Source organism: Odocoileus virginianus, chromosome 29, assembly GCF_023699985.2.
Source record: "Odocoileus virginianus isolate 20LAN1187 ecotype Illinois chromosome 29, Ovbor_1.2, whole genome shotgun sequence".
NCBI lineage: Eukaryota > Metazoa > Chordata > Mammalia > Artiodactyla > Cervidae > Odocoileus > Odocoileus virginianus.
This window is the reverse complement of record NC_069702.1, coordinates 6,694,205-6,950,781: the sequence shown is the minus strand read 5'-3', so window position 1 is coordinate 6,950,781 and position 256,577 is coordinate 6,694,205. Positions and strand designations below refer to the sequence as shown.

The 256,577-nt window shown below is 43.3% G+C and overlaps 1 protein-coding gene and 1 long non-coding RNA gene across 6 annotated transcripts; both read left to right on the top strand.

Moving 5' to 3' along the window:
- The first annotated feature begins 1,689 nt into the window (after positions 1-1,689).
- On the top strand, positions 1,690-10,289 carry LOC110135884 (uncharacterized). Its single transcript, XR_002313480.2, has 2 exons — positions 1,690-2,975; positions 9,536-10,289. It is a non-coding gene; the product is annotated as an uncharacterized lncRNA (long non-coding RNA).
- Positions 10,290-128,008: 117,719 nt separating this feature from the next.
- Positions 128,009-255,157, top strand: C1QTNF7 (C1q and TNF related 7). Of its 5 annotated transcripts, none has more exons than XM_070458104.1 (3): positions 128,009-128,465; positions 246,297-246,396; positions 253,132-255,157. In XM_070458104.1, exons 2-3 carry the CDS (start codon positions 246,321-246,323, stop codon positions 253,761-253,763), a joined length of 708 nt encoding a protein of 235 aa, XP_070314205.1. In that variant the 5' UTR covers positions 128,009-128,465; positions 246,297-246,320; the 3' UTR covers positions 253,764-255,157. The 5 variants fall into 5 exon arrangements, with proteins under 5 accessions (XP_070314205.1, XP_070314207.1, XP_020746891.1 ...); XM_070458106.1 differs by lacking the exon at positions 128,009-128,465 and adding an exon at positions 172,838-173,177; XM_020891232.2 differs by lacking the exon at positions 128,009-128,465 and adding an exon at positions 172,841-173,177 and having other exon boundaries at positions 246,297-246,542.
- The last annotated feature ends 1,420 nt before the right edge of the window (positions 255,158-256,577 follow it).

The following is a 256,577-nucleotide window of genomic DNA, read 5'->3' as shown; positions in this document are numbered from 1 at the left end:
CCATGTCTCTCCCAAGTCTAAGTAGTTTTTTTGAAGGAAGGGGTGTCTAGAGGAGTCTATTTCTGGTCTTAGCTTTTATATTTCTGATTTTAGGTAGTATTTCATATTCCTAAATGAATTTACTTTGGTGTGTTTCTTTCCAGTAGTTTTGAGTTTTCTTCTGCTTCTTTGAATTTTCTGGTAAGACTTTTCATCAGGAGAAATGCTTTGATTCTCATTTTCAAATGTTTTGCAATAGTTTTATATGGATGTGATCTGCTTTTCTGTACTCTTATTTCTTTCACAAACAGGGTCCCTAGTTTAAGAACTCCTTGGTTCTCCCCCCTTTTGTACCATTTCTTTTATGGGTAACTTGGGTTATGACGGCCTGGAGAAAGGAGGTTTATTTTTCTGAGAGTCCTTAATCATTCCTACTTATTTCTGTCATTTTTTCATTGATTTGTCTCCAAGGGGTATCACCTTCTCTCTATGTATCTGTAACTCCCCCAGAAGTAGTGCTTCTCAAATTCTGCCTTTCCATTCCCACACACAAAACCCTTCCCTGTCTCCAGTGCTGTGAACTTCCAGTTGCAGCCTGTGTTTTGTACTTTCTCATTTAAAGCTGACTTTCTATTTCCAGGGTTATTTCATTTGTGTTTTATCAAGGTTCTCTGCTATCTTCCACCCTTCTCTTAAGCCTCCTGTTCAACTCACACCCTTTCTGCTGGAATTCATCCTCTCCACCAGGTAAATGAAAGGTCACGGTATCTCTGTCTCCTAGTAACGTCATGATCCTGTGTAGCTTTGTTTGCTCTCCTGGTTGTTTCTATGTGTTTCCTGTTGGGAAGCCTCCACTGTTCTGTTACACAGAAGCCGCCTCTGCCTGGTTTCAGAGACAGTCAGCAAAGCCACACTTCTCCTCGGCTCTAAGCCTCACTCAGTTACCGCTTTGGGTCGACAATATGTTCCAAAGCTCCAGCCACCCGTTTCTTCTTCTTCTTTTCAACTTCCCCACAAAGATGCAAAGTTTTCAATGATTTTGTCTACTGAGAAAGAAAATCCTATTGCCTAAGTAATAATTTCTTCATTGATTCACTATAGCCAACAACATCCTGTCTGAAACCAGTATTAGCGGAGTTGATCAGGTAACCATCAAGCAAAGAGACACTTCACGCAGCCAAAGCTAAACATTTAATGGTGAATGTTCAGTATTCGTTAAAACTATTTAACATTGAAAATCACTTGTGAGTGTTAGTTGTTGCCTTTATAAATGCCGTCTCTAGGTTGGGATTATTGCCCTGTCCATTAAATCAAATTTAGACAGCAAACATTTACAGGCAACTAGGGTTACAGAGTGGAGAAGGCAATGGCACCCCACTCCAGTACTCTTGCCTGGAAAATCCCATGGACGGAGGAGCCTGGTGGGCTGCAGTCCATGGGGTCGCGAAGAGTCAGACACGACTGAGCGACTTCACTTTCACTTTTCACTTTCATGCATTGGAGAAGGAAATGGCAACCCACTCCAGTGTTCTTGCCTGGAGAATCCCAGGGACGGGGGAGCCTGGTGGGCTGCCGTCTATGGGGTCGCACAGAGTTGGACACGACTGAAGTGACTTAGCAGTAGTGGTGGGGTTACAGGGAGGAAGAACTGTACCCCAGCCATGAAGAATGCCTCTATGGAAGGGGCTGGGGTGGGGTGGGGACAGATAAGTGTATATTATCATTCAGGGTTACAAGGACCTGGATACATGTTTGTTCCTGGTAGAGTAGGGTCAAAGGAGAAGGAGGATTAAGTCTGCTCAGGTGAATCAGAAAAGATTTCATGAAGGGTATGTCTAAACCACTTCTTAAGAGGATGAGTAAGGACCTTTATAAACTCAGCTTGTTCCAGGAATCAGTGCCTCTCAAAATTGCCTACCCCAAACAGTCAGAAACACAAGTTGGAGCCACTTCCACACCTTCCCTTCTCGAACACAGAAACACACACACACACACACACACACACACACACACACACACTTGAATGCAAAACTCAAGAGAAATTGAATATATTCTGTTCTTATTTTAAAGTGATTGTTTTAACTATGGGAGCTTATCAGAATCATCTGAAGAACTTTTTAATCTTCAAAACGCCTGAGCCAGAGACCTCTCTGTTAACAATCTTGCATCACGCAATCACTGACATCAAGGTTTACACAACCTTGCTCTCTGATGCAGAGAGAATTAGACTAAAGGACCCCTGTCTATCACTCTAGATTTCCCCAAGGCACGGAAGACTTCTCTCTACAGAATTAGAATTCTCCCTTTTAGACTGTAAAGGAGTGTCAGTCAAAATAGCTTTGAGTATTTCTAGGGTAAGACATGGAAGGTTTCAGTTCTCAAAGAATAAGTTCATGAGCTCTACGGAGGTGGGGAGTGGGGAGACAGGACTACTTCCCCAGCCCCCTGTAAGGTGAGTCGAGTCAAAAGTACTGTCTGAGCACTCTCAGGGAAACAGCAAGTCCCTTCTCCTCGTGCTTTCCTTCTTTCAGGAAAATATAAACCCATTGAGTTGGTCACTAGTTCATTGCGCTTCACTTGATCAATGTGAGCAGGGAATCTCCTGAGAAACCTCTCTCGGGGGCAAAGGCCAGCTGAGTCCCATCAGCCACCCCTGCCAGTGACACCTAACTCTACCTGATGAAAAGCTCTGGAGCTTCGTGCGTCAATCTTCTGGTTTTGCAGGACGGCCGCAGTTGGATGATTAGCAACATGTGGGCACATATCCCAGGAAAACGCTTTGGATTTTAAACTCAGGGACCTGTTTTTCAACTTCTCCAGGTCCAAGCTGCCTCAGGTCAAGGCTATGGGGGCATGGGGATAGTAAGAAGGATCAGAGATGAGTTATCTTCTTTCCTCCTTTTCAATCTCAAATCTGGCAGAGTTTACAGACTTCATGGGCGAAGAGATAAGAAAACCTCAGGAGCTGACAACCATCCACTCACTGGGCACTTACGGTGAGCTGACTCCTCTTTGAACTGCTGGGGAAATACATGAGAACAGTCCCTGCCTACTTTTTTTTTTAATAGATAGGCACAAACTTTTCTAAATTTTTTTTTTTTAATTTGGCTGCGCCGGTCTTGGTTGTGGCACACCGGATTTTGTGGCGGCATGCAAATTCTTAGTTGTGGCCTGTGGGAATCTAGTTACCTGACCAGAGGTCAAAGCTGGGCTCCCTACATTGGGGCATAGAGTCTTAGCAGTGGACCACCAGGGAAGGTCCCCCCGCTCCTCGACTTCTTCGAGCTCCCTGCCTAGGGAGAGAGAGAAACAAGGACACAGCTGGATTTTAAAGCACTCAGCATCCTTGCAGACACCTAGGCAGGAATGCAGCTGCCCCCAAGTCAAGCATCCCAGTGACCTAGGAGCCACCCTGCCTTCCCGCCCAGCCTCCTCTCGCACTCCCCCACCTTTCTCTCTCTGCGCATTTATTTCCTACTTGTTGCTCCAAATCACGAACCATTTGCCCTACTCCAGGCCTTTGCATTTGTTGTGGCCTCCGTAGGAAAATACATTTTCCCCAGGTTTTGCCAAGTCCACCCCATTTTCTCCTTCAGCTTGTTTGTCTCTTCCTCGAGGAGACTTTCTTTGCAGTCTCCTCCAACTCAGAAGCTACAGGTTTTACTTTTACCATTTTAATTCCTCTTTAAAACTTTTAACACGGTGAAAAAAACAAAAGGGCTGGACTTTTAACTGAATATTTTGGCAATTCATTTGTAACTTCTCCTTTCTCCCTTTCTCCAGCCCCTGGCAATCAACATTCCATTCTTGGCTTCTATGAATTTGGCTGTTTTAGATCCCTCAAATGGATAAAAGCATACAGTGGTTGTTTTTCTGCGCCTGGTTTATTTTGTTTGCCTTGTCCTCAAGGTTCATTTTTGTTCTCACATACTGCAAAATTCCCTTCTTTTTAAGGGCTGAGTGGTATTCCACTGTATGTATAGATTGTATTCTTTATCTGTTCACCTGTTGATTAACATTTAAGTTGTGTCCACATTACAGCTATTGTAAACAATTTTTCTATGAATATTGTTGTTGCTGTTTAGTCACTAAGTCAAGACCGACTCTTTGCAATCCCATGGACTGTAGCGCTCCTGTCTTCCCTGACCTTCAGTATCTCCCAGAGCTTGCACTCATGTCCATTGACTCAATGATGTCATCCAACCATCTCATCCTCTGCCCCTTTCTCCTCCTACCCTCAATCTTTCCCAGCATCACAGTCTTTTTCAAAAAGTCAGCTCTTTGTATCAGGTAACAAAAGTATTGGAGCTTCAGCTTTAGCATCAGTCCTTCCAATGAATATTCAGGATTGATTTCCTTTAGGATTGTCTGATTTGATCTCCTTGCTGTCCAAGGGACTCTCAAGAGTCCTCTTCAACACCACAGTTCAAACGCATCAATTCTTCAGTGCTCAGCCTTCTTTCTAGTCCAACTCTCACATCCATACATGACTACTGGAAACACCATAGCTTTGACTATAGGGACCAAGGAACACAGGAGTGATAAAAAAAAAGAGAGGACTGGACTCTTGTTAAAGGCAACAAGACAGATTTATTCCCATGACTGCTGTAAGGCAGCCTCCAGTGTAGACGGAGCTCCACTGCAACTAAGGCATAGGTGGCTGAGGATTTAAGGGAGACAGAGAGGGAATATAAGGGTATTGAGGGAGCTTAAAGGGAGACCACAGAAAAATGGAAAATTGCAGGAGGGGAGGAAGTGGAGAACTACTGAAACTGGCTTGGCAACGTGGCACACTCTGCCCTTCGGCAATACTGTGTTTTCTTGAGTAAAGACTCAGCCCAGGGGTGACCTGTAAGGACGCCGCCTACTGCAGGTAGAAACCAGACAAACATGTGGTCAAATCTCCTAGCACAGTGTTCAGTTAAGTCCCTTGTGCCATGTGGGAGTTCATAGTTTTCAACTATACTTAAGGTGTTTTGCTTTTATGTTTTATCAATATCTAGAGTTAATTGGGGTCTATAACTTCTTTCTAAATAGGATGAAATCTAATCAAATTTTAAATTCTCACATTCCTTTGGTCTGCTTTCAGTTACCAAATCTGAGATTTATTTATCATATATTTTAATAATCAAAACACTTTTATTCTTTGAAATACATTTTATTGTTTTTTGTTTTCTCTTTTCATTTTTCACCCCATATCTTCTTTTTATATTTATTTTGGTTTGTTTCATCAAGTGCAATTTCTAGCAATTGTTTCAGTCACATTTAAGGAATGGCGAAACATCCCAGTCACTGAAATGTGCTTATTTTATCCTCTCATTTTTGAATTGATCAATATTTTGACTGTGTATAGAATGTTGATTAAACAGTTATTATTTTCTTCTCCCATTCAATGATATGGATGAGAAGACTTATGCTAATATGATTCTTATTCTTCTGTAGAGAAGCTTTTCTCCCCCCTTGTCCAAAAGCCTTCTGGACTTCCTCTTTTTTGGTGGCCCATAATTATTCTACAATATTTCCAGATGTGGTCATTTTATATTCCTCCTGCCCAATACCCAGTAGTCCTTTTTAATTTAATTCACATATTCCTGAAATAGAATATGTATCTTTCATTATTTGTTGACTCTTTCTATCTATCCTCTGCGTTCTTTTCTCCCAGAACCCCTCTTAGAACTTCCTATTTTTAATCGTTCTTTAACGTATTAATTTTTGCTAATTAACTTTGCCTTTTAAGAAAATTTTTTTCTTAAAAAAATTTTTTTTGTGCCTCTCAGGTCCAATGCCTCCACTTATTGCTCCGGTCTAGGGACAGACCCTCCTGTTCCCACCCTCAAGGGTATGGTGTGATGGTGGTGGGGAGGGCAGGGACCAAGCCGTCTGGACTCTCCTACCATGGCATTGTAGAAGCACTTTGACTGCTAAGAGCTCCTTAGAGCTCTCTCATGCTCCAGTATCCAATCCTCAGCCTTTAGACAGAGTATCTGAAACCACTCCCTGCTGGGAACAAGCTCCCCAGGGTGGGGTTAGGGCCACAGTCTCATCAATTATTCATATCCCATCTGCCTCCAGTCTTTCAGAAATTCCTTATCATTTCTGGTCTAAGGAGAGTAATCCCTTTTGTCTTATAGTACTGTTATAGACAATTTTCTCCTATATATTTAGAGGAGGAAAAGGACATTATAGCATATGCTCAGTTTATCATCTTAATAGCATCGTCTGGGTTTAATTTGCAAATTTGTTTTTGATTAATAGCTGTACAAGAACTATAAGCATAAGGATATATATCCAATTTATTTGTGCACATTTAAATAATATTGCAATTAAAATAATTGAACAACACAAGGAAATCACTATGCATTAAAATATTCTTGGAAATGATGCCTATATATTATTCCTGTTGGAGAAATATTGTCTGGGTTCTTACTTGAGAACTTACTTCATCTAGAGTTGATTGAAAAATTGCACAGGGAAACACTAAAATAATACTTCCCCTGCCTCAGCCGGAAAGCCTTAACAACAGAAGCAACACAAGTGCTAGTATCCTTTGAAATGACCCCTCCCTTCAGGCTGAAGCAATATATTTTCATCCTGCCAACCTGCTGGCCAAGCAGAGCAGGCAGAAGGACGGGAAAGAAAGCTGACAAATAAATGATAGGGCTTACGTAATATTTTCAGTGTGCCAACTAACATTCAAACACATTACATTGACTTGTCCTGACAATAACCTAGATGCCTTGATGTCAAAGAGTTGGATATTAACCTCCATTTCACAAATGAGAAAACCAGAGGCTCAGTGAAGTCAAGTGACCTGCTTGAGGTCCCCAGCTACTCTTGACTAGGAAACCAACGTCCGTTACAAGGTGTATCAGTTAGCATCCCAGCAGGACAGAGATGACATGCTGAACTTAGGAGAGTTCGAGGAGGGTTTAGTCAAGGGATTGGACTTCCCAGGTGATGTTAGTGGTAAAGAATCCATTTGCCAGTGAAGGAGACTTCACTGATACCTGGGTTACGAAGATCCCCTGGAGGAGGGCATGGCAACCCACCCTAGTATTCTTTCCTGGAGAATCCCATGGACAGAGGAACGTGATGGGCTACAGTCCATAGAGTCACAAAGGGTCAGACACGACTGTAGTTACTTAGCGTGCACACGCACAGAAAAGGGATTACTTAAATGGTGCAATGGAGAAGGAAATGGCAACCCACGCCAGTATTCTTGACTGGAAAATTCCATGTGCAGAGGAGCCTGGCATGCTACCGTCCGTGCGGCTGCAAAGAGTCAGACATGATTGAGAACAACATATGCAAATGGTGGGGCAGGGAGTAGAAAAATGATTAATGCAGGCCATCAAGCTAGTGAGAGGAGAGCGGTCCCCACCACTAGGCTCAGTGCAACAAGGAGGGGAGGTGATTATTGCACAGATTCCTAAACTTTTGTCAGTCTGGGGGACCCAGAAGACCCCAACTCAAGAATAATGTTTTTAAATGAATTTGATAAAAAGAATTGCCAAAGAAACCAATTCTATTAAAAAATGATGCATAACATATTCAAATAAAACATGTCTGTGACGAGTGAATGAAAGTCATTCAGTTGTGTCCAACTCTTTGCAGTCCATGGAATTCTCCAAGCCAGAATACTAGAGTGGGCAGCCAATCCCTTCTCCAGGGAAACCTCCCAACTCAGGGATCATGTCTTCCACATTGCAGGTGGATTCTTTACCATCTGAGCCACTAAAGAAGCCCCCAAATAAAGACATGTTGTATTAAACCAAAATTCTTCCAAATAAATAAATAAAGGTGTGTTTTTATTTTCTCCATTAGCATTTACAGACCTTCTGAACTCGATCCACAGGCCCCAGACTAACAACCCCTTGGCTACAGGAACCCAGAAGGAAAAAATAATGCAGAGGCTATGTTGGAAAGAGCAGTGGCCTTTGGCTGAGGGGCACACATCCACACAGCCAGCCCAGAGAAAGGCCACCAGGAGGGAACTGGATAATACATACCCCAGTGTCCTTCGCTTCTTCTGTCTGACCACATGCGAACTCTCCACTTTGGTGTAGAGTTCTGCCTTTCCAAGGCAGAGAGCAGGGTGGAGAAGGCTGGAGAGGGAACCTAGGGGCAACTCTTCAAAATTCTGTAAATCTGCCTAGTTTTGCACTCCACTTACATGCAACCTACCTCTTTGCTCCAAAGTGGCAACTGACTTATTTTAGTTCTAGAAAGCACTCAACCGCTTCCAACTTCAAGAGACACCCCCCACCCACAACCCCAGGAAAATTTTGCCTAACCATCATTCATATCCTATTATGCTTTCTCATTGAATAAGCTAATTTTATTGATTAAAATATCATTAAATGTATCATTTACATAAGTATTTGTTTAGTGTTTTGGACGAAGGAGAATAATATTTGGTGGCTTGTAACAAAGTGGCTCAGCTAGTTAAGAATCTGCTTGCAATGCAGGAGACGTGAGTTCGATCCCTGGGTTGGGAAAATCCCCAGGAGAACGGAAAGGCTACCCACTCCAGTATTCTGGCCTGGAGAATTCCATGAACTGTATAGTTAATGGGGTCGCAGAGAGTCGGACACGACTGAGCGACTTTCACTTTCAACAAAAATCCAAAGCCGAAAACAAAGGTTTCAACATAAATACATTACCATGTGTAAAATAGATTGCTAGTGGGATGTTGCTATATAACACAGGGAGCTCAGCTGGGTGCTAGAAGGGTGGGATGTGAGGGGAGTGGAGGGAGATTCAAGAGGGAAGGGACGTATATACACTTATAGCTGATCACGTGGTTATACAGCAGAAACCAACACAACAGTGTAAAGCAATTATCTTCCAATTAAAAATTTTAAAAAGATACGTAAATGATACATTTATTGCTCTTACTACAGAACAAGAAGTCCCAAAGTAGGCAGGATAGGAATACCTACATGGTACCTTGTGATCGTGTTGTGGCTTCATAGGAACAGGGAACAGTGTCTGCAAACCTATGGAGGCTTGAGGACCTCATCTTTGCAAGGCATCAAAACAGGGAATCGTTATGCTGAGAAGATAAAATGTGGTGAGAGATGAAAGGTGGGGAGGGATGGGGAACAGGTTCTGAGTGTCTGTAATGGGTTGGGTCGGCCTCAAAGAGAGTGATTCATGTGGGAAACTGGGTCACAGCAGTTTCTGATGAAGGCAAGGATTAATGGTGATCTCTGTGTTACTGTTCTTATTTAAAAAAATTTAATAGTATGACTGTCTTCCTTAGGTCTGACGTCTATTCACAGTTTGGTCTCTCATTTAATTACCTGCTGAGAACACGAGCACCAACATGATTGTTGCCTCCGCCTAGTTTGTGACTCATGATGGGAGTTTCTGAGTAACAACATGTCCTTGTCACCCCAAAACCTCGTCTAAGATCAGGCTTTTGAACGAAAGGCTGAAGACAATCTGTGCCACCAACACCTTTGTTAACTACACCTTCTGTCCTTTCTGTCTCATTTTCTCTCTTCCTTCTTTCCCTGTGTTTTATCTTTCCTTCATTTTTATTCCAACTCAGGCTAGTCATGTAAATGAAAACTACGTCACATGGCAAAGATTTGACCAAATCCTCTCAACAGGCAGTCCGCCAGCCCAGCAGATGGAGAAGACAGAATCCAGCCTAGGGTCACCTGCTCCTCATCCCTACTGGACGGCTTGACCTCGCTCAGCCCACTCGCACCTCGGTGGGCATGAAATAGAGCAAGGCCATATGGTACTTTCCCCCCCCTGTCCTCTGCCTGCCTTTGGTCTGTGGAAAACTTCAGTCGAAGAATAAGTTTAATCAGAGAAATGAGAAAATGCAGAAACAGAGGAAAATAGTCAAAGGAGACCAGAGAGTCATAATATAGTCATCAAGCATAGTCGAGGACGCTTCATCCCTTCTCAATGGCTGAAGATGAAATTCTGAGCCATCTTATAGATACTGAAACCCCCACCAGGTAGAAGAAGTTAGCTGCATGATGGCCAGGCTGTGGTCATGACATAAACTGCTACAATCCTGAGAAGTGGCCTCAAGGATATGGAAACAAGGCAACCCTGGAGCTGAAGATTAACTGTACCTAAAACCACTAGGATGACACTGGTCAGACCATCAGTGATCAATCTGAAGATGACTGGCAGAACTGACTGTGCTGTTTCATCATGTAACACCCTCCCCCTTTCTATAAAAGCTCTTATCCCCTGCTTGTCATGGGAGATGTCTGCCCTCCCCTCCCCAGCAAGCCCCACCCTCCAGTTGCTGGCATCTGAAATAAAGCAAGCTTTCCTCTCCACCAACCTGGCCTGTTTATCGGCTTTTGACCAGCAAGCAGCCAGACTCCACATCTTTTGGTAACAGGCTCACATGAATAGTTCTAATCAATGGAAGGTAGGGGAAGCAATATTTTACCTCCAGTCCGAAGGGCTTAAAGTGCATGAGCTGTCTCTATACTCTTGCTTCTCCTTCGTCACTTGGCAGGATTCAGAGGAGGACCCCAAGAGTCTCAGAGAAGACAAACATTGGTAAAGAGAGGACACTGATCCACAGTGACTGTGCACAGCAGAGAACACCCAACCTTACCCCCTCCCAGTTTTGATATCTTTTTTTATTAATTTTTATTGGAGCATAGTTACTTTACAACTTTGCGTTACTTTCTGCCTGTACAACAAAGTGAATCAGTTATACTTGTGTGTGCACATGCGTGTGTTGTGTGTGTGTGTGTGTGTGTTAGTTGTTCAGTCATGTCTGACTCTCTGTGACCCCACAGACTGTAGCCCATGAGGCTCCTCTGTCCATGGGATTCTCCAGGCAAGAATACTGGAGTGCGTAGCCTTTCCCTTCTACAGGGGATCTTCCCAACCCAGGGATCAAACCCAGGTCTCCTTCATTGCAGGCAGATTTTTCACCATCTAAGCCACCAGGGAAGCCCCCAGTTATACATATATCCACTCTTTTTTAGATTTCCTCCCCATTTAGGTCACCGCAGAGCTCTGAGTAGACTTACCTGGGCTATGTAGCAGGTTCTCATTAGTCACCTATTTTATACATAGTCGTCAATAGTCCATGGAATTTTCCAGGCAAGAGTACTGGAGTGGGTTGTCATTTCCTTCTCCAGGGGATCTTCCTGACCCAGGGATCGAACTCAGGTCTCTCACATTGCAGGCAGATGCTTTATCATCTGAGCCACAAGGGAAGCATATATATGTTAATCCCAATCTCCCAATTCATCCCACTTCCCCTTCCCCCTTCATGTGCACTTTCGTTCTCTATGTCTGTGACCCTATTTCTGCTTTGCAAATAAGTTCATCTGTACCTTTTCTAGATTCCACATGTAAGCAGTATTATGCGATATTGAAAGTAAGCAGCAGGCTGTGCCCTCACAGTCTGATGGGTATGGGGCCAGTTTATCAAACCCCCTCAAGCTCAGACCACCACAGACAGTTTCCATTTTTAAGCACTGGCCTCCTGGGATTAAGGTAGGCAGAGAAGATCCGAGATTGTCGGAGGGGTGAGGGAGGGAGAAAGGAAGATGGAACATCCGGAGTCTGTCCATCCTGGCCAGGTTTCAGACTCTGAACAAGGTTGAGATAAGATGATCCGATGAGCTTCTCAATTCTATTCCATCTAGGCCTTGCTCAGGGGAAAAATGTCGACAGACTTTGCTCCTAGTACTACCGATACATGGAAATAAAATGGTTGGCTTCGGATGTCAGGGCCAAGAAGGACACACTGGGGATATAGTGCGCCTTGAAACCAGGTCACTTAGAAAAAAGTCCTGCAAAGTGAAAGCTGAAATGAAAGTGGCAATTTAGGTACTTTGTACCACCTGACTTATTGGTTCTTGTTCTACCTGAAATCTAGGAAAGCTACTTTCTGGGTCCACATCTTTTTAAAGCTTGTTTGAGCAACTCTTTTTATTATTTTTAAATATAGAGCACACATAGATTTCAAGCTTTAAGTGTCCTTTTCATCACTGCTGCTAGAAATAAAAAAGTCATCCAGCTGTTCTGGCTGTTTGTACCAAGTTGAATCTCTTCTGAACACTATGATTCTGATCCTGCAAGACTGTGCAGATGTACAGAAGGGCCAAGCAGGAAGGAGACAGTGACAACTCTGAATTTTCTTTTTTTTTTTTAAGATTAACTAGTTTGGGGTCAGATTTGTTTTGGTTGAGAAAATACTACCCTTTGTCCCCTGTAGAGATTTCCACCCTAAAAGTCCATTGTTTTATTTGTTTGTTTAGTTTTGGGGGTGGAGTTTGGCTCCACCAAACATGGCATGTGAGATTTTAGTTCACCTACCAGGGATTCAACCCATGCCCCAGCATTAGAAGGGCAGAGTCCTAACCACTGGACTGCTAGGGAAGTCCCCAACAAGTCCACTGTTGCAGGGAAGAGTCACTGACACAGCATCATGTTTATGTAGAGAAGAGAAGGGAAAAGAAAAGAGTTACAGGTATTTAGCATGTTCTAACTACCACATGCTCTTTATTATATAATCATCAAGACAACTCAGTGATAAATGAATCCTTTCTTGTAGCGTCTACAGAATAAGACACCAAAGTTTAATTTAAGGGACTTACCCAAGGTCATATAGCTGTGAAGGACAGAAAAAAAATCAAGTTTGTCCTGGCTTGAGAATTCACAGCAGTAAGTTACTCTCAGGGCTTCCCTGCTGGCTCAGTTCTAAAGATACACATGCCAATGCAGGAGATGCGGGCTCAACACCTCGGTCAGGAGGATCCCTTGGAGAAGGAAGTGGCAACCCACTCCAGCATTCTTACTAGGAAACCCATGGACAGATGAGCCTGGTGGGTTACAGTCCATGGGGTCCCAAAGAGTCAAACACGACTTAATGACTGAACAATGACAAAGCTGATATCACCAAATATGCAATTCAGTCATAGAGTTTTTAAGAAATGGCCTAAGATAAAACAGGCCATATACACACAAATAACGCAGTCAACCTCACCCATAAATGCTGAATAAAACTAACGTGAAGTAACAATCAATTTTAAGAATGTGTCCAGGAGGTGGTGAGATTTGAGGAGATTCGAGCCTGCTCATTTACGGATACTATTAATTTGTAAACACCATTAAATGTGAATATTGCAACATAGGATATTATAGTATTTTGCTGTGAAAGCTATGTCATGCTCTTTGCTTTATTTATTTTTATTGAGATATAGTTGATTTACAATCTTGTGTTAATTTCTGCTGTACAGTAAAGTGATTCAGTTATACATATATATTTTCTTCTATATTCTTTCCCACCATAGTTTTTTCAGAATGCTTAACATAGTTTCCTGTGCAATGCTTTTTTCTTAATGAATTTATTTCAAAAATAAATTGAGCTCATTGCTCACTGCCTTTAGGCCTGAATAATCTTAATTAAATACAATTCTTGACAGATTTATACACAAAGCTGATCCTTCTTGGATTCATTTGTATATGAATTCACCAAACACTTACTGAATACCTCCTAGGTTTTAGGGTCAAGATGCTAAGGCTTTGTTCTCAAGATACTTACAGTCTCACAGTCAGAAGAAAAATAAATATACAGTCACAAAATAACATGGCAAGTTTTATGCCAGAGATTATGTTTGAGATACAGGATCCAGACAGACGGTTACCATGTCATTAGGGAGAGGTTTCATAGAAATAGTGATGTCAGGAAAGTCTCTGAAGGGTAAGGAGGAAATAGCTAGGTGGACAGACTAGGCGGGGTATCACAGGTCAAGGCAGAAGTGTGTTGAAAAGCTCAGAGAAGTGACAGATTGTGCAGAGTCTTGACTAGTTTACTGGGGAGTGGCAGAAGGTGAAGTTGGACAAGTAAACTGGAAGTAGACCAGAAGGATGAGCTCTGAATGCCATGGGTCTACTAGACATGCTAAAACTGCTCTTTTTCTCCTTACTTTTAGAGAAAGTCATCCATGGGACTGCACATTTAAGGTCATGCTTTGCTTTCTCTTTCAAAGTACTTTCTTTCTCGTCATCCCACCACCATCTGGGCTCCTTCTGACATGTGTCTTCACTAGAGAAGCAGGCCTTCACTTGCTCAGTCGTCTGCAGTGTGGTTTTACATGTGAGAGTCTCTGGTCCCTCTCTCAGAACAGACACAAACTCTGATGGCTGGTTATAATGCTTTTCTCCTAAATCTTTCATATTAAAGACAGTTCTTCAAGCTCTAAAAGAATTCCAGCATTTACAAAGTACTTCTGAGGGTTGTAAGATGCTATATGTGAGATAAGGTGGCAGAAGGCTAAGAGGTCTTGAAAACAATATCCTTCGTGAAACAAATTAGAAAACCAGGTCATTGCCACCTTTCATTGTCTTGTCAGAAGACAAGAATTAAGGCAGGACATACTGTCAAGGTCATTTCAGATGCTATTATTCTTCTTGTGAAACGATAATGATAATAAAAATAGCACCTTTTTTCATGACTTACACATTTTCAGAGCTCATTCATCTATGATCTTCCCTGAATAACTGATGGGGAAGGTGAACTTGGAGGACCAAAAATGCTCCCAACCAGACCTCATGGTTAAATGATATTTTAAGTGGGAGATGTGATATATGGAACATTTTTTAATCCATCATTCTGGATTTGATACCAAAAGATGGTTTCATGGACATCAAAGTTGGCCTCCATGTTTCTAAACTTGAAATTTAGGTACATTCCAAGAATATCCTATTATTCCTATATAATCTATTATTTTTATTTGCTTATAAAATATTTAAAGTTATTTAAATTTTCATCTTTTTTTCTACTATGGAAGAAAACTTTTAAAATTTGTCATTTCCCCCAACATACTGTAAATTTTTTTCATTTGTACTAAACTTGCCCTTTTATACTTGCAAACAGTAGTCCATAGTTATTAATGATTGCAATTTCACTACTAACAAAGAGAATGTGTTTCAGAGACATACTACTTTTCAGAAAACCATGGATAGGACAAAGAACTAGAAATCTTGCAAATTGTGCAAACTTTGGGGAGAGAGGGAAGAAGGTAGGACTTAGGTAAATGTATCCTTTCCCCAGGTGTACTCTGTGGAACCCACTCTGCTTCAGGTTTTATGGTCAAATAAATTGGATATAGCACCTAATATATCATATTAGACTAGCAAAGGCTCTGAGAAGTCCTGCAGTAGAGTACTTTGCAAATTTTATTTAATCCAGAGTTTTTCAAGCTCTTTGACCACAGATACTAAGGTTTTTTCGGATAGTTCTGCACGAGGCTTCTACAAAACACACTTGTAGAAATGCTGCTTTGAAGCTGGGGAAAGCGTGAAAGAGCCTGACCTATACTTTGGGAGAAAAGGTGACCCACCAGCACTCCCAGCAAAAGCAAAAGATTATTTTACAGTGTTTTTCTTAGAAGGTTTTTAGAAACACGCACAGTAAGGTATCTAGGGAGAAGAGTTCTGATGTCCACAACTCACTTTGAAATGTATCCAAAATAAACTGAATTGATGGTTGCACAGAGGGATAGACAGATACATGGTAAAATAAGTTTAGTAAAATGTTAATTGTAGAATATAGGTGATATGTATACAGCAGGTATTCACTATATAATTTTAAAACTTTTCTTGATGTCTTGTTTTAAATTTAGATAAAATGTTTGGAAGAGAGAGAATACACATGTGGTCAACACTTGTATGAGGTACAGCTCCAAAGGAGGTGGTCAGCTTTCCATAACAGTTCCCATCTGTTGACCACGTGCCAAGTATCACACTGCATACCTGACAGGTGAATGTTATCTCATTTAATATTCAAACCAAATGAAAGGGAAGTTTGGGGATCCCTGTTTTAATGATGAGACAAGACTCAGCAAAGCTGAATGTCAGGACAGAATTCACCTTTGTTAAACCATGTTTTTTTAAGCAGTGTATAAAAGGCGCCCTAATTATGATTCTCATTTTCCCATTGCATTCTCCACTCAGGAAAATATGGCAATGCCTAGGGGAATTTTCCCCCTCCCTCCAGCCACCAACCTCTCCGTAGTCTTCAGCTCTACTTTATAGTTGAGTTATTTTATGGTTAAGTAGGGAGAAGCAGAGTTATTTTATAGTTAAGTTGAGGGAGAAGCAGAAAAGTAGAAGTGAATTATTTACCCCAGGAAGAGCCAAGATTAACTCTGGGACAGGGAGAGAGGGGCAAAAAGAAAGAGGGAGAAGAAAGAAGAGATAATTTGGAGGACACGGATTGTGCTGGAGGAGATAGAAATGAACTCTCAAGACAGTTTTAGGAACAAGAGGAACAGAAGGAAATAATTTACAATACTGTGGTCACACATAGACGAGATTTTCTTTAATAATTTTTGAGAGATGCAGTGCAGGTTGAGGCTAGCTTGGTGCCTTTGTTTTCTGGACTGTCTTCCTCAGAATGTGACATTTCTTTGCCTTATCTTTTCGGAACTGTGTGTAGGAAGCAGATTTCTGTTACTAAGAAGAAGGCATTCAGCCATGGCATCTGTGATCATGTGACTTCGGCACCAGCCCGGACAATGGAAGGGATGTGTGTTGGGAAGGTACAGGCAATGATGGGGGACAGGCACCCTCCTCTTCTTCATACAATCTGGGAGCTTAAGCTAGCCAGCCACACCAACCCTCACCACCATAACACCAGTCAAAGTGGTCTTAACTGCAGAGAGCTTTGGGTAAGCACCCATGGGATCCCTCAAGTTACCATAAATGGCAGCCCACAGAAGTACTGCTGAAAGTATGTCATCAAAATCTCTGGGTCTGAAGAAGACAGGCCTGCCCTTAACCATTTAGCAAGACTAGGCCTGGGCTTGGTTTCTGGCTACTTCTAGCCTGCAACCCCAAAAGATAACAGAGTCTTTAGCCCAACTGAAGATTTTAGGTCTTTATGTTGAGCCAGGAATTTAGAATCATGTACTGAATATAGTTGGACCTCTGAATCCAAAGGTTCTGCACCCCCAGTTTCAACCAACTACAGATCAAAAATAATTGGAAAAATGAAAAAACTCCAGAAAGTTCCAAAGACTTGTATTTGCTACATACCCACTGGCAGCTACTTACATACTATTTGTGTTATATTTACAACTTATTTACATAGCATTTGCATTGCATTAGGTATTGTAAGTATCATAACTAACTAAGAGATGATTTAAAGTATACTATACAGGAGGCTGCCTATATAGTATCATAGGCAAATACCACACCATTTTATATAATGGACTTAAGCATCCTTGGATTTTGGTATGTGGGAGGGAAGACTGGCACCAATCCCCCCTCATAGCTCAGTTGGTAAAGAATCTGCCCGCAATGCAGGAGACCCGGGTTCGATTCCTGGGTTGGGAAGATGCCCTGGGGAAGGAAGTGGCAACCCACTCCAGTATTCTTGCCTGGAGAGTCCCATGAACAGAGGACCCTGGCAGGCTACAGTCCATGGGGTCACAAGAGTCAGACAGGACTTAGCGACTGAAAAGAGAGAGAGATAGCTAGGGAGGGCTGTCTTGTCTTTAAGCTACGCCTTTCCAGTAGAAGCAACCACCCACTTACACAGTCTTAGAATTTCTTATTCCAGATTCTCTGGCACCTTCTACCAGTTGCGCACCTTGCCTTCAATGAGCATTTTATTATTACTGACAGCGCCTGAAAATTGGATCCATGGTTTTGCCTCCTCCTGGCATATTGCCAGAGTTCTATCCCTCATCTGGAGCTGGATTTTCCCTTTCTGTGACCCTAACCTGGCCAAATAGTCAATCCCAATCTTACCCATGCAGAGGCCAAGAGCAGAGCTGGCGGCAGAACCTGCCTTCGCAGCTCCTAGGAAGACCTCTCTCCGCTGTTCCCGGCTGCTCCCAGCGACAGAGGTCACTCAGCAGAGTCAGCCTCTCTCCACTGTCCGCTCCATCTCATCTTAGTCTTGGTCTTTTCCCCAAGACTCCCATGTGATGTGGTGAGCGCCTGGGCCCTCTGGGACGGTAAGTTCACAGGTGCTGGAAGGGGCCACGCACAGGAGTTATTCTCGTTCTGTGGGGGTTGACCCTAAACTCTATTTTGATTCCTCCACATGTCAATGAATTAGTGAGCCATGTCTCAGTGTGCGTCTCCAGAAGGAGACCCAGAAATAAGGAACTAAGAAAAGGACCACTTGGATCTCCTCAGGAGAGACGCTTGATGGATTGGCAGCCCTAGCCCCACGCTTCAGGATCCACCTCTGCGTCCATGGTGAGGCCACACTTTCACCAGCGAGAGGATGAACACAGCGGCATCGTCTAAAAGCCCTTTACACTGTGGCCCAAGACTCCTAAGTTGAGTGACTTTGGCTCGTGGACTCCCCATCTGCCTGATCAGAGCTGTGTAAGGCTGCCTGCAGACCTAGAATCTTCCTAGCCAGCCCCCCGTGCTTCCCTTCTCCTTCCCAGGGTCAGGTCTGCGTCTCCATTTCAAGGTTCTCTGCCTGCTTCTGCTCCTCCTCTGTTCCCAAAACAGGCGTTTCTCACCCAAAGTTTCTTGCACATTTGAACTTATCTGGACACTTGCTTGGCTAGTGTCTAAACTAGTGTCTGAACTGAAGATCTGAACTGCATGGCTATCCCAGATAGACTGAGGGAAGGGTCAGAGAAAGGGGAGGAAGGAAAGCTGATGGAGGGTGTTGCCATGGCGACCGTGGTGGTCCACCAGAGGCTCAGCCCTACCTGGTACCTTCTGAGAAATCACGCAGCTCAGCTCAGAATTTCATCACCTGTTTCTCCTTCCCCTGCCTTGGGGTTACTCAGGTAATTCATCGTTTTGCAGGTAGTACATCCTGAAGCCTGCTCTGCCTCTCCAGGTGGCTAGCTGGGGCCAGGCAGTCCACTGCAGAGCCCAAGCTCTTCATCACTAAGCTATGCCCCTCCAGTGTGTTATAACATCCAAAAGCTTGACTTTGAAACCCACCGGATGTCCAAGGGTTACTTTTATTTGGTCACAAATTAGAAACAGTTTGGCAGTGAACACCTTTCTTACTGCAATATCTCATATTGGCAGGGTGGAAAATCTATCCAGCTAGCAACTGTTACAAGACCATGAGTGCTTGCTAGCTGTGTGACCTTGGGCAGATGACTTAAGCCCTCTGGGCTTCCATTTCTTCACAGATCAAAAGCAGATAACCCACCTTCCGACTCCACAGAACCTTTTCGAGGACATGCCTGAGGTGGTGCAGTTGGTAAAGAATCTGCCTGACAGTGCAGGAGACACGGAGACTCAGCCTCAGTTCCTGGGTTGGGAAGATCCCTTGGAGAAAATGGCAACCCACTCCAGTACTCTTGCCTGGGAAATCCCAGGGACAGAGGAGCCTGGCAGGCCACAGTCCACAGGGTCGCAAAGAGTCAAACACATTATGCATCTGAAGGAACTTTGTAAACCGTCAAGTGCTATCCAAGAAATGGATTATGCTCCTGGGATAATCTTGACCTTTCTTCCTACTTCCCTGCTCTCTGCCCTTTCTGCATACTTGTCTTGTCTGTTCTTCCCTGCACCCACCCCCACTGTGTTCTAGGCGCTTCCTCTGATTACAAAACTGGTTTCACAATCTCACCAGGACAGGTTGTTTCATTCTATTCCAACCTAGTCTAGATAACACAGATTTAAGAGTTTGTAATCCACCCTTCATTGATCAGTGTTCTTGGCTGTTACACGCTTGCCTGAACTCCATCCCATTCAGTCATAGCGTCAAAGGCTTAAGAACAATGACTGGTTTCATACCTCTCTCATATCCGCTGGGAAGCTTTCTCTTAACCCTCTCCTCCTGAAGTGGTCCCTAAGTTTTGCTGGGCTTTTCACCTCTCCGAGACTCTCATGAGGGCTAAGGTTTCTCTCCTCAGGAAGAAATAAAAATAAAAGCACACAGCTTATGTACACACGCATATGCACACAGGCACACAGATATACACACATTCACAAACCAGGTACAATTCTGGGGGCATTCACAGAGCCTCATAAACACCAGGACTGTGGGTGCAGGTCTGAGGTGAAACATGGATCTCTGATATCAGACAGATCAAGCTTTAAATGCTGATCATAAAATATTTTAACAATGATCCTGGCCCCCCGTAAATGTTCAACAAGGAGCAGCTGTGTCATTAAAATAACACAGCATCTCCAGAAACATTATTCAGTCCCAGGAAATGTTCAAGAAAAACCTGGACAGCTTAAAGCAGAGATTTCAGTTTCCTAGAGAAGAGGTTTACATTCAAGCATGGAGGAGCCTGGGGCAGGTTCTCCCCCTGCTGGCCCGTGGTCAACTTGCATCCTTGGTTTTGATTGCCCTGGGTGTGGGCGTGGTCCTTGGGAAGGCAATGGGAACAGAGGTGGGAGATGAGGAGTTAGAGGGCCCGTGGGCTACTTCCCCGGAGCCAGGGAACATACTGGAAAAGCTAAAGACAGGGACGTGTGTCTCTCCCTTTGTTTCTCTCCTTTTTCCTTTTTTAAGCCCTAATTATTATATTTGCTGAGCACATTCTTTCTGGGTATCTGCTGTGGGGAAACGGCATGATCTCACATGAATAAGATAAGCCCTGCCCACAAACGCTGGGTCTCACCCTTAGGAAGCTTGCCTTTCCTTTCTGACTTAGAGTTTCAGTTGAAATCAGAGAGCACAGATCCATACTGGATGGCGTAATGATTCAAAGCACGGGCTTTGAACTCTGACTCACAGCCCTGCCCTTGCTCATGGAGTGATGGGTTCACTGGGCCTCTCTGAGCCTCAGTTTTCTCATCTATAAAATAAGGTTAATAACAGCCTCCCTTTCCCCTCTAGCATTTTTAGGCAGATTTGTAAACAGTAAGTTGGGTGCACGGTAGAGAGTTTAGCAATAAAAAGAGCTTAAGTGGTAGGTTTTTGGGCTTCCCTGGTGTCTCAGATAGTAAAGAATCCACCTGCCATGCAGGAGACCTGGGTTCAATCCCTGGGTTGGGAAGTGATTAGCGTTATTTTTATTCTAATATAGAAATCAATAATTAATAAAAACCTTTTTTATTTTTAAAATTCCACAATAATACTTGCTTGTTACGTAAGGTCAGACCACTTGGAAATTGCTAGCATTCAACCAGTTTTGACCTACAAAGCTAGCACATTTCCCTATGGTGGTGGTTTAGTCACTAAGTGATGTCTGACTCTCTCGACCCCATGGCCATAGCCTGGTTCCTCTATCTATGGGATTTTCCAGGCAAGAATACTGGAGTGGGTTGCCTTTCCCTTCTCCAGGGGATCCTCCCAACCCAGGGATGGAACCCAGGTCTCCCACATTGCAGGCAGATCCTTTACCAGCTGAGCTACCAGGGAAGCCCTAGGAGTGAAGTCTTGATCACATCAGGTTAGGCTTTTTTAGCTTAATCTGATAAGCAAAGGAGGGGTCAAATTTTCCCAGCGGGTAACAGGGTTATGAGTGGAGCATGTGGACACTGAGATCATCACTAATATCCACTCCGCTTGAGAGAGATATCCTGTTTTCTGTAGGACTCCGCCAGCAGCCGTAGCTAGCCTTTCCGCCTGGCCGTCCCCAGGGGCAGAGTGATGACTCAACAGGTACCCTTGGCTTTGGCGAGTGAGGGATGTGGCCTTGGCAAGCTGTTTCGTCGGCTCCTTAAGATGAGATGAATTGTTACTTTGACCTTATAATTTCCCAACCTCTCTGGGTAATCAGGATTTGGGCTAGAGCACAATCGCTTACTGGAGTAAAACTGCGGTAGAGTTAAACCCGCTGTCTCTCTTTATTGTCCCAAGCATTTTGCCAACATCAACAACTCCTTGCTATTTTTGGAACTGGAATGTTGCTATCAGGGTATGCACAGCCTAGCAGGGCTTAGCCATGCATATCAGAAGTTTCTTAAATGTACAGAAGCTCCTGTTCGGGGGTGTAGAGGGAACTGTGTCCAGAGGGATCTGCTTTTCAGCCTTCTGGCCTTGGGGCTGATGAAATTCTCATCCATGTAGACACGGCTTAACGACTGTGCCGTCACTTACTGTAGATGTTCACTTGGTTCCCACTACTCCAATGAAAGAATGAATGTGGCGGTGTAAGAACTAAGCTAGGAGACAAAGGCCCTGGGCACTAACTCTGTTAGCTGAGTCGGCGACTCAGAGCAGGTTACCCATTCTCTCCGATCTGTAGTTCCCCGAGAGAAAGAGCAATGGATTTGAATCAGGTGATGGCTAAATTCTTTCCGTTATTGTTTTCAAGCTCTCTGTACCTAACAGTGTTCTTGCCTTGGGAATCCCAGGGACGGGGGAGCCTGGTGGGCTGCCCGCAGAGTTGGACCCGACTGAAGTGACTCAGCAGCAGCAGCAGCAGCATGCCTAACAGGATCCTTTCTCCTCATTCACTGAGTCTACGCACTAGAAAACAGAAAGAATTCAAATGTCTAAGGGGGAACTAGAAATTATGAGAATTGGCTTTGTTCATTAAACACACAATAAAGAGAATTAAGAGGCAACATAGATTGTAATTCATGTATCAGGCAAAGGATGTATACCCAACATATATAAGAAAGAAAGAAAAGTGAAGTCGCTCAGTCGTGTCCGACTCTTTGCGACCCCATGGACTGTAGCCTAACAGGCTCCTCCATCCATGGGATTCTCCAGGCAAGAATACTGGAGTGGGTTGCCATTTCCTTCTCCAGGAGATCTTCCAGACCCAGGGATCAAACCCGGGTCTCCCGCTTTGTAGGCAGACACTTAAACCGCCTAAGCCACCAGGGAAATCCCAACATATATAAAGAACACCAATACACCAACGGGCAAAAGGGCAGATAATTCCTATCTCCCCTAAAGCATTAAGTATTTCAACCGAAAGAGATATAGAAATAGTCCATAAATTTGATAAAAGGTACTCAATTTCATTAGTTATCAAGGAAATACAAATTAAACCACAGAGACACCTTACACACACAACAAGAGCTAACATTTAAAAAGACTGATGAGGCCAAGAATTAAAGAAAGTGTGGGGCAATTGGGATTCCATATACTGCAGGTGGGAGTATAAAATGATACAACCATTTTGGAAAATGGTTTGGATTATCTATGAAGCTAAACAAGTATATTATTTGTAACCCAGTAAATTCACTTTGTGGGCTTCCCTGGTTGCTTATTCCGTAAAGACTCTGCCTGCGGTGCAGGAGCCCTGGGTTTGATCCCTGAGGTGGGAAGACCCCCTGGAGAAGGAAACAGCAGCCCATTCCAGTACTCTTGCCTGGGAAATCCCATGGACAAAAGGAGCCTTGTGGGCTACAATCCATGGGGTCACAAGAGTCAGACATGACTTAGCAACTAAGCCACCACCAATTTCACTTCATAGGTATACACTCAACAGAAGTTCACACACATATCTCTCAAAAGACTTATGCTAGAGATCAGCTCTACTGCTAGGTAGCTAAAAATTGGAAACCTACCAAGTTTCCATCAATCAAAGAATGAATAGATAATTGTGGTATATGTTTACAGTGGAAGCCTGAGCAGTAATGAGGATGAACAAAATACATCTAAACACAACAACTGGGAAGCATTTCATAATATAATGAAGAATATAAGGAAAGAGACACAAAAGAGTGCATGCTATATTATTTTATGTACATGTGCTTAGTCACTTAATTCTGTCCGACTCTTTGTGACCCCCTGGACTGTAGCCCGCCAGGCTTCTCTGTCCATGGAATTCTCCAGGCAAGAGCACTGGAGTGGGGAGCCATTCTCTTCTCCAGGGGATCTTCCCAATCCAGGGATTGAACCCGAATCTCTGGCATTACCGGCAGATACATTACCATCTCAGCCACCAGGGAAGCCCTCCCAGTTCACTAATACGTGAAGCTACCTCTGCTGTTAGAAGTCAGGATAGCAGTTTCCCTTGGAAGAAGGTGATGACTGGTCACGGGGACATGAAGAGGCTTCTGAGATGTTGGTAATATTCTGTTTTTTAATCCGGGTATTAATTACAGAAATTTGTTCAGTTTGTAAAATTTATTGAACTGTGTAGTTATTTGTATTGTGACTTTGGACGTGTGTATGATACACCAATTAAAAAGGTTTTTTAGCAAAAAAGTTGTAATTTTCATATTTTTTTAATTTTCTTTCCCTAATACCATTGGAAGCTTTTTAAAACTATGCTTCTGTTGACCATCCTCTCTGTCTCATACAACCCAGCACTTGACAACATGCTATTTTTTCACAGTTTTCTAATTATTTTATTTTCTTTAATATTGCAATGTCCACTGCATTGTGAATTCTAATACGTGGAAGCTGTGTTTTTTATCTCTATCCTCAGGCACAAAGTAAAAATGTCAAAGCTGCCAACCTGTTGTTCAGATCCCATACTTGGTATGGGATCTTCCCATGCCATACCTTCCCATGCCATACCGTAGTCCTCCTGATTCGTTCTATATTGTCCCGTTTGTTTGTAAACCTGTCAGTTCTCCTTACCCGTGAACTTCCATTCTATAGCACCCGCAGGAAAGCCTGCACTTTTATCTGGATCTTGCTGGCCAGTTCTGCACAAATTCAGTGGTTGACCCATGTTGGATACTATCTGAAGCCCCAAAAATGTGTGTGTGTTCACTTGTGTCCAACTCTTTGCAACCCCATGGACTGTACCCCACCATGCCATGGAATTTTCCAGGCAAAATTGTCCCGAACCAAGGGAGCAAACCTGCCTCTCTACTGCCTCCTGCATTGGCAGGCAGATTCTTAAACACTAGCGCCACCTGGGGAAGTGCCCCAAGAAGTTATGAAATTGAGTCCCCAGCCTCAGGAGGGGGGCTGGGCCATTGAAGACAGGCTCGGAAATAGAACATGTCTCGTTGATTCATTCCCTACATGGAAACAAAAAGAGATATTCAGCTCAGCCATGGGTAGCTCAGAGAAGTCTTCCAGGGCAGAGAGTTTTCCTAGAATCCAGTCCTAAAAGGTGAGTCAAATTTGACCAGGTAAAGAAGGAAGAAAGTCTTTTCAAGCAGTGGAAACAGTGAAGGCAAAATCAGAGAATCACAAAAGAGCAGGGCATTCCTGTGTATGAGGGCGCATGTGTGTGTGTAAGGGCTGGGGAACAGAATTATAACAACCAGTTGGGTACTTCTGGATTTTAAGCAGAGGGATGGGAAGGAGAAAAGTGAGCAGGGACAATATTTGAAGTTAAAGAGGTGAGTAGGGGCTAAATGAGGGGCCCTGAATCTCAAGCTGCAGAGCTTGGAGCCAGAAACATAGGACAGGGATTGGCAAACTATAATTGGGAGGCAAATCTGACCCTCTGCTTGCTTCGTCAACAAAATTTTACTGGAATGTGGCCACAACTGTTGATTTATTGTCTATGGCTCTTGTTGCATGACAATGGCAGAGTTAAGCTGTTGCTATAGAGACCACACATCCAGGCCTTGATGACCCTCAAAGTAGAAGATGATGAACCACTGAGATGTTCTGAGCAGGGGCCTTAACATGTGTGGGCCGCCCTGACACAGCCTTGGTCCATGCTACGGAATGGAGGCGACGTGTTTTGCTTATGCCTCAGAAACATCATTGAGGGCCGTCTCAAGTTGAGTACCGTACTTTTGAGCCCAGAACCACACTGAGTTCATCTCCAAACCTACAGAGATTGATAGATATAATGGTACACAATCAGGGAAGCAGCTGGACCCCAGGAAACTCAACAGGGTTTGAACTGAGGTGGAATCCAGCAATCTTGGGCTACTATCCTCCAACACATGGGTTTAAGTTTAGGGAGCTGTATGAAATATACTCTTTCCCTCTTTTGAGTTTGGCAGCCGACTGTTAGAAAATCCTAGAAAAAGAGAAGGGGGCAACAGAGGATGTGATGGTTGGATGGCATCACCGACTCAATGGACATGAGTTTGAGCAAACTCCAGGAGATAGTGAAGGACAGGGAAGCCTGGTGTGCTGCAGTCCATGGGGTTGCAAAGAGTCAAACACAACTTAGTGACTGAATAAGAAAAGTGAATAGAAATAAAAATATGATCATTATTGTTCACACTTCACCCGGAATTAGACAAATTCAGAAACAGTGGCTGAGCTGACCCATCTCAGGACTCTCCCTGCGAAGACTAGTTTCTGAATGGGCTCTTGTGCAAATCAGCAGGGGCAGAGAGAGGCAGACTGGGCTCCTTCTCCCGCAGTGCTGATCAGATGGGTCACAGTTCTGACCCTGGACAGGGAGCGGGATGAGAGGCCGTAGGGTCACCGTGATGGACCTCCTCACAGAGAAACATGAAGGCAGAGGACAGAACCGTGCTGTCCCCATCACTGGTGTCATTTCCCACAAAAGAACTACATCATTCAGCGGTAATCTCTCGTGGGATCATCCCTTTAGGGCCAGACTCTACATCTATGGAGAGTGGTTTCCCTTTTAGAGAACTGAGGTCCTCACTGTCTGTCATCTGGGAAGCTGACGATGCTGAGAAGAGAACCAAGGTCATCCAGGCACAAGTCTTAGGCTAGGCCAGGATGAGCTTGGCTCAGAGCCTTAAGTGCGAAGATGCCTGGAGCATTTGTGGTGACAGGAAGTTCACTGCAGGGCAAGGCTTGTGGAGGATGGGCCCCCAGAGGGACAAGGAGATGATCTAAGAAAAACACTAGGATGAGAAAGAGCCAGTTAGGAGAAATTATAAGTTATAACCAGCCTTGCACAGTGCTTCTGCTGCCCCTGAGACTGCAGCCCAACGCTGCCCCACAGCCTGATGCCAGTTGCTGGTTGGATATCATCCACGGTCCTGCTCTGTGATTCAGAGAGTGCAACAAAAGGAAGAACAACCCCAAAATGAGAAAGAGATGAATAATTACCAGCAACCACTCTCCTCTGAAGAGAAGTAATCCCACAGGCCGCTAGAAGCAAAGAAATCAGCATGGAGGTATCACAGGAAACCTGTGGTGGAAAAAGTCAAGGTCTTATCCCTGAGCAAATGTATATCACCTGGACCTCTTGGAAATGGTCAGGGACACTCTGAGAAGGGCTACTTCCCAGAAATCAAGTGGGACTCAAACTGTCTTAATTTGAGAATTAAGGTAAATGAGGTGTTATTTGGAAATCATAGGCAACATATCCAAAATGCCAAGCCCATTTGCCAGCTCACTGGGGCTTCCCAGGTGGTGCAGGGGTAAAGAATCCACCTGCTGATGCAAGAGACGCAGGTTCGATACCTGGATCTTCAGGAAGATCCCCTGGAGTAAGAAACGGCAATGACTCCAATATTCTTGCCTGGGAGATCCCATGGACAAAGATGGTGGGCCATGGGAAATCCCATGGTGGGCTACAGTCCACGGGGTTGCAAAGAGTCAGAAATGACTAAGCAACTAAGCACATACACAACCACACACACACACACGTGAGCAGTAACTACTCAATACACAGGACCTCCTGTCATTTTCACTGTTGCTCTGTGATGCTCTATGCATTTCGGCTCTCGTTGCCCCAGGGCGACAGGTCACAGTGGCTTCAAAGCTATTTGGGGATCCCTGGACAGGCTCTTAACAAGGATTTGTAGAAGAGGAGGGTTCAGTGTTTTATTTTCAGAACAGTAGTGTTTCAACTTTGCAGAGTGGAAGAGACTCTACAAAAGGTGGGTCAAGGCCCCTGGAACCTGCATGGTCTGGGGGGAGATTTGGCTGCAGTCATTTCATGCAAAGGCAGGAAGAAGGTGGGAATCAGGAGAGGAGGAAGAGAAGCAGGAAGCTTATACAAGGTGATTTTGTAGAAGATCAAACCTGACATATTTTTAGGGCCTGTATAATAAATGCAAAACAGCCACCTCACTTAAGAACCTTCTATGAACTTGCAATAAATTCTCCTTGACAGAAACTCAGTCAAGTCCAGCATGTAATCTCCTGCTGTCAAGAAGAGTAATGCCAAGTGGTAGATGTTCTTTTACTGTAAAACATATATATATATAAGAGATTGCTGGCCTGGGAAGATGGAAGTCAATTTACCAAAGCAGCTTCTCAAAGATCTGCTTGCTTACCTTGTGGGATCTCCTGTTTAGCCATCTTGTGAAAAATGACCAGCTTTAGGGTGGTCCTCTTTGGCCAGTTCCTTACAATAATGTATCTCCTGGGCTTCTCAGGTGGCTGAGACAGTAAAGAAGCTGCCTGCAATGCAGGAGACCTGGGTTCAATCCCTGGTTCAGGAAGATCCCCTGGAAAAGAGAATGGTTACCCACTCTAGTATTCTTGCCTGGAAAATCCTATGGACAGAGTAGTCTGATGGGCTATGGTCTGTGGGGTGGTAAGTAGTCAGACACTATGGAGCGCCTAACACTCACTTTTTCCCCATGAATTCGGAGCAAGCGGATCTGGAATTAGACAAACGGGGATTGAACCCTAGCTCCACCACTTATTGTTAGTGACGTGGTCTGGAGCAGGCTGTTTCTCATGTCTCAGTCTCAATAAGCTCACCTGTAAACAGAAGCCACAGTGGTACCTAACTCACAAGTCTTGTTTTGAGGAACAGGTGAAATTAGGCAAGTTAGGTTCTGACATGATGACTTGGTATTCAGTATGTGCTCAATAAACACGAGCATTGTCATCATCACCACCCCGATCAGCACATCCCTGTCATCTTCTTCATTGCTATCTCCACCATCACATTGGAAGGACTGAAGCTGAAGCTGAAGCTCCGATACTTTGGCCACCTGATGCAAAAAGCTGACTCATTGGAAAAGACCCTGATGCTGGGAAAGAGTGACGGCGGGAGGAGAAGCGGCAGCAGAGGGTGAGTTGGTCAGATATCACGACTGACCCAATGGACGTGAATTCGAGCAAACTCCGGGAGACAGTGAAGGACATGGGAGCCTGGTGTGCTGCAGTCCATGGGGTCACAAAGAGTCGGACACGACTTAGCCACTGAATAGCAATAAACGTCTGTGAGTATTGTCACCGTCATCACCACCATCATCACATCATCATCATTTTCTTCTTCATTATTGTTATTCTCCACTATCTTTAGGTATATCACATTTTTGCCCCAGTGCACATCCCTAACTTTATTATCAGAGTCTAGGAATCTACAGTCATCTTTTATTTACAGTAGGGGGAGTTTGAGATGGGGAAATCAGATGATTTTTTTTTCCTCTCCTATTTTACCCTGAACAATTCTGCTGTGTTCATGTGTGTGTGTGTGCCCCCTCCTCATTTAGTTTTTAAAATTCCATTTTAACTCAATTGCTCAACAAACATCTTTGGAGAGCTTCTATGGGGCATCCTTATCAGAACACAGGTCTCCCAAATTGCTACCAATTTTAAAGATAAAATAATCTTTCTGGACTGCCTATCTTCCTCCAACCACTGCCCATTTATCGGGTCCTCTTCACAGCAAAACTTCCCCAAAGAGGTATCTTTAGTTGCTGAATCTTCTTGCCACCATGTCTTTCAGCACATTCCCACAAGGCTTCCTTCCCCATCATCACTCGGACTGCCTTTTGGAAAGCCGGCAGCAACCTCTGTATTGCTAAGCTCACTGGTCACTTCTCTTTCTTTGTGGTACTTGACCCTGAAGTGTCATCCAGGCGAGTTGATCCTCCCTTGTCATATAACATCGGCTTCTACTGGGGTCCATGATCCCACCTTCTCCAGATCTTCCTACCATCTAACTAGCAGTGCCTTTTCACATTTCTTTGTTAATTTCTTCCCAGTGGTTTGAAATGCTCCAGGGCATTTCTGAAGTCCCTTGCCTTCTCAATCTATGCTCTCTTTCTAGGATCCCACCCCGCCCAATGGTTTTAAACCCAAGCTACACAATTTTGAATTTCAAATTCTGCCTCAAGATTTAGCTCTCTTCTTGCTAGATCTACATTAACTCCTACCAAATGACATCTCTTCTTGAATCTGTTTTGTTCTTAGTATGCCAAAGGAGAAATTCAACCACATCACACCCTTATTTGAAATATATCAAAGGTCTTCAAGATCTGGTCCCTGCCTCATTCCCCAAGCATCATCTTTCAACAGAGTCTGATTTTTCTAACCTTAATACTCACCTTTACCTGTGACCAATGCAGTTTCTCCATAAATTGATGTTTCTTTCCATGCGGAGGGAACTATTAGTAGAGCAGTTGTATCCTTTCCCCCTTATTAAAAATGAATTGAGTCTTCTAATTGGAGAGGTTAGAAGGCAAAATTTGCCATATGGAGTACTTCAGATCTCCTTCGGTTCCTCGTAAGAGCGAGGTATCTGCAATGAGCTTTGTTCTTCTGTGCCAAAAATGCTCTGTGACTAGAGGGATCGGTCTTTCCAATTCTGGGAATGGAGTGGGGGGTGTTCTATGGACCCCAATTTCTGTTTTCCATATCACCTTTATCAGCTTAGCTTCTCTTAAGTGTTATACTGGTCCCTAATGACACTTTTATAATTATTTCTTTTTTTATGCTGTTCTTTTTTAAAATTTTTAATTGGTGGATAGTTGATTTATAACATTGTGTTGGTTTCTGCCATATATCAACATGATACAATTATTTTTAATTTGGCTGAGAACTCAGCAGGGAGACATGGAGACTACTGCATACCCACTCAAAGACCAGAGCACTTAACAAACTCTTCAGTGTTATTAGCCCATCCACTAGGTTCTCAATGAAAGTTGGTTAATCTCAAAGGAAATGAAGTCTAATACAGGTATGAATCAAGGTCATGCTGTGGTAACTAATTTGTTAATTTACCATGAAATCCATACACATGTTTATTTCTTGCATGCCATACATCCAGTACAGCTTGGTGGGGGAGACTCTGTTCCCCAGACACTCTCAAGAGTCTGATCTCATGGAATCACCACCATGTTACGATTACACTGTCTTAGCTGGGTGACCTCAGGATCCTCTTAGCAGTAAAGGAGTATTTGGGAGCTTATACCATCCTTTACTGCTTCCAACTGGAAACGACCTTTTCATTCATGACCGTTTGAACCAAACAATATGGCTCTCTTTTAGCTACAAGGAAGGCTGGGAAATGTCAGAGAGCACAAGGGCTACTCAGTAAGCCCTTCTGTCTTTGCCTCAGGGCCCTTGAACATCATAAGACACAATATTTGGAGACAAGGAACTCTTTTTCTCTTCGCAATGATGGATACACGGATTAGCTTGATTCTGGTCATCACTTCACAATATATATGTGTGTCAAATCATCACACTGTACACTTAAAAAAATCACAGGTACAACTTAAATGTATATAATTTTTATGTGTCAGTCATATCTCGAAGTTGGAAATATAAAAGAAAAATGATAAAAAATAATCAGGTTAATTACCCAAAAATAAAATAAAGTTTATTTTTATTTCAATGAAAACAGCAGTTAACTAAAAACAATGATAAGGCTAAAAAAAAAATTCTAGTGCTGGTGTTAGGCACCACACTTACCAGTGTGTGTGTGTGAGCTGCCCAGCCGTGTCCGACTCTTTGCCACCCCATGGACGTAGCCCACCAGGCTCCTCTGTCCATGGGACTTCCCAGGTAAGACTACTGGAGTGGGTTGCAGTTTCCTTCTCCAAGGGATCTTCCCGACTCAAGGATGGAACCCATGTCTCCTGCATTGCAGGCAGACTGCAAAGTCAGTCTCTCGTTAGAAGCAAAAGTAACACTCCCGGGATGTAAAGCATCTTTCCTAGTGCAACTATGAACCCAAGTTCATTGCTCATTCAGGGAGGGAGACATGGAACTCTGGACTGGAGCTCACGGCAGATGGAGTGCACTCTGCAGGAAGTGAGGCAGGTGGGAGAGGAGATCAGAGTTAATGTGCAGGAGAAAGGCGAGAGGAACCGGAGGCACCTCAACCCGGATCTCAAACTGAACACTCCGTTTCGTTATTTATCCAATGAAGCAAGTACTTTCTGCTTTGTAGGATGTTGTGAAGATGAAGTCAGCTAAAATAGAGAGAATGCCAAGCACAGTACCTGGCTTTTGTTTAGTGTTCAACAAATACCATTTTCCGGCACTGAGCTGACTTCAAGATCATACAACCCTTCTGATTTCCACCATATACAACACTTATCTAAAGATACAGGAGTTTTCCTCAGAACAAAGGAAGCTCTGTTTTCAAGGGCTTACAAGGACTCTCATATTACGCGAGACCGTCTTATGACTGTGTTTGGAAAAAAGCAGAACTCTTTGTCAAGATACATTAGCCTGAAATGGACTCAATTAACACTGATTTTCAAAGTGATAAAGGTCACCTGAGAGCATTACATTTTTGAAAGGAGGAAAAGGAATTTGACGCAGATTTAGTCGTTATTTCTGGGGAGCGGGTGTGATTTTCCATATTGCAGCACAAGTTATCATTTTAAACAAACCATTTGAAAGTGACTTTAAAAACAAATTTAAATGAAAAGAAAATAAAAACTGATACATGATGTAACATGGATGAACGTTGAGAACATAATAGAACATAATAGAAGTGAAAGAAGCCAATCACAAAGAAACATATTGTATAATTATATTTATATGAAGTATCCAGAATCAGTCCTGAATATTCACTGGAAGGACTGATGCTGAAGCTCCAATACTTTGGCCACCTGATGTGAAGAGCTGACTCATTGGAAAAGACCCTGATTCTGGGAAAGATTGAAGGCAGGAGGAGAAGGGGATGGCAGTGGATGAGATGGTTGGATGGCATCACCAACTTGATGGACATGAGTTTGAGCAAGCTCTGGGAGCTGGTGATGGACAGGGAAGTCTAGTGTGCTGCAGTCCATGGGGTTACAAGGAGTCGGACACAACTGAGTGACTGAACTGAACTGATCCAGGATAAAGTCCATGGAGATAGAAAATAGATTGATGCTTCCCTGGGCTGCGGAGGTAAGGTTGGGAAGAATTGTGAAGTGACTGATAATGGGTACAGAGCTTCCTTTTGCATCAAAAAAAGAGAATTGGGCCATAAAAGTAGGCTGGGCACTGAAGTACTGATGATTTCAAATTGTGGTGCCAGGGAGTCCCTTGGAGCAAAGAGATCAAACCAGCCAATCTTAAAAGAAATCAGTCCTGAATATTCATTGGAAGGACTGATGCTGAAGCTGAAACTCCAATATTTGGCCACCTGATGCAAAGAGCCAACTTATTGGAAAAGACCCTGAAGCTCAAAAGATTGAGGGCAGGAGGAAAAGGGGGCAACAGAGGATGAGGTTGTTGGATAGAATCACTGACTCAATGCACACGAGTTTGAGCAGACTCTGGGAGATAGGGGAGGACAAGAAAGCCTGGTGTCCTGCAGTTCATGGGGTCACAAAGAGTCAGACAGAACTTAGCACCTGAACAACAATGGTTTCACAACTCTTCTAATATACTCAGACCATTGAATTGTGCATTTTAAATGGATGAATTATATGGTTTCTGAATTTTGACTCCATTAAAGTTATTGTACAAACAACCTAGTAAGTGGTTACCCTGTAAATATTACACATGAAGAATGAGAGAAACCCAATGCAAATGGATACTAATTGCTTGGAATAAAATTTATAGTAACAGCATCATGGATCCAAAAAGCTTTGAGTCCCAAATAACTTGGGTGGGAATGGAATTGACGTTCTCTGCAAATCCTTCTTAGAGAACTCACAAAGTGGGTCTAGAGATGGCCAAAAAGTTACACCACAGAGGCATATGGAGAACTGAATAAAACTGTTTCATGAAAGATGAGAGAAGACAAAAATGTTTAATGTATCATTTTATGTACTGTTCTTCATATCATGCTATATTATTTGTACAGTCATGTGCTTTATAACTAAATACAGTAACTAATTAATGGTGTAACTAGACACTTGACCATGTCATCAATATCCCTAATATCTATTTAATCCAATTGGCCACATAACTGAAGGGAATCTTTGTACTGGAAAAATAGTTTCAACGGAGAATAGTGGTATTTAGTATCCTGACGTTCCATAGAACAAGGAAGAGCCCTACTTGTATTGGAGAATCCTCCCTGTCTTATTGGCCACTCCGTTCTACACATCATGAGGTGCAGGCCATGTCCAGGTTCAATCCTAATTAGAGGGAATATTTCTTGAAAGCACAGACTGCCTAGACTAAGTTAGGCACTATTAAAAAGTAAAAAAGTAATACACCTGTGAATTCTGCTTTTAAAGTATTAAACCCCTTGAAAGAAATGGTATGGACCCAACAGAAGCAGAAGATATTAAGAAGAAGTGGCAAAAATACACAGAAGAACAATACAAAAAAGATCTTCACGACATAGATAATCACGATGGTGTGATCACTCACCTAGAGCCAGACATCCTAGAATGTGAAGTCAAGTGGGCCTTAGGAAGCATCACTATAAACAAAGCTAGTGGAGGTGATGGAATTCCAGTTGAGCTCTTTCAAATCCTAAAAGATGATGCTATGAAAGTGCTGCACTCAATATGCCAGCAAGTTTGGAAACCTCAGTAGCGGCCACAGGACTGGAAAAGGTCAGTTTTCATTTCAATCCCAAAGAAAGGCAATGCCAAAGAATGCTCAAACTACTGCACAATTGCACTCATCTCACACGCTAGTAAACTAATGTTCAAAATTCTCCAAGCCAGGCTTCAGCAATATGTGAACCATGAACTTCCAGATGTTCAAGCTGGATTAGAAAAGGCAGAGGAACCAGAGATCAAATTGTCAACATCTCTTGGATTATTACAAAAGCAAGAGAGTTCCAGAAAAACATCTACTTCTGCTTTATTGACTATGCCAAAGCCTTTGACTGTGTGGACCACAACTGTGGAAAATTCTTCAAGAGATGGGAATACCAGACCGCATGACCTGCCTCTTGAGAAATCTGTATGCAGGTCAGGAAGCAATAGTTAGAACTGAACATGGAACAACAGATCGGTTCCAAATCTGGAAAGGAGTATGTCAAGTATATTGTCACCCTGCTTATTTAATTTATATGCAGAGTACATCATGAGAAATGCTGGGCTGGATGAAGCACAAGCTAGAATCAAGATTGCTGGGAGAAATATCAATAACCTCAGATATACAGATGACACAACCCTTATAGCAGAAAGTGAAGAAGAACTAAAGAGCCTCTTGATGAAAGTAAAAAAGGAGAGTGAAAAAGTTCGCTTAAAACTCAACATTCAAAAAACTAAGATCATGGCATCTGGTCCCATCACTTCATGGCAAATAGATGGGGAAACAATGGAAACAGTGAGAGACTTTATTTTGGGGGTCTCCAAATTCACTGCAGATGGTGACTGCAATCATGACATCAAAAGACACTCCTTGGAAGAAAAGTTATGACCAACCTAGACAGCATAATAAAAAGCAGAGACATTGTTTTGCCCACAAAGGTCCATCTAGTAAAAGCTATGGTTTTTCCAGTAGATGTGAGAGTTGGACTATAAAGAAAGCTGAGTGCTGAAGAACTGATGCTTTTGAACTGTGGTGTTGGAGAAGACTCTTGAGAGTCCCTTGGACTGCAAGGAGATCCAACCAGTCCATCCTAAAGGAGATCAGTCCGGAATAATCATGGGAAGGACTGATGCTGAAGCTGAAACTCCAGTACTTTGGCTACCTGATGCCAAGAACTGACTCATTTGAAAAGACCCTCAGGCTGGGAAATACTGAAGGTGGGAGGAGAAGGGGATGACATAGGATGAGACGGTTGGATAGCATCACCAACTCAATGGACTTGAGTTTGAGTAAACTCCGGGAGTTGGTGATGGACAGGGAGGCTTGGCGTGCTGCAGTCCATGGGGTCACAAAGAGTCTGACATGACTGAGTGACTGAACTGAACTGATGCTAGAACTGTTCAAATGAAGACAGGATGACCAAACATCTGCCAGTAATTCTGTAATCCTGTGTTTTTAAACTGCAGTTGCCACACATTAGTGAGACAAGTAATCCATTTAGTTACCATTGGTTGGTTACCCAACCAGCATTGACGCTTATTTTATCTTATACATTTTATATCATGTATGATCAGAATACAATAGAAGAAATTAGAATGAGGTTTAATTGATTGGTATATATGGGAAGGGGTAACTATTGTTTCCTGAAAAGTTTTTTCAGTAATATGTGTGTGTGTACATGTATATGAACATCTCTGGTTGCTATGCAAAATTTATTCCTTTTATGACTTGCAGTTTAAGAATCTTTGAAACACAGTTGTAGAAGGAATTCCCACAGTAGGTAGGAGTTTGAATGAGATAACCCCTAAGTTCTTGGTAATTATCTAATTCTTGGGCAATAATTCTGGAATTCTCAGCACCAAAGAAGCAAAAGTGTGAGGTTCCTCTGAGATCAAGGAGATGATGTGTCATCCCGCACTGCTCCAACACGCATATGAAAAGCAAGCCACCGACCATATGGTAATTGCAAGCACATTGCCTGGCCGTGTTCATCAGCTCCGGTGGGAAACTGCAGCAGAAGCAAAACCCAGCAACTCTTCCAGTATTGTTGCAGCAGGAAAGTACTATTTCAGTGGTTTAATCACAAATCTGATGAATCTAAATGGCTAGGCTATTTAAATTTCTAGACAGAGGAGGCTTGTAATCAATAAATTTCCTATCCAGAGTTCGTCCTAGAGGCCCTCATTTGGGTAAATAAAGTTCTCAGTGGCAGGTCCCTTACCACTGATAATATTTTCAGTGATGCATCAGTGCCAACTCTGGATCTAGAGTGTAGCATTGCAGTTGGAGACATGAGTACAAACTGACCACAGAGCTCTGGAACACCTCTTAAAAATTCCAAAACAAGCTTTTTTAAAAAAAAAGGAATTAGGTTGTTGTTCCTCTTAAAGGATGATGTGCTGTCATGTGCCAAGTAGCTCTGTGAGCATTATGTTATTATAAACGTATTTACCATTTGGAGAGTAAAGTAATGGAAACTAAAACAATCTGGCTGAATTATTAAGTCTGCAACTGTGCAACTCTCAAAAGCAATGGTCTAAATTAATTTAAAACTTAAAAATGGGTTAATATTTATTGAGCACAAAATATGTACCAGGCATTGTGGGAAGTGCTATGAGTTGGCTGAAAAATCTATCAGACATAAACTCCTGCTGTGTCTCAAGGATATGGAATGTAATAGTGGAAGCAGGCTGTTCCTAAATAACAAAAACAGAGGGTGGGCCAAGGCAAGGATCAATCTTTTCTGGATCAAAACCCTTTTTCCAATGTAATGAAAGCCATAGACCATCTCACAAGGAAAAAGCCCATATTCATACCATCCATTTGTTTGCAATTTAATTCTACGTGTAGATTTAAGGTTTCAAATATTTAAGGGAAATTTATAAAAGTTTTATGGAAGAGTGAAAAATACATTCACATCAGAAGCTCTCTCATCTAACCTCCTCTTCACCAACTCACCAGCTTAAATACTGTTCATTTCCTTTTTAAAAGATACAGCTTAGACTGAGGTATCTATATTCCCTGTATTCCCTATCTAAATAAGGACAACTCTCTATGTGTATTTCTGTTCCTGTCACTTAGGGTCTCACTGACCAAGGATCCAAAGTGTTTGCTCCTGTCTTAGCTCTGGCTGTCATACAAAATATGATAGACTGAAATGGTTTAAACAACAGAAATGTATTTTCTTGAAGTGCTGGAGATTAGAAGTTATAAGATCCAGGCAATTCAGTCTCTGGTGAGGTCCCTTCTCCTGGCTTGTAGGCAGCCACAGTCTTGCTGTGTACTCACGTGACCCCTCTTTGCAGGCAAGTGAGGACAGAGAGGGAGAGGGGAGGGGGAGAGAGAGCAAGCCGGCCCTCAGGCTCTCGGTGTCTCTTCTTACGAGGACACTAACACTCTCAGATCAGGTCCCCACCCTTATGATCTCATGCATGCGTGCTAAGTTGCTTCAGTCATGTCCAACTCTGTGCAACCCTATGGACTGTACTCCACCAGGCTCCTCTGTCCATGGGATTCTCTAGGCAAGAATACTGGAGAGGGTTTTTTATGCCCTCCTCCAGGGGATCTTCCCAACCCAGGGATTGAGCCCGCATCTCTTACGTCTACCTGCACTGACAGGTGGATTCTTTACCACTAGCACCATCTGGAAAGCCATTTAACCTTAATTACTTTTGTAGAGGTCCTCTCTACGAGTGGAGACATACTTTTGTTTCGTTTTGTTTTGTTTGACATTGAGCTGCATCATTTGCAAATACTTTCTCCCTTTCTGTGGGTTGTCTTTTCATCTCATTTGTGGTTTTCCTTGCTGTGCAAAAGTTTTGCAGTTTAATTAGGTCCCATTTGTTTATTTTTGCTTTCATATTAATGCTTACATGTGGAATCTAGAAAAACGGTGCTGATGAAACTGTTTCCAGGGCAGGAATAGAGACGCAGATGTAGAGGATGGACATTGTGGACGTGGTGGCATGGACACGGGATGAACTGGGAGATTAGGACTGACATGTATACACGGCCACGTGTAAAGCAGATAAGTGTGAACCTGCTGCATAACACAGGGAGCGCAGCTCGGCGCCCTGGGGTGACCTAGCGGGGCGGAACTGGTGGTGGGGAGCGAGATCCAAGAGAGAAGGGGTATATGGGTATGTACAGCTGATTCACTCTGTTGTGAAACTACACAACAGCAGGAAGCTAACACAACATTGTAAAGCAATTACACCCCAGCAAATAATTAAAAAAAAAAAAAAGACACACTTGACGTTAGGCCTTCAACACACAAATTTGGTGGTTCGGCAAGGGCATGATTTGGACACAAACATTCAGCTATTAACAGCTCCCAAACCTGATTTACACCAACAATTACATAATTTCCTTAATATAATGTAAATCCAAGTAAAACAAGAACGAGTCCTGCAGCATAATGGCTCCCCAAAGATGTGCTCACCTTAATCCCCACACCTATAAAAATGCTAGATTATAAAACAAAGGAGAGGTAAGATTGTAGATGGATTTATGAGGTTAATAATATAGAGACTATCCTAGATTACCCAGTGGATCCAATGAAATTGCAGGGGTCCTCAAAAGTGGAATTGGCCATCAGAAACAAGAAATCCAGAGAGATGGCAACACACGCTGGTCAGAATGGCTGCTGTCAAAGTCTGCAAGCAATAAATGCTGGAGAGGGTGTGGAGAAAAGGGAACCCTCTTACACTGCTGGTGGGAATGCAAACTAGTACAGCCGCTATGGAGAACAGTGTGGAGATTCCTTAAAAAACTGGAAATAAAACTGCCATATGACCCAGCAATCCCCTTCTGGGCATACACACCGAGGAAACCAGATCTGAAAGAGACACGTGCACCCCTATGTTCATCACAGCACTGTTTATAATAGCCAGGACATGGAAGCAACCTAGATGCCCATCAGCAGATGAATGGATAAGGATGCTGTGGTACATATACACCATGGAATATTACTCAGCTACTAAAAAGAATGCATTTGAATCAGTTCTAATGAGGTGGATGAAACTGGAGCCTATTATACAGAGCGAAGTAAGCCAGAGAGAAAAACACCAATACAGTATATTAACACATATATATGGAATTTAGAAAGATGGTAACGATAACCCTATATGAGAGACAGAGAAGAGACACAGATGTAAGGAACAGACTTTTGGACTCTGTGGGAGAAGACAAGGGTGGGATGGTTTGAGAGAATGGCACTGAAACATGTATATTATCATATGTGAAACGAATCGCCAGACCAGGTTGGACGCATGAGACAGGGAGCTCGGGGCTGGTGCACTGGGAAGACCCTGAGGGATGGGATGGGAGGGAGGTGGGAGCGGGGTTCAGGATGGGGACACATGTACACCCATGGCGGATTCAAGTCAATGTGTGGCAAAAACCACTGCAAATTGTAAAGTAATTAGCCTCCAATTAAAATAAATAAATCAATTTAAAAAAAGAGGCATATACCTAACATTTTTGGCTTTAAAGATGGAGGAGAGGGGTCATAAGGCAAGGAAAGTTGACAGTCAAGGGACATACTCTCCCCTAGACCTTCCAGAAAGTATCACAGCTCTATTCTATTTTACCCCAATGAGACACATTTTATCCCAATGTGCTGGACTTCTAATCAGAATTGGAAGACAATAAATGTATGTTGTTTCAAGCCACTAATTTTGTTGTAATCAGTTACAGCAACAGTAAAAAAATGCAGAGAACAGGAAAATAGAAACCCCATAATTTTTTTCCCATAAGAACTGGGGTAATTCTTTATAAAGACTTGTTAACAAGTTAAGTCAAAGTAAATATTTGGGCCATATTAAGTGTAGCACAGACCCATTTGAAAACATCAGTGGGAAAAAAAAATGGGGCAGAAGAATATCTGAAGATACATGATAGCTAAGATATATATTTTACAACTATAGAAAGATACTTCACCACAGATTTAAAAGACACTATAAATCCCAATCATAATACCATTATAAAACTGATAAAAACCAAATAAAAGAGAAAATATCCAAAAGGGAGATGGATATAAAATAAAATTATCTTCACTTGACTCTCACCAGAATAATAGGAGCCAAAAAAAAGAAAAAGAAAAACAGTATGATGTCTTCAAAATGGCAGATAAAATTTCTGCCAACCCAAACTCTTGTACCAAGGGAATATACCCTTCAAAAATAAAAAAGATTAAAATGAGAACACTTTTAGATAAAAATAGAATTTGTCACCAATAGACTAAAAGAAATACCAAAAAGAAGGAAAATGGTCATAAATAGAAGCTGTACGGAACGGAAACTAATTATGCATATAACTCTAAATGAATAAATGGATAAATAAATATAAAATTTCTTATGGGGTTTGTTCTATAACAGATTTGTCAAGTATAGGTAGAATAGGTAAATGCAGTTAAAGAGTTTTATCATCCTTATATGGACTGGAATATGATAAGGACAATTATTTATACGGATTTTTTAAGTCATAAAAACATATCATAAAGCTCAGAGTAACCAATAAAAGAAAATGTGAGTAGTTTATTACTTCTTTAATAAAGCTCATTATATGCATTTTATGTAACAATTATGCATAGTACAGAAAGTTATAATACAGTAAGTAAATTATGCATGCATGCTCAGTTGTATTGGACTCTTTGGGACCCCATGGACTGTAGCCTGCCAGGCTCCTCTGTCCTTGGAATTCTCAGGCAAGAATACTGGAGTGGATTGTTATTCCCTTCTCCAGGGGATCTCCCTGACCCAGGGATGGAACCCGGCTCTCCTGCATGGCAAGCAGATATTTTTGCCACCTGAGCCACCATATTTTTCCCAGAACTAAACAATGTAGAAAGTGAAAGTGAAGTCGCTCAGTTGTGTCCGACTCTTTGCGACCCCCTGGACGGTAGCCCACCAGGCTCCTCTGTCCATGGGACTTTTCCAGGCAAGAATACTGGAGTGGATTGCCATTTCCTTCTCCAAAACAATGTAGAGATGTGGTTACACCTTATACAACCACGAGGGGGCAGCAATGTGCAAAGAACGCCTCGAACTGCTCCGAGTCTCCGTCACTTGGCCTGGTTCGGGAGGAGAGCCCGGCCCTTATTTCCCCGTGAGCATCTCAGGTTTTAAATAATGGTAATGCAACCACTTCAGTCTTGCTCTGGAAACTCTCAGAGCTAATTCATTTCAGGCAAAATATACTGACTATCCGCATTTGCCTCCACATCAGTCTTCTCAGGATTCGGGCTCTGCTCATTCAGTTATGTATTCATCTAGCCTGTGCCCAGAACTACCGCGGGCCGGGTGTTACTCACGGCCGCACTACCTGCCGGGGGGCTTCCCCAGCCACCTCGTCTAAAAATCGCCACCCTCCCTGTTCTTCAGCTCCTCTGAAGTCTTATTCACTTGCTTATTCTAATTTTTTGTTTGTCTCCCCCGCCCCTTAAGAGCTGACGCTTTATTCGTTCTGTTCATCGGGGTCTCCTAGAACGGAGCCTGACACCTAAGGAGGACTCAAAAACCATTTGCGGAATGAACAAAAACACCACATTGGGACACAGGCTACCGTGGAGATGGGCGTGTGCATCCTCCTAGCGTGAACTAGAGGTTGCTAAACCAAAGAATCCTCCTGTAACGCAGGAGACCCGGGATCGATTCTTGGGTGGCAAAGCTCGCCTGGAGAAGGGACAGGCTACCCAGTCCAGTATTCTTGGGCTTCCCTTGTGGCTCAGCTGATAAAAAATCCGCCCGCAACGCGGGAGACCTGGGTCCAGTCCCTGGACTGGGAAGATGGGAAAGGCTACCCACCCCAGTGTTCTGGCCCCGGAGGATTCCATGGATTGTATAGACCATGGGGTTGCAAAGAGACGGACATGACTGAGCGACTTCACTTTCATTTTCACAAGCCGTTTTCATTTTTCATCGCCACCAGCTGTGCATGGGAGCAGTACCCAAATGGAAGGCTATTTGACATGCACATTTGAAGGGATGTGGGGGCGTCAGCTAGATGCTCCTTTGGCAGATGGGAGAAGCGAAGTCTGAGTGGAGGAGAGGTTCACCCAAGGCCTCATCGATCTTGAATGGTTGAGTCCATCCCAAGCCACGACTCCTGACCTCTGCTTCCCTTGCTGCCTACCTGACCTCTTCATTTTCCTTAAGTATCCTTAAAAATCACCTCCTGGAACAGTAGGCTGCATTCATTAATCACCTGATCCGTATAACATTTATTCATATTTGGTAATTGACTGAGAAAAAACTTGGGTGTCTGCTTCCAGATTCCCCAAACCAGTGCTCTCAGGGACTTCCCTGGTCAGAGTCTCTGCCTGGGACCCAGCCCTCACCTCCCAGCACCTGCGTTGTGTCAGATCCTTCAGAAACTGCCAGCCATGTGTTTCTCACAACGCTACATACATACTGCTATCATCCCCATTTTACTGATGAGAAACTGTAATAATGCTGTGTGTTGTAGCCACATGGCGCTTCGGGTGGACTTGGGGTTGTCCCAAGGGTTCCATGCTTAGAGCTCACTTAATTCCCTCCAGCATTTCTGAAGTAAGGAGAGCTGTTATCACTGTCAGAGATGTGGACCCGGAGGTCTAGGCGACACAAGAAGCTTGTCCAAGGCCACTCTGCTTTGAAATGACAAAGCCACCATGTGTTTTATTCCCACACTCTGCCACCTGGCAGAAAATAGGGGCTGGCAATAGTGGGCCACACTGGTACCATCTGACCCCACTGTGGTGCCTGATGAGGGTGCAGATTTGGGCCAGAATCCTCTCATTAGAAAACCACAGGTCTGAAGCTGGGCAGGAGAGAGGAGGAGGAGGCAAGGTTGCCCAGGCTGCCAACCACATCTTCTGATTTGCTGTCGTCTGCCAAGATCTTCCCTGATAGCACAGTTCTCCCAGAGAACTCTTTCAAAGACTGCATTAACTGGCCAAAGGATGTGCTGGACTGTCTCTCTGCCCACCCCTCCATCTGGGCATCCAGATGCCTGCTCTGCTGTGGGCATGGGGGGGCGATGCTCCCCAGAGCTTGGTCATTCCAGGCTCAACTGGATGGCGAACTGTGGTTACCTCATAGAGACTTGGACATGTTGTTTGTGGGAATGAAGCTGGTTCGCTCGGTTATTCCGTCCAATGATTCTGGGCTCGGAGCCCCTTTGAAACTCATCAAAGAAACACGGTCTAAAAAAGACAGACAGGAAGCAGACCTTGCACTGGCTGGAGGTGTTCCTGCTGACTGAACTTTTGCATCTGGTTTGAAATAAATGAACAGAAAAGGCTTGGCTTGCTCGTTCTATACTTTAGTTCATTGCTGGATGTCTAGCCACAGATTTGAGCCCTAGAACTAGAAGGTACTGGTGACTCACAGAGCCTCTTTCTGATGGTGAAAAATAATGTGATGAACTAAAGCTTCATAGTCCAATGGACCAGGATGCTGTAAGTGAATCAGTGTGGGCAAGTGACTTCACCTGTCTGAGTCTCAGTGGCCTCAGCTGAGTCAAAACAAAGCCCTTCTCATGGGGCTGCTGTAAATATCTGACATTTTTTGTTGTTGTTATTTAGTTGCTAAGTCGTGTCTGAGTCTTTGCAACACTCTGGACTGTAGCCCACCAGGCTCCTTGGTCCATGGGATTTCCCAGGCAAGAATACTGAAGTGGGTCGCCATTTCTTCCTCCAGGTGATTGTCCCCACCCAGGGATCAAACTAGGTTTGATCAAGTGGTCTCCTGCATTGACAGGTGAATTCTTAACCACTGCGTCATCTGGCATTTAGCATATACTCAGTCAATGGTGTAAAAGGCAACAAAAGAGCAGACCTGGGTGTCTGCTCCACCACCTGCTAGGTAGGTGGCAGTAGACACGTCACTCCCTTCTTGCAGATTTGAGTTCCTCCTCCCCCGGGAAGGGAGGAGACTGAAATATCACATTCTCCTGGGTCTCTGACCACTGTGATCTTCTGCCAGATGACCACCTATCTCCAGCACACCTACACTGGCTTTCTAAAGTTCTCAGAGGGATCAATCCTGAAGATGGAGATCTTCTAGGGTCTCCACTGTTGATCTCTGGGAGGAAGATAGTATTTATTGAACATCTGCTAAGTGGCAGCCATTAATCCAGATACTGTGTCTTTGTGAATCCACTTACATCTGTCTGTAACCCTTGACAAGGGTTATGACCAACATAGACAGCATATTAAAAAGTAGAGACATCACTTTGCCAACAAAGGTCCATATAGTCGAACCTATGGTTTTTCCACTAGTCATGTATGGATGTGAGAGTTGGACCATGGAAAAGGCTGAGCACAGAAGAATTGATTTTGAACTGTGGTGGTAGAAAAGACTCTCAAGAGTCCCTTCGACTGCCAGGACATCAAACCAGTCAATCCTAAAGGAAATCAACCATGAATATTCATTGGAAGGACTGATGCTGAAGCTGAAGCTCCAATACTTTGGCCACTGATGCCAAGAACTGACTTACTTGAAAAAGACTGTGATGCTGGGAAAGATTGAAGGCAAAAGGGAGAAGAGGGTGGCAGAGGATGAGATGGTTGGATGGCATCATCAACTCAATAGGCGTGAACTTGGGCAAATTCCAGGAGATAGTGGAGGACAGAGGAGCCTTGCTTTTTGCAGGCCATTGGGTCACAAAAAATCAGACACAACTTAGCCACTGAACAACCACAACAAAACCTTTGATGTGGGTTCTGCTATCACTGGACTATGAAAGAGGAAACAGACTAAAAGAGCGTGGTCAGAAAGTCACACTGAGGGGAGCAGAACCTATACCTCCACATCTACCTCTTTCTCAACCACCCCTGCCCCCGGACAATCTCAAGTTGGAGAAGTGAAAATTCCTCTTCTGTAAAGGTCAGGGGCCTTTGTTCTATGAAGGACTGACACCAAGTCCTGCTATTTCTAATACTGGTTTTTCCAACTCCCATATGAATGCTCATGCTTTTGGCAATGGACTGATCTACAAGTTAATTTAGCCATGCTGGTCCTATAGAATAATAGATCATTTAGATTTAACAACAAACTTCATGGTAAACAATCCCAAGTAGCCTTTGGAATTCTCCCAGATACAAGGGTTTGGAGATTCCCATATTTTGGCTGATCATCTCAGCTGTCCTAACATTGGCCAGTTCATTGCATCCTGCACATGGCAGAAGAAAAGGCAGATATCAATTGGAGCAAAATACCACAGAGGACAAAAGGAAGTGGTTCTTGCCTTGGTTTTCCCCCTATTATATTTTTGGTGCTATCTCTTAGAGAAATGATCAAAACAACTAGGAAACCACTAGATGTTTTCCTCACTTCACATGCCCTGGGCAGCAGCTGATGGAGAACCAAATTGCTGAGATGCGTGAGGTTGCTGGTTAATTAAGGGGAGCATTCCCTACCCGAGGACTTGGATGTGATGTAGCTGGCATGTTCTACAGGGCAGAAACCTATCTGTTCTTTCCTCATTGTTAAATTCTCCTGTTAAATTCTCCTCTTAAAATCCTTCTCCAAGGGAAAACTTTAATTTAGAAAGGTCATAAATTGGAGCTTCTGCCAAAAACAGCACAGGCTGGAAGAACAGACCATAATTTTGCCATAGTAATCACTGGCCACCAGAGACGATGGAGATAGCTTCTTTTATCCCCTTAAGATGTTATTTTTCTATTTGGGTCATTTTAGTTGTAACAACACATACAACATTGTGTGTGTGTGTGTGTGTGTGTGTGTGTGTGTGTGTGTGTGTGTTTAAGTCATTCAGTTATGTCCGACTGTTTGCAACCCCATGGACTGTAGCCCACCAGGCTCCACTGTCCATGGAATTTCCCAGGCAAGAATACTGGAGTGGGTTGCCATATCCTTCTTCAGGGGATCTTCGCAACCCATGTCTCCTGCATTGGCAGGTGGATTCTTCACCCCTGAGATGCCAGAGAAGCCCTGATGAATGCATAGCAGTTTCTTTATTACCAAATATATTAAGCAGCTATTATGACAGTGTGTGACAGTTTCTCAGGAGAGATTAATTATGGCTTTTTTGTTGCCAAAGACATTTAAGTAATCTAAAGTATTTTAATTGGGGTTTCCCAGGTGGCATGAGTGGTAAAGGACCCTGCTGTCGACGCAGGAGTCTAAGAGGTGCAGGGTCAATCCTTGGGTTGGGAAGATCCCCTGGAGGAGGGAATGACAACCCACTCCAGATTCTTGCGTGGAGAATTCCATGGACAGAGGAGCCTGGCGGGCTACAGTCTATGGGGTGGCAAAGAGTCAGGCATGACTGAAGCGACTTAGCACGCATGCAACAAGCACTTTAATTGTTCAGCAAACCCTTAACCTTTCCTGTAGAAGCTAAGAAAAATGGGAGTTAGGGAGGAAGTAAAGGTCAGAAATCAGATGAGGCTGAAAGAGGGAGATCCGTTTGTATCATTTGCTTCTTGGGTGACATCAGAAAGGCTGAGTTTGGGCTGTAGCCTCCTGCAGCATGCAGAGACAATGGATGAATATGGACTACACAGATGGCGATTATCAAGGGCCAGTTCAGAGCAGTCAAATCCATCACTTGCTCCAAGGAGAAAACATGGAGCCGGAAACAGAAAATTTAGTCAAAAGAGGTTGAGAGCCAGGAAAATACAGAATCAACATGGGATTGAAGGCAGCGGCCACGAGGAGCCAGGAAATTCTGCCACAAACATTTATTTCCTGCAGTCTCTCAGTGTTCCTTAAGCACCTTGTATGCCAGTTTTCAAGTGGGAGAAGCCAGTCTCTGCCCGTAGCAACCCATCATTCTCTTTGGGTGGATACTGGCAATGTGGTACTTGGGTGAGCAAGTCTGACCTCAAGTTCAAGGTCAAGAGGAGAGGCAGAGCTCTTCATGAGGAGATCTGAGAAAAGGACAGCTTTAACAGGTGCTAAGATGCCTTCAAGGGAAAGTCCCTTCTTCTGCGGTTGTTTCCATCCTTCCTAAGAGTTCTAAAGCCACCCCAGGGCCAGCCCACATTGTGGAAATGCTGAATTGGGGAATTTAAGAGTTGAAAGAGCTCTTATAAATCATTGAGTCTGGACTTTTTTGTTTTCAGCACAGGAAAAGAAATCTTTGATATAGCAGCTCCCATGGGACCATGGATAGACCAGCCCCAAAGACTCACATTTTTACACCAAGATCTTGTTCAGCCCTGTTCCCTTGATATGTGATCTACATGGCATGGAAATGATTAAAACTGTTTCACTTCACAAGTATCTACTGAACTCCTGCCTGTGAGACCCACTCACTCTCCTTGGTGATCGCCCTTCACATCTCTCTCGTGTCTTTTTCTTTAAACCTGATGCTATCTTTCACTTAAGTTGCCCCCCAGTGGTCTTGGTTCTCCTTCCTGGAGCTCTACAGAACATATCTGATCTTTCTTCCATTTTAATATATGTGATTAAATTTTATAAAAAGAACTGCTGCATCCACTAGGAATTTTAGCAAGTCAGAGAGAGCACATTCAGATGGAGCCACTGAGAAAAATTTATAAAAGTACTTAGTCACTCACTCGTGTCCTCATCTTTGCAGTCCCATGGACTGCACCCACCAGGCTCCCCTGTCCACGGAATTCTCCAGGCTAGAATGCTGGAGTGGGTTGCTATTCCCTTCTGCAGGGGATCTTCCCAACCCAGGAACTGACCCCAGACCTCCCACATTGCAGGTGGATTCTTTACCAGCGGAGCCACCAGAGAAGCCCCCCAAAGACCTGGAGAGGACTAAAATGACGCGATGCCGTGATGCCCTAACCAGCGTTGGCCACAGAGGAGAGCCAGTACCACGATCAGCACCCGGGAGTGGCTGGGATAGAAAGTGGTTAGCTCCAGGAGGGAGCCAAAGACTGAACCTGTGGTTTTGGATAGAAAGATTCGGTCAGCACTCCTGGACCTACCCAAGAAGGGGCAGAGGAAGGAAAGCAGACCTCCCCCTTCTCCTGCCTGCCCCTCTCATTGTCAGAACATGACCAGAAATCAGAGTCTTATTGATGCAGGTGACAGGCGTCCCCAGAGGCACAGTGGTAAAGAATCCGCCTGCCAAGGCAAGAGGCACAGGTTCGATCCCTGGGCCGGGAAGATCCCCTGGGGAAGGAAATGGCAACCCACTCCAGTGTTCTTGCCTGGGAAATCCCACGGACAGAGGAGCCTGGCGGGCTGCAGTCCGTGGGGTCGCCAAGAGTCAGACACGACTGAGCAGCTAAACAACAACAACAATGAACGTCAACTTCTCCGTTCCAGAACAGGATGAAGAGGGGGTGGGTGCAGAGGGGCAGATGGAGAATGCCAAGCCAGGCACTGTCATTGCCAGGCACTATCCTTGAATGTTGGAGAAGGAAACGGTGACCTGCTCCAGTATTCTTGCCTGGAGAATTCCGTGGACAGGGGAGCCTGGTGGGCTAGGGTCCTTGGGATCGCAAAGAGTCACGACTGAGCACACAGCACATCCTTGAAGGTGGAGGAGTTGGGGGTAAAGTCTTGGTCCATGACTTCGCAGAATTTACAGGTCATTGAGGGAAAGAGGAAATAAACCAGTGCACGCACCGATGAACTTGGCTAAACATTTGAACAAAAGAGTGGGCTCCATAGGATGTAATAATAAGGGATCAACTTTTTTTTTTAAGATTCTTTTCTTGATGTGATCCATTTCTAATGTCTTTATTGAATTTGCTACAATTTTGCTTTTGTTTTATGTTTTAGGGTATTTTTTGGGGGGGGGCCTCAAGGCATGTGGGATCTTACCTCCCAGACCAGGGATCGAACCTGCGCCCCACTGGAAGGTGAAGTCTTAATCACTGGACCACCAGGAAGGTCCCAAGGGATTAACTTTAGATTGGACGTCCAGAGGTCTTTCTGTGGATATACCATTTCAGCTGAGCCAGCCAAGTGGATAATGCAAAATCAGCCTCCCAGAGAGAAGCAGAGCATGAACAAAAGCCTCCGACGCATACAGCTCTTCAGGTACTTGTTGCTCGAGAAAAAAATAAAGTGTTAATCACTCAGTCATGTACAACTCTTTGTAACCCTATGGATTGTAGCCCACCAGGCTCCTCTGTCCATGGGATTCTCCAGGCAAGAATACTGGAATGGGTTGCCATTTCCTTCTCTAGGAGATCTTCCCAACCCAGGGATTGAACCCTGGTCTCCTGTATTGGCAGGCGGATTCTTTACCATCTGAGCCACAGGGAAGCCCTATTGCTTGAACTGAAAGTGAATTTGCATGAAATACATGGCTATTATTTCTTAGCAGTTGCTCCCAGAAGTGCCCAGATCGGATGGAAAGACGGTGGCCTGGGAGTCAGGAGGCCTGCTCCAGCAGCTCTGGATCTGGCCCTCATTGTCCAGGAGATGAGGCTCATATCACTGGGCCTCTCTTTGCCTCCATTTTTTATCTGAAAAGTGAAATATATGCTTGCTGGCCCTGAGTCCCTTTCATTTCTAAAATCCAGTGTGGGTCATAGACTTTATTTATCTTTTTAAAGATACTTTTCAACACTTTTCAAAATTCTGTTTTCTGCCACGTGAATGCCCAAGAGCAAGTTAAATTTCCTTTAGCTTGGCAGATGAATGGCAGTTGAATGAGAGCCGTGCTGAGCCCAAGCTGAGTTCTATGCACAGTTCTATAGGGATTAAATAATATTCTTTGGTGTTTGGCCAAAGGAAAAACACCAGCTCATTGTAAAACTAAGGAAAGAAGCTCTAGTTGCATTTGTGGTTTTTAGAAAGAGTGTGTGTCACAGGATCAGAAAGTATCTGGGTCATCTCTCTCTGACCCCCGCCCAAAGCCCGATTTGCCCTCCAGCAACACCACCCTGCTGACACACAGCAGGGACAAGCTCCGAGAAAGGCTACAATGTCACAGGTCAACTCTGGCTTCTCGGGATGTCCCCTTGTACCAATGGCATGTGTCTCCAGGATGTCCCATCTAACTCCCCGTCCTTCTGCCTCCAGTCCTATGGAATTGGATGCCCTTTAGAAACTAATGACCATGTTCTTCCCTCTCCCCTCCAGATTCTCAAACCCTCCATTCCGTCATCCTGGAACACTGCCCTCTTCCTCTCCAAAAAGCTCCCAGCTTCTCCCTCCCAAGAGTGTACTTTGGGTCTCAGCTGCAGCGTCTCCTCGCGGGGCAGCGTCTCCTCGCGGGGCAGGCGTCTCGTCGCGGGGCAGGCGTCTCCTCGCGGGGCAGGCGTCTCGTCGCGGGGCAGCGTCTCCTCGCGGGGCAGGCGTCTCCTCGCGGGGCAGCGTCTCCTCGCGGGGCAGGCGTCTCCTCGCGGGGCAGCGTCTCCTCGCGGGGCAGGCGTCTCCTCGCGGGGCAGGCGTCTCCTCGCGGGGCAGCGTCTCCTCGCGGGGCAGGCGTCTCCTCGCGGGGCAGGCGTCTCGTCGCGGGGCAGCGTCTCCTCGCGGGGCAGGCGTCTCCTCGCGGGGCAGGCGTCTCGTCGCGGGGCAGGCGTCTCGTCGCGGGGCAGCGTCTCGTCGCGGGGCAGCGTCTCCTCGCGGGGCAGGCGTCTCGTCGCGGGGCAGCGTCTCCTCGCGGGGCAGGCGTCTCCTCGCGGGGCAGCGTCACCTCGCGGGGCAGCGTCCCCTCGCGGGGCAGGCGTCTCCTCGAGGGGCAGCCGTCTCCTCGCGGGGAAGACGTCTCCTTCCGAGGCAGCGTCTCGTCGCGGGGCAGACGTCTCCTTCCGAGGCAGCGTCTCCTCGCGGGGCAGACGTCCCCTCGCGGGGCGGACGTCCCCTCGCGGGGCAGCCGTCTCCTCGCGGGGCAGACTTTCGACACACGTTCAGCTGGATGCTCTCCGGTCATCCAGGCTGAGCAGCTGTCCCCTGCCTTTGCTCCATCACTCGTGTCCCCTCCAAACTCACGCTCAGGGGGAGCCCAGACCACGTGGACTGCTCTAACCTAGCACCTAGAGCAGAAGGGAGCGATGCTTGGTTAATTGCCGCTGGCCTGAGGGATTTCAAGAAGACCTGGGCTTCACTAAGAATTTTGGAGTCCACAAAAACTGGAGTGAGACCTAGGAACACCTTACTGCAGAGCTTTAAAAAAACGGCCTGTCCCAGCATTGGGTGCCTGTAGATATCTGTCTCCGCTTGGCGTGTGTGCCTGCTAAGTCGACTGCTCACTCATGTTGTCTCTTTGTGACCCCATGGATGGTAGCCCCCCAGGCTCCTCTGTCCATGGGATTCTCCAGGCAAGAGTCCTGGAGTGGGTTGTCACGCCTTGCTCCTTCCCGACTTGGGGATTGAACCGGAGTCTCGTAGGTCACCTGCGTTGGCAGGCGGATTCTTTACCGTTAGGGGAGCCCGAGGGCACTTTAAAAGGCGTGACAGAAAGCACAGTCTCTGTTTGGCTGATTATGAATTATCTTCTGTGTGTCACACGTTGTAAACAAAGATTTGTTGTTAAGTAGAAAGAGCAGGTTTCTAAACAGTGTAGGCTGTGAACCCTGTTTATGTGAGAAAAGACTTATCCATACACACACACACGAGGAGGTCACAGCTTTTGTGGATCTACAGCTGTGGAATTAGAGAAATTTAGAGTCTTGTAACAAAGTCAAGACTATAAAACCGATATAAAATATGTTCACCCAGCAATCCCACTCCTGGGCATACACACTGAGGAAATCAGATCTGAAAGAGACACGTGCACCCCAATGTTCATCACAGCACTGTTTATAATAGCCAGGACATGGAAGCAACCTAGATGCCCATCAGCAGACGAATGGATGAGGAAGCTGTGGTACATATACACCATGGAATCTTACTCAGCCATTAAAAAGAATTCATTTGAATCAGTTCTAATGAGATGGATGAAACTGGAGCCCATTATACAAAGTGAAGTAAGCCAGAAAGATAAAGAACATTACAGCATACTAACACATATATATGGAATTTAGAAAGATGGTAATGATAACCCTATATGCAAAATAGAAAAAGAGACACAGATGTACAGAACAGACTTTTGGACCCTGTGGGAGAAGGTGAGGGTGGGATGTTTCGAGAGAACAGCATGTATATTATCTATAGTGAAATAGATCACCAGCCCAGGTGGGATGCATGAGACAAGTGCTCGGGCCTGGTGCACTGGGAAGACCCAGAGGGATCGGGTGGAGAGGGAGGTGGGAGGGGGGATCGGGATGGGGAATACATGTAACTCCGTGGCTGATTCATGTCAATGTATGACAAAACCCACTGCAATGTTGTAAAGTAATTAGCCTCCAACTAATAAAAATAAATGAAAAAAGAGAGAGAGGAAAAAATAAAAATTAAAATTAAAAAAAAGCAAATAGCAAAATGACAAACTTAAAAAAAAATATGTTCAGAGTCTTGGTATAAAATCAAAATACAATAAATCCCTCAAGACTTTTAAAAACTGTCAAGATTCAAAGAACTTGAAATCTAGAGGTCTGAAGAAATGTTCATTAATGACTGTGCTATGGAGAGGACCCTCTTTGCTGCTAACTAGGAATCTTCACCATCCTGGCTGTCGGTGTCGGAGTATCACATTGTTAGTCTAAGATACACTCTTTTTTTTTTAATATAAAAAAGTATAGTTGATTTACAATGTTGTGTTAATTTCTGCTGTGCAGCAAAGTGACTGGGTTACACATATGCATATTCTTTGCTATATTCTTTTCTGTTAAAGTTTATCCCAGGATATTGAAAATAATTCCCTGTGCTATACAGTAGGACCTCGTTGTTCATAATTGATGTGATTTGATATCCTCAAATAATGTTGACCAAGCTCATTAGACAATGCTACTTTAATGGGAAAACCTTTCTAAATAACAACTTTTATTAGCTGCAATTAAGTGTCACAAAGAAGGTCATAAAAAGGACCTGAAATGAGATGTTTCAGTGTGAACTTTGGAGTGAGACTAGTCTGAAATGATACAATGGTTTACCAAAGTCTTCATGTAACCAGGAAAGTATAATGAAAGACCATAGGAAAAAAAAGCTGATTACTTGGTTACAAGATGTACGTGGTAAAAGTGTCCGTTAACGTAAGGGTTATAGATTCATGTGACCCAAGAGCACAGTCCCTGGTACTTTATATTTAATTCCTATGAAAGAATTAGATTCTTTCAAAGCTTTGCTATTTTTATCTTTTTTTTTTTTTTTTTTGTCTTATGTCAGTGCCATGTGGCATCTTAGTTCCTGGACTAGGGACTGAACCTGTACCCCTCTGCATTGGAAGCACAGAGTCTTAACCACTGGACCGCCAGGGAATTTGCAAGGTTTACTGTTTTTAAATTAGGTGAGCTCTTCAGAAAGCCATCCCTCAAATGAAGTGGGATTATGTAGATTAAAGCTGGGATGATGTGCATCAAAATATTAAATGTGGTAGGCTCTTGGGGACAGGATAAAATGAGTAGCTTGTATTTTCTTCTTTATGCTTATAGTTTTTTCTAGTTCTTAAAAGTTAGTATTAACTGTAAATAAATAAATGAAGTGTTACATAATCTGTTTTTAAGATACAGCTCATGCCAGAGGCAGTAGACGGCTGAGGCCAGGACGTCTGCACGTCTGAGACATTTCCTTGAGCCAGGGCGTCATGGCGGCTTGACGCAGCACAGATGTGCCCGGCGTCCTCATTGGGCGATTCTCCTCTCCCCCAGAAGCTGGCTTCTGAGGGGACAGGCCCTTCAGAACACACATCATTGAATGCGGGCAGGAACAAGAGAAGGGGCGGGAGGGGAAAAGACAAAACCACCGCCCACTGCTTTTTGGCTTTTTCAGAGCCAAAAAGTTAGGAACTGGTCTGAGTTGTGGCTCAGATAGTAAATGCAGAAAACCCAGGTTTGACTCCTTAGTTGAGAAGATCCCCTGGAGAAGGTAATGGCAACTCACTCCGGTATTACTGCCCGGGAAATTCCATGGACAGAGGAGCCTGGTGGGTTATAGTCCATGGGGTCACAAAGAGTTGGACATGACTAAGCACTCATGACAGTCATTTTATACATTTAAGTCCCAGAATATTTGAGAAGGCACATTTTATTTCTTCAGCTAGAAAGGAGAATCCCTTTTTAAGTCCTTGATCTGAAATAATCTAGAGCTTCCACCCCAATGTACATCTCTAAGGATCAGGGTCTGAATTTTTCTTCTGTCTGAATTTCTAAAGGTCTCTCTGGGTAGGTCCCTCATCTGTGAGACTGAAGAGAACCAATTGCTAATTGTGAGAAATCTCTGGTTCTGCAGAGGGATATGGACCCTAGGGAATTTTTGATAATGAAGAAAAAAAGTAGAATTAAAAAAAAAAAAAAAAGCCCTCTAACGAACAGATGCATTGGGCACATGATTTTATCCAAACAACCGTTTCTGGTAACTTTCCTCACCCATTCTCACCCCTGCCTCCAGAGACAACCAGCAGGCCAGGCCTGGACAATCAAAGGTCCATCCACTTTCTGGCCACAGTGACAGGTTAAGGATGGACATATGAACCAGTCAGATCAGTTACTCCTCAGGTCATTTGCTGGAATTATCTGGAAAGAGATGCCCTCTTTCCTCCAGGACCATGATCTGGGGAAACACTCCAGTCCTAGAGCTTCCCTGAGCCGTCTAAGACTCCTTAAGAGACTGAAGCAACACTCTGACTCAGGAAGAGAGGGACAGGTGTCAGAGCATCATTTGAGCCCTTGGTCCAGCCCGCTAGTTCAGAAGAGCATCCTCTGAACTTCTCAACCGCTTAACATACAAATTTTCTTTTTTGATGAAAGTCATTTTACTTGGTTTTGAAAGTTGGATGGAAAGCCTTGCAAATGAGAAATTCCTGATTAATAGAATAAGTCTTATTCTAGGAGTGAATTCCAGTCAAATATGATGTATAGAAAAACTGCTTGGGATCCAGAATAACTCACTCTTCTAATTACAGAATTTGGGGGCTTTTTGCTTGCTGCCTGGTCTGACATATCCCCACTAACACAGATTTTCTGGTTTCTGATATTAATAATAAGCACCATATTTTGAGTACCCATTATATACCAAATACTGTATTCAGTTCAGTCAGTTCAGTCACTCAGTCATGTCCGACTCTTTGCGACCCCATGGACTTCAGCATGCCAGGCCTCCATGTCTATCACCAACTCCCAGACTTTACTCAAACCCATGTCCATCGAGTCAGTGATGCCATCCAGCCATCTCATTCTCTGTCACCCCTTTCTCCTCCTGCCCCCAGTCCCTCCCAGCATCAGGGTCTTTTCCAATGAGTCAACTCTTCGCATGAGATGGCCAAAGTATTGGAGTTTCAGCTTCAGCATCAGTCCTTCCAATGAACACCCAGGACTGATCTCCTTTAGGATGGACTGGTTGGATCTCCTTGCAGTCCAAGGACTCTCAAGAGTCTTCTCCCAACACCACAGTTCAAAAGCATCAATTCTTCAGCACTCAGCTTTCTTCACAGTCCAACTCTCACACCCGTACATGACTACTGGAAAAACCATAGCCTTGACAAGAGGGACCTTTGTTGACAAAGTGATGTCTCTGCTTTTTAATATACTGTCTAGGTTGGTCATAACTTTCCTTCCAAGGAGTAAGCATCTTTTAATTTCATGACTGCAGTCACCATCTGCAGTGATTTCTGAGCCCCCCAAAATAAAGTCTGCCACTGTTTCCACTGTTTACCCATCTATTTGCCATGAAGTGATGAGGCCAGATACAATGATCTTGGTTTTCTGAACGTTGAGCTTTATGGTAGCTTTTACACTCTCCGCTTTCACTTTCATCAAGAGGCTCTATAGTTCTTCTTCACTTTCTGCCATAAGGGTGGTGTTATCTGCATACCTGACACCAGGCACCCCCATAAAGTGATATTCCCTGAGAATTTGAGGTTCTTTGTCCTCCTCAGTCCATTTATTCCTCCTGATTCTACTCTATTCTGCAGAATATTCTCTTCTGATTCTATTCCATGCTATCTCTCCTTGCTACCAACTTGACTCAGTCCTTCGCCAGTTTCTGCGCTTCTCTCTCCTTTCAGAGGTGGGCTTGTTCCACCCACCATCCTGGGGGGGACCACTGTCCCCCACTGATGACCCCACAGCCCCTCCTTTCCAGGCCAGCCTCCCTGGTGCTCACTGTCCTGGGCTGGTTCTCACGGGATCCACGAGCGGCAGCTGGATCATTCTGTCTGAATTCCCGGAGGAAGGCAGGATGAGGCAATTGGCAGGTGTGTTAGTCTAGGTTTTCTGAGAAGCAGATGACAAGTTGGGATTAAATGTCCCAGGCTTTTATTGGGAAGATGCCAGTCAAGCAGAATGAGGAAGGAGCTGGGAAAAACTGAGAGGCCATTCGAACATGATGAGAGTCTGATTAAGTGAAGGGGAAAGGAAGAGGAGGCTATATAGAAGCATCGTGGATGATCTGCCATTAAATCAAAGAGAATTTGGCCAAGGCATCAGTGAATCCATGAGATAAAGTTGCCCATCAGAGAAGCCCCTAGCTCCTTAGCATCTCCAGCGTCAAGGTCAGACCCAGGCAGGAGCACCCGTGGAAAACAGCCTGAACACAAACACAGCAGTGGATTTCAAAGCCTCTGTAGGACTCAGCTGTCAGTGGTCGGGGGGTCTGAGGCATATTCTCAGGGCCCCCATGGCAGGCCACTCTTGCTAGTATTTGCCTCTGATTCTCTAAACTCTGAAGGCCTACTCTTGGAAAACACGGACCATGAGAAGCGTCATCGAGTCACACATCGAGGCAGCTCCCACTGTGGGGAGGCGGATTTCCAGTGCTTCCAGGCTGCTCAGCGGTCCCCAGGGAATGGACTCAGGAGCATCCTTGGGAGTCAAGAGGAAGTCAGTTCCAGACATCAACAGCATGTCAACCAGAGCAGCTATCCACCGACTATTTCATACCCTGGAATCATGAGTAGGAACGTTTGTTAAAAGAGCAGAACACTTACAGAATTTTCCAGTCTGATTTGTAAAGGGATCCAATGAGTCCAATCCTCCTGCATCTCCAATTCCCGAGTTTCCTAACACAGAACCTCCCCCAGTGGCTCAGCTGGTTAAGAATCTGCCTGTCAGTGCAGGAGACACAAGAGACAGGGGTTCGATCCCCGGGTCTGGAAGGTCCCTTAGGGGAGGAAATGGCAACCCGCTCCAGTATTCTTAAGTGGGAAATGCCATGGCCAGAGGAGCCTGGTGGGCTACTGTCCGTGGGGTCCCAAGAGTCGGACATGACTGCGTGTGCTGGCATACGAGCAACCCCTACAGAGGCACTTGGTAAAGGCCTCTACTGATGTCTGAGCAAATAGTGAATGAATGGAGTTGGTCCACGGGAATTCATTCTCAGGATGGCTCTGTGAAATAGATTATCATTGTCCTCACTTCACTGATCCCAACTTGGTATTCACAGAGTTGATCTTAACTGGTCTAAGTCATCTAAGCCCAAACCTAGAGACCCTTGGACTGCACTCCTCTGCGGACAGTGTTCGAGGGCCTTCTTTAAAACCGCCAGCGCTGCATCTGCAGCATCTGACTGCAGACAGTGTAAAGCCCAGACATTTTCAGTTTTTCACAGTTTTTCTCTCTGTGGGCCTTTGGCAACAGCTACTCTCCATTCTGGGTTGTCAGCAAGCTTAAAAAATAGTCTGCTTTCTGCCTATGTCTACATTCCTCAGAAGATTTTCAAATGCTTGAAGGCCATATCCTTTCATGGTGCAGATGGATTGCAGGCCTGGGGCGAGAGGACTTGCAGCCTCATTGGTTCTCTTCTCAGGATGTTTTCTCTGTACTAGAAAATGTGCGCCATGCCCAGAACAGAATTATTAAATTGTGCGCTGCTGCTGATGATAATATAAGAGATACTGAATGAACGGGATGAACCTTTGCTGTGGCTCTTGTGGGAAATAAATCTTCTTGGGACTTTGACAGTTTGGATTGTGTCTTTGATGTGAAATTTACAAGAAAGGAAAAACCTTGTACAATTGGGCTGGCTTGGAACATTGGAAATCAAAATAATAATAATTGCTGTCTCTGGGGACCAGATGCCATGCTAGCACGCTATGAAACGCATCTCAGTTAATCCTCCAACCGCCCTAACAGTAGCTGCAATTAATATCCTGGTTTTATAAATAAGGAAACTGAGTCTCAGATGATAACTTGGCAAAGGAAGTACAACTGGTAAGTAATCAAGCTGACATGGAAATCTTAGCAGTGCACAGTTAAAAGCAAATGCAAGTATTAAAGGCAGAATTCTGAATTAATGCTGGCTATGCTTTCTATGCTGTAAGGCAAGGATGATGCTGTGAGTGTATTTTAAAATTTTTCTTAGGGTAACTGGATTGCAGCTCTTCAAGACAATAAAGGTATTAGTCAATATGTTATATCACTGGATTGCAGGTTGGATTTAAATAGCTAACCTTGGAAAACTCCTTAGAGTCCCTGACTTCTCAGGGTCTAAAAGCTTTTTCCATATTAGAAACATCCCACATGCTGACATGATAAATGATAACACTTTCATGAGCCTCAATTCCCACATTTGCTTCAGTTCTTCCACTAAATCTACACAATTGTTTGACATCTTTGAAAATGTTCTTGAAAAGTGTCTGTTCATAATAAAAGTTTCACTCTTAAGATACACTGATGGCAGAATACATCACCTGTAGAGTTCAACTCTTCACTAACACTCTCTTCCAAATTCCTTAAGCCAGCTATTAGTGATACTTCTGAGAGTTTATCTTAAAAAAAAACCTCATTGTATTATGCCTGGTTGTATGTCATACATGTATACATACATTTATGCTATATTTATATGTACATTATATATATTTATATATTATGTATATAAGTTTTAAAGGTATACACATTTTTTCAGTGTGGCCGTCAATTAGGACTTAATATTTTAATTCATTTATACATATTTCATCTTCTTTTGGGCCTATGCAGAGAAATAAGTAAAGCAACCTGTTAAGGGTTCATTCAATCCCAGGTACAAGAGAGACTCCTTTGGAAGACAACTCCTATTAAAAATGAACTCATACTTTTAAATTTACAAAGCACCCAAAGAGCACAGCTGTTCAAGGACAGAGCCAATAAAGTTAGTAAGTAGTATAATTCACATCTAAACAATAAGTGACCATAGAGTCACATAAAAGGAAGCTAAAGATAAGTGAAGCATGTTTAAATAGTCAAGAATAAGGGGATAATATAAAGCAGAGCTTTTTGAATAAAACAGGAGGTATAATCAGTGCCCCATATCTGTCAGTTTCATCCCTGCAGCATCAACTGACCTTTGATCAAATAGTATTAGTTCCAGGATCATCATGGATACTGAGGACAACTGCAGATTTCAAAATGAACCCTAAAAGAAAACTAGAAATGAAGAATTATAGTAGATGAAATAAATAATGACATTCAACTAAACACAGTTGAAGACAGCAGTAGACTAGAACTTCATATCTTGGAGTTCAAAGTCAAGTAGGTTTTAGGAAGCATCACTATAAACAAAGCTAGTGGAGGTAATGAAATTCTAGCTGATCTATTTCGGATACTAAAAGATGATGCTGTGAAAGTTCTGCACTCAATATGTCAGCAAGTATGGAAAACTCAGCAGTGGCCACAGGACTGGAAAAGGTCAGTTTTCATTCCAATCCCAAAGAAAGGCAATGCCAAAGAATGCTCAAACTACCACACATTTGCACTCTTCTCACACTCTAGCAAAATAATGCTCAAAATTCTCCAAGCCAGGCTTCAACAGTACGTGAACTTGACCATCTTGATTTAGAAAAGCTTGACCATCTGGATTTAGAAAAGGCAGAGGAACCAGAGATCAAAGTGCCAACATCCGTTAGCTCATGGAAAAAGCAAGAGAGCTCCGGAAAAACATCTACTTCTGCTTTATTGGTTATGCCAAAGCCTTTGACTGTATGGATCACAACAAACTGTGGAAAATTCTTAAAGAGATGGGAATACCAGACCACCTGACTACCTGCTGAGAAATCTGCATGCAGGTAAAGAAGCAACAGTTAGAAACGGACATGGAAAAATAGACTGGTTCAAATTGGGAAAGGGGTATGTCAAGGCTGTATATTGTCATCCTGCTTATTTAACTTATATGCAGAGTACATCATGCAAAATGCCGGGCTGAATGAAGCTCAAGCTGGAATCAAGATTGGTGGGAGAAATATCAATAACCTTAGATGCCTGCAATGCCACCCTTTTGGCAGAAAGCGAAGAGGAGCTAAAGAGCCTCTTGATGAAGGTGAAAGAGGAAAGTGAAAAAACTGGCTTAAAACTCAACATTCCAAAAACTAAGATCATGGCATCTGGGCCCATCACTTCAGGCAAATAGATGGAGAAACAAAGAAAACGGTGAGAGACTTTATTTTCTTCGGCTCCAAAATCACTGCAGATGGTGACTGCAGCCATGAAATTAAAAGACTCTTGCTCCTTGGAAGAAAATCTATGACAAACAGAGATAGCATATTAAAAAGCAGAGATATTACTTTGCCGACAAAGGACGTCCGATCAAAGGTATGGCTTTCCCGGCAGTCAATGTGTTAATGTGAGAGTTGGACCATAAAGAAAACTGAGTGTCAAAGAATTGATGCTTTCAAACTATGGTGTTGGATAAGGCTCTTGAGAGTCCCTTGGACTGCAAAGAGATCAAACCAGTCAACCCTAAAGGAAATAAATCCTGAATGTTCATTGGAGGGACCGATGCTGAGGTTGAAGCCTCCAATACTTTGGCCACCTGATGGGAAAAACTGACTCACTGGAAAAGACCCTGATGCTGGGAAAGATGGAAGGTGGGAGGAGAAGGGAATGACAGAAGATAAGATGGTTGGATGGCATCACCGACTCAAGGGACATGAGTTTGAGCAAGCTCCGAGAGATGGTGAAGGACAAGGAGGTGTGGTGTGCTTTTTTCCATGGGGTCACGAAGAGTTGGACACTACTGAGTGACTGAACAGCAAGAAGAGAACTGAAGATTCTACCAGAAAGTAATCAAGGAGACAAGGAGATAAAAAATATGAAAGTGAAGTTAAGAGAGAGGAAGGAGAAAAGGACAGGATTGAACAGGTATCTAATGCAAGTTCCAAAAGTTGAGAAGAGAAAGGAGATTGAGCACAAGACTCTTGTCTACTCTGTTTACTAATGGATCTCCAATTACTAGAGTAGTGGCTGGCCATGGTAAATGCTGTGTGCGTGTGTGCGTGTGTGTGTGTGTGTGAAGCAAATAGTGTAGATGAGAACTTAGGTAAATAGAAAGTAAAAAATAACTAAAATCTGATATAATACCAGAAGTCGTCTTTCTGAGATTAAGATGGTAGCTTCAGGCTTAGACATTAGACCTCCATTCAAGACAAGAATAAACAGGAAAAGGTCAAAATAGACACTGCAAATTTTCACTTATTTCTCACTGGTCAGAACTGAGTCAAACTATTTTTGGAGCTACGAGGGAGATTGGAAAATCAACTACTTCACTTTTACAACCCCTGTAATGGAGGCAATTATGGAAAATGGGGCTGACTTTGGAGCTTAGGTGAGTCAATCTGTGTCAGTCCCATTTAAATTCAAGGGATTTGAACTGAACAGGAAGGAGAGGAATGTAAGAAAGAAATTTGTTTTTTAAATAATAGAAACATCCTAACTTAACAAGAAAATAAAGCAAGATATTTATTTTCATAATATCTCAAAGGTTGCAATCTGAAGAAAGATATGATACGGACTTCCCTGATGGTCTGGTGGTTAAGACTTCGCCTTCCAATGCAGGAAGTGCAGATTCAATCCCTGGTTGCTTCCCTGATAGCTCAGTTGGTAAAGAATCCACCTGCAATGCAGGAGACCCCGGTTCAATTCCTGGGTTGGGAAGATCCCCTGGAGGAGGGATAAGTTACGCACTCCAGTATTCTGGCCTGGAGAATTCCATGGACGATACAGTTCATGGGGTTGCAAAGAGTTGGACACAACTGAGAGACTTTCACTATCACTGGGGAACTAAGGACCCATGTGCCTCTTCGCTAAAAAACAAAAACAGAAAACAGAGGCAATACTGTAACAAATTCAATAAAGACTTTAAAAAATGGTCCACATCAAAAAAAAAAAAATTTAAGAGAAGCTATGATGGCCAGAAAGAAAGTGAACAAAGGGGAACAGAGTGCTCCTTGTGATACCAAGGTCTGCCTCACACAACAGCTGAGAAAGTGGTTTCTTCTCAAATCTCTCTCCCCACCAAATCAAAATTCATTCCCAATAGAACCAAGGCTCTTAATTGCCAGTAGGCAGAGGAACCCTCCCTCCCACCCTGGATAAAATTTTTCTGTGATGTGTCAGCAGCACGGCAGTCTTCAGACAGCAAGGTAAGAAGGAATCAGCCACTGGGCTGGAAGACAGGGTACCCTTCGGCCAGACGGCTGGAGTTTGACACCATTCTTCTCTGCATTGCTGAGGAACTGTGGAATGTGGTCGGGCTTCATTCAAGAGTAAAGAGCCTGCAACTGGTGATTGGGTTTTACTTTTGAGGACTCTTTGGAAATTCATTCAGAAATATATACACCTGTACTCAACACCACCAGAGGAGTGGACAAACCACTTAAGCCACCCCTTCAGCCCAACCCCTGGACACACTACTACTCACGTCATATAAGGAACAAGCTCACTGCCCTTCACGGAGCAAACAAGCCAAGGGGCCTGTTTGCTGCAGCAGGGGGCCCAATAAAGCCTTGCTCGAAAAAAAAAAGAAATATATACATATATATATATGTATGTGTGTATATATACCTATTGGCTGCTGATACACATGAGGACCCAAGGACAGAGCTACAGGGTCACAATTTATCAACATGTGACATGCCTCTCTGGTGGTTCAGTGGCAAAGAATCTGCCTGCCCGTGCAAGAGACGCAGATTCGATCCCTGGGTTGGGAAGATTCCCTGGAGAAGAAATGACCACCCACTCCAGTATTCTTGCCTGGGAAATCCTATGGACGTAAGAGATTGGCAGGCTAGAGTCCATGGGATCGCAAAAGAGTCAGATACAACTTAGCGACTAAACAACCACAATATGTAATTATCACTCTCTTAGCAATATTAAAAGTCTGATGTTCTAACATATGACACAAATGAACCTATCTATAAAACAGACACAGACTCACAGACTTAGTGAACTGACTTGTGGTTGCCAAGAAGGAGGGGCTGGGGAAGAAGAGGACGGGAAGGTTGGGATTAGCAGATGTAAACTAGTGAATATGGGCTTCTCTAATAGCTCAGCAGGTAAAGAATCTGGCTGCAATGCAAAAGACACAGGAGATGAGGGTTCAATCGCAGGGCCTGGAAGATCCCCTGCAAAGGAAATGGCAACCCACTCGGTATTCTTGCCTGGGAAATCCCATGGACAGAGGAGTCTGGCAGGCTTTGGTCCATGAGGTCGCAAAGAGTCAGACACGACTGAACCAATTGAGCACAGAAACTAACATATATAAAATGGATAAATCGACAAGATCTTACTGTGTAGCACAAGGAACTATATCCAGTAGTCTATGACAAACCATGGTGCAAATGGATATATAATAAAAACAAGAATGTCTATGTGTGTATAACTGCATCACTTTGCTGTACGTCAGAGACTGCCACAACATTGCAAATCAACTATATTTCAATTAAAAAGCATTTTTAAAGTCTGATTTTAAAAGAAAAGAGGCTGAAACATCTCCTTCCAAGAGGAAAAAGGTCTCGAGGTCCTTGATTGAGACCAGGCCTGGCTCAAACTCCTTCCCTGTCTCCACCCCAGTGTTCTCCATGCCATTCTCACGGACAGTGCCATCCATGGCTCTGGTGACCTAATTCTGGCCACACCAGAGAAGGACATTTTAAAGGAAACTTGGAGGGGAGAAAAGAAGGACTGCATCCTACCTGAGAGTAAAAGTGAAGCTGCTCGGTCGTGTCCGACTCTTTGCAACCCCATGGACTGTAGTTCGCCAGGCTCCTCTGTCCATGGGATTCTCCAGGCAAGAATACTGGAGTGGGTTGCCATTTCCTTCTCCAGGGGATCTTTCCGACCCAGGGACTGAACCCAGGTCTCCCGCATTGTAGGCAAACGCTTTACCGTCTTTAGGGCTGATCTATTTGAAGGCCAGTCATACCAAGATGTGGATGACAATGTACTGACAAGAGAAAGAAACCCACAGCAAAGGCAGAGCGTGGGGAGGCGGGGGGCAGGGGTCCACCCAGGCCGCCTGCTGGGCATCAGCCATCCCGGCAAACCCCAGCAATAGCCGTTTCTGTAGCCGCTCCTTTGATAAACTGGGCCTAGGTCATTTCCCAATCGGCCCTGTTTTTCTCACCAAGTCATTAGACAGGGAAATATCCTGTGGCCCCGGATGCCAGACTCGATTTTTCTAAGTGCAAGTCATCCTGTGGTGGGAATCCGGGTTTCTGTCATAGCGTCCAGAATCCCGTCCCCCTCAAAGGGGGTTTTGCATGCAGGGGCTGCGAGTGCCGCTGTCTTTCTGTTCCCACAGCACGTGGTGCTGCTTTCCCGTTAAATCTACAGAGCTGTCGCCCTCTTTCCACGCACACCGCCTTCCAAGCGGGGAAGAGGTGAACTATTACAGCAGGACACAGCGGAGACTGGGAACCAGCTGGACCTGACTTGGAAACCTATTTTCTGAGAGTTTCTTCATTCTCAAGAATAATACCTATCCATCCTGCTGAGTTATTGTGAGGACTGCAGTTACTATGAGGACTAGAGATAATGCATGCCACGTTCTCAGGATGTGCTCACATGGACCAGGTTCTGAATAAATGACCGCTGTGTATTCTGGTGTCTAATTTTACTGGACTGGACTCTTCCCTGTAACTCCAACAGCTTCACACACACACACACACACACACACACCCCCCTGAATCTCCAAATCCCATTGGGTGGACAAACTAGGGAAATACTCTGTGTGTGTGTGTGTGTGTGAGTGTGTGTGTTGAAACTGAAAAGTCACTCAGTCATGTCTGACTCTTTGCAACCCCATGGATTATACAGTCCATGGAATTCTCTAGGCCAGAATACTGGAGCGGGTAGCCTTTCCCTTCTCCAGGGGATCTTCCCAACTCAGGAATCGAACCCAGGTCTCCAGCCAATTCTTTACCAGTTAAGCCATCACGGAAGCCCAAAAATACTGGAGCAGGTAGCCTATCCCTTCTCCAGGGGATCTTCCGAACTCAGGGATCGAACCCAGGTCTCCCACATTGAAGGCAGATTCTTTACCAGTTAAGCCATCACGGAAGCCCAAGAATACTGGAGCGGGTAGCGTATGCCTTCTCCAGGGGATCTTCCTGACCCTAGAATTGAGCCAGGGTCTCCTGCACTATAGGCAGATTCTTTACCAACTGAGCTTTCAGAGAAGCCCTGTGTGTGTGTGTGTGTGTGTGTGTGTGTGTGTGTGTGTGTGTGATGGGTCCATTTATTTATTTGGCTGCCTTGGGTCCCAGTTGTGGCACGCGGACCCTTCACTGTAGCACATTCTCCAGCTGCGGCTCACAGGCGGACTCAGTAGTTGCGTTGCTTGGGCTCAGTTGCTCTGCAGCGTGTGGGATCTTAGTTCCCTGACCAAGGATCAAACCCACGTTCCCTGCATTGCAAGGAAGATTCTTAACCACTGAAACCCCAAGGGAGTCCCATGGTGTGTGTATTATGCTGATTCTATGTCACCACCAGGCCCTGTGCTACAGAAAACGGTTAGAAACGTAGATCTAAACCACTTGAAGACCGGCCAACCCTGTGTAATGTACTCATGTGTTTAATCATAGAAGAAAGATAGAAGAAAGAATAAGGCGCTAAGGGTCTGGGTTTGTGGGCTTGCTTCTACCAACACCACATATTATCCATATACTAAGATCATACAGTGCCAACAGCATCAAAGAAGAATGTTACATATAGCACCTCATTTAAAGGCCCAAAGGACAATGATCTGAGCACGCAGGGCTTTTCTCCTCTCCTCCTGTCCTCTCCCCAAGGGGAAAGAGAAAGAAAGAAAGAAAGAAAGCCTTTCCTAATGTGTGCTCCTAAGAAGGAATTTAGCCATAACTCCTGGGGCCTACCCCAATTGGTGGACACACATACTCTCTGATCTTGGATTTGACAAGCTTCCAGGGGTCCACTCTGCCCCTTCTTGAGACATTTAAGTGATTCTTGGACTTCACTTGGGACTAGCAAAGGAGATAGGATTCAGGGAGGACATCTTAGAGAACCCATCTGGGTATAGAGTCACACCCCACTTCTTCTAGTCAGTCTTGGTGCTAATAAAACTGAGGCTTCGAGCTTCACCTGTGTGCTTCTTGTAGCTGTCTTTCGAGGGGCTCCAGACATGGTGGAAGTGACAGGGATGGTATTTAATGCTTCCTTTAAGCCCCCCAAGCAAGTACTTCCATCCCATTTTAATATATGAAGAATCCGAAGCTGAGTGAAATGAAGTCACTTGCCCAGGGCTGTTGAGACAGCGGGTCATAAAGGTGGAATTGAACCCAGTCCTTCCGGCTTCAAAGCCTATGGCCCATGCTCGTGCTAAGCTGCCATTCCAGAAAGCAGATGCTCCAGCTAAGTTAACTTGAACCAACAGTCTTCCTTTTATAACACAGTCTGGGAAGCTAACCTCCCCCTCTTGCTCTTGGTTTTGATATCAGCAAAATCAAAAGCTTGAACTAAACACCAGGAAAGTCCCTCCCAGATCAAAGACTTTCTTTCAGTTCAGTGTATCTTCAGTGCTGTGGTTCCACAGATTCTAAAGCTCTGAAAGCAGAGGAAATTAAGTTTCTCACCTTTCATTGTAATGACAGGTATAAACCTAAACTTATAGATTAATAATTTTTAAAAATAAAAGCAGAGCTGGTCAGGTTAAAGTGTCAGTTGAGAAGGTGTAGTCAAACATTTCTGGTCAACACCAACCTCTCAACACATTGAGAGAGCTCAGTGCAAACCTGGAGCACCCCGAAATCCAACTAGAAATTCACTCAAGTAACAGGAATAACATGAACTTTGGGGCCAGAAGGCCTGGGTTCCAGTGTAAGCTATTACATTTATGAGCTGTTTGCCCCAGACAATTCATTAACATTTCTGAGTCTCCAATTGTCATCTATAAATTAAGAGTCTATTTTCAAGGTCACTAGGATGCAAACTGTTTTGGAAACTGTCAAAGAGTACAAACATGAGTCATTAGTATCAAATGTTCAGTCATTAAGTCTGGTCCCACTCTTTTTGACCCCATGGACTGCTGCATACCACATTTCTATGTCTTTCAGTATCACCCAGAGTTTGCTCAAACTCATGACTTCCCTGGTGGCTCAGATGGTAAAGAATCTGCCTGCAGTGTAGGAGACCCGGGTTCAATCCCTGGGTCAGGATGATCCCTTGGTGAAGGAAATGGCAACCCACTCCAGTGTTCTTGCCTAGAGAATTTCATAGACAGAGGAGCTTGGTTGTCTATAGTCCATGGGGTTGCTAGCAGTCAGACATGACTTAGCGACTAACACTTCCACTTTCATGTCCATCAAGTCAATGATGCCATCCAACCATCTCACCCTCCATCGCCCCCTTCTCCTCCTGCCCTCAATCTTTCCCAGCATCAGGGTCTTTTCCAGTGAGCTGGCTCTTCACATCAGGTGGCCAAAGTGCTGGAGCTTCAGCTTCAGCATCAGTCCTTCCAAAGAATATTCAAGGTTGATTTCTTTTAGGATTGACTGGTTTGATCTCCTTGCTGTCCAAGGGACTCTCGAGAGTCTTCTCCAACATCACAGATAAAGCATCAATTCTTTAGCTCTCAGCCTTCCTGATGCTCCAACTCTCACCATGACGACTGGAAAAATCACAGCTTTGACTAGACAGACCTTTACTGGCAAGGTGATGACTCTGCTTCTTAATATGCTGTCTAGATTTGTCATAGCTTTGATTAGTATAAATAAGGTGGCATTTTATCATTAATAAGACCATAGCTTCCTGTGAAAATGATCAGGGGATGCCATGTTAGAGATGGTATCTTAGAGACTCAGGGAAGCTTTGTGAAAATTCAGCAACTTGGACCAAACAGGATTCAAGACAAATGGGACTGAAGAGGCTGATTGGAGTGATGCTCTGAGTCTCGCCCTTGGGTTGCGCTGTCAGCAGGGCAGCAGCAGACCTTCCAAGCCTCACAACTTCTCAGCTGCCCACTAAAAGGCTCGCCCTCCCCATGCAGCTGGGTAACACACGTGTTTTCAATGTCATGCAACTTTGTGCTGTGACTGGAAAATCTAGTGTGTGGCAAAGAGCTCAATTTAAAGATGGAATGTTGGGCTATCGATCACCCCTCCCCCTCCAACTGTCCTGAGCCGATTGAACATCATTTTCCTAATGAACTTCCAGATGCTTTTTAGGAAGTGCCCCCTCCTTAATAACATTTAACCTTTGCAAATAAAATGGGTCCCTTTTTCATTCTCTGTTTCTATTGCAAGCTATATTCTTGCATCATAATTTGCAGGAGTTATTTTCTATCAGGTCATCATTAGAACTCATTTGCTAAGTACTGAACTCTTGCTTCTAAGGAAAATGCATTTAGGTTCCTGCAAACCTCTGGTTACAACATTCTTGTCAACTGATCAATATATAACCTTGTTTCATTCACGTTTCTCTCTGGAACACCTTATGCAATATATTATTTGGTTGATCTATTAAGACCAAACTGCCAGTAGCTTAGCAGTAAAGAATCCACCTGCAATGCTGGAGCCACAGGAGACATGGGTTCCATTCTTGGGTTGGGAAGATCCCCTGGAGGAGGGCATAGAAACCCACTCCAGTATTCTAGCCTGGAGAATCCCATGGACAGAAGAGCCTGGCAGGCTACAGTCCATGGGAGTCACAAAGAGTCATACACGACTGACCAACAGCATTGTGACTCATATTTGAGTAAAGCTTATCTAACACAAGTATTTTCTCCAAAAAGTAAACCACATCCTAAGTGTTCTTGTACTCAGGAACACTAGACTGCACGTTAGCACTATGGCTAGAGGCCATTTTTAACAGCAAAGTCACCACAAAAGGCACAAAAATGCAGAAAACATGGCTCTAAACAGACCATGGAAAGAACAGTGAGTTTACAGAAAAGGAGAGTCAAACAAGAAGGCAAAGCAACCCTTGATCCAGCCTCAGCTGGCAATGTGTGTCAGGAAGCTTGAATTTTTCACTTCTCTGTGCATATCTGCAAATAACATGGAAAATGTCATCATTTGGGAATTACAAGTAAATTCAGCAAGTAGACAGATTTGCAAACATGGTGCGTGCATGCTCTGTCGTGTCCAACTTTTTGTGACCCCATGGACTATACACCTCCAGGCTCCTCTGTCCATGAAATTTTCCAGGCAAGAACACTGGAGTGGGTCACCATTCCCTTCTCCAAGAGATCTTCCGCACCCAAGGATTGGACCCCGGTCTTCACATTGGCAGATGAACTCTACCACTGGCAGCACCTGGGCTGTGTGCTGTGCATGTACTCAGTGGCTGCGGTTTTGTCTGAGTCTCTGAGACCTCATGGACTGTAGCCCACCAGGCTCCTCTGTCCATGGGCTTCTCCAAGCAAGGATACTGGAGTGGGTTGCCATGCCCTCCTCCAGGGGGTCTTCCCAACCCAGGGATCAAACTCATGCCTCCTGTATCTCCTGCATTGCAGTCGAATTTTTTACCCACTGAACCATGGGGAAACCAGCGCCAATCTGGACTCCCCAGCAAATATGGATTTCATAATTATCTGGAGATGAGCTATCTCTACAATTGAGCGCTTATAAAGTTAATGGACCATACTAGGTAAAAGGCCTAAAACTTGACATATAATTATTTTGCTGATACTTTCTGCACATCTCTAGTTCTAGCCCCAAACTTGCTCCCAAGTGCTCGAATTATGTTCCCATCTGCTTATGGTGAAGGAACACAAGTTCAACAATTCCCAAGCTGAAATCACCTGCATTTTCCCTAAAATTTGTTTTTTCTTCTTTTATTTTTCAATAAGGATCTCTTCTTTCGAAGAAGCTTCAGTGTCTACCGTCATAGATATAGTTCCTGAGCAGCCACCCTTCTGAGCACTTTATTCTTTCTTTTGATCTTGAAGAGAACTCTGTGAGATACGTACAACTATTACTTCCATTTTACAGATGAAAAAACTGAGGCACGGGAAGTAGAAGGGCATGGCCCCAGTCCTCCAGGAGGTAACCTGTAGAGCTGGCTTTTGAACCTAGGTAGTCTAATTCCAAAATATGGGTGCTTTTTTAACCATTCTGTTATACTGATGCAATCCTGTTAAACGTAAGCCATTTTGATGGTCATCTGCTTAAGAGTCTCCAATGACTTGGTATGGCCTGAAGAAGATAGACAGGTAAGTCAATAGATAGAAAATGCTCCTCCACAGAGAAATTCAGGACCCCTCCTGAACTTGTGCCAAATATTCTTCCCTGATTTAGCTTCATGTATCCCCCTGGTGGTTCAGATGATAAAGAATCTGCCTGCAATGTAGGAGACCCCAGTTTGATCCCAGGGTTGGGAAGATTTCCTGGAGAAGGAAATGGCAACCCTCTCTAGTATTCCACCTGGAAAATTCCACAGACAGAGGAGACTGACAGGCTACAGTCCAGGGGGTTGAAATGAGCCAGACATGACTGAGCAACTAACACTTTTCCCCTTTCATCCCTTTCACGTGTCACTACTGATGCCAAGGAGGGCCATCTTTCATTCAATACATTTTTAATCTTGCTGCCTTGTGCTTTTGTGCTTGCAGACAGTCCCTTCCACCTGGAATGACTGCTCCTGCAATGTGGAGGGTCTAGTCCCACCCACCTGTGCAGACTACACCTCATAACACAATCAGCAGAAGAACCCAACACAACAGTCAGAGGCGACATGTCTGTTCTGTGCAACGGAGGTAGAAAGTTTCTGCATGGCATAAATCCTCAAAGCAGGAGGGATCACAGCGCATTCCTGGTTGGAGGGACGGCATCCCACTTCCGCATGGGGGCGCTAATGTTGAGGCCAGTGTGAGGAAAACAGGAGCGACTCCATCTTGAAGCCTGTCATCATCTTAAAGACACGATGTGCACTGGGCCTGAGCCCTGCCCAAGAGTGAGGAGATCGTTGCTAGTGAAAACCAGGTCTCCTGGAGACTTCCCTCCCTATGAAGAGGGAAAGCTCAATTTTTAACATAACCTCCTGCTCCTGCCTCTGTAACTCAGCTTGCCCCTTGCAAAGTCTGGATCGCATAGGTCACATAGTCTCAGAAAGTGGGGACTCAGGATACTAGGAACCAGAGCTTATCTCACTCACCCTGGTCCTGCTCTTTGCAACTGCCCAGCCCCTGCAAACCTACTTAATCATGAATATCCGTGTAAAAGTCAGACATCCCCCTCCCAGTCTTGACCACTGTTCCCACGCACACATGCAAAACTCCTTAGTTCAAACCAGCCTATTAGCAGCTAGTGTTGTGTTCTATAGTAGGCCTATAAAAACCCTGTAACCCCCTTGTTCAGAGCTCAGAGCTTGGAGTGTTAACTCCTCTGGGCCCGCCGGCCTAATAGACCTGAGTTCTCCAGCTCTCCATGTGTGATGCTTGTTTTCTCGAAGACTGGTTTCTGCAACATCTACAGACGACAAATGGAGATTGTAGTTGAGGTCAGGCTGCTCCTGTTAGATTGACTATGGAGACATCCCCCCTTCATGTATAATCATTGTTCCCCCCGCTGCAACCTTCATTGTTTGTTCTCCTAGCACCTACTTATTATATACAACTCAATCATATACAACACAGAGGTTGCTAACATATAGCCAGTCACACAGTGGGGGTCATAAAACTGGACCTCTCAGAAACCTCATGGTCCTTGTTGGGAACTGATTCCCCTGGGACCCTCTGGTGTGATAAACCACCCCACTGTCTTGAGTGTCCCCCGAGGTGTGTTTTGCGACTCCAGATTCCACAACACTGATACCATACATGATACAAAAGTCTGCTATTCTCACTAGGCTCTGGTTGAGGGGCAAGAGTCCATGTTCTCCCATCTTTCTGACTGTTGTTGGACTCCAGGAAGAATGCCTGCCCATTAAGAGGTGCAGTGGTGACCTCCAAGTATCCCTGAAGGTTTTATGCAAAACTAGTTAGTCAGGGAGGAAACCTCGCTTATTCCTAGGTACTTGAACACCAGTAGAACTCAGGATCCCTGAACCTTGCTTCCGAAGCCACCATCCTCATTGGCCTTGTGTCTGGGTCGTGCTTGCTCTGAATTTGTTTGGTTGCCCATGAGCCCCTGGGCTTCCCAGGTGGTGCAGGTAAAGGATCCACCTGCCTAGCAGGAGACACAAGAGACACGGGTTCAATCCCTGGGTCGAGACGATCCCTGGGTTGAGATGATCCCCGGAAGGAGGGCATGGCCACCCACTCCAGTATCCTTGCCTGGAGAATCCCACTGGACAGAGGAGCCTGGCAGTCTACAGTCCACGGGGTCGCAAAGAGTTGAACACAACTGAGTGACGGAACACCATGACCCCAAATCCAGTTTCCTATAACGTATTTTAAAGACAATTTTAAATATGGCACAAAGTGAAAGGAGAAAAAGAGGAATGAGTTTCTTTTCCTCTCTCCTGAAAACAAAAGAAAGAGAACAGTGAGCAGGCCTGAACATTCCTAGTTTTTTTACTTAACTGCCCCAACTCTGCGTGTCTGTAACTAAGTTTGCTTTTCTGCCCCCTAACTCTGCGGGAGCTTCATTCCGCACCTGTTATGTCTTCCCCTTGTAGTTCTTCTTTTTGCATCTCAGAAAGAAGTCCACAGAACCAGGAACTACCCAACTGAATTACTGGATTACTGATTCCAGCCTATGACTGTTTTCAAAGCAATGCAAGAGGAAGAAGACAGGATCCTATCACCTTTGTTCTTCATCACTGACTCCTGACTATGATCCCTCATCTAAGCCCCTAGACTCCTCATGAGAAGGTGGGCACAGTTCTTGAAGCACAAGCCTACTCTGTTCCCCTCTTTGCTGACTGAGAATTAAAGCCACCTTTCTATTTCCTCCAAACTCTATCTCCGCATTTTTTATTCTGCTGTTCACTAAAAAATATGCTCACAACCTGAAAGCAGAGAGCTGTTTTATTTGGTGGGAATATTTAGGACTCTGAGCACAGGAGGCAGCATCCCAGTAGCTCTGAGAAAACTGCTCCAAGGAGCCAGGAGGGGAAGTCAGGCTATATGCAAGTTTGCAACAAAGGGAACAGGCAGTCTGAACATCAAAGATCACGTATCAAGTTAAGGCACTTAGCATTCTCTGTATGGGAAGGTGCAAGCCTCTGGGCTCACTGAATCCATTCCTTTCATATGCTCCTCAGCTCTCTGGGGCCAATCCTGTTTTCTTGTTCGCCTTGCTTCTTACATTCCCCCAGCTCCTCAGCAATCACTGCGGAGTGGCAGCATCCACTGGATTGCAGTTTTGGGAGCCTTCATTCACATTTGGAGGCCAGAAATCGCTGACGGCTATGACCTTTCTTGTTTATTAAAATGGCAGGAAGTGAAGTGAAGTGAAAGTCGCTCAGTTGAGTCCGACCCTTTGCAGGGTCAAAATAATGGAGTGAGTATCCGTTCCCTTCTCCAGGGGATCTTCCCAACCCAGGGATCGTACCCAGGTCTCCTGAGTTGCAGGCGATTCTTTACGAGCTGAGCCACAAGGGAAGCCCAAGAATACTGGAGTGGGTAGCCTATCCCTTCTCCAGGGGATCTTCCCAACCCGGGAATCGAACTGTGTCTCCTGCATTGCCAGCGGATTCTTTACCAACTGAGCTATCAGAGCATATGGCAGGGGACATTTTTATTTCACATGTGTTGATGGGCAGAAAAAGCTTAAGATTTTGGCCAGCAAAAATATATTTGCCCTTCCAATGACTAATATAGGACTGTCAAGGGTGGCCCTGGATTTCTGACTGAACTGGAAAGATTCTGTGGCCTTTCAATGAGAACAAGAGAGTGGAAGGGGCTCGGGTCGGAAAGCATAAAAGAAACTGTGAGTTTGGCTTTGGACTTGGTGAACACAAGGTGCCTTTGAATTTCCCCGGTGCAGAAGCTGAGTGGAGAGATGAAAGGGAGGCCTTGACTGACATAAAGACATAAGTCACTAACATACAGGTGATGAAATTGAAGCCATGAAGATGAGGAAGTTGTGGGAGAGACTAAGCAAATGATCTAAGAAAATGATCTCTGGTGGAGTTCAATGAGTTCCAATTTGTAAGGAAGAAAAAGAGCAGGCCAAGCCTGCAAAGACTATCAGAAACAAGGAATGTATTTTATCACTGAAAACAAAAGGAAAAGCGTGCTGCAAAAACATGAAATTCTTCTGACATCAAGTGAGATTATAATTGAAAAAGATCCTTTGAATCTAGCCACTTGGAAGCCATTGGTGGCAAGTAGCAAGAACCCTTCTGGAAATGATTGTCCAAGTCAGATTAAAGTGGCCAATCAGGAAATCAAAATGAAAATTATAGATGACTGGTCTGAGGATGATGGATATCACAGGACCGTAGGTGGAGGGGGGCCAATAACAATGGCCATGAACTTGATCACTTCATGACTTCACCTCTGCCTCTTAAGACAATGAAGGGATTCTAACTTGTCTTGGTTGGGTTTCCCTTGTCTTCTGGCTACTCAATGGTAAACTGAGTAAATTACAGCAGTAACTAACACAACATTGTAAATCAACCATACCTCAATAATAAGCAAATAAATAATATCTTTATTCTGGAAGGTGAGGAAACGGTGAGACAGTCAATTGTGGAAAAGAAACATCTAAGCAACTAAAGGCATAAAGCTTTTAACTCACACTCTCCTCCCAACAGCTTCCTCCACCCTGGTGAGAAAAAAGAAGTGCTTGGGGGAAAAAAAATACTCCCAGGCTAATGTTTTAACACATAACTATTTTTACGATCATACCATAGAAAATAAATTTTGCAAAACCAATTTGGGGTGGGCCAGCCTTTCAAAAATCACTTCAGGCAGTCAGAAAGAATGCTGCATAGAAGCCAAGTTCTTAAAAAGGTGCTAAGGCAATTTATGTCTGTTACTGAGGCGCATTGCTGGTGTCCTGGGGAGGTTGGTTTCCACAAGACATGGTATTTCCCTGCTCCCTCAGAATTTCTCCTGAGCACTTGTCTCCTGATCCATCTGAGTAACAGATAGTCATCCGTATACAGAGGAAGCTAACTCGTCCTGAAAGAACCCATTCGAGAGTGTTTGCTCGGTTATGAACGTGTGCCCTTTATTTCATTGTTTTGAGAAATATGAGGCTTTGCACACACCCAATAGCACACAGCATCCAAGTTCCATATTTTTGCCTCTTTCACTCTGGGTCCAATACCTAATACCTTTGTTTATACAGAGCTTATATAACCGGCTCATGTTACTGTGTTGACTGAGCTAAAAACATAAATTATCTGCCTCACGTTTCAATAACTTTCAAATTAGGAAAACATTGTCCAGTGGACAGCTCGTATTCACTGTTTGGCCAGGTGATTTGGAGCAGATTGAAATCGTCTCAGGACGTTTCAGTGTCTAACTCCAGGAGAAGGAAAATTAGTCAGGCCTAAGGTCCCAGCAGCTTTGTATGACCTGATGAGCTCAGGCCAAATTCCCTCCAGGTGACTGATGTGTTAAGTTGTCAATAGACAGCTAGTCATTGACCAATTGCCTGAAGAAATAGCAGGCAAATTAGTAATTCGGTTGCTTTTGCTTTAAGCCGGTCTGGTATGCAGTAAGGAGACAGCTTCGTGGGGGGTGTTAAAGAGGAACCAACCAGCTTACCTTCATAAGAGTCTATGCCTTAATGTATGATATTTGTTTTTCTCTTTCTAATTTACTTTACTCTGTATGACAGACTAGGTTCATCCATATTAACGCATGTATTTGGAATCTATAAAAATGCCACTGATGAACCTATTTGCAGGGCAGGAATAGAGATGCAAATGGGGAGAACAGACTTGGGTACACAGTTGGGGAAGGAGAGGATGAGACGGATTGGGAGGTTGGGATTCATATATACACAGTACCATCATGCCTGACTCTTTGTGACCCCATGGACTGTAGCCCACAGATTCCTTTGTCCATGGGATTCTCCAGGCAGGAATACTGGAGCGGGTAGCCATTCCTTTCTCCAGGGGATCTTCCCAACTCAGAGACTGAATCCAGGTCTTCTGCATTGCAAGCAGATTCTTTACCCGTCTAAGCCATCAGGGAAGCCTGTAAAATAGATTGCTAGTGGGAACTGACCGTACAGACCAGTGAGCTCTGCTGGGTACCAGGATAGATAGTTTGTGATAACTAGAGAGGTGGGGGTGTTGGGAGGGATGTAAAGAGAAGGGGGTATATAGATGTATGTATGCAAATAGATGATTCACTTTGTTCTGAGGCAGAAATTAACACAACACTGTAAAGCAAATCAGTGGCTCAGTTCAGTTCAGTTCAGTCACTCAGTCGTGTCTGACTCTTTGTGACCCCCTGGAATGCAGCACGCCAGGCCTCCCTGTCCATCACCAACTCCCGGAGTTTACCCAAACTCATGTTCACTGAGTCGGTGATGCCATCCAACCATCTCATCCTCTGTCGTCCCCTTCTCCTCCTGCCCTCAATCTTTCCCAACATCAGGATCTTTTCCAATGAATCAGTGCTTCGCATCAGGTGGCTGAAGTATTGGAGTTTCAGCTTCAACATCAGTCCTTCCAATGAATATCCAGGACTGATTTCCTTTAGGATGGACTGGTTGGATCTCCTTGCAGTCCAAGGGACTTTCAAGAGTCTTCTTCAACACCACAGTTCAAAAGCCTCAATTCTTCGGCACTCAGCTTTCTTTATGGAAGCAAATATACTTCCATTAAAAAAAAAAAAAGGTCTATGAATCAAACACTGCCTCTGATGGCTGTGAACTCAGCTGCCATATGATTATTGATCTTATTCCTTCATACATCCCATCTCCTCAGATGTGACAGTGGTAACCTCTTCTGTCTTGACCTTCATTTTTCCTACAAAATCAGCAACTTAGGGTGAATTCTTGCCTCAGTCAACTCCTGGCCACTCTGGGAAAATGCCAGAGCCCCCGGTCCAGCCCAGGAACATCCACCTCCCACTACGCACCCTGGATCCACAGCTGTGCAAACCTAAGTGACCTTCATACCAGCCTTTCTGAAAACCCAACCCTACTAACCCCTCCTTTCACAGTGATTATAGTCAATTAAATTTATAAGTTCAAGTTAATAGTCCCAACGATGAGGCTCCTGCATGAAATATAAAACCCCTAAATTCCACTTTTTAATAACAATAATAATGATGCTAGCCAATAGACTCAGTGTGCTGTGGACACCCAACAGAAACAGGAAGGCCCCCACTCACCCCAAATATGGTTCAGATATCAAGACTGACAATGCACACAAACCAAGAAGCATGAAAATGTTTATTATTTACGCATAAGGCTTTTCAGGGAAAGCAGAGCAAACCACTCAGGCTGGCCTGAAACTGGTTTGAAACAGTGAGGCGAGGAGACTGGCTTGAAGTTTCTATTGTGGTTAAGGGGTGGGGCTGGGTGAGGATTTCAGAAGCTTATATGGTTTGAATCTTCCATCAGTTCCAGAGGAGGGACCACCCTGGCTTTTTTACTTAGCTTGCCCAGATGTGAGGCAGAAGGGGAGAAAGGGGGGTGAAAGCTTAAGAGCTGTCAGCAACCAAATATCAAAAATGGGTTCAGACTGTTTATGACACCGAGGCAGGTCCTGTGCTAAGGAGTTGATATGTCAACTCACTGGATTCATTCCTCATCTCCATGAAGCAGCTGATTAGCCCCATCTCACAGATGAGAAAATCAGTGTCCAAAGAGAGCCAGACACATTCCAAGGTCAAACAGCTAGCCAGGATTTCTACTGATGTCTAACAAACACTCTTGCCTGGAAAATCCCATGGATGGAGGAGCCTGGTAGGCTATGGTCCATGGGGTCGCTAAGAGTCGGACACGACTGAGCAACTTCACTTTCACACATTGGAGAAGGAAATGGCAACCCACTCCAGTGTTCTTGCCTGGTGAATCCCAGGGACTGTGGAGCCTGGTGGGCTGCCGTCTATGGGATCACACAGAGTTGGACACGACTGAAGCGACTTAGCAGCAGCAGCAGCTAACAACAAATGCCTTGGCTTTGGCTTTAGCCAGATAGCCAGAGCAACCTAAACCAGCCTGACACCAGGCACCCTCACACCATCAGTTTACGTCCTTGTCCATACATACACTGGGGGCTTCCCAGGTGGCGCAGTGGTAAAGAACCTGCCTACCAATGCAGGAGACACAAGAGACATGGGTCCGATCCCTGGGTCAGGAAGAGCCCCTGGAGTAGGTAATGGCAACCCACTCCAATATTTTTGACTGGAAAATTCCATGGGTAGAGGAGCCTGGCAGGCTATAGTCCATGAGGTCAAAAAGAGTTGTACACAATGGAGCAGACACACACAGTGCATACAGCGGAGATGGAAATCATGCTTTCAGTAATGAACGTGGTGGAGCAGAGTCCAGAACTCAGTCAGAGAGGTCAGAGGACAAAAGAGGAAGACCTCAGTCATTGAAATCAGAGAGCTCTAGGATTGACGCCTGCCTTCCTCATTTGGGGGAGTTCAAGAAAAATCCTTACCCTCTTTGAACCTTAATATCCTAATCCACGAAATACAGGGTTGCAAAGAGTCAGACATGACTGAGTGACTAACAGTTTCACACTTTCAATGTTGTTGTTCAGTTGCTAAGTCATGTCTGACTCTTTGTGACCCCACAGACTACAGCACGCCAGGTTCCCCTGTTCTCCACTATCTCCTAAAATTTGCTCAAACTCATGTCCATCAAGTCGATGATGCCATCCAACCATCTCTTCCTCTGTCATCCCCTTCTCCTTTGCCTCAGTCTTTCTCAGTGTCAGAGTCTTTTCCAATGAGTCAGTTCTTCACATCAGGTGGCCAGAGTAATGGAGTTTCAGCTTCAGCATCAGTCTTTCCAGTGAATATTCTGGGTTGATTTCCTTTAGGATGGACTGGTTTGATCTTCTTTCAGTCCAAGGGACTCTCGAGGGTCTTCTTCAGTTCCACAGTTGGAAAGTATCAATTCTTTGGCATTCTGATTTCTCTAAGGTCCAACTCTCACATCTGTACATAACAACTAGAAAAACCATAGCTTTCACTACATGGACCTTTGTCAGCAAAGTGATGTCTCTGTTTTTTAATATGCTAAGTGTCTAATATAGCCTGCTAATTAGCACACTGAGCACTTTAAGAAGTATAAGAAGCTTCTTTTCCTGTGGCCTTGTTGAACATAAGGCTTGGGAATAGGCTGATTGCTATGTATGCCTAACACATCCATTTTAGCATTTATTTCCAGATGAATGTTACTGGCCAGATACTGGAAAAATGGTGTCAGGTAAGAACAAAAAGATACAGACAGGCTCTCCAAGAGCTATCAGTGAGCTGTGATTTATGCTCCTGCTGTGAAAACTCTTTCCCAATCTAATCTTATCCTAACCTGTCCTAATCCAGTTACTGAATGAAATCAGGAGTGGCTCTTGTTCCAAATGGTTTCTCTTTCTCATCTGATAATAACCCCTTAGGACAGATTTTTGTGAGGTTGACCCAATCTATTCAGAAAGAGAACGTGGAATGTTTCATTAACATCATGTAAAACATAGAAAGAAATCCCAGGAGAAAGTTAATATCAACTATATTCAGAAATAAAGCTGGTTTCCCTTCAGAGCAGCTCCTATTCCAAGGTGTGTCTCTGCTTTGGCAGCCTCATTCCCGTTTCCTTGTGGCTTTCTCATATTTCCATGTCCCCATTTAGTTAGATTTCCAGAGATGATGTTGAAAAATAGTGAGGATAAATGACTCAGAGAGTCATTCTGAAGGGTGGAGAAAGCTTAAGAAGCCTGGATACGAAACTGAATGTACTCTCCTAGTCTCGGTGACAGGGGTGAGTTCTCACTCTTCTCTGAACCGCTGTAAAATGGGAATAATATTCCCCACCTCTAAAACAGGAACCATATTCTCTCGTGCCTGTGGATATTGTGAGGATTAAGGGAGATCTAGAGAGAAAGGTGTCTAGGCATTTGCTGGGCAATAAGTAATGTTTTGAGGTGTGTCTCTTTTAAATGCAAGGGACAGAAATCAAATTCCAACCATGTTGATATTAGGTGGAGTTGAAGTTGACTGTATGGCTCTCATAACCAACCATCGGTCCAAGGGTGGATTCTCTGGGTGGCTTAGAGCCTGTCTTGACTGATAAAGTCAGTACTGAAGGGAGGTGATCAATGCTGTGCCTCCTCTTCATCCTTCAGCTCTACTTGCTTCTGCTTGGCTTAATTACCACACATATCCTCTTCATATGGTTGACAAGATAGCCACACAGAGCCTTGGACTCATAGCCTCCCGATTTACCAATGCTAGTGGAAGGACTTCTTTTTCTGATGGCCATATATGAATCCAAATGAAGACCCTGATTGGCTCTGCATTGCTCATAGGTGCATCTCTGCGCCAATCACTGCAGCCAGGGTGAAACTGATTAGCATCTTGACTAGAGAGCAGGTTACCCAGACCATGGAGTGGGGAAGAGCAATTTCCCAAAGTACGGGGTGCTGATACCTGAAAGGAGAATCAGTGCACAGCAGCAAATACTTAGGACACCATCTCTTCCCTAAACAGGTAAAGGAAACCACTACTGCAGAATGTCTTCCTCCTCACCCTGCCTTCTACCTGGACAGCTCAAACCCCAGCTGGCAGAGTGAGCTAAAGCAAGGGCATGGAGCACGAGCCAAAACCCACATAACAAACATAATACCCGGTACATGACTTCTGGGAGATTATCTTGCAATTTTCTAAGCCGCTCAATACAATTTCTTCAGTGAATTGAATAAATAGAAGAGCAGGTTGTGTTTAGCCCGAGAAATGATAGGGTGTTGGTAGGGTTTTTTCCCCCAATATTTGAAAAGTAGTGACACGTAATTGTCTTGGCTCAAATCTCATGGAAATTCACATAATAGCTCCCTTCCTCTCATAAGCAATTTCCTTCCTGACAGGCTTAAGTGAATGAGTGATTGCACCCCTGCTGCCTTCTAGAGAATCTAAGTGAAAAGTGTCTTGGAGCCAGGACTGCAATCTTAGAATGTTGTCTGCTCAGATCCACTGTAAAGACTTACATTAAGTCTCTGATGCAAACCTTTACAGAAAAAAAGTGAGTCCCCTTAATCTACAATCCAGACCACAGGTAAAAGCAAAATTATAGTTGAGTGGACAAAGAGATTTCCAATTAAGAAGGCTGAGCACCAAAGAATTGATGCTTTCGAACTGTGGTGCTGGAGAAGACTCTTGAGGGTCTCCTGAACTTCAAGAAGATCAAACCAGTTAATCCTAAAGGAAACCCATCCTGAATATTTACTAGAAGGACTGATGCTGAAGCTGAATCTCCATTGGCCACCTGAGGTGAGGAGCCAACTCACTGGGAAAGAGCCTGATGCTGGGAACTATTGAGGGCAGGAGGAGAAGGGGGTGACAAAGGATGAGATGGTTGGATGGCTTCATTGACTTGATGGACATCAGTTTGAGCAAGCTCCAGGAGTTGCTGATGGACAGGGAAGCCTGGCATGCTGCAGTCCATGGAGTTACAAAGCAATGGACAGACTTAGTGACTGAACAACAAATTTATGTAACCAATTGGAAAAACACTGTGACTCCTTGAGCCCCATGGATCTTCCGTGGTGGGTAATGGTTGATGACACTAATGGGAAAAAAGCGTCCATAGGGATGATAGCTGGTGTTCCAGAGAACTTGAATAACATCATCTGTTTACAGCAGGTCTGGGCTGAAAATGAAGACTGACTACACCCGATTTCAGTCCCTGGAGTGCGTCATTCAGGAGAACGCACACACGTGTGCTGTGTGGGAGGGGGATGCTGTGACAATAGGAGTGATCACACATCTCATCACCTGGGATGCATGTGAAGATGGAGCCCTGAGACTAGGATGGGACAAGGAGGAGAAGGTGTGTGTGTCATGTCTGTAGCTTTGTTACCGATGACAAGTCGCAGATTAATTTTTTCATGTTGCTTTTGTGCACCGGCAGCTTTTTGGCATGAGTCTAACGTCTCTGAAATGGAAAAAGAGGCTTGAAGAAATCAGCCCCGGGCTGTCAGCTATGACTGATGGCTTAGAAGGGATTCTGTGTCATCCAGGTTACCACCGTAATTGGATAAAAGGGAGAGGCGGAAATGACGTCATCTGGGACCTGAAACCCCTCCAGCAAGTGAGTGCCAGACAATAGGTTGAGTTCGACAAGTATGAAGATCCGAAGATAACTTAAATACATAAAGTAGCATATGAGTAATGATTCAGTGCCTAGAAAAAGTCCTTGTATCTGGTAGGTAGTTTGTGAATGTGTGTGTGCCTACTCAGTCGTGTCTGACTCTTTGCAACCCCATGGACTGTAGCCCGACATGCTCCATGGTGCTCTCTGGGCAAGAATACTGGAGCGGATTGTCATTTCCTTTCTCAGGGGATCTTCCCATACCAGGGATCAAATCTGTGTCTGGCCTTCATTGGCAGGCAGATTCTTTACCTCTGAGCCATCAGGGAAGTCCAAATGAGGGAATACTGATCTCTTTTCTTTTCTATCCCACAGTGTCCCAGAATCACAAATGTTTTCAAGTTTAAGCTAATTGGCCTATGAATTCCTTTCCTCTCGAGAGTTTAGGAATCTGAGATAAGATGAAGCTAAGTGATTTGAAGATAACACTAATTAATCCCAGACGAGGTGGACTGAAACCATATCTCCAACTTTCTGCTTCACCTCCAGAGAATATTCTGATTCTTTCACCGTTTCTATCAACTTGCTGCTTAAAGACACTCTGTGGTACAACAATATGTGTAAGAAATTTGATTTTTTGAGATGTGATCCAGAGCGGATCTGTCTCTCAGTCCCTTTAAGGATGATGCTAAGAGAAATGTCCTTCCTCTCTTCTCATAAACTTGAATTGTCCCCCTTACCTTCTTTGGAGATTATTGCACTCCTGATAAGAGTTCACACTAAACTGTCAACTTAGAGTGGATGCTTGCATCAGCCAGCTCCTCTGGGAAAATGCCTCAGCCCAGTCCAGGAGCATCCACCTCCCTCTGGACCCGGGTCTGGGCTTGTCCCAACCTGGACAATAGAGCCAGAGAGGACCTGAGAAAAAATCCAGATGCCCTGAGAAGATGGGTGTGACCTCAGCCCACACCTGTCCTTTCCCACTTTCTGCAGATGAGCAAAAGGGGTCTGCAGAGTGGGGAAGCCTTGTACCAGGGCGAAAACCATGCCCCAAGGTTCCCAGTTCACCCAGAACCCGAGGCATCTTCAGAATCACAGATAGCACCTCTAGGAAGGGGCTGGTTATTCCATCATTGTACTGGTTTTCTTGAATTGTATGTTTTGTGAGGTTAAACAAGTTATTCTCCCTCATCTTTATTTGAGATGCACTAGACATTGAAGAAAGTGGGGAAAACCACTGGACCATTCAGCTATGACCTAAATCAAGCCCCTTATGATTATACAGTGAAAGTAAGAAATAGATTTAAGGGACTAGATCTGATAGACAGAGAGCCTGATGAACTATGGATGGAGGTTCGTGACATTGTACAGGAGACAGGGAGCAAGACCATAAAGAAATGCAAACAGGAAAAATGGCTGTCTAAGGAGGCCTTACAAATAGCTTTGAGAAGAAGAGAATCCAAAAGCAAAGGAGAAAAGGAAAGATCTTCCCAGTTGAATGCAGAGTTCCAAAGAAAAGCAAGGAGAGATAAGAAAGCCTTCTTTGGTGATCAATGCAAAGAAATAGAGGCAAATAATAGAATGGGAAAGACTAGAGATCTCTTCAAGAAAATTAGAGATACCAAGAGAATATTTCATGCAAAGATGGGCTCAATAAAGGACAGAAATGGTATGGACCTAACAGAAGCAGAAGATATTAAGAAGAGGTGGCAAGAATACACAAAAGAACAGTACAAAAAAGATCTTCACAATCCAGATAATCACAATGGTGTGATCACTCATCTAGAGCCAGACATCTTGGAATGCGAAGTCAAGTGGGCCTTAGAAAGCATCACTATGAACAAAGCTAGTGGAGGTGATGGAATTCCAGTTGAGCTGTTTCAAATCCTGAAACATGATACTGTGAAAGTGTTGCACTCAATATGCCAGCAAATTTGGAAAACTCAGCAGTGGCCACAGGACTGGAAAAGGTCAGTTTTCATTCCAATCCCAAAGAAAGGCAATGCTAAAAAATGCTCAAACTACCACACAATTGCACTCATCTCACACGCTAGCAAAGTAATGTGCAAAATTCTCCAAGCCAGGCTTCAGCAATACATGAACCGTGAACTCCAGATGTTCAAGCTGGATTTAGAAGAGGCAGAGGAATGAGAGATCAAATTGCCAACATCTGCTGGATCATCGAAAAAGCAAGAGAGTTCCAGAAAAACATCTATTTCTGTTTTATTGACTATGCCAAAGCCTTTGACTGTGTGGATCACAATAAACTGTGGAAAATTCTTTCACAGGCCCTAGAGAACATACGAGGTCTCTAAGAAGTTGGTGGCCTTTCTCTTCCAAATACAACTGAGTTCTTTTTCCCCTGACCTGGTCTGGGGAAAGATGAGCTTCTGATAACACTCCCTTGCTGCTGTGTAATAAAAGCGAGTCAGCACCTCTCTGGGCCTTATTTTCCTTCTTTGTTAACAGAGGATGAAATCTGGTGGTACTTAGGATTTCTGTGGATTGTGCTGTTGTGACCTCCTCGGAGAAGATGTCTCCCAAGGGAGATGCACAAGAGTTTCTGCTCCCTCCCAGTTTTATTCTTACCCCTCTACACGTGAGGTGTGGTGTGTGTGTATCTGTGTGTGTGTGTACTCAATCCAGTCCAACTCTTTGAGACCCCATGGACTGTAGCTTCTCTGTCCTTGGGATTTCCCAGGCAACAATACTGGAGTAGGTTGCTATTTCCTCCTCCAGGGGTTCTTCCCAACCCAGGGAAGAACCTGTGTCTCCTGCATTGGCAGGCAGATTCTTTACCACTGAGATACCTGGGAAGCACTGGTTTTCTATTGCCTGTGGCCACAATGCTGCCTGCTTTGCTTGAAAGGCATAAGGAAGGAACACCTGTAGTGTCACTTCTTCACTGTCTGCTCACACAGGAACATCGGGTGAGACTGTAAGAAAGGGGTCCTGAACTTCAGCTTCACCTCGGTACCTCTTTAGTCCAAGGACCCTCAAAGATAAGGAAGAAGCTACACTTGTATCAACCCAAATCAACTGCAGAAAGTCACCTCCTCATATTTCATCCATATTTCATGACATGCATTTACTCTCTAGAGACTGACAAGGACTCCAGATCAGAACCTTAACCTTCTTCAACTTGGAGCAAGTTACCTGGCTTCTCTGGACCTCAGCATTCATCTGTAAAAGAAAAATGACAAGAGAACTTGCCTCATAGGGTTGTTGTCAAGATTTTAGACATTATACGTGTGAAATGCTTCCAGTGCCTGGCGTGCAGGAAATGGGCTCACTGTTGTGCGTGCGGTTCTTTTTTATTTCGCTGCTCTGCTCCAGAGTCTCTGCTGATGTCCAACCAGCATTATAAGTAGCATGGCCCCTAAGCGACAGAACTCACAGCCTCACAAGACAGACCTACACGTAGCTTACTTCTGTTTGTGATCAGTCTGCAGGTCACTTCTAGAGCTCTCGCCATGTGCTGAGCGCTCGGTTGAGTGCTCAGGACATAAAGAGGGACACGCGTGGTCCCTGACTCTGTAGAGTCGGGGGAGTTGTGGGGAAGTGCATGTGGACTTGGGCTGCCTTGATGTGAATCCAAAGTGCCAGTTGCTAACCATGTGTGTGACCTTGAGCATGTTCCTTAATCCCTGCCACCTTCCATTTCCTCATCTGCAAGACAAAGAAGCCAATGGCATTGACCTTGAATTTTGGATTAGATATGATGCATGAAGACCTGGCCCAGGACACAGCCTGAGGAGACCCAGGCAGCTCCTTCTGGGTACTTAGAGCAAAGGGTGGGGAATGCCACGAAGGCAGTAGACCTCAGGGGCTGTAGCAGCCCAGAGGAGGACCACCCAGCTCAGACAGACTGGGGAGGAGGTAACAGCAAGGCTTTCTGGAGGAGGGGGTCCTTGGGCTGACTGTCAAAAAGCCAGCCAGGGCTGACTAGATACGGCTTCCAAGAACATTCCAAGCAGAGAAATCGCGAGATCCAGAATACTACACAGATAGAGTTTTCGGCAGAGTTCTCTCACCAAGGACACCTGCAGGATAAAACTGCTCTCCTACCTAGTTCAGGTCAAAAGAAGTAGAATCTTGAAGCTGAAAAATTTGAGCTTGAGCTAATTGCCCACGAGGGACCAGTCTAGCTTCCACGGCTGAGCCAAATCTCCCAGATTTGTTTGGGACACTGGAATCCAAAGAGGAGGTCTGTCCCTGGAGTATCATCATCCCTTGCTGTCTGCATTTGATGTGAAATTTGACATGAAATAGAGCCAGTTTGGCAAAGCCCATCTTGAGTGGTTCAAAACTGAGTTAGACTATATCCCTCCATGCTCTTCCTCAGAAGATCAAAATTAGTACAGCGAGGAGACACAGTGTGAGGAAGGTCAGCCCACCCCTCAGTTAAGAAATTAAAAATAAACAAATGGGACCTAATTAAACTTAAAAGCTTTTGCACAACAAAGGAAACTATAAGTAAGGTGAAAAGACAGCCCTCAGATTGGGAGAAAATAATAGCAAACGAAATAACAGACAAAGGATTAATCTCAAAAATATACAAGCAACTCCTGCAGCTCAATTCCAGAAAAATAAATGACCCAATCAAAAAATGGGCCAAAGAACTAAACAGACATTTCTCCAAAGAAGACAAACAGATGGCTAACAAACACATGAAAAGATGCTCAACATCACTCATTATCAGAGAAATGCAAATCAAAACCACAATGAGGTGCCATTACACACCAGTCAGGATGGCTGCTATCCAAAAGTCTACAAGCAATAAATGCTGGAGAGGGTGTGGAGAAAAGGGAACCCTCTTACACTGTTGGTGGGAATGCAAACTAGTACAGCCACTGTGGAGAACAGTGTGGAGATTCCTTAAAAAATGGGAAATAGAACTGCCATATGACCCAGCAATATCACTTCTGGGCATATACACTGAGGAAACCAGATCTGAAAGAGACACGTGCACCCCAATGTTCATTGCAGCACTGTTTATAATAGCCAGGACATGGAAGCAACCTAGATGCCCATCAGCAGACTAATGGATGAGGAAGCTGTGGTACATATACACCATGGAATATTACTCAGCCATTAAAAAGAATTCATTTGAATCAGTTCTAATGAGATGGATGAAACTGGAGCCCGTTATACAGAGTGAAGTAAGCCAGAAAGATAAAGACCATTACAGTATACTAACACATATATATGGACTTCAGAAAGATGGTAATGATAACCCTATATGCAAAACAGAAAAAGAGATACAGATGTACAGAACAGACTTTTGGACTCTGTGGGAGAAGGCGAGGGTGAGATGTTTCGAGAGAACAGCATCGAAACATGTATATTATCTCGGGTGAAACAGATCACCAGCCCAGGTTGGATGCACGAGCCAAGTGCTCAGGCCTGGTGCACTGGGAAGACCCAGAGGGATTGGGTGGAGAGGGAGGTGGGAGGGGGGATCGGGATGGGGAATACATGTAAATCCATGGCTGATTCATGTCAATGTATGACAAAAACCACTACAATATTGTAAAGTAATTAGCCTCTAACTAATAAAAATAAATGGAAAAAACAAACAAACAAACAAAGAAATCAACAATGTTGAAAATTCTGGCAGCTTCCCTCCAGACCCAGGAGAATACTGCGGACAGGCTATAATGCCACGTGCAATTATGTTCCACAGACACGCACCACAGCGGGCTAATGTTCAACATGCAAAGGACACCTTTAAAGACAGAAATTAAATCTTCTGCAACAAATGACCCCAGAAAGCCGAGTCACCCCCAGACTCCTAGCCACTGAAGCTATAAACTAAAAGTCACATGAGGAAGCGGATTTGGAGGGGCCAATGGGGCACAAGCTTGTGTATTTCAAGGGGGTGGTCGTTGCTCTGTCATGCCAGACTCTTTGAGACCCCATGGACTGTAGCCTGCCAGGCTCCTCTGTCCATGGGATTTTCCAGGCAAGAACACTGAAGTGGGTTGCCATTTCCTTCACCAGGGTATTTCAGGGAAGCAGTGGACAAACTCAAGAAAACATGGGTAGGAAAGTGAAAATAACAACCAAGGCAAGAATGCTGAATGCCCCTCTGCTGCCCTTGACTCAGCTTTAAGCATGCCCCTCTTTAGATAAAAAGGTGTCTTAGTGTGCATTCAAGTTTGTGCACTGGTCTGTACATCCCCTCACTGGTTCTTTGGTAAACTCAGCTTCAGAGTGTTAGGTGACCCAGGAAAACCCAGAGTTGGCATCTGCTTCCCTTGGCAGTAGTTCCGTATGAATGGAAACCATTAATCACTATCCTACCTGACTTTATAGACCAAACTTCAGGATGTAAGCAGTTTTCACCCCAAAACCTCCCTCTCTCCACATGTCCACCAGTGTATCCCTCCATACCTTGCACACCATTTCTCCCATCATTATTGGCCTCATCACTAATAACCCCCTTCATCTCTGCTCTTCTATCAGCCCACATCACAAATGGAATGACTTATAGGCAAGAAAGACATTCCAGACAGAGGCCAAGGTGTGGCTGAAGATGAGAACAAGGCAGACTTAGGGGCAGGTTGGGGGTCGGAGTGAGAGGGGATCACAGTAGGGGTGTATTTGTTGAACTAGCATCAGAGGTTCCTTCTCGTCTGGGGAGCAGTAAAGCCGGGGGGAGAAAAGGCTATGGTCAGACACTGGTGGACCTTAAATAACAGGCTGAGAAGTTTGTACTTCTATCCTGAAGGCAACAAAGAACTTCGGAAGACTTTTCTCCAAGCGATCTTGTGTTACACCATGCGAAGGGGGCGGGGAGTCATACACCGCACCGGTGTAAATTGTTTTAGTCATCAAGTCACGTAGCTCTTTTGCGACCTCATGGACCGAGTCCACCAGGCTTCTCTGCCCACGGGATTTCCCAGGTAAGATTATTAGAGGGGGTTGCCATTTCTTTCTCCAGGGGATCTTCCTGACCCAGGGATTGAATCCACATCTTCTGCATTGGCAGGTGGATTCTTTACCACTGAGCCACCTCAGAAGCCATGGTTTAAATTACATGATGCTGAATAAATGAAAGTGTGAGCAGAGCAAGAAAGAGATGAAGGGACCCATAAAACATGGAGGAATAGCCACAGTGTAAGGATGGGTAGTCATGCTCATGACTATGTGTCGGCTGGCTGGTATGTGTTGTATGTCCAATAATGTGTTAAGTCCTTTATACGTGTTCTCTCATTTAGCTTAATTAATCCTCACAACAGCCATGTGAGTTAGATACAATTACCCCCATTTTCCAGTTGAGAACTGAGGCCCTTGGAGATTTAATCATTTGAACAAGATTGCACAGCTGCTGAGAGACGGAAGGGAGGCTCAAGTCCACGGTCATTCTCTGACACCTGCAAGACTAATAGCAGAAGGCCTCCAGGCTGCCTAGCAGGAGGCGTGGCCCTGAGCAGCTCCACGTGGACTGAATTTAGACAAGCTCTTCCTCTCCTAGCTGTTCATATAGAAATATGTGCTTGGCTAGCCTCCTGTCTGCAATTTCAGGTCAAAGTGAATTTTATTTCCACATTCTCTTCTTTCAAGTTCCAACCTTTATCTCTATCACTGGCTTTCAATTGGAAAGTGACCCCAGAAACCTCCTTGGTCAAAATCTCCTCTCTCCTTCTGCACTGGGGTGATACGATGATTTACTGGTTGGGGTTCTCTGTAGATGGTGAGTGGAGGGGTGACCTGTCTTCTTGAGGGAGTCCATTAAAACCTAGTTAGTGAGCCAAATGCACTTATGTCTCTCCCCTGAGGCTTTCTCTTTCTCACACCTGCAACCATTTCTCATCCTGTCTCTGCCTGTTTGTCCCTCAAGCATCTTCTGCCCTCCCTCCATCCATCTTCAGCCAATCCGGGTGCTTGCCCAGCAGTGCAGAGATTCCCCACCTCACCCTGGATGTCTCTCTTGCTTTGGGATAATTGCAGCCCCAATATCTTACATCCTAGCCATGAACATCCAAGTCTCTGCACTTCTTTCAAACCCAGCTGTCACTGTTTCCTCTCACACCCGGGTCTTTACCATTTCCTCCCAATTGTCCCTTGTGAATTACTGATATTTCATGTGTAGCCGCTCGACGAGGTTGACTGAATGATGGTCTCTCAAAGATGTTCACAACTTAACCCCCCATTACCTGGGAATACGTTGCCTTACAAGGCGAAGAGGGACCCTGCAGATACTGTTAAATTAAGGACCTTGATAAGAGAAGATTACCTTGGGTTTTCTGAACAACCCTAAGGTAATCACGATGGTCCTTACAAATGGAAGAGAGAGGCAGGAAAGAGCGTGATGCAATGTAAAGACTCAAGATGTCGCCGCTGACACTGTAGACGGAAAACAGGGGATAAGCCAAGAAATCAGATCAGCTTCTAGAAAGTAGAAAAGACCAAGAAATGAGTTCCCTATTTTCTTGGGCTACAAAATCACTACAGATGGTGACTGTGACCATGAAATTAAAAGATGCTTCCTCCTTTGAAGAAAAGCTATGACAAACCTAGACAGCATATTAAAAAACAAGGACATCACTTTGCTGACAAAGGTCCATACAGTCAAAGCTAGGGTTTTTCCAGCAGTCACACGTGGATGGAAGAATTGGACCATAAAGAAGGCTGAGTGCCAAAGAATTGATTTTTTTGAGTTGTGGTGCTGGAGAAGACTTTTGAGAGTTCCTTGGACTGCAAGGAGATCAAACCAGTCAATCCTAAAGGAAATCAACCCTGAATAATCATTGGAAGGTTATTATGATTCAACAATAATAAAATTGAAGCTCCAATACTTTGGCCCCTGATGTCAAGAGTCAACTCATTGGAAAAGACCCTGATGCAGGGAAAGATTGAAGGCAGGAGGAGAAGAGGGCAATAGAGGATGAGATGGTTAGATAGCATCGCCGACTTGATAGATACGAACTTGAGCACACTCCAGGAGATAGTGAAGGACAGGGAACCCTGGCATGCTGCAGTTCATGGGGTCACAAGGAGTCGGATATGACTTAGCAACTGAACAACAACTAGAGCCTCTGGACAGAATTCAGAGATGAAGAAACCGAGGCCAAAGACCATGAGGGCAACAGAAGACGAGGGCAGATCTTCCTAGCACCGACACCTGAGTTCTTCTATTCAACTTTACTTCTCTGGAGAGTTAGTTGAAAAATAAGTCTATTGTCTTAAAGAAGCTGAAGCCCTTAAGTCTTCTGAAGACCCTTCATTGAGCACAGATGCCTCTTCTTATTGAATTTATTCTACTATCGATACATTTTTGCATATCTGCCTCCCAGGTCTGAGTGAAATTTTTTATTCCCAGGGTTTGGCATAGTAATCAATAGCATTCAGTAAAGGCTGACTGAATAAGTGAATAATAGTAATATCCAGTGGTTATTGCAAGTTTGGACTTCCCAGGTGGCTCAGTGGTAAAAGAATCCACCTGCCAATGCAGGAGATGCAAGAGACACAGGTTCGATCCCTGAGTTGGGCAGGTCCCCTGGAGAAGGAAATGGCTACCCACTCCAGTATTCTTGCCTGGAAAATTCCATGGACAGAGGAGCCTGGTGGGCTACAGTCCATGGGGTCGGAAAAGTTGGACATGACTGAGTACTCACACCCAGCTGCAAGTTTACTATACGTCAAGCACTCCACTTCATCCTTGCTGGCCTCAGGCTCCTGCTTTATAGTGTCTGGATGGATGAAGAGTTACATAGAAATGGATATGTGAATGGATGTGTGGATGGTTGTATGGATGGATGGATGGACGGATGGACAGATATTTGAATGGATAGCTGAATGCTCAGATAGGGAAAAATATATCTTACTACCTAGAAAGCTTTTTTTTTTACACCAAAGTTTTGTATCTAATTGCAATCCTCCGACTTTTGTGTAAATAATAGTAAGCACAATCAACTGAGTAAAGAGTTGGAAATGCCTCTAAGATGATCTCAATCCAACCATAATTGGAAGTAGTGAGTTATTGCCTAGAAAGTGTTTTAAAAATAAAATTTGGAGGAAATTTCATGAAGAAATAACGAGTGAATCGCTAGACTCCATCACAGTGCATGGGCTTCCCTGGAGGTTCTGCCTGCAATGCAGGAGACTCAGGTTTGATCCCCGGGTTGGGAAGAACCCCTGGAAAAGGGAATGACTACCACTCCAGTGTTTTTGCCTGGAGAATCCCATGGACAGAGGAGCCTGGTGGGCTACAGTCCAATACAAGCTTCATTTTAGGGCTTTTTTTTTTTTCTTTTCAGTTCAAGTTTGTGGCTTTCTTTAAAGTTGATTGTTTAACTGTTTCTCACAACAGTTCTAAGTAAGTAAATTACAAGGAGAATATTTTATTCATTTCTGCATTTCTACTATAAAGCATAGAAAATCTGAAATATATTATTTGTCAATAAATAATGAATGAATGAATGAACTTAATTGCACTCAGTACACATTTAAATATCGAGAGTTTATAAACTTGTCATTCTTTCAACAAATGCTGATTTTAAAAAGCCTGATGTCCTCCAGGTCCTGTTCTGCTCACCCTGAGGGAGGCACATGAGCCTCTCGAAGCCAGCATAACTACACATGGGCTGCATGCAGAGAAACTGAGAAATCATTGAATAGGTCCATTTGCACAGCAAACGTGCATTGACCACCGACTACATGCCAGTGAGTGCTGGCGACTTTGTGAAGAGTCAGGAGTCACATGTGGTCATTGATGGGCTTTGTGTTAAAAATCAGAGCTGAGATGCAGGAAGAAAACGGAGAGGATGTGTTGCTGTCCAATTGAAAAGCACCTAAACCTTTCATCTCACAAATGCTGAGCTGTGTGCATCTCCATCGTCTCTATCAAATCCTATCTGATCTGATTTTCCAAATCTCTGACTAAGAGCGTGGCAGCGATGGACCTGAGGAAACTGGAAAAACACCAGCTGGAGCCCAGCTCTCCCCGCCAAGTGGGAAATGAAGACAAGCCTGTGACAAGTTTATTCCTAAAAAATAATAGGAAAGAATTTATATACAAAACAGAGAGAGATTCACAGACATAAAAAGCAAACTTATGATAACCAAAGGGGAGAGGGACTTTGATTCTGGATTTTTAAACTTCTTGGACCAACGACAGAGATGGCATTTTGCTGCTTTATTTTTGGAAAAGTGACTTTTAAAAGTCTGAAAACCTGTTGTTCTTTCTTTCTGTAATGAATGGTACAGACCTTTTCTGTAAAGGGTCTATGCTATTCTCTACCGTTACTGCATGGTATGGATAACATGAATTCTGAGGTCAAAAGGACCCGATCCTGAGTCCCAGCTGTGCTTCTGATTAAGAGTATGATCTTGGGCAATTAAGACTCTCTCTGGGCCTCAGTGTTCACATCTGCAAAATGGGAGTAATAATATACTTCATAATTTGATGAAGGAACAAATGCGAAGGATGTTGGTCTGTGCATGGCATAGAGCAAACACTTAATAAACACCTACCAACTGGGGGACCGTGGACATGGGGTGGAGGGGTCAGCCAGTTACTGAGCACCCGGTGTATGACAAGCTCTCCACTGGGTGTTCGTGCACCCATTTACTCAATGAAATTTGTGCGTGTGCCTGTGCTTAATCGTGTCCGACTCTCTGCAACCCCATGGACTGTAGCTGCTGGACCCTTCTGTCCATGGGATTTTCTCCAGCCAGGAATACTGGAGTGGATTGCCAAATGCTCCTGCAGGGGATCTTCCCAACCCAGGGATCGAGCTCATGTCTCCTGCATTGCAGGCAGATTCTTTGCTGCTTAGCCACCAGGGAAACCCTGTTTAGTGAGCCTTGGCATGCCTTTTCTAGGAACAAGGCACTGTTCTGAAAACTGGGGTCACAGCAGTGAAGAAAACACCGTAGGAGCAAAACGCCTTATCTTCAGGGAGCTTCTATTATAGTGACACTGTTTATCCTCAAAATATGCCTCAGTTTCCTCATCTGTGACGTAGCAACAAGGACTGAACTTTCCTCCCAGGGTTGTAAGGGAAATTCGGAAGTGCTTCAAACAATATCTGTCTGGCACAGAATAGGAGCTATATAAGGATTTGCCTCCTAAATAATAGCTGTTGCTATTATTATTATTATCTATCTTCTATAATACTAGAACCAGCTACAGAGCTGTCAGGACTATCATCTCTCTTTTACAAGGAGGTTGAATAGTTTTATTAAAATGACACAATTTCTAAAGTCAGAGCCAAAATTTGAGCAAAATCTGTCTCCAGAATTGATATATTGAAATTTTACCTGCTATAAACATTCCTGGCTCCTTCTCCACCTGCCCTTGAGAAAAAATTTATTTTATATACATTGATTAGTATAGACAAATATATCACAGTTCCTTTTCCAAACTCATTTAAGTTCTTAACAAGCGGGTTTTCCTGATTTTTTTTTCAGAGATGAATGATATCATTAGCAGTTGTTGTTTAGTCGCTAAGTCGTGTCTGACTCTATGACCCTGTGAGGTGCAGCATGCCCGGCTTCCCTGTCCTTCACTATCTCCCGGAGTTTGTTCAAACTCATGTGCAGTGAGTGAGTGATGCCACCCAACCATCTCATCCTCTGCCCCCCTCTTACCCTCTTGCCCTCATTTTTTCCAGCATCAGGGTCTTTTCCAATGAATCAATTCTTTGCATCAGGTGGCCAAAAATTATAGCTTCAGCTTCAGTATTGGTCCTTACAGTGAATACTCAGGTTGATTTCCTTTAGCATTGACTGGTTTGATCTCTTTGAATTAGCAGAGCCTTTGGAATTTTTACTCCCAGGCTGACCTCATTAGCCCCGTTTATGGATTAGGCAGACAATGTTAGATCCTGTAAAACAAGCAAAGAAGGTCATATACGATAGGGCAGCTTGCTTTGATTACCCATTTTGGACCACAGAAGCCTGTACAGTAGTGATTTTATTAAGTGTTTTAATATGAACCAGTGATTCAGCTTTGGAGTTCCAAAGTGCAGGCAGGGATATGGTTTTGTTTTTGTTTTTGGGGTTTTTTTTTTTTTTTTTGAAAAGTGACGTTTAGGAGTCTGAAAATCTGTTGTCCTTTCTTTCTTCCAGTAATAAATAGTAAAGACCTTTTCTCTAAAGACAATTTGAAATCCCCTTTAAGCTATAGATTAACACGATGTTGAAAATTACTCTCTCTGATAAAGGGACAAATAAAACAATGATCAATATCTTTTGTGTGGTGATGTTTCACAAAGAGTGAAGTTCAAAGTTAAAGCTGAAAACTTCGGGAGGGAAAATATGCAAAATATATGAGAGGAAAGTTGAAAGATGAAGGGAAAAATGGATTCATAAAATCTAGGCCAGGGTAGAAAATCAACCTAGACATATTTTATTTAAGCCTTTGAGCTTGTTTGGGTTGAATTCTAATGGCTTCAGATGTCTTCAAAAATATCTAGAGATATTTCTTCCAGAAGGAGATGCTTGGTGTGAATATAGGAATTCAGTGAGATCCATTAATTATTTCAGTTCCTGAAGTCCTTGTTAGAGTGTCCAGGTTCTTCTGGGAAATGAGGCTCTCCTCCTGCTTAGAATGTACCTGAGAAGCGTATTATAACTATCGATTTCCTGACCGTATCTGAACCAACTGAATCAGAACTCCAGGTGCAGGGGTAGGGGTGAGGGAGGAGCTCGCATTTTTGACAAGACCACAGGTGACTCTGAAGCAGGGGACTGCACTCTGTTTCAATCTTTCTTTACCAGTCTAGTAGCCTGTTTTGTGGATGGGAAAGCTGAGAACAAGAAAAGGCAAGTAACTCACCCTAAATTTTTTATGGTCAGATATACATAAAATTCACCATTTATCCCCAAGTATGCAGTTCTATGGCAAATTTAGTTCATTCATTCTGTAGACAACCATTACTGCCATCCATCTCCATAACATTTCATCATCTCCATGGCCATTCAACAATAATTCCCACGCCTGGGGCTTCCCAGGCGGTTAGTGGTAAAGAATCTGCCTGCCAATGCAGGAGAGGCAAGGGATGTGGGTTTAGCCTCTGGGTCGGGAAGACCCCCTGGAGAAGGAAATGGCACCCACTTCAGCATTCTTGCCTGGTAATTTCATGGACAAAGCAGCTTGGTGAGCTACAGTCAGTGAGGTCACAAAGAGTCGGACATGACTGAGCACAGTGACCCCACTGCCTCAGCCACTAGTGGCCACTCTTTCTGCTTTCCGTCTCTGTGAATTTGCCTATTTTAAGTATCATGTGTAAATGGAGTCATACCATATGTAACCTTTTCTGTCTGGCTTCTTTCACTTAGCATAATATCTTTAAGATTCATTCATGTTGTGACATGTGTGCAAATTCTGTTTGTAAAGCTGAATAGCATTTCATTGCATACATGTATATATCACATTTTGTTTTAATGTGATTCATCATTCAGTCATTCATCAACTGGCACTGACTTTGGATTCTTAAACTTCTTGGACCAAAGACATGACATTTCACTTAGAAATCTTTGTTCTTCCATCTTCTTCATAGGGTTACTAGATTTAACACATAAAAATGTTTAGTTGAATTTCAGTTTTAAAAAAAATACACGTACATTTTGAGTGTAAGTATGCCCTATACACTATTTGAGACATACTAAAAACCATTCATTGTTTATCTGAAATTCAAATTTAACTGTGAGTCTTATATTTTATCTGGCAGCCCCCTGGTCCACAGTCAATAAAACCGTAAGTCAGGATATTCCTATCTACTTGGAAACTTGAGTTGCCAGAATTCTTGCTTTTGAAACTTATCTGAATCAAGATTAACATAAAGCAAGCAAAAGCACAGTGTAAGCAAGCAATCTTTGTACATGTCTTCTCTGGTTCCAAAGCTTTGTCTGATACGTCACACCGTCTCTTCAATCCTGCAACTACCATCTCTGTTTTCTAGATAAGGAAACTGAAACCTGTACCTGGGGAGTTCCTAAACTCAAACAGGTGGTAACATTCAGAGATTTGGCTCAAATCCAAGACTCCCGGATTTCAAATCCAGTCCATGTTTAATTTTATTTTTCACTTTAAGTATAGAAATACAATAGGCTTTGAAAGAACATGCACTCATTCACTGCTGGAGAAAATACAAAGTGATACAACTCCTAGAGAGAGAAATTTGGTCATAGTTAACAAGACAACCTAAGCATAAAGCATGTGCCCATCAACGTAAGAATCCACATTTAGGAATTTACCCCAAATCTAACGGAGGAGCATGGTAGGCTACAGTCCATGGGGTTGCAGAGAGTCGGACACGACTGATTGACTTCACATACTCTTTCAACAGTATAAAAACATATGTGCTGCAATTTCATAGCTTTATTTATAATTAAAAATACTGGAAACTACTTAAATGTCCAAATATAGGATATTGGTTGAACAAACTGTAAGACATAGACAATGGAGTACTATACAGCTGGGGAAAAGAATGAGGAGGAGCTCTAAGAACTGATATGAAATGACTTCCAGGAAATAGTGTTAAATGATGAAAGGAACATGCAAAAAATATATATCCTTTGTGTAAAAAGGAAGAGGAATTGAGAAACATATATCTGTTTATCTTTACAAAAAGAAACCCAGGAAGGATAAAGCAGAATAAACTGATATTGAGTGTGGGAGAATAGGGTGGAGGAAATGCAGGAGTAAGAGACATTCCTCTGAGTCCACTTTCTGCATAGATTTGACTTTCACAGTTAAGTTCACTTTCCACATATTTTAAAAATAATGTTAAATCAAGGAGGATGGGATGGAGGGAAGAAAACCTAAAACAGAAAATAAAGTGAAATAAATAAAGCCACATATATTTAACATGAATACCCAAACCATGCTGATGGGACGAAGGAGGTAGATAACTAATTTGAATAACTATGACACAGTATGTCACAGTTTTGAATGGGCTTGAGGATAGGGGAACAACTGAATTCCTGTTCTTCGGTTTGCTTTGCTCAGTGGTATGAGTAAAACAATTTTAAAACTACTTTTAGGATGTGTAATAGGATTGAGCCAATGTCTGGTGTGTCATTGAGGTTTTTAGTATCAGGGTTCTCACTAAGGAAGAAAGGAAATTTAAATATGGAACAGGGGTTGGCTGAAGCAGATACGATATGCATATACAATAGAATATTATTCTGCCATAAAAAAGAATGAAATCTTGTCATTTGCAGCAACATGGGCAGACCTGGAGAACACCATACTAAGAGAAATAAATCAGATGGAGAAAGACAAATACTGTATGATATCCCTTGTATGTGGAACCTAAAAAGTAATAGGAATCAATTTATATACAAAGCAGAAATAGACTCACAGACATAGAAAACAAACTTATGGTAACCAAAGGGAGAGGAAGAGAGGAGACAAATTAGGAATCCAAGATTAACAGACATAAACTACCATATATAAAATAAATAAGCAATGAAATATTACTGTATAGCACAGAGAAGGTACCCAATATCTGATCATAACCCATAATGGAATATAATCTGCTAAAAAATGAATCACCACACAGTATATCTGAAACTAAATAATACTGTACATCAATTATATTTCCATTTTTTAAAATGGAATAAATAAATCAATATGGAAAGAGAAAAAGCAAAAGCCACCACCCGGATTGGACTCAAAGGTTTTAGTCAGTGCACACTATCATTCCCCAAATGAACATGTGTGTGCATGTGTGTGACTGTATACATGTATGTGTATGCATGTGTGTCGCTCATGAGATCTCATGTGAGCCCATTGCTAGAACAACTGCTATTAAAATCAAATTATATAAGCTTCAAATTAAACTAATTACATTAAAAGGAAAGGTAACAAACATGGGAAACTCCTGATACCTTCATTATTTTACTACATTTTACTCTATGACTTTGATGTCACTTACATTTATTGTTAATCTTTTCCCAACTCCGCAGTCAGTGAAACATCACATTGGTAGCTTAAAATTGGCTGCAGTGGGGATATTTATAGTACTGAAATCAATAATCACTAAAATGCAAAGTCTTATATGTTTGTTTGTGAATCTGGTTGTGAAGGATGTGCCAGCATATAATGAGTGTGTATATATGTAAGTATACATTCATTTTTTTCCTGTTCATATTACTGCAACTTTAAAAATGCACGTCTAAGAACTGGTGGAATGCAATCTTTGTTCACTTGGCCTTCATGGTCTGCCCCAGCCCTTTGGAACATTCGTTCTGGAAGAGGAGAACTTTGCTTACTTTGTGAATTGATTTAATTAGGACCAAGCCTGCCATTAGATGGGTAGTTGATAACCATTTGCCAAATAAATGAAAAGACAAATAAGTGACTAATAATTCTCACTTAAAAGTTCAAAGGAGTCCCTGATTCATTATAGTTATATATATCAAGATAAGCCTACCAAAGAATCCTAAGCTTCTAGCCAAACGTGAGTTTAACAGACTGCTCTCTCCAGGAGTATAAATAGAATGTCACATGAATTCAGTCTTCTAAGCTCAGACTGGTGTCTCCCAACCTCTCTCCCCACCAGTGCTGGGGAAACTAGGTACAAGGGCCTGTTGTGATCACTGCCAGGTCTCCAGCTCCATGTATTAGGCCTTTAATTATGAAAATGGGATTTCTTCCAGAAATTCTCAAAGAATGAATTTGAGCCTTTCCCTGTTTTGGATCAGCACATTATTACTCCTATCAGCACTTAAATGCACAGCCATCATCCCTTAATTAACATCAACATGTCTTTAGTTTATTGACTACACCAAAGTCTTGACTGTGTGGATCACAACAAACTATGGAAAATTCTTAAAGAGATGGGAATACCAGAGCACCTTATCTGCCTCCTGAGAAATCCATCTACAGGTCAAGAAACAACAGTTAGAACCAGACATGGAACAATGGAGTGGTTCCAAATTGGGGATGGAGTACGTCAAAGCTGTATATTGTCACCCTGTTTATTTAATTTATATGCAGAGTACATCGTGCAAAATTCTGGACTGGATGAATCACAAGCTGGAATCAAGATTGCCAGGAGAAATATCAATAACCTCAGATACACAGATAATACCACCCTTATGGCAGAAAGTGAAGAGGAACTAAAGAGCCTCTGATGAAAGTGAAAGAGGAGCATGAAAAAGCTGGCTTAAAACTCAACATTCAAAAAACTAAGATCATGGCAACAGGTCTCATCACTTCATGGCAAATAGATGGGGATACAATGGAAACAGCGACAGATTTTATTTTGGGGGGCTCCAAAATCACCGCAGATGGTGACTGCAGTCATGAATTTAAAAGATGCTTGCTCCCTGGAAAAAAAAAACTGTGACAAAACTAGACAACATATTAAAAAGCAGAGACATTACTTTGTCGACAAAGGTCCATCTAGTCAAAGCTATGGTTTTTCCAATTGTCATGTATGGATATGAGAGTTGGACCCTAAAGAAAGTTGAACGCTGAAGAACTGATGTTTTGAGCTGTGGTGTTGGAGAAGACTCTTGAGAGTCCCTTGGACTGCAAGGAGATCCAACCAGTCCATCCTAAAAGAAATCAGTCCTGAATATTCATTGGAAGGACTGATGCTGATGCTGAAGCTCCAATACTTTCACCACTTGATGCAAAGAGCTGACTCTTTGGAAAAGACCCTGAGGCTGGGAAAGATTGAAGGCAGGAGGAGAAGGGGATGACAAAGGATGAGATGGTTGGATGGCATCACCAACTCAATGGTCATGAGTTTGAGCAAGCTCTGGGAGTTGGTGATGGACAGGGAAGCCTGGTGTGCTGCAGTCTATGGGATCTCAAAGAGTCAGACACATCTGAGCGACTGAACTGAACTGATGTGACTTTAAATTAGTCAAGGGAAATTATTCATAGAAAACAAAAAGCTGAAACCCAAATATTCAAATCCAGTGAATAATACTTTTGAAATCAAAGAGATTATTCCATGAAAACCAAAACTGGCCAAAGCACAATTGGCTGACTGGAGAGCCAGCCAGGTCAGGTAACATAGGAGACTCATTTTATGATGTTACTCACTTTATGATGCTTAAGAATTCAGCCTTCTCTGGACATGGGCTCCACTGCAAACCTGAACTGTGAATCTCTAGCCAGTCATGTGGATTCCCTCCCTGTTTGAAGATAGCGCTGACCTCTGGTTTTTATTTCCTGCCGCATCCTTTGCAAATTCTTCAAAATGTCACATCCTCCCCAAGTATCCTGGTGACCTCATCCATCACTTAGATCCTGAACTTCTTCCCGTTTGAGAGGGACCCCAGACACCATGCTCCACTCGATGTCACAGGCTTCTCTCCCTTTCCCACTTGGAGGAGAGAGCTGGGCTCCAGTTGGTGGGTTTCCAGTTTCCCAGGAGAACAAACATGAGCTCTTCCCTTATGATCAGGAAGGATGGGATTGTTGGTCCTAGAGATAGAGACAGGAATGTCGTGTCCTAAGAACCTGACCTGCAGATGTAGTGTTTGGTTGGATTCTCCAGAGTAGCCTTGACTCTCCACCGTCCTGTACACAGCCAGTTCAGTCGCTTACCTTCTGGCCCCCCAAAGCTAGAGTTTGGGCCTCTCTAGGATGTATAAAACTAAACGTGCCTCATGCTAGAGGATTCATTTCTTCTGAAAAGTCTTGTCTGGTCTGCATTAAAAATTTATAATCTTGCTCCTTGCGTAACCGACCTCTTTTCTTAAGCCTCAGCCACGTTATGCATTAGTTGGTCCTATCCTCCCGGCCAGCTCCACCCCCTCCTTCCTGTCCTGAGTCACTTCACAGTGGTTCCAGCACCGAAGGGCTCCATGCCCCAAGAGCTTTTCTCTAGTCTAGGCTTCTCTCCTCATTACAGGAAGGAAGATCAAAGAAGAGTCTGTGACCCCTTGATGCCAGTGATTTTCCTAACTTGCTGGATTGCATGATAGGATAGTGAGATGGCTACTGAGGAGATAAAGGGACAATCCTAAAACCAGACACAGCCAGGCCCTGCATTTGGCTTGCTGAAAAAAAAAACATGCACAGGGAAGCCTCAAGTCCCAGTGCCTCCATGGTTTCATACCTAATGAAGGTAGCAACACTCTACTTTTAAAAGTTAAATGAGGCAATGGAAATGAAATCTCTTATGGTACAACAGCTATACAAAAACACAAGATTGCTGCTCTTTTTCAATCCATGCACTTCCAGCTTCTCCTACACAGTGTGATTCTTCTATCCACATTCAGAACCACTAACCAACCCTTGACCTCTTCAGTTTGCGAAAGCTGCAGATAAGTCAATTAAAAGACAGATGGGGATGATCAGAGACATGACTTCAAAGGGAAAACACTAGCGCCGTCATCATTATGGTCCTGGTATAATTTCAGGAGACGTGCTTCCTTCCTGCCCATAAGGCCCCAACGATTGCTTTCAGGTTCCCTTCACAGAATGATTATAACTTGATCCCCAATTTGGCTGCTCATATCAGTAATAACCGTCTCTGTCATCTGTAATATATTGAAACCTGCTGAATCTCCCACCACCACCCACTCTTGGAATAGGAAAAAGAACTAAGCATATCGCCAACACATGTTACCAAATAAGAGGGAGGAAATATGGGAACCATCAGTGAATGCTTCCTCTGTACATTCCTCCACCTACTTTACTGTGATGTGGAGAGATACAAATTAAAAATAATGATGAACACTTATTAGTGCCTCCAATATAACACTATATTTCTTAGCCCCTGTGTTATCAGCCAGGATTCTCTAGAGAAACAAAACTCAACGAGACAGATACATAGAGAGGAGTCCATAAGTTCAGTTCAGTTCAGTCGCTCAGTCATGTCTGACTCTTTGCAACCACATGAATCACAGCATGCCAGGCCTCTCTGTCCATCACTGACTCCCGAAATTCACCTAAACTCATGTCCATCAAGTTGGTGATGCCATCCAGCCATCTCATCCTCCATTGTCCCCTTCTCCTCCTGCCCCCAATCCTTCCCAGCATCAGGGTCTTTTCCAATGAGTCAACTCTTCGCATGAGATGGCCAAAGTATTGGAGTTTCAGCTTCAACATCAGTCCTTCCAATGAACACCCAGGACTGACCGACCTCCTTTAGGATGGACTGGTTGGGTCTCCTACATATATATTATTACATAATATATAAACATTATCTCTACATGTATGTGTGTGCTAGTCACTCAGTCGTGTCCGACTCTCTGCAACCCCACGGACTGCAGCCTGCCAGGATCCTCTGTCTATGGAATTCTTCAGGCAGGAATATTGGAGTGAGTTGCCATTCCCTTCTACATATATATGCGTATGAAAGTGAAAGTGTTAGTCGCTCAGTCATGTCCAACTCTTTGTGACCCAAGGACTATAGCCCACCAGGCAACTCTGTCCATGGAATTATCCAGGCAAGAACACTGGGGTAGTTAGCCATTCTCCAGGGGATCTTCCTGACCCAGCAATTGAACCCAGGTCTTCTGCATTACAGGCAGATTTTCTTACCATCTGAGCCACCAGGGAAGCCCTGTATATGTGAGTATGTGCGCATATATATATACACTTAAGGAATCAGCTCATGTGATTGGAGACTGCCAAGTTCTTTATCTGTAGGGCACCCTGGCAAGCTGGAAACTCCATGAAGATTTCTATGTTATACTCTTGAAGCAGAATTCCTTCTTCTCAAAGACACCTCAGTTTTTGCTCTCAAGGCTTTCCTTGGTTTGGATGAGGACCACCCATAATACTGAGGTTAATCTCCCTTACTTAAAAATCAATTGTTTATAGATGGTAATCCTATCTATAATCAATGACCTTTCTAGCAACATCTAGACTGGTGTTCGACCAAACAGTTAGCACCATAGCCAAGTTGAGACAAGACTGAACACCAGGTCTGTAAGGATGGCTATACTAGGCCCATTAGGGTGAGGAAACTGAAGCCCTGGACATTAGATCATTTATCCAAGGTCACATCACTAATGAAAGGGGGGATAGAGCTTGACCCTTGATGAGCCCCCTCTCTCTACTCCAGCACATTACAATACAGAGAGACAAATGAACTTGCAAAATAAGCAAACTGCAAGAATGATCCTAGGGAAAAAGTATGGCTAATAACAATTTATTTCCTAAATGGTATATTGGTGGAAAAAAGAGTTTGACCAGGGTTGCTGTAATGTTTGTGTTCTTTAGCCTCTTGCTACCCAGTTTAATCTCCAGACCAGCAGCATCACTTGGGAGCTCGTTAGAAATGCAAAATCTCAGGCTCCATGCCAGACCTGCAGCTTCAGAAGAATCATTTTACCAAGAGTCTTGGGTGTATTTGTTTTCTATTTTTACGTAACAAGCTATCATAAACATTTTTCTTAATTTTTATAAAATTAAGAAAATTGCAATTTTCTTTCTTTCTTAATTTTCTAAATTTCTTTACTTTTCTTTCTTAATTTTTAAAAATTGGAGTAGAGTTGATTTACAATGCTGTGCTAGTTTCAGTTGTATAACAAAGTGATTCAGTTATAACATATACATGTATCTTAGTGAGTGAAAAGGAGACCCGTTTACCAACTCCCAGTCCTTCAGGTCAAAAACTGGGGTACAGGGTCAGCTGAGTTTCATGCTCAGAGTCTTCTAAGCCCCAAATCAAGGTACTAGCCAGGCCACTCCTATCTGAGGGTGCTGAGGGAGAGTGTGCTTCAAGCCCATTCAGACTGTTGGCAGAATTCATTTTCTTGCAACCTGAGATTTTCTCGCAGGATTGAGATATTCTCTTCCTGGCTGGCTCTAGCCAGGGGTCTACTCTCAGCATTTGCACTTCTCCCCCGGCTGGCCTCCTCCAAATTCAAAGCAGCAGCAGCAGCACATTGAATCCTTCTCACCCTTGGAATCTCTCTGACATGCCTGTTGCCACCAATCAGCCCAAAGATGCCCTCTGCATTCAGGGGCTTCTGTGATGAGATGAGGGCTTCCCTGGTGGTTCAGAGGCAAAGAACCTGCCTGCAATGCAGGAGACACAGGTTCAATCCCTGGGTTGGGAAGAATCCCCTGGAGAAGGAAATAGCAACCCAAACTCCAGTGTTTTTGCCTGGAGAATCCCATGGACAGAGGAGCCTGGCGGGCTACAGTCCATGGGGTCACAAAGAGTCAGTCACAACTTAGCAACCAAGCAACAACAAAGTGATCAGATAAGCCCCCCACTCCCCCCAAAACCCCCCTCTCCTCAGGTTAACTGTGCCACATCAGAGATTTCCTCCCATTCACGGGTTCCAAGGATTCAGTTCAGTTCAGTTCAGTCGCTCAGTCACGTACAACTCTTTGCGACGCCATGAACCACAGTACACCAGGCCTCCCTGTCCATCACCAACTCCCGGTGTTCACCCAAACCCATGTCCATTGAGTTGGTGATGCCATCCAACCATCTCATCCTCTGTTGCCCCCTTCTCCTCCTGCCCTCAATCCTTCCCAGCATCGGGGTCTTTTCAAATCCAGGGATTAGCCTGTATGATATGTGTTTTTTCCCAACACCTCAAAGGTTTCTCCAATTCTCAGTGAAAACTGACCAGGCACTCCACATTTTAACTCATTTCTTATGCTATCTCCCTGGAGACGTATTAGATATCACAGGTTACAAGGCTGCCCCTCCACCCTTCAGACACCAATCACAAATCCAGGTTGTGCTTCTGAACAACTGGCTTCAAATGGGAGGTTCTCCTCAGGTTCAGTTCATTTTCTAGAGCAGCTCACAGAGCTCAGATTAAAAAAAAAAAACAATTTTTTTTGTTTACTACTAAATACATGACCAGTTTATCATGAAGGGGTATAACTCTTGAACAGCCAGATGTGAGAAATGCATAGGGCAAACTATGAGTTAACACAGCTGATTTTAGATTGCACTTGCATTACCTCATTTCATTCTTCAGACAACTTACATGTGGTCATGGATACACACCTTCTGAAGAAGAAGAAACTAAGACTCAGGGCATCTCACCATTCTTGCCAAGGTTACAGGTCAAGTGCACAGAACAGCTGACATTTGAACCTGAACTCCTGATTAAAAGCCATGCATACACATGGCACACATTCATTTCTCTTCTGGGTTGAATAATGTTCTATTGTTTATATACACCACATCTTCTTTATCCATTCCTCTGTGGGTGGACATTTTGGGTGCTTCCACGTACTGGCTATTGTAGATAGTGCTGAAATGAACATTGCAGGGCATGTAGCTTTTGGAATTATCATCTTCTCAGGGTATAAGCCTAGGAGTGGGATTGCTGGGCCGTGTGGTAATTCTATTTTTAGTTTTGTAAGGAACCTCCACACTGTTCTCCATAGTGGTTGCACCAATCCACATTCCCACCAACAATGCAAGAGGGTTCCTTTCCTCCACACCCTCTCCAGTATTTATTGTTTGTAGATTTTTTTGATGGTGGCCATTCTGACTGGTGTGAGGTGATATCTCCTGGTAGTTTTGATGTGCATTTCTCTAATAATTAGTGGTGCTGCATATCTTTTCATGTGTTTCTTGGCCATTCATACATCTTCTTTGGAGAAATGTCTATTTAGGTATTCTGTCCATTTCTTGATGTTCCTTTTTAATATTGAGCTGCAAGAGCTGTTTGTATAGACTGTCTATACAGAGTGAAATAAGTCAGAAAGAGAAAACAAATATTGTATATTAATGAATGTATGTGGAATCTAGAAAAATGGTACAGATGAAACCATTTGCAAAGCAGAAATAGAGTCACAGATGCAGAGAACAAACATGTGGACACTAAGAGGGGAAAGGAGGAACGGGGAGTGGGATGAACTGGGAGACTGGGATTGACATGTATACTATTGATACTATGGACAAAATGGGTGACTCATGAGCACCTACTGTATACCACAGGAGATTTTATTCGGTGCTCTGTAGTGACCTCAATGGGAGGGAAACCCAAAAAAGAGGGGATACACATATATACAGCCATCTTGCCTTTTGCATTTCTTTTTCTTGGGGATGGTCTTGATCCCTGTCTCCTGTACAATGTCACAAACCTCCATCCGTACTTCATCAGGCTCTCTGTCTATCAGATCTAGTCCCTTAAATCTATTTCTTACTTCCACTGTATAACCATAAGGGATTTGGCTTAGGTAATACATGAATGGTCTAGTGGTTTTCCCCACTTTCCTCTATTTAAGTCTGAATTTGGCAATAAGGAGTTCATGATCTGAGCCACAGTCGGCTCTGAGTCTTGTTTTCACTGACTGTATAGAGTTTCTCCATCTTTGGCTGCAAAGAATATAGTCAATCTGATTTCGATGTTGACCATCTGGTAATATCCATGTGTAGAATCTTCTCTTGTGTTGTTGGAAGAGGGTGTTTGCTATGACCAGTGCATTCTCTTGGCAGAACTCTATTAGCGTCTGCCCTGCTTCATTCTGTACTCCAGGGCCAAATTTGCCTGTTACTCCAGGTATTTCTTGACTTCCTACTTTTGCATTCCAGTCCCCTGTAGTGAAAAGGACATCTTTTTTGGGTGCTAATCCTAGAAGGTCTTGTAGGAGGCCTTACAAATAACTATGAAAAGAAAAGAAGCCAAAAGAAAAGGAGAAAAGGAAAGATATACCCATATGAATGCAGAGTTCCAAAGAATAGCAAGGAGATATAAGAAAGCCTTCCTCGGTGATCAATGCAAAAAAAGGAGGAAAACAATAGAATGGGAAAGACTAGAAATCTCTTCAAGAAAATTAGAGATACCAAGGGAACATTTCATGCAAAGATGGGTTCAATAAAGCACAGAAATGGTATGGACCTAACAGAAGCAGAAGATACTAAGAAGAAGTGGCAAGAATACACAGAAAAACTGTACAAATAAGATCTTCATGACCCAGATAATCACGATGGTGTGATCGCTAACCTAGACCCAGACATCCTGGAATGTAAAGTCAAGTGGGCCTTAGGAAGTATCACTACAAACAAAACTAGTGGAGATGATGGAATTCCAGTTGAGCTATTTCAAATATGCTGTGAAAGTGCTGCACTTAATATGCCAGCAAATTTGGAAAACTCAGCAGTGGCCACAGGACTGGAAAAGGTCAGTTTTCATTCCAATCCCAAAGAAAGGCAATGCCAAAGAATGCTCAAACTACCACACAATTGCACTCATCTCACATGCTAATAAAGTAATGCTCAAAATTCTCCAAGTCAGGCTTCAGCAATATGTGGACCATGAATTTCCAGATGGTAAAGATGGATTTAGAAAAGGCAGAGGAACCAGAGATCAAATTGCCAACATCCGCTGGATCGTCAAAAAAGCAAGAGAGTTACAGAAAAACATATATTTCTGCTTCATTGACTATGCCAAAGCCTTTGACTGTGTGTACCACAATAAACTGTGGAAAATTCTTCAAAAGATGGGACTACCAGACCACCTGACCTGCCTCTTGAGAAACCTGTGTGCAGGTCAGGAAGCAACAGTTACAAATGGACATGGAACAACAGACTTGTTCCAAATATGTAAAGGAGTACATCAAGGCTGTATATTGTCACCCTGCTTATTTAACTTATATGCAAAGTACATCATGAGAAATGTTGGGCTGGATGAAACTCAAGCTGGAATCAAGATTGCTGGGAGAAATATCAATAACCTCAGATACACAGATGACACCACCCTTATGGCAGAAAGTGAAGAGGAACTAAAAAGCCTCTTGATGAAAGTGAAAGAGGAGAGTGAAAAAGTTGGCTTAAAGCTCAACATTCAAAAAGCAAAGATCATGGCATCCGGTCCCATCACTTCATGGCAAATAGATGGAGAAATAGTGGAAACAGTGGCAGACTTTATTTTGGGGGGCTCTAAAATCACTGCAGATGGTGACTGCAGCCATGAAATAAAAAGATGCTTACTCCTTGGAAGACAAGTTATGACCAACCTAGAGAGCATATTAAAAAACAGAGATATTACTTTGCCAACAAATGTCTGTCTAGTCAAGGCTACAGTTTTTCCAGTAGCCATGTATGGATGTGAGAGTTGGACTATAAAGAAAGCTGAGCGCTGAAGAACTGATGGTTTTGAACTGTGGTGTTGGAGAAGACTCTTGAGAGTCCCTTGGACTGCAAGGAGATCCAACCAGTCCATCCTAAAGGAGATCAGTCCTGGGTGTTCATTGAAAGGACTGATGTTGAAGCTGAAACTCCAATACTTTGGCCACCTGATGCAAAGAGCTGACTAATTTGAAAAGACCCTGATGCTGGGGAAGACTGAAGCCAAGAGGAGAAGGGGACACAGAGGATGAGATGGTTAGATGGCATCACTGACTCAATGGACATGAGTTTGGGTAAACTCCAGGAGTTGGTGGTGGACAGGGAGGCCTGGGGTGCTGTGGTCCATAGGGTTGCAAAGAGCAACTGAACTGAACTGATACACTTAGGGAGTCTGGTTTTCCTGGATTATTAGAAAAGAAACTCTGGCATTGTTAGCTTGTGTGTGTGTGTGTGTGTGTGTGTGTGTGTGTGTGTGTGCCATGTAAAAGACTAATAGAATAATTAAATGATCCAGTGTTTGGTGAGTGACTTGCTCTGGTGAACAAGACAGACTCTCATCTCTGTCCCCACTGAGGTGGGATGTCAACAGTCAGCAGACAGGGCACTGAGGAACTAACTGCTCTTGTTTAGTTGCTAAGTCAAGTACAACTCTTTTGCTGCCCCATGGACTGTAGCCCGCCAGGCTCCTCTGTCCATGGGATTTCCCAGGCAAGAACACTGGACTGAGCTCTTTCCTTCTCCAGGGGATCGTCCTGACCCAGGTATTGAACCCATGGCTCCTGCCTCATCTCCTGCATTGTAGATGGGTTCTTTATGGCTCGAGGCTATAGTGAGGGATTCTAACCTAGTCTTAGAAGCTCAGAAAATCCTTCCAGAATGACTTTCGATTTATGGGAGTCAATTTAAAGACAAGGCAATCCAATAGCAATTTTGAGGAGATATTTTTGGATGTAGGAATTTGCCTCTTAAATCCTTCACAGCGTACCCTGGGATTTGGGCAGGCATACCATGAGTCTGTGCATAAAGAAAAGAACACTTGCCTTCAAGGAAAGTTTAGAATCTAGAAATCAGGTTTTCAACTGGGCATCTGAATTTGTCAAGGGCAATGTCATGTGCTACCTCTGAGCCTCAGGTTTTGGAAAACCCTGGTTGATAAATTAACTTTGTTATTATTCTGTTCAAGAATTCTCCCCTGGAGACAGCAGTAAGGTGTAAAAAAAGAGCTGATGGAAGGAGGGGAGCAAATACCCGGAAACCATATCTTGGAAACCATCCCAGCCCTAGTGGCCACTGGCTCTGTTCTTAGTCTGCCTGCCTGGGTAGACAGCTGAGGCTGTTATTGAGCAGAAGCCAAGAAAGCTAGTAGCGTTAGAGTGGGCCAAAAAGAGGTGGTCTGGAGGAACCTTGTTGTTGACGGCTTTCTACATGGCCCCACCTCAGACCTGGAGGGTGACTGGGGTCAGTGGTGGTGTGGATCTCTACTGGTTCTGGGACTCAAGTCCTGCTGAAAACACCAAGCGAGACCCCTCAGTGCCCACCACCGGCCACTTTCTCCTCTGACATTTTAACAGCCCAAGTGGAAAAATCTTAGGGACCCAGTTGGGAAGCATGGTGAGCCATGTCATCAAGTTAAATGATGCCACCTGCATGCTTTGTTTCATCTGGAAGTTTCTTAAAGTCTGCGTTCTCTGAAGAGCCTGAACAGCTGGCCACCAGATGCCAGTCTGCAGCCCTTGAGTTGTGTTGGCAGCTGATATTTGGGATGATTTAATGACCAATCTCACTTAAGTTGGTGCATAGTTACTTCCAAGCTGGACTTTTATTATCACCTGGCATTTAAATCCAAGACTAAGGAAGGCTTAATGAAAAGAGGACAAAAGTGGGTCAGGAAAATAGTCCCAAGGGTAGGATGTCTGGAGCCAACATAAGTTTTAAGAATTTTTGGCTTAGGATCGTGTGCCTGGATAAATAAACAAACGAGAAAAAAATATACAAAAATAAGGCTGGGTTACAGATAACTATTCAAAACAAGTACCAAATTACAGCACAATTCAAAACTTTCTAAAGTTTATCAAGCATACAGCCTTGGCACGAAGAACTGAAGACAACACAAGGTATGTGAGAATATCAATAGTCATAAATATCAATAAATAAATAAATAATTTTTGCCTTACTACTGCAGCATTCAATTTTCTGAAGCAGACACAGAAGCTGAAGAATCAGAATCCTCAAAACAATTGCAGATTTTTTTAAATCAACTTGGTTTATCTATAATTCACATGGCAACCATCTATGTGTATGGTTTGGCAAGCCATGACGTTTGTCTACCATTGTAGTCCCCTTCACAGTCAAGACACAAAGTGTTCCTCTTACTCCCAGAATTTTCCACCCTGGGTTTTCAAGCATCTACTAATCTGCTTTGTGACAATAGTTGATTTGCTATCCTAGAATATCTTATAAATGGAATCATATAGTATGTTCTCTTTTGTATGTGGCTTCTTTGGTTGAGCGTAGTGTCCATGTTGATACGTATCTCTGTCCTTTATTCTTTTTCTATGGTGTAGTAGTAGTCCATTATATGTGCTCATTCTCTCAGTCGTGTCTGACTCTTTGCGACTCCATAAACTGTAGACTGCTAAGTTCCTCTGCCCATGGAATTTTCCAGGCAAGAATACTGGAGGGGGGTGTCATTTCCTATTCCAGGGGATCTTCCCGACCCAGGGATCAAACCCGTGTCTCCTGCATCTCCTGCATTGGCAGGCAGATTCTTGACCACTAGCACCACCTGGGAAATCCTTCCATTGTATAAATTTAATATTACTGGTTTATTCATTCATGTGTTGATGGACATTTGAAATGTTTCCAGTTTTACTGTTGAGTAGTATTCTACATTATGGACATACTCTGTATTGTTCATCCACTCCCTTATAGATGGATATTTTGTTTCCAGATTTTGGCTATCATAAACTAGGTTGCTATGAATATTCCTGTATTTACTACCTGTAGATATATTTTTTTATTTATCTTGGGCAAATAACCTAGCAATGGAATTGCTGTTTTTAAACCTATAGTTCACTCTTTATACGAAGCCACCAACTAGTTCTCTGAAGTGTTTGTTTGGGCTTCCCAGGTGGGCAGTGGTAAAGAATCCACCTGCGAAGCAGGAGGAGACTTTGGTTCCATCAATCCCTGGGTCAGGAAGATCCCCTGGAGAAGCAAATGGCAACCTGCTCCAGGATTCTGACCTGAACAGTTTCATGGACGGAGGAGCCTGGCAGCCCCAGTTCATGAGGTCACAAGAGAGTTAAACACAACTGAGCATATGGGCACAACACTACACAACAGCTCCACACGCCTGTCAGCTCTTGGCATCCTGCATCCTCGACACGCTCGGCATGAGGGTATGTAGTGTTACCTTACTGTATATTTAATTTTCATTTCCCTGGTGACAAGAGCTTTTAAGACTTTTCAAGATAAGAAGAGAGACTGCCTGGACTCAAGTGCAAAGAAAGAAGCTCATGAGTAGAGTTACCATATCTTCCAGTGTGCCTAGGATAGTCATGGTTTATACCAAGTGTCCTGGCGTATAATTACCAACAGCACACCTGTATTAGCTCAGGTTGCCAAAACAGAATACCATGTCCTGGGTGGCTTAAACAACAGGACTTTATTTCTCATACCTCTGAAGACCAGGAAATCCAAGATCAAGGTTTTGATCACTTTGCTTCCCCAGTGAAACCTCTCTTCCTGGCTTGCAGATCACAACCTTCTCTCTGTGTTTTCATATGATGGAGAGAAAGAGACACAGGAAGCAAGCTCTCTAATCCCATTGTGAGCATCCCACCTTCCTGACCTCAACTAGATCCAACTACCTCTCATCTCCAAACACTAACACAGTGGGATTAGGGTTTCAGCATATGAATTTGAGAGAGGAAAAAGAGAAAGAGAAAGTGAAGTCGCTCAGTCCTGTCTGACTCTTTGCGACCCCATGAACTATAGCCTACCAGGCTCCTCTGTCTATGGGATTCTCCAGGCAAGAATACTGGAGAGGGTTGCCATTTCCTTCTCCAGGGGGTTTTCCTGACACAGAGATCAAACCTGGGTCTCCCACATTGCAGGCAGACACTTTACCATCTGAGACACCAGTGATTTGAGAGAGGAGGTCATGCCATAACAGCCCTGTATTTTGGGTTAAGTTTTGCTGTTAAATGTCTGATGGAATCTCCTCTATCTCCTCACAAAACCTTTAGCAAATATATATTTCTCACGAATACATTTGAGGCTATAGCTGTGCTTGTAAGTCAGGTGCCAAGAGAATGAATTACTCATTAAGACCCCATCACATTCATACTACAATTATTATAAACCTTGATAGCATTAAAAAGCTATTGTTGTTTAGTTGCTAAGTCGTATCCGACTCTTTTCCGAACCCATGGACTGCAGCCCGCCAGGTTCCTCTGTCCATGGGATTTCCCAGGCAAGAATTCTGGAGTGGGTGGCCATTTCCTTCTCCAGGGGATCTTCCTGTCCCAGGGATCAAACCCAGGTCTCCTGCATTGGCAGGCAGGTTCTTTACCACTGACCCACCAGGGAAGCTCTAACATTAAAAAATACACAACACTATATGTGTTACATCACTGAATTTTTAGCTTTCTTCCAGCCTAGTATTTTCTTTTGAAGAGCAAAGCCATAAAGCACACAGCAAGTTTAAAGAACCACCATTATCAATGAAAATATATTGTTTCAAGTTATGGTCAACTCTGAACTAAATCTGAAGAATTATCCTAAACATTCTATCTTGACGTTTTGCAAACTGAAAGAATCACCCTCCACAATCAGGTACAAGATTATCCATGAAAGCAAAATAAAAAGTCGAGCCTGGGATTCTGTCCACCTCAAAACCAAACCCAAGCAAGAATGTTTTCTTGACTCCTTTCCCATTTTCCCCTTTCATCCTGGCAATGAACTACCATCAGACTGAAATGATTTCAACTTCACATAGTCTCTCTCTTTCCTCTTTAAGTTTCACAATATGATAATATCCAGTCTCAAGCACTGTATCTGGTAGTACTTCACAATTCTTTGAAAATGGGTGAAAGCACATATGCTCATCTCAACCTTGCTTCATATCTCTGAACACATTCTCACAACACACTCTTCCAGTTGGTTTTACCCTTATGTGTTTTCATTTGACAGGTTTTTTTTTTTTTTATGCACATAAATACAAGGTATTATGTGAGTCACCATGGGAATAATAGGAAGTTACAATGAAGGCTAAGACATAATCCCAGCCTTCGAGAAACCTATACTTTAATGTGAAAAAAAGGCACTCATAAAGAAATATGACATGAAACAGAGAGTGATAAGTACCCTGTGAGTGAGATAAATTACTGCAACTTGAAAGCATTGAGTGTCACTACAGGCAGGGCTTTGCTGGGATGAGAAAACTATGCACACACCTCGTAGGGAATAAAGTAAAGCTGTTTAATAGCTTTGCAAATGCCCATACGTACCCTGGTCAAGGAGAAGCAAAGTTGATCTTTTCTCCTGTGGGGTACTGAAGCCCAAGATTTTGTTTCAAATTCCTAATGAGCTCTTACACATTCCTCCTTCCACCCCCTAGTCCACAAAGCCAAAGCCAAACCCACTTACTTAAGCAACAGCATGGAACAAAAGTCTAACAAAGTGAAGGAATGGTGGACCCACTTCTGGGCAGATGACTTTTCTGTTATCACCTGGAAACAAGAAATTGAAAACCACACCCCTCACCGGGAGCAGGGGAAATGAAAGGGTAAAACCAGAGAAGAGCCTCTGACCAGCTCTGAGGACAGAAGTCAGTCCCTGATCTATCATAGAATCAAAAGGGAGCTCAGACCGGAAAGTCCCAGTCTGTCAAGGCAATGCTTCCACCTACTACTCCACTGTGGCCAGCAAATTTCAGTTTTGGACCAATCAGACTGAGTCCTAGACCAACTTTTCTCCATTAGAGGGACAGTAGACAAGGAAAATATGGAGAAGGCAATGGCACCCCACTCCAGTACTCTTGCCTGGAAAATCCCACGGAAGGAAGAGCCTGATAGGTTGCAGTCCATGGGGTCGCTAAGAGTCGGACACGACTGAGCGACTTCACTTTCACTTTTCACTTTCATGCATTGGAGAAGGAAATGGCAACCCACTTCAGTGTTCTTGCCTGGAGAATCCCAGGGACGGGGGAGCCTGGTGGGCTGATGTCTATGGGGTTGCACAGAGTCGGACACGACTGAAGCGACTTAGCAGCAGCAGCAGCAGACAACGAAAAGAAGATAATGGAAACAGAAAGCAGTAACATTATCTCTTTCTCTCCTATAGGCTGGAGATGAGATGTGAGCACGGGGATAGAAGTAGTCCTTTTCAAAAAGAATCTGAAAAAGAAACACATAGATAGATATATGGGCTTCACTAGTGACTCAGTGGTAAAGAATCTGCCTGCCGATACAGGGTATGTGGGTCCAATCCCTGGGTTGGGAAGATTCCCGTGAAGAAAGAAATGGCAACCCGATCCAGTATTCTTGCCTGGGAAATCTCATGGACAAAGGAACGTGGCAGGCTGCAGGGGTCACAAAGAGTTGGACACGACTTAGCAACTAAACAACAAACAAATACAGATAGATCTGAATTTCTATACTGTATATCTGCAACTAACATGATATTATAAAACAAGTATACTTCAATAAAAAATACATAAATTTTATAAGTTAAAAAATAGAAAATAAGTATTCCCTTTCTCCTCATGAGTGCCATTACCTTAGAATAGCCTTTTCCTAAACGCCTGCCTTGCACAATATTTGTAACATAATGTGTGCCTCAAAATAAGCAATCTTTGGATCAAGTATTTCTTTGGAAGAAAATGGAATATTTAACCTCCTAGCAAAAGATTGATTGCACCCTTGACACAAACTTTTGCACATTCTTGTATCTATATCTGAATTGGTAGACTCTAATGCTGTTAAGTTCAGTTCAGTCACTCAGTCATGTCTGACTCTTTGCGACCCCACGAACCACAGCACGCCAGGCCTCCCTGTCCATCACCAACTCCTGGAGTTTACCCAAACTCAGGTCCATTGAGTCGGTGATGCCATCCAACCAACTCATCCTCTGTCGCCCCTTCTCCTCCTGCCCTCAATCTTTCCCAGCATCAGGGTCTTTTCAAATGAGTCAGTTCTTCAATCAGGTGGCAAAAGTATTCAGCTTCAAAAACAAGACCGGGAGCTGACTGTGGCTCAGATCATAAACTCCTTATTGCCAAATTCAGACTTAAATTGAAGAAAGTAGGAAAAACCACTAGACCATTCAGGTATGACCTAAATAAAATCCCTTATGATTATACAGTGGAAGTAAGTAATAGATTCAAAGGACTAGATCTGATAGACAGAGTGCCTGATGAACTATGGATGGAGATTTGTGACTCTAATGCCGACCCTGGTCTTAAACACAAAACTTGCTTTGGCCAGTGAGTCAAAAGTAAACTTGATGCAAGCAAAAACTTGAAAAATGAGTTGTAAACTTCAATTTCTTCCCTTGGACTCTTCTAATTATCTGAAGACATGTCCAGACTATCCTTCTAGAGAATGAGAACCATGGAAAGGAATCACTCGCATAGCCAAGAACATCCAGGATCAGCCCACAGCCATCAGGCCACAAGACATGTAAACAAGCCAAGATCAGAGCTGCCTAGCCAAGCATAGCCAAGATCAATAGAACTGCCTGGTCAACCCACAGATTCATGAGGAATAATAAATGTTTGCTGTGTTGTTTTTTTGTTGTTGTTTTAACACAGAAGTAGCTAAGTGATGTACCCTTCTTGAAGATTGCAATGGACTGAATTGTGTCACCCTAGAATTTGTATGCAAGGAGAATAAACCATCAATCCTAAAGGAAATCAACCCTGAATATTCATTGGAAGGACTGATGCGGAAGCTCTAATACTTTAATCACCTGATTGGAAAAGAGCCAACACATTGGAAAAGACACTGATGCTGGGAAAGACTGAAGGCAAAAGGAGAATGGGACCAGAGAGGATGAGATGGTTAGATGGCATTACTGACTCAGTGAACATGAATTTGAGCAAACTCTGAGAGAGTGGAGGACAGAGGAGCCTGGCATGCTGCAGTCCATGGGGTCACAAAGAGTCAAACATGACTTATTGACTGAAGAACAACAACAACAGAATTCAGAGGGTGAAGTTATAACCCCTGATGTGATGGTATTTGGAGACAGAGTCTTTCTGAGACAATTAGGCTTAGAGGAGGACATGAGGGGTTGGGCCCTCATGACAGGAGCAGTGCCCTGTAAGAAGAGGAAGAGACACGAGACCCCTGTCTCTCTCTCTGCCTTGGGAGGGACATCTTAAAGTCAGGAAAAGCACCCTCACCAGAATTCAAGCACACTGGCACCTTGATCTCTACTTTAGCCTCCAGAACGGTGAGAAAGTAACTGTCTGTCGTTTAAGCCACCTGTTTATGGTATTTTGTTATGACAGCCCAGCAGACTAAGACAAATTTGGTACCAAGCTGTAGTGCGTTGCTATAACAAACATCTAAATATGTGCAAGCAACTTTGGAGCTGGGTAAAGGGTAAGAGGCTGGAAGAGTTTTGAGATATGTGAGGAATATGGACAATAAAGACAATTCCCATGAGCTTTCAGACAGAAATGAGGAACGTGACATTGCAAACTGAAGGAAAGATGACCCTTGTTATAAACTGTCAGAAAATGTGGTTGAATTGGATTTACTATTGCATGGAATGTAGAGCTCATGAGGAATGAAATTAAGTATTTACTTAAGGGGAAGTCTAAGTAAAGTGCTGAAGAAGTGGCTCGGTTCCTCCTGACTGCTTGGAGTAAAACACTAAAAGAGAGAAATGAAGAGAAATTATTAAGAAAAAATGGGGCAGAACTCAAACATTCAGAAAATTCTCAGCTGATCCATATTGTAAAAAAAATTTTAGTCTATTCTAAAAACACTAAGGGTATAAAAAAAGTTTGAAAAAGCATCCTAGGTGAAATGCATGAACTTAATCAGAAAGCCATGAATAGATATGAGATGATGTTAGCAGAGATAGTGCCAGTTTGGGGTAGAAAATATCAAAATAAATTAAGGAAACTGTCAGACATCTTCACTATTACAAGTTAGGTCTATAGAGCTGTGTATGTTTGTGCATGCTCAGTTGTGTCTGACTCTTTGCAACCCCATGGACTTTAGCCTGCCAGGCTCCTCTGTCCATGAAATTTTCCAGACTAGAATACTGGAGTGGGTTGCCATTTCCTTCTCCAAGGAATCTTCCCAACCCAGGGATCGAACTCACATTTCTTGCATCTCCTGTGTTGGCAGGCAGTTTCTTTACCAGCTGAGCCATGGGGGAAGCCTGCTTATAGAACTAGTTGTCTATAAACGTGTGCTATCTTTCAAGAAGAATATCCAAGGCAATTCAGATACCATCAAGGTCACCATTCCCACTGCAGTAGGCACAAGGACAGAAGTCAAGGCTGCTGCCACCTCCGTGTGACAGGGTGGACCCACTGTCTGCAACGCCACATGCGTGGGGTCACCCCACTGAGACATGGGGATGACCCCCTCAGTGACTCTGAAAGGCAGGACATCGAACCAAAGTCTGGAGAGGATTATTCCAGAGTCTTCAACCTGGCGCAGACTGACATAATATGTTTTGGGCTTGCCCAGGTCAATCACCTCATCTTTCCTCCCTAGTTCTCCCTTTCGGAATGAGACTGCCTATCTTATGCTCTTCCACTATTGTATCTTGGAAGCATGTAACCCATCTGGTTTCACAGGTTCAGAGCAGGAGAGGAATCTTGCCTTATGATGAGTCATATCTCAAGGTTCACCGATATTTGATTTAATGATATGAGATGAGAATTTGTAGTTGAGTCTTTAGTCGGTCCTGAATGAGTTAAGATGGTGGGGGCTGTTGGGATGAGATGAATGTATTCTGCATGTAAAAACAACATGAACTGGGGGGAGGTCAGGGGCAGAATGTTATGGACTGAATTGCATTCTTCAAAAATTCATATGTTGAAATCCTAACATTCAACTTGATGACATTGGGTTGGCCAAAATATTTGTTCAGATTTTTCCATAACCTGAATGAACACCTTTGAATAACCCAATATTCAGAGATGAGGCTTCTGGGAGGTAATTAGGTTTTGCCATCATGAAAAGAGGGCTATCATGATATAGTGCCCTATAAGAAAAAGAAGAGGGACTTCCCTGGTGGTTAAGACTCAGTGCTTCCACTGCAAGGGAGCATAGGTTTGATCCCGGGTTGGGAAACTGAGACCTCATATGCCTTACATCATGGTCAAGCCATTTTTTTTTTAATTTTTTAAAAAAGAAAAAGGAAAGGGAGAGACTCCAGACCTATCTCTTTTTACCATGGGATGACCCAGCATGAAAGCACCCACCACAAGATGGGAAGAGACTGCAGCAGAACCTGATCATGCTGGCACGCTGAGCCGCCCTCCAGCTTCCAGAACTGTGAGAAAGGAAATATCTATTGTTTGAACCACCCCTTTGTTACAGCGGCCCAAGCAGGCTAAGGGAGTATCATATATAATTAATGTCACGCAGACTGATTTGGGGCTTCCCTGGTGGCTCAGCGGTAAAGAATCCGCCTGCAATTCAAGAGACCCAGGTTCGATCCCTGGCTTGGGAAGATCCCCTGGAGAAGGAAATGGCAACCCACTCCAGTATTCTCACCTGGAGAATTCCATGGACAGAGAAGCCTAGCAGGCTACAGTCCATGGGACTGCAAACAGTCAGACACGGCTAAGCGGCTAACACTTTCACAGATTTATTTTACCATTTTGTCCCTCTCCATGGAACATTTCAAAATATGATTTCAGAGACAACAGCCAAGGAGACACTTGGAGTGAATAAATTGCAATAAATAAGTACACTGGAATATCATATTTTAGAGACATAATAAAGAAAGGACAATCAAGATTGAATGATGGAGTGTTCTGGGAGAGTAAAAGAAGGAGTGAAAACAGCATATGTTTAAAAGCCAGAGAACCTGAGTAGACTGTGGACTTAAAGACAGAACCAAGCAACTCAGGAGAAGTGGGTTTGAGGGAAAATAGTGAAGGACAGGGAAACCGGGCGTGCTGCAGTCCATGGGGTCGCCAAGAGTCAGGCATGACTCAGAGACTGAACAATAACAACAGATTTGCTTTAGAGAGATTAAACCTGATGGCAATGTACTATCTCTAGTAAATGAGATTTAGCAGGCGTCAGAAAAAACAAGAACAACGCCGGGGAGAGATCAGACTGGTTCTACAGATTCTAAATGGCGAACGATCGACTCATGAAAGAAGACCCTGCCGAGGGAAGAAATTCAGGAACTGAGTGAGGCATCTCCAAATGCCTTGATACAGGTGAGCCAGACATACAGAGGCTAGGGCGGGCAAACAAGCCCACTTCTCATTTGAGGTACATTTGGAGGCAGATTCAAGACTACATATACCTCCAACTGTTGATTTCCTGGTAACCTGACAACAGTGTTCATGAGTCATTTAGCCATTAATTGAATATTGATTCACAGAAGGGCAACCAACCAAGATGGTGACCTAATTGCAATTATGTTGCCTGAAGAACAGTCGAAAGAGCCAGAATCCTTGAACTTGGAAAAAGGAAGAGGGAGATGTGGGGGAGGGGGGAAGGCTGGGCATTGCTTTCAGTTCCTGTAGAGGCTTTTATGGGTGGAAAGCAGAGCAGGAATAGTGGCTGTTCCTCAGAGGATTCTTCTGTGCCTTGTGAAGGCTCCTTCCCCAGGGAATCATCAAGTGGAGTGGAGTGGCCATCTGCCAAGATTCTACAGATGGATCGTGAATAGTATGAGAGCGAGTGAAAATACCCTCAGGGCTTCTTCCAAATCTGAGATCCTGCATCTATTAATACAAATAAGCTGTCTCCTTTCCTAATTTAGACTTTCTCCAGGAGGATCTGCAACCTTATATCACCAAGAAAGCAAAACAAGGGCCGTCAGATTGGGTCCCCATGACCAAAACCCATAAAAGGTGAGCTGGAGACCTCAGACTCAAAGAAGTGTCTTCTGCTCCATCCGCACCTCTCATACCCAACAGTGACGAGCAGACAGTACACATCTGTGTACCACCTGACAAATCAGAGAAAAGCAGTATCTCCTATGCTACTGCACCTTGAAGTCAGGATTGAATTACATACAGTCAGCCCTCCATATCCACATGTTCCACATCTGCAGATTCAAGAATTACATACAGTCAGCCCTCCATATCCACATGTTCCACATCTGCAGATTCAATCAACCACAAATAGAAAAATCAAAATTTTTTTTTAAATTTCAGAAAGTTCCCAAAAGCAAAATTCGAATTTGCTGCACACTAGCAAATGTTTACATAACATCTTCACTATATTTACAACTATTTACATAGTATTTACATTGTGTTAGATATTCTGGAGATGATATAAAGCATACAGGAAAAATGTGGATAGGTTACATGCAAATTTTAATACTACGTCATTTTACGTAAGAGACTTGGGCATGCTCACATTTTGGCATCTGCCAGGGTTCTGGAGTGAACTTTCCCAGTTGCTGAGATGGTAAAGAATCCATGTGCAATGCAGGACACCTGGGTTTGATCCCTGTATTCGGAAGATCCCCTGGAGAAGGAAATGGCAACCCACTCCAGTATTCTTGCCTGGAGACTTCCAAGGACAGAAGATCCTGACTGGCTATAGTCCATGGGGTCACAAAGACTGAACAACTAACATACCAAGGTCCTGGAACCAGTCCCCATAGATACTGAGGGATGACTATGTTTCCTATCACTCTCAATAAATTACATTTTATTTGGTCTCCAATCTCCAAACTTTAATAACCTCTTCCAAGAGGAAGACACCAAAGTTTCCCAACAAAGTTCATTTCTTCTTTGGCCTCTTCCTCAGCATCTTCACATATTTGATAAAACTTAGCAAAGGCTTGATTATAAACTCCAGATGAAGCCACCTGGGTTTCAGGATATAATTTGAAACTTGGCTGCTTTATGCACACAAAAGAAAAGAAACAAAGTCAACTATAAGAACACAAAACTTAATAAATGAAAAATGTTCAAACTTTATATTCAGATAGGAAAGTGAATGTTTTCCAAGGAAAACAATCTGCTGCCTCTAAAAGATTAGAGTGTCTTTCAGAGGTAATCAGTACTCATCTCCAGGGCAATGGATACTAAGGAAAATACATGATGTATGCATATTCTCTTTATTTGGCATGAAAAATGTGCTTTAACCAGCATTTAAAACTTCAGGTACTGCAACCAGGCAATCTAAGTTCAAATCCCAGTTTTTCTACTTACTGGCTGTGTGACCTGGAATTAGTCATGTAACCTCTCTGAACTCTAGGTTCCCAATCATAAAATGAGAATAAAGTTAGTATCTACCTTATAGAATTGTTGAAAGAATGAAATGACTTAATACATTTACAGAGCAATAAAACCATTCCTAGTACATAGTTGGTGCTCAATGAATGTTTGTAATGATAATTGCTGTTGCTTTTAAATAGTAGAAGAGAAAAAGGTCTGACTTTTTTTGGAAAGAGTTTGTGGAATGAAGAAAGCCACATGTCTACTGAGAATTACTCAAAATACCTGAGGTAGAAATAAAATGTATCCACTAGGTCCTTCTGAACCTCTATCTGGAGCTATTCAAAACTGGTACAAAGGAAAAAAACAAAAAACATGGCCTGAGTAGAGGGCAATTTTCAGAAAAATTAGCTCTCAACTAGCATTAATGAGGTATTCACTCATTTTTACAGAGGAGCAGCCTGGAACAGTCAATGTCAGAAGGATGACTTTGTTTGTGTACACACAGTAAAACAAGTGTTTGGGTAATGGAGTTTATACCGGTTAGAAGCTAAGGAGAGAACTTAATTTGTAACTTGGAATTTATAACGTTCTTTATCCCCTGCTTTGAAGGTTGCTTGTAAAATCTGACAAGACAATATTGACAACTTTCTTAATAAATGCATATATTTTAGAAGACAGGCAATAAATTTTGTTTTCAGCATATATTTTGGTCTCTAATCTTATTATGGTCTCCAATTTATTTTGCCCATCAGCACACAGTGCAGAAAACCTAAATTTATAGAAATACAACTGGTGTTTAGCTAGATTCATTTTGCAAGAGCAAGAAAGTGGGAAATAATGGCTAATATAAAAATAACTATCATTTGTTGAGCACTTATTATTGTGTTAGGCCCTTTCTGCATTTTTACATTTATTATCTCAATCAGTATTCTAAGAATCTTTCAAGATAACAATGTGTATTAGAATAACTGATGCTAGCTAAATCCTTACAAATTAATCCCCAAACTCAGTAGGGGAACTCAGTATACATTTGTGTGCATGGTAAGTCGCTTCAGCCAAGTCCGACTCTTTGTGACCCATGGACACCAGGCTCCTCTGTCCATGGGATTCTCCAGGCAAGAGTACTGGAATGAGTTGCCATGCCCTCCTCCAGGGTCTTTTCCTGACCCAGGGATCAAACCAGTGTCTCTTAACATCTCCTGCATTGGCAGTTGGGTTCTTTACCCCTAGGGCCACCTGGGAAGCCCCCCAGTATACATTTGCATGTCACTAAATAATGTCTGATGCAGGCCAGGTGACTCTCCTGGGTAGCACTCTTCTAAGGGATGCCTTGCGGTGTGGGGTTCCTTCTATTATGGGGTTCCAGCACCTCTGAGTCTTTTGCTTCTTGCCCTATAGACAGGGGAGAGAGGAAGAATGTGGAGTAGGTATAGTGCAAGCAAGTGCAAATGGAAGTCGATCAGTCATGGTCAACTCTTTGCGACCCCATGGACTATACAGTTCATGGAATTCTCCAGGCCAGAATACTGGAGTGGGTAGCCTTTCCCTTCTCCAGGGGATCTTCCCAACTCAGGGATCAAACCCAGGTCTCCTGCACTGCAGGCAGATTCTTTACCAGCTGAGCCACAAGGGAAGCCCAAGAATACTGAAGTGGGTAGCATGTCCCTTCTCCAGCGATCCTTGCTGACCCAGGAATCGAACTGGAGTCTCCTGCATTGCAGGCAGATTCTCTACCAACTGAGCTATCACGGAATATCAGTTTCTAACTACTGCAGCCCATAATTAATCTATATTACTTCCGCTTACACCCCATTGGTCAGAAATCAGTCACATGGTCAACTGTACTGCAAGGGAGGCTGGGAAATGATGAGGAAAAGGTAGACACCTGTAAATACTAAAAGTATCTGCCATGTAACTTAGCCTGTGGTCACCGAATATATTTCCTTCCCTCTCTTCAAACACAGAGCACGCTTACCCCTCCTCAAATGAAGCAATCTCAACTTCCATCTGGTCACTGCAACCAGCTGAGAGTCCAGGTCTTCTGGGTTCTGTGAATTTCTTGTTGTTAAGTCCAGATATGGCATCTTTCTTAATATCTATCTATTTGACTGTGCTGAGTCTTAGTTGTGGCAGGTAGGATCTTCTAGTCTTCACTGCAGAATGTGATCAAACCCTGGTCCCCTGTATTGGGAGCATGGAGTCTTAGCCACTAGTCCACCAAGGAAGCCCCATGGATGAGGCATCTCTTTATTCAGTGTCCTATGAATGAAAAGGAAAGTGATGGAGAAACCAAAAGGCCAAGTGTGTTCTCTCTCTCTCACATACACACAATACAAATGGTATAACAGCCACAGAATAACCATAATAAAAATCCCCATCCAGGAAAGAAAAAAATGGCAGAAATCACAGCAGTCACTGATGCTACATGTGGCCAGGCTGATATACCCACCTTCTACCTCGTGGAGTGAGAAGGTTCTGGACACAGTCTTGGATCTGCTCTTTTGGGGAACTCCTTTGTCTGTTTTTCTCAATGGCCAGCAGTTCCTCCACCTCTAAGATGTGTGTTTAGGAGCCAGCCCTCCAGGCAGTCCACTTCTTATTTGTGGAAGAAGTTGTTTTCATCCTTTCATGACATTTTCTGTATAGGGTTATGATTATTTTAGCAATGTAAGTCCCTCAAAAAATCTTCAGGCTCTTGCAAGCCATCAAATCTATGTACTATCTCAGTATTCCCTTTTATTTTCCTTTGTAACTTAGCTATGTCATTCCTGGGTTCATGTCACTCTTGAAACATTTGCCAAATGCAGTCAATAGTGGCCAACACACACAACTAATGATGTTTCCCCCATTTTCTCCTTCTAGAGCTACAAAGTTACTTGGCACACATGACTTTCCAAGTTGTGACAGGTGTTAATTTCACCAAATGTGTTGTCGCTGCAAAACACAGCATCTCATCTTTCCAACACTTGGTATCAAATTAATACCTACTTCCTGACTATTAGGCCAATGCCACCAAGTTTAAGATTTTGTTAGCAGTATCCCTTGTGCATTACCGATTTTGGTATTTGTCAGGGGAAATAACTCTAGGTGCTGTGATAAATCACAATAATCCCATAAACAGGTCTTGCTAAGTACCTTAAACATGTTGTCCAGTTGCCAGGTCATGTCCGACTTTGCAACCCCATGGACTGCAGCACACCAGGCTCCCCTGTCCTCCACTGTCTCCTCGGAATTTGCTCAAATTCATGTCCATTGAGTCAGTGATGCCATCCAACCTCTGTCGCCTCATCTCCTTTTGCCTTCAGTCTTTCCCAGCACCAAGGTCTTTTCCAAAGAGTTGGCTCTTCACATCAGGTGACCAAAGTATTGGAGCTTTGGTTTCAGCATCAGTCTTTCCAGTGAACATTCAGGGTTGATTTCCTTTAGGACTGACTGGTTTGATCTTCTTGCAATCCAAGGGACTCTCAAGAGTCTTCTCCAGTACCACGATGCGAAAGCATCAATTCTTTGTCACATAGCCTTCTTTAAGATGCTTATTAATATTACTGAAAATGCAGTATTAGGGGTGTTATACGCAAATCAGTTATTTGAACATACTTGTGTTTAACCTTTATTAATTAAAGAAACAAACACTCAATAAATTGGGCTTCCCTGGTGTCTCGGGGTAATCTGTATGCAATGCAGGAGCTGCAGAAGCTGCAATTTGATCCCTGGGTCGGGAAGATCCCCTGGAGGAGGGCATGGAGACCCACTCCAGTATTCCTGCCTGGAGAATCCCACGGGCGGAGGAGCCGGTGGGCTACAGTCCACAGAGTCACAGAGTCAGATATGACTGAAGGGGCAGAGAAGAAAGAAAGTAAGTAACACATCAGAGTTCACACATCTGGGATAATTGATCCAAGTCTATGACACCACCTATGCTTGTGTCTCTGGACGTCTCCGCAGTATAAGCCAAAACAAAAATATGTGCCACCATGAACTCTGCTTCTATAGCAAAGGAAATCAGAAACCTAAGCATTCCCTGAAGTTGTAGATCCTTTCTCTCTTTGCTCTATTCCAGAGGCATTACCCTCTATCCATAGAATAATAAAAGTTACTTAAGACAGCTCAAAAACACAGTGGAAAAATAATCTGTAGTTTTTGAGATGATGAATGAGGTTCTTGTCTTGAAATTTGTTTGCATAAGTTTGCACAATGAGCTTACTTAATAGATCATGCCTCTGTCAATATTTCTATCCTCTGCCGAATAGTTTATTTATTTAATGAATGTTTTCTGTATTCATTTAGGGAACTTTTTATGTCATAAACATTCATTAAATCTGGCAAAGGTACACACTGTCCAGTGTTTACTCTCTGTACAAGCTTCCACATATTAACTTTCCCTACGGGAACATAAATGCAAACCAAAATTGTCACAATCGTTACTTGATCTGAACCCATGCAATATTTTATCCATTCAGTAAATATTTATTAAGTATTTGCCATATATCGGGTGCTAAGCAAGACAGGCTTTAAGATAGACTATAAATATTTTTAAATCACCAATTTCAGTTGACCACACTTGAAGCTGGCTGAAATTTCAACTCACAAATGTGTGTGTGTGCATGTGCGTGCATATGTGTTCAATGGCAGTTGGGGAAGGGTGGTGAAAATAATAAAAATTGCTAATATCAATTACAGGTCTAATGTCAGAAGACTTATTCAGCTACATAGTAGCTGAAATTTCCTTCCGAGAAATGATAATTTTCTTGCAGAATGCAAATAACATAATTTTAGATATTTTCCCCTCTTAGTAAAACACAGTGTACACTAATTTAAATTTTCAAACAGCTGCATTAGGGAGAAATTGTATGGAAATAATTGTCAGTAAAAGTGATGTTTAAACACAATTTCACTAGCATCACTGTTCCCTAAATGGAGACCTAAACTTTCCTGTGTGCTATTTGCTTCCAATGAAGTGATACCACTCAGTCTTAAGGCATCACTTTTAAAGGCAAAAGCCACTTGAAGGAACATGGTGAGGCGAGCAATGGATAAAAGAGAGAAATAGAACCGTTTAGATATCCGAAACCCTCGCTTTTCATTTGCCTCAGCCTGGGGTTTGCAGGACGTCACCCACTCCCACTCATTCCTAACAAGAGTATATATTAAGCTCTTTGAAATGTGAGTATTATGGGACGGATCGCAGTTGCTTTAAATTATAGAAGTTGGCAAGTGCCTGGGAGGGGCAGGAGGTTGTTTAAACCGAGAAAGACAGTTGCAAAACTTTGTACAACAGTATGAGCTCCAAGCTTCAAAAGTATTCTCAGGCGCAGACCAGCACTTTATTTTTCATCAAGCTATTTTTTGAGTTGTTTTGAAACCGCTTCAAATAACAAACACATATTTCTGCTGGAAGCATTGTTTAATGGTTTCTGAATTCATGGGACAAGAGAAGCAAGAAAGCCTGATGATTTGGTGGAAGGTTTGATGTCAGCAATGCCTAGAAAAGGTAAGCTTCCCTTTTCTCTGCGTGTTTTCTCTTTTTTTTCCCACCCCCCTCCTGTTGGCTTTCATCAGCAATATTTACTGAAAGGATTTAGGACAGCTACTTGTAGGGAAATGGGGAACTTGTAGAAAGTATGTCAACAAATGAGAAGTCAGAGGTCGGAAATCCTCAGCTGTAGTGTTTCTCCTACTTTCTATTCCGCTAGTCTCGGGAACCTCTGTGAACCATTTCTGAGTACACGAAAAATGCCATTTCTCTCAGAAATTGTGTGCAGGTCTTCAAAATCTCCAGTCTGATGTGCCTAGCATTTGCCAGTGTGCTGTCGGGCTCATGTATTGCCAATGTCAGAGTGTTTATGTTTTCTTATCCCGTTATAGGCAATTTAACTTCCAAAACCGTGATCTTGCTATTAACTCAGAAATCTTTCCCATGGAAGACTGTACCATTAGTACAGAAATTCTCTGAAGTGTGCTTACTCTGAATTCTTATGAGCTTGTCCTGCAGCCTATGTTTTTTAAAAGTTAAATAAATCGTTTGACTTCTCTTTTGGAGTGACACAAAAGGACTGTTACAGATATTATGTCCTGGGCAGGGAGAAAGAGTTCAACTCAAAATCTGTAAAGTCGCTGTTGACAGGCAATGCTATGGACTGAATCGGGTGGCTGGGTCCTCCTGGTTGTGCCTCAGAAGCAGGTAGGAGGCAGAGAGGTTATGACAGTCCTGTTTTCCTGTGCCGGGATCGTAGGAGAAGCATCTTGTGGTTTTAGATGAAGGGGAACGTAAGTAATGTGTGTTTCTGTTTCCTTGAGAAAGCCTGTGATATCAGTCTTGCCATCATTTCAAGAGAGAATTCCAGGTGCAAAAAATCTAGATACAGAAAAAAAAGAGATTTGCAAATTTCCCCCCACCGGCAGGTTGAGATTTTATCAGAGCTCACAGTCATTCCTCACCCACACACATGAACTTGCAGGCGGAGGTTAGAAAACCTTGTGGGTTTGCTGGAGTCTGAGTGGTTTGGGACACCAAGGTGACCTGGATCTATGAAACCCACTGCTGGCAGAAACTGATCACAGGTCGGTCAGGCCTGGGTGAGAAAGTGGGGTGCTACCCAGGAGCCCTGGCTTTCGGCATCTGAAGGGCTCTTTGGGTACCTGTGGTTGACGCTATTTCTGGAAAGCTTTTCCTTCTGCGTCAAATTCTAATGACATGAAGTGGATTACAGCGGCTTCCCCTGCCTTTGGGGGTTCTTGGGGATGGGAAGGAGATTAAAATCAGACGGAAGGACAGGGATTGTAAAAAACTGAGCAGGCAGCTCCATCAGCTCACTGGCAAGGCTGTGGGGAGAGAGCTTAGTCCTTTTCTCTATCTACGTTTGTGAGCGGAGGAAGTCGGACCCCAGCCTTGCCCCTTCACTGTCCGGTTCCTTCCCGGACTTTTCTCTGCTTCCTTCTCCCCCTCCTGGACGATCCACGCCAGCCACGCAACCTCCAGAGGGGGAACAGAGGGTTGGACAAGCAGGCTAGCATCTCTTCCTTTTCGTCCTCTCCAGCCATTCCCAGACCAGTTGGGGAAGCCCCCGCCCTATTTGGAGGGGGTCTCCAGGACCCCACCCCGTGACCTCATCGCAGGCAGCCGGAGAGCTGGGATGGCCAGGGGTTGCGTGGCGCCTGAGTGCACCCCGGGGATGGGTGCGGCCACGCGCGCGGCGTGGCGGGAGGGACTCGCCCCGGGATGCAGCGCGCACTTCCCATCTCGGGCTCCCACGGAGGCTAGTGGCATTTCTGGAAGCCAGAGCCCCCAGGCCCCGCCTCTGGGCCCCGCGGAGGCCCCAAAGAGGACCAAAACAAAAGGCAATTAGAGTTGCTAATGAAGCCCCAAGCCAGATGACTCATCTGGGGCGCAGCCACAGGGGGCGGGAGTCGGGGTGTGGGGCTTTGCGATGAAACCTGGAAAAGACGGGTCAGGGTTGTCCCCAGAAAGGATGCTGAGGTGCGGCCCAGTGTGACCTAATCGTGCCTCCTCACCTCACAGAGGCTGGGACAGAGGCCACATCTGTGAGGGCCGAGAGCGTTAACTAATGAACTGCCAGAGTGCGAGTGCCACGCTGTCTGAACCTTGAAAAGCGTTGGAACCAGACTTAGCCCAGGTTGCCAGCTACAGCCGCACACCCCGAGTCCGTGGATCCGGACCTGGGAAGCCCCAGACTCGGGAATCAGCCCCTCCGGCGCCTGGGGAGGAGACACTATTGCAACTCAATAGACCTTAATTATGTGTCCAGGGAGGGCCAGAAGCTTTGCCAAGGCTCTTTGAACTTGGCCCTTGATGGAGACCCCAAGTGGTAACAGCCTGGAAGGTTTATGGAAAACTGAAGAGGGGCTTTGTAAATCAGCCAGCTGAAATCAAAGAGAGCTTCTGGTTGCATTTGAACTAGACCTTGGCGGAGGTGTGAAATATCACGGGAGAGATCACAGGGTCAAGAGCATCTAGGCAGAAGCCAAGGAGCAGAGAGAGTAAAGGTCATGGCTGCTCCCAAGGGAGGTGATGAGGCTCTGTTTCCTCAAGTCTATTTCAGGTTAGTTTCATGGGTCATTAACAAGAGGATGACCAAAAGTACCTCCTGGCCAGGCAAATTTGGGAAAGCATAAAACTGTACACCACAGAGATCCAGAACTCAGGCTGTAGGGTCACAAACATGTGACTTCAAATCCCAACTCCACCCCTTAATTGCATTGTGAACTTGGACCCAGGTCGCTCCATCTGTCAAGCAAGGCCCATTATGTGCATTCTTATGAGGACACTTGGAGGATTTAATTAGAGAATTAATGAAAAAGGCCTACTATCAAAGTGTCTGGCTAAGTGTCATGGGGCCAAAGTGTCTGGCCCCAAGAATGTTAGTTATTCTGACTAGTTATTAGATGCTACTTTCTTTGCTGCAGGAATTCTTACATTTTAGTTCCTTGATTTGTCCTCTATCTCTCCATGAGTGGGTCATTAAAGTCTAATGCTTTCTAACTCATTAGAATATGAAACCACTTTTTTCTTCCCCCATGGAGTGTCACACATGGGGAACTTGGAATGCATGCTGGAATATGGTTGGGTTGGCCCAGTGAGTTGAGGCTACCATGGCCTGCAAACCCATGAAGTTTTCCAAGATTTAAATGAAATTTATCAGTCTTCACCAGCCGCTGCATGAACAATCTTCCCTATTTCTATGAAACAGAAACCCCCAAACTGGGATTCTCCTAGCAAAAGAAATTGAGTTATTTTCCTTAAAACTATAGTCAATTTTTATAAGGAAGAGAAAAATAAGGACAAAGCAAATTCTTGTCCATTCTGACTTTCACACCTTAAAGGCCAACCTCTGCCTCTGGTTTGAGGGCCTGTATTTGGTGGGCAAAGGCAAGGGCATAAGCTAGAATAAAACATGATCCCATCTTTAAGGAGTCATCAGTCAGATTGTTGTTCAGTCTCTAAGTTGTGTCCGACTCTTTGCGACCCCATGGACAGCAGCACATCAGACTTTATCATCTCCTGGAGTTTGCTCAAACTCGTGACCATTGATTCAGAGACTCTAGCAACAAGGTAGAGAAAATAAAGCGTGTGTCCTCATTTCAAAAATGCGAAATTAAGTTTACAAGGAAGGATATAGGAGGGACTCAAAGTGAATCCTGCAAAAGGGAGGCCTCAAGTCTCTGGAATGATCAAAGCAATAGGTAACTTTCTTTGACATTTACCAAGTGTGAAGAACTGTGCTAAGTATTTTGCAATGATGACTCATGTGTACTTTATAAGGCTACAAGGTGGGTGTTGACTTCCCCATTTCACAGATGAACAAACTGAGCCCTAGAGAAATGCAGTAACCTGCCTGAAGTCTTCCAGGAAGTAGAATATGTTCTCAAACTCAGGTCCATCTGATTCTCTGTATCCCTCACCAGGAAAGACTCTTCAGAGGAGGTAATGTGTCACTTGGCCTTGAAGGATGGATACAAATTAATGGGAGGGGAATTTCAGGCAGTAAGAAGAAAATTAACAAAGTCATGGAAGAGACCAGAATGGGGAGTGTCAGAAAATCCACCTGGTGAAACAAAGGGTGTGCATAGAAAGAAGAGGGAAATGAGCTCAAAAGCCTTGGTTAGATCTTAAAAGTTTTCATTGTCTGCGTGGCCAGTCGTGTTTGATTCTTTGCAACCCCATAGACTATAGCCCACCAAGTTTCTCTGTCCATGGGATTCTCCAGGCAAGAATACTGGAGTGGGTTGCCATTTCCTACTCCAGGTGATCTTCCTGACCGAGGGATCAAACCCTCACCTCTTGAGTCTCCTGCATTGGCAGGTGGATTCTTTACCATTTTGGCACCTACAAGGACAAAAATTGATGTTTGATGATGGATGTTAACTAGACTTACTGTGGTATTTCACAATATATACAAATGTTGAATCATGATGTTGTACACCTAAAGCTAACAGAATGTTCTATGTTAATTGTTATCTGAATTAAAAAACAGAAAAAAAAGAAAATTCTAAAAAAGAAAAAAAAAGAATAGTTAGCTAGAAAATGCCCAAAAAGACATTATGAAAATGTAGGTGAATGCTGTTATATAAATATATAATTAATAAAAATTTATGTTATTTTCTGGGGAAAAAAAAGAAGACTTGGTTGAAAAAAAAAAAAAGATGTGGTTGGAATCAGATCATAGAAAGCCTTGAATGCCAAACCACAAAGTTTGGATTTCTTTAATAGAGGAATCATTATAACTTTGTAAACAAGAAAGTAACAGCCTGGCAGTGCTTTAGAGCAATAATTGAAGATGATTAATCAGTGTGTGCCCTAGGGGCAAAGAGGAAACCTCCAGTTACTAGGAAGTCATGTTTGTCCAGGTGGGAGACAGCAGTTGTTTGCTCCCATAATCCCTAAAGGATGCTGATGCTCATCAGACCCAGGCTCCTAAACCAGCTACCCCAAAGCCTTGACCACCACAATGATCTTTCCAAGCTATGACCGTGAGGCCTCACTACATCCAGATTTAACCCTTAAAACGACAGAGGGGTGGAATGGAAGGGGCAAGAGAGGCTGGCAGACCTCTGAGGACCTTCTCAGCTTTCAGACTCCATAGAGCTACAAACTCTGAGCGCTTTTGCGAACATCATTACCCACACATTTTGCCATTCGATCACCAGTTTCCAGACTTGTTCCTATCAAACAGGCCTGTTTCCAAAAGAACTTGAGAGTCTACAAAACTTTTATGAGTTTACAGCTATAGTGATTGCGTAATAATGAGATTGGCATGAAGAGATTACCGGAGGGCATATTTTCATATATTCCTTCGGGAGAAATTTTCATCCATCCTCTTGGCTGTCTGCCTTTTGCAAAAATTCAGCTGTCCTCCCCTTGTGTCTGAGAACACTTAGAGTGGTGCAATGCCATCCCAGGATCTCGTGGGGGTTTTTTGGCTGTGCCGAATCTTTGTTGCTGTGTGGGCTTTTCTCTAGTTGCGGTGAGCAGGGCTACACTTCAGCTGCAGGACACAGGCTTCTCATCGCCGTGGCTGCTCTTGCTGTGAGCTTCTGATGGCTCAGACGGTAAAGAATCTGCCCACAGTGCAGGAGACCAGGGTTCTCTTATTGAGGAGCACAGGTTCTCGGGTGCTTGGGTTTCAGTAGTTGGCACGTGGGTTCAGTAGTTGTGATTCATGAGCTATAGAGCTCAGTCTCAACAGTTGTGGTTCACAGGCTTGTTTGCTCCATAGCATGTGGGATCTGCCCAGATGGCAGGCGGATTCTTTACCTCCGAGCCACCAGGGAAGCCCCCTTGTGGTGCTTTGAATAGCAGTTCTTCGTGCCGGGGTCTTATGACTCCCAGCAGCGCCCACATGGGAAATGGCAGCCCACTCCCGTACTCTTGCCTGAAGAATCCCATGGACAGAGAAGCCTGGCGGGATGGGGTCCATGGGGTCGCAAAGAGTTGAACATGACTGAAGCGACTTCGCACTCAGCACTCAGCTCCCACGGAGGGTGAGCTTCAGAGAGCAGGAATGAAATCATCTTTAGATTTTCCAATGCCTTAACAACTATAGTAGATCTGAATCAATGTACAAACACAGGTCTACAAGAAAGCTCACATTTTTCCATTTTATTTCATACAACTTAAATCTGATTCCAAGAGTTTGTGGCAGCAGGAAGTTTAGTTTCAGAAGTGATCAAGCTCCTACCGCCCACCATCGCCAGAACTGGGGAGGTCTTCCTTCAGATCACTGTGCCCTGTCTTATAAGTTGCCTGTCCCTTTGATGTCTGTGAACTCAGCTTTCCAGCCCTGCTTAGGAAATGACGGTCACTGTCCAGCCAGGAAGCTGGGGTCTGAGTGATCCTCAGCTGTCCTGTCCTCTGCGGTCTGGCCACACAGTGTTTCCACTTCTCACGGATGCCCTGGGTCTGGGGAAGTCGCCCATCAAAGGCCCTGCATTCTTCCCTTTCCCAGCATCTACTCTTGGGTTTGGGCTTTAGGAAAGAAAGGAAGAAATATTTTCAAGAAATGTCTGCTTCCTGCTCTGCCTGTATAACCTTGAAACAAAGAAGCCCAAAGAGCCAGGCAGCCTTCTTGCGATAACTTGGGAGTAGAGAATACACATGAATAAATATTTCCCTAAGTCATTTTGTCACATTACCCAACAGGTATTCAGTAGTGGCTAGTAGAATATATCTTCTGATAATTGATGAAATGGTGTCTTCAGAGTTGCTCAGTTGTTCACCAGAGCTTATCAGGCTTTTTATTAAAAACCTACTATACGCCAGTGCCTTGCATATACTGTCTACATGGCCCCATTTTCCAGATAGAAGAGGTGGATCACTTAACTTCCTGTGAACACTGTGAGGGTGACGTAGGTATTTAAACTCCAGTTGAACCCATCTCCAAAACCCACACCCTTCCCACCCTGCCACATGGACTTCTGGCAAGGATTCCTAATTCTCTAACTAGCAGTTCAGAGCCCTGGTATTGACTCATCCTAGAGTAGACATTTCCAATTAACATTTTTTAAGTTTATTTTGGTAAAGTATAGTTGATTTACAATGTTATGCTAACTTCTGCTGTAGAGCAAACGGATTCAGTTATGCATACACACACATACACATAAACATTTTTCATATTCTTTTCCATGGTGATTTATCACAAGGTATTGAATCTCCTTCCCTGTGCTTTATGGCGGTGGGACCTTGTTGTTTATCCATTCTCTATATAATAGTTTGCCTCTGCTAACCCCAAACTCCCAATCCATCCCTCCCCAACTTCCTCTCCCTAGGCAACCTACAGATCTGTTCTCTGTAACATTTGTTTTAAGTAGAGATTTTTTTCACCATGAACATACTCTGACTCTGTTTGAAATACTGACAATCTCATGGAATGGTTTTTTTACCCCATCTCATCAGTCATCTGTGAGGCAGCAGGGATGGAGACTTAATACTATTTGAAAGATGAGAGCAAGGCAAAGTGACTTGTCCACAGCCAAAGGACTAGAAGGGAGATTAAAGTCCCACAAGCATTTGTCAGTCTGTCTCCCCAGCAAGGGGCGGGAGTTAGTCCTAATTAATCAAAAGTTAACTAGAAGACAGCATTAAATATATGCACGTTTAGTGCCTGCTCATACCGCCAATAACAGGAAACCATAGCTGACCTTGTTGCCTTAAAACGCATCCTGCTAGATGTACACGAATGATATTTGAGAGGTGTCATTAAAACTTCAGTTGGTGGCCTTGCCAATTGCCAGCATCCTCAAACCAGTTTACTCTTTTAAACTAGTAAGTTATTTTTTTTCAGTTTCTTTCTTGCACCTTTAATTTTTTTTGGAAAAAGACTTCTTTAAGTAATTTTGAGCCCAAGCCACTGTAAAATCTAATTTGAAATCAGTAGCATCTCAGTGTAGGGATTCTTTGAATTACCAACCCATTTTATTTTATCACGGGTGTTCATATCCATTCCTCAGATCCTTAGCCTGACCTCTTTTCCTTCCCAATAAAGACCACATTCCTTGGTATGATCATGGGGTGGGGGCTTCAGAGTCTGTCTCTTGCCCGCTTCCTCGCCCCCTTTACCCCTGCTACTGGCCTCCATATCTCCATATGCCTGCGTATACCAAATGCCAGAGACTGGGTGGTTTAAACAAAAGAAATTTATTTTCTCGCAGTTCTGGAAGCTAGAAGTTCAAGACCAAGGTGCCATAAGTTTGATTCCTTCTGAGGCCTCTCTCCTTGGCTTGCAGACAGCCACTTTCTCACTGTGTTCTCACGTGATCATTTTTCTGTAGAGGGCATGTGGCCAAGTTCCCCTTCTTACAAGGACACTGGTCAGACCGGATTAGGGCCCATCCTCAGGTCCTCAGTTTAATTTGCTCGCCCCTTTAAAGGCCTTATCTGCAAGTACAGTCACCTGGTGAGGTACTTCAACGGGTGACTTTCAGGGAAGCCCAATTCAGTGCAGAACACCCCAAGAGCTATGCACAGTGAAGTCATCACAGCTTTTCAGTCCTTCCTTCTCTCCAGGTGACATAGGGCTGAAGGATCAAGTCTGTTCCCTTCGCATGAATTATGTTGAACCGTATACAAAGGCTGACCTTCAGCCATTCTATTGCGTGTGTGCTGTGTGCTGTGTGCTCAACCGTGTCTGATTCTTTGCAACCTTTTGGACAGTAGTCCACCAGACTCCTCAGTCCATGGGATTCCCGGGCAAGGACACTGGAGTGAGCTGCCATGCCCTCCCCTAAGGGATCGTCCCAGGGATCGAACCTGGATTGGCACGTTCTGTACCCTAGTGCCACCTGGGAAACCTTAACATTCTATTACCTACACAAAATGGCCATTTTATTTAACTCCAGTATAATCTAGAAACTTAAAAACTCTCATTTTCTGAAAACAATTTAGGTACAAAGTCCTTATGATATTACAGAAATTGTCATATTTCCATCCTCCTGTCTGTTCTTGAGTCTGAGATGAAATGGTCCCAGACAAACTTTGAGAATTTATCCACACTGCAAACTCCACCTTCAGCTTCAACACCAATCATAGCAAAATGTTCATTCTTAGTTATACAGCTCCAGTTTCCCTTGCGGCTCAGCTGGTAAAGAATCCACCTGTAATGCGGGAGACCTGAGCTCAACCCCTGGGTTGGGAAAATCCCCTGGAGAAGGGAAAGGCTACCCACTCCAGGATTCTGGCCTGGAGAATTCCATGGACCGTATAGTCCTTGGGGTCACAAAGAGTTGGACATTCTTTGCTACGTTCACTTTACATTAAAATACCACCAGTCACCAGAAAATTCTTTCTTATGCCAGAATCTGACCCTTGTAAATGTTTCTCACTGGTCTTGTTCTATTTTTAGAAGTAGCAAGAATGCCACCATTTTCCTCTGGCTTCTTAAACATTTAAAGACCGTCACCATCTGCCTACCTAACCCTCGCCAGGGTCTCCCTGGACTTGCAGGGAGAAGTTTCCCTGACACTATGTAGTTTACTAGACATACCCACGCCCCTCTTGAAATGACATCCAGACCTCAACACCAGATACCAGATGACTTTCACAGTCAGTACTAACTCCGCGTCAGTTTCCTGGGATGGGTAGCAGCTATGCAGAGACCTGTATGGAGAAATCATCTGAACCCCATCTAGGATTCGCAGGAAAGAATGTAAAATTCAATTAGCGATACTTAAGGAGGATCAGATGCTCTCCAGAACTGCTTTAACTATTAATACTTCACTGGACGCTGTCTGACAGTCCGGGTCACAGGGGAACTATTACTCTCTGTGATTTAAATACTCTGTTTTCCTTAATGCTAAATTTGCATCAGCTTTTCTAGTCAGCCCATGTCAGAAAAAAAGATCAAGTAGGTTGCTCAGATTATTTCTTTTCAGCGCTGTCTCTTGCTGTGGAGCCTGGGCTCTAGGGTGTGGGTTTCATTAGTTACAGTTCCTGGGCTCTGGAGCACAGACTCAGTAAATGTGGTGTGTGGGTTTAGTTGCTCTGAGGCTTATGAGATCTTCCCGATCAGGGATCAAATCCACGTCTCCTGCGTCGGCAGGCAGATTCTTCACCACTGAGCCACCAGGGAAGCCCCAGATTATTCTTTCAATTTGGTTGTAGCAAAGCCAATATTCATCCATGCTGCAGTTCTGCTTTTCTTTCTAGTTAACTAAAAAGAATGAGGAATCGGGAATTGTGACCTCCGGGTATGACATGCTCAGTCCTAATTCTTCCTGGCTGTGTGATTGTAGGCAAGTTATCTGAACACTCTGAGCCTCCATTCATCATTGAAAATGAGAACAGTAAGTATCTACTCCAGCGGATCCACTGGTATCTTAAGTAAAATATTATATGAGAAAACGTTTGTAAGTCAGAAGATGAAACACAAATACTAGTCCATGTCAGGAGCTGTTAGTTTTGGCCAGCCAGCTCATTTTTAACCTCAGCCTCTTTGTTTGAGGGGGTTTCTTCTCAATGGACAAACTGACACCTTCTCTTGTTGTTCACTCAGTCGTGTCTTACTCTTTGTGACCCCATGGACTGCAGCACGCCAGGCTCCTCTGTCCTTCACTGTCTTGAATTTTCCTTAGATTCATGTCCAGCGTGTAGGTGATGCCATCCAACTATCTCATCCTCTGCCTCCCCTTCTCCTGTAGCCTTCTATCTTTCCCAGCATCAGGGTCTTTTCCAATGAGTCGATGCTTGGGGATTAAAATCAGAAGTACAAGCAAGAGGCCTGGACACACACTGGGTACTCAGTGAATGGACTTGCACAAGAGTATGAACTTGTCAAGGGAAGAATCTTGGCCGAGACCAAAGTGTTTCCACCAGGCTGTCAAAAGTGAAATCCAGAGTGCCTTTCCCTGGTTGTTTTGATTATTCAAGGTCAAAGATGTTTGGTTTGGGATGATTTGCAATTGCCGTCTGCTTACACAAATCAACATTGATGACCTAATGCTTTTGCCTGAAAAGAAAATATGCCCATCTCTCTGGATGTTGTCAGCAACACGTTATCATAGCTCTATACCATACACTCCATCAGGGGTCACACCCGAAATCTACAATGTGGCCGAGACACAGGAGGCCTGAAACCACACTCTCCAAACAACATGGGCGGTCATCACCCACTGCCGTAGGGATCTCCAGGGTTAATGTAACTCTAAGATACCAGATTTTCAATTTTTTTTTTCCAGGAAAATCCACGTACCTGGGGTTTTATGTGGCATGTTTCCATTTTAAAAACAATTGCTGTGAACTATTACATCTAGAATGGATAAACAAGGTTTTAATTGATAGCACAGGGAACTGTATTCAATATCCTGTGATAAGCTATAGTGGGAAAGAACCTTAAAAAGAAGAATGTGTACAAGTGAAAACAAAATACTTGCTGTGTGTTGGACCTATAGAAAAAACAATGTCATATTGTTCAATCCAATACAATCTAGAGACATAAAATGAGTTCCCATTTTCTTTCTATGTGATAAATTTCAAGAACCCTCACTCTCCAAAAAAATTTTCTAAATTAACATGCACGTGTGCTCTAGTAACGACAGCTAACAGAGAGCGTTTCCTACACAGAGGTGTGCTTCTAAGCCAACCCTCATCGAATCTTCCCAACACACCAGTCAGGCTGGTACTATGTTTAACCCTATTTCACAAATGAGACCCAAAGCCTCCCCATCGGTTAGCAGTGACCCACGTGTGGCTGCCCTGGAGGCCCGGACAGTAAAGACTCTGCCTGCAAAGCAGGGGACCCAGGTAAGGAAGCTCCCCCGGAGAAGGGAACGGCTATCTACTCCACCATTCTTGCGGGGAGAATTCTGCGGACAGAGGAGCTGCAGGGCTAGTCTACAGGGTTGTAGAGTCAGACACGACTGGTTCACAAATGAGACGCAAAGCCTCCCCATCAGTTAGCAGTGACACACATGTACATGAATACATGATCCCCTTGCCAGCGGAGCCCAAGCCCTCTGTCTCTTGAACTTCAGGAAGAAGTTTAAAGTGTGTGTTACTGGGCCCACGCCCAGAGATGGGCCGGTTGGGGTGAACAATGATTCCCCTGTCCTCTCCTGGTGACTTTAAAGCGCCATATGCCTCGTGGGAGTCCACTCAGGCAGTCATAACCGGGTAACACCATCGACTGGGGGCTTAAACAACAGAAATGTATTTCCTTGTGGTTCTGCACGAGGGAAGTCCAAAACTCTCCTTCTGGCTTGCAGATAATCACCTTCCTGCAGTATTTTCATGTGATGCAGAGAGAGAGAGGGATCCACTGTGATGTTGCTTCCTCTTCTTGTAAGGACGCACGTTCTGCTGGATCAGGGCCCCACCTTTATGACTCCATTTAACCTTAATGACCTTCTTAAAGGTCTTGCCTCCAATTACAGCCACACCGAAGATTTGAGGCTTCAACCTATGAATTTAGGGGTGGGGACACAAATAATCCTTAACACTCAAACTTTTTCTATGCATAATCAGCCTCTCCTGCCTTTTTCTCTTTTCTGCCCTCACCCTCAATCCTCTTCCTACCCAGCCTACATCATTCAGCCACTTCCCCCTTTCAACCCCATTCTTTGAGTCCTGAAATTCATTAATCAACACAGCTTCTCATTTTCTTAATCCCTCTTCACTCATTCTCTCTCTCTCTCTCTTTTTTTTTTTTTTTTTTTTGGCCCAACAGCATGTGGGATCATTCCCCAACCAGAGACTGAACCCATATTCCCTGCATTGGAAGTGCAGTCTTAACCACTGGACCACCAGGGAAGTCCTCATGCATTCTCCACTTATTTCTCTCTTCTTTCTCAGCCTTTCTCTTTCATCCCAATTATCACCTTCTCCAATGTCCTCCTCCCTCTTCATTTTCTTCTTTTCTTCTCCACGACAACCCCCCAAGTCTAAATTCTGTGTTTTTGCTTGTTTGCCTCCACACTTCATACCCTGCAGGATGTACACCCCCATAAGTGGATTGCCCTTGTTACTGAGACCAAACTTGATCTGCTCACCACACAAAAGGCTAATGAATAAGAGACGAGGTGCAGAGGCAAAGAATAGAGACTTTATTCAGAAAGCCAGCTGACAGAGAACATGGCAGAAAACGTCTCAAAACAACTATCTTATCAGGGTCTGGATCCCAGGTTGTTTTACAGAACCAGAAAGAGGAGCAGTGAGCCACTCAAGTCAAAAGACAGAATAAAGAGGGAGAGGCAATGAGGAAATGAAGTCAAAAGAGCCGTCTGTCTTGCAAAACATCTCCAGGAATGGCCAGCATCTGGGAAGGGATGTGTTAATCTCTTCTTTCTTGCAGCCATTCACAGGTGGGCAGGGTCAGATTATCTCTGCGAGCTGAACAAAGGCACTGGAACAGTCAGGCAGAGGGGCAGGGTCCTCTGAGGCAGGCCATTATGTATGATTATCACAACAAAGCTCTAAAACTTTGGCCATCTGATGAGAAGAACTGATTCATCGGAAAGGACCTTGATTCTGGGAAAGATTGAGGGCAGGAAAAGAAGGGAGTGACAGAAGATGAAATGGTTGGATGGTATCATGGACTCAATGGACATGAGTTTGAGCAAACTCCGGGAGATAGTGAAGGACACGGAAGCCTGACCTGCTGCAGTCCATGGGGTCACAAAGAGTCAGACATGACTCAGCGACTGAACAACAACAATGACAATAATAACACAAGCAACACAAAGCAAGTCAAAGAAACAGTTCCAACATGGAATCAGAATCGGTTCTTCTCTGCAACACCCTGAGCAGTGTCTGGAATGTAGCAGAAACCCTGTAAATGTCAGAGTGCCCCAGCTATACAGGATTTGAAGCAAGTTAAAAGAATTGTGCAAAATGAAGCAGTCTAAGTGGAAATTAAAAAATCAAAGCCATGCAACAAAATAGAAACAAACTATGTGAACCATAAGGCCCAATCTGGTTACTGTGATTGAGCATGAAATTTCACTTCCTGGCAGCCAAACCCAGCGTCCTTTCAGATTTAAAGTGACCCATGTGTTCTCTGAGAAAAGGAAATGAATTCCGTCCCTTTTGCCCTGACCCGCATCCTGCCCTGGAACAACTGTTTTCTCTATATCTCAGCTTTCCTTTCAACATTCCATTCATCTTGCACTGACTATCCAACCCCTTATGGTGTTAAAAACTCACTCCAATCCTTTTTAGAATGTTGTTTTTTGTCATAAAGAATGCAAACTTGCTAATGAAGGCAGTTTGGAGTTGAAGTGGTTGCTAGGAGGTTCCTAAAGGAAAGCTTCAGTCTTAGGTTGACCAGAAAGCTTACTGAATGAGGGTTCAAGCAACAGCTGTGTGGTTCACAGAAGAAAAATATCAGATAAAGGAAAGAAGGGAGGGGAGAAGGGAGGGAGGAAAGGGTTCTCCGAGTCCTCTTTTGAAAAGATGTATTTATTTATTTATTTATTTTGGTTTTGGTTGTTCTGGGTCTTCATTGCTGCATGCCAGCTGTTCTCTAGTTGGGCCAGTTGGCTACGTCCAGGCTTCTCACTGCAGTGGTTTCTCTTGTTGTCCAGCACGGACTCTGGAACTCAGGCTTCAGGAGCTGCAACACAAGGTCTTTGTTGCTCCAAGGCATGTGGGATCTCCCCCAGATCGTGGCTCAAACCAGTGTCCCTTGCATTGCTAGGTGGATTCTTAACCATCAGACTACCGGGGAAGCCTCCGTCTCTGAATCTTCTTCCACTTTCCTCTGAAGATATTCAGTTTCCACGTCTTCCCTTACAGTGCACTCCTTCCTATTTTATGTGACTGTCACTTTCACTCTAATGCTGACAGAGAAACCTTTATTTCCATCTTGGACTACCCTCCTACCCCCTACCCCCACTGCCATGAAAATCTACTCCTTTATTTCTAACACTTTCTCCTGAACATAGAATGTAAGTTCAGTTCAATCGTTCAGTCATGTCCAGCTGTTTGTGACCCCATGGACTGCAGCATGCCAAGTCTCCCTGTCCATCACCAACTTATGGAGTCCACCCAAACTCATGTCCATTGAGTCGGTAATGCCATCCAACCATCTCATCCTCTGTCGTCCCCTTCTCCTCTTGCCCTCAATCTTTCCCAGCATCAGGGTCTTTTCCAAAGAGTCAGCTCTTCACATCAGGTGGCCAAAGAATTGGAGTTTCAGCTTCAGCATCAGTCCTTCCAATGATTATTCCAGACTGATTTCCTTTAGGATGGACTGGTTGGATCTCCTTGCAGCCCAAGGGACTCTCAAGAGTCTTCTCCAACACTGAAGTTCAAAGGCACCAATTCTGCAGTGCTCAGCTTTCTTTATAGTCTAACTCTCACTTCCATACAGGACCACTGGAAAAACCATAGCCTTGACTAGACGGACCTTCGTTGGCAATGTAATGCCTCTTTTTAATTTGTTTTAATGTCTTTTTAATATGCTGTCTGGGTTGGTCATAACTTTTCTTCAGAGGGTAAGTATCTTTATTTCATGGCTGCGATCACCATCTGCAGTGATTTCGGAGCCCAAAAAAATAAAGTCTGCCACTGTTTCCACTGTTTCTCCATCTATTTGCCATGAAGTGATGGGATCCGATGCCATGATCTTAGTTTTCTGAATGTTGAGCTTTAAGCCAACTTTTTCCACTCTCCTCTTTCACTTTCATCAAGAGGCTCTTTAGTTCTTCTTCACTTTCTACCATAAAGGTGGTGTCATCTGCATATCTGAGATTATTGATATTTCTCCCAACAATCTTGATTCCAGCTTGAGCTTCATCCAGTCCAGCGTTTCTCACGATGTGCTCTGCGTATAAGTTAAATAAGCAGGGTGACAATATACAGCCTTGATGTACTCCTTTTCCTATTTGGAACCAGTCTCTTGTCCCATGTCCAGTTCTAACTGTTGCTTCCTGACCTGCATACAGATTTCTCACAGAAGGCAGGTCAGGTGGTCTGGTATTCCCATCTCTTTCAGCATTTTCCACAGTTTATTGTGATCCACACAGCCAAAGGCTTTGGAATAGTCAATAAATCAGAAATAGATGTCTTTCTGGAACCCTTTTGCTTTTTTTATGATGCAGTGAATGTTGGCAATTTGATCTCTTGTTCCTCTGTGCCTTTTCTAAAACCAACTTGAACATCTGGAAGTTCATGGTTCATGTATTGCTGAAGCCTGGCTTGGAGAATTTCAAGCATTGCTTTACTAGCATGTGAGATGAGTGGAATTGTGCGGTAGTTCGAGCATTCTTTGGGATTGCCTTTCTTAGGGATTGGAATGAAAATTGAACTTTTCCAGTCCTGTGGCCACTGCTGAGTTTTCCAAATTGTTGGCATATTGAGTGCAGCACTTTCACAGCATCATCTTTCAGGATTTGAAATAGCTCAACTGGAATTCCATCACCTCTACTAGCTTTGTTTGTAGTGATGCTTACTAAGGCCCACTTGACTTCACACTCCAGGATGTCTGGCTGTAGGTGAGTGATCACACCAGTGATTATCTGGGTCATGAAAATCTTTTTTGTACAGTTCTTCTGTGTAGTCTTGTCACCTCTTCTTAATATCTTCTTCTTCTGTTAGGTCTATACCATTTCTGTCCTTTATTGAGCCCATCTACCATCATCATAAAGTTTCTGTTTTGTTGCTAACTCAGCCATGACCCCAGGACATGTGTGATAACAGTTATCACTGTTACTTTAGACTCTGGACAGCACATGTCAGTAGGGTCATTGTCAACCTGAAATGGAGGTGGCATGACTGACCAGAGGATGAGAAGAATTAAACTAAAGCACACAGACAAGGATAAAAGGTCTCACCGTGGAGATGGGAAAACTGATAGGAGATGTGAGAATGATTTCAGGTATTTGTCAGTGTCCCTCGAGTAGGATTTTGGAAGCAATTCTCCAAGATTTGGCATCAATTTCTTCAGTTTCTAATCCAAAGAGGGTTTGACCTGAGTTAAAATCACAGTTCTGTCATTTTTCTAGGCTTGCGTCCTTGGGGAATGAACTCTGCCCATCTCCACTTTTTTGATATGAACAGTTATGATAATAGCATACATATGGCTGAGGTTGTCACATAACATGGTGCTCAATCAATCATAGCTAAGATGAATATTCCTGGTACTTTTGTTGAAATACAATAGAAGAGAAAGCATTAGATAGAGAGGGCTGTTGTTTGGATCATAAGATCCAAAGATTTTCTTTCCTTTTTTCCTTCCCTCATTCTTTATGCATCATATCCATATTCAGTCATACCTTGAATTTCCATTCAGTAAGCTTTCTGATTAACCAGGAGTGACGGATTTCCTTTAGTGATGCCAAAGCAACAGCTCCAGCTATAAATTGCCTTAATTATAGTACTTGCATCCTCTATTACCTAAAGCCACACTCTAAGAATAGGATTTGAATGAGACCCCAAAAGATATTCAGAAGATATGAAACAGAGCTTTGAAAAATTATGTAAATAAAAGAGAGAGGGAGAGAATCTTAGCTGTGGTTCTCAACATTTGCTGCACCTTAGTCATCCACAAGGGAGCTTTGAAAAATCCCAACACCCAGACTGCAACCCAGACCATTACATCAGAACCCCTGATGCTTCAGGCATAAATTATTTTTAAATTCCCTCAGTTGATTCTAATATGCAGCCAAGGTAGAAAACTGCTGTTTTAGAGAAAGTTAGTAGCCGGTGGTGTGGAAAGTGGCAGAGTGACAAGACTGGATATGCACGCAAGGTGTGAGCACATAAATAACATCCTAGACTCTAGCAAGACCTTTCAGGAAAGCTCTGGGATCAGAAATCAGGCTTGAGAGGAAGGACTGAGTGGCCAGGAAGAGTACACAGCAAGCGCAGCTTAATCCTTCAGCAAATGTGGTGGAACCCAGAAAGGAAGAGTGAGGAAGATGGCTTGAGGAGTGAGCAATAGCAAAACAAGGTACTTTCAGAGTAGGGGAGACGTAAACAAGTTTCAATCAAAGATGAGTCTGCCACATCCTGTACATTTGCTATTTCAGTTTGGGGATATCTTTAAGAAGTTGGGAATAAAACCACTATATGAACCAGCAATCCCACTCCTGGGTGTATACCCTGAGACAATCATAAGTCAAAGACACATGTACTCCAGTGTTCATTTCAGCACTATTTACAATAACCAGGAAGCATCTTAGATGTCCGCTGATAGAGGAGTGGATAAAGAAGAATCATGTGTGTACACACACACACACATACACACAATAGAATGGAGTATTGGAATATTACTCCGCCACAGAAAGGAATGAAATCCAGTCATTTGTAGAGATGTGAGTGAACCTAGAGTCTGAGATGCAGACATAGAAAACAGACTTGTTGACGCGGGGAGGAGAGGGCGGGATGAACAGAGAGAGTAGCTCTGACATTCATACACTACCATGCTCCCCTGGTGGCGCAGATGGTAAAGCGTCTGCCTGCAATGCAGGAGACCTGGATTCGATCCCTGGGTCAGGAAGATCCCCTGGAGAAGGAAATGGCAATCCACTCCAGTACTCTTGCCTGGAAAATTCCACGGATAGAGGAGCCTGGTGGGCTACAGTCCATGTGGTTGCAAAGAGTCGGACATGACTGAGTGACTTCACTCGCTTCACATGTGTAAAATAGATAGCTAGTGGCGAGCTTCTGTAGAACACGTGGAGGTCAGCTTGGTGTTCTGTGATGACCTAGAGAGGTGGGATGGAGGGGGATTGTGGGATGGAGGCCTGAGAGGGAGGGAATGTATGTATACTGATACCTGATGCACATTGTGGCTCAGCAAAAACTGTACAACCCACTCCAGAAACCTTGCCTGGAAAATTCTGTGGACAGAAGAGCCTGGTGACCTACAGTCCCTGGTGCTGCAAAGAGTTGGATGTGACTAAACAACAATATCAACAGCTGCAAAAACGAACACAACATTGTAAAGCAATTATGCTCCAATTAAAAAATAAATACATACAGTTTTTAAAAATGAAATGTAAATTTGGGGAAATAGTGAAAAAATGTTTACATTGACCCAGTAGATTTGATTTTGATGATTTCAGATACATCTCAGGCTCGTGACCAAGCATGCCTTCTGCTTTATGCCTCCTAACTCCTTTCATTGTCATTTGTTCCACTTTCTGCTTTCTGGTCAAACATGCCACTTGTTGGCCTCTCTTAATCCTCACAAGATCCCATAAAGAGGCTGCCTCCCACTTTCCAGATGAGGAAGCTTTCCAGATGAGGAAATGAGGTTCAGAGAGGGCCCCTGGTTGGTCCAGAGTCAATAAGTGACAAAGTGAGATCCACACCTGAATCTGAGTGACCCCAAAGCCCACAGCCTTTGTACCTTGCTTCTGTACAAATTCAATCCTTGGAGAACTGTGTACTTCCTTTGAAACCTGCAAAATGACAAAAACTATGCCCTAAAAGACTCTTGTGAAGAGTCTGGAGAAGACTCTTGAGGGTCCCTTGGACAGCAAGGAGATCAAACCGGTCAGTCCTAAAGGAAATCAACCTGAATGTTTATTGGGAGGACTGATGCTGAAGCTGAAGCTCCAATACTTTGGCCACCTGATGGGAAGAGCTGACTCATTTGAAAAGACCCTGATGCTGGAAAGATTGAGGGCAGGAGGAGAAGGGGACAACAGGATGAGATGGTTGGATGGCATCACCAACTCAGTGGACATGAGTTAGAGCAAACTCTGCGAGATGGTGAAGGAGAGGGAAGTCTGGCATGCTGCAGTCCATGGGGTTGCAAAGAGTTGGACATGACAAGTGACTGAACAACAACCATACCCTGAAGGGTTGTGTCCCAGCACCAGGGCCTCTGGATGAAATCAGTGAAAAATGGAAAATGTATCAGAGGCTGCAGAAGCACTTGAGCAAGGTACAAAGCATTTTCAGAGAGGTGGGCATGAGGTCTGTGTCATCACTGACACAGGTGCCCAGGAAGATAGCTGAGGGGCAGCCAGAGGTGGGGTTGTCCACAGCTGATTCTAACCTGAAAACACTGGGCCTTGGGCCCTGTGCTGAACTGCAGCAGAGTTTGGGCAGGAACGGCCACTCTCAGCATTGTTTTCCTCCACCATCTGTCCACGCCTTCCTCCTCCCCTGGACTTGTCATCCTTGCTAATTTCTGCCTACCCAACCATCCAACTTGCGCCCACTCATTTGGCCACCTCCTCTTGCTGAAACTGAATCTCCACATCTCCTGATTATCCCTGGAAACTGATTAGCATGCATTTGCAAGCAATATTTTCCTCCTAGTACATCCAGGGGCTTTCCAGATGGCTGAGGTAAAGAATTCACCTGCCAGTGAAGGAGACTCAGGTTCTACCCTTGAATCAAGAAGATCCCCTGGAGGAGTGCATGGCAACCCACTCCAGTATCTTGCCTGGAGAATCCCACTGACAGAGGAGCCTGGAGGGCCACAGTCTGTGGGGTCGCAAAGAGTCGCACTTAGCAAGTAAACAACACTACATCCAGATATATGGGGTCCAGGGGACTGCTTTGCTTTCTGGGATCTTAGCTTAGAGGGGAATTAAATGTAATAAAAAGTATAATATGAGTTCCAAATAGCTGCATCATCTGTGTCAAAGAGATGCTTTCCATTTGGGCTGCCATCTGTAGATATTATTACCAGTTATCCTTACGCTCAGATGGGGGAGTGAGCAAAACATTGTTTTTCCTTCCAATCCAAAGGCCTGGAAATTGCTGATGCAATGTCCAGCAGGAAAGAGCCAGCAACATTTTGTGCTGCTTTTTTAAAACATATTTTAATATTGTATTTTAAAGGAAACTGGCCAGGAAGGTCGTTCAAGGACATATTTTAGACTCTTTGAGAATCAAGTTGGGCAAGACCATAACAGACTGTTTAGTTTGGATAGACAAATTGCCAACTTGCCCATAAAAGGAAGGGCTGGCTGAATATTTTCTTTTGGCTCTTTTTTCAGATTTTCTTCAAAAGTTAGTCTGACAAAAATTGAAGAGAAGCCATGCAATACACCCATGAAAACAAACACTTCAAATAGAACTTGTATCTCAGAACAAATCAGTCTAGGGAATTTGTGCTAATTTGGACAAGATTCCTGTCTGTGAGGTACCAGGTTGATTACAAAATTGACTGTAAGGAAAGATGGGGCATTTGCTGGGTGTCCACTGTGTGTCTAGAATGTGCCCAGCATCCTAACAGGTACTGGAAAAGCATTATACCATTCAGTCCTCACAATTCCACCTTCAGAATGGTGTTAGTCCCATTTGTGTCCGTGGGAGCTCAGTTCAGCCTCTTGTTCATGTCTGACTGTGCAGCCCCATGGACTGTAGCCTGCCAGGCTCCTCTGTCTATGAGATTACCCAGGTAAGATCACTGGAGTGGGTTGCCATTTCCTTCTCCAGGTGATCTTCCCAACCCAGGAATCGAACCCACATCTTCTGTGTCTCCTGCCTTGGCAGGTGGATTCTATACCACTGAGCTACCTGGGAAGCCCCATTAGCTCCATTTATCAAGAGAGAAAAATAAGTAAAAATATGGCTAGCGTATGGGCAAGATCTGATTTGAAGAATGAGATTGAAACTACTATTAATTCAAAATGTGTCTGAATCAATAAATGAATGAACCTCACAAAGTAACAAAAAAAAAAAAGAGGGAGAGAGAAAAATATACAAGGAGTCAATAAACCCTGTACCCATTTCAACCCTTGGAAACTGGAAGCTGATGTCTCCGGTGAATCTAAACCTTCGGTCAAGGCATATCCTGATATTCATGGATCTCCCTGAAGAAGAGCCGCCAGCTCTTCTTCCTCCACGACTGTTTTGTGGTCAACTAGTTAAGGGAGCTTAATCCTCATCACAACGCACTTTGAAACTAGGGACAATGAGCGTCAGAAGCCTTAAACATCAGAAGAGAGAAGATTGGATGAAGTCTTGAAATGATGCAGACCCACACACCCGTTGGAGAACAGGAGAAAAAAAAGATTTGCAGATGGAATCCCTTAGCCATGGTCAAGTAGCCCTGTTTGATTAGAGAAGAATGTTCCAAAAGGAAAGTAGTGAGATGCAAGTCAGACAAGGGCTGGATAGGGTTCAAACCGTGAAGGACTCAGAATATAGTAAGCCCCTTACATACTAAAAAGTTTCATTCTGAAAGCATGTTTTTAAATCCTATTTGTTCTTAAGTCCAACCAAGTGAGCCCAGGTACCCAACTAACGCAATCAGCTACAGAGTACTGTACTGTAATAAGTCTCGAATACTTGTCACACAAACAATACATAAAAACACAAAAAGTGAAGAAAACATTTTTAATCTTACAGTACAGTACCTTGAAAAATTCAGTAGTGCAGGACAACAGCTGGCATACAGGGGCTGGCATTCAGTGATCAGGCAAGAAGAATTACTGACCGGAGGAGGGAGAGGAGACGGGAGATGGCAGAGCTGAAGGATGGTCAGCAACAGGAGACAGAGGATAAACCTCGATTTCACTCATGCCTGACGCTGCTGAAATTCGTGTTTGAAAGTTCATGACTTGAAGGTTCGTATGTAGGGAACTTACTGTATAGGAGAGGTGATTTTTACTTTATTTTCAAAGAACTGAGAACCCATCAAAGGCTTTTGAGTGAGGGAGGCACGTGGGGAACAGAGTTTGAGAAGAATTAAGCTGGCCATATGGGGCTTCCCTGGTTGCTCAGACAGTAAAGAATGCCTGCAATGCAGGAGACCCAGGTTCAATCCTTGAATTGAGAAGATCCCCTGGAGAAGGAAATGGCTACCCGCTCCAGTATTCTTGCCTGGAAAATCCCAGGGACAGGGAAGCCTGGCGAGCTGCAGCCCACCGGGTCGCAGAGGGTCAGACACGACTGAGTGCCTAACGCTAGCACTTCAAGCTGGCCACATAGAGGGACTGGAAGTGGGGAGGCCAGCTCGGGGACTTTCCTGAGAAGAACTCCGTGACACTCAAGGCCGAGGTCGTTGGGAGGCTCTGCGTGCCCAGCTGGCTGTGCTGTGTGCTGTTTGGTCCCGGCACGCATCTTTAGGCTGTTTGTGCTCCAATGTGCTCCCGTGGAAAGGTCTCATTACCCAGGCCTTTGATGTGGAAATGTCATCCTGACAGTGAGTGGATTCCAGGAACTCTTCCAGCAGAGATCACCCACTAGAGAGAGAGGACCCCGTGACCGGCATGTTAACCTTAGGAAGGAAGGAGATGGTGATGAGAAGCAAACTGCTAGGGGGAAGAAATGTGCTGGCTTTTTTTTTTTTTGTAAAACATTTATTTTTATTTGTTTATTTGGCTGCACTAGGTCTTCGTTGCAGCACATGGGATCTTTCTCAGCTGTGGCATGCACATTCTTAGTTGTGGCATGTGCGGTCTAATTCTCTGACCAGGGACCCAACCCGGGGCCCCTGTCTTGGGAGCTCAGAGTCTCAGCCACTGGACTACTAGGGAACGAATTGGCTTCACTGCACCCCTGCACCACTGAATTCTTGCTTTTCTCAGAGCTATCTGCAAAGACCCTGGTACTAGGAACATCCTAACTAAGCCTTGCTTTGGGGGACTGAGTGGATCTATGCATCTTACAGGTTGTAAAAATACAAGAAAATGGTGTGGGAGAAAAGCCTGGAGAAGATTGCATCTCAGCTCACTTAGACATCTGATCTGAGGCAAATTCATTTGGCTGCAGAACCGTCATAAAAGCATGAAGATCAGATGAAATAATACAAACGACAGCATTATACAGGAAGGGCTGACTACAGAGGTCAGCACGCGCCTCCCTCCAAAGCCAGGCAGGGAATACAAATGAATGCAGTGGACTGAGTGAAGACCTGAAAACCAGAGCTCCCATGCCCAGCCCAAAGTGGGTACCAACTTCTCAGTCACACTCAATTTGCTCCCGAGTGTATAAATAATAATAACTAATTCAGATCTTCTGCAAAACCCCAAACAAAGCCGTGGATCAAACTTGGCTGCCAGTTTGCAGACATGGATCAGCTGATGGTAAACTGTTATGCGCAAATCCCAGCTCTGCCACATGCTAGTTGTGTGTGTTTAGACACCCTTTGCGCCTTCTCTAAATCTTACTTTTCTCATCAGAGAAACGTAGATAAGAAGGGCAACGCAGACATTAGTGGTGGAGATTAACCGAGATGGTGCTCAGGGCTCCGCAAATTGGCAAAGCGGCAGGTTGGACCTGGGTATGGAAGCCCCCTGCTGCGCCAGACATTAACGCTTTAGTTACAGGTCTGCAAGGAGGTCTAGTGGGTGAGAGGCTGGCAGCACAGCTTTCACCAAAGCCCATCGTCCAGTGTTCAGTCTCTTTAATGTTCAACAAGTGACCACAGTTATTTTTAATAACTGAAGTATAGCTGATTTACAATGTTGTGTTAGTTCCAGGGGTATAGCAAAGCGATTCAGTGTCCTTTTTCAGATTCTTTTCCATCACAGGCTATCACAAGATACAGTTCCCTGTTCCATAGAGCAGGTCCTTGTTGTTTATCTATTTTATACATAGTAGCGTGTATCTGTTAATCCTAAACTCCTAATTTATTCTTCACCCCCTTTCCCCTTTGGTGATCATGAATTTGTTTCCTCTGTCTGTAGGTCTGTTTCCGTTCAGTAAATAAATTCATTTGTATCAATTTTTTTAGATTCCACAAATAAGTAATAGTATATAATATTTGTCTTCCTCTGTCTGACATTCACTTAACATGATAATCTCTAGGTCCATCCATGTGGTTGCCAACAGCATTATTTCATGCTTTTTTATGGCTGGGTAATATTCCATTTTGTATATGTATCCTATCTTCTTTATCCATTCATCTGTTGATGGACACTTCGGTTGCTTCATGTCTTAGGTATTGTAAATAGTGCTGCTACGAACATTGGGGGGCATGCATCATTTCAAATTAAAGTTTTGGTCTTTTCAGAGCAGTTGTTTTTAAGGCTCCATTAAGGGTCACTCTGCTCCCCATCCAGAAAGATTTTTGCATCACTCAAAACTGTGCTCTCTGTTAAGGGGGGATAAAATATGAGGAAAACACAGTCCGTGACTACTAGAGGACAGCCAGTATTTAAATGTCCAGCTTTTTGCGACTTTATGGACTGTTGCCTGTCAGGCTCCTCTGTCCATGGGATTCTCCAGGCAGGAATACTGAAGAGGGTTGCCATTCTCTTCTCCAGGGAATCTTCTTGACCCAGGGATCAAATCCGAATCTCTTGCATCTCCTGCATTGGCAGGCGGATTCTTTACCACTGTGCCAGCTCAAAGCCCTCCATCACAGTAAAGAGCAAGGTCACTAGACTTGGTCTGTCCCTAAGCCCTGACCTGGTTGAGTTTGGCCTCCTTTCTCAAGGTCTAGCAGATGTAGGAGGGTGGTCTGGACCCTCTGAAAAGCCTCAGGTATTCCACTTGGACAGCCAGCTCTCCTCTGAATAATCAGGGCTTTGGGGCTGAAGTGGGTGACGAGGCATCTGAGAGTTGGGTTCTATGAACAAAAACAATCCATCAATCTTTTATGAACACAGTATAGTCAATTCTTGCTGTTGCCAGTAGCTGTGTTATATTTAAGGTCATTCCAAAGACTGAATTAGCAAGTTCATTGCTCCTTGGGGAAAAACAGACTTAGGTTCTTGCAAGCCTCTGGTCACAGCATTTTCAGTAATTGACCTACACATACCCTGGTGTGACATGTGTTTCTGTTTAAAGACACTTTATTTAGTACATATTGTTGATTCATTAGCATTGGATGCACAGCCACAGAACTGTAACTCATGCCTGAAAGATGATTACCTAACACACATATTTTCCCCATAAGGCATATCACAGCCTTCCTGCATTTAGAAACCACCAGACAGCACTCTTCTGCTCGGGGGCAATTTTAAACAGCTAAATCACCAACAAAACCCAAAAAGTGCAAAAAGCGTGGCAGCACACAGACTATAAAACAGATGCTCATTTACAGTATAGAGCTGACCTCAGCTGGGAACACGCACGTCAGGTGACTTAGATATTTTGCAGTTTTGTGCGTGTCCAAAAATGACCAGGAAAGCACTCTGGGTGTTGATTGGTGGGTTGCAAACACATTTCAGCAAGTAGGTGAATTTGCAAACAAGGAATTCATAGATAATGAGTGTTGACTGTATCTAAAAGTTATTCACACACTTACCATTTGCATTTAAACTCAGCCTGGCAAGACTCTGGTCAACGTCTTAACAACTCAATTTATTTTTAAGACCTATGAGTACTAAGCAGCCTGAAGGACGTCATGGATGTTGTAAAAGATAAAACGTTTGCGTTGTAGAATTGGTTTTTGTTGTCTCTGTTTTCCTTGAAAGGACACAGACACCAAACGAAATTATCCCTGCGACATCTTAGTAAGATACTACATCAGCCCCTTGTTTATTTTAGCTTGAAATTGATTTTAAAAAAAAAAAAACCTTCTTCCTATTAAGGCAGACTCTCTCCCTGGAACTTCTACAGATTGATCCTAATTTTGGTGGCTCAGATGGTAAAGAATCTGCCTGTAATGCAGGAGACCCAGGTTTGATCCCTGGGTTGGGAAGACACCCTGGAGAAGTAAATGGCAACCCACTCTAGTATTCTTGCCTGGAGAATTCTATGGACAGAGGCTGGCGGGCTACAGTTCATGGGGTCACCAAGTCAGACAGGACTGAGCGACTAACACTTTCACTTTTCCTAGTTCTGTCCTTGAGAACTACATAGGATGGGGCCAAGTATCCTTCTACATAATGGTGTCTCAAGTGTCTGAATACACAACCAATTCCCTCCTTCAAGATGCACTTTCCCACTGTTGACATCTCCATTTCTCCCAGTTACTCCAATCTCACCCTCTCTGTTGTTTTCTTAGAACACTGTGTCTAATCTATCAGAAATTCACTCCCATGTCCTACTTAGACTCCACAGTGAAATGAGTTGCCTAAACCCTGCTGCTAAAGTTGTTAATTTACACAGCTTCACTGACGAGTACCACGGCAGTCTATGTGAAACTTTTCAAAATAAGCACACTATTCCACGTCTTGAAATTTATACTAAGGAAATGTGTATGCTGAGTCACTCAGTTGGGTTTGACCCTTTTGCAACCTCATGGACTGTAGCCTGCCAGGATCCTCTGTCCATGGGATTTTCCAGGCAAGAATACTGGAGTGGGTTACCATTTCCTTCTCCAGGGAATCTTCCCAACCCAGAGATCGTATCCAGGTCTCTTGCGTCTCTTGCATTGACAGGCAGGTTCTTTACCACTGAGCCACCTTGGGAGTCTAAGGAAATTATTATGGACGTGTGCTAGAATTAAGTTATAGGGGATTCCCTGCAGTCCAGTAGTTAGGACTCTGCACTTTCACTGCCAAGGGCAGGGGTTCAATCCCTGATTAGTGAACTAAAATCCCACAAGCCAGGCAGTGGGACCAAAAACAAACATACACAAAAAAATTAAAAATAAGGTAAAACTTAGTTATGAAAAGATGTTCATTACAGGAACCTTTATTATCCCAACATATGGAAACATCCAAGAATAGAACAATATTAAAGAAATTATGGCATATCCATACAACCATTAAAATGACAATATGAATAAATCTACATTGACTTACATAGGTATTTATATAATTATAATACAAAAGATTGTAAAAGAATGGTTATAATCTGGTTACATGTTATTAAAACATCCATCTGTAAGAAAGGAAAACATTCCCAGGAATTTAGCAAAAGCTCTTGAAATTCAAAGTATTTCCCTTCTTCTTTATTTCTTCCTACAATATGTTATTACATTTATAATAAGAGAAAATAGTTATGTTCAGTGTTCCAAAAGACTGCAATTAAAACAACACTTTGGTAGTTCCCTGTTGCTTTCAGAAACAGGTCCAAACATCTGGCTTGGGACATAATACTTTTTTGATCTTACCTCTCAGGTTCCATCAACTACCTGGCCTAATAAGTATTGATACTTTCCACACTGACCATAATGAACCACTTAAATTATGCCCAGTTTTTATCCCTGCTTTCCACCTTATACCTTCTGCTTTGACATATCCTCTATCCCCCGTCTCCCCAACTGGTTTGGTGGGGCTGGTTTGGTAAAGAATCTGCCTGCAAGGAGACCTGGGTTTGATCCCTGGGTCAGGAAGATCCCTTGGAGAAGAGAAAGGCTACCCATGCCAGTATTCTTGCCTGGAGAATCCTCATGGACAGAGGAGCCAGACAGGCTACAGTCCATGGGGGCTCAAAGAGTCAGACATGACTGAGCGACTAACACTTGAGCTTTCTTTCTTTGGTGAGATTACCCAAATATTTTACTACTGGCCAAACCAGTCCTGGCTGCCTGACTCTGAAGCCCACGTTGCCTCCTGTAGATCAGAATGAAAAACTGAGACAGTCAAAGTGATATTTTTCTAATTATTTTGGTGCCATATTTAATCTCAGCATTGGCAAGTGAATTATTGATACTTGAGCATCTACAATGTTATCCGGAAGAGAAAGAAAACACTAACACACGGTCCATTCCATTGACATATATACAGAAAGTTAAAATGATTTTTAAAATGTGAACTTTTTCCTTTTAAAGACAAATGGTCCAGGGTATTTGGAGCTATATTTTACCCAGACATTGAAGTCTAGTTCTCAAATCTGTGCCGTGTGTGTCAGATTTCACTAATCTGGCCCACTCTGACTTCTTAGTCTCTTTTCATTATAAGAAGTTAATATTAAATTTCAAAACCCAAACAGCATAAATAAATTCCAGATGCCTTCTCAAATCCCTAAATCTCCCATTAGAATAAGGAGAAGCTTTGCTGTATGTGCAGAGTGGGTTACATTTTAATTCACTGAAATGCTGAGAGAATTGCTGAGCAATTCTTCAACCTTTATTTCACCAAGAAAACACATGAGTTTTTTTTACTTTCTTAAGGAGCAGAGTCCTCAAGAGTCACAGCACAGCTGTCTGACATATGTCCTACTTTATTTCTCCCCTGAAGAGGTAAAATAACATCATCATGAAAAGCAGGGCACCCAGAGTCAGGCCGCCTTGATTCCAATCTAACTGGGTGATTTGGGGCAAGTCATTTAACCTCTCTGTTCCTCAGTTTTCTCATCTGAAAAATGGGGATACTCATCATACCCACCTCACAGGACTGTTGAAGAGATAAGTGACTTGAGTGTATTCAGCACAGTGTCAGCCACAGAGCAAATGTTTGCACCCATTATTACCTAGAGGTATATGGCAAGCTGATGGAACAGGTCTCTTTGGCTAGAAATTATTTTCTCTTCTTTCTCTCCAGATGAACAGGGCTTAATCCAAGGTTAAGGAGGCTCTCATCTTTCCGTGAGTGACTAATTAGCTAACTTCAGATCCCAGACCTTTCACCTAAGCCTGGTCCAGACCAAGACCTCCTTACTTATGTCCACATTCTTGGACCCTATGTCTTAGTCAAGCTATCCCACCAACTTTGCATCCAGGATAACTCCATTTTTGTAAATGTGAGATCTCTGTACTAATGAGAACCTAGCGTGAGCACAGGGGACGCTAGTCAATGCTCTGTGGTGACCTCCAGGGGAAGGCAGTCTAAAACCAAGGGGACAGATACATAACTAATTCACTTCACTGTAGAACGGAAACTAACAGCATTGTAAAGCAACTGTATGCCAATAAAAATTAATTTTAAAAAACTCTGTCCTCAGAGGATTTGCAGATGCAGCTTCACCTCTCCAATTAATTATAGGAGATCATATATGTAAAACACCAAAGGGCGGGGTGTGTGTCACTGTGTACTCAGCCACTTTAGTCACGTCGACTCTGCAACACCACGGACCGCGGCCGGCCGGGCCCCACTGTCCGTGCGATTCTCCAGGCGAGAATACTGGACTGGCTCTGACATAAGGCACAGCAAGCAGGATCCTCTACGGCCCACCTCCCAGAGTAATGGAAATAAAAGCAAAAATAAACAAATGGGACCTAATTAAACTTAAAAGCTTTCTCACAACGAAGGAAACTATAAGCAAGGTGAAAAGACAGCCTTCAGAATGGGAGAAAATAATAGCAATGAAGCAACTGACAAAGAATTAATCTCAAAATATACAAGCAACTCATGCAGCTCAATACCAGGAAAATAAACAACCCAGTCAAAAGATGGGCCAAAGAACTAAACAGACATTTCTCCAAAGAAGACATACAGATGGCTAATAAACACATGAAAAGATCCTCAGCATCACTCATTATCAGAGAAATGCAAATCAAAACCACAATGAAGTACCATCTCACGCCAGTCAGAATGGCTGCTATCAAAAAGTCAAACAATAAATGCTGGAGAGGGTGCACAGAAAAGGGAACCGTCTTACAGTGTTGGTGGGAATGCAAACTAGTACAGCCACTATGGAGAACAGTGTGGAGATTCCTTAAAAAACTGGAAATAGAACTGCCATATGACCCAGCAATCCCACTGCTGGGCATACATACCAAGGAAACCAGAATTGAAAGAGACACGTGCACCCCAGTGTTCATCACAGCACTGTCTACAATAGCCAGGACATGGAAGCAACCTAGATGCCCATCGGCAGGCCAGTGGATAAGAAAGCTGTGGTACATATACACGATGGAATATTACTCAGCTATTGAAAAGAACACGTTTGAATCAGTTCTAATGAGGTGGATGAAACTGAAGCCTATTATACAGAGTGAAGTAAGTCAGAAAGAAAAATATCAATAAACTATATTAACACATATATATAGAACTTAGAAAGATGGTAACGATGACCCTATATGCAAGACAGCAAAAGAGACACAGATATAAAGAACAGACTTTTGGACTCTGGGAGAAGGCGGGAGTGGGATGATTTGAGAGGATAGCATTGAAACATGTACATTACCATATGTGAAACGAGTCTCCAGTCCAGGTGCGATGCCTGAGACAGGGCACTCAGGGCCAGTACACTGGGACAACCTTGAGGGATGGGTCGGGGAGGGAGGCAGGAGGGGGGTTCAGAATGGGAGACACACTACACCAGTGGCTGATTCATGTCACTGTATGACAAAAACCACTACCATATTGTAAAGTAATTAACCTCCAATTAAAATAAATTAATTTTTTAAAAAAGAATGCTGAAGTGGGCTGCCATTGCCTCCTCCGGGGAATCTTTCCGACCCAGGGATGGAACCCAAGTCTCCTGGGTCTCCTGCATTGGCAACCAGACGCCTTATAGCTTGAGCCGTCAGGGAAGCCCCACCAAAGTCCCATAATAAGTGCTCAAAGATGATCGTTTTCTTCCTTCCTTTCCCTACTGACATTAATGATTGATGCCTATGTTTGCAAGAAACATTTAATTATAACCATGCAAGACCTGCCTGCCCTGCTCACATTCAACAGAGAATCTGCACTCCATATATCCTTCGGCATCTCAACTTTACCCCCTCTAGACCTTGTATCCACGCCAAAAGGCAACGAGACAATTTTGGTGCTATTCCACACTTAATATATCTTTTCACCTCTCAGTAGCAATGAAAGCTGGCGTCATATTTTAGTACATACAGATACCTTTCACATACTTCCCCTTACTTTTATATCAACTCTTTACGGAGGTATTTTCATTGTTGCTGTTGTCATCACTATTATCGCAATTTTGCAATGCAGAAAACTAAAGCCTAAACAGATGAAAAGTGAATGTGAAAGTCGCTCAGTCGTGTCCAACTCTTTGCGACCCCATGGACTATACAGTCCATGGAATTCTCCAGGCCAGAATACTAGAGTGGGTAGCCGTTCCCTTCTCCAGAGGAATCTTCCCAAACCAGGGATCAAACCCAAGTCTCCCACATCGCAGGCAGATTCTTTACCAGCTGAGCCACAAGGAAAAACCTTCTGTCAAATTCTACAGCTGGTAAGTGACTCAGTGGGGATTTGAACCTGGATTCTCTGCCCTGAAAGTCTTTGCTTTTCTTCTATCAAATTTCACTGCTGAAGTTACAGGAGTGCAAGTCTCAAAAGAAGCCTCACAAATTCTTGGCTTATATCAGTTCCATTGGATGTCCTATTTTATTTTAAATCCTGATTTTTTTTCTGTTTTCTCTGATGTTGCCATGGTTGGCAAAACCAAGCCCAGCACAGTCATTTAGCCAGGTTGGAGCTGTTTTTGTAGGCTATCGTGATTGTGTATTGGATGGCTGGTTTAAAAAAAAAGTCATGTTTAATTGCTGTTTTCTTTCAAGCAGAATTCTATTATATTGCAGCCAAATAATGCCTCATCTAGAAAGAAAAATGAGCTATTCCAGAAACTTTGTTCAAAGAGAGGCAACATCTTTTGCAACCATGAAGTACAATACACAAATGTGAAGGTCATCCATATGCAGAACAGGACAAGGAGAGGCAGAAAAGCTGCGCCATTAGAAAATGTTTGATTTCATGGAACAGAAACACAACTTCAGTGACCTGACTCAACAGTGGCTTGCTTATGCTTCTCCTGGAGATATGCAGTCAAGGGTTGGTACAATGGCTTCACAAGGTCATCAGAGACCCAGGTTCCTACTGCCTTTCCGCTCTTCCATCTTGGCCTATGGAACTCCTTCTCACGATCACAAAATGTCAGATCTACATCAACGTCATGACTGCCTTCTGTGTGAAGGCAAAATACAAAGAGCAAAATCTGAACAGGTGGCACCAGCTGTCTTTCTCCTTTAGGAGGTTTCCTGGCAACCTCTTCCATCAACCCCTGCGTATGCATCATTGTTCCTGCTGGGTGGGTCACATGACCTTCCCTGGTCACAGGGAGTCTGGGAAGATGGGTATCACTGGATGCCATTGCCTCCCCCAAGCAGACAAGGCCTCTGTTAGTAAAAAAAGAATAGCAAAATCAACATTGGGAATCAACTAAGAGTTTGCCAAGAGGACTACCATTTATCGGAGATCTGCAATGTGTTAGACACAAACTAAGACAATGCTGATGCTGAAGTTCCAATACTTTGGCTACCTAATGCAAAGACCCAACTCATTGGAAAAGACCCTGATGCTGGGAAAGACTGAAGGCAAGAGGAGAAGGGGGTTACAGGATGAGATGATTGCATAGCATCACTGACTCAGTGGACATGAATTTGAGCAAACTCCGGGAGATAGTGAAGGACAGGGAAGCCTGGTGTGCTGCAGTCCATGGGCTCACAAAGAGTCAGACACGATATAGCAACTGAACAACAACAACACAATGCTAAGAAGGAAAGAACAGTATTCTTGCATTAGACCTAAAGAAAATGATATCCAGAGAGATGTAAAATGTGAAATGACGTGCATTTCCCTCAGATCTCCATGTGAATTTTTCTCATGTGACAATGCCTGCCACAGAAGAGACACTCAAAAATGATTTCAAATATTTCCCTTCTCTTTGTCCTCTCTTGCAAATGAAATTAGAAATGCAGTACCAGCTTCCTCTTGGAGTGCTTTAATATTTGCATTTGTCTAATTGTTCTCACTATGATCTAACTCAGGCTGCTGTTCTGGCCAGTGTTTCCATATCCCCAACTTCTGGCAAACACAGCACTGCTGACTTTATTAGATCGTGTCAGATCTTTTCCTGCTTGCTATAGTCTCTCTTTTGAATTTTCTCTCCAGAGCCATCATGATATTGTTTTCACTTGTAACTTCATCAGCTATGACATAAATAGCTTTGGGTTGGGTTTTCAATCAGCATCTTCTCCTGACTGGCACTAAGTAGAAGCTCAGTGTTATCTGTTGAACGAGTGAATCTGTCTCATCGTCTGCCAGCTCTGTAAGCTTGGGCCTTTCAAACCTGCTGTGATGAGAAAAAAGAAAGGCTTGTTCTGAGGTTGCTTATCAGGCTTCAGTATTATAACTGCAGTAGCTGATGACTACAGCCCACAGCCAGGTAGTGTGTACTGTCACTCAGTTGTGTCTGGTTCTTTGCGGCCCCATGGACTGTAATCTGCCAGGTTCGTCAATCAGTGGAAAATTTTCCAGGCAAAAATATTGGAGCAGGTGGGCATTCCCTCCTCCAGGAGATCCTCCTGGCCCAGGAATTCAAGCCGCATCTCTTGCATTGGCAGGCAGATTCTTTATCACTAGTGCCACATAGTAGTGAGGGAGGGAAAGTCATGCAAAAGAGACGATCAGCAGATAATGTCAAAGGCAGTTACTATAGAATAGCATCCATGCTCTAACGAGGTTTGTTTTCTAGAATTCGTTTGTTTTCTAGGATTTGTTTTCTAGGATTGTCTGTTATCCTGAATTGTGATAACCTCACATATAATAAAAAGTGACACAGGGGCTTCTCCAAATCCTACTTGGAGGTTTTTAGAGCAGGCAGAACACCACCATGGAAAGAAATGTTTTCCGGGCAAGTATCATTCTGTTGTACCAGCGGGCAAACACACAGGGTGCCTACGATAAAAGAAAATAACCAGAATGCTTATCTCACTGACGAGTGCATGACAAATGCATTAGCTTTGAGTTATGGGAAGCAATTAGGCAACCTCTGTAGAACGGATAAAGAATTTTTCCTTTGTCAAAAATTGTGTCTCTTGATTGTCAATGAAAACCAAAGCTGGAGGAAATCTGATATGTCGTCTCCTGGAGCTTTATCCATACCAGAATGTAAATTCACACCAGTGTAGAATGGGATTTCTATCTTTCTTGATACCTTGAGGTATCTGACCTCTCTTTCCAATATATTCAGTGAAACAAACTTGGGATGAGCAAGTAGGTGTTTGGCACCACATCCAGCTTCATACACACAGGGTATGAGCCACAACACAAGTGTCTTTTCAAGGCATCTGTTAGGTAGCAAAGGGCAACTCAAGAGATTTCTCTTTGTCTGGCAGCATCAACAACTGAAAATGTATTCACGTACTTCAGAATCAAACAGACTTGGATTTGATTCCAGGTCTGCTATAGAATAAATGTGCAACAGGAGGCATACTAACCACCACTGAGTATTTTCCTTATCTGTAAAATGAAAATACTTAAATTGAACCAAGAGAAATTGCCACATTTGAAGTCAAGAGAAATCAAATATTCATGATCTCATATGGTTCATCCCATACCTGTGTCACAGGACCGAGTCCAGAATAGAAGACTAAGTCCATGTAAGTTTATGAGTCACAGCTCTATTGTTATATGCGACAGGCACCCAACTCAGACTAGCTTTAGAAAACGGAACATATACCAAATCACCGTAGTGTACACTGTAAATGCCTTTTGATTTTATTGGTCAATTATACATCAATAAAGCTAGAATGTCTTTGAAAGGGGAGAGAATGCATTAGCTCGTAAAACTGGACAATCTAGGAATGGTGTCGGCTTCTGGCATGGCAGGACCCAGGGGCACAAAGGGTGCTCTGTGCCCCCATTCTCTCTGCAGCTCCACTTCCTTCGCATCTGTTGACCTCGTCATACATGATGGGCAGGATGACCAAAGACAGTCTCCACCAAAAGCAAAAGGAACTGTTCTGTCCCAAAGGCTGTCTTTCTTGTGTGACATGTTCAATCCTCAACTAATCACCATTTCCATAGTGTGAGGTGCCAACTACTAGGCTTGGTCCAGCTGGTTGGCTTTCTCACTTCCAGAGAGATGACGGGAGCAAAGGGACCAATGCACAAAGCCTGATTAGAGCCACAGAAGATAGGGAAGCAGCTCCCAAAGAATCCCGAAGTGCTAGGCAGGCAGGGGGAGAAAGTCCACTACAGTATATACAACACTTAGTACAGACGCTGGCAAGCAGAAGATGCACTAAGATTAACTGGAGAGTTTCCTACACTGTAGTCAGAGACGTAAGACAAAGTGATCAACTTTTCTCAATTTGCCCAGGACTTTCTTGGTATTAACACTCTAAATTTCACACCCTGGAAAATTCCTCAGGCCCAAGCAAAACATCTCAATTCATCTGGACTATCCTTGGTTTAAAATGGAAACTCCCACATCTGGGGAATCTCCACGGTCCCAAGAAAACCCAGACAGCTGGTCACCCTGTTCCAAGATGGCACTTGTAAAGTGTAAATCTTAGCTGCGGTTGAGGTCTTGTTGGTACATAGACAGTGGAATATTTCTTGTGTGTGTGCATGCTCAATCACTCAGTCGTGTCCAACTCTTTGGAGCCCCATAAACTATGGCCCACCAGGTTTCTCTGTCCGTGGAATTTTCCAAGCAAGAATACTGGAGTGAGTTGCCATGCCCTACTCCAGGGTATCTTCCCAACCCAGGGCTCGAACCTGAGTCTCCTGCATTGCAGATGGTCTCCTGCATTGCAGGCAAATTGTTTACCATCTGAGCCACCAGGGAAGCCCTGTTAAGTCAGTTTATTAGTTCTTGCATCAATAGAAGAATGATGTGCGTGGTACATCCAAACCCATCGAAATTGTAGGTAAATAGTCCCATGGAAAATGCAACTTTAAATTTTATTTAAAGTTATAGGGTCTGCCCCCTTTTCTTTGCTTTCCCTTTCTGCTTTCTTCATTTTCTTTAGTGTTTATCTTTCCCCCTTTCCTCTTCCCTTTCTTTCTTTCCTTTGTTCCCATCTTCCTTCTTTCTGATCTTCCTCCCTTCTCTCTCTTATTTTCTTCTTTTTCTTTTCCTTTCTTGTTTGGCAATATTGTCACCTTTCAAATAACATGTGATTTAGATTTTGCTTCTGATCTTCAAAGGAGCCGCTATGTGTTGTTTGACTAAAACACGCCAGCCTCAGGAAATACATTTATTGTGGTTAATCCACTAAGTAAGTGGAAACTTCACTGTTGGTTAGGACAAGCAGTACTTGTGCAATTACCATGGACCGGCTTAGCTATCGTGGTCATGATGCTGAATGTGAAGAATGAAAACACCAGGGGTGGGGGAAGCAAAGCAAAGAAGAAGGTGACGCTTGTGAAATAAGGAGCTTGAGACTGAATTCTTTCAAGGGACATTTTGGTTTATATGTTTACACAGGGGTTACATCTACCACTAATGGAAACTGCTGAGATTTGGGAACTCTTTCTCCTTTCAAATCAATATTATCATTAATTAAGCAATGTAAACCAGGAAATCCTTCTTGGTTACAAACTATGCTTTGAAGCCAGGCCTGCATTTGAATGTCTTCAATCAAAACCTTAAAAGTAAGCTTAGGAAGAAAGCAGTGTCTAGTCTTTGAAGGAGAGCTATCATTGGGGAAAACAGAGCCTTCTCAATTAAACTTTGGCAAGGAATGAGAGTTTTGTTGCCCTTATTAAACTGCTGAAGTTCTAAAGAATTAACTCCAATCTTGGAAGCAAATCCAAATGGTCCCACATGACAGGGCTTCCACCTACAGATCAGGATCACAGCCTTGGGACTTCCACTACATTTGGGTTTTCCAGATGACAGCCATCACAGCACTTCCACAATTTTTATCATTATGTAGTACCACTCCTACCATTTGTTTACAAAAAATTTTCCTACTATTTTACTTTTTTAATTAGTTAGACTAAGATGACATAGCCAATGCAGTTCCTTAGGGCTCATGCATAGTAGCATCCACTTACGAAGGCTTTCTTATCTCTCCTTGCTCTTCTTTGGAACTCTGCATTCAGATGGGCATATCTGTTCTTTTCTCCTTTGCCTTTCACTTCTCTTCTTTTCTCAGCTATTTGATAGCTGAAAGTTCATTGCAGTAAATGATGTAATGTGACAATGCTCTGGGCAAAGACAATGGATAGAAAAACAGGCAGAAAAAAACGACCGTTGAGCAGTAATTTTTTCTGAAGCATGGTTAATTTGCAATGCTGTGTTAGAGGGAGCCGAGCGTGGTGCTCTGTGATGACCGAGAGGGGTGAAATGGTGGGATGGGGGGGAGGTTTAAGAGGGAGGGGATATAATTATATGTATGTAACTGACTCACCTTGTTGTAAAACGAAAACAAACACTACATTGCACAGCGATTATCCTCCATTTTAAAAATTAATCAATCAAAAAAAAAGTTAATTTCTGCTGTATAGTAAAGTGGTTCAGTTTCACATATATAGTGAACAGAGATGCTATGAATATAGGGGTGCATGTATCTTTTAGATTTATAGTTTTGTGTGAATATATGCAAGAAGTGGTGTTGCTGGATCATATTTTCAGTTTTCTGAGGAACCTCTGTACAGTTTTCCACAGTGGCTGCACCAATTTACATTCCCACTAACAGTGTAGGAGTGTTTCCTTTTTCCACACTCTATCCAGTGTCTGTTATTTGTAGACTTTTTAATTATGGCCATTCTGACCAGTGTGAGGTGGTACCCCAATGAAAAACATTTTAGTTGAGTAACTGAATGAACATAATGGAATGTAAGAAATAAAACTTAACCACAAGGCTTTAACTATGAAATAAAACCAGAAAATTATCCATCAAACCAATCACAACCAATTGGGAAAAATCACTCCAGGTAGGAATTTAGGATGAGAAATCCTAGTCTTAAACAATCATTGAAAGAACTGTAGAGAATCTATATGTAGGGTCAAATTTCACTGGACTATACAATATGCAAACGAATCCATGAGAAAAGCTACGCTCTGCATAAGTTCTTTGGTCTAGTTAATATTGTTGCACTAATGCCAGTTTTCAGTTGTGATATCCTATTACAGTGATGTGTGATGTCCTTGGGCTTCCCAAGGCTCAGTGGGTAAAGAATCCACCTGCAATGCAGGAGATGCAGGAGACCTGGGTTCAGTCCCTGGATTGGGAAGTTCCCCTGGAGGAGGGCATGGCAACCCACTCCAGTACTCTTGCCTGGAGAATCCCATGGACAGAGGAGCCTGGTGGGCTACAGGGTTGTAAAGGATCAGACACGACTGAGCAGTTGAGCACCTATGCATGCAAGATGTCCCTATTGAGGGAGGCTAGTTTTTGTTTTATTTGGGTTTTTATGCAGCTTTTTTCTAACTTCCTCTGAATTAAAATCATCATTGTAAGTGATTGCTTTGCATTAGTTACTTATAATAACATTGATTATTACATAGTATGTTAGTATAGTATATACACTGATTTGTATATAATTATTTATAAATAAAAAAACATTTTTTTACAAGGGGCTGTGGAACCAGCTTGGAGAAAGAACATGCTATTTTGCTGGAAACACAGAAGGGCAGGATTGCTAAGAAGCCACACTGATGTATGAGTAGAAACGTCCAGAGGTGGATGATGCCAAGCTGAAAGAACATATCCCAGACCACTGATATTTATAACAACAGATGCCATAGATCCATAGATTGATAATCTAGCCTTTGAAAAGGGGATTAGAAAAAAAATTAGACAAAATTTTCAGTTTATAAATAAAACAAATTCATAAATAAGTCAAGTTCCCAATATAGTTTCTTGGTTTCTTCTCTAAGCTATCTTCACCCAAAAGAAATTATAGTAAGCAAGTTTTCATAGGATTTTTCCAGTTTATAAAACAATTCCACATGAACGCTTTTACTCATCCACCAAACCACGCTGAAATAGAAACAGATAATAATGAAAACACTGAATATTCATCTAACTCTTTTATTTACATCATCACATTTCCATGCAACTCACCAGTAAAAGTGTGCGCTTTGTAGTTCTCTAAAGAAAAAACACCATCTCTTCATGTCTTTGTGCATGTGGCTTCTTTAGCTGGTATAAATTTCTCCTGGAGGGCCCTTTGCCTCTTCCACCAAGATGTTGCTTCCTCTTTTTCCTGAAAGAGACTGAGTCTGATAAGATATAAACAGGCGTCCCCAGATGTGCTGCCCTTGGGCAGAGTCCAGAGTTGACCAGCACACCAAGACCTGTTCCTCAGCCGCCTCTCCCGACTCTCGGGACTTAATCCTCGGTCAGCCAAATCTAGCACTCCCATGCAAAATAAAAAGGAGAAGAATAAAGCTGGTGATAGGCAGAGGACTTAATAAAGGTCCCAATTAGAAGGAGCTCTGTCTCAGGCATATACGTGCCAGTCACACAGCTGCAAATGAATCTGGTAGCTTCTTTGTACCATTAACTTTCCTTTAGTCACCTTTTCCTACCGTGTCGGTCTTCATGTCAGTGTTCTAACGGCTACAGATACTTCAGGGGGCAAAACCTTGATGCTCTCAGGGAGTTTACAAGCCAGTAAGCAGACAAATGTTATGCAGATTATCTTAGAACTACTTAGAACTACAAATGTTATCTTAGAACTACTACATCTATGAAGCAACATTTATGAAGTTTTACAAAAGGAAAAAAATCATGAAAGGGCAATTTAGCATAATATATAAGAGAGAGTAAGCGAGAGCTAAGACAGGTGAAGGGCAAGTCAAAGAAAGCATCCTTGCGGGAGGAACACAAGTTGAGTTTGAAATGACGAGGAAAAGATACATCAACCTAGGAACTTCCCTGGCGGTCCAGTATTTACGGCTCTACACTGCCAGGGCAGAGCGGCCAGGTTCAACCCCTGGTCAGGGAACTAGATCCCGCATCCACCAGCTGAGACCTGGTGCGGCCAATTTATTTATTTATTTTTTAAGTATCAACATAAAGGAGGCTGAGAAAGAGAGAGAGAACCTTCTGGGCAGGCTTTCCAGAGCTGTGAGTCTAAGCTCCACGGGGACCCCCAGGGAATCCTCAGCGCTGCCTCTACGCTGCCGTCCTTCTCAGAATGCTTGGGTGACAATGTCGTCTTTCCAGGCTACTGAGCTGGGAACTCTCAGGAAGAAGAAATGGAGGTTCACGGCTCTGATTCAAGGAGAGAAAAAGAGATGGAGGCAGAATGTGTCATGGAATGAGCAAGGCTCTGGTTACCAGAGTTCACTCTTGGACACGGCCAACTTCTTAGCTTTGTGACCTTGGAAAAGGTGCTATGACATCTCATAGTTGTTGTGAGGATTGACTGAGGATAGAAACAAGCAGGACATTGCATCCAGTGTTGAAAAAATTTGTACAACGTGAGAGTGGCAAGTTAAGTTTTATGAGACAGAATGAGAACTGAAGCCAGTGTTTCAGGCAGCTCTGAGAAACTGCCCTGAGGAGGTGAGGGGAGGAGTTAGGATATATTAGAGTTTTGCAACAAAGCATAAAGTTGGGAACATCGAAGATTACCATTAATTAATCTGAAACCAGATATGTCAAGTTAAAGAATTTACTGCTTATCTATTCATGGGAAGATGGGCAGGAGTCTGGGCTCGCTGAAATCATTCCTTGGATATTCACCTCAGTTATCTGGGGCCAGTATCCTGTATTTTCACATCCTGAGTTTCCTCAGGGCTCACCATTGGGAATGGCTGCATCTGATGGTTGCCAGATAGCAGGTATTCTTCTCCTTTCTGATTTCCCGCAGGGCTCACCAGCTCACCTTGATGACTGACATCTTTGTTAACTGATACGGCAGGAAATATTTTATTTCTTGAAATATTCCATTTCTCACCAGTAAGGACTCAATAAATGTTCGCTCTCTTCTCCCACTTTCTCCAGCTCCCATATGCACTGAATATATCCACCACCACCCCTCCCGCAATTTATACACTGAAGTCCTAACCTCCAATGTGGCTGTATCTGGCGTATCTGGAGATAGGTCTTCAGGAGGTAATTAAGGTTAAATGAGGTCATGAGGGCTGGATGGGGGAGCTGATCCAAAAGTACCGCGGCCTTATAGGAGGAGAGAGAGAGAGCAAGATCTCTCCCTCTCCCCTTTGTGAGCAGACACAGGAAGAGGCAGCCATCTGCAACTACGCCTGGGTTCCCATGAGAACCTGACCATGCAGGCACCTTGATCTCAAGTTTCCAGCCTCTTGAGCTGGAACATCAGTTGTCAATTGACATTGTCAATTGCTGGACTTCCCCCGTAGTCCAGAGGCTAAGAGTCCACCTGCCAACACAGGGACACAGGTTCAAACTCTAGATTGGAAAGACCCCCAGTGCCTCGGAGCAACTGAGCTTGAGCACCACAGCTGCTGAAGCCAGTACCCTTAGCACCCATGCTCTGGGACAAGGGAAGCTACCTCAATGAGAAGCCCATGCATTGCAGCTAGAGAGTATGCCCCGCTTGTCACAACTAGAGAAAGCTAGCACACAGCAACGAAAACCCAGTAGAGCCAAAAACAAATTAATAAAGAAAATTTTTTAAATATTCTGTTGTTGAAGCCACTAGCCTGTGAAATTTTGTTATGGCAGCCAAAGCCAACTAAAACAAGTCTCCATTAGAAACTTGCCCTTAACAGATCATCAAGTACAAATCATAACTGCAATGACATCCAACGAATGGATTTATGAAAGGACAAAAGCAGTGAGTGTAATCATTAAACTTGAGCTGGTTTCAGGCTTGAGCATTTTCAAAGGCAGACATGAAAGTGAAGGTTGCTCAGTCGTGTCCTACTCTTTGCGATCCCATGATCGTATGTTCATGGAATTCTCCAGGCCAGAATACTGGAGTGGGTAACCTTTCCTGTCTGCAGGGGATCTTCCAAACCCAGGGATCAAACCTAGGTCTCCCACATTGCAGGCAGGCTCTTTACCAGCTGAGCCACAAGGGAAGCCTCAATTCATTTGGTGTTTGGCTGTGATGACTTCCAAAATAAAGACCCAATCTGGGTCAAGACTACAGATGATGCTTTCCTATGTGGTTGAGCAGAAATGTTTTCTCCTTGTTTTTATTCTTACTGTTGCATGTGAAATGGAGACACTTAGACTCTAAGAAAACAAGTAGTGGCCAGCACGGGGAGACAAGTGTCAAGAGATGGGACGATGGGGGGAAAGGAGAAATATACTCCTTAAAAGGAGAAAAACAAAAAGTCAAGGGCCCGGGATCCCAGGCGGTAAGGAGTGTGAACTGATCCCACAGATGAATGGGACGTGACTGTGGGACCACACCACTGTCAATGTATTCTCTGTGAAGTGCTGTGTTGGACACTGGCAAACACTGCTTTCCAACTTCAAAGCCTGAGCAGGCTGATATGTAGCAGCTCAGTGAAGACCTCATTTGAATCTCACCACAGCCTACAGAGGGCAGCACAGCAGAGAGGGATCGTGTCCTCAGGGATGGAAGTATGGTTTCGAATAGTTAAATGAGGTTCCCATGGCTAGTAAGGCTTCCAGGGTGGCTTGGTGGTAAACAATCTGCCTGCCAAGCAGGATGTATGGATCGGATCCCTGGGTTGGGAAGATCCCCCCAAGAAGGAAATGGCTACCCACTCCCAGTATTCTTGCCTGGGAAATCCCATGGACAGAGGAGCCTGGTGGGCTACAATCCATGGGGTCTCAAAGAGTCAGACACAATTTAGCAACTAAACCACCACCACCACCCATGGCTGGCAAGTGTGAGAGGCAGTGGCCAAGCCCTGCTTTTCTGATTTCAGAACCAGTGTCCTTTCCATGGCAAATGCTAAACTTTGCTCCATCTTGTCATCTGAGCTTGACCTGATTTTCCAAATCGAAAGTTTTCTCCATGCTCCGTCCCATTTTCCAACCTATATTCTCCTCCCTCCAATTCACCTGATGGCTTCTTCTAGCACAGAAAGTAACATTGGTGGAGCATGAGCCTCATAAGAAGAGAAGAGTGTAATGTGGGCCAGGCTGGTGAAAATCCATCATATAGTGCAATTGCTTTCTTCCTTGATGAAACTTATTCACAGCAATCACCATACTACTGGGCTGACCAAAAAGTTCATTCAGATTTTTCTGAAAGATGTTATAGAAAAACCCGAACAAAACTTTTGGCCAGCCCAACATATGACCAAGCAGGGAGAGCTGTTATTAGGATCCCCATTTTGTAGCTGGGAAAACTGAGACAGAGATGAACTAAGGACAGAAGTATCCAGTGACGAGTGTTAAACATCAAGAAAGTGGAAAAAAGGAAAAATGCCGGTCATTCAGGGCGTCCGACTCTTCAAGACCCTGTGGACTGTAGCCTGCCAGGCTCCCCTGTCCATGGAATTCTCCAGGCAGATTCTCCAGTCTACATGGTGGCTTCGAAGGTCAAGAATCTGCCTGCAATGTGGGAGACCCAGGTTTGATCCCTGTGTTGGGAAGATCCCCTGAGAAGTGAATGGCTAATCACTCCAGGATTCTTGCCTGGAGGATTCCATGGAGAGGACTCTGGTGGGCTACAGTCCATGGGGTCTCATGGGAAAGACCAAGAGCCAGATTTCAAACCTTTGTGTCTGTCTTCACCTCCAAACAGGGGACAGAGCTCTGGTCTGATCATCAGGAAGTCGTTTGGTTTCAATCCATCACCTCACCACCGGTGTGGTCCTAGTTTAGACTTGTCACCCCTCGACTTGATCTCCTGCCTCTGTGAACTGAAGGGGCTGGGTGGCCTGGTCTCCAAGAACAATCTCTAAAGAGGTTCATGAGAAAACAGTCACGACCCGCCCTGAAGACCTGTCAAAGATGCCCCTGGTTTTCCCCCAGCAAAAAACATGTGACACCGTTTCACTTGAATTTTATAATTGTAGAGCAAATATCCTCCAGACTCTTTGTGCTGTTTCTCAAGTGCTATTCGGGGAGTGAGCCAACAGAGAGAGGAGGAGATTTGTTTTTGTTTGTGAGGTTCACAAACCCTTCTTTCAGGCTCGATCAAACCATTGGGAGGTCTGTGTAGGCCGCGCATCTCCGCGTTGCGTGGGGCTGGCTGGCCTCTCTCCCCCGCTGCCTCTGCTCAAAGTCTGGGAAGATGCTTTGGAAATAAACCAGGAAATTACTTATCAATCTAAAGCCCCAAAGAGCTATGTGTCCTCCTCACTGCCAAAGGGAAGAGGATTTCACGGGAAAGCTCCGCATCTGTGTGCAGTAGTGTTCAAAGGCGCCGGCTGCCGGAAGGTCTTGCGAGGGATGTAAGTACAGCGTCCCCTCTCGCGATTGAAATGAACAACTGCAGGCTTTTTTCTCCCAGAGATGAGTCTTTTTTGGCTCGCGCGGGTATTCCTCTTTCTCTGCCCTACTCTGAGGGTGAGGGGGTGTTTACTGACCCGGACTTACTCAGTGACACATCTCCTCTGAGGGCTGCTCCTGTGGAACAGAAGAAAGCAAGCAAAAGTCGTCAGAATCGGCTTTGCTGGGTTCATTTTGCAAAAAGCCCTGGACTGGGTAGACACCCTCCCTGCGTGGTTATAGATCCACAAACAAGAGGAGTGTGACGTGCACGTACGCACGTGTGGAGCAAATGGAAGGGGCTCCATCACCTCCCCCAAAACACAAAATTGTCATCGCGTCTGAGCCTAAATAATTCAGGTGAAAGGTGTTCCTTTTGTGTTGTAGGCTTTTTAGTACAAGAGAAAGAAAACATTAGCACTCTTGTGCTCCTGTGGAGAACTGCCTTGTAGCAATATAAACTGTGTGCTCAATTTATTTTTGCAGCCAAATGCTCTACCACTGAGCTATACTCCCCTCAATTTATTTTGGGCTAAGGATGCTGATTTATTTACTTTTATTTGTGTATTTACTTTTATTACTTTTATTTTATTACTAAAATAAATGATAAATACATTATTATTTACTTTATTAAATAAATGTGCCTGTCCCTGCATACGGCTGTAGGGAAGACAATACATTCATTGCAATATACAAATGTAAATATCTAGGCAGTGTTAGTAAAACTATGGGTTTGTATAAATGGTAATTGCATGAATGGATCGCATAGTTTCATAAATAACACATGGCTCTGGAGCATGTGTCTTTTATGAGTATTTTCAGTCAGACTGTGGTTAAGGGCTGGGAAGTCATTGCCAGAATGTAGTTCTTTTAAAAGAAATAGCTCTGTTCTGATGGACCTCTGTTCCATGAGTCTCCTCGGCTTTCCCCGGGACCCTGTGTCCTTTTCCAGGGTCCCTCATCAAGAACCCCGTGGCTGCGGGAACACATGTGGTGCAGAGAGTCATGAGATGGAAGGATGCAAGCTTGGAATGTGAAAGGAAATTCTTCAGGTCTGGGGAACCACGTACTGAGTCTATGCCATGTGTTTGGCACGCTGCTTGCCATGTGTCTCGTGGTCTGTGGAGCAAGTGGCTCTGGTGAAAAGCGGTGTGTTTGGAACCAGAGCACTTGGCAACTTGTCCCCACTTAGCCTCTGTGTGACCCAGTGTCAGTTATTTAACTCCTCTGTGCTTCAATGTCCTGTCCATAAAATAAAGGTAATGACAGTGGGAAACCCAAGTTTGATTCTTGGATCAAAGGAAGATACCCCGGAGAAGGGAATGGTAACCCACCCCAGTATTCTTGCTTGGAGAATTCCACGGACAGAGGAGCCCGGTGGGCGATGGTCCATGGGGTCCCAAAGAGTCAGACATGATTGAGCCACTAACCTTAACTAATTAATTAATTAGCAGCGTTCATGTGAAGCTTAAGAATTAATGGAAGTATTGTTTTCGTCTCTGTCACACATGAGCTACTGTTTTGTTGTTCAGTTGTGTCCAAATCCTTGTGACCCCGTAGACTATAGCCCTCCAGGCTCATCTGTCCGTGGGATTTCCCAGGCAAGAATACTGGAGTGGGTAGCCATTCCCTTCTCCAGGGGATCTTCCCAACCCAAGGATCGAACCCAGGTCTCCCGCATTGCAGGCGATTCTTTACCAGCTGAGCCACAAGGGGAGCCCAGTGAAGGATGGTGATGGTTATCCTCCAGGAGGCCCTCTCTCTATGCCTATTAACTAAAGCAGGTCCCGCGCCCCTGTGTTAACAGTTCTTCAGAGGGTTTGGATGTGCACCAAAGCTGGGCAGTTGCTATTCTCAACATGTTTTGTAAACTGGGCAAAAATGGATCACGACATCTCATACAAACTTCACTTGAAGAAGGTGAAAAGTTCTGTTAAGGACAAGAGGGCTCTTTTCCCCATTCAAATTTATGGATTACCCTGTGGACAGAATCAATGTTATTTCAGAGTATTTACTATCTTGTTTCTATCCCAGTGTTTTCCTCATCTCTTGGCACACATCACCTTCTAAGCCGTGACCATCTGAACTGCTTGTCATCAACCCCTCTGATTGCATCAGTCTCCAATGATCAGCAGAAGATACGTTTCTTTCCCTTTGGAAGCTTTTTGTCACAAGTCAGTACAACATGGTGGAATTCACCACCATATTCGAATAGCATGAGCTGTGTCCCTAACATGAGAAAATGACTCAATCAGCTTTACACAGAAAATCAGCAACATAGAATGTTTACTGTGCTGAATAAAGTATCATCAGATCGATTCCTCTGGAGACTAAGGCAGGACAGAAAGATACAAACCAACAACAGGGGCATGTCATAACCCAGTCTGGGAGCTTCAGATGCCTCAGAAGGAGGCCGCAGAGGGCGTGGGAGAACAGGAACCTCTGAACGTTGAAAGTCATTTCTGGTGATGGCAAACTTCAGGGTGTGAAGGGATATATCCCTGGCTTTGTATTTTGGCTTCACCACTTTCTACCTCCAAGACTCTCTCGTGTGTCACCTTTCAAGTATGTGTAACAGACATAAACATCTCAGCATAGAACCCAGCACAGTAGGTACTCAATGAACAGGGGTTCCTTTCCTCGCCATTGTGGTCCATTCAAGCCACAAATAGTTATTGAGCACTTCAGTTCAGTTCAGTTGCTCAGTCCTGTCCAGCTCTTTTTGCGACCCCATGGACTGCAGCATGCCAGGCCTCCCTGTCCATCACCAACTCCTGAAGTTTACTAAAACTCATGTCCATTGAGTTGGTGATGCCATCCAACCATCTCATCCTCTGTCATCCCCTTCTCCTCCTGCCTTCAATCTTTCCCAGCGTCAGGGTCTATTCCAGTGAGTCAGCTCTTCGCATCAGGTGGCCCAAGTAATATAGTTTCAGCTTCAACATCAGTCCTTCCAATGAACACCCAGGACTGATCTCCTTTAGGATGGACTGGTTGGATCTTCTACTGAGCACTTACTATGTGCCAAGTATTATTGTAGATAGAACAGTAAACAAGAGCCTAAGCCTATGCCTCCGTATCTTTAGACGAGGAGACAACAGAATTACAAATCATAATGTAATCTGGGAAACTGAAAAGTGCTATGAAAAAAATAAAATCTGATCGTGAGACAGAGTGACTAGCAAGGGCAGAAAAGGGGATATTTCTTCACCTAAGGTGGTCAGGCATTGCTTCACTGAGGAAGTGGTAGCACAGTCTGGAATCATAAGGAAAACACCAAAGCCATGGTTAAGCCACTAACTTGCCATGTGACACTAGACAAGTCACTGAAACTTCTTAGGTCTGGGCTTCGTGACCTACAAGCTGCAGAGCTGGAGGAAACCAACAGGGCTTCTGTTAGTCCTGAAAGTGTGTTTTGTCATTTCCTTTCCCTGTCTTGGGATCCTATGCCATGAGTAATTGTATGAAAAAAAAAAAAAAAAGTCCTTGAACTAAACTATACTACAGTTATTTCATTCTTTCATTCCATCTCCTGGGGATTTTTTTCAAAAAGTTTTTCCTAACATAGATAAATGAGTAGGTCCTCAATGAATGAAGATTAATTAATGATTCTTTTCATAAAGCTCAAATCATCACAATTCCTAGGGATTACATTGCTGGAAAAGACAAGACCCACCGTATGGCAGACTTTTAGGGATGAATTGTGTAGCTTCCCAATGACTTCATGTGTGGCTTCAAGTCTGAAATTGCACATATGTCAGTGCAGCCAAGATGCGAAGCTGCCAGAAGTTGGCTGATCCAATGCTCCACTAGCCAAGAGTCATGTGCATGGCTTTAAAAAACAATGCCTGGTCTGAAACATTTCCTTTCTTAAAATGGTGCAGCAGACCTCCTATGGGGCTGAGACGGCATCCATCCAAAGTGAAGGTCACAGTGCAGATAACCTGTACCCGAGGAGTCTTTGTCTCTAAATTCGCCAAATATTTGTGGCCAGAGTATTCTTGGCTGTAATGATCCAGATGACTGTCTAATTACTCCACTTTGCTGTGAGCACCATGGGGTAAACCCCAATCATGGGTCAACAGCTTAGAATGAGAGCTTTGTGTGCATGGCAACCTAAAATGTACAGGTCAATATTTTCGATTCTCAAACGCTGATATTTGGCGCTTAATTTATAAAATTGTGATCTCTCCAAATTGCAAACACATTTTTAAAAGTTGTTTTGAAGATACGGTCCAATGTTAGAAAATTCAAAGTTAGAATCGAAAGGCTGAAGAGTTAGAGCAAAGAGGGTGAGACTGGGACATTGGAGTTAATTAACCGGTAGTAGAGAGAAAGTCGCTCAGTAGTGTCCGACTCTTTGCGATCCCATGGACTATACAGTCCATGGAATTCTCCAGGCCAGAATACTGGAGTGAGTAGCCTTTCCCTTCTCCAAGGGATCTTCCCAACCCAGGGATCGAACCCAGGTCTCCCATGTTGCAGGCAGATTCTACAGGGAAGCCCTTGTAGCAGAGAGAGCTGTGGGCAATTCCGTGATGCTCCTTGAAGCTCTGAAACAATTGTAAGCAGTGAACTGTTGTCCAGGAGGGAGAGCAATGGGGTAGGGAACTACTATTGTGCACTTACATTTTTCAAAGTTAATTTTTATTGGAGTATAGCTATTTTACAATGCTGTGTTAATTTCTGCTGCATAGCAACGTGAATCAGCTATACATGCACATATATCCCTTCTTTTTTGGATTTCCTTTTCATTTAGGTCACCATGAAGCACTGAGTTCCCTGAGCTATACAGTAGGTTCTCATTATTCATCTATTTTACGTGGTTGTTGTTTAGTCACTAAGTCTTACCCGACTCTTCTGTGACCCCATGACCTACAGCCCGCCAGGCTCCTCTGTCCATGGGATTTCCCAGGCAAGAATACTGGAGTGGGTTGCCATTTCCTTCTCTAGGGGGTCTTCCTGACACAGGGATTGAACCAGCGTCTCCTACATTGGCAGATGGGCTCTTTACCACTGAGCCACCAGGGAAGCCCTATTTTATGAATTTTAAAAATACCAATAGTGTATGTGGGGCTTCCCAGGTGGTGCTAGTGATAAAGAATCCACCTGCCAATGCCGGAGATGCAAGAGATGAGGGTTTGATCCCTGGGTCGGGAAGATCCTCTGGAGTAGGAAATGGCATCCCACTCAGTACTCTTGCCTGGAAAATTACATAGGGCAGAGGAGCCTGGCAGACTAAAGTCCATGGGGTTGCAAAGAGTCAGACAGTTGAATGCATACACACACACACACACACACACACACACACACACACACAGTAGTGTATATATGTCAACCCCAATCTCCTAATTCATCCCATCCTCCCTCCACCTCCTTGTGCACTTATGTTTAATGCAAATGATGTTTCAACCTTTTACATACATTAGCTCCTTGCCACGATCCTCCTGTAGTGTGGCTATGTCTCTCTTTATTTTACAGATGAGACTCTGAGATGCAGTGTAGTTGAGTAACAGTAGTTAAGTTCATCAGCCAATAAATGGCAGAACTACAATTTGAATCTAGGGCTGCCTTAGTTCGAAGCCAATCAGCATGCCACTTGACTACTCTGCTGCAGAAAGATAAAGGGCTTTTTAATTCCCACATGCACTACACATCCGATTTAAGTTACAAAACAGAATTTACTGCAAGTTTTTAAATGTTGAAATGGCCTCCTGAGGGAAGAGGCAGAGGATTTGTCTTCTTTGGAGGTCTATTAAAAGCAGATCAGTTATCATATACATCTAGTATGACTCCAGTGTGGTCCTTTCCCAAGGTGAAAAGATAACAAAATGATTCCCCTAGTTTCCTTCTAGTTTTCCCATCCGAAGATGAACTCTATTGCTGCAAGGCAGAAACGGGGGTGATGGGTTTAGTCCCCACTTCCTACTCTCCCTCTCCTGCTCCATGCTGATTGCCTTGGCTGAAGGGATGGCTAGACTTTCTGGAAGAACTGTAGCCACGCAGTCATGGCTAGTCCTTTTCCCACAATTAGGAACGGATCTCAGCTCTCTCCTACTTTGTGCCCAACTACATGAACACCATTCCAATGAATCTATTACCTAATTTGAGCCTGTACTTCCAATGCTTCAGAGCTACAAATCAGGACCAAAGTTGCATAAAAATGGAACATTGTTGGAAAGCAAGAATGTCTTTTAAAATTCTAGCTATTACGTGTATCAGCTAGGATTACATTCGTATTACAAAGCCCAATTTCTTTCACGTGGAAGAAGTTTGCTTTTCTCACATAAGAAGAAGCTGAGAAGTAGGGGATCAAAAGATGGTGGAATATTCACACATCACCAAGAAATCAGGATCCTTTTATATTCCTGTTTCAACAGTGTTATCATGTGACTTTCATCCTCATGAGAGCAAGATGGCTGCTGCAGCTCCAGGCATTGAGTGCATATCCCAGACAAGAAAGCAAAAACCTTCTTGTCAAACTTTAGCTTTTATTTGAGAAAGAAAATCCTTTTCTGGGACTTTTCATATGCCTCTTATTGGCCAAACTGTGTCAAACTGCCACCCTTAGCTGCAAGGGATCTGGAAGTTTGTACTGTTTCCAGTCTTCCTTGCAGAAAAAAGGCAGGGGAGAAGTGGATGGGGATGGGTTGCAAGTGAGCCAACTTACAGTATTTGTCAAAATATATGCTATAACTATGTTTGTAATTTGATACCTACATTACATAAAAAATTTTAGCTGCATCTATTTTAGTACTTGATCAAAAGCATGAAAGTAGTTTTTGAAAAAAAGTGTTAAGTAGGTGGGGACAGCATTCTATCAGAAGTACTACAAAGTAATGGAAAGAAGTGTATCAGATGTCAGATCAAAGTGTGAATCCCAGCTCAATAAATAATTAGGTGTGGAATGTCTCTGGACCTCAGTTTCTTTTATTCAAAATAAGAGTAATAATCGTTACCCATAGTATAGCTTTAGAATTAAATTAAATAATATATAAAGAGTCTGACAGCTAATAGATGTTCAAGAAATAGTCGTTCTCTTCTCTTCTGCTTTGCACCTTTTATTCTGCAAGTGCAAAAACCTTTATAAAACCCAACTCAGCCAAGAGCTGACAGTTGAAGGCTCAACCCTTTGATTGCAAGAAATTAGAACAAAGCCGCTGAATGGTGTGTAGGCTTTCTCAATCAACACACGCCAAGATTCTTTCATTTTGGGCTTCATCACATTATCTTAGCAAACCAGACAAAAATGTCTAAGCAATTTTGTTTTTCAAGCTGCTTCGTTTGCTTCAAAGTGCCATCTGCTTGTGACACGTTACAAAACCCAGTCAACAGAGCCATTTGGTGACCTTTTAAAAAGTGACTTCAGTGTTTGTTACCAAGGGATGTGGTTCCTAGAATTTGTGCAATTTGTTCTGTGTTGTCGAGATGTGAGCTAAAACCCTCACAGAGACATTCAGCTGTTTCAATACATTATCTTCATCTTACCCCAGGAAGCCAGGTTTTAAATTGACTTTCTTTCCATTTTAATTATCTCCCCATGTCACTCCGACCTTTCCAGTCAAAGATGGATGATTAGAGCTTATCACCTCATAGTCACCGCTGTGAAATTAAAAGGAGGAAACAAAACAAACCGAAAAGAGCTCACAGATTTGCAGAGCCAAAATCTATAGCCAGCAGCCAAAATCTGATTTCCGCACTATTTTAAGATGGGGGAAAATGAGAGAATGCAGTTCAAAGCCACGGGTTCTCCTTCACATATGAATTCTGTGACTTTTAACAACCTATTTAAACGTATTCTTTGGATCCTTAGCTGGAAAAAAAAAAAAAAAAAGTGACCATGCCTGCCCCTCCTATCTCACCTGGTTGATAGGAAGATCACTGAGGCAATGTGCTAGCTGTTGTTGTTTAGTCGCTCAGTCGTGTCCTACTCTGCGATCTCATGGACTGTAGACCACCAGGCTCCTCTGTCCATGGAATTTCCCAGGTGAAAGTACTGCAGTGGGTTGCCATTTCCTTCTCCAGGCGGTCTTCCTGACTCAGGGATCAAACCCACATCTCCTGCATTGCAGGCAGATTCTTTACCATCTGACTCACCAGGGAGAGAACCATGTCCACACGTTGAGTCACCTGGCCCCAAAGTAGCTGTGCTTGTACTCAAAGACTCAAGTCTTTACTGGCAACGTCCTCCTGAAAAGTTTTCCTGGAAACATTCCTTTCAAACCCTCCTGACACTGATTACTCTGTCCGTAAAGCCTCAAAACCAGAAAAGAAACCATGGCAACCCCATTGTCCTTATATGTTCCTTGCCCTATTTAGACACTTCTGCAGACACCTCCCCCAAGCCTCTCACCCTTAATGGTCAGTCTCTAATTTCTAGCTGGTCTTGGCTAGAACACTCTAGAAACCAAGGAGATCTGGGAAATTTTACACAAGGTTTGGGCCTTCATTTTGGTGTAGTTAGGAAACAGTCATCACCACCTACTCCCAAGCACAGGATGGCTGGACATACATAGATGCTTTTAGGAGTAACCTTGAAGAGTAGATTTGCCTCCTTTGCCCCTTCTGGTATTGTTCAGTCGCTAAGTCATCTCCTTTTGCGGTCTACAATATGCCATTAACCAACAAATTTTATTTTCCTTGGAAGAACAGAGAGGCATGGTGGTTAGAGGTGGGTCATGGGAGCCAGGTCAAGGTTATTTCAAGGATAGAAAGAGACTTGTGCCTTAATACAGGCTGAGAGCAATCAGCCAGTGGTGTAGGTTGAAGATATAAGGGAATGAGAGAAGGTCATCCAGGTGAAGTGAGACATGGGTTCAAACAAGCACTCCTGAAAGGCTTTGTTGTTGTTGTTCAGTCACTAAGTTGTGTCTCACTCTTTGTCACTCCATGGACTACAGTATGCTAGGCTTCCCTGTCCTTCACTATGTCTAGGAGTTTGCTCAGATTTATGTCCACTGAGTTGGTGATGCCATCCAACCATCTCATCCTCTGCCACCCCCTTCTCCCCCTGCCTTCAATCTTTCCCAACATCAGGGTCTTCCCCAATGAGTCAGCTCTTTACATCAGGTGGCCAAAGTAGTGGAGCTTCAGCTTCAGCATCAGTCCTTCCAGTGAATATTCAGGGTTGATTTCCTTTAGGATGGACTGGGGAAGGCTTGGGCTTGAGCAATCATGAGTCCCGACTCACACCTGTGTCCACTGAGACAGGCAGGATGCAAGAGAGGATGGATGGGAATGTGAGTAAATTAAAGATGGACCTGCGTGTGTGTCTATGCTCAGTCACTTCAGTCATGTCTGACTCTTTGTGACCCTGTGGACTGTAGACCACCAGGCTTCTCTGTGCATGGGATTTTCCCAGCAAGAATACTGGAGTGGGTTGCCATACCCTTCTCCAGGGGATCTTCCTGATTCAGGGATTAAATCTGGGTCTCCTACACTGCAGGTGGACTCTTTACTACTGAGCCACCAGGGAAGCCCAAATTAAGGATAAGAGGGAAATTGAAGGAATCATGACGATGCTCTTTGCTCTTCTCTAGAAGGTTGGAACTGGGACCATAGCTTAAAATCAGGACAGTGAGCTGGTTAAGTGTGTATTGCAAGCATCCAGACAAGTTATTGTAAGAGAGTAAGTAAGCATTAGAAAAAAAATTATATTCCCTTCTTTCTGCTTGGCAGGTTGAAATTGATAGCAAATGTTTGTCTCCAAAAGGCCTCGTATAAAAATAGCCACCAGGACACCACCCATATATTTTGCATTTTAAGTGAAACACGTGAGCCTTCCCAAAACTTTTATTTTAAACCCTGAACCATAAAGACCTCTCTAAACTCATCTCAGTTTTGGAAATAACTTGGCCCAAGTGCAGCCTGTGTCAGAGAAGCCCCTGTGACCACACGTATTCTCTCTCCGTGACCCACGAGTCTGGAGAATGTTCTGGAACTTCTCCAGCAAAGAGGTGCGTGCAGGAGGAGAAGTGCTCTCTTGGAGCTTTGGTGCTGTTGAAATTGCTGCCGACATGACAAACGAGAGGAAGATAATTTAAAACACGGGCTGTTCGCCTGTTCGGCCTTTGAAGCTCTTAATAAGCATCAGCTTTCCCGAGCCAGATCAGGTTCTTCGCTCCCAGACGTTTCAGTTTTAGACCGTCTCCCTTGCATTATTTAAACTCGTAAGGGTCAGTTAGGGGAAGTTTTGTGCTCAGACTTGAGGGGCGGCTGGTGGAAGAAACGGAGCAGGCGGTGGCTTCTGGTGGGAGCTCTGGCTTCTCCTTTCTAGGCCCACCCTCCCCTCGCCCACGTTATGATGGGAAGAGCACAGACAGGAGTGGACCAGGTCTAGATTCAGCTGGGGTTTCAGAAATCCCAGGAGGAGAAATCGCTCCTGAGAACAGGGAAGGAGTCTCGGGTTTCTTGAGCAGCAATTCTCTCAACCTCTCCCTGTCTTTGCCTCTCGCTGTCTCTCTGTCCATCCATCTCAGTCTCCTCCTCTCTCTCCCCCTCCCTCTCTCTTTTTCCCTTTCTCTATTCCCCTCTCTCTCATCTCTTTTTAGAGTTTTTGTTTAATTTGCTTTTGGCCGTGCTGGGCCTTCGTGGCCGTGATGGCTTCCTCCGGGCGCGGTGAGTGGGGCTGCTCTCTCGTTGCAGTGCGCATGCGTCTGGAGGCGCCACGGACTGCAGGGCCCTCGGGCTTCAGGAGCTGAGGCTCGCAGGCTCAGCAGTTGCGTTCCCCCGGGCTCCAGAGCACAGGCTCAGTAGTGTGAGGCCTGGGCTTAGTCGCCCTGTGGCACGTGGAATCTTCCTGAATCAGAGTTTGAACCCGTTTCCCCTGCATTGGCACGTGGACTCGGCACCCCCTGCACCCTCCTTCACTGAGCCACCAGCGAAGCCCCTCTTTCATGTCATGTAACTGAGTAATTACTAGTCTCTTTGGCTTGCCTGTTAGCTCCTGTGGTAGCTCAGATGGTAAAGAATCTGCCTGCAATGCAGGAGACCCGGGTTCGATCTGTGGCTCAGGAAGATCCTCTGCAAAAGGCAATGGCAAGCCACTCCAGCATTCTTGCCTGGGAAATCCCACGGACAAAGGAGTCTGGTGGGCTGTAGTCCATGGGGTTGCAAAGAGTCAGACACAACTGAGCAATTGATACTTGGCTTGCCTGCTAGGATTTCTCGTTACCCCTGCTAGGATTTCTCGTTACCACAAAACCACTACAGTTATAGGGAAACAGGATTAAGAATCCACAAAAGGCTGGCACTATTCTAAGCACTTGGGACAGAGCTGGGAGGAAAGCAAACTCACTCCTGGCAGAGCTCGTTTGAGGGATAGACAGACAAAACACACGTGTGTGTGTATGTGTGTGTGCGCACACACACGTGTGCTCATGTGTCTGCCACACACATCGCACCACAGTGATGAGGACCATGAAGAAGAAAGTGAAGAAAAAGAGGGCAGGTGTGTTGTTTAGACAGATGGGTCAGAGAAGCTGGGGCCATGGAGAGCCATCATCTGAGCTGAGACTTGAAGGCAGAGGAAGGAACCACACCAGCACCTGGGCTGGGCTGTAATGAGCAGGAGAGGAGGCAGGATTGATGATGCTTGGCTCGTTGCAGGAACAGGAGGACACCAGGTGACTGGAAAGAAGCACGTGAGGTGGACACGTGAGGTCAGAAGGGAGTGGCGGTCCAGAGCATCCCAGACCTAGGGCTTTGAGCTTCATCCTGAGGGATGTTCGAAGCTCTTCCCGGGCTGTGAACAGGAGAGTGCTGACAGGTTCGGACTTAAATTCTCCAAGACCACTAGGACCATTGTTCTGAAAATGGACTGGTGGTGGCCAGGCTAGAGAGATGACGTCATCCCCGCTCTGGTGCTCAGTAGACTTGCCAGGACGCTTGTGGTTTCAACGCCAATTGCAGGCACCCTTGACAATTCACAATAAAGTGGACATATACTGAAAGTCTGAAAATCTTCACCTTACAGATTACATCTTACATTAAACCATTCTGCCTTAAGGACAGACAGACCCCATCGTAAGCCCAATCATAAAATGTAATGAAGTTGACTAAGGATATTCTATTTGTGGCATTTTATTTCACCAGCCAAAAAGCTTAAATACCAGACTGTTATGTTCAAACCCAGACCTGGAAGCCAAAGGAAAAAGCTGTCTGTTTGTTTTTGTTTTTCCTGGACTTGCCTTTGCTGGCAATGGGAGTAATATCCCATTGCTTAGAGAGCACGAACCATGCCTGAGTCCCAGCCCAAACCACCAGGGTTTTGGGGTCTTTCTTCCGTGTTTATGACCCAAGCACCAGCTCTAACAAAATGTTCCTTTGCTTGGCCTGTCTCTTTCACGTGAGACTCCTCCAGGGCCCCGTGGAGGGAGACCGACTACAGAAACTGTATAATTAAAGACTTAGATGTGTGTGATCACTCATGGGTCCCCCAAAATTGTGTTTATCAACATTGTCAGCTTTTTTAAAGTTAACTTTCATTGGAAAGACTAATGCTGAAGCTGAAGCTCCAATACTTTGCCCACTTGATGCAAAGAACTGATTCACTGGAAAAGACCCTGATGCTGGGAAAGATTGAAGCCAAAAGGAGAAGAGGGTGGCAGAGGATGAGATGGTTAGATAGCATCACTGACTCAATGGACATGAATTTGAGCAAACTATGGAAGGTAATGAAGGACAGGGAAGCCTGGCATGCTGCAGTCCATAGAGTCATAAAGAGCCAGACAGAATTTAGCGACTGAATGACAATGGTTGCTAGACGGTGTTGTGTTAACTTCTTCTATACAGCAAAGTGAATCAGCTCTATGTAGACATATAGCCCCTCTTTTTTAGATTCCTTTCCATTCCTTTCCTACAGAGCATTATGTAGAGTTCCCTGTGTTGTACAGTAGGTTCTTGTTAATTATCTATTTTATGCATAGATTCAATAGTGCTAGCTTTAATTATTTCATCAACCGATACACATCTCTAATACTCACCAGATGTTGTTCTAAATGCTCTGTTCTCGGAAACCAAAAGCATGAATGAAAATACCTACCCTCAAGCATCTTACATCTTATGAGGAGAAAAGGTGATACAAAGATAAATAAGTAAACACGCAGTGTCAATGAAAAAAATGCACAGCTAAGGACTGTGGCCCAAGAGACAAACTCTCAGATAATTCTGAGGAACTGCTCAGAGGGAGAGAGGGAGCCAGGGTATGTAGGAGTTTCTGCTGTAATCAAACATCAAAAAATTACTGCTAGTCACAAACAAACAACTCGCGTTAATGATTTTGCTGCTTTTCTGCGTACAGGAAGATGCAAGTGTCCGTCCTCATTGAAACCATTTCTGAGCTATGCATCTTAACTGTCTAGGGCCAGCCGCCTGTTTTTCTCCGTGCTGAATCCCCTCAGGGCGTGCCGTCTGGGGTGGCTGCAATGGCTGAGAGCTTGTTGGCCGCGACATCCTGTTTACAGGAATGGCAGGCAACCTTCTTTGTTTACTGAAGTGGCAGGCCACATTTTTTGTTCACAAAAGCATGTTAGATGATGACACATGTGATGGAGAAAATAAAGTTTAAAAGGGTGTGGAATGGTTGCGTTTGCAGTTTTAAGAGTAATGGTCCAGAGAGGCTTCCTTGACCAACTGCAGCTTGAGAGCAAATCTTTAAAAAGTGGTAGAAAATGATGATACACGTGCAGATACAGCTGTAGATGTCAGGGTAAGTGTTGGTGTAGGTATAGGTCTAGATGGAGTTACAGGTTAAGTACAGATGATAAACGAGAATAGAGGATAAATATAAAAAATTAATAAGCAGAAACCTCAATTAAATAAAATTAGGAGACTAGAGGGGAAGCTCTCATGCCCTGCCACCAGACTCCTCTTCCTTCCTGGCGAGGGCTCAGCCAGTTAAAACCACAGACTCTTTACCAGAACCCTCCCAACTTCCTCTTCCTCTGACCTGCAGACACACAAAAGGAAGTCAGAAAGAGAAAAGCAAATATCGTATGTTAACACATATATGTGGAATTTAGAAAAATGGTACAGATGAACCTATTCACAGAGCAGGAATAGAGACACAGACGTAGAGAACAAACATTTGGGCATCAAGGAGGGAGAAGGAGGTGGGATGAGTTGGGGGGTTGAGATTGACATATATACACTACTATGTGTAAAATAGACAACTAATGAGAACCTACTCAATGCCCTGGGCTGACCTAAATGGGAAAGAAATTTTTAAAAAGAGGGGATATATGTATAAAAATAGCTCACTCACTTTGCCATATAGTAGAAACTAACATTACATTATAAAGCAACCATACGCCAATAGAATTTTTAAAAAAGAAGAAAAAAGTCCTTCCCCTGCACACAGCTCAGTGTGGTTTTGCAGAGCACAGATTGCAATTCTCTGCTGATCCCAAATAAACCCTTAGCTGCTAAACAACAACAATAACATAGTAGAAGATACCTTTATGGGTCTCATCACTTAGGAAATTCCAGGAGTTTCAGAAGCTCTGTGTCAGAAGCTAGTGGAAGACCAAATATATATATCACAATATCACAATGACATAGAAATAGAGATGCAATAGAGATAGAGACAGAGACACACATCTGAAGGAAATCTTTCCAGGCAGGAAGAAGAATGTAAGCAGTCTTTCTGTGACAGGAATATGCTTCAGCAGCAGCACAGAGACAGTATGTTTAGAGCAGCAATGAGTGAAGGAGAGAGAAGTAGACCATGAGGTAACGTGGTGAAGAAGGGCAGACCTGTGGCTCATTCTAAGCCTTTCATTTTCACCCTAAGAAGGGTCATATGGACCTCCCATGAAAGTTGAATCTGGGGATCATAACAATATTCTCTGTTGAGTGGCTTCCCCAAGAGCAGGAGCAAGAAATCCAAATCGATGTGATTGTACTAATTCAGGCAGGAGATTCCGTTGATAAGGGCAAAGATGGCAGCCATAGAGATGCTGAGCAATGGTGAGATGCTTGAGATAATGTTTAAGATGCTAGAGATAACATTTAAGGAGAGTCAGAAGGATTCATGGGAAGAAGAGCATCAAGGGGTCTCCCAAGTTATTTGGCCTGGACATCTGACTTTGTTATTGACTAGGGATCTGAAGAAGCAGCAGCAACTGGGGAAGCAGACCTCAGGAGCTGCTAGTTGAACACGTTAGGGCCATGGAATCTATTAGACACACACGTGGAGATGTCTAGGGGTGATTGGATGTGAGTCCAGAGTTCAGGAGGAAGCTCTGAATTGGAAATAGACATCTCAAGTCATGTGACTGGATGGGCTCACCAAGCGAGAGAGTGTCGATAGAGAAGAGAAGGCATCTGAGAACTGAGCCTCGAGTTTCCAACATTTATGGGTTAGGAGGAGTAGCAGACCCAGGAAGGGAGGCAATGAAAACAAAGGACAAGAGGAAAACCAAGAGACGGTGGTTCCTCAGGATGAGTGAAGGAAAGGGAAGAGCAGTAAGTCAGTGCTGTGAGGACTGAGAAGGGAACACTGATTTAGACACGTGGGACTGTTGATGACCTTGACGAAGGTGATTTCAGAGGAGTGGTGGGCCACAGCCAGACGGGGTAGGTTTGGGAGACAACGGGAGGGATGAAACTGTAGATATCGTTTAATCAAAGAGTTGAGCATAGAGATCAGTTATTCAAGGCATTTACAATAAAGAAGACCAGTGAAATGGGGCGGTGACTGGAGGGGAAATGTCTAAAGAAGGCAACATATGAGTAATGTACCTACTATATAGAGTAATATATATTACTACATATGTAAAATTTACTTTATTTCTATACATTATGGTATGATTATATATGTATGTATAACCACCCAGATAATTTCTATTTCTATACAATGTATGTTGTGTGTTTATTACACTCCCACAGAAACTGTGAAGCCAGGATAGGTGATGGGTTTTCTAAGTAGATACAGAAGTCACTGAGAATTATGACAGTGATGTTGGAGAGACTGACGGGGCCAGCAGCCAACGTATCTAAAACTGAGGCACGCAGTATAGAATAGGAGATGACAGGTGGATGGCATGGACTAACGACATGAGACTCAGTGCTGGAGGGATACAAGACGGCAGGAGAATGAATGATCTGGAAAGAGCAGGAAGGAGTAAAGAGGTGACCTACTTCACCTCCAGGCCCAGTGGAATGAGGAGTAAATTAGGAAGCAGCTACCACCTGAGTTGGCTGCAGGGACAAAAATGACCTCAGTGGAGACCCAGGCTTTGGTCAGAGCAAGGAAGTGAAAGGACATCCACAAAGGAGGAGGAGGCTACAGAGGTCTTTGCTGGTATGAGTGGAACTTGAGTTCCAAGGGAAACTAGGGAAGGACATCTGGGCTACCCTGGAAGGGGTGGGAGCTGGGCTGGAGAAGGGGCCATTGGAATGAGAGTCCATGGGATGAGCGATGACCTGGGAGCCTGAAGGGCATGAACTTGCATAAAGGATGTGGTGAGGCTTCCCTGCGGGTCTCAAGGCAGAGTGGTGGTGAGTGCGGCTGACGAGGAAAGGAGAAGAAAAGCAAAAACCTTGACAGATCCACAGAGGCTTGGAGCTGAGAGAGTGGGAAGCCTTACCTGAAGCACCCAGGGAGTTCTGAGATGCCTTCCTTGCTCCCAACATAGACTTTCATGAACCCTCTAGAGAGGCCAGGTGCATTGGTAATCCTGGTTGAGATGTGAAAGGATAGGGTCAGCAGAGGCAGGTTATGGAGAACTGTGCATCATGCTGAAAACTTCAGCCTTTATCCCACAGACTTGGTCTTTGTGATGGGACAAGGGTCCTTATGAACATGATGGTTTTATCTCCCCTCCCATCTAACTCTTCGGGGAGTGAGGGGTTTACCAGTTGTATATGTCAGTGTTCAACCAGAGAAACAGAATCAATCAGTTGAAGGTTTCATTTATATATATATATATATATAAAGAAATGTATTGTGAAACACTGAATTATGTGGTTGGGAAGATTATCTGGAGAGTCTGAAATCTGTCAGGGAGACCTCCAGGAAAGGAAGACTAAAATTGTCAGGGATGAGCTGATGCTAAGGTCTGTAAGTGGAATTTCTTCTTTCTCAGGGAAGCCCAGCTCTGTGCTTAAGACCTTTGAACTGACTGAATCGTGTCCACCCAGATTATCTAGGAAACTCTCCCTTACTTAAAGTCAACCAGTTACATATTCTAATCCATCTACAAAATACCCTCTGTGCAAAAGCTAGATGAATGTTTGGTGAAAAACTGGGAACTGAAGTGTAACCAAATTGATACATCAAACTGAGCATGACATCAGTGTATCCCTTAAAATCTGTAGATCCATTTTGGGAGTTCCTTCTAAACAAGAATCCATGGAGCATTATACGAAGAGGAGCAAGATGGTCCACCTTGTACTTCAGAAAAATCAGATCCTTGGGCTTAAGTGATAAAAATTCTTCGGAAGGAATTTGAGCGCACAGTACTAAAAATAAAATATGACTTTCTCCAGTGTAAACCCATGTGAATTATGGTTGATCTCAGAGGGAAATAAAGCATGTTGGAAAGAACCCCAAAGAAAAGTTATTCCAAATTTCTCTGGATATTTCAAGAAAGTTCACATTTGCCCAGTGTGCAAAGATTTTTAAGCAATAATTCAAAATTCCCATCTTCTACTAAACTTATGATTAATGAATTGACGAATATTTATGGGCACCTAATCAGTATCAGGCATTCTAATTAAAATAGGGGAAAAATAATTAAATCATAAAATTAAATAATGCCCTGAGAAGCAATTTCTCTAGAAAGGCTATTAGCTAGCACTGTCTCAACTTAAAGTGAGAAAAGACCCAATTCAAATGCTTCAAAGCAAAAAAAAAAAGCGGGGGGCGGAATTCATTAACATATAAGTCTGGAGTAGAAGTTCAACTCCAGGTTCGGTTGGAACCAGGTCCTCTGAGGAACACAGTCTGAATCCCTGTCCTTTCTGCATCTCTTAGTTCTGCTTTTTTCTGAGATGGTTTTGTGGTTGATCAGATCTCTCCTGAAAGAGGCAGAAACAGTCACCAACAGCTCCAGGCTCACATGTTAAAGTCATCCCAGCGTTGAGTTTCCCTGGACTCATGTAAGTCATTAGCCCTTCCCCACCCCCAAGAATGAATCACTGTGACCAGAGCCATGTAATAACCTGGAAAAGCTGGAACATGGGTGGAGAGAGCAAAAGGTCCCCAGGGGAAAATCAAGAGGCCCTTCCAGAAGCAGGAACAGATAGCGGGTAGACAGTAAAAAGCAGGGCTCTCTGTAGGAACATTACAACTCACAGTCCAGAAACCAGTGCCAGTCAGAAGAGAGCTGAGAATCCCACTGGGTGTCCTGCCCTAACTTTGAGGCTCTATTTCCTCATCTCCAAATATGGGCTCATAACAACACTTACTGTGTCTCATGGCTACAAGTGTTATTAAAAATCAAGTGCAATATATGAAAATATGCCTTATAAATCATAAGCCATTTGAAAATAAGATATGGAGAGAGCTTTATCCATGTGGTGGGCCTTAAGTTTGTATTGCAAAAAGGAAGTAGGAAGAAAAAAAGCTAGCAGGAAAAAGTATCACTATCTGGGCAAAATTACCCACAGGTTGAGAGACTTGTCCTCTTCTATTAACACAGTCAGTGCAGGTTATCCTTTACATTCAGAATTTTCATCTGAGAAAACAAATTGAAATGGTGAGAGTTGGACTTCCCAGGTAGCTCAGTGGTAAAGCATCTCTCTGCCAATGCAGGAGACACAGGTTTAATCCCTAAGTCAGAAAGATCCCCAGGAGGAGGAAATGGCCATCCACTCTTATATTCTTGCCTGGAAAATTGCATGGTCAGAGGAGCCTGGCAGGCTACAGGCCATGGAGTTGTAAAAGGTCAGACACTACTGAGCACACACACTAGTGAGAGTTGTAGATTTGTTCCTTACTAGCTATATGACTTTGGGCAAGTTTTTAATCTCTCACTCTCTCAGTCTTCTCATCTGCAAAATGGGATCATAGTAGTACCTGCCTCATAGGATAACTATAAAGATTGAATGTGTTAATACAGGTAAAACACTTGGCATATACTCATGTTCAATCGCTAAATCATGCCCGACTCTTTGCAAAACCATGAACTGTAGCCCAACAGGCTCCTCGTCCGTGGGATTTTTCCAGGCAAAAATACTGGAGTGAGTTGCCATTTCCTTCTCCAGGGGGCATATACTAAGTGTCTCATAAATATCAACAATTGTTACTGGCCCTCAAAATCATCTGGATTAGTAGGTATTTTAATTCTCTTTTTTTTTTTTTCTGGATTAAGAAGCTAATGCATAAAGAAATTAAGTAGATGAGGTAAGATTTGAACCCTGATCTTACAGACTTCAACTCAACTTCACCAGGCGCCACCAGGCCCCACAAAGAGGTGGGTAGGGAGAGAGGCAAGAGACCACAGAGGGAAGGGGGGATGGGAGAGAGTATTCATGATGTCTAGGTTACTACCTGGACTTACTTTATTTTTTTTTTTTAATTTTTATTAGTTGGAGGCTAATTACTTTACATCATTACAGTAGTTTTTGTTATACATTGATATGAATTAGCCATGGATTTACATGTACTCCCCATCCCAGTCCCCCCTCCCACCTCCCTCTCCACCCGATCCCTCTGGGTCTTCCCAGTGCACCAGGCCCGAGCACTTGTCTCATGTACCCAACCTGAGCTGGTTATCCGTTTCACCCTAGATAATATACATGTTTCAATGCTGTTCTCCTGAAACATCCCACCCTCGCCTTCTCCCAGAGTCCACAAGTCTGTTCCATACATCTGAGTCTCTTTTTCTGTTTTGCGTATAGGGTTATCGTTACCATCTTTCTAAAGTCCATATATATGTGTTAGCATACTGTAATGGTCTTTATCTTTCTGGCTTACTTCGCTCTGTATAATGGGCTCCAGTTTCATCCATCTCATTAGAACTGATTCAAATGAATTCTTTTTAATGGCTGAGTAATATTCCATGGTGTATATGTACCACAGCTTCCTCATCCATTCGTCTGCTGATGGGCATCTGGGTTGCTTCCATGTCCTGGCTATTATAAACAGTGCTGCGATGAACATTGGGGTGCATGTGTCTCTTTCAGATCTGGTTTCCTTGGTGTGTATGCCCAGAAGTGGGATTGCTGGGTCATATGGCAGTTCTATTTCCAGCTTTTTAAGAAATCTCCACACTGTTTTCCATAGTGGCTGTACTAATTTGCATTCCCACCAACAGTGTAAGAGGGTTCCCTTTTCTCCACACCCTCTCCAGCATTTATTGCTTGTAGACTTTTGGATAGCAGCCATCCTGACTGGCGTGTAATGGTACCTCATTGTGGTTTTGATTTGCATTTCTCTGATAATGAGTGATGTTGAGCATCTTTTCATGTGTTTGTTAGCCATCTGTATGTCTTCCTTGGAGAAATGTCTGTTGAGTTCTTTGGCCCATTTTTTGATTGGGTCATTTATTTTTCTGGAGTTGAGCTGGAGGAGTTGCTTGTATATTTTTGAGATTAATCCTTTGTCTGTTGCTTCGTTTGCTATTATTTTCTCCCAATCTGAGGGCTGTCTTTTCACCTTGCTTATAGTTTCCTTTGTTGTGCAAAAGCTTTTAAGTTTCATTAGGTCCCATTTGTTTATTTTTGCTTTTATTTCTGAAACTCTGGGATGTGGGTCATAGAGGATCCTGCTGTGATTTATGTCGGAGAGTGTTTTGCCTATGTTCTCCTCTAGGAGTTTGATAGTTTCTGGTCTTACATTTAGATCTTTAATCCATTTTGAGTTTATTTTTGTGTATGGTGTTAGAAAGTGTTCTAGTTTCATTCTTTTACAGGTGGTTGACCAGTTTTCCCAGCACCACTTGTTAAAGAGGTTATCTTTTTTCCATTGTATATCCTTGCCTCCTTTGTCGAAGATAAGGTGACCATAGGTTCGTGGACTTATCTCTGGGCTTTCTATTCTGTTCCATTGATCTATATTTCTGTCTTTGTGCCAGTACCATACTGTCTTGATGACTGTGGCTTTGTAGTAGAGTCTGAAGTCAGGCAGATTGATTCCTCCAGTTCCATTCTTCTTTCTCAGGATTACTTTGGCTATTCGAGGTTTTTTGTATTTCCATACAAATTGTGAAATTATTTGTTCTAGTTCTGTGAAAAATACTGTTGGTAGTTTGATAGGGATTGCATTGAATCTATAGATTACTTTGGGTAGTATAGCCATTTTGACAATATTGATTCTTCCAATCCATGAACACGGTATATTTCTCCATCTGCTTGTGTCCTCTTTGATTTCTTTCATCAGTGTTTTATAGTTTTCTATGTATAGGTCTTTTGTTTCTTTAGGTAGATATACTCCTAAGTATTTTATTCTTTTTGTTGCAATGGTGAATGGTATTGTTTCCTTAATTTCTCTTTCTGTTTTCTCATTGTTAGTGTATAGGAATGCAAGAGATTTCTGTGTGTTAATTTTATATCCTGCAACTTGACTGTATTCGTTGATTAGCTCTAGTAATTTTCTGGTAGAGTCTTTAGGGTTTTCTATGTAGAGGATCATGTCATCTGCAAACAGCGAGAGTTTCACTTCTTCTTTTCCTATCTGGATTCCTTTTACTTCTTTTTCTGCCCTGATTGCTGTGGCCAAAACTTCCAAAACTATGTTGAATAGTAGTGGTGAGAGTGGGCACCCTTGTCTTGTTCCTGATTTCAGGGGAAATGCTTTCAATTTTTCACCATTGAGGGTGATGCTTGCTGTGGGTTTGTCATATATAGCTTTTATTATGTTGAGGTATGTTCCTTCTATTCCTGCTTTCTGAAGAGTTTTAATCATAAATGGATGTTGAATTTTGTCAAAGGCTTTTTCTGCATCTATTGAGATAATCATATGGTTTTTATCTTTCAATTTGTTAATGTGGTGTATTACATTGATTGATTTGTGGATATTAAAGAATCCTTGCATTCCTGGGATAAAGCCCACTTGGTCATGATGAATGATTTTTTTAATATGTTGTTGGATTCTATTTGCTAGAATTTTGTTAAGGATTTTTGCATCTATGTTCATCAGTGATATTGGCCTGTAGTTTTCTTTTTTTGTGGCATCTTTGTCTGGTTTTGGAATTAGGGTGATGGTGGCCTCATAGAATGAGTTTGGAAGTCTACCTTCTTCTGCAATTTTCTGGAAGAGTTTGAGTAAGATAGGTGTTAGCTCTTCTCTAAATTTTTGGTAGAATTCAGCTGTGAAGCCATCTGGTCCTGGGCTTTTGTTTGCTGGAAGATTTCTGATAACAGTTTCGATTTCCTTGCTTGTGATCGTTTTGTTAAGATCTTCTATTTCTTCCTGGTTCAGTTTTGGAAAGTTATACTTCTCTAAGAACTTGTCCATTTCTTCCAAGTTGTCCATTTTATTGGCATAGAGCTGCTGGTAGTAGTCTCTTATGATCCTTTGTATTTCAGTGTTGTCTGTTGTGATCTCTCCATTTTCATTTCTAATTTTGTTAATTTGGTTCTTCTCCCTTTGTTTCTTAATGAGTCTTGCTAATGGTTTGTCAATTTTGTTAATTTTTTCAAAAAACCAGCTTTTAGCTTTGTTAATTTTTGCTATGGTCTCTTTAGTTTCTTTTGCATTTATTTCTGCCCTAATTTTTAAGATTTCTTTCCTTCTACTAACCCTGGGGTTCTTCATTTCTTCTTCCTCTAGTTGCTTTAGGTGTAGAGTTAGGTTATTTATTTGACTTTTTTCTTGTTTCTTGAGGTAGGCCTGTAATGCTATGAATCTTCCCCTTAGCACTGCTTTTACAGTGTCCCATAGGTTTTGGGTTGTTGTGTTATCATTTTCATTCATTTCTATGCATATTTTGATTTCTTTTTTGATTTCTTCTATGATTTGTTGGTTATTCAGAAGCGTGTTGTTTAGCCTCCATATGTTTGAATTTTTAATAATTTTTTTCCTGTAATTGAGATCTAATCTTACTGCACTGTGGTCAGAAAAGATGACTAGAATGATTTCAACCTTTTTGAATTTACCAAGACTAGATTTATGGCCCAGGATGTGATCTATTCTGGAGAAGGTTCCGTGTGCACTCTGGACTTACTTTAAGCAGGAGTAAATGAGGTCTTCTAGAATATTTCTTTAGCCCTGGATTGAATGATAATGTTTGAACGGCTTTGTTAGAGAAAGTTTTCAGTTCAGTTCAATTCAGTTGCTCAGTCGTGTCCGACTCTTTGCAACCCCAGAGACAGCAGCACGCCAGGCCTCCCTGTCCATCACCAACTCCCAGAGTTTACTCAAACTCATGTCCGTTGAGTCTGTGATGCCATCCAACCATCTCATCCTCTGTCTCATCCACATGGCATTTAAATGCTATTCTTATGAAAATCCCTGGACTCCACTGCAGAGATGGAGAAACCTGGCTCCATTTTCTCCCAGGAGACTGAAATTGCACATTCATCCCATCGCGGTTCATGCCATTGTCTGTGTATCTAGAGGCACTTACCTAACCTCGTCTCATTCACTCCTCACCACAATGGCCCAGCGTGGACACAACCTCCGTGTCAGCCCCACAGGGCCGAAAAGGATGGAGGGGCAGGCCCTGCAGGTGAGCTGAACCTTCTCTCCCAAGCCCACTGCCCCTTCAGCTCCGTTACAGGCATCTGACCCAGGGCGCCACCCAGCCCAGGGGCGTGAGCCCTGCCTTGCATGCTCCACGAGTCCTGCGGGACCTCCCATAGAGGCAGGCTCCTTCCCGGACTGTGAATTGCGACCAGGAGGCTCCCAGGGAGGGGAGATTAGACGGGATAATGGGAGAGACGCCTGAGCCAGGAATTCCTTATGAAGTTGCTCTGTCTCCTTGTCAACATACGTCCTTTCTCCATCTCCTAGCAAGAAACTGCAATAATTCTCATTCTTAAAAAAACAAAGCATTAAGCATATTTTCAAGAGGGACTTCAGTGAAAGTGTAGGAGGAGAGAAACCAGGAAGAGAGGTGAATGCCAAAGTCTGGGAACCTGCTAACCGCCAGCTAGGAAGAATCATATGTGAAAGTCAATCCGACTCTTCGCAACCCCATGGACTATCCAGTCCATGGAATTCTCCAGGCCAGAATACTAGAGCGGGTAGCCTTTCCCTTCTCCAGGGGATCTTCCCAACCTAGGGGTCGATCCCTCATTGCAGGCGGATTCTTTACCAGCTGAGCCACAAGGTATCATGACAATGCAACAAAAGCTCAGAAATAGACTGTGAGTTTGCCTGGAGACACAGTCTCCCTAACTGGGCACTCGTCCCTCCGGGCCACTCTGCAGGACTCTCCCACAGTGTCTGCGAGAGGGTGGGAGGGAGCAGATCCTCTGGGAAAGCTAACAAACATTTTAGAGCAGCGGGTTCCCAACCAGACCTTCCCCAGAATCACCTGAGAGCTTGTTAAAATGCAGACTCCCAAGCCCTACCCCTAAAAATCCTGCTTCTGAACCGGTGGGGTGGGGTCTGGGCATCTGTGGTTTTCAGAGGGTCCCCTGAGAATTCTGATGAGCTGGAGAACTGTCACTCCTGGTCACTCCCTTTCTGTGTGACCTAGGCCAATGAGGTCACCTCTCTGAGCTTGGGGCATTGAGAGAGCTCATAAGAAATCGCTGAATTCCATAAAAGAAATGACTTTGAGTAAGTTTGAGGGGGACGGGCTGAACCTAAAGCCTGTTATGCATAGTGAAGTAAGTCAGAAATAGAAAAACAAATACTGTATATGAACATACATATACGGAATCCAGAAAAAAAAAATGGCACTGATGAGCCTATTTGCAGGGCGGGAATGGAGACACAGACACAGGGAACAGACTTGTGGATGCAGTGGAGGAAGGAGAGGGTGGGACGAATTGGGAGATTAGCATGGAAACATGTGCATTGCCATGTGTAACAGATACCTAGCAGAAAGTTACTGTATAACGCAGGAAGCTCGACCTGGGGCTCTGTGATGACCCAGAGGGGTGGGAAAAGGGGGTGCAGTAGAAGGGAGGTTCAAGACGGAGGGGACGTATGTATTCTAATGGCTGATTCACGTTGTTTGGCAGAAATCAACACAACATTGTAAAGCAACTATCTTCCAATTAAAAAAAAATTTTTTTAAAGAGATCGCTGAATTGACAAAACTTGGCAGCCTGATGTATATCCTTAGGGGAATGTCTGGATGACTCAGCCTTCTCTTAGACCACAGAACCTCAGACTTGAGGGCAGGGCCGGACAATCACTGAACACCATGGAGAGAAACAGCAAGTTGTAGAAAACAAGCATCCAGCTTTCTAAAGAAAATTATCGTAGTATGTGAACGTGTTTGTACAGAGTTTGAAAAAAAAAAAAGTGTGGAGTATTGTGCCTATGGGTTGGTTACTAGGCATCTTGGAGAACTCAGATTCAAAGGAGGGGCTTTGTGAAAAAGGGATTCACTGCTTTCTTTGTATACCTCTATATCATTTTAATTTTCACGGTGAAAATGCTTATTTTATAATTTTCAGAAAATACCCAAGATATAGGGGTTTAGGGGCTTCTCAGGTGGCTCAGGGGGTAAAGAATCCACCTGCAATGCAGGAGTCACAAGAGTCTCGGGTCCAATTCCTGGGTCGGGAAGATCCCCTGGAGGAGAGCATGGCAACCCACTCCAGGATTCCTGCCTGGAGAATCCCGTGGACAAGGAGCCTGGTGGGCTACAGTCCAGGGGGTCACAGAGAGTCGGACACAACCGAAGCGGCTGTGCACACACACACACGTATAGGTGTTTGATCCAAACTGAACAGGAATCTGCTCCTCACATTTCAGCAACCACAGAGGAGATGGTGAAGAACCTCACTGCTCATGAGACCCGGCTCTAGCACTGTCTTACCTAGAACCACCTAAAGGGTCTTGGGAAAGAAATCTGCACCCAGGGGATTCTAATCATCAATAACAATCTGAACACTCCATCAGTTTCCCCCAAAGTAACAGTGCTTCAAAATGGATCCACAGGACTTTAATTTATGGACGTGTTTGATGATGACACAGAGAGATCATGACCCCAGGCCACCTGGGGTAGCCCCTGGCTGGTCAGGAGGCAGAAGGAGAGAGAGAAAACCCTAGACCAGGTCCTTTATTGCATTTTCCACAGGAAAAGTGAAAGACAGGGCAGGATAAAGAGAATTGGCTGGTTTCAAAACTTCCAGCCAGCTTAGAGGCCTGGGGACTGCCCCCAGCTGCCTGGCACCTGTCCTTGGGTGATTTAGGGCAGAGAGAATGTTGGCTTGCTGTGTGAACTGGATAAAGGAGCTGCTTGGGATTCTGGGCTCTGAATTGGACCTTGCGTGGAGAGGCACCTTCCCAGGCCAGCCCTTTGCTATCTCCACAGACTGGAGAGCCTTGGGAGGAGCGGGCTCTTCCAGGGCAGCGAGGCCATCAGCACCAGAGCATCAGGAATATAGGAAGTAAGACAATACGGCGCGTACAGTCGGCTCTTTAATGAAAGAAAGAGAGAGAGTCAGAATTGAGGAAAACAGTTAGAACAATGACCCAGTTAAGAGGCCAGTGTCCTGGGTCATAGCTCAGACCTCCTCTGCAGGAGGCATGATGGGGTGGGCGTTGAGATGAAGAAAGAAGGGGGAGGCAGGGTCAAGGCCAAGTGACAATGGGAAGCACCAACTACCCAAACGCCACTGATGAGACAGCAGAAAATTGTGGGGCCTACTATGTGCTGAGCCAATGCGGAGCACGCTGAAATTACTGTCTTTCTCTAAACCCCTTGAAACAGGCATCACTAACACCATTGCACAGATGAGAAAACCGAGGCTCAGAAAGGATAAAGATCCTGCCCAAATTCATGCAGCCAGTAAGCAGTGGAGGGAGGACTTAAACCTCAGCCCGTGTGACTCTAAAGCCCAGTTCCTCGTAAGTCTGGCTTGAACCTGGGCAGATGCTGCTCTGAGGAGGTGGATGCTGGTGAGTTAGGGGAAGAATGAGGGCTTGCAACAATGGAGGCTTCTGATCAGGGCACAGCCACATGACGGTTCTGAGCAGAGCTGCCAAGCAAGAAATTCAGTGCTCCTGAGACGCTCATGAGGATCTCAGGGCAGATGCTACTCCAGTCCTGGTGAAAATGAAAGTGATAGTCACTCAGTCATGTCTGACTCTTTGCGACCCTGTAGGCTGTAGCCTGCCAGGCTCCTCTGTGCGTGGGATTCTCCAGGCAAGAATACTGGAGAGGGTTCCCATTACCTTCTCCAGGGGATCTTTCTGACCCAGGGCTTCAACCCAGGTCTCCTGCATTGCAGGCAGATTCTTTACCATCTGAGCCACCAGGCCAACCCCCAGTCCTGGGGGGCAGCAGGCAAGGAAGAGGGCTGCAGCCTGAGGGCATCCAGATGTGGGCACCCAGTCACTAGACTTGCCTCCTGGGCCCCACAGGTCCAGATCCCCATGAAGGGGCCCTGAGCCAGCCTCGGGCAGGTTTGGAGATAAAACTGGACCATCTGTGGATGGGAGGGGAGCAGTGTCTCCAAACGGGGGGTCCAGGTGCACCAGAGAGGCCCTATCCAGAGGTCAACTGAATTAGCACAATTGTGCACCAACTCCTCTGCAAACCTCCACGTTATTGTGGTTTGGGGGAACTGAGGAGCAAAGCTCATCCATTCCAGCAATAGTTATTGAGCACTGACCATGTACATGATATAGGGCATCATAGTCTGGTTTTCCCTAAGGCAAACCCTGGACTTCCCAGATGACTCACTGATAAGGAATCCACCAGCAAATTCAGGAGACGAGATTCATTCCCTGGGTCAGGAAGATCCCCTGGAGGAGGGAATGGCAACCCACTCCAGTATTCTTGCCTGAAAAACCCCATGGACAGAGGGGCCTGGTAGGCTACAGTCCACAGGGTTGCAAATGAGTTGGACATGACTGAGCAACTGAACAACAACAAAAGCAAAGCCTAAGACGAAGGTTTGGCGGCATAAAGCAGGAGGTGAGGGAGATGAGGGATAATAAAGCCAGAAAATGGTATATTGTTGAATAGATTAACCCTGTGAGTAGCTGAGACTCCATCAGGAGTCACACAGAACACGTCTCAGAGTGGTCTCTTCAAACATGGGAGGCTGGGCTATTTATTAATATCCACCATCCCATGTCCTACCTGGCCTGAGGTTCTCCTCTGGGCTTCCCATCTCCAGTACCTCCTGCCAGCCCAGTCTGGCTAAACAGGCTGGAAAGCAGGCCCCTCAGGCAAGGAAGCAGAGCCCCGTGGGTAACTCCGGGGCAGTGGTCAGTGTGGGTGGGGGCTTCCCACCACCGCGGTGGATGGGTATGAGGTTTGGTCGAGGGCCATGGGGAAGGGCAAGCCCAGCTTCTGATCTTCAGAGAGCCCTTGCAGACTCTGTGCTTCCACGCTGATCTGTCTGCAATTACCTGGCACACCAGCTCGGCACCCAGGCCCCCATCGGTTTGGGAATTTGCTCATCACTCTTCAGGGCTGATCTTAGACATCCCTTTTTCCAGAAAGCCTCTGGCGACCATCCCTGCTCAGGTGAGAGTCTGCTCCCAGTTCCTCCGGGCATCACTAGAGGCTCCACAGATAGTGGTCAAACACACGTGCTGTGAGCCACAATGGGCTTGAGGACACCACGGCATGGCCCTTACCTTCAAGGGGCTCACAGTCATGAGAGGGAAACAGTCTCCGCCCTCCAGGCCACGAACACACCCAAGAGTCGTGACGGCTTCATAGGCTGAGAAACGTGCTTCCTGAGAAATGAAAACAAGTAGCATTCTTTGAAATCAGCTTCCCTCTAGATCCTAGATTGTCACAGGGCACTGAACAGCCCACCTAAAAAAGCCACACCCATATGGTGACTTCCTTTGTTGGGAAGATCCCCTGGTGAAGGAAATGGCAATCCACTCCAGTATTCTTGCCTGGTGAATCCCATGGACAGAGGAGCCTGGCGGGCTATAGTTCATGGGGTCGCAAAGAGTTGGACGTGACTTAGAGACTACGAAAAAAAAAAGAATGAAGATTTATGATAGCACTACATGTAGAGTTGTCATATGGATTGAATGAAATGGTCCGCATAAAGATTTAGCCTGGGGCTTGAGCACAGAGTAATCACTCAAACGTTAGCTCCTGGAATCTCAGAATACATACCCATGACTTTAACTGGTACCTTAATTTGACTATCACCTTCTTGCAGTCATGCATGCTCAGTTGCTGAGTCAGGTCCAACTCTGCAGCTCCATGGACCATAGCCTGTCAGGCTCCTCTGTCCATGGAATTTCCCAGGCAAGATTACTGGAGTGGGTTGCCATTGCCCATTCCAGGAGATCTTCCTCACCCAGGGATTGAACCCACATCTCAAGTATCTCTTGCACTGGCAGGCATATTCTTGACCACTGGAGAAGCCCCGTCACCTCCTTATGTTACTATAAATAATTATATAGGTGTCGAGTACATAAAGGAATGAATTGATACACCACTTGCAAAACTTGAAAGATGCTTTCAAGTCATCTGTCCTGAGTACCCACTTGGGATCAGGCAGGGCTCCAGGGGTTTTCCCAGTTTTCAGCTCATCTGCTCTTTTCAATAGTCCTGAGGGATGAAACAGTCCACTGCTATGATCATACTTTGACAGAGGAGAGAAATAAGCCCAGAAAGTTTATGCGATTTTTCCAGGGCTGTGCCATTAAAGAATGGCAAGGCAGGGGTTTGAGCCCAGATTGTCTGACTCCAACGACCAGATATGACTGTGGTCTAACATGCATGCTGGAGTTTAGGGAAATGAGACTGGGCCAAGATCATCATCTCTAGGCACAATAGTAAATCAAAGAGGTAATGCTCTCTTCTTAGAGAATGTCTAGGATTGCACACTCATTTTTTAAATTGTGGCAAGGAGAAATACTTTATTTTAAAAAGAAGAAGAAGAAGAAAGTATTTACAGACGGCAGATGGCAGGAAGACTGGAAAACAACAGCTCCCACGGCCCTTACAGGGTTAGATGATCGGGGAGCCCATCAGAAATCAGCCGAGTTTGTTCGGAGGTAGTAAATATTGCTGTCAACGGCACTAAATTCAGCGCACAAGAAGATATATGAAAGTAACCAGAGAGAAACAGAAAAGGGCTAGATTCTATTGTTTCTTTTCCTAGTGAACACGGGAAATCTGAAACCCTCTGCAACAAGAGACGCTCCTCTGGAGAGTCTACAAAACTCCCCCTCGGACTCTCAGGGAAACCATGAAGCTGGTCAGAGTTCAGGACGGTGATGAATGGTGTGCTGTGATACACACCTTTCCAACCAGCCCTTCCAACCTCTTCAGTGCCCGCACTTCCTAACATTCCTTGCAGAAAGTGCTAGCTTTTCTCTCCCGTTATTAGTCAAAGAGGCTAGGTTATGCAGGAGTAACAAATGCCAAATCTCAGGGGCTTAAAACAGCGAAGTTTATAGGTTGTTTACTGCTGTTGTTATTATGGCTACATTTTGTTGCTGCCACGATACTGTAACGGCTGCAAGCTCCCCAGAGATTACAGAGTAGGCATGCAGGGACCTGCCCGTCTCCACCATCCTCCAGGATCACCACCAAATCATGAGTCTTCACAGCTCTCCGTGGAGGGGGAGGAGAGCATGTAGACTTGATTCACGTCACTTCCACTCACATTTTGCTGGCCAGACAATCCATCTGGCCATGGCTAGCTTTGAAAATGGAGGAAGAGGGTGTCTCCGAAGAGGATAGACATGGAGATGCTCGTGGGCACCAGTGCCGTGTGCCTCACAAAGGAGAAGTCAGAGCATCTGTGAAAATACACTTTGTGAAATCTATCTCCACATTGCAGACAGCTGCAGGGGAAGGGAATGGCAAATCAATGAAAAGGAACCAGGAAGACGCACCATGTTTGTTGTTTAGGAAAAGTCTCTGGTTAGGAAATCCTGGTTGGCATGCAAAGGGGTAAGCAGGACAGAGGAGAGACAGCCCTGGAATCATAACTGTAAGTCTCTCATTATGAGCTACACTGACCCTCTGGAGACCAAAGCCTGAAGGAGACAACTCACCAGGGCCTGTTGGGTGGGAGGGTAGAGAACATAACCAAATTTTGAGCCCAGTTAACCATGCCCCAGTCCCCCTCTCCCACACTACTGTCAATCAAAAAGCTAGGTGCACCTATTCCAATTTGAGTAACACCAAGAAATAAACCAGGCAGCAAGGACCCCAGCATGGGTATTGTAAGAAGAAGGAAAACACAAATACAGAAAGCAGATGACAAATATATACAACAGAGATGATCTGTTCCAGAGAACACAGATTAGTCCTCTTCTGTCTTAAAGGAACAGACAGTACAATTTTTCAGAAAGAAAGTTCAAAGAAGCAATAGGAATGATCAAACAAGAAATAAGGAAACCAGTTGAAAAGTGAGCTGGCAGAGCTCAGGAAATAAATGGAAGATGAAAAATAAAGCAATTAGAGAGATGAAACAGCTTAGAAGTGACAGAAAATAGATAAATACTGTGGAAAGCACAGGCCAAGTGAAAGAAATCATACAAAACGAACTAGAAAGAACAATGAGATAAAAATGATGACAGACAACAGATGAGACAATACAAAACTGACAGACACAAATTGGTGTTCTGAACAGGGGGGATAAAAAGGAACAGGAAAAAACTTAAAAGACTCTTGAAGTTAAAAAAAAAACTACATCTCTAGATTTAAAGCATATACTGTATGCTAGGGGGAAAAATGTAGAATTGGCAATGTAGAGATACGCACTGTGAAGACACTGACTTTCAAGAAGAAGTGTTCCATCTGCATCACGCAAATAACAGAAATCACACGATTTTTCTCAGTCACGTACAACACTCGACCCAAGAAAAACCGAATTGCATCTACCCGTTCTAAGGGGAGAGGGATGACCCACAAGCTTTGTACTCAGCCAAATTCTGCTGTGACTATAAAAGAAACAGGCAAATGTTCTTAAGCATTCAGGAGTTCAAGGACTATGGTAACAAAGCGCTTCTTGAGAAATAGCTGATGATGAAATCCAGAGTACAAGGCTTGATTCAAAGTTAAACACCCAGCCGTGGAGGAAAGGACAACAGTAAGCATTGGATGCGTTTAATCACGGAACTGAGGCTAAGGAACAGTGGGAGTCCGCTGGCAGAGCAGAGTATAAACATGATAACTCCAGGCAATCCAAAAATAATAATGAAACTAACTAAAAATCAGGAGACTGGAGATAGAAGGGAGCAGGAAGTACATAAAATCCTCCCCCTTCGTGGCAGAAAGTGAGTGTGTATTATATAAAGCGGAAACACACAAGAGTTTGTTTGTTTGTTTTTAAGCAAAATAATATTAAACTCTTTATATTTTCTCAAAATTGTCTTTGAACCTTAGAAACATATTTTAGGAATTAATCTCCGTCTTTATGAACAAATGGTTATCAGAAGTTCGACATTCCTTCAGTTCGATCCTAGTTTATTTTTCTTCAGGTCATTTCAAGTAGACATTAAGTTTAGTGTGGAGATCACGGACTCCAATCCACAGCACGCAGGCTTCCCAACCTGGGTTCAGTAATCGTCTCAATTTAATACACATTGAGTTATTTGAAATTTTAATGATTCGCATATTATTCTGGGGAATTACTAATGGAGTCAGCTCCCACTTTTTCTCAGTGATAAATGCATCAGTTAGGAATGCGTTGGCTGCAACCAACAAAATATCCGAGGAACCAGCAGCTTAAACTAGTAAGGGTTTTTATTTTTTCAGATAACAAAAAGTCAGAGGGTTGCTGGCATGGGTTCAGCTGCTCATTAAAGTCACTGAGACCCAGGCTGCTTCTCTTTTCCCACCATTGCACCCTTAACATGTTATCTTTCATCCCCAAGCTTGTCATCAAGATGACTCTGCACTTGAGACATCACCTCTGTGCTGAGGAGGCACCAATTGTGTCTGGAGCTTTCATCAGGAAAGTAAACATTTCCAGAATTCTCCATTCAGTGTTTTATTATACCTGATTGGTTAAAATCACATCACATGTCTCCCAAGGCCAGCTGCAAATGAGGCTATGTAATGGGCTTATATTGCCATCTGACAAAATTGGAATCTGACAGCAAACGTAGATGGGGAACAAATACTGATTTCACAACAGCATCAGCCACAAAAAGAAACATGGAAAGCTCGGGAAACTGAAAATTCAGAAGTCCCTGTTCCTTTCTCCTACCTAGTATCTGCTGAGGAGTTCTCATTCTCCCTGCCGAGGGTTTTGTCATCTGGGTAATGACAAAATTGGTGTTGGATACATTTTGAACAGAGCAATCTTCTGAAAATGAAAACCAGGTCATGTTCCTCTCCTGTTTGCTTCAAGATCTTGCCATTGAACTTCATATATGATTTAACTCCTCCCCGTGACCTCCAAGACCCAGCGTGATGTAGTCCGGCAAAATGCAGCTCATCTTCAGCACCCTGTTCTTGTTCTCACTTCCGGTCATCTTGTGTCCTTCTGGCGGCAGTGTCCTGACCGTAGCTAATCCTCTGCAGGGTTGCTCATCCACCAGATTCATAGGTCTCATCTTTGCTGCATTTAGACCTCTAGTCTGTCACTGCCTCCTCAGGGAAGCCTGCTTGATCTCCTCCCCAAGACCTGCCATCCTCCTAAGTGTGTTCTAGTCTTCCCAGCAATTCTCACTAGTTCAGGTTATCACTGGATTTGGTCCATCAACTGATGTCTGCCTGCCACTCTACCGGGCCACCCCCTGAGAGCCAGACCATTTTGTCCTATTGGCCCTGTTTCCCCAGTGTCTGGATCCCTGCTTTGCACATCTTATGTTCTCAATTGATCTCTATTGAATGAGTAAAAGGAGGGACCAGAGTTAAGAGTCCAGACAACAATATTGCCAATTTATAAAAAATACACAATGTCAGAGTTGAGAGTTAAGTTTTTGTTTTAAAACTTTAAACTTTTTATTTTGTATTGGAGTATAGCCAATTAACAACGTTGTGGTGGTATCAGGGGGATGGCAGAGGGACTCAGCCGTACATATACATGTATACATTCTCCCCAAAGTCCCCGCCCGTCCAGGCTGGCACATTACACTGAGCAGGGTTTCATGTACTCTACAATAGGTCCTTGTTGGTTATCCATTTTGTGAGTTAAGTTTTATTGGGGGAAATAAGGACTATAGCCTGGGAGACAGCCTCTCAGATAGCTCTGAGAAACTGCCTCAAAGGGCAGAAGGGAAGGTCAGTATAGATGTGATTTTGGTGATAGGCGAATACATGCAATCAAGCACATATTTTTCCAGAAAGTTTCTACTAGTCTTGTGATGCTTTGCTAGTAATGAGGAAGCAGTTGTCACTGTAAAGGATTTTGGTGCTTTTCTAGATATGACAGGATCAGACTCATATAATCTGCTCCTGAAAATATATAACTATCTGAAGATCTCTTCTGCCAGTTTTTCCCAGAGCACAAAATGCCTCATCTCTGCTTCTCCACCCTGAACTTCTTTTGGGGAGGGCTGAAAATCAGCAGCTACAGCAGCACATGATTTAATCTTGTAGCAGTAGGTGCCAGGTGCCCCTGGCAAGTGCCAATTTGTAGTTGACATTATCCAGGCAAAACCAGCAACAGGGACATGCATTCAGGCTAGCAGATAGAGTAGGAACACAGGGAGAGCCCATAGTGGTGCCATAAAGAAGAAAAGAAGACGAATAACGTGCTCACTGCCCTCAAAGGAGCAAACCTCCACTGCATGCATAACAAACTATCCAGGGGACTCTGCAGAGGGAAGCAAGAAGAAAGGAGGGTGTGGGCCGAGTATGACAGCCACCAGCTTCAAATTTCCAGACTGGAGAATGGTGCACAAAGTTCTTACTGGATTGATATATTGCAAAGCTACTGGCAAAAGCCAAAGTTAAAAACAGCCAAACCATCCAACAATGGGGGGCAAATTAAGACAATTTCCATACATACTTATAATATAATTTTAAATTACATTGCAGACTTATATTCTATTATATGAAAATATGAGTAAATACAGAATATGTGACACAAAGATTCCCCCCCAAAAAAATAATGCGTAGAGTAATGGTAATTTAAAAGAGAGAAAGAAAAGGTATTTTTCCAGATAGAGATGCCAAAATGATAACAGGATTATTTCTGGGTGGTCTGATTAACAGACGATTTCTATTTTCTTTTTTGTTGTTGTTTATCTGTATAGTCTAATTTTCCCATGATGAATAGATATTAATTGCGCAATTTCTTCCTACTTTCAAATAACCAAATCAGGATGCATGCTTTAAAGTCCATCTTAACAGTATGAAGAAGCACTCGATATCAGAAGGCCTTTCCTTGGAGCAGGAGAACAGCCTGCTGTTAAATATTCGTCCAAGCACATGCACACATTTAAAAGGCTTGGCTGACATGGGGGCAAGAGTGTCAGGAGGCCATCACCAGTGGTATAGCCAGGAGGTGGCCTTGCATCACTAAAATTGATAGCACTATATGGACCTGGGAAATAGCCCCCAGAGTCATAATGTCACTTAGAGTTGCATGTGCCAGACTCACTTTATCTTCAGAATGTGCAACTTAGGTGTTACCCAGTTTATAGATGAGAATTCTGGAGCTCAGCGAAATGTTCGAAATGTTCGATATCTTCCAAGAGTAAAAGCTAGACTGATTCCAAAGACCTTGCTTATTTCTACGCATCAGTTCATCTTCATATGTGTCAACCTCAACCCCAAACAAGTGGAAGACACCTAGTGAGCAGGTTATCCAGTGGAGATCAAATATTTCTTGTTGCTATTCTGTAACTCTTAGTTTGAATCAAATCTAATCAGAGACAAAATCAAATCAAACAATAACTTCAATGTGGTATCCTGGGTTGAAAGTGAAAGTGAAGTCGCTCAGTTGTGTCTGACTCTTTGCAACCCCATGGACTGTAGCCTAACAGGCTCCTCCATCCATGGGATTTTCCAGGCAAGAATACTGGAGTGGGTTGGCATTTCCTTCTCCAGGAGATCTTCCCAACTCAGGGATTGAACCTGGGTCTCCTGCGTTGTAGGCAAATGCTTTACCAAGTGAGCTATGAGGGAAGCCCAGAGTTTAACTTAAACTAGCTTCCCTAGTGGCTCAGTTGGTAAAGCATCTGCCTGCAATGCAGGAGACCCAGGTTCAATCCCTGGATCGGAAGATCCCTTGGAGAAGAAAATGGCAACCCACTCCAGTATTCTTGCCTGGAGAGTTCCATGGACAGAGGAGCCAGGCGGGCTACCATCCATGAGATCACACAGTCGGACATGACTGTATGACTAACTTTCAGTTTTCACTTTTCAAAAAGATGATAGATAGATAGATAGATAGACAGATAGATAGATAGAAAAAAGATAAATGGATAGATGATTAGCTAGCTAGCTAGATGATAGATAAATGATTAGATAGATAATCGATGGATGTGCTAAGTCACTTCAGTCATGTCTGACTCTTTGCGACCCTAGGGACGGCAGTCTTCCAGGTTCCTCCGTCTATGGGATCTTCCAGGCAACAATACTGGAGTATGTTGCCATTTTCTCCTCCAGGGGATCTTCCCAATGCAGGGATCAAACAAGCATCTCTTGTGTCTCCTGCGTTGGCAGGCAGGCTCTTTAGCACTAGTGCCAGCTGGAGCCCAATGGATTGATAGATGATAGATCAGATAGATGATAGATAAATGATTAGACAGATATTTAGGTAGATAGGTAGATAATAGATAAGTGGATAGATGATAGATAAATGGATAGGTATGTAGATAGATAAAGAGGGCAATTCTCTTGAGGAATGATGAGGATGAAGAGGGAGCTAATCTAATAAGGTAGAAATCTACCTACTCAATTACTACCATTTCTCTCCACCTCAGCCTCAAAGAGAGCTCCAGGTCTCCCTCCAGACCACTTTGGAAACCCTTGAGCTGGTCCAATCAGCTTACCTTATAAATGAGGAAACAAGCCCAACAATCAGAGTAACTTGGTTAAGAGCCCTCGCCCAGCCGTTGGCAGAGTGGACTGGAAGCCTAGTGTGCTGGACTGAATGTTTATGTCCTTCAAAATTCATATGCTGAAGCCCTAAAATTCTCAACGTGATAGCATTTGGAGGCGGGGCATCTGGGAAGCAATTAAATTTAGATGCAGTCATATGGATGGGACCCCCTTGCTAGGATTAATGTCCCTGTAAGAAAAAGAAGAGAGACCAGAGCTCGTGCTCTCCATCACATGAGGACACAACAGGAAGTTGTCACCTATAAGCCAGGGAGAGGCTCTCCCCAGGAACAAACTGTCTGGGATCTTGACTAGGGGCTTCCCAGTCTTAAGAACTGTGAGAGATAAACGTCTGTTCTTTAAACCACCCAATGTGTGGCATTTTGTTACACAGCAGCTTGAACTGACCGAGACACCCAGTCTCCCCGAGGTGAGTGCTCCTTCCAGGACACCAGCTGGGGTCTGAGGACACATGGAATCCTGAGATCATTTTCAATTCCACTTCTGCTCAGAAACATTTCCAACTAAAATGTACCACTCTCTAAAATTGCTGGATTGCACAAACCCAAGAAAAGTTGAAATCATTTTATCAAACATCTATATTCCCATAAGGCTGTATGCAAGTGAAATATTATTGACACAAACAATGTGAATTTGCTATTAGCTTTTTTATTTGATTAGGCATCACTGCATCAATGGAACAATAATCCTTAGCCCCAGGCCCTGCATCCAAATTATCTGGAAGGCTTGCTAAAAATCCAGGTTCCTGGGCAAACCTAGATTTTACATCATTAAAACTTAAAAATGGGTCCCTGATACCTGTAGTTATTTAGTGCTCCCCATTTGCAATGATTTTCTCAGAAAAGACAAGCTGGAGAATGAGGGATGAATGTGGAAAGGAGACATTGTCATTATATATACTTTTATTGTATGAATTTTTCAAACACCGTTGCATGTTGCCTATGTAAAATTAAACTTAAAATTTCCCCTTGCATAGCCACACTGGGGAAGTACAGATCTAGTGAGACAGCATTGCCTCTCTTAAAACTAGAGCAGACATAGAAAATGAACTCGTGGACACAGTAGGGGAAGCAGAGGGTGGGACGAATTGAGAGGGGAGCATTAACAAGAATACAGTACCGTGTGTAAAACAACTGACTAGTGGGAAGCTGCTATATAGCACAGGAAGCTCAGCTCAGTGCTGGGTGATGACTTAGAGGGGTGTGATGGGGGGTGGGAGAGAGGCTCAAGAGGGAGGGAATATATGCATATATGTAGCTGATTCACTTTGTTATACAGCAGAAATTTAAACAACATTGTAAAGCAATTATACTCCAATTTTAAAAAGTTAAAAATAGAGCATTATGCAAAATCAGCTCAAGGGTCTTGGGCAGCGTAGTGTGGTCAAGTCCTCGGTTGAGCTAATGAGCTTAGGAGTCCGACGGCCCAGCTCTGAACCTGCCTCTGACCCAATGAGCACTCTCTGTTCTGAGCATCTCGTCTGTAAAATCCATGTAGGCGGACCCACCTGACAGACCTGTGAGAATGAGTGAATGCGACAGATGTAAAGTGCTCGGCACAGAGCTTGGCACATAGCCAGACCGCAGTAAATAATACTAATTCCTTCTCTTTCTTTTCTCCACAACTCCCACGCTGGAATGGGGATTACTGATAAGATCAGAACTGAATTATTTTGGAAAGAAAACTCTTCTTGGTTTCATGAAACCAAATCAGTTGACTTTAAGCTAGAAATCTAGTGTATATGCCAAACAAAAGGTCTCCACCTGCCCTGCATTGTGTGAATGGCCAAGATTTCTCACCCCAGTTTTCTTGTCATCAGCACTGATCTAAGAAATCAGAGCTCTTGAGGCATTTTCATTCAGATGAACATGAGCTTTTATAATTTTCTTGGACTTCCTCCATACCATTTTGAAGCTTTGGCTTATTACTTTTTTAAACTAATTCTTTCCCTTAGATATGTAAATAACTTTTATTAGATATTTGGAAAATAAAGAGAAGAGGGGAAAAAAAAACAATTCAAAATTTTGCCACCTTAACACGATGGTTGACAATATTTTGGTATATTTCCTGCTAGGCTGCTAATGTGTGAGTTATCATCATAAAAAGTGTTATATCCACACCAAACAAACCTCATCTTCTGATTTTTCTTTTAACAGTGTATTCCAAATATTTTCCTTATTATAACCATACTTTCAACTAATTGCCTGAGTGACTATCCCATAACACATTTAACAATTCTTTTGTGTTACATTATAGTTTATTCTGATTTTTTTGGTTGTTTTTAATGCTGCAATGAACATCTTTCTATGTAGATATTTTTATTGAATCAAGAACTATTTCCTTAGGCTAATTTTATACAAACGATGCCTTCTGTTTTTCAAAAATAAAACTACATTAAAGAACAGTATGAATCTAACTAGATAAATCTAGAGAAATTACAGCCATTTCATGTGAACGTGCTTTCTCCCTGGTTTTCAGAGTTATCAGGGAAATTAATTTTTGCAGAGCAGAAACGTGGCAGCCTGTGATCTACCAGAGACAAACGGAATTGCAAACAGTTCAAAGACAACGTTTTATTTGGTTGCTATATCTTCAACATCAATTCTGAATTTAAGCAAGAGACAAAACAGGGTTTTGAGAAGCATCAGCACTTGTCATCCAGTTAGCAACTCCTTCCATATGTGAACAAGAAGGGAAAGACTGCCATTGGCCCCTATGGAAAGAAACTTGCTAAGGAAATGAACATACGTGCACATGCTCGGTTACTAAGTTGTATCCGACTCTCTGTGAACCCATGGACTATAGCCCACCAGGCTCCTCTGTCCAAGAAATTTTCCAGGCAAGAATACTGGAGCAGGTTGCCATTTCTTACCCCAGGGGATCTTCCAGACCCAGAAATTGAACTCAGGTCTCCTGTGGCTCCTGCCTTGGCAAGAGGATCCTTAACTGCTAAGCCACCTGGGAAGCCCAGTGAACATATATACTAACTAAAATCATTTTTCATACCATTCAAACAGCTGGAGAGTTTCAACTAGCATCTTGAAAACAAGAGTTCATTCATCCTCCACTATTCCAGGGAGACTGTCATTCATTTCAGTAAGAACTCATTTATTCTAACCATTTTTGTTGATTGAGCACTCACCATGTACCAGTGGGCTAGTATATTTTCTAAACGAGTGCTAACTTTCATCCCATTTTATAGAAGGCACACTGAGGCTCATAGACATTGTCACAGTCTCAAGACCACTCCGTTAGTGGGTGGTAGGGTTGAAATTCCAATCACACATTCTAGCTTCAAAAACCAAGTTAAGAAGCCCAGCCCCAGAGACCCCTACTCCTGCTGTTGCCTGGGGCTCAGGCCTGGTCTGCTGGCGTCACTCGTGCTCATTTTCTGTCGCCGCTGAAGCAAATTGTCCCAAACTCAGTGGCTTAATACAACCGGTTATCAGTCCTACAGTCTGGAGGCCAGAAGTCTGAAATGGGTTCATGGCCTCTGTTCCTTTCGGAGGCTCTAGAGGAGAAGCTGTTTCCTTGCCTCTTCTGTCTCCTTGAGGTCGCTTCCATTTCTCCTCTCCTGGTCCCCTCCTCCATCTTCAAAGCCATCGAAGCATCTTCTCCCTCCAATTCTACTTCCCTCTGCCCCTGTCTTCACATCGCCTTCTCTCTACATCCCTGACCCTCCCCCTCCCCCGCCTCCTTCTTCTCAGGACCCTTGCAATGAATGACTCAGTGGCCGATGTGATCAATCGAGGATACTCTTCCCTCTCTCAAAACCCTGAACTTAATCACATCTGCTAAGCCACTTCTCTGTATTCACAGGTGCAGGGGGTGAGGACATGAACATCTTGGGGGACATTATTCAGCTTATGACCAGTAATGAAAGCTAACTGACAGCTGGAAAAGTCACAAGTGTACCTGCACAGTTATTTTTCAGGACATGACACAGTAAGGGAAAACTGCCCGATGTAGGACTCAGTGGTCCCCGAAGAACCAACAATAGGAGATGGAGAGAGTGTAAAAAGAGCAAGTGTCACATTACTGTGTATAAAACCTGAGCATCAAGGACCTACTGTATGGCACAGGGACTCTTCTCAGTACCCGCTAATGACCTGCATGGGAACAGAATCTAAAAACGAGAGGCCATATGTATAACTATTTACTTTGCTGTATGGCAGAAACTAACACAGCATTGTAAATCAACTGTCCCCAATAAAAATTAATTTCCAAAACCTTTTTAAGTCAAAAAGAGCAGGCATCTCAGTTTTGAGCACCCACTATGATCTATGTACTTCACTTCCCTGAACGTATGTCATCTTCACAACAACAGTGACAGGGAGTATCCTTGTCCCCAAAATAGAAGTGAAAAAAACTGAGGCTCAGAGTAGCTAGGTAACTCTCCTGAGATCACACCAGCCAGCAATGGTGTTGGGCACCAGGCCTGTGATTAGTCCTCAGGTGACTCTGACCCCAAGGCCCAGGTGTTGTCCACTCTGCCTATCAGTTGACACCAAAATTTATCAAAATGAACATCACCAGCAACGAGGATCTAACAAGGGCAGCCCTCTGGGCACCACCCCTCCACCACCCATTTCCGTATTGATTTGTTTGTCTGTGTCTTTATTATCTATTGCTCCACGAAGGTAAGGATCTTGTTGTTTCTGATTGCTGTCCCCTCAGCTCTGTGACAGGCCAGGGACAGAGCAGACACTAAAGAAATATTTCTGTGATAAATTAATAACCGTCTTTTGACGCAGAGATAACCAATGTGAGCAAACTCAACCACTTACAACACAGATGGGATGCTAAAAATTAACCAAACCCCCACAAAAAAGTTCTCAACCTCCAAAATACACAGCTCTCAATCCAAGTTAATGCTCTATCTCTTTGGGAAACCCCTGGAGACCTAATGCAGAGCCTGTGCTCTCGTTCTGAAGAGTGATTTCTCACCAATTTGTTGAGCTCTTTATCACTCTACTTCCTGCTTAAAAGGATATGCTTCGGTTATAGTTAAAATAGTAAAGGAAGGTTATCCATCTAAAACACAGGAACCAAAGGAGCAAGGTAACTGTACTTCAGTGTTCTAATATTCAAGAGACACATCATTAAACTTACAGCCTCTGTTGATGGAGACACAGATCTGAGAGACTAATTCAAGACATTTTCCTCAACCTGACAAGTTGCCAAGCTTCAGCTCCAACATTTGTGTGACTCACTCAGCCCCCTGCACAATGGACCACCTCAGACATGAGATTCCTGCTCTCAAATACATACAACTAGGATGACCCAGACTCAAAGAGATTATATTCTTTCACACATAGAGAACTATAGCTTATGGTCAAGTCATGCACATTCATTTATTTTAAAATTTTGATTCTGCACGCAAGTATAATGGCCACTGCTTTCATAATTCACACTTTGACCTCAAATATACGTCCTTCATAACAGCTGTTCATTTCTTTTCTATTTGTCTCTTTCCCCAAGGGTGCTACAAACTTATTCATGACAGATCCATGACTTAGTTATCCTTGAATCTCTAATCTTAGTGATCGGCATTTGTCTGTTGGCTAGATGGATGAGTCTCTTATTATTTTTAAAAAATGCCTGATCATTAGGAATGTCAGAAAACAGAGAAAGGTAGAGAGCAACAAACACGGTTCCAGATCATAAAAAAAAAAATTATTTTATTTCTCTCTGATCTTTCTTAAAATATAGAATGCTTTTTCTTTCTATTTTCTTCCTATAAAATCTTATGCATGCATTTCTGTGTTGGGACTTTCTTACTAAACATTACAACATGAGCATTGCCACATGCCATCTCATACTTCTGAACCCTGATGAAGATAAAGAAGAGTCTAACACGTTTCCTGAAGGCACAAAAGAATTTAATGTCACTGAGCACATTATTAACCACAATTCTGCTGCAATCCAAAGAGAATTTCACCTGCATTCCAACTATTATAAATCAGGCTTCAGATCTTCAGCTCTCTGGAAAAATCCCTTTGTCCCTTTCTCCTCTACCTTTCAGAATCCATGACCCAAATGAAGATGCTGTCCTGTTTTCTGGGTGTGGTGAGCAGGAACAGTCATTCAAATCTATCCCTAAAACCCTCCAGCAGGAGTTTTTTGGTAAAACACGGTGTTGGGCATTTCTGGTTCTAGTGCTATTCTATTGAGGTTTTTCCTATTAAAATAAATGTTTTCATGAACTCACCAAATGTGTTAGTCATAACCATCACAAAGTTCCAGTCGATGATTAAAAAACAAATTAGATTTGGGAAAAAATTCAAGATGCCTTCCATACTCCAAATTTGTTCCTAGTAAACAGAGAACAGGGGCCAATGCCTTGAAACCAAACATATTTTTATGAAACCAAACACTATAAAACATGAGTGAGAGTACCCTTACATCACTCAGGCCCCTAAGATTAATAGATACGCTGAAAGCATTTGCTTCACACTTGCTCAACTGAACAAATACATCATTTCACAAAACAAATCCAAAATCGTGGCCATTCCCAGATGCCCAAAATTCAAGACCCTTTGCTCTCAAATTCATCAATGAAGAAGTGTAGAAGAGAATTCGGGATTTTAATCGAATGTTTAAATATGGTATCAAGAAGAGAAAAAGTTAAAATTATACACTAAGTAGCCAAAAAAAAAAAAAAAGAGGAAGAAGAGAAAATACACTGATGTAAATATCTGCAAATATCTTTTATATTATCGACTTTCTATTTCTTTGAGAAAAAGGACTTTCAGACTTTCTTATCATCTACACAGGATACTGGCCATTGTGTGGGCAAATTGAGTTTGTTTTGTTTCTATGTAGTGTTTATTGACTTTGTAAAAACCAAAAGGAACATGCTTATTGCCCCTCATGGAAAGCCTGAAAAACACACTAGCAAAAAAAGTAGAAAATACAAATCATCCATAACCCCTTCACAGGGTACATTAGCATTTCAAAATTGAAGCATCTCATGGTTTTGATACATATTTTATTTTTCAAATCAAAATGAATGTTCTAACACTAGAGACAGTATTTGGTAGCCTACTCTTTTTTTCTTTTAAATAAATGAGTTTCTTGTAGCTCAGACAGTAAAGAATAGCAACCTACTCCTGTATTCTCAGCTGGAGAATCCCATGGACAGAGGATTCTGGTGGGCTACAGTCCATGGAGTTGCAAGGAGTCAGACACAACTGAGCAACTAACACTACACTATTCTTTTTTTCAAGTAATAAATTGTGAATATTTGCCTTTGTCATTAAATGTTCTTACAGAACACAGATTTTAATGGCTGCAAGTTGGTCCTTTTGTTGATGTGCCATTGACTTAACCAATCTATAATTACAGAACAAGTAATTTATAATGATGATAAAGAAAGGTGCCTCATTCTATGATCATCATCATTGTATGTATAGCCTTGCCTACAATTTTTTTTAATTAAGTCTAAAGAGTGGAAATGATGAGACAAAGGTTGTAAAATTTCAGATTCTTTTTATATATTTGTCAGTATAAATATGGTACCACTAAGCATATTACTTCGTATTTGCACAAACAACCTATGAGCAACCCTGCCTCCTGGCAGGTTTGGATTCTTTGCATCTTTACTTTTCTTTTCTTTCTTTTTTTTTTTTTTTTTTTTTTTTGATTCTTTGCATCTTTACCAAGCCATTGGACCATTTAAAAATATATCTTGTTTTGCAGCCATTCACTTAGTCATTGAAAAAATGCTGACTCAGCACCTTCTACATGCCAGGGGTTTTCTCAGGCTGGAGGCACTGCAGTGAACACAGGCTCTCATACCAAGTAGATGGGCTTTGAATCCCATCCCTGTCTTGTTTCCCTGTGACCCTGAGAATGGTTCTCATCTGAGCCTCCATCTTCTCAGCTACAGAATGGAGGCATATGCCACCTACCCAAGAGGTGGCTCTGAAAGTTAGCCATGTTGGCACGTGTTCAGTGGTGGGGTCCAGGAGGGGTCCTGCGGACTCTCAGTAATGTTGGTGCCTGAACCCTGCTTCCCTACAAGCCTGAGCAGCACCAGCTCGTTCCACAACATTGGATTTGGCTTCAGCTGGGGAGACTCAGCCCTCCACCCCTGTGCCTGGGTGCCTCAACAACTCCTCTTCCACTGGAAAGAAGAGAGACTAGTGGTGGGAAGCTGATCTCTGCTGTTGGTTAGGTCTCACCTCAACCCTGCATTCATCTTGCAACAGGAACCGTGGCCACAACACACAGTGTGAAGTCCCTCCTTTTACACTGAAGTCAGAGGCTTTGACAGAAAGAGAACTGGGCTGAAACGTGGCCAGCTCTGCTTCTCACTCAGCTACTGCGCTGTCTCTTAGCTCCTTTTCTCTATATGAAAGAATTTCCAGCAACCACGCAAGTAATGGCAGATTACTTTTTTTGCTTCAGATCTTTTATAAGGAAATTTAAAGATTATTTATAAAGAAATAAAAAAATGATAGGTTTAGCTAAGACCCCATTTTTGATCCTTTTCTTGCTCCTTGGTTAACTACTAACTGGAAGCTAGTACATTTCATTCCAATGCATATTTTATCGAGGTGAAACTTACATAACTTAAAATTCACCATCTTGATTCAATGGCATCTACTGTGTTAACAATGTTTACAGCCACCACTTATATCAAGATCTAATAAAACATTTTCATCATCCCCAAAGAACTCTCTGAACCCAGTAAGTAGTCATTCCCCATTTCTCACTCCCAACTCCAGCCCTTGGCAATTCCCAATCTGCTTTCTATCTCTATGAGTTTATCTATTCTAGATATTTCATACAAATGGACTCATATAATACATGGCCTTTTGTGTCTAGCTTCTTTCAATCAGAACGATGTTTTCAAGGTTCATCCATGTTGTAAGAAGTATCAGTACTCCATCCCTTTTAATGGCTGAACAATGTTCCATTGAATGTTGACACTGTCTAAATAGGTTTGGTTGAGTACCATGCTTCCCCCAGTGGTTCAGCTGGTAAAGAAATCATCTGCAGTGCAGCAGACATAGGAGACACAGGTTTGATCCTGGGTCAGCAAGATCCCCTGAGGGGGAAATGGCAACCCACTCCAGTAATCTTGCCTGGAAAATTCCAAGGACAGAGGATCCTGGAGGGCTCCAGTCCCTGGGGTCACAAAGAGTCAGACATGGCACATGCACTGAGGTCCACGCACACCTGCTTGGTGCCTCTTGCCCCGGGCCAGGATGTCTAATGTGATGACAATCCAAGAAAGGACCCTGCTTTCCTGATGGGTACACCTGGTGGGAGGTGCAAGCAGGAAGCATAGCTGAGTGAACCACACAGGGTCTTTGCCACCAGCACCCCTGGATTCCAGCCTTGGCTCTACACCTCACAGTTACATGAGTGTGGAAAAGGCAGTTGGTGCTGTACGCCTTTGCTTCCTCATCTGTAAAATGGGGATGAAATAGTAACCAACTCATATGGGCTTGCTGAGCCTAGTACACAAGATGATGCACATAAATCTTTGCTCAGAGATGATGCATAAATGACCCATTCAGCATATTTTAAAAATATTTATCAACCATCTACCATGCTCTAGAGTAGGGGTGCAGCAGCAAGCAGAACAATAAACACTAGATAGTTCACAGTCCAGAGAGGAAGCAGAGGAAATATAAGATGCAGATCTTCACCCCTGTGGCAAGAGGCTGATTAGAGACTGAGGTCCTGTGGGAGCAGAGAGACAGCGCTGGAGCCAGCTGGTGTTGAGGAGCGCAGAAGGGGCTTCCCCCAAGACATCCTGTTTGGTCCTCCAGGACTTAAGCATATGTGCAAAAATCTCTCCTTTTCTCTATCTACTACCACCACAGTGACCAACATGACCATCTCTTGCCCACTTATTTGCCTCAGCCTCCCAAGTGATCAGATATCTCCCCTGCCTAGCCCCCTTGGACCCATTCCCCACACAACTAGAGCATCATTTTCAGCATGATAGACACTATGGTTTCCCCATGACTAAAGGCTCCCATTGCTCCTATAATAAAAGTCAAGCTTTTCAAGCTCTGAAGTGACATCACCTTGCCTATTTCTCTGACCTTCTCTCTTGTAGGCTATCTTATCCTAAAAGCTCCAACCCACTGTCCTTTTATTTCTTAGGGTTCCCAAAGCCCTCTCCTGCCACAGGACCTTTACACATGCTGGTCTTCCTTCCTGGAAGGCTCTTTTCCTGTCTTTACCTAGTGAAGTCACCCCTAGAAATCCTCTTAAGTGTTAGAGTTGTCTGCCTTGAACCCTCGAACTAAAGGAGTTTCCCTGTTTTCCATCTCTATCACCAGCCTCTCTTCTCCTGCTTTGTAGCTCTTGCTGTCTTCAGCATATGTAGCTACTAAAAAGGGGCAGTAAAATATAGTGGCTAAGAATCTAAGACTGTTCAGCCTCAGATGAGAGACTCACCTCTTACAGCTTTTCCCTGTATAAAATGAAAATACTGGTAACAGTAACTACCTTCCAAGGTTGTAAGAAGACGGAGTGACTGAGTGTTGACCAGTGCCTGGGCACAGAGTTGAATATTAATGAAGATGTTTTGAATGAATGTGGGGGTGAATCAGGTAAGGAAACAGAGAGAAAGTTCTCGCAGGTTGAAAGAGAGGAGCAATGTGCAAAGTCACGGAGCTCAAAGAGAATCAAGTGTGTGCAAGGACTAGAGTGGGCTTGTCTACCTGCCACCCTGAGCACATGGCCAGTGGCTGGTCCTGGGGGTGCTGGATAGACCTCCATGGGAAGAGTCAACAGCCTGGAGTTGGCAGAGCAGCTCAGGATCTGGAAAAGTGACAGGTTCTAGATAGTCTGTAGGCCGACGGAAGGCCAGGTTGAAAGGTCTGACCAGGGTGAAAGTCATGGGTAGGTCCAAGTCAGGACAGTATCTTGAGGTGAGGGCCAGGAAGGCCTGACACCTTGAGTGCAGAAGACATAGAAATGGAGAAATGTAGTCTCCATCCCTGGTCATGTGATTCCTCCCTGATCATGTGACACTTTGAGCAAGGATCCCTAGAAAGTTTTTAAGAGTGCCCCACACTACCAAGACCCCTTAGAACAGGAGTCTTGGGGACTGAGGGTGTCTGGTGCCCTTGAGCTCTGGCCATACCAGGGTCAACTGTTCAGTCCCAACACAAAGCTGCCACTGGTGTCTTGCCGGTGCTGTCTAACCAGGGGGCTAGTGAGAGGGCTTCAATCAGCCCGTGAGCCTCATCATCTGTATCTGATCTGCCCAGATGCGTGGAGTGCCCACTGTGTGCCCATCACAGGACTCAGTTCAGTTCAGTCCAGTCCAGTCGCTCAGTTGTGTCCAACTCTTTGCGATCATGGAACTAATTCTACAAAATTAAAGACCAGGGCTTAGCCCCGGGCTGAGGTTGTGTAAAGACTCTGGGGCCACCCAGCCCAGAGACGGTACAATTATTAACAACGCTGTGAAACAAACTCTGACTTTCTCTCCACAAAACACACCTCTATGATAGAGTCTCAGTGGAGGTCGGGTTTGCTGACCTTTAGCGCTACTTCCAAATGAGAGATTCTTGGCTCTGCCTGTGTTCCAGGGACTATCAGTGCCTGACTGTGAAGGGCCTTACATTCCCGTGCCTTTGTTTTCATAAAGGGATGGGGCAGTATAAATTCACACAGCCTTTTGGAAGGCAGTTTGTCAGCATGTACCAAGAGAGACATAAAACATCCAAATTTTTTTTGACACAGTAATTCCATTTCTGGGAATCTATCCTAAGGAAATAATCCTAAATAGGGATGAAGACTTGTGCACAAAAATTTTTAATATAATCTCATTTATAATAGGAAAAAATGGAAACAGTTTAATTGTCTAAATAAAAGGGGGCAGAGATTAAATGATAGTACAATTTCTTAATGGATATTGTTTGGCCATTAGCGGTGCCAAAGAATAACAGAGGAGAAGGGCTTACGATATAATATTGGGTTAAAGAAAAAACAAGTAGATGACCCAGCAATCCCACTTCTGGGTATTTATCCAAAGGAAAGGAAAACAGGGTCTCAAAGAGAGATCTGCCTTTGTATGTTCATTGTAACATTTTTCACAACAACAAAATATGCAAACAACCTAAGTGCCCATCAAAGGTTGAATGGATAAGGAAGAAATGGTACACATAATGAAATATTATTCAGCCATTAGAAACAAGAAAATCTTGCTATTTGAGACAACATGGATGGAACTCGAGTTGGATGAACTTGAGTGCATTTTGTTGTTGTTAAGTCGCTAAGTCATGTCTGACTCTGCGACCCCATGGACTACAGCACACCAGGCTTCCCTGTCTTTCACCATCTCCCATAGTTTGCTCAAACTCATGTCCATTGAGTAAGTGATGCTATCTGACCATCTCATCTTCTGCTGCCCCCTTCCCATTTGCCTTCAGTCTTTTCCAGCAATAGGGTCTTTTCCAATCGGTTGGCTCTCTGCATCAGGTGGCCAAAGTATTGGGGCTTCAGCATCAGTCCTTCCAGTAAATATTCAGGGTTCATTTCCTTTGGGATTGACTGGTTTGATCTCCTTGCTGTCCAAGGGACTCTCAAGAGTCTTCTCCAACACCACAGTTCAAAAGCATCCACATTTATTGAGGAATCTAATAAATAGTACCCACGCTCCCTGCCAGAGCTTTATGGAACTTGAGAAATAAACGAAGCATTGTTGGCATCCACATTGTGGAAACAAATGAAGACCAACTAAATGAGAAGAAGGACAGGCTATTTATTCAGAGCTTGCTCTAGCAAAGGAGTCAGCCACCAACACTTGAATTTTGGCAGAGATTCAAAGGCTGGCAGAGAAGTGGAAAAGTTTATTGTGGAAGACAGAGGGGGCTTCAGGCATGCCATGATTGGGGCAAACCGTCATCGGAGAGTTGTAGATAGGGTAATCAGAAGTGGGGCATCCTAGGTGACTGGTTGGAGCATATATTTGGCTTTCTCTGGTTGGACTTAAGTTAGAAGTAGAGACAATAACTAGGGAAGCTGTCAGTTGTTAATCAAGTTCTGGACATTTGAGGCTGACTGTTGCAGAGGTTATTTTTTGACTTCCTGGATTGTTACTGGAAATAGCAGTCTGACTTCCCACGAATCTAGCATGTAACAGACTGGCTTTCTTGACTGTCATCGTAGGTAAGAGGGTTGGTTTCCTGGGCAGGTTCCCTCAGGTTGTGGGTCAAAGTCCACTGTAAATATGGTCTGGCCATTGTCTATGTATTCACAAAAAAATAAAAACTTGACCCTTAATGTGCAAAAAAATAAAAACTTGGCCCTTGCCTCAACCCATATTAAAAAAACATTAAAAGGGATCATAAACCTAAATGTAAAATCTAAAACTATAAAATTTCTAGGAGGATACATTTGTGACCTTGATTTGGGCAAAGATTTCTTAAACAGGATATATAAACACTAACTATAAAAGAAAAAAGTTAATAAACTCTATTTGAAATGTTTCTCTTCAAAAGACATAGTTGATAAAAGCAAATGATGGACTAGGGAAACTATTTGTAAAACACACATCTGATTTATATCTAGATATATAAATTTTTACAACCAATGATAAACAGATAACCCAAAATGAACAAAATATTTTAAATGATTCTTCAACAAGGAAGATATACAGATGGCAAATAAGTACATGAAGAGATGTTCAACATCATTAGGGAAATGCAAATTAAAACCATAGCACAATGCTGTTCGGACATGCGTGCTAAGTCACTTCAGTCGTGTCCAACTCTTTGCGACCCTATGGACTAGAGCCCTCCAGGGCCCTCTGTCCATGGATTCTCCAGGCCCGAACACTGGAGTGGGTTCCCATGCCCTCCTCCACGGGATCTTCTCAACCCAGGGATCCAACCTGTGTCTCCTGTGACTCCTGCATTGCAGGCGGATTATTTACCACTGAGTCACCGGGTAAGCCCAGTGCAATGCCATCACATACAAGTTAGAATGGCTCAACTTTGAATGCAAAACTAGTAATGCCAAGTGCTGGCAAGGATGTGGAGATAAGAACTTACATCCATTGCTGCTGAGAATACAAAATAGCATAAGCTCTTTGGAAAACAGTTCGGCAGTTTCCTATGAAGTTTGATATACACTTAAGGTTCAGTTCAGTTCAGTCACTCAGTCATGTCCGACTCTCTGAGACCCCATGGACTGCAGCATGCCAGGCTTACCTGTCCATCCCCAGCTCCTAGAGCTTACTCAAACTCATGTCCATCGAGTCGGTGATGCCGTCCAACCATCTCATCCTCTGTCATCCCCTTCTCCTCCCACCTTCAATCTTTCCCATCATCAGGGTCTTTTCCAAGGAGTTAGTTCTTCACATCAGGTAACCAAAGTATTGGAACTTCAGTTTCAGCATCAGTCCTTCCAATGAATATTCAGGACTGATTTCCTTTAGGATGAACTGGTTAGATCTACTTGCAGTCCAAGGGACTCTCAAGAGTCTTCTCCAACACCACAGTTCAAAAGCATCAGTTCTTCAGCACTCACCTTTCTTTGTGATCCAACTCTCAATACACTTAATACACTTAAGGTATTCACCACCTATCTAGGTATTTAGCCAAGAGAAATGGAAATGTGTGTCCACACAAAGACCAGTGAAAGAGAAATGGAAAGACCATACAAAGATCAGTGCATGAATGTTTATTGCAGCTTTAATTTAGAAGAGCCAATCACTGGAGGAAAGTGTAACATTCCTTAGCTGGTACATAGACAAACAACCGTGGTACCCCCATAGAGCAGAATCGTCCTCTGCAGGGAAAGGAACGTGAATGACTCTCAAAAGCTTATGCTCAGTGAAAGAGAGAATACAGACTCGAGAGCCCACATGTTGTATGACTCCATTTCTATGACATCCTGGAAAAGGCAAAATTGTGGGGCCAGAAATAAGATCAATGGCTGCCAGTGCCTCGAATGGGAGAGCGTTCTCACTACAGGGGACATGAAGAAACATTTAGAAAGGGATGGAAATGCTCTATCTTTAGTCTGTGACTTACACAACTGTATACATTATTCAAAACTCATTGGACAGTACACAGAAAAAGAGTGACTTATACTCTTTATAACTTATACCTTTTAGAAATATTGCTTTGGTGTGATGGCAAAGGAGATTCTTAATCAAGTTTCCCTGAAATTGACCAGATTTCCATCCCCAGTCAATGGAGCAGAGCACAACCTAGTTTTTCCCAAAAGTCCCAAATCCATCTATACCCCTTCTGTGGGGTAGAATAAATGAAGGGGTGGAGTGTTTTTGGGAAATCCCTCCTCCCGAAGACAAAAGGAGCAGGGTCAGGGCTGTCTCCTCCACCATCACCCCACCTCCCTTGTGTGTTTACCTTTGAAGTAGCACATTTTAATAGACATTTCCCATTCTCATTGCTGTTGCGTGTGTTGAATGTCATGAAAGACTCCTAATCCAAAATTTGAGTAATCCTTGGATTTTACCCATATGGATGAGGTGATCACTAGTGAAGGTGAGGGTTTTGGAGTCCAGCTCTGCCCCTTACCAGCCTTGCCCACCTGTCCTGAACCTCAGCCTTCCTCCCTTATCATGGGGAAATCATAGTTGCTACTTCATGTGCTCTTAGTAAAGAATAAATAAGAAATGCATAGAAAGCACTTAGGACAGTGCCTTGCCATAATATACTCTTGATGAACGGTAACTTCATTTTTCTGTCTATTGCTCAAATATATGGCATCTCAGAAACAACTTTGAGTGTTCATCAATGGATGAATGGATAAAGAAAATCTAGTGTATATACATGCATTTATACAATGGAATATTATTTAGCCATATAAAAATGAAGGAAATTGTACCGTTTGCCATATTATGAATGAAACTTGAGGACATTGTGCTAAATTAAATAGGCAAGACAGAGAAAAGCAAACACCTTATGACCTCATGTCTATGTGGAATATTTAAAAAAAAAAAAGTTGAGATCATAGACACAGAGATCACATTGTTGTTGGCCAGAAGTGGGGGTGGGAGGTAGGTGAAATGAGTGAAGACAGTCAAAAGGCACAAACTTCCAGTTATAAGAGAAATAGGTCCCAGGATATAATATATACCATGGCAACCACGATGAATCATACTGTATTGTATATTTGACAGTTGCTAAGAGAATAAAAAGATTGAGGGCAGGAGGAGAAGGGGATGACAGAGGATGGGATGGTTGGATGGCATCACTGACTCAATGGACATGAGTTTGGGTAAACTCCAGGAGTTGGCGATGGACAGGGAGGCCTGGCGTGTTGTAGTCCATGGCCTCACGAAGAGTTGGACATGACCGAGTGACTGAACTGAACTGGAGAGAGTAAATCTTAAAAGTTCTCATCACAAGAAAAAAAAAAGTTTGTGACTCCGTGTGGTGCTAGATGTTAACCAGACTTGTGGTGATCATTTTGCAATATTACATGTATGAAACCATTATTCGGTACATCTGGAACTAATAAAATGTCATATGACAGCTACATGTCAATTTAAAAAAGGACACACACACACCAGAATATAAAAATTAAAAAAAAACAAAGATGCAGAATCTCTCATATGCCAAATATTTCTCGGGGAGATGTGCAAATTGAAGTCAGTGCTACAGGAAGCACAAACATGGTTATGCAAACACGCAGAGTTCTGGTTCCTGTGGTCTGCCTTCCAGGTCAGCATTTCCCCGGTCTCTCTTTTCCGTCTGCACCACTGCAGGGACGGAGGAGGCCTGTCCAGCCCCGCTGAGATCCTTCCCCAGGGCTGACAGGCTCCATTCTGTGCCTGCCAACTCTGATTAAATTTCCGAGGCAATGCACATCACTCTGTTGGCCTTCGCATCCCAAGATTCCAGGACTCCCTAACATTTTAAAGACAGCACTAGTTCTCTTGTGTTTCCTAAACAATCTTCAGACGGCATGACAGGCTACATTAGCAAAAGCCAAGACCCAGAGCAGCTGGCAGCAGCCTCATCTCTCCTGCATATGCAGCAGGACCAAAGTCCAGCCCTGCACCGTGTTCTTTCCCAGAACCCACAGGCCCACAGACAGGCCTTTAAAGAGCTCAGACCTTCTTGGAATTTCTGTAACAAGTCATCAGAGGTCTCCCTGTGAACTCTGAAGGCTTCACTGAGAAAGCCGACAGCTGCATAAAATTACATTTCGGAACTTTTAGTGCACAGTCTAACAGTTTGTGTGTAAAATGCTTTTAAGACATTTTTGACTTGCCTAAAGAATGCCCTTTTTTGTTGCTGGTTAAAAGGTCTCCAGGGCCGACAAGCCTGCATGGTGTCAATCGCTCTGCTATTATCCAAGATGATAAAAATTCCTAGGTTTTCCTGAAATAGTTGTGAAATAGATAATATGATATGTGGCATTTGCTTCCAAACATACCAAATGCAGGGGTGGGGGACCAATGAGTTAGGGGTGTTGATGAAATAATATTCCCTCTGGGAACTGTTGAGCTGGAGTAAGTGGGTACACTGCAAGTCATTTTCCATTCGAGCTCTTACTTTTCTGTATGTTCAATATTTTCTGTAATTTTTATGAATTTGCTTATGACTTAAAATATAAGAAGCAATGTTTGGGGCAGAAATGTGAGAATCAAGTATTATGATCTGGGATAATATCATCATGTTAATTCTCAGTTATCCATAATAATAGGCATTTATGTGTATGAAAAATACTGCTGTGTCTTCTCCACGTGAACCCAGGAATCAGGCTGTCTATGCAGAGGAGTTATTGTTGTTCAGTTGCTAAGTCCTGTCCGACTGTTTGTTACCCCATGGACTGCAGCATGCCAGCCTTCCCTGTCCTTCACTATCTCCCAGAGTTTGCTCAAGTTCATGTTCATTGAATCAGTGATGCTATCTAACCATCTCATCCTCTGCCACCCTCTTCTCCTTTTGCCTTCAATCTTTCCCAACATCAGGGTCTTTTCCGATGAATCAATTCTTCTCATCATGTGGCCAAAGTATTGGAGCTTCCACTTTACCATCAGCCCTTCCAATGACTATTTAGGGTTGATTTCCTTTAAGGTTGATATCCTTGCAGTTCAAGGAACTCTCAAGAGTCTTCTCCAATGCCACAGTTCAAAAGCATCAGTTCTTCAGCCCTCAACTTTCTTTATAATCCAACTTTCACATCCATACATGACTACTGGAAAAACCATAGCTTGACTAGACGGACTTTTGTCGGCAAAGTGATGTCTTTGCTTTTTAATACGCTAGGTAGGTACGTCATAGCTTTCCTCTCAAGAAGCAAGAGTCTTCTAATTTCATGACTGCAGTAACCATCAGTGATTTTAGAGCCCAAGAAAATCTGTCACTGCTTCTACTTTTCCTCTTCTATTGGCCATGAAGTGATGGGACTGGATGCCATGATCTTAGATTTTCGAATGTTGAGTTTTAAGCCAACTTGCAGGAGAGAAGATCTTGGAAATGATATACAGGGGACCTGAGTTCTAATTCTGGTCTTATGTATAAATGTAACCTTTGGAAGTGTCACTTTTCACTGAAGCTGTTTTCTCATCTATAAATTGGGAAAGTCAGGCAGATGGCCTTGGAGGCACCTCTCTTTCCTAATAACTTGAAATCCCCACTAGAGTGAGCTCGGCAGCATTAGAATCCTGTCTTCCTCTTTCAGCCCCTCGTCTCCTGAAATAGCCCCTGGCATATTAGCAGAGGTCAACGTCATTTGTTCATTCACTGCACACATGAATTGTCTTTTATTAAAAATACAGACCGCTTTTCTCATAACTTTTGGAGGCTCCCCTGGTGGTCCAGTGGCTCAGATTCTGCACTTTCAGTGCAAGAGGTTCAGGTTCCATCCCTGATCAGAGAACTAGATCTTCCATGCCACAGCTAAGACCTGGCACAGCCAAATAAATAAAGAAATATTTTTTAAAAATGAACTTACATCTTTTAGTAATGAAAGCAGATTCAATTCAGATGCCAAATAAAGTCTCCTTAGTTTATTGACGTCACCTGCAAGAGCCAGGAAAGTGACTGTCAGCATCACCTCTATTTGCAACAACTTCATATTGTAACAGGGCTTGATGGACAGTTGACGGCCTGCCCCATAAAATCCCCTTCACAGCCCTTCAGGATAAAGACCAGAGCCTTCGAGGGCAGCAGAGACCTGCCTGTTCCAGGCACATCCTCCCTCCAGACATGTGCTCTCCTTTGCCCCTTTCAGTGGCCTTCTTTCAAAACCATTCTCTTCTCCCCCAGGGCCTTTGAATGTGGCATTCCCGCAGCCTAGATGTGCTTTCCCACTGCCCGTCCTGGTTAGTGACTGTTCCCTTTTTGTATTTCAGATCACACATCATTTTTTCAGATAAGCTCAAGGTCTCATGGAGGTTGCCTTCCCATAACACTCTTTGGTTTCCCTTCAGAACACTCTCCAGTTTCATGAATTTATCAAATGATTGTCTATGTCCTAAATAAGATATAAATAAGAAATAGCTTCATTTTTCTTCTGTCACTTCTTCCAATCAAATCCTGCTGGATCTTTACCTCTCCACTTTCATGACAACTCAAGCAAATTCCTTAGCTTTCTCGCCACTTTGAATGACATGAACCCTCTTGTTAAGTCAGTTGTGACTCATTTTCCAACATTAAAAAGACAAATCAAAATCAATACCCAAATATCATATCCAGTACTAACCTTGTCCCCTCTAAGGTATCAACTGATAATATGTTGTGCTTTTCAATCTCCCCCCATCTTATACCTCTCCTTCCACTTTGGGCGTGTCTAGACTCAGAGCAGAGAGAAAAGGAAATTAGAAAAATGTGACCAAACTATGTTTAATTAATGGATGCTACTTGCATGATTTTATCCTGGCTGCCAATACCTACTCAGGGCCCAGGTATTAAAATGCTGTCTTTCTCTGGTTGAACATCTCTCAGGGCCATCAGAGGTTTTCTGAGGCAGCTTTCTGCTGCACAGGTTTCTTTTTATTTTTTAATTAATTTTCTTGGCATATAACTGCTTTACAATGTTAGCTTCTGCTGTACAAGAAAATGACTCAGCCATACATATACATATACATATACATATACATATACATCCACACCCTCATTTTTGGATTTCCTTCCCACTTATGTCACCACAGAGCTTGAGTAGAGATCCCTGTTCTATCCAGTAGGTTCTCATTAGTTATCTATTTTATACGTAGCATCAGTAGCGTATAGGTTTCTGATATGGGTGATAGCATCACGGACTAGGTGGACATGAATCTGAGCAAACTCCGGGAGATAGATAAGGATAGAGGAGCCTGGCATGCTGCAGTCTAGACTCTTTGCTGGGGTTGCAAAGAGTCAGACAGGACTTGGGGCTGAACAACAACAGTGGGTGATAAATTTCTGGAAGGACACCCTGAGTTGTCCCCACACCAGCCTCATCTTCTTCACTTGGTGATACACTACATGGCTTCTTCTTGGCTTTCTCATCCCAGGAGGATACCCTCCTGGCTCAAGAGGTCCCACTGAAGTGGTCCAGCTCCAGCTGCCATCCACAGTACCATGGGTCTCTAGGGAAATGCATACCTCCTTGCCTCTTCAATAGCTGCTTCTACACTTCTCTCTCTTGTCCAAATAGCCTTCTGCCTTCAGAATTCCCTAGTTTCTGTGTTCACATAAGATATCAAACTTTGGGGATGGATCAAGTTCCCCCACATTTCTCTGATCCCATAAGAGCTGGGCAGCTTTCAGGTTCATAGCTCAGTGACACATCCACCTAGAGAACAAGATGGTTTCCTTCTTGCAATCACCTCTAATGCTTTCAGTGATTTCTTGGGGAGCATGCCACTAGGTTAGGAGCTGGACAGTATTATTCCTCCCTCCCCTCCCACATACAAAGGGAAGGTAGAAGGCATTCCCTTATCAACTAATAGCTCTCTACGTTGATGACTTGCCTCAACTAACTATTTGTTGGGTTTGATTTTCCAGTTTTCTCTTATAAAAAGTGGTAAAAGTGGGCAATGGCTAGTATCAGATCCTGCTGGATTTTGGCAAGTCTTAAATGAATGTGTGGGCGTGGATTGCCCATTATTCTCTGCCTTGAGTCCTCAACTGAGACTCCAAGAGGATGGAAAGTCCCAGTTAACATCTGTTCAACATAGTCTTGTGATTATTCAATGAATGTCTATCTCCCCCCACTAGACTTTTTCTCTCCAAGGGCTCCATGTTTGCTCGCCGTTGAATACCAAGATCAACCACTCCATATCTGGCATATGATAGGAGCTCAATAAATATGTGATGAGGTGATGAATTAAAAAAAAAAAAAACAGGAAGAAAGAGTGAGAAGACCAGATCAGATTTATATCACTAACACTCCCTGGCTTGGAAAGACTAACAGAGGAGGCATCAGTTGAGCAGAAGTAGATAAGGGAAAGATTCCCAATGCCTGGCCGCTGAGGCTTTCAGAATTGCCCATACAGCCTTTGAAAGAAGTTAAGTACCTGCACCCAATCCACTGGTGTGCGGATGCAATAGATCTAGTTAAGAATCCATGAGTTAAGACGCATAAGAGAAACCTAAACAATCTGTTAAGAGGCTTCGAGGGAAAGAAAGGCTGCACCTGCTGAGTCTCAGGGAGACTTTCTGGAGAACGTGACGTGTACGGAGGGCAAAAGTGAGGAGGTGAAGAAAGGACGTGGGACAGACATGGCTAGCAGGGACGTGCAAGCCAGAGAAGGTGATGTAAGCAAGGCCCTGAGGCTAGAAAGACAAGATTCCCGCCCGACCCAGAGCTGTGGGGAGGAGAAGAGGGGGTCAGGAGAGTCAGGTGTGAAAGCCACCGACTGCCAGCTCTGAATGCAGATGCAGGAACCTGGTCTTACAAAGTCAGCAAGACCTTATGGCAGGTGGCAGAAGGGTCACGTGGGCCCACTGTGGGTCACCCTGCCTAAGTTCCTCATCTTCAAAGAAGGATGATAAAATTAATCACCTTAAGAGGTTACAGTGAGCTTCCCTGGTGGTCCGGTGGTTAAGAATCTGTCGGCCAAGGCAGGGGACACCTGTTCAATCTCTGGTCCCAGAAGTTCCCACGTGTTGCGGGGTAACTAAACCCCTGCATCACGACTGCGGAAGCAACAAGAAAGCCACTGCAGTGAGACGCCCATGCACCACAGCTAGAAAAAAGCCCACACAGGGCCCCAAAGATCCAGTACAGCCAAAAATAAATGAATAAATAATTTTTAAAAAGAGGTTAGGGTGAGGATTAAAGGAGAAAATGATGTAATGTCTTTGCACATAAGCTGAGAAAGTGAAAGTCACTCCACTGTGTCTGACTCTTTGCAACCCCATGGACTATACAGTCCATGGAATTCTCCAGGCCAGAACACTGGCGTGGGTAGCCCTTCTCTTCTGCAGGGGATCTTCCCAACCCAGGGATTGAACCCAGATCTCCTACATTGCAGGCAGATTCTTCACCTGCTGAGCCACAAGGGAAGCCCTAGCACATAAGCTAGGATCTTCTTTTTAAAATAATTCTAGTACCTAGAATTGACATATATATATATATATATATGTATGTATGTATGTATGTATGTATTCTCAGTGTTGTGCTGAATTAGCTGAGACCAGCAAGCAACAGGCAATTCTTCACAGCTTTGCTTTCAGTAAATCAGGTTGGTAGCTTGAAACTGGCTCTGATGGGAGTATTTACACCAAGGAAATTGACAAAGCTACCAATCTGAGCCATTTTTTTTGAGAGCTGTTTCACCAGCACACTGTGAAATGCTGCGTGAACATTGATTGCACCGATCTAGATTGAACTGAATTCTGTTGAAAAGTGAGTTAAGCCTACAGGAAAAAAAAAAATCACAAGAAGAAAGGAAAAAAAAAATCTGCCTTAGGAAAGACAGAATAAGACCTTGGCCTGAGCATGAGTGGCAGGTGAAAACAGAATCCCACTTCTTACTCCAGTCACTCTCTCCTCTGTGGCTCATCAGTAAAGAATCCGCCTGTCAATGCAGGAAACCTGAGTTCAATCCCTGGATCAAGAAGATCCCCTGGAGAAGGAAATGGGAACTCACTCCAGTATTCTTGCCAGGAAAATCCCATGGACAGAGGAGCCAGGTGGGCTATTGTCCATGGGGTTGCAAACAGTCAAATATGACTTAGCGACTAAACAACAACCATATTCTCCTCAGCATATTTTTCTACCCATCATTTTTTTTGCCACTGTCTCTAAAATTAGTGTGAAAACAGCTGAGTGAAATAGTCAATAACAAGCTTTAATTCTGTCAAGGTCTGAAGACTAGGAGATTATTTCAAAGAATTGTTCTCTCTGTGAAGAAACATAAGTCCAGGAAAACATAGATTATAAAAAGTTATCTGAGATGAAAAATAATGGAAAAAAATCAAATATTGCAGAATGAAAAAAATACTGTGATTTTAATAATATAAGAAACCTTGCCATCAAACACTATAAGGAATTTAAGGAAGATATGAATGATACAGAAAAAGCAAATATGAACACCCATAAATAGTATTAAAACTTGGCCAAGTTAAAACAGAAAAATAAGAACACATCTATCTCTCTGGTAGTCAACAAATTCATCCATTTCTAAGCTCTTTGGCAGAGGTGGTGCCAACACAAAGAGAAGTGGATGAGAAAAGCCCTTTAAGAAATCATCACTTATACGCACCCCAATGTTCATAGCAACACTGTTTATAATACCCAAAACAAGGAAGCAACCCAAGTGCCTGTCAACTGATGAATAAAGAAGATGTGGTGCATATATACAACAGACTGTTACTCAGCCATTAAAAATGAAGGACATAATGCCATTTGTAGCAACATGGATGGACCTAGAAATTATCATATTAAGTAAATTAGAGAAAGACAAACACCATAGGATAGCACTTAGTTAAAATATATAATTTTTTTTTAATTTTTAAAAAATATACAAATGAACTTCTTTACAAACCAGAAACAGGCAAAAAATAGAAACAAACTCACAGATATAGAAAAGAAACTTACAGTTATCAAAGGGGAAAGGGAGGGGAGAGAATAATTAGGAGTTTGGGATTCAGTTCAGTTCAGTTCAGTTCGGTCACTCAGTCATGTCTGACTCTTTGCGACCCCATGAACCACAGCGCGCCAGGCCTCCCTGTCCATCATCAACTCCCGGATTCCACCCAAACCCATGTCCATTGAGTCGATGATGCCATCCAACCATCTCATCCTCTGTGTCCCCTTCTCCTCCCAACCTCAGTCTTTCCCAGCTTGAGTTTGGGACTAGCAGATACATACTCTTTTATATGAGGCTTCCCAGGTGGTCCGAATGGGAAAGAGCCCAACTGCCAATGCAGGAGACGTAAGAGACATGTACTCATTTATATGCAGAGTACATCATGTGAAGTTCCTTGCTGGATGAATCACAAGCTGGAATCAAGATTGCCAGGAGAAACATCAACCACCTCAGATATGCAGATGATACCACTCTAATGGCAGAAAGTGAAGAGGAACTTAACAGCCTCTTGATGAGGGTGAAAGAGGAGAGTGCAAGCTGGCTTGAAATTCAATACCCATTAAAGATCATGGCATCCAGTCCCATCACTTCATGGCAAATAGAAGGGGAAAAAGTGGAAGCAGTGACAGATTTTCTTTTTGGGGGCTCCAAAATCACTGTGGATGGTGACTGAAGCTATGAAATTGAAAGATGCTTTCTCCTTGGCAGGAAGCCTGTGAAAAATCTAGACAGCATATTAAAAAGCAGAAACATCACTTTGCCAACAGAAGTCCTTATAGTCAAAGCTATGATTTTTCCAGTGGTCATGTACAGATATGAGAGTTGGACCATAAAAAAGGCTGAGTGCCAAATAATTGATTCTTTCAAATTGTGGTGCTGGAAAAGACTCTTGAGAGTCCCTTGGACTGCAGTGAGATCAGATCAGTCAATCCTAAAGGAAATCAACTCTGAATATTCATTGGAAAGACTGATGCTGAAACTGAAACTCTAGTACTTTGGCCACCTGATGCGAAGAACTGACTCATTGGAAGAGTTTGAAAAAAACTCATAGGAAAGTTTAAAATAAAAGGTGGCGGGAGGAGGCGGCAGAGGATGAGATGGTTGGATAGCATCATCAACTCAGTGGACATGAATTTGAGGAAAATCCAGGAGATAATGGAGGACAAAGGAGCCTGGTGTGCTGTAGTGCATGGGGTCACAAAGAGTCAGACATGACTTAGCAACTGAAAACATCAACAACTACTTCATATAAAATGTTTTAAGAGATGGACAACAAGATCCTACTGTATAGCACAGGGAACTATATTCAATATCTTGTAAGAAACTATAAAGGAAAATATATATATAACTGAGTCAATTTGCTGTATACCAGAAGTTAATACAATATTGTAAATCAGCTATATTTCAATAGAAATAAAGTCATCACTTGTATACAAATATATATAACACATATCCACAGGCTGGCATTCTGGTAATTAAGATTATAAGGACTGCAATTCCAGTCCAGGCTTTTAGAAGACCTCAGAGGGGAGTGTGGGGAGATTCCTGTAAGTGAGATAGTCAGGATTTTCTTACACATGACAGTGAGTTGCTTTGTGGTGCAACCCTAGGAGTGAACTAATGGAAACATTCAGCCTCTATGATCTGTGTGCTAATTCAAGTTCAAATATAGTCATGCCATTTTTTTCTTCCAATTGCTTTTCAGGTTCCCATTTGCTTTTATTAGTAGGTAGACTAGTCAAGCGACTTCCCAGGTTTCTCAGCTGATACAGAATCTGCCTACAATGCACGAGACCGCAGTTTGATCCTTGGGTCAGGACGATCCCCTGGAGAAAGGCATGGCAACGCACTCCGGTATTCTTGCCTGGAGAATCCCCATGGACAGAGGATCCTGGTGGGCTACAGTGGACTATAGTCCATGGGTTCGCAAAGAATGGGACACGACTGAGTGACTAAGATCACATACACACTAGTCACAATCTAAATCCTTTCCCTCCATGAACAGTTTAAGAATACTAAGGGCTTTCTTGGTTGGAATGGGGTCCTTTCTACCTCTAACTCAGGCAGAAAGTGAAAAACAAAACCTCTGATGGTCCACTTGCCTTGTTGTTTTAACTTCTAGCAAACTGCTTCACTCTATGCAGAGTCCAGTAGATGCTTGTCCATTTGCAGGAGATGTTCTCGATGACCTCATTATCACTCACTCACCAGGCTTCAATATGATGACCCTCTTAATTCACCATGGTGTGTTCAACCACTGTTTCCCAAAGGAGAGCCGCCATGACAGAATGACTGAAGACCAATGAACAGTCAGCCTCATCCATGTATTCTACCATAATCAGCCAGCCACAGATCCTTGAGGCTTTGTGGCCCAGATTCCCACATACCACCAGCTCAGTTCCATCCTCTGGTCCACAGTGTCCTTTCTTCACAGCAGACTTTGGATCAGGCCAATCCTATTGTCCATGACTACTCTTTAAACTTGCATCATGGAGAGAAGGAGCTGGGCCCTTGATTCCTTCCTTTCTGGAAGGCCTTGGAGGCTTTAAGTAAACAATCTCAACCCCTCTCCTTTCAAGGGTCCCTGAGAGGCAAGTCTTCATCAAGCCACTATCAAGTGCATCCTTTATGCACTAACAGGGTCACCTGAGCGACTTCTCTCAATAACAAGTATCTCCTTCCGAGCGACCTGTATCTCTACCTGCATATATACAGGAGCTGACATTAGTTTTTAAGTTCCACCTCATTAATCATGAGATGAAACAATTTTAAAAACTATGAGAAGACTTAGGAATATCAAACACAACCATCTTATTTTGAGGATGAGAAAAATAAACCCAGGGATTCTCTCTGATTAACAAAAGCTCTGCCTCATGTCTGTGCTCAAGGCATTGGTTTTGTGACCCTACATTGGCACTCAGATTATGCACAGCCAAAAAATTCAAAAAACTATTTTGTTCAGATTGGGGGTTGACAGTGGATGTGCGTGTTTGCTTAGTCACTCTGTCATATCCGACTCTTTGCGACTTCAAAGACCTTAGCCTGTCAGGCTCCTCTGTCCCTGGGATTCTCCAGGCAAGAATACTGGAGCAAGTTGCCATTTCCTTCTCCAGGGTATCTTTCCAACCTAGGGATTAAACCCATATCTCCTGTGTCTCCTGCATTGCAGGCAGATTCTTTACCCACTGAGCAATTAACCCAAGTATGGGAGGACAGATAGCCAAGACAAAATAAACCTTTTCAGAGTAAGGAGTCCACCAGTCTTCTTGATCAAATTTGTGACTTTTGCCCACTTCCCCAGTGGGAAGTATTTCTTCCAATTTGCATTCTCGGTAGCTTGAAAAGTATGGTAGGGAAAGCAAGATAAAAAACAAAATTTTTCGGTGACTTAGTTTCCATAACTGCCGTCATAAACTACATATTACTTTTGCTAAGGAGATACGTGAAGTTCGTACCAAAGGACAAAAGGAAACTAATTGCACTGACGATGAATCGTCACAGGGTTTGGAGAACCATCTGCTTTTTGAGTTGTTGTGATCAGTTCTCTACAGGAACAAAGACCTATTAATCTTCTAAAAACACCCGATCATTTATCCATTCAGCAGAGAACAAAGAAAACAGAAGTACAAGATTCATCCCCCTCTTCCACTTTGCAGCACATAGAATGAGGGACCATTTTCCTGCCGTATTTACCCAGAACAGGGACCACTCCTCTTGCTATCCCAGGAGACACAAGCCCAAGTCCAGAATCTGAAGATTCTACATTGAAAATGCTCAAATAGGACATAACTGTTCTAAGTTGACAACTAATTTCCAGTCAGTGAGTAATTTTTTTTCCCTGAAACATACACTCAGCGGAAAACAAATGAAGAGGGGAAAAAATTAAGTAAACAAATCTGAAAACGAGGCCACGACACACGAGAGATGGAGGCGCCTCTACACTTAACGGCGGAGAGAAGACAGCGCTCCCAGGTTTATCTTAAACAAAAGCGTGGTTTCAACTGACGCTGACGGAGCCTCACCCGATGAATGACTTCCAGTGCCTCTGGCTCTTTGGGACCAAAGGAGAGAATTATTTTTAGCACAACTATTTGGAAATCTCTGAGAACTTGGATCTGTTTTTCTGTCTGGTACCAAAGCAAGATTTTCTCTGAGCTCTCATGAAAGATCTTCAGTCTATTGTGGATTTAGAATTCTGGAGCAACCCCCATCCCAGAGCAAGGTATGGTGTTTACTCTTTTTTCAGCATGTTGGTAGATGGCAGCTGCAACATCCTGTTTCATTATGGTAGCTTTTACATTTATGAAGCAAATAGCTCTGGAAGAAGAATCCATGAAACTGAAGACCTGGGTTCAAATGCCTGGTGTAGCGCTAGCTTTGTTACTGCAGACAAGTCGCCTGACTTCTCTGCACATGGGTTCCCTGTCTGACCTACCAGGAGAGGGTCTTTGGGAAGACAGGGCTTCACGTGTCAAACAGACAACAAACTGACAAATGTCAGCACTGATTGTCGCTGTACCATCGTTGCCTTTTATGTAAAGCAGCCAGAGCTTTATAAATCAGAAGCTGTTGATAAGAATAAGTATCGATTAACTCTTTTCCTTCACTCAACCTGTGCTGAGCCTCTGCGGTAGATCGGTCTTTGTCCTAAGTGTCAGTGATGGAGTTTACCTTCTGGTGCAGGAAAAAGCAAGAGTCAGCCATCACACCACGTGGCTGCTCCGCCATGGAGGGTGGAGTAGGGACCGGAGAGGGAGGGGCCTCATGGTCAACAGAAGGCGGTCTGAGAAGGAAAACCCGGGCCCCCCAAGGCAGAGCTGAGGAAGCACAGACAGAAGGCTCTGGGGTGCGAGCACCTCAGTTCTCGTCCTGTCCTGCTCACAGCCCCGGGGAGGACACAGCCCACTGTTGTGAAATCCTTTCCCCTGTAAGCCAAGGATGTATCTCGCTTTGGCAGCCATGCTTACCTATCCTTCTAATGACTTCCAGGCAAAACACATTTTCAGACTGAATTAGTAATCAAGCCCTTTGCCATGAAGTCATGCTACAGTTTCTCTCACATGATGTCGGGAAAAAACCCAAGTGTTGCGAGACAAAAGAGCTCGGTTCAAATCCTGCCTATCTGGGCTGTTTTTAGGGCCGTGTGCACTTGAGCCCTCAGGCTCCGCTTGTTGTCGCAAATGGCAGAGTTTCCTTTTTGTGGCTGAATAATATTCCACTGTATATTTTATATATTTCCTTTACTCATTCATATATTTCCCTTATCCATTCATCTGTCAAAGGAAACTTAGGTGGCTTCCATGTCTTGACTAGTGTGAATGATACTGCTATGAACATTGGGGTGGATATACTTTTTGAATTAGATTTTTTTGTAGGAATTCAGATATCTCTTCAAGTTAATGATTTTCATTTCCTTCAGATATATACCCCAAAAGTGGGACTGCTGAGTCATATGGTAGTTCTAATTTTAATTTCTTGAGGATTCTCCATACTGTTTCTTCTAATGCTATACAAGTTCATATTCTCATCAAGGGTGTACCGTATTCTTTTTCTCCACATTCTCACCAACACTTGTTTTCTCTTTTTGATGACAATCATTCCCATATGTGTGATAGCTCGATGTGTTTCTGATCTGCATTTTCCTGATGATTGGTGATGTTGAGCATCTTTCATGCACCCACTGTCCACTCATATGTCTTCTTTGGGAAAAGACTGCCTATTCAGATTGTTTGCCCATTTCTAATTTGATTATTTGGGTTTTACTATTGAGTTATATGAGCTCATTATGTATTTTGGATATTAACCCTTTATCAGATACATGATTGACAAGTATTTTCTTTCCCATATTTGCCTTTTCATTCTGTTTATCATTTCTTTAGCTGTGCAGAAACTTTTTAATTTGATGTAGTCCCATTTGTTTATTTTGGCTGTTGTTGCTTATGCTTTTGGTGTTATATCCCCAAAACTGTTGCCAAGACCAGTGTTACTGTGCTTTTTCCCTATCTGTTCTTCCAGAGGTTTTATGATTTTTCAGCCTCACATTTAAGTCTTTAACCCATTTTGAGTTTTTTTCTGAGTGGTGTGAGACGGGATTCCAGTTTCATTGTTTTTTTCTTTTGTGTGTGTGTGTGTGAATATCTAGTTTTTCCAACACCATTTATTTATTGAAGAGACTATATTTTGCCTTGTGAGTATTATTGGCTCCTTTGTCAAGTATTAGATGACCATGTGTGCATGCGTTTATTTTATTTCACAATAAAGGAAAACCATATAATTTACAGAAAGATCTCAAACTGTGGACAGATGTTCTAAAAGTTGAACCTTTGCATTAATCTATCCAGTGTTTTTCCAAGTGTTTTACATAGCTAATTTAACAAAAACAAAGGGTTCTATGACCAAGATTTGTAAAACACTGTATACTATATATTCCTACATTACAGATTCAAAATGCACATTAACATGAAGGTTTTGAAATCTACAGTACCACAGAATAATTTTAAAAATATGTATTCAAAAGAATTAAAGTTCTGTTACTTTGTAATCCTTACAGAAAAACTGCATAGAGAGTCATTTACAATTAATATCCAGGACAGATCTGTTCAAATTAGCAATAGTTCCAGACTTTTAATTTTATAACTCCAAAGGAACACAATAGTGGGGAAAAATACATTTTAACACAAATTCTACATAAATTTACATAATTCAATGCAATCTTTCAGGGTATTTTGTATGAGGAGTGAGTGCTAATATGTATAAGATTTCCTTTTATAATTTTGAAACTGTTCTAAAGTTAGATTGTGGTGTACATTGAGTTGTATATTTTAAATTGGTCAGTTTTATGATGTTCACATTAAACCTCAAAAAGCTTTTAAAATGTTGTAATGTGTATAGACTCATGACTCACATAGTTTATTCTCATCCAAAATAACCAGATTTATTGCAAACCAATGGGTAAAGGATGGATCTTTTAATGCAAAGTGTTGAAAATATAATGGTGCATCCCTACCTCACACTTCTTACCAGAAAAATTTCCAGTAACTCAAATTTTAAACATGAAAAATGAAACAAAGAAAAGGAAATGGCAGCCGACTCGTGTCCTCGCCTGGGAAATTCTGGTGGGAGCCTGGTGGGCTACAGTGCATGAGGTTGCAAAGACTTGGACACAACTGAGCAGCTAAAATTTTTAAATATATAAATGAAACAAAAAGCTAAAACAAAAGTAGAATTATTCTTGTTATCTTGAAATGGGAACGACCTTCTAAGCACAAGAAATTGAACCTCAAAAAAATACTTTCACAATAAAAAGATTTTAAAAAATACACGAACAAAGTGAAAAAACAAACTAGGAAGTGCCATTGCTGCTCATGTCATAAACCACATGCAAAGAATATATATATATATATATATATATATACCATTGCACTATTGTTTGGAATAGCACAAGGATAAAAATATCCCAAATATTCATCAATAGGTGACCTGTTAAATATAATACACCTTTATGATGGATATTCTATAACCATTAAAAAAAGAATGAGGCAGCTTTATCTATATGCTAATATGGAAAGATGTCCAAGCTAAGTGAAAAAACAAGGTGCGAGAATTTGCATACAGTGCTTTTTATAAGGGGAAGGACACAGAAGTCACAAGCAACAGGAGTTGCCCCTAGAGAGGGAACCTGGATGTCTGGGAGACAGTGGGGAAGGGGAAGATATTTCCTTTTTATTGCACATCTCTTTTTAAAAATTTAATGTATGTGCATGTTTTAGCTATACAAAAAACAAACATTTTAAAAACTCTAAACTATACACACTTAAAACAGCTTAAGTCCTTTATCTGTGTTTCTCAAACACTGCGAAAGGAACCCATAGACTCCAGGAATATTTCTTTAAGTCCTCTCTTTCCTCTTCCTTTTGTAATATTCTCATATTCTATAATTCCTCTCTAGTCCTTTTTCCCCCAAAAAATCACACCTCCCTCCCAAAACAATCTCCTCTGCCCAACCTGATTTTTTTTATGCCAAGCACTATTCTAGACATCAGTGGCTAAGGCAAAGATCCTTGCTCTCATGAAGCTTGCATTCTATCAGAAAAAGATATTAAAAATATTTTGATACATAAAAATAAAAATTTTAATAAAGTATTTCATATTATAATCCATTGCTAATAATAAATAAAGAGTATTTAAATAAGAATAATCTAATAAATTAGAGGATGATGCGAGCAATGGACAAGAGAAATATTAGAGCAGCATGAGGCAGGGCAGGGACCAGGAGATGGTTTGTGATGTTAGTTAAGGAGATAGAGTTGTCTTTAATGAAAGGGAAGCATCTGAGCAAAGACAGAAGCAGATGAGGAGATGAGACGTGTAGGCGTCCTAGAGAAGAGAGATCCAAAGAGAGGGAAGAGGTAGTGTGAAGGTCCTATAGCAGAGCATACCTAGTGTCTTCAAGAGACATCAAGCAATACAGTTTGTGGTTGAAGCTGGGGAAGTGGGAAGGAGGTGAGGGAAGTGGACAAGGTAAGACCTTGTAGATCATGTACCACGAGGCTTTTGACTTTTAAATGAAGGACAATTACAAGGTGATCCCACAGTGTGGGTGGGTGTGTGAGTCACTCAGTGGTGTCTGACTCTTTGCAACCATAGCCTGCCAGGCTCCTTTGTCTCTGGAATTCTCCAGGCAAGAACACTGGAGTGAGTAGTAAGTCCCTTCTTCAGGGGGATCTTCCTGACCTAGGGATTGAAGCCAGGTCTGCTGCATTGCAGGTAAATTCTTCACCATCTGACCCACCAGGGAAGCCCCTGTAGTTTTCTATCTTAACTCACATTCCCTTGTTATCCTGATGACTCGAGTCCCAAGCCTTGACTAGTCACTCATCATCGTGTTATCATTCATCAGGTACCACAACACCTCATCCCTCAATTCTGATGAGGAATTTTAATGGATAACCATTCTGAGGGCCTTTCAAACTCTTCTAACTGGGAATGCTTAGACATTTAGACTATTGCGCAAGCAGTTTTCCAGTGCATTTGCCAATGAGTGGCCATCATTTATTCAATGGTTACATCAGTTTTCGTTTTAATTTATCCTTCCTTTGAGCACCATGGTCTGGCTTGTTGTTTTTGCTGTTGTTTAGTCACTCTGTCGTGTCTGACTCTTTGTGACCCCCACAGACTGTAGCCCCCCAGTCTCCTCTGTCCATGGGATTTTTCAAGCAAGAATACTGGATAGAGTTGCCATTATCTTCTCCAGAGGTCCTTCCTGACCCAGGGATCAAACTCGCATCTCTTGGGTCTCCTGCACTGGCAAGAGGATTCTTCACCATTGAGGAAATGTTAATATCCTTTCTTCTGAGCACATCTTTAAAATTTCTACACCCTCTATCCATCATAACCTCAACTTTGACCACATGCTCCTCCATAGACTGATCCCCAATGATTGGCGTGTGTGTTTCAGCATCTCCACCAGTGTCTGAGATGCCGTTGCCCAAAGCATCCTCCCTCCAGATCATTTCAGATCCCTCCTAGGACCAGCTCCTGGGCTCAGCTACAACAATCCATTCCTGGTCTGATTAAAAGCTTCCTTATAAGTACCTGTTCTTCTCTTTCAAATCCCTTCTCAAAGCTTCCTCTAATCAGTTTTCTACGAAGGGAAAGAAAGTAGCAATTTAATAACCATGTCTTGTTTTAACTGACAAGGATTTGGATGAAAAGATTCTTTCCATTTTCTCTCATCTGAGGCACTTTTGGAAAGACTGATATGTTTATCTGATCTGTTGAGGTTTTCAGAAAGTGCCTTCATTCCAGTAAAGTAATAGGATAAATAATTCTGAGTTTGTGCTCTGAACAGAGAATAGCAAAAATGTTCGCTTTCATTATTTTAGAGTTTCTTTTTATGAAGGGCAGGGGCACTGGGAACATGGAGATTTGGTCAAGGATTTAGAGCCTATATTTGGATAAGCTGCTTCAGTTTTTCACTAAATACGATTTCTAGGAATCAGACTTATTTCGAACCACATGTATACTCTGTTTTTCTCAGTTTGTCATTCCTAGGCTCTGGCAAATTTCTGGATCTGATTCCAAGATGTTGCAATTTCCCCAAGTGGTACAGCGTGCTGGTTAATTTTCTGATGTGGTTGTCAAAAAATAAAGAAACTCTATCCAATTGCTTTTCTCACAAGTTATAATTATTTCCTTTGGACAAGGACATTCCAGGCATAGACATCAAGCATTGTACAGATCTCTTATTAAAGCACAGGTCCAACCACACAAAAACAACTCATTTACACCATTCCAAAACCACATGTATACTTCCCCCACCCAAGAGGCTGACAGCCCTAAGCCTAGAAAATCAACTGTCCCCAGCCTAACTACCCACCACTTCATCTATATGCCAAATGTGATGCTAATAGATGATCCATCATTGTCAGCATCCAAGCTCTGTGGAGAAAAAAAAAATCCTATTAGATCAGAGCTGATGAGACCTGTTGCCTATTTCACTCAGGGCACATGGCAACTTGCATGGTTTAATTTCACTCAACTATTTAATTGAGCCCCAAGACTAACATCTTAATGGGACACTACAGTATTCCATCCTACAGATTTTAAATTAAAGTTTGAGACACCTCCCACTCAGGGCATGCAAAGAACTCTAATTAACACTAATTGGCATTACATATGATTAGCAAGTGGAAAACATGATTTTCCTGAAAATGTCACTTCCCTTCGCTTACTTTAAAAAGTCTATAAATTCTAAGAAAACAACTATGGATGCATACAAAGATTAGACATAAAGACGTCTATCTAGCATGGTGTTTATCCTGGAAAAAAAAAACAAAAAACTGGAAACAAAGATCTATAAGGGGAAATGGTGTACATAAAGGACCATAGAGACAAATGCAAAAATGTTTTTAATGTTATGAAAATTTTTGACATGGGGAGATATTCCTTACATATTGTTCAGTGAGAAAAAAGTTAAAGAGTTGCAGGAATGTCATAGTATCACTTTTCTTCATAGTACAGAAAAAAAAAAAAAAAGACCGAAGAACATATACATGGAAGTATAAACAGCAATTATCTCTGGATGGTGAGAATAATGTTGATATTTATCTTATTTATTTGCATTTCTTTTTCTTTTTTAAAATGCATGTTGTTGTTCAGTCACTCAGTCATGTCTAACTCTATTGCACCACCATGGACTGTGACCCGCCAGGCTTCTCGGTCCAGGGGATTTCCCAGGCGAGAAGACCGAAGTGGGTTGCTATTTCCTTCTCCAGGGGGCCTTTCCAACATAGGGATCATAGGGATTGAACCCAAGTCTCCTGCTTGGCAGGGAAACTCTTTACCGTAGAACCACCAGGGAAGCCAAAAACATGCATACTTTCACAAAAAGATAACATTATTTTTCAAAGTCCATCATTAATTCCTGCAGGGAAAAAAAATGCAACAAAGTGATTTATTTTGGAATTTTAAAAATCAGTGCTTCATCTCCACCAAATGAGAACTATCAGTAATGTGCTAATTCAGACAATGTTTTCTGAGTCACCAGGAATTTTACAAAAGCATTCCACCAAAGTAATTTTGTTCAATAAATACATTTTTCTTCCTTCTGATTTAAGATAATATTGTGCTTTTACAATAAAGCTTATTAATAAAAGAGTGATATGTACCATATGTAAAATAGATAGCCAAGGGGAATTTGCTATATGACACAGAGAACTTAAACTAGGGTCTGTAACAATCTACAGGGATGGGATGGGGAAGGAGGTGGGAGGGAGGTTCAAGAAGGAAGGAACACAGGTATCCCTTTGGCTGATTCACGTTGATGTTTGGCAGAAACTAACACAATAAAGTAAAGCAATTATCCTTCAATTAAAGATAAATAAATTTAATTATAATGAAGAATAATGTGCTACTAACCTCAAGTGGAATTATGAGGGCCAACACGGCATTAGACATCCGTGGCGAGGTGGTCCCTGGGGTGAATTGTTGAAAATGCCCACTCTCCTCTTCGTTTATCCTGAAACCCCCACCTCAGAGGGTGCATTGATGTCCATGTGTTTCTCTTTCAGAGCCAAAGATGTTTGTCTTGCTCTATGTTACAAGTTTTGCCATTTGCGCCAGTGGACAACCGCGGGGTCATCAGTTCAAAGGAGAGAGCTACTCCCCAAGGTATATCTGTAGCATTCCTGGCCTGCCCGGGCCTCCAGGCCCCCCCGGAGCGAACGGTTCCCCCGGGCCCCACGGTCGGATCGGCCTTCCAGGACGGGACGGTAGAGACGGCAGGAAAGGAGAGAAAGGTGACAAGGGGGCTGCAGGTAATGAATGAAGCTCCGTAAGCACCCTCGGCCACCCCCACCTTAGGGCGAGGCCCTTGCTTTGCTGCCTTTTCGAAGGAGAAGCGCCCTTTCAGTCCCGTCCCGACCTCACCTCCATGAGTCAGAACCATTTAGTGGGTCCTTGTTATGGTGCAGCCGCTGCTCTAAACCCTCTAACTGCAATCTCACTGCATTCCTAACCTCAGCTCTGCCAAGGGGACGTGGTCCTGTTTACAGGTGAGAGCACAGAGTGGTAGGTGAGTCAGTAGCTTAAGGGAGATGGAAGGGCAGGCTCATGCCTGGCAGAGCCTCATCACTGGAACATCTGATACCCACGCCCTCTGGGCTGGTACAGTGGCTGCCTGTGAGAGGGGGCGTGGATGGATAGACAGACAGATGGGTGGGGAGGAGACGGACAGATGGAGCAGGGGGCAGGAATTAGGAGCCAGAAGCACAGGGGCCATCCTCTCTGCACTCACATCCTCAAAAAGACACAAAAGGCTTCTAGATTTTTCTTCTTAAACAGGTGAAATGACAGTAGTTCTGTATAACCTTTGTTGATCTTTCTTAGTTCAACACTCTCCCACATGTCCTATAGCAGCTAAAAATCTAGATTTCTTACAACTCTATACAGCAAGACAGTTGTCCCCTACTCTTTCAATAATTGTCACTTTTCCCCCCACAAATAAGTTGGCTTATGAAGCTTGCTGGATTCTGCAATGCTTCAAAGTAAACCAAATTAAAATTCTAGTGAGGCTGTGTTAATGATGAAAGAGGAAGTTTTGGATGGAATCAATCTTTGAAAACAAGTTTCCAAGTGTAAAATGTGGGACAAAGATAGGAAGAAAAAAATCAATAGATCTAAGAAATGTGTCTCTCATCACTGCATGTGATTTACTGATGTTATGGGAAACAATATCATAATATATATATTCAAGTGATTAGATAATAATTCATTGCTGAATTTCTTATGCAGAAAACATTTGGCAAATCAGCAGCTACCGAATCTGTGGCCCTTAATCAACATTAGATAAAGTCTCTTTAGGTGAAGTTTCAACATCAGATCAACTTTCATTCGGAGCTCTCATCTCATCTTTCAATGCCTTCTATTTGGTAACACATGTGAACACACTACTGTGTCATGATCATGAATATGTCTGAAATTCTATAATAACACTATGATCATAGTTAGATATTACTGGCTTTTTTAGTTTACTGTGTCTGGAAGTAATAATACAGTGGTCACACAAAAATGCATTAGAGTCAGAAAGATATGATTCCTTCAGTTACTAACTTGGATCCTTGCGGGGGAAAAAGGCATTTGAATCTCAGTTTCCTCTTGGTAAATTGGAGTTAGTAAGTGTGATTTTGAAGATTAAAAAATAATAATACATATAAAATGCTCAAGAATAAGTGCCATGTGATAAGCATTCTGTAAATGTTTGCTGTTATCATCTATTACATTGTGATCTGTGAATATTAGTCATAGCTACATTTGTGAATATCCAAAGACATATAATAAACTAGAAATGGCCTGTTTCATGAGGTAATTGTCGTGCTATTTAAAGATATGGATATGGATATGTATTCAGAGTAAATTGAATGTTAGTAATTGACCCTGGTGCTGAAATTGAATGTTAGTATTTAGATCCTGGGGACATCCCAGGTGGCATAGTGCTAAAGAATCTGCCTGCAGTGCAGGAGATGCAAGAGGTATGAGTTCCATGCCTGGATCGGGAAGATCCCCTGAAGTAAGAAGTGCCAACCTACTCCAGTAGTCTTGCCTGGAAAATTCCATGGACAGAAAAGCTTGGCAGGTTACAGTCCAGAGGGTTGCAAAGAGTTGAGCATGACTGAGTGACTGAGGAGACCATGATGCTGGGAAAGATTGAAGGCATAAGGCGAAGAAGGGAGCAGAGGATGAGGTGGTCAGATGACATCACCGACTCAGTGAACATGGTTTTGAGCAAACTCTGGAAGAGAGTGGACAGGGGAGTCTGGTGCACTGCAGTCCATGGGGTCCCAAAGAGTCAAACATGACTTAGCAACTGAATAACAACAATTGCTGCAATTTTAACCATATATGAGATCAGGTAACCCCCATATTCATCAGTCCATTCACTCGTCCATCTATTCATGCATTTTTCATTCAACAAACTTTTAGTACACCTCTTGCTCTCCAATACCATTCTAAACCAAGGTTCCTCAACCTCCACACTAATAATATTTGGATCCAAATAACTGTTTCCATGGGATAGTTATCTCATGCATTGAATGACATTTAGACACATTTCACTTGATGCCAGGGCATCCCCCACCAGTTGTGACAACCAAAAATGTCTCCTGGCATTGCCAGTTTTCCCTTGGTGCTGAATTGCAACTGGTTGAGAACCCTGTTATAGGGAATGGGAACATGAACACAACATTCCAGCCATCTTGATAAGCAAACACTGGGTGGGGGAGGCCAGTATGGAAGCACATGATTATCATATGTCATCATCATCATCATCACTGTTAAGAATTTACTATACCAGTGATTTTTACATTAAGTACTTAATTTCAACTGTAATCTTATTAGCAAAAATCATAATCAATAATAATCAAAAGACAGAATTGATATTCAAAAGTAAAAAGACTTCCCCAATTTTATTTAAATCCAATGTATACATACACATAGGTAAGGATACACACCAACTAAGAAAAGCAAGAATGTCTGTGTGGTCAGTGAAGGCACATCTCGTTTACAAACAATAAGAACAGAGCCCTGGAGCTCTGAGGATTAGCTTTTAATGTGTCTGGAACTGGACACAACTTGGCTGGGAGCTTCTGCTTTCTGTTTCCCCTTTAATACTGTGTATGTCTTCTCATTTATCCCCACCGCATCCACCTCAACCCCCTGGCAAGGTCAAGTATATGCTTTGTCCAACTTCCCTACTCTAAATTACAGAGTTTGAATTATTAACTTTCCATAAAAATATGTCTCCCTCGCCGTGAACTGAAAGTGTTAGTCCCTCAGTCATGTCCGATTCTTGGTGACCCCATGGACTATCGCCCAGCAGACTCTTCTGCCCATGAAATTCTCCAAGCAGGAATACTGGAGTGGGTAGCCATTTCCTTCTCCAGGGGGGACCTTCCTGACAAAGGACAGGTCTCCTGCATTGTAGGCAGATTATCGGCTCTCTGAGTCACCAGAAAAGCCCATCTCCCTCACTGATGTATAGCAATTATTGTGGTAGCATTTTTTTTTAATTAATATAATGTGAAATCACATCCCCCGGAGGAGAAAATGGCAACATACTCCGGTATTCTTGCCTGCAAAGTTCCAAGGGCAGAGGAAACACTAGACCCACCTTGTGAAGAGATCATTCTATTTTATTATATGGCTTTGGATGCTTATGAACTTAGTTATAACCCATATTTGCAGATCACAATGTAACATGCCATAACAGCTAACTTGGGGATAAGACAGCTGTCATTCACGTCAAGGGCACTCAGCCCCAGCACAGCACTTAGCATGTAGTGGATGATCAATCAGTATTAGATGGTTTAGATGCATATATACATGTGCACATACATGTATGATGAGTGCATGGGTGGATGTATGGATGGATCGAAAAAAAAGAAATAGCACTAAAGAAAAAAATCCTTATAAGCTCATTTATAGAGAACCAAGAAGAATTCCATTCTCTCCAAGTTTCAGTTTCTAGACATAGACTAACACTCCATAATTCTCCTCTCTACCCAGCATATGTCTGACTGAATAGGGAGGGGAGAGTGATTTATCCCTTCATTCCATTCTTCATTAATTGGCCCTTATCACAGGGCAAATCCTTCAAGCACACAGGAAGAATTACTATAAATTATTGCAGTTAGTCCCTGGTTATCTAACTCCCAGCAGTTCAAAATATTCAATAGCTACAGAGATCCAAGTGTTGAGATTATAAAGACCTTTTCATGGCATTGTAAAACTGCATCTTAGTATTTATGGTCTGGTCTCTAAGAATTTTCAAGAGAATAAGACCTCAAGCAATCTAGTCCAAAACCTGCATTTCAAGGACTGAGACACTAAAGTTGAAGAGATAAAGTCCCTTCTTCACACTCACCCAACTAATCCACAGCTGAACCAGAGCTTATCGGGTCTGCTGAGTCACTGTTTACGACTTTCCCCCCACCGCCGGGTTTAGAGTGGATTTAGATCCAATATTTTCATAGTACAAATGTGGCATGTGAAATTCAGACAAGAGTTGACTTGCCCAAAGTTATAGGGCCAGAGGAATTTTAGTACATAATGAAATTTAATGGTAGAAATTGCCTCTGATGCCAAAATGTTTTTTTATTGATACATCAAAGTCATGTATAAAGACAGTTCCAATTGAAAATAAAATAGCAGTGTGTAAGTTGCAGTCCTTGATTCAAAAGTTAATTTCACAGTAAAATAGTATCATATTCCATTTCTACCAAATGGAAACAAACATTGAAAGATCAGACTATCACGGCCTTATTTCAAGAAATAAATACTAGCTTGTTCTGGCTGGGGGCTAGTGAAATTGTTACCAAGTCCAAGCTTGCTCTGCTTACCCTACAACAGGCCAAGGAATCAGAGACGAGGTGTTGAGGCAAGAAATACGACTTTATTTGGAGGCCAGCTGATTGAGGAGATGTTAGACTAATGTCTCAAAATAACTATTTATGGGGTCTGGATTTCAGGTTCGTTTATAGATCAGAGATGAGGGAAGGTGAGGAAACAAAGTAAAAAGGCCATTAATCTTGCAAATATCTCCTGGAATGGCAAGCCTCAGGCAGGGGATGTGTTAATTTCTTTCTTCCTGCCATCTACAGATGGACAGGGTGCTAAACAAGGCACTTTAACGTTCAGGCAGAGGGGCAGGCTTCTCTGAGATGGGCCATTATGTATGATTATAATAATAAAAGTAATAAAAAACAAGTCAGAGAAACAGTTCCAACATGGAGTCAGAACTGGCTTTTCCCTGCAACGAAATTTAAACTTAACTGCAAAGTTCATCTAGAGCCAGAGAACAGCACTATGATCAGTAACAATGCTGACTGTGCTATTGTTGCTGTTATCAAGTCACTAAGTCGTGTCCAACTCTTTGCAATCCCATGTTGCCAAAAAAGGGTTGCATTCATTATTAGCATTTTTTCCATGCATCATAAAGTACTAAACAACTTCTTTGTCAAATCATTGAGACAAAACACTTGATGTTTTAAGGGTATAGCTTTAATTCTCCTGAAACTTGTATTATCCTGAACACTTCATTTCTAAATTTGCCAAACAACTGAAAAAATAATCAAAACTCATAAATTGATGTATGTGTAGTAGCCAAATAAGTGACATCAAAGTACTATCAAGATAAAAGACTTAGCTTAATAAAATCCTGAGAACAGATAAAATTACACAGTATAACAACAATATACTTTCTCTGACTATGAAAGTGTACTACAAATTACCAATAATTTGGATACTTTTCAAGAAGCTATTTATGAAATGGATTTGGCCATAACACTGAATGACATTTTTTATACTTTTAGGTCATTGTTGTTTTTCACAGCCCTTATGTCTTTCCTACATATATGGAGACCCAGAGAAATTAAAGGACTTGCCTAAAATAGTACATCCACTTAGCTGTAGAGTCAAAAAAAAAGGTTTTTTCTTTTAATTTCAGCCCCAAAGGTAAAAGGCATTTTGATGAAGGGAGAACATCATTAAGCTCGACATCCAGTCCTAGTCTTGCTACTGAAGCAAGTTTCTTCCCCTGTCTGGGACTCAGCTTTCTCCTCCAAAAAGAACTCCCCCACAGTGGTGGCAGTCGCAGTTGTTTGGTTATCATGACATATTGAAGAGCCCTTTCTGGGGTACACTTCACAATTTACACATCTCTCAAGAGATGTTCAGGTGCCAGAGTCAGGCGGGCTGGAGTTCAGATCACCTCTCCATCCTTCACTAACTCTGTTCCTTTGAACAAACTAACTTCTCCATCGCTCAGTTTTTTCACCCACAGTAGAAGCAATAATTCCTAGCTAACAAAGTTGTTGCAAGTCTTAAAGCAGAAGACGCATGCACATAAGGCATTGCAGCTGGGACATTGTAAATGTTTAATAAATATGAGCTAATCTAACTTGAATTAACTTTTTGTTAATAATACTGATAAAAGCTGAATGGGGCATGCAACTAAGTAGCTTCTAGGATTCATCTTGTCCTGCCTACCCCCATGACCCCACTCTAGGAAATAATATCATCATGCTCTTGAATTCCTCCAGTAATGATGAGTGTCTGTGTGTGTCTAATTTAGCAGTAGGTGATTCATCATCACAATGATGGTTAATTTTTTTTTAATTAGTCAAGTTTTAGATGATTTCTCATATATTCAGGAAAATTTTCTTGATATTTTGATGAAATTTTTTCTGTCTTCCTTGCAGGACATCAGTGATTTAAAAAATATATATATATATGAATTATTCAGTAGTATCCTGTTGGAAGCTGAGAAGGCAAACTTAGGGTATGTGGGCATGTTGTTTGTGACTCTATATTTACAGGAACTATTAACTAAACTTTAAACTCTTTTTGAAGGTTTGAGAGGTAAGACTGGACCCCTGGGCCTTGCTGGAGAGAAGGGGGACCAAGGAGAGACTGGGAAAAAGGGACCAATGGGACCTGAGGGGGAGAAAGGAGAAGTAGGTCCTCCTGGGCCTCCTGGACCAAAGGGAGACAGAGGAGAGCAAGGCGACCCGGGGCTGCCTGGAGTGTGTAGATGTGGAAGCATCGTGCTCAAATCTGCCTTTTCTGTTGGCATCACAACCAGCTACCCAGAAGAAAGGCTGCCGATCATATTCAACAAGGTCCTCTTCAACGAGGGGGAGCACTACAACCCAGCAACGGGCAAGTTCATCTGTGCCTTCCCAGGGGTCTACTATTTTTCTTACGATATCACATTGGCAAATAAGCACCTGGCCATCGGGCTGGTACACAATGGGCAGTATCGGATAAAGACCTTTGATGCCAACACAGGAAACCATGACGTGGCTTCAGGGTCCACAGTCATCTATCTGCAGCCAGAAGATGAAGTCTGGCTGGAGATATTCTTCACTGACCAGAATGGGCTCTTCTCAGACCCAGGTTGGGCTGACAGCTTGTTCTCTGGGTTTCTCCTGTATGTTGACACAGATTATCTAGACTCCATATCAGAAGACGATGAACTCTGATGAGGACTGCTGGCCTGAATGTCCCAAGATCCTTATGGCAGACACTTTGATTTAATCTGGGGCCCTGGAAGTTGGAAGGAGTGGAAATGAGATCCAAAAAGACTCCCACTCAGATTCCAGAGCATTTACAGACAGTTCTAGCAGAATCTGTTAAAACAAATTGAACCACCAAACCACTGAAACCACACCAAAATGAATTATATAAAACAAAAACCCCAGATATGTTCTCTCAAAAGTGATGTTCATAAATATTTAAACAAATTAAAGACAATGTTACAAATTTTCTATTAAATTCCTGAGTGCTAAAACCAGCTGGCAATGATATTGTCTCATTAAATCTCCATAAAATTTCCTTTTTTGCCTGTTATTTGAGAAAATCAAAACATCCCAAAGTCCTTGACAAGTCTCAAAAGACTGTAATAAGTAAAAACACAAAGGTGAGAGATGCCAAGTAATTTCAAACAAAATAAAGTGATTATTTTGCTGTATTATTTTTTCCTTCATGCTTCTATATATTCACTCAACAATTCTTTAATGAGACTGTAGGATCCAGACACTATACTGCTGGGTCAGATTTAATAATGAGTTAAGATAAAATTCCTAGGCTAATGTGTATTGAGCATACTGTCATAGTTCAGTATGATAAGTGCCATGGCAAATAGGTTGACTCAATGCTGGAGGCACACGTGACTTGCTATTCCTGGGGGTTGAAACCAGAGAAGATTTTACACCTGGAAGAAAACTGTGTGTGCTAAGATGTGTATTTTTAAATAGGTGGGAGATATGCAAATAAAACAAGGAATTTAACAGCTATAGTCTCTCCCATCTCATCTTCAAAACACCAGTGGTATTTGCAATCAGGAAGGGGTGAAAAAAATCTAGAGATACCCTGGGAGTGGTAATGGAAGTGAAGAGAAACAGGTTTCAGAGATTAGTCAGTAGGTCATTTTCTTAAATTCTTTATCATGATAGTGTCTCAGGACAAACATTTGTCGTTTTAGTTTTAACACAGGTAAGGGCACGGCTTTACATCATAATAATATATTGTTTCTCATGGGTTTCCCAGGTAGTGAATTCTAATAAAGCAAAGCATATGACCAATGATTTACGAATGAGTTAATGGAAGGAGCGAACAGGAGGAAGGGAGGGCATGACCAAACATCTGAGCAAATAACTGTCCTGTCTAAGTCTCACTCACCCTTTAGTTCCACTGTTCTCAGTGTCAACATCGTTCCCCACTGACCTGCAATTCCTCAGACAGTCTTGCCCATAATACCCTCACGCCCACTCCCCTGGCCGATAGTAATGGTATTCCCTAGCTCCCTCTTTTTATGGCATCCTGTCCATCCTTCCACATTCTTTGCTCATTCATATAATAAATATCATTCAATGTCTCTATGCGTGAATCATTGCATTGAGTTCTGTGACGATAACACAACACTAAGATGAATTTGGTGCAACCCCCGCCATCGACTTTCTAAGGAAATAAGAAAGGAGATGAGACACATGCAGACACAAAAGACCTAGAATTCTAGAAATAGACATCCTAAAAGATGATAAGCACTAAACTGGAGATAAAATACTTTGGAAGGAGTGCTGAGGGCAAAATGTTAACTCCAAAATTGGGATGTGAGAGAAAAAACAACTAGGGAAATCTCTGCGCCCTTGGCCTGAAGTGACAGATGGGACTGGGAATGGCCAAAGCGGACGGAGGGCAGTTCCGACAGAGGAAACAATGGGGAGAATGTGAGAGAGTGAGGGACCCAAAAGGGGGATCCATAGGCAGTATCTGCCAGTCTCGAATGGCAACCTGAGAACTGGAGCCTTTCTTCATGAGAAAGTGTGAAGCCCTGTGTGTTCCAGAGCTGGACGCTACTATTATCAAGGGTGAAGCTTACAATGATCAAGCAGCTGTACCTGTGGGCAATACTTCCTTCTCTCATCTTGCAGATTTATCTTGCTTTCCTCCTTTTCCTCTGCCTGCCATGCATTTTCCACTCACGGTTCTCCTTCTGGTCTGGGAGGCCAAGGGCAATAAAGATTAGAGAAGAGAGATAAGAAGTGGTTTGAGATAGTCATCTGTCTCTAAATAGCAGCTGAACCTGGAATTCCAAGCTATAAAGTTTTGTTTTTTTGTTTTTTTTTTAAAGAAAAAAACAACAACCAGCCAACAGAAAAAGTTTATCTGGAGAAGAACAAAATACAGACCCTTTGAAGACTATGGGATTTGCTGAAGAACAAAATACAGGCCCTTTGAAGACTATAGGACTTGCTGAAGAAACTGAAGATGAAGTCACGGAAGACAGTCACGACCCAGAAGAGTATTATGTAATCTAAATTTTCTTCTCATCATGATCCTTTAATGCATTCATTTCTCGGACTCCGTTTTATTTACTTATCTCTTACATGTTTCTTGTAAAGCCTATTTTGAGTTTTTAAACTGAAGTTTCTTTAGCTGGAGTCTTGGTTCTAGGCCAAGGAATGAATTTTATTTTGAAATATCTGGCAGGATTGTGATGGGGATCAGAGAGCTAAAGTGGGAAAGGAAAGGCTATTTTGGTTTTAAAAGGATAAACTTTTAAGCAAAAGCAGGTGTCTTTTACTCCTAAAAAAAGTGACAGATACAATTTATTCACTTTTACTGATATTTGTGTAAAGAAAGAAGAACGATTTTGGTTTAAAAAACTCCAAGTCCCATTCCAGTCATTCTTCATAAGAGCTGACTTGTAATGAGTATGTATCAAGAAATGTTAGTTGACAATGTACTGTCTCTTTCCATAAGGATATAAAGCCACTTGGAAAAATTGATAAAAT

Coding starts and splice junctions, on each gene's coding strand:
- C1QTNF7 (XM_020891232.2), top strand. CDS start 246,305: ATGTTTGTCTTGCTCTATGTTACAAGTTTTGCCATTTGCGCCAGTGGA. Junction 246,543..253,131: donor AGGTGACAAGGGGGCTGCAG/GTAATGAATGAA, acceptor CTCTTTTTGAAG/GTTTGAGAGGTAAGACTGGA.